Genomic DNA, 260,780 nt, shown 5'->3' on the forward strand with positions numbered 1-260,780 from the left:
GCCTTCTGGAAATCTAAGTACAGTGCATCCCTTTTATCCACTGCACATGTGATATCTTCAATGCATTCCAATAAATTGGTTGAACATGATTTCCCTCTTACAAAACCATGTTGACTCTGCCTGATTGCACTGAACTTATCTAAGTGCCCTGCTATAACATCTTCAATAATGGCTTCTAACATTTTCCCCATGACAGATGTTAAGCTAACCGGCCTATAGTTTCCTGCTTTCAGTCTCCCACCCTTATTGAATAAAAGAGTTAAATTTGCTATTTTCCAATCTAATGAAACCTTCCCCGAATCTAGGGAATTTTGGAAAATTAAAACCAATGCATCAACTATCTCACTAGCCACTTCTTTCAAGGCCTTAGCGTGAAGTCCATCTGGACCTGGGGACTTGTCAGCCCACAGCCTCTGAAAACATTCTTTGAACTTCTCATCTACGCTACCTTTGCCCTTCTGAATTTTTCTAGTCTATATGTAGATTAAAATTCCCCATGATTATTAGTACCTTTCTGGCAAGCTCCCATTATCTCTTTTATACTCTGTCCTAATGTGTAGTTACAATTAGGAGGCCTGTACATCACTCCACATGTGACTTCTTGCCTTTATCATTCCTCATCTCAGCCTTAACCGCTTCTACATCCTGGCTTCCTGAACTTAGATCATTGCTCTATAATGTGCTAATACCATCATTATTTAATAGAACCACCCCTCCAACTTTTCCTAACTTCCTGTCCTTCCTAAGTGTCATGTTCTCTTCAATATTCAGATCCCAATCTATGTCATCCTGTAGTCATGTCTCTGTAATGGTTATCAGATCGTACTTTTTTATTTCTATTTGCGCTCAGTTAATCTATTTTGTTTCAAATGCTACGTGGTTTAGATACAGAACCTTTAGTTTTGTGCTTTTATTATTTTTGTAGCCTTATCTATGATTTACTCTTAGAATTGTACTTTCCGTCCCTTCCTGTCACATTCTGTTTATCATTTCCCATATTAATACCTGCCTCTCTTGCCTTGTCTCTACTCTTTAGTATACCACATCTTCATAAATTTGATCCCTTGCCCCTACTATTCAGTTTAAAACCCTCTCTACTTTCCTAGTTAGGTGGCTTGCGAAGACACCAGCCCCAGCACGGTTCAGGTGTACACCGTCCCAATGGTACATATCACTTTTTCCCCAATACTGGTGCCAGTGCCCCACAAACCAGAACCTACTTCTTTGAGTCCCACATTCATTTCTCTAATCTTATTTGTCCTATGGCAATTTGCATGTGGCTCAAGTAATAATCCAGAAAATATTACCTTTCCTTCTTCTGCTTCTTAATTTGGTGCCTAGCTAGTCATTCTGACAATGCAAAACCTCCTTCTTCATCCTGCTTATGTCTTTGGTACCTACATAGATCCTGACCACAACCACTATATCCTCCCCCCTCCCATTGCAAGTTCCTCTCCAGCACTGAGCAGTTGTTCCGAACTCTGGCACTGGGCAGGGTTGTGTGTGTCTGTGTGTGTGTGTGTGTGTGTGTGTGTCTGTGTGTGTGTGTCTGTGTGTGTGTGTCTGTGTGTGTGTGTCTGTGTGTGTGTGTCTGTGTGTGTGTGTCTGTGTGTGTGTGTCTGTGTGTGTGTGTCTGTGTGTGTGTGTCTGTGTGTGTGTGTCTGTGTCTGTGTGTCTGTGTCTGTGTCTGTGTCTGTGTGTGTAAGGGAGAGAGAGAGACCAAGTTGTGATGTTGTATTAATTCGGGGTAAGTATGGGACACTAAATACCTTTCTTAATTTTAAACGCATGAAAGCTTGCTACTGAATTAAATAACTGGAATCCACACTCCAAGGGCAGGAAGAGATGCAGCTCTTTCCAAATAAAATATACTGATTATAGGCAGTAAGACAGCAATATATTCTGTCCATGACAGGCACTAAGATGAGAAGTTCCTGATAGATTTGACATCTGTGAGCTCAGAACTGGAGGACAGGAGCAAAAAATAATAATAAGTTCCAAGCAAACTTGAGATTAGAGTAGTGAACATGTAACATTCCTTGCTAGAGCAGAATTCACTGTAGAAATTGATGTTAAAATCACCCTTTTTTAGGGTTAGTGTGTTTGAGTCAAATACCTGTGTGTACTGTTTTAGCTCAATGGATAAATGACTATTAGAGCCTGTTACTAGCATGGTCCAAATGTGGGGATCAAAGAGATTGCTTGGTTTTGCAATATAGAGAGAGCTTTACCTAACATCTAACGTGTTATATTTGACTTCAGGCGTGGGGGTTGGTGTGGTGGGGGTCACTTGATGTTTACTGTATAAAATGAACATTTCTTCATATGCACAAAAAGTCTTTGTCGTTAATAAAGACTGCATCTGATTATTCAGATAAATGGACCAGTGGCCAGGACTTTTCCCTTGTCAGGTGGGGGTGGGCAGGAGCAGTCGGGAAGCCGACTGCTGCCCGCGATTGGGACTGGACCATGATTTCACGCTGGCGAGCCAATTGACGCTACCTAGTGCTGCCTGTGTGGTGGTGGTGGTGGCTGTGGTAGGGTGGGGGGGGAGGCACAAGAGCTTAAGTTCACGCTGGAAAAGCTCCCCAAGGCACAGAGTTGCCTCAGGAAGATGAACAGTTTTGACAATTAAAAATAAAGATTTTTAAAGACATGTCCCCTCGTGTGACTCAGTCATGCGAGCAGGGACATGTTAGAAATTAGGATGAATTTTTTTTTCATGGCGGATCAAAACCTCATCCCACCCGTGGATGAGGTTTTGCAAAAAATGCAAAGGCCGCTTGGAAAAGAGAGTTTTCAATCAATTACATTGTTAATGGGCCTTTTAATCGTGCTGCCGATTCCTGCATGCGCCCGCAGACCGAAACATCGCACGAGTGCGCAATGATGTCGGGACGCTTGCCCAACGTCATCGCATTACATTTTAGGGTCGAATGGGTCAGACACATGAAAAATCCTGCCCAGTGTTTCCATTTTATTTTATTTGTTCATGGGATGTGGGCATCGCTGGCTAGGCCAGCATTTATTGGCCATCCCTAACAGCCTTTGGTCAGAGGGCATTTAAGAGTCGACCCACATTGCTTTGGGTCTGAAGTCACATGTTGGTCAGACCAGGTAAGGACGGCAGATATCCTTCCCTGAAGGACATTAGTGGACCGGCTGGGTTTTTACGACAATTGGCAATGATTTCATGGTCATCATCAGACTTTTAATTCCAGATTTCTGTTGGATTCAAATCTCACCATCTGCCATGTTGGGTTTCGAATTTATTCGAATTTATGCCATGCTACATTGTTTAACAGATGGAATAAACTGACATGCATCAGTAATCTGATAAATTGAACTCTTGCATTGTTGGGCACAGCATGCTTTATACAAACTAACTTTAATGAACTCTTATCTTGCTTTGTGAATATGCATTCTATGGCCTCTGAAAGCTGAGAAGAGAGTTTATGTTGGCAACTTCCAGTGTTGTAGCTAGGCTGGATGGATGATTACAGTCAGAAACCCTGCTTAGTCATCCATTACTTAATTTGGCATTGTAGGTGGTGCCCATCAAGCTCTGCTGCCTTTTCCACTTTTTTGAGTTCCACAGGTTTTAGTTTGAAAAGACTAAATAAGACCAGTGTTTATATAGCGCCTTTCATGACATTGGAAGACCCCGAAGTGTTTTATAGCCAATGAACTACTTTTGATGTATACGCAGTGGTAATGGGGCCTCAGTTTAACATTTCATCCAAAAGATAGGACTTCTGACAGTGCTACACTCCCTCAGTGCTGCACTGGAATGTCAGCCTAGCTTTTTGTATTAAAGTCCTGAAGTGGAATTTGAACCTACAATTCTCTGACTCTGAGGTTAGAGTTTACCCACAAGGCCACTGCTGGCATCTTTTAATACCAAAAAATTACTGCGTGTTTTCCTCTTCTTCCAAGTTATTCCCACTATGCAGTCTCTGAAAGCTGAAGTACTTATTTAGAATCTCCATATAAGAAACAGGAGTAGACTATTCGGCCCCTCGAGCCTGCTCCGCCATTCAATAAGATCATGGCTGGTCTTTTTCTAATTCCACATTCCTGTCTACCCCCGATAACTCTTGATTCCGTTGTCTAACAAGAATCTACCCACCTCCAGCTTAAAAGTATCTTTCCCCATCAAAAATATTGTTTTGCATCTCTAATTGGCTCAGTCCTTTAACCACTCTGTGCTACAGAATGCCTGTAACCTGAAGCAGAAAATTGTGGGAAACAATGGGCTGAATTTTACTGGCCCCCTGCTGGCCTATTTGAATGCAAGGGAGGGGCTTGTAAAATAAAGCAGGCAGCTACTTAGGGCAGGACTTCCTCTCAGATGGGGGAAGAAGTCCCACTCTGACTCACTTAAAGCTGCCCTCATGTGATATCATTGAGGGGCAGGTGGATTTCTGGTGGTTGGGCAGGCCATTGATCGGTTGGCTGGACTAGATAATTGTGTGCCAGGAAACATGCCGGAGGTCATCGGTGTTGACAGGAAATTATTGAATCTGCAAAGCTCCTCACCCCATCTGCCAAAAATGTTAAGTCAATTAAATACTTTGAAGTACAATGACTGTGGGTAAAGTTGTATACAGTTTCACTATCTGTAAGAGAGAATCCAACCATCTTCTCTTAGCATTCAAAGGCATTTATTATCACTGCATTTGTCCTCCGTCAGCATCTAGGAAACTATCATTTACCAGAAACTTAACCAGACTTATAAATAGTATACTGCAGACCAGATCAGAGGCTGGGAATTTGGCTGTAAGAAACTCATCTTCAGACTCCCCAGAGCCTGTCCACCATCTACAAGGCGCAAGTCAGGAGTGTGATGGAATACTCTCCGCTTGGCTTGGATCACTGCAGCTCCCAACAGCACTCAAAGAAGCTTGACACTATCCAAAACAAAGCAACCTTTCCCAGGGCCACAGCAGAACCAACTCTGCTTCTTTAGAATCAGGCTGTACACAGGGATAGCTCAGGAACTACCTCAGAAATGTCTCGTCACAACGCTACCCCCTCCTCCCCCACACACAAAAAAGCCTGAATTTGGGAAGCAAATCAAATTGGGCAGAATCCACATGAACTGGGATCTTCCCCAAATTCCAGTCCTCCGGCCACACCTCAGCACTTGGACGACTTCCGAATTGTATTGTGTGTGTGTGGGATGGACAAATGGCTCAGTAGGGACATTTGAAACAAATGGGAATTCCATTTAAACAATGGGTGGAATCGTCCCAGATTTGCACAAAGTGCGGTAGCGGGTGGGAGAAAAGTCATTTTAGCTGCCGGCCGCATTGGCAGGTTTTCCTGCCATATTGTCCCATTCCCGCCTCATTAATTATGCAGCCACAAGTAACACACCATCTCGCTGGCAGGTGGCTTCCAATTTGCCTGCCATGTCGTTACCACATTGCTTCCTCATGCAGGGCACCATATCTAAACTGCAGCTGCACGCAAACATCTCAGTGCTTGCAGCCCAGGACTGCTCCAGTGAAGATATGGCCCCAAAAGCCAAAAAGAGTACAGTGCTCCAATTCAGGGATGCATCCCTGGGACGCCTCCTGGACACCGGGGAGCCCTGCTGTGATATCCTCTACCTCCGCTCTGGCCTCAGCAGACCCATCAGTCTCACCACTCCAGCTTAGGAGGTGGTGGCCGAGGTGGTCAGTGCCAATGCTGCACGCAAGAGGTCGGCTATCCAGTGCAGAAAACGGATGAATGATCTCAGCCGTGTTGCCAGGATAAGGCAACCATCTCATCGCTCTGAACTCTCTCACTCCCAATCCCAACACACGATCACTGGTATCTCACTCGCTGCCAGGTTAAGGGACATCACCACTCACTCTCTCAGAAACACATTCATATCTCCTTCTGGCCTCATCTCCTCTGAACATTGTCTCCTCAGCCCACACTGTTGAGGCTGCTTGCACAGATGAACATGTTCCCCCACATACACCCTGGGATACCCTCCTTCCCCAGTACAGCCCTCACCCTGCAGCCTCTTCCCTAGCCTGAAGCCACTTCTCCCCCTTCCCCAAGCAACTCCTAACCCTGAAGCCATTGAAAAGCCACCCCCACCCCCCCCACTCCCACCGCCTTATGGCTTATCTGGTAGGTAGCGACCTGCCCATGAACACCCCTAAAAATGAGGTGGTGCTGCCTGTGAAGCCTGGCGCTGATGACTGCGAGTGCTACCCAAAGCAAGGTAGGCAAACAAACCTTGAAGTCCTGAGCCAAGTGCAGCCCACCAGGTGCACGTCATTTATGTACAGTTGTGAAACATTGCGATGTGCCCAGATGATCCAGCACGGTGGGGGGGATGATTCTGGCAAGCACGGCTTATAATGAGATGCTGGAGTATTGAAATTAGGTTCCCGACGTGCGGCAGTGGAAACATGGCCTGCCATTGACAGGTGGAGTGGATGATCGCAAATTGGTTTCACGATGGCGTAAAACCGATTTTTAGCCTTGTTGCCATATTGCTCCCCTGCCCCACCCCACCTGGCGTGGCATCTGACGCCACCGGGACAGGAAAATTCTGGCCGATAAAGTGTGTAATTCGCACATTGGTAGCCTACCATAAAATTTATTTAAAACTAGGTTTTCTAATTATATTTACTGGTAATTTTTCTCAAATGTTTGTGTTTGATCAGTTGAGCACTGAGGACGTTATCAGTAACATTAGCTCAGGAAGCAGAATATTCCCAGTATCTTGTTTTTGTTTTAGAATATTGCTGAGTTTATGTATACCTGGGGACAGATAACTTTAGTCGAGGCTTTTCTGAGAAAATTGGGTGGGGTACAATGTGGTAGATTTGGCTATAGTCTAGTCGTATGGTTTCATGTTCCTGTAATCTGTTGATTTTTGGTTATGACTTTGCTGTGGAGCTCTGTTGTGCACTTTTGAGTTACCAAATGTGAAGGAAATAAATTTGCATTGTAGAGGGATGGTTGTACCTCAGAATATTTCACTTTGACTCATGGAAAGTTAGGTGAGCAGGAATTGAGGGAGGTAGTTATCAGAATACATCAAGTTTGGGCTTTTAATGCCCTGAAGATTGTAGGCTAAAGATGACAGGGGGAGGCAGATGAGGAAGCACACAATTTAAGGCCCTTTAGATGAGCTCAAGTGGGAGACTCTGCACTGAAAGCAAGACTGCCACCTGGTGACAGTGTTGAAAACTTGGGCTGCATGCACTAGAAGGAAAACTGTACTTTTTGTCAGGGACCTCCTTACAAATACCAATGAAATAAAGGAGTCTAACCCTAACCCTTTGGGAGAAACAAAATAAAAATATCTTTACCGGAATTCTTAAATTAAATTTGAATGAAAAGTGAGATCTGTTCAAGGTAAATCAGCAGCAATGCAATGGCACTGATTAGCATTTGAATCTGGTTTGCATAGAGTTTAGTTCCATGAATGTTCAGTTAACAGGACAGTGCTGACAACCTTTAATAAAGATGACTTTTGAGCTTCTGATTTTTACACATATATTTTTCACAGGGAAGAAGCTATGGAGAACTCTGTGCTAATGGATCAATTTGAGGAATGGCAGGAGTCCAGGGCTGCAACAATTGAGGTAATAATGACTGGTCCAATTTAAGACAGCTGCACCCTCTTGTTAGATAAACCACATTGGGCCTGCAAAAATTTTGGATCGTCCTAAAACATGAAGATTATTTTGGCCCATAACTCGGGATTTCGTACCTGGGAGGTACCCCAAAGATGTGCTGGGGACCCCTGGAGGTTCTCACCTAAGGACTGCACGGCAATTACCTGGGAAGTTCAAACTTCAGTGGAAACCATCCGGCACTCCGATTTAAATTGCAAACTTCAGATGGTTCCAACTGTCTTACAGTAATAGTTACCCAGAAAATGTTAGAGGAATTAAAACTACTTCTAACTTCTAAGTAACTATTGTACTGACCCCCAATGACCCCGTATCCTCCCACCCCTAAACCCCGCCCCCCCCGCCATGGGACACCCCCAACTCTCTCTGTGATCATTATGTCTGGCAGAGGGAAAGGAGCCAAAGGTCTGGGGAAAGGCGGAGCGAAGCGGCACCGCAAAGTGCTTCGCGATAACATCCAGGGCATCACCAAACCGGCCATCCGCCGCCTGGCTCGCCGTGGCGGTGTCAAGCGCATTTCGGGCCTGATCTACGAGGAGACCCGCGGGGTGCTGAAGGTTTTCCTGGAGAATGTGATCAGGGATGCGGTCACCTACACCGAGCACGCCAAGCGGAAGACGGTCACCGCCATGGATGTGGTGTACGCTCTGAAACGCCAGGGCCGCACTCTCTACGGATTCGGCGGCTGAACAAATCTACTTGATTCTATAACAAAACCCAACTCCCTGACCTTCCAGAGACCCCTGACTGGCCCTGTTCCCCAATTGCCCTCCCCACCACCTGACTAGACCCCCACACCACCTCCCTGCTCCCACCCCACCGACTACATTTTAAGATAAGTAACTAGCAGTGGAGTGGCAATTCGACCCTCATTACCACTCCAAAGTGTCAATAAGCCCATTGGGTGGAGTTGGCACAAACAGATTTGTTCAAAAAAAGGTCTTACTATTTTTTTAAGAAGTGACCAATTGGGAATGGTGTATATGTATTATACTCTTGAATTTTGAAAAGGCATTCAATAGGTTGTGACAAGACTTATTACAGAAAAAAATAAGGCATATTATGGTATAAGAGGAGACATAGCAGTGTGTAAAGAACACTGGTTGGCAGAGGGGAAACTGAGTTGGAGTAAATTCATGTTGCTTGGACTGGAAACAGTTTGGAAAGTATTCTATTCCTTGGCCAAAGCTAGTTCTACTTTTGTGTTTGAGTTAACTACAGATGAGTCAGACTGCAATGTAGGAACTAATCTGAATGGAGAGGAGTTTAGCAAAGAGTGAAGAGGACTGCAAAAGATTTCAGGAAGATGGGTTAGTTCAGGCTTGTCCAATTTTTGGCCCACAGGCCACTATCCAGCCCGCCATGCCTCACTAGCTGGCCCGCGGACCCAATCTTCAAAATGCCATCAAGTGAAGTCAAAGATTCAGCAAGGAGCTGCTCCTCCAATCACAGGTCATTTCTGTCCTACCTTTGCTATTGATAGGCTCATTAGTGACTGCCTATTTCCACCTCCATAGCATTGTGCAAATCCAACCCTATCTCAGCTCATCCACTGTTGAAGCCTTCTTCCAGGCCTTAGCTACCTCTAGAATTGACCATTCCAATGCTCTCCTGGCTGGCCTCCCGTTTTTCACCCTATATAAACTTGTACATATCCAAAACTCAGCTGCCAATATCTTAACTTGCTCAAAATCTCATTAAGATATCATCTTGTTCTTGCTGGCTTTCACTGGCTCCTAGTCTGACAATGCCTCCATTTTAAAAGGTACATCTTTGATTTCAAATTTCCTCCATTGTGTCATCTAGTCTTCTGTCAGTCCCACAAACCTTCTAGATCTTTGGTCTCTTGTGCATTCCTGATTTTAATCTTTCCACCCTCACCTAAACTGCCTGGGGTCTAAGCTCTGTATTACCCACCAAACCTCTCCACTATAATGATGCTTCCTAAAACCTACCTCTTTGATAAAGCTATTGGTTATCTCTCCTAATATCTCCTTATGTGGTTCAGTATCAATAAGCTCTTGTTAGGCACATTGGGATGATTTACTACATTAAGTTATTTCCCATACTTGCAATGGCCACCTCATAGGATTGGGGCAAAGCACTTGACAAAACAGTTAAATCAGCCAACATTCATAAAGGGAATAATTTACTTTTAAACTCCAGTGTATTTAAATGTGTTCAGAGGTGAGCATCACAGTAGTAGTGCACTGCCATGTAGGCTTGGAACCTAGGCTCTTCCACCTTGAGTTCTTAATATCTGCCATAGTGGCCACAGTCATATGCTTTCTTACAGGGAGAGGGACAATCAAAGAACCCCGGAGTCTCTGTTTTTTCCTACATTTCTTACCAGTGTTGTTGTGGAGCATGAGCTGCTCTTAGATGTTCCTCAAGCTGGTAATAATAGTTTGAACAGTAAGAACCTTCTCTAAGGAATATTGTTAATCGGATCCAAACCAGTTAGTAAAGTAGAAACCAAGATGCAGAGCTTTTCTTTATTGAGAGAGTTTAGCGACTTTGTTTAGTCTCACAATGCTCCTCCCACTCAACCCAGTGTCCCAGCTTTTCCCTATTTATATGTGCTCAATTAATACCCATCACCTCTTTCTCTTAACCTTAACAATGTAATTAACAAACCTTAACATATATTTGACACTACATTAACAAACATAAGAACATGAGATGGCCATTCAGTCCCTTAAGCCTGCTCCACCATTCAAATAGATCATGGTTGATCAGTATCTTAACTCCATCTACCTGCCTTGGTTCCACAACCATTAATACCTTTGTCTAAACAAAATTTGATAAATCACAGTTTTGAAATTTTCAACTGACATCCCCCACCCATCCCGAGCCTCAACAGCTTTTTGGGAGAGAGTATTCCAGATTTCCACTTCCATATGCGAGGCAGTGACTTCACCCCTGAACTCTTCTACCAGAGCAAACAGTTTCTTTTCCTCAACTCTCTTATGAGGGGCTCAACATTTAATTGTCTGAATAATTGATCTCATTTACATATGCATGGCAGTCGTAGTGTTCAGTTGAGATTACAGTGCCATGTGGTTTTTTTGGTTTTTAGTGTTTCCTCAGTGTTTAAGCATCAGTGCTGCAGTTGTAATTTTCCACTTTACTTGGTGTCTTTTTTTCTCCACAGTGGAACTTTGACTGACAGGTGAGACAAGCAATGTTTAGATTGCCAGTAACCAGTTATGGTGCATTGTGCTCAATCTGTTGTTGTGTGCTGTGTTGAAACCAGCACAGAATCTCATGATTCTGTTTTGGTTGAATGATTAACTTATTGGTTAAGAGTTAATTTGTGTGGCACAAAGTGGATGCAGCAAGGGAATGGACTTCTTAAATTAAAGAGACATTGTCAACAAAGTTGGACTTCACACTTATCACCAATAATGGGCTGACTTACATAAATACTGAGCAGTATCATACCATCCATTGCTATCACAGATGTTTATAAATGGATATTCCAACCTTCTAGTTTGTAAGCTTGCATGTGCATTTTGTGGCCTGGTCATTTTTTTTTCCCTATCACACAGAACAAGTCAGCTTAAGTGCATGTAGTTCCCGGGACGTTAACTATCCATCGTAAATATTAAGGCAAGTCTTTTGCATAAACAAATTTATTTTATTGGTCCTGTTATTTTTATATAAAACAGAGCCCTGTGAAGGAAGATGAGGATAACCTTCAGGTGATCAGTTCAGTAAGTTTATTTTTTTTCTCATTTCCTTTATCAAAATTATATTTAAGAATAAGTTTCTTCATCTGCTCCCTCCTGTCACATACTTAACCTTCCTTCAGGAGTGAAACTGAGACATAATCTCCCAGTCTAATTCTTTCCTCTTGTAGCTTTACAAACCTTTAAACCCAAGCTATGGTTACCTACTTACCTCTTGATTCAGTGGGATAAATTTTGATTGAATGGAAGGAAAAATTTGGAGAGATGTAAAACATTCTGCCAATGTACTATCACTCCCTTTATAGAATTGCTTAAATTCTATTCCATTGTGTCCTCTCTTTTAATCATTTCAACCTTGCTGGTGCCCAGCACAATAGCCTTTTCTCTGGGTTTCTCAGTGGTGTTGCCATTGTGTGTGTGTATATGTCTGTGTGTGTGTGTCTGTGCATGCATCGGACGGTGAGTTGAATTCAGCTGGGATGCCTCACCTAGTGATACTCGCACAGTATAGGACTGCTTGTAAGCCATGGAGTGTCCCCTAGGTTGCAGAGCTTAGTACACTGGGGAAATCATAGAAGTCTGTTGCAATGTTGATTATGTTGGAAATTTCTGACTTGCAAAATCATATCTTTATTTTATTCCACAGGAAAGTTCCTCTGACGATGAGGAGACCCAGTCAAGGTATAACAATTGGATAATGAATATATTTAACAAAATTTTTCATCCTTTGACTTATAAATTTTTTTCAGTTGAATTGGGTGGGAATACGCTGTACCATGTCTCATATTTATATTTCCCTGTATACTGTATTGTAAGCAAACACAAATGAGAACTACATCCTCTGATTTATTGCCCGTCATTTGTACCATGGCTCTGCTCGACGCTACAGACACGATCTGTCTCTGAGGCCAGCCATTGCTAAACTCTACCCCACTACTTGGCTAGGGAGGCCCATCAATTACACATTAGTGTCCTGAGTCCAGAAGATCAGGAGCCCAGCTTTATAATGGTGGGAACCCCAGGGGTTCTCAAGATGTGCTCAAATCTGCAAACCTGTCAGCAGCATATAACAGTAATATATTGACATCATGCTTATGGTGATATCTTAGCTGCTGAATTGTACATAAGTTTATTTCTTTTGATTTATCTCATGTCTGCTGTCGCCTTCTGCTCCCAGGCTGCTGGACCACCAGCAGAATGGGTAAGAGAAAACTTAAGTGATTTGCATTTCTATCTCTCTCTCTCTTTCTCGCTCTCTCTCTCTCTCTCTCTCTCTCTCGTGTTCTCCCTCTTGCTCTCTTTCTCTCTCTCGTGTTAACGCTCTCTCTTTTTTACCCTTTCCTTGGGTCCATTAATGGGTTGACTCCATTTGGTGCTTACTTGGCAACTTTGAAAACTCCTGCAGGAAATTTAGATGTTTGATTTCACATTCTTGAATTGTGTGTATAAGAGTGCTGGAGGATCAGTTTATTTTGCCACTGTGGTATCTGGCTGCAACAAAATGCTGAAGGAAGACCTGGAATTTCCTTGATGCATAAGTTTTAAAGAAATGTTACATCTGCAACCATATGGATGGAAAGAGAGGGAGGTGGAGAGAGATACTGGATAGGTAACGGCAGCTGAAAAGTCAAACATCTCATTCTTGTATAAAAACAGAAAATACTGGAAATACTCAGCAGGTCTGGCAGCATCTGTAGAGACATTACCACAGTTAATGTTTAGAGTTCTTCAGAACTAAACACGTAGTTCTTGTTTACTGCCCAGGAGCAGGATGGAGATGATAGCAAAGCCCCTTACAAAGAGGAGCACTACTCACATCTTGGATAGATTTGAATTTTAAAGCGCTCACAGCTGTTGAGGAAAGAAATTGTGGCATAAAGGTGAAAATCAAGCAATGGAGACATAAGAGTTCCAGTTGAAATCAGAGGAGATAATCAGACATGGTAGAATTTTGTACAGGGAGGCAGAATGGAAGAGTGTCCTGGATATCCATGTTCCTCCAATTCTATTTCCTTGAGCAAAGGAAAGAATGCAATGTCAAATGTAGTGCCTTTAACATAAAACATCCCAATGCGCTTCACAGGAGCATTACAAAAAAAAAACACCGAGCCAAATAAGCAAATATTAGGGTCCGAGCTTGGCCCAATATGTAGGTTATAAGGAGTGTTTTCAAAGGAAGAAAGCAAGGTAGGAGACAGAAAAGTTTAGGGAGGGTATTCTAGAGCTTGGAACCAAGGCAACTGAAGGCATGTCACCAATGCTGAGGAGATTAATTGGATGCTCAAGGAAATAGAATTGGAGGAACATGGATATCTTGGAGGGTTAAGGTGCTGGAAGAGTTAGGGAGGGGCGAGGCCATGGAGGGATTTGAAAACAAGGATGACAAATTTAATATCAAGATATTTCTTGCACAGGAACCAATGTAAGTCAGTGAGCACAGGGGTGATAGGCGAACAAGATTTAGTGCAAGTCAAGACATGGGCAACAGAGTTTTGAATGACCTGATGTTTACAGAAGGTAGAATGTATGTGACCAGCCAGTTAAAATCTAACAGGGTCTGTGACCAGCCCGGTTACAATGCCTGACTGATCACATCCAAATTCTAAATGATCTCTCAACTTAAGCTATGCAAAGGCAGTTATGAGTTTTCAAAAAGAAGAGTGAGCTTTTCACATACTGAATGCTAATATGTGAGGATAGCTGCCACCTGGGACTGATTGCAGAAATGCTCATGGAAACAGCACAACTGTGGAGAACTATCAAAGTGGGACAGCGTGGGATCTTTTAAATTTCATTAATTTTCATGAAGAATTCAAGTGAGAGAAGCAATCATTTGGCTTCAGGATGCAAGGGACAGCAAGGATAATTGGAAGGAAAGTCAACTGCTGATTCTATGGAGTGGCTGAACACTGACGGAGGCAGATCCTAGACACATCTAAGTTATCTTTTGCATCAAATCTATGATTGACTCAGTTCTTTAGTTTATATATTGCAACACATCATTTAAAAAAAAAAATAAGCCTTTCCATTATTTTTCAGTAATTTTATTGAACAAGAAACTGTCCGTGGCAACCCACCAATGGGAACTGAGTAAGTATCGGACTCATTCCACTTCCCTCTTTATTCCCATACAATCTAAGATGGTTCTACGCGTGGGAATTGACCATCAATGCATCTATTCCAAAATTTTACCCAGAATATAAAATCCAGTAAAGAATTAGTTAAAAAAAAAAGAGGGAGAAATTAGAGTATGGGAAAGCTAGCTAGAAATATCAAAATAGATAGTAAGAGTTTCTACAAGTATTTAAAAAGGAAAAGAGGAACTAAGGTAAGCATTGGTCCTCTAGAGAGAGAGTTCGGGAATTAATTATAGGAAATAAGAAAATGGAGGATGCACTGAACAGATATTTTGTCTGTCTTCACTGTAAAGGATACAAATAACATCCCAAAATAAGTATAAATCAAGTGGTGAAAGGGGGGAGGAAATTAAAACAATTACAATCATCAGGAAAATGTCACTGAGAAAATTATTAGAACTAAAGGCTGACAAGTCCCTTAGGCTCTTAAAAGAAGTGACTGCTGAGATGATAGATGCATTGATTTTAATTTTCTAAAATTCCCTAGATTCTGGAAAGGTCTCATCAGATTGGAAAACAAGAAGGGAGGGGGGCAGAAAGCAGAAAACCACAGGCCAGTTAGCCTAAAATCTGTCATAGGGAAAATGCTAGAATCTGTTATTAAGGAGGTTATTAGCAGGGCACTTAGAAAATCTTAATGCAGTCATGCAGAGTCTACGTGGTTTTGCGAAAGGGTAGTCATGTTTAATTTATTAGAGTTCTTTGAGGAAGTAACTAGCAACATGGATAAAGGGAAACCTGTAGATGTGGATTCCAGAAGGCATTTGACAAGGTGCCACATCAAAGGTTACTATACAAAATAAGAACTCATGGTCCGTGTATAACATATTGACATGGATAGAGGATTGGTTAGCTAACAGAAAAGAGAGTTTAGGGATAAAGGGGTCATTTTCAGGTTGGCAAGGTGTAACCTGTGGAGTGCCACAGGGATCAGTGCTGAGGCCTGAACTATTTACAGTCTATATCAATGATTTGGATGAAGGGACCAAATTAATGAATGGTTGCTAAATTTGCTGATGACACAAAGATAGTAGGAGAGTAACTTGTGAAGAGGACATACAGGGCGCAATTTTTACGGCCCTATCGTGGCAGGGGCAGGCATAAAATGCAGCAAGCCGTTCAAAAGTCCATTGACTTCAGGAGGAGCTTAAAATCCCGCTGGTGTAAAATTCTGCCCAAGGAGTCTGCAAAAGGATATAGATAGGTTAAATGAGTGGGCAAAAAAATTGGCAGAAGTATAATGTGGGAAAATGTGAACTTGTCCACTTCGGCAAGAAGAATAGAAAAAGCAGGATATTATTTAAATGGAGAGGGATTGCAGAACTCTGAAGTACAGAGTGACCTGGGTGTCCTGGTACATGAATCACAAAATATTTATATGCAGGTACAGCAAGTGATTAGGAAAATAAATGGAATGTTGTTGTTTATTGGAATATAAAAGTAGGGAAGCTTTGCTTTAGCTGTACAGGGCATTGGTAAGACCACATCTGGGATACTGTGTACATTTCTGGTCTCCTTACTTAAAAGATATAACTGCATTAGAAGCAGTGCAGAGAAAGTTCACTTGTCTGATTCCTGGGATGAAGGAGTTGTCTTATGAGGAAAGGTTGAACAGGCTGGGCTTGTATACATTGGAATTTAGAAGAATAAGAGGTGATCTTATTGAAACATATATAAGACCCTGACGGGATTTGACAGGGTGGATGCTGAAAGGATGTTTCCCCTTATGGGAGAGACTAGAACTAGGGGACACAATTTAAAAATAAGGGGTCTACCATTTAAGGACAGAGTTAAGGACTTTTTTTCTCCCTCAGAGGGTCATTAGTCTATAGAATTTTCTTCTTCAGAGAGTCATTGAATATTTTTAAGGCAGAGTTAGATAGATTCTTGACTGACAAGGGAGTCAAAGGATGTTTGAGTGGACAGAGGAGTAGAGGCCACAATCAAATCAGCTATGATCTTATCAAATGGAGGAGCAGGTTTGAGGGGCCGAATGGCCTACTCCTCCACATTTGTATGTCCATACATATGTTTTTCTTCAATCTGATACATCACTTTACTTCTGGCCCAACCCATAGAGTGGAAGGACCTTAACAAAGGCTGTACTGTGAATGTACCATAATATAAGTGGAACACAAAAATCTCGACTCTGTTTTATGGCAGGTACACAATGAAAGTCAATGTGTGCAGTGAGTTATTGGCAAATGTAACTTGATTAAAGCTAATGAGGAATTATAAAGCTGATTGGGTGCTAAAGTACATTGGCATTTTTTTGATCCTTAACTTTATTTACCTGCCATTGTTCCATATCCCTCGGTACCCACGGCTAATAAAAATCGATCAGTTCAGGTTTTAAAATTTTCGATTTGACCTAGTCTCAACATTTTATTCTTATGGGGTAGGAGCGGTGAGGTTTTCCAGATATCCACTCTCCTTTGTGAAACAGTGCTTTCTGATATCACCCCAGAATAGTCTAGGTCTAATTTTAAGGTTATGTTTCATTGTTCTGGGCCCCCAAACTATCCAACAATTGCTGAAAATATGTTGGGCATTTTGCCTCCGCTACCTTATTCCCAAATTCATTCCATATGCAGGTCACTTCAAGTAAAGAAAGGTTCCTAAATTTCCTTCTGCAATCTGAAATTGTACCCCTCCTCCCCCTTTTCCTACCATTCTGTTTTACATTGATGTAGAATCTCATCCAGTGTTTCAGCAGTATCTCTGTGCTTCATTCAGAACGATTCAGTGAAACTGAATAGGGACTATTTACAAAGCAGCATTATAGATTTTAATTTTTATACTCAGTTACATACCTGTACACAGTTTCCTCTCAGTCACCCTTCTCAAAGCTAAAAAAGCCAAGTTTCTCCAACTTTTCTCTTAACGCCGGTACTAGTGATTAGTCTCATGGGATCAGCATCAAGCTGCAGGACTGGAATTCCCTGGTAATAAAAAATCAAGATCAGTCTGCTGTGTGTTTCCCACTCTTGTTGTTTAACATTAACCAACCAAAAGCTATTTAAGGCAATCATGTTTAATGTACTGTTCAAGATCTTCATGACTTGTCTACTCTTAATAATTACAGGGACAAATTGAAAATATTCATTTCGGTGCTGAAGATTAGCATTGGGTGAGTACAAAAATTGTGCGTCTGTCTCTAACAACGGCATGGACACACACTTGCATACGTAGTCAGACACCTATACAATAAATACATTTTGGGGAAAATGTCCAACCACATTGGACCTATCTGGCAAATATGCATATGGTTAGAAGATGAACATGGGCAGTTGCAGAAAATTATAGTACAAAATGCCGTAACAATATCATGCTAGACTGATTAATATTCCTGGAGAGAACACATATTGATCTACGTGAAAGTAGACTTAACAGACCACAAGATACATGTCACGAAAGAAACAGAAATTGAATTTGGGTACCACCTTTCATAACCTCTGGACATCATAAAGTTCTCAGTAGCAGCATTCACATCTCTTGAATCAGAAAGTCATGGGTTCAAGTTTCACTCAGAGATTCGGGTACATATCCAGGCTGACACCTCGGTGCAATACTGATGGAGTGCTCCACTGCTGCTGGTGCTGTCTTTTGGATGAGATGCTAAACAAACGTCCCATTTTCCCTCTCAGGTGGTCGTTGGTCGTAGAAGACCCTTTGACACTATTCGTAGAGGAACAGGGGAATTCTGCCAGCTTCCTATCTGCTATTTGGCAATGTTAACTGACATCACCAAAACAGACTTTCATCATTGTCTCATTGGTGTTTGTGGGATCTTGCTGTCCACAAACTGGCTGACACACATGCGTTACACCAGTATCTCATTAGCTGTAAAGCACTCTAGACAGCCTGAAAATCTGAAATGTGCTATCTAAATGCAAGTTAGTAGTTGAAAACAACCCCTTGATTTCCACTTGATGCTGTGGGCAGTCATTCCTCTCTAGTACTGAGGTTACTATTCGCTCATGGGCCACTGATGAACCAGTGAAAAAGATCTAGTTTATACCAGAACATAAATTCAGACAGTCTACTCCTGCATTTATACTTGTTATCCACACTATCCAAATACTATCTTTGATTTTTCCTTGGTAATTATTTATGAAAATCCCTTTGTTTTTAAGCAGTACTGAGATTATAAATTCTGCTTGAATGTGTCATGAATGTTGGTTGGATCTTTTGACAGGTTTTGCAACCAAACTGACTTTAAGGTGGACCCTGACCAAGATAGCAACCAAAACAACTCCGAACGGTACATTATGGTTTCTGTTGTTACTAGCTAAAGATGTATCTGACTTTTTCCGACTATCTTGCTGTCTCCGGCTAACTGTGCTTGTCTGTGTGTATGTGCCAGTCCGTTCGTTGAATCATGGAATAATATTGTACCATAGGAGCCAATATGGCCCGTTATGCCCGTGTCGACTCTTTGAGCCAACTATCAATCAGTCGCACTTCCCTGCTGTTTCCATAGAGCCTTGTAATGTTATCCTTTTTTCTGGTATAAAGCCATTTTTCTGGTTTATATCTACATATCCATTTTGAAATTTATCAGATGATAACTCACCATGAAAAACAAAAAAAATCCCATCTACCCCTTCATTCTGCTGCTAATTATGGAGTTACTGAATCTCCTGCCAGTGGAAATAGTTTATCCTTACTCTATTAAAGTCCCTTATAACTTTGAGCATATCTAATAAATCCCCTCTTAAACTTTTCCACTCTAAGGAAAAGAATCCCAGCTTCTCTGATCTTCCCACATAACTGAAGTCCCTCAAGTAAATCCTATTCTAGTAAATCTCCTGCACCCTCTATATAAAACATGATGGTGTTTATCTGTCTCAGTGCCTATATCTGCTCTCTAACTATGCTTGACAGTGTGTTTTGCTTTCGAGAAGTAGCTGCTATGTTGGTACAATTAGTTACTGCAGAATGTTCTTAATCAGTTGCATAGGATGAATCTGAGACTTGCCCTTTTGCAAGAAACGTAAGTGAATTTTTCTGAATTGTATAAGCTTCCTGAAGTGTTTCAAGCTCCTGGTTAAAATGTTGGCCAGTTTCTAAAATATACAAAAGCCAGAGGGGATGATCTCAGCATGGGGGCACAGTGAGTGAGTGGTGGAGGAAGAAAAATTTCACCAGTCCTTGCTGCAGAATTCGTTCTCCAGTTTACCATTTTCCAAGGCATTCCACCTTCCCACACACAAGGGAAAGTTCTATGTAGTGACAAGAAAACCACTTTGCTGGCTTGGCCTCTCAAGGTGGGTGTAAATACTTAAGGAGCACATAAACAGGCGTAGGCAGTTCAGCCGCTTCAGCCTCTCTTCACCATTCAATCAAATCATGTTTTTTTTTATTCCTTCTTTCATTGCCAATGTGTAGTTGTGATATTATAGATTTTGTTAAACAAAGGTAATCTTTCTATTAAATGGACACAAGGAGCCTAAAAATGGCTGCCAGGAGTCACCTGACCTTTTACAACTGCAACGTTTGTCAAGCTTCTAGAAGGCTCCAAGTGGTTTGCAAGTAGGCATATCTGGACATGTGAAGACATTTCAAATTTGATGTGCATTTTCACAAGGGTAAACAGAAACTCAATAACACTGGCTTCCCTGGAGGTGTGAATAGCTCTTTCCTATCTCATCAAACCTGGAAGAATAGGATAAAATTACGTGGATGCTGGAAATCTGAACTAAAAACAGAAAATGCTGGAAAAACTCAGCAGGTCTAGCAGAATCTGTGGAGAGAGAAACAGAGCTAACGTTTCAGGTGTGTATGACTCTTCTTCAAAGCTGAAGAGAGGTAGAAATTTGAAGGGTTTTATACTGTGGAAGAGAGGGGGTGGAGCAAAATAGAAGGTGGGAGCTCAGGAGAGATTTGACAAAGATGTCAGAGACACTAGACAAAGGTAGTGTTAAAGACTAAGGCAGGTGCTAATAGTGGCATAAAGGTCATATAACAGAATGTGTTAATAGCAGAAACTCCAACAACTTATTGGTACCAATGCCCACCTAGGACCTTCCACCCCTTTCTGTCCCTCTGACCCCACCCCTTCTAATCCCAGCTCTTGCCGCGTATTCACTATGCACTTTGAGCTTCCCCTCTCTGATACTGAATGTTCTGTGCTCAGCAAAGAACTCGGTTTTATCCCATTATGCCCTCACCTCAATGAATTGCAGGCTCTGCCTGATGCTGATCTCTTCTTCCATTGCCCTTGTCTCTGTGCTCACTTCTTTGGGTAGGACTCCTCACTCCATTCAATGGATCCTTTCAACCTCCTACAGTATTCTCCCTCTAGCTGGACCCCTCCCTCTGGCCTCTTACCTGCTCTTGATCTTTTCATTGAGAACTGTTGGTGTGACATCGGCTGTCTTCATTTCTCTGCTCCTCTTGCCCACTCCAACCTGTCTTCTTCTGAACTTGCTGCATTCCATTCTCTGAGGTCCAACCCTGACTGTTATCAAACCTGCCAACAAGGGTGGTACTGTTGTTGTCTGGCGCACTGGCCACTACCTCGCAGAGGCTGAGCTCTCAGACACTTCTTTCAACCTCCCCTGGACCATGACCTCACCACTGAACAGCAAACCATTCTTTACAAAACAGTCAGTGATCTCTGGAGATCTTCCCTCCACAGCTTCCAACCTCATAGTCCCCCAACCTCACACAGCCTCTATCACCTCCCCAAAATCCACAAACAGGACTGTCCTAGTAGACCCATTGTTTCAGCTTGTTCCTGCCCCACTGAACTCACTTCTTCCTATCTTGACTCTATTCTTTCTCCACTTGTCCAGTTTGTTCATGTATACATTCATGATTCCTCTGCCTTACAACCTTTTAAGAATTTCAGTTTCCTGGCCCTAACTGCTCCTCTTCACCACGGACGTCCAATCCTTCTACACCTCCATCTCCCACCAGGACAGTCCGAGTACTCTCTGCTTCTTCCTTGAACAGAGGACCGAACAATCTCAATTCACCACCGCTCTCCTCTGCCTGACTGAACTTGTTCCCTCATTGAACAATTTCTCCTTTAACTTGTCTCACTTCCTCCAAATAAAAGGTGTGGCTATGGGTACGGGAGGGTGCCTTTCTTTTTGTGGGGTGTGTGAAACATTCATTGTTTCAAGCAGACTCAGGCCCCCTCCCGCAACTCTTTTTCCAGCACATCAATGACAGTATCAGTGCCGCTTCATTCTCCAGTTTAGACCTGGAAAATTTTATCAATTTTGCTTCTAATTTCCACCCTTGTTTCACTTTCACATGGTCCATCTCTGACACTTTCCTTCCCTTCCTTGACTTCTCAGTCTATCACCAGAAATGGAGACAATCTACCAATATTCATTACAAGCCCACCAACTCCTACTGCTACTTCGACTACACCTCCTCACACCCTTATTCCTGTAAGGACACCATCCCATTCTCCCAGTTTCTTCACCTCCATCGCATCTGTTCTGATGTTGCTATCTTCCAAAATGGTGCTTCTGGCATGTCTTCCTTTTTCCTGAGCTGAGGTTCCCCCTCCCCCATTGTGGTTGACAAAACCCTCAACTGTGTCTGACCCAACTCCTACACCCCTGTCCTCACCTCTTCCCCTCCCTCCCAAAAACATGAAAGGGTTCCCCTTGTCCTCGCTTTTCACCCCACCAGCCTCTGCATTCAAAGGATCATCCTCTACCATTTCTGCCAAATCCAGCATGATGCCACCACTAAACACATCTTCCTCTCACCTCCCCTGTCAGCATTCCATCGGGACCATTGCCTCTGTCACACCCTGGTCCACTCCTCCATCACCCCCAACACCTCATCCTCTTCCTATGGCACCTTCTCATGCAGTCGCAGGTGTAACACATGCCCCTTTATCTTCTCGCTCTTCAATGTCCAAGCCCCAAATGCTCCTTCCAGGTGAAGTAGCAATTCACTTGCACACTTCATTCCATTTAGTCTACTATATTTGCTGCTCACAATGTGGTCTCCTCTACACTGGGGAGACTAAACACAGATTGGATGATCGCTTTGTGGAACACCGACGCTCATTGTGCAAGCATAACCCAGACCTTCCTGTCACTTGCCATTTCAATTCACCATGTCGCTCTTACGTCCACATTTTAGTCCTTGGACTGCTACAATATTCTAGAGAAGCCCAATGCAAACGGAACGAACAGCACTCATTTTCTGATTGCTGCCTTCTGGTCTTAACATTGTGTTGCCATCCCAGCTAATGTTACTACCGGACAAGCCAGATCCCAGGGTAGAACCCGGCTTGATAGATCCTAACTTTTATTTTTTGCTTAGGTACATGGAGATTGACTACTGAACAGAGTCACAGGAGTCAGCTGGTGAACTTTTAACAAAAGAATAAAACATTTATTAAACAAGAAAAAAGGAACTATATTACGATACTCCTTCACTCACAACTACACCTTTACAGTTACATACATATTTGTAAGGATAACACAAGTTACAAAAGCTATCTTACATTCTGTTTACTGTAAGTACACAGTCCATGTAAACCAATAGGCAGCCTATGGTCAGGTACACCACACTCTGAAACCAAGTGACAGATGCCACCCCAAATAGATGCTATGGATCTCTCCTCAGCTCCCCACAGACGCTTGTCACACCATGAGCCAACCAATATCACTGAACTCAGTCTTTCACACAAGGGTTTCCAATCTCCACTCCCCAAGAACCTGCTTTGGCATCTTCTCCCAAACTGATGCTTTCTCTCAGACGTCTTCATCAAAGGTCCACCTATACTATACTTTTGATCTTCCTCTCGCCTGGATCGCAATATGAATTCAAGCTTTCTTCCACGTACTCTCACTGACTCAGCTGTGCCAACAGAACACCATTGCTTCACATGCCCATTGTAAACAGTTACAGACCTTCAGCTATCTCCTTTGACATTCTGGCTTCTCACAAGCCATTTTTGCTTTAAGTCTGCTTCATGCAGCTTTCTTCTCTTTAAGCTTGGAGCCTCCCTCTCTGCTCCTTACTTTCACTTCCACAGAACAGGACCTTTTCCAGACTCCTGTTCTCCCTCTGACTGGAAGGTCTTCTTGGGACACCTCCTTTCTGTCTCATTCTTGGCTTTGGGACCTTTCGTTTCTTTTGGGAAATCTGCTCCCTTTGTAGTTCCCTCTCCTAGTATCTAGCCTCTCTGGAATTCTGGCTTCTCCTTTAGTTTGGGGCTTGCTATTTGTCCCTCTGCTATTCTACTTCCACTGGCAACACCTTTCAACCTCAGAGCACACACTGACCAACTGCCCTCAAACTGAACTGAAACCACTTTTTTCTGTCCCTGTGGGGCCTCCTGTTGCTAGGCAATAGCACAATTCTTTTCCTATCTTGTTGGTTTTACCTCCCCTTCCAAGAGTCATAAAGAGGCATTACAGTGTAAGCATCTTTGAAACCATAAGACGTAGGAGCAGAAGTAGGCCATTCAGCCCATCACGTCTGCTCCGCCATTCGATGAGATCATGGCTGATCTGCTAATCCTCAACTCTAATTTCTTGCCTTTTCCCCATAACCCTTGATTCCCTTATTGATTAAAAATGTCTATCTCAGCCTTGAAGATACTTAATGACCCAGCCTCTATGACCCTCTGTGGTAAAGAATTCCACAGATTCACTACCCTCAGAGTAGGAACTCCTCCTCATCTCTGTTTTAAATGGCCGCCCCCTTACTCTGAAACAATGCCCTCTGTCCTAGACATTCACACAAGGGAAACAACCTCTCAGCATCTAGCCTGTCAAGCCCTCTAAGCAACTTATATGTTTCAATAAGGTCACCTCATTCTTCTAAACTCCGAGTACAGGCCCAACCTACTCAACCTCTCCTCATTAGAAAATCCCTCCATACCCAGGATCGACCTTCTCTGGTGACTGCATCTAATGCCAGTATATCTTTCCTTAGATAAGAGGACCAAAATTGTTCAGTTTTCGATGTGTGGTCTAACTAGCGCCTTGTATAGTTTTGGCAAGTCTTCCCCATTTTTATACTCCATTCCTTTTGAAATAAAGGCCAACATTCCATTTGCCTTCCCTATTACCTGTTCAACTTGTATGGTAGCTTTCTGGGATTCATGCACCAGGACTCTCAAATCCCTCTGTGCTGCAGCCCTCTGCAGTCTTTCTCCATTTAAATAATATTCAGCTCCTCTTCTTCCTGTCAAAGTGCATAGCCTCACATTTTCCCACATTATAGTCCACCTGCTAAGTGCTTACCCACTCACTTAACCTGTCTATATCCCTCTGTAGACTCCTTGAGAAGTATTTTCTCCACATCAGGGGGGGGTTTGAAAGGGAGTGGGCGCATAGCCAGTCGCTGCCTGCCGCCATTTCACATGGGTGAGCCAATTAAGGCCTGCCCAGCATGACACACACCCGGAAGGCTGTGAAAGAGCGCAGAAGATTAGTTTGCTACTTGAAAATTTTAATAAAGAAAAAAAACATTTTTTAAGACATGTCCCCTCATGTGGCAGTGTCACATGAGCTGGGACATGTCAATGAATTCTATTAAAAATTTTTATTAAACTTTAAAAGCCTTCATGATACCTCATCCCACCCATGGATGAGGTTTCATGGTAAATGCGAAGGCCGCCTGGGCTCAGTTTTAGTTTAATTGATATTTAAATGGCCTTAATAGGCCTTTGACAGATCGGCAGGCGCGCAACCAACTCTGGTGCACGCCCGCCGAACTCAAGATCGGAATATTGCGCAGTGATGTCGTCGGGGCACATGCCTGACGTCACCACACATCATTTTACGCGTCAGCGAGCAGGCCCCCCCCCCCCACTCGCCAGCCCAAAGATTCTGGCCCTTGTGTCATCCTCACCACTTGCCTTCCCAACTATTTTTGTGTTATCTGCAAACTTGGCAATAGTACATTCACTTCCCTCATCTAAGTCATTAATATATATTATAAATAATTGTGGCCCCAGCACTGATCCCTATGGCACTCCACTAGTTACAGGTTGCCATCTCAAAAATGTCCCCCTTATCCCAACTCTCTGTCTTCTATTAGTTAGCCAGTCCTCTGTCCATGCTAACACACTACCCTCAACACCATGGGCTCTTATCTTAATAAGTAGCCTTATGTGCGGTACCTTATCAAACGCCTTTTGGAAATCCAAATATATTACGTCTGCTCGTTGCCCTTTATCTATCCTGTTTGTTACCTCCTCAAAGAATTCTAATAAATTTGTTAAGCATGATTTCCCCTTCATGAAGCCATGGTGACTCTGCTTGATTATATAACACATTTCTAAATGCTCTGCTATTACATTCTTTATAATAGACTCCAACATTTTTCCACTGACAGATGTTAAGCAACTGGCCTATAGTTACCTGTTACTTGTTTCCCTTTTTGAATAAGGGTGTTACATTGGCCATTCTCCAATCCTCTGAGACTTTTCCAGAATCTAAGGATTCTTGGAAGATTACCACCAGTGCATCCACTATTTGTGTAGCTACTTCCTTTAATATCCCAGGATGCAACCCTTCAGGTCCAGGGTACTTATTGGCCTTTAGCCCCATTAGTTTCCCTAGTACTTTTTCTCTAGTACTAGTTATTGTATTTATTTCCTCCCCCTGCCTTTTGCCCCTTGATTAGTATTTTTGGAATGCTATTAGTATCTTGGACTGAAGCAAAGTATTTATTCAACTACTCTGCTATTTCCTGGTTCTCCATTATTATTTTCTCAGCTTCATTTTCTAAGGGGCCTATGTTCACTTTGGCCTCTCTTCCTTTTTATATATTTAAAGAAGCTCTTACTGTCCATTATTATATTACTTGATAGTTTACCTTCAAAGTTCATTTCTTCCCTCTTTTTTTTGGTCATCTTTTGTTGGTTTTTAAAACTTTCCCAATCGCCTAGTTTAACACAAATCTTTGCCACATTGTATGTTTTTTCTTTCAATTTGATACTGTCCTTAACTCCCTTGGTTAACCATGGTTGGTTTTCCCCTTCCTTGAATCCTCCTTCCTCACTAGGATATATCTTTGTTGAGAGTCATGAACTATTTTCTTAAACGTCTGCCATTGTTCATCAACCTTCTTTTCTGCTAAAGCTGCTTTCCCAGTCCATTCCAACCAACTCTTCCCTCATCCAATTGTAATTACCCTTATTTAAGTTTAGCACAGTTGTTTCCAACCCAAGTTTCTCACTCAAACTGAAAGCTAAATTCAATCATATTATGGTCACTGTTTCCTAGAAGACCCTTTACTCTGAGATTATTAATTAAACCTGCCTCATTATACATTACCAGAACCAAAATAGCTTGATCCCTGGCTGGATTCACAACATATTGTTCTAAGAAACTGTCCTGAATACACTGTGAATTCTTGCTTGTGTCTACCTCTGCCAATTTGATTTTCCCCACCTATCCTGCCATTGCTATTGTATTTTATTCAAGTTATTAATTAATTACTCTGGTATCCCCATTCTTTACAATTTATTATAATTAGTTTTTTACATACACAACTATCAATCTTATACTTAAGCCATCTTTAAGAGAAAAAAAGACTAGATACCTAAACACAAACTAAAGACCTTACTTTACTTTAAAGTGAAATTAAAACTCAAATTCTCCTTTTCTTAACACACAAATACAGAAATACAAATCAAACTTCATTCCTAACACACCCAAATATACAAATAACTTATTGAACTATCTCTACTTCCTAACACTTAACTCCCTTGAAAGAAAGCTACACAACAGTGAAGGTTTCTTTACAATAGCCTTACATCAGCCTCATACAAACTTATCATAAACCTCCTAACAATAGCTTATTACAGTTCATACAAATAAACTTTTCATCTCATTTCACAATTATACATTGTTTAAGCACATTTTTGTAATCGTATAATATAACGTCAATAAATGTAATAATATTAGTGGAATTTGTATATCTTAGCATATCATATCTCATCATTCTCATCCTCCCTTTCAATTTCTTCCTCCTTTTCTATTTCATCTTCAAACTTTACTTCAACTCTTTCTACTTCTTCATCACTTTCTATACCTTCACAATCATTAGGCTTCTGTGTGTCATCGCCAAGATTACTGGAATATTCATCTTCAGACACGTGCTTTCATCATTACTCATTACTCTCAAACTTTGCTGGACACTTGCGATTATGAGTTGACAACCACCTTGTTGAAAGTTAAATATTTGCGATGTCAGCACTTTTTTCTTGCACGACAGAATTGGCATCATGTACTTTAGCTAATGGTTTTTAGGGATTTTTTAATACAGAAACTTATGAGTCATATAACTCAACTCTTAAGTTTCTTTTTCCTCGTATTCTCAGACTTTAGCTCAGCGAAGAATGTTTCATTTAAGTCCACCACCCTTCAATCATTCTTCTCGTTAGCTGTAGACATAATTTCATCTTCAAATTCATTTTCTGAACTCAAATGTAGTAAATTCTCATTTCAATTTAGCAAAGTCAAAATGGCATTTTTGTGCATTAACATTTCATTTCTCCTCCTTTTCGCCATTTTAAGGATGTTGTTGAGATGCTTTTTATGTTCACACAAAAGGGTTTTGTACTCCTGCTTGATTTAATATTCAAACTTTTTATGATCTTGTTGTTTCTCCCAACCCCATTTCGAACAGTTCTTTTCCACCTCTCTTTGAGCAATACCAGTTACTTTCTCCCTCTGGAGTTTCATAGTTCCTTCTAACCCTTTTGCATAATCCACAAACAACATCATGCCCTTCTTCTACGGGTTTGAATGGTCTTTTGCAAACTGTCCACTTGCCTGGATTCCAGCTGCTCTATCTCATGTAAATCAGTGTCTCTGGTCATTTGACCTAGAAAAGTAATTTTATGATTTCAGTCCTTTTTGTTGACACTTCTTGAATTCCAATTCTGCAGGCACTTTAGTTGTTTTCATTTTGTCCATTACTGAAGCTGATACACCAGTAATATTACTTGGATCAGTTCTTTGCTCAATTAGACCACAGTTCAGCAAGAAATTTTTATTCACAGGAACAACTTCAGCATGATGACACTCCATACCACACATCATCTCTTTCATTTTCTCCAGATTGCTTCGACGTTCAAGAATCTCATTGTTCTTTTCACGACCACATTCTAACGGTTCATTACTCTTGGTTTTTAATTCTGCATTCAACCAATTATTCTGATTCACCAACAATTCATTTTCTTGTTCAAGGCATTTTACATGCTATTTTATAGTGACTACTGATACTTGAAGTTCATCAAGTTTTTACTGAAGATTGACCTTTGTTAAGTTTGCTTCTATATGTTTATCATTTAGACATTTCAAATCCTCAGTCAAGTGTTCTATTTTCCATAACTGATTTTCAGTTGTTCTCAACAATTCTCTTCTTTCATTCAAAAACTTCTATTTCATATGTGAAAGTTGGTTTTCTACGTTAATCAGGTTTTCCTCCAATTGCTTATCAATAATAAGTGTTTCACTGTTAGCCGCAGTATTTTCAGAAGTTTAAGATCTGCATGATCAACCGCCTTCTGTAATACAGTTGTTGCCATATTACTGTCTTTACTAGCCAAATCATTACCAAGAATAAAATCTACCCCTTCAACAGGTGATTTAGGAATAATTCCCACCTGTAACAATTCCATTTATGAAGTGACTTTGTAAGTTGACTTAACAAAAAGAAACAGATTCATAAATTCCATTAATGCCTCTTATTAATACTTTTTCCTTCATAAAACTGCCTAGAACACAAATTGTATCATCAGCCACCATCAATATTGATATGCCATCTCTCAAAATTTTAATGTTTACTTATTTTGTTGGAGGAGTAAGGGAACGTTTCTCCCCTCGAGACAAAACATCCAGAATCTCTAATAACCTGACTTCCTTCACCAGTAATCAAAGAGTGGCCAATCCTGAACCATATCCCCTTTCTCATAGGTTCTGAGGGAACATGTTTCACCTGTACTACTGCTACAGTTTTAACAATCATTCCCTTTTCAGATGCAGCCTTTCCTGCGGATTCCTTAGGCATTCCTACTACTGCAGTAGGTCTTCCATTTAGTTTCTAGTAATCTGCCCAAATGTGTCCCACTTTGTTACAATTGAAACACTTAGGCTTTCAAATGTCACTTCCACCCTCAGCACCTTCTTTTCTGGTCTGAGGAGTAATTTCCTGGGAATTCCCAATTGTCCCTTCTCTTCTCTGACTACTTGCCTTACTTTCACCTTCTATACTTCTCAGGTTTGTGGAGATAACAGAAAAAGGGTTTGGATCTATGGACTAGCTCATAATCGTCAGCTATCTCTGCTTCTCTGTTTTAACCCTATGGTCTTCAACATAAATGAATCTTTTAAATTTTTCCAAGAGAATTATTTCCCTAAGTGCTTCAAACGTTGTCTCTACCTTTAATGTCCATTCAATGGTCAAAATTACTTTGCTTTACCTGCTGAAACTCACGCTAGGTCTGCCCAGGCTGTTTCCTTAAATTCCAAAATTTCTCCATGTACCTCAGGGACCAACATATATGCACTCAGAATCACAGCATCATAGTCTACCCACCGATACTCTTCTGACAGCAATGCATATACCTCATGAGCTCTACCCACCAACCTACCCTGTAAGAGCAATATCCAGATTTCTTTTGGCCAATTCACTTGCTTAGCCACCTTTTCAAACATAATAAAGAATGCCTCTACTTCCCTTTCCTCAAACTTTGGAAAAGCTTGCACAAATTTAAACATCTCCCCACTGGGCTTTGGGTTGGAGGTTTCTTCATCATCAGAACCTTCCACAGTATCTGAGGCCTCTTTTTTTAAAAAGTCCAGACTTTTAAAAGAGTATTCCCTTTCTTGCTCCTTCTCTCTCTCCTCCATTGCTAACTTCTCCCTCTGGAGGTCAAGTTTTCGCATTTCCATTTCTCTTTGAAATGTCTCTCTTTTCGTCCCTTTCCTTTTCTGTTTCTTTCATCTCCAATTCAAGTTTTTTTTTCCATTTGCAACTGAATCTTAGCCAATTCAATTGTCTCATGCCCTGGAGAACATAGTCTCTCTGGTATCCCTTCCAATTTCAAATGTTGCGCTATTACCTCAACTGTGTCTGCTTTCCTCGCCCTATGGGCAATTCTAATGCCAGCTTATTTGCCAATTCCACTAGCTTACTCTTGGTTAATTTCAGGAAACCAGTCAGGGTTACGTTTTCCATCTGTAGAAAAGTCTTAGCAATCTCCAAAGCCATTTCGAATTCCAACTTGTGTAAGATACCTCACAGCAATTCCAATTCCTATGTCCAGTACCACCACGTACTTGTTAAAAGGATTCACAGAATCCTACCAATGTTCAAGGATTTCCAATCCCATAAGAGATCCCATCTTATAATGATAATCCCAGACAAGCCCCCACTTTGTTATGATCCCAGCTGATGTTACTGTTGGACGAGCCAGATCCTAGGGTGGAACCCAGTTTGACAGATCCTAACTTTTATTTTTTTGTATTTTTAGACATGTGGAGAGTGACTACTGAACAGAGTCACAGGAGTCAGCTGATGAACTTTTAACAAAAGAATAAAACATGTATTAAACAAGAAAAAATGAACTATATTACAATACTCCTTCACCCACAACTACACCATTACAGATACATACAGATTTGTAAGGATAACGCAAGTTACAAAAGCTATCTTATACTCTAATGTTCTGAGTAAGTACATAGTCCATGTAAACCAATAGGTGGCCTGTGGTCAGGTACATCACACTCTAAAACCAAGTGATAGATGCCACCCCAGACAGATGCTATGGGTCTCTCCTCAACTCCCCCCAGATGCTTGTCACATGGTGAGCCAACCGGTCTCACTGAACTCAGTCTTTCACACGAGGATTTCCAATCTCCACTCCCCAAGAACCTGCTTTGGAATCTTCTCCCAAACCGACGCTTTCTCAGATGCCTTCCGCAAAGGTCCACCTCCAGGATTATTTCTTCTTCCGATGTTCCCATCCCCTGGATCACCACATGTATTCAAGCTCTCTTCCGCACACTCTCTCTCACTGACTCAGCCATGCAAACAGAACACCACTGCTTCACATGCCCATTGTAAAGACTTACAGACCTTCAGCTGTCTCCTTGGACCTTATGGCTTCTTGCAAGCCGTTTATGCTTTGTCTGCTTCCTGCAGCTTTTTTCTCTTTAAGCTTGGAACCTCCCTCTCTGTTCCTTACTTTCATTTCCACAGAACAGGACCTTTTCCAGACTCCTGTTCTTCCTTTGACTGGAAGATGGTCTTGGGATACTTCCTTTTTATCTCATTCTTTGGGTTTGGGACCTTTCAGTTCCTTTGGGAACTCTGCTCTCTTTGCAGTCCCCTCTCCCATTATCCAGCCTCTCTAGAATCCTGGCTTCAGTTTTAGTTTGGGACTTGCTATCTGTCCCTCTGCTATGCTGCTTTTGTTGGTATATCCAGCTCCAAGGGTGAAACCCAGCTTTCAACCTTGGAGTGCACACTGACCAACTGCCCGCAAACAGAACTAAAACTATTTCTCTGTTTTGTGGGGCCTCCGTTGCTAGGCAATAGCACAGTTCTTCCCCTACCTTGTTTGTTCTCCCTCCCCTTGAAGAGTCATAAAATCTCATTACAATGCAGGCATCTTTTAAAGTGAAACTAAAACTCAAATTCTCTCTTTCTTAACACACAAATACAGAAATACAAATCAAACTTCATTTTAACACACCAATACACATATAACTTACTTAAATTATCTATTTCCTAAGAATTGAGTTAAACAATTTGAGACCATGAACTCTCTCCTCCATTTTGTTATTTATTTCCCAGCCCCCTCCCAGCATTGGGCCAGTCTGTAACTCGCTCTCATGTTTTGCTTTGAGGGTGTGCTTGACCCTTGTTCTGTTATTAACATATTTTTCTTTCTGACCTTTATGATACTATTAGCACCTGCCTTAGTCTTTAATACTATCATTACCACTCCCTTTGTCTTGTGTCCATGACATCTTTGTCAAATCTCTCCTGAGCTCCCACCTATTCCTGACCTTCTATTTTGCCTCACCAGCTCCTCTTTTCAACAGTACAAAATCCATCATATTTTTTCCTCTCTTCAGCTCTGAACAAGAGTCACATGGACTTGAAATGTAAACTCTGTTTTTCTCTCTCTACAGATGCTGCTAGACCTGGAAGAATAGAAGCCATTCAAGTTAATGGCTGAGACATTTAAAAGGTTAATTACTTCAGCTAAAAGTCAACGGATAGGTCTATGCCCCCAGACCTTAACTAACCTAAAACCTAATAAGGGAGCTTTGTGATTCGACAGTTTGGGAGACCAGCCATTTTGAGTTTTGAACTGTATAAAGTCTGGCTGAGAACAGTCATTTTGTGCAGAGAACCCAGAAGAACTCCAGAAGTCAGTTCTGGCCCACAGCTCTCAGCTGAACTAATTGAGAACAGCATGTGAGAGCTGGGTTTCTCTCTGCCACCGGGAGTCACAGAGGAAGTTGTCCAGAAATCATCGCTGTTCTGTTGAAAAAGGAGTCCAGGCAATATTCAAGTGTTGTGCCAGACCTTCACCCACTCCCCAAACCTGATGATTCCACCTGAATAGGCAAACACTGACTATATGACTACAGAAGCCATCATAGCTGCAGTGCAGAACTCTTCAAGCTACAGCCCTTGACTCCAGCCAGCCAACACTTCAACTGCAAGCTACGAGTTTGCAGTGATATCTTGAAAGTCTGAACTGAATCTCATTTTTATCCTTATCTTCATTTAATCTTTGTATATATTTAGTTAGTAACTTTATTACTTAAGTAACTTACAGCAGTGTTTTGTAATGAACTAACCTTTTCTGATTTAAGACTAAAGCTTTGCTGCTGGGTTACTTTTAAATTGAACCACTCACAATTTAAAGGGGGCTACATACACAAGCATTAGCTCACAGACACTTTGAGGAAACCCCTTTTAGAGTGGTCATGACACGTGAGATGTGGGAGTTGCTGGCAAAGCCAGCATTTGTTGCTCATCCCAAATTGCTCTTGAAATGAACATTTCAGAGGACAGTTAAGAGTCAACCACATTGCTGTTGGGTGTGTATTTCCATGTAGGCGAGACCAGGTAAGGATGGCAGCTTTCCTTGTCTAAAGGAGATTAGTGAGCCAGATGAGTTTTCACAACAATCACTGATAGGTCACCATTACTAAGAATTGCTTTATATTCCGTATTTTTTAATTGAATTCAAATTGCACCAACTGCCATGGAGGAATTTGAACCCATCTCCCCAGAGCATTAGCCTGGGCCTCTGGATGTCCAGAGGCATTACTACCCCCAGCTACCTTGATACCCTTACTGGACAAAAATCTATTGATCCCCACCTTGAAAATTTCAAACGACCACAAATGAGCTGCTTTAGATCTATATTTCCGTAGGGTTGTATGCACCATCTCTGGCTATCATAGCACTTCGCCTCTTCTGCTGCTGATTTCAGGCTAGCCTGCAGCAACAGGACCACTGGAGAATACCTCGGGTGTCAGTGAGCATAAGCACACATTGACTAGCTCCTAGTGAGGCAAGAAATTGGATAAACTTCATTTTCTATAGAAAAATGGTGCGTATGTGGAACATTCTCAGTAAGAGCAGCTTGCACTGGGTTAAGCACCACTTGAATAAACGCCAGGTTAAGAACTGATTTGAAGATTATAAATACAGTAAAGTCCCGCCCTTCGTGACTTCTTTCTTCACGTACTCACTTACCCACAATAAAGCTTTTGTACACCACATCACCCATCGCGTGAGCAATTGTTCCGTGTTTTTGTTTCCCTCTCTCTTTCCCCCAGGAGACAGCAGCCATGATGGAGCAGAGACCTTGGCACGTTTTAACAGGGAGATGATGTTGAAGTCCCTGGAAATGGGTTCCTTCCATTAGTCCTGGCTGTGGACATTTATTTCTATCTTTTATTTAAGTACCTATTCGACAGGGGTGAGAAATGGTGCCTGGATTGGATGCAACTGAATTACAGCCCGAACGGAGAGATTAACCTGGAAATATCCAGATCTCTCAGTCTAGAGCTGTAATAATGGCTCTATCCAATTTTGAAAATGTTCACCAATTTTGTCTGCTGGTTTTGAGGTGATTCATGTTTTTCTTAAATGACTGTCTCTTTCTAAAATTTTCCTTACATCTCTTGGATGTTAAAGTTGGATTCTTTCGTTACACGATTGAGCTCAAAGTCTCCCCCCATCTGTTGCATACCACAATTTGCTGTACTGTAACAGCACAGACCAATGCTGCCCACGCATTCATGGAACCTATCTAATTGATGTTCATCGTTTGCAATTTCGTTGTCCACGAGGTTTTGCGGGAACTTAACGTAAGGTGTATATGGACTTCCAAAAGGCATTCGATACAGTACCAGACAACAACTAGAAGGTCAAGGGCAGCAAATAAATGGGAACACCTGTCCAAGTCACTCACCATCCTGACTTGGAAACATATCGCCGTTCCTTCACTGTCGCTGGGTCAGAATCCTGGAACTCCCTTCCTAACAGCACTGTGGGTGTACCTACACACATGGACTGCAGCGGTTCAAGAAGGCAGCTCATTACCACCTTCTCAAGGGCAACTAGGGATGGACAATAAATGATGACCCAGCCAGCAAAGCCCACATCCCATGAAAGAAGTTTTAAAAAGTTGAATAAAAGGGACAGTAGCAACGTGGATACAAAATTGGCTGAAGGATAGGAAACAGAGTAATGATTAATAGGTATTTTTCAGGCTGGAAGAAAGTTGGTAGTGGAGTTCCCCAAAGGTCAGTATTGGGATGCTTGCTCTTCCTGATGTATATAAATGATCTAGATCTTGATGTGCAGGGGACAATTTCAAAGTTTGTGGAGAACCCAAAACTTGGGAGAATTGTAAACTGTGCAGAGGACAGTGTAGAACTTCAAAAGGACATTGACACATTGGTAGAGTGGGCAGATAAGTGGCAGATGAAGTTCAATGTAGTGTGTGGTGATGCACTTTGGTACAAAGAACATGGAGAGACAGTGTAAAATAAAGGATACTATCCTAAAGGGTGTGCAGGACCAGAGACCCCTGGGTGCATAAGTACATAAGCCACTAAAAGTGGCAAGACAGGTAGAGAGAGCTGTTTCTAAAGCATACGTTATTCTAGGCTTCATTAATAGGACATAGCGTACAGGAGCAGGAAGGTTATGATGAACTTATATAAGACACTGGTTAGACATCAGCTGAAATATTGTGTACAGTTCTGGGCGCCACACAATAGGAAGGATGTGAACGCATTGGAGAGAGTGCAGCAGAGGTTTACAAGAATGGTTCCAGGGATGAGATATTTCAGTTATGAGGAAAGATTGGACAAGTTGGGATTGTTTTCCTTGAGAGGAGAAGGCTGAGAAGAGACTTGATAGAAGTTTTCAAAATAATGAGGGATGTGGATAGAGTAGATAGGGAGAAACTGTTCCCGCTCGTAAACAGATCAAGAACCAGAGGGCACAGTTTTAAAGTGTTTTGCAAAAGAAGCAAATGCAAGGTGAGAAAAAACTTTTTCACACAGTGAGTAGTTAGGGTTTGGAATGCACTGTCTGCAAGTGTGGTGGAGGCAGGTTCAATTGAGGCATTCAACAGAGCATTGGATGGTTATTTAAATCGAAACAATGTGCAAGGTTACAGGGAAAAGGCAGGAGATTGGTACTAAGTTAAAATGCTCAGAGAGCCGGTGCAGAGACCATGGGCTGAATGGCCTCCTTTTGCACCATAACAATTCTGTGATTCTGTAACCCCCCCCCCCAACCGAACAGCGGGACTTTGCTGTACAAATAGCAATGCTACTAATGTGCAGAAGGATGCCTCATGTTAAGGATGTAAACCAAGTGGTGAACAACAATTATTATGCAAAACAGAGAGTTTGGTTAGTGCACGCAGATGAGAGTAAAGACCAGATGATCTTGGAACTCTGAAACGTAACTAACTCTGTTCTGTTAACACTGTGATAAGTCAGTACCGAATTGGTCAGAGCTGCAAGACAGAATTAATATCCTGCAGTTCTGCTCAATTAGCTTGTGACGCATCGGTGCAGGGGTTCTTAGAGAAATTTCATCGAACTTCAGCACCTGAGCTTGACACGGAAGACTAATTGGGATCCCTAACGAGGCAGATTCCTGAACTGGGTTTGCAATGGGCCTGATGGGCTGAGCAGTGTTTTCTTGATCCATACTTGAATTATGAAAATACAGCTGACCATGATGTTACGACTGTACCTTTTCTTCTTTGCAGCTCATTTGGGATTGACCATCATAGTTGGGGATTTGAGCACCTTCTGCAAAACAATCAGCAGTCATCAAGGTACAGAAATACTCTCAATCCTACATGAGTGTTACTGGAATAGTGAAGTAGAGGTTATACATTCAAATTCCACTTGGCAAGTTACCAAGATTTTTATTTTTAAAAGGACCTAGTGATGCAAATCTACCATAGAAAGCAGATTGTTTCATCAAGGCCTTTCAGAAAAGTGGAAATGGCCAACTGGATCTAGTCTGGCCTATACATAGTTTCAGTCCACGTTATGAATGGCTTTTATTGCCCTCTATAGTGCTCTAGTAAGCCATGCCACTATTTAACAACTATTAAGAAGACAGCTCATTGCATAGCCTTGGCAGGACATGAACAGATATGAAAAGGAAATCCCTCAATATCCCCCACTGATTTTTGAGATGCAAAATGGTAAATAACAGAACAGGAACATCTAGAAATGCAGCTTCTGAGTGCTCTTTCCTTGTAGATCTGCGGGTAGACCACCAGTGTTTCAGGGGAAAAGATGTAGCATGTGGAAATCCCCTTACTCAACTTAATGCACCATCACTCTTTATTAATCTAAAGTTTTCTTCATCCTATTTGGTTTGGTTTTCAGACCACAAGAATTAAGAGCAGGAGTAGATCCTTCAGCCCCTTGAGCCTGCTCCACCATTCGATAAGATCATGACTGATCAGTTTGTGGCCTCAACTCCATTTTCCTGTCTGCCCGCCATAACCTTTGTCTTCTTTGTTGAACAAAAATCTAATGAATATATTCAAAGACCCAGTCTCTGGGGAAGAGAATTCAACAGACTAACAACCCTCTGAGAGAATCAAATTCTCCTCATCTTGGTTTTAAATGGGAGATCCCTAACTTGTAAACTCTATCCATCAGTTCTAGACTCCCCCACAAGGGAGTCCTCTCAGCATCCACCCTGTCAGTTCCATCTCTAAGGATCTTTGTGTTTCAATAAAATCACCTCTCATTCTAAATTCCAATGGATATAGGCCCAAACTGCTCAACCTTTCCTCATAAGACAACCCCTTCATCCCAGGAATCAGTTGAGTGAACCTTGTCTGAACTGCTATTGTAATTATATCCTTTCCTAATTAAGGAAACCACAAATGTACAGAGTATGTCTGATGCCGAGAGCCTGTTAGCAAAGAACCCCATTTTATATCTTGAATTTTAAGTATTTGAGGCACTTATTTTGAGGACTTATTCAGTCAGAAGATCAAGTTCTAAACAAGCTGTGGGGAATCATATAGGTCGAATGAGTTTTCCTACTAGATCACGAGGAAATGGGATTTCTGCCTCTACTATATATTCCACAGGACCTTCCACCTCATTGTGCTAAAATCAAACCACAATGCACTGTTTCCTATTCAAACTCCATTTATCCAAGTATCTTAAAACTCACTGCCTTGCTCTTCCTTCTCCAAACATTGGGATTTAAAAGAGCTCAGACACGTACAGGTACCGGATCCCTTATCCAGCATCCCAAAACCTGGGAGGATCGGAAAACCGGCTGAATTAGAAGCTGGTGCCCTGGGTAGCAATTTGAATAAAACCCTTTTATTCTTCACTTTTCATAAATTTTTCATACATGCTGGGCCTAGGACCCAAAGTCCAGAAAATCCCCAAATCCAGCACACATCCAGTCCTGGATACAGGGTCCGGTACCTTTATGTCTAAGGTAAGTTAATTACAGATACTAACCAACCAGTTACCACCTTAATACTGAAGGCTTGAAGGATAGAGCTGGAGCCTAATCTTTACACACCTAAGCTTTTATTTATGGAGTTAGAAATTAGAAGCATGCACCTCCAGAACCTAACCTACACTGTCTCAGTCTGCCCCTATATACATACAGGAGCACAAGAGATTTCCTAGTTAATGTCCACCACTTGAAGACAATTACATATTCAATTAATAATTAGCACCAGTTATGTACTTCCAGCAAATTCTGTTCTTAGTCTCAGACAAGTTGAATTTAACAAAACTAATTGTTTTCTTCATTTCTTAGCATATTGGAAGAACGCTGTCGAAGAGTTTGGTACGTTGATAAAGATATTATACATTGCACACTTTTTAAAAAAAAGACAGCACATATGCAGAATAAAAGAATGTTCTAGACACTGAACTCTGTCCATATTCTGTATTCCTAGGTGTGAGCCACAGTATAATGCACAAAAGCAGTAGAAGATCGGAGGTTATGAATGTACAGTGCTGCCAGACCTGCTGAGTTTTTCCAGGTAATTCTGTTTTTGTTTCACCTTTCTTACTATCTGTGTAGTCCGATTACATAACTGAAACATCCTGGGTTTTGTGCTATACAAATGTAAATGGTTAAAATCTTTGAGGCATTTCAAAAGTTGGTTATCAGAGTTTTGTTCAGGGACTGTATAATCTTTTCTTCCACCCTGACCATTTAGATCACTGGTTCAGGCTGACTGGTGCCACTTCTGCATTCTAATTTTGATAAGTAATGTTGAGGTAATGTAGAATCCCACTGTTGCAATGCAGAGGTTATCCAGGAAATGCTGATTTTGCCACTGTGCTCCTTGAAATCACTTCCACCTTTATCACTGCACTACAGCAATAGGGGACGCCTACTTTAAACAGGCCAGTGCAAGGAGAAGCAAAATGTGACATGATATCGCTTCATTACTTTACATATACTGGGAAATGTGTGCATGCTGCTGGCGCCCAACCTGTCATTTTACCCAAAAGATGGTGGGTTCCCCTTTTCCATTTCCAACTACCTAGGTAGTGTGGATAAAGTGGCAATGTTAAATATTACCCTTCTCTGCCTCCTTCTGTACTGTAATCACTTTATGGTTCTATTATATCCACAAGACTGGTTCAGTTGGTAGCACTCTTGACTCTTGAATGGTGGATTCAAGCCCTAAAGATTTAAGCACATAATCTATGCAGACACCAGCACACTGATAAAGAAGTGCTGCACTGTCCTCTGTTGAATGTTCTCTTAAACTCAGGCTGGTTAGGTGGATGTATTTAAAGGAGTAGAGAGTTCTCTTTGGTGTCAACATCGTTAAAATAGGTTATCCGTTCATTATCTCATTGCGGTCTGTCGGACTTTGGTGCACAAAAATTGGCTGCAGCATCTCTCTACAATAAAATGATTGCACTTATATTCACCACCCACCTCGCTCTCAATGCCACCCCCAGCTTTCACCGCACCCCCACTCTTGCCGCCCCCTTGCTCTCACCCCACCTGCTCTCGCCACCCCACTTCGCTCTTGCCACTCCCTCCTCCACATTCGCTCTCACTTGCCCCCCCTTTGGTTTACCCCACTACTCTCGTTGCCCCCAACCCTTCCGCTCACCAACCCCCTCCGTGTTCACCGCCCACGGTTGCTCTCTCACCTCCCCCTTGCTCTCACGCCCCCCCCCCCCCACCCCATGCTCGCTGCCACACTTGCTCTTGCTGCCCATCACCCCCACCCCGCGGACAGCGGGTAAAACATAGGTTTACTCGTCCGCTACTGCACTTAGTGCAAACCTGGGATGATTCCACCCCAAGTGACAGATGCCACTTCAATCAGATGCTATGGATCGCTCTTCAACTCCCCCCTTGTCACATCGTGAGCCAACCGGCCTGCTGCACTCCGCCTTTCACACGAGGGTTTCCAATCTTCACTTTCCAATAACTTGCCTTGGAATCTTCTCCCAAACCGACACTTTCTCTCAGATTCCTTCCGCAAGGGTTCACCTCCAGGGTTTCAAACTCTCCTTCCAAAGTTCCTCTTCCCTGGGTCGTTCACATGCATTCAAGATGTCCTCATGCACTCTCTCTCACCAACTCCAGCTGTCAACAGTACACCACTGCTTCACATGCTCATAGCAAAGAGTTATAGACCTTCAGCCATTTCTTTGGACCTTCTTGCCTCTTGCAAGCTGTTCTCATTTTAAATCTGCTTTCTGCAGCTTTTATCTCTTTTTAAATCTGAAGCTTGGAGTCTCTCTCTCTGCCGCTCACTCAACTTCATTAACGGGCCTTTTCCAGGTTCCTGTCCTTCCTTGGACTAGAATTTTGGGGTCTTTTCTTTAGCTTGGGACTTGCTGTGTATTTTGCTCCAGTCCTTTCTCTCTCTAGCAGCTAGTTTCAACCAATTTTAGCTTGGGACTGGCTATCTGTCCTATCCAGGTGGTTTCTATTTGGCAGCTGTCTTCAAACTTAACTTAAAACTCATGTTTTTTTAGTTTTTCAGTGGGAGGCACATGCCTTTCTGGAGCCCTGTTGCTAGGCAACAGTCCAGTTTCTCTGCTCTTTGTTTAACTTAGCTGCAACAGTCGATAAAATGCTCATTAGAAATGCAGGTACCTTTTTAAAGTGAAACTGGAACTCAATTTGACCTTTTCCTAACACAGAAATACAAATCAATTTTAAACATTAAAGCTAAAATTCATTCCTAACTCCCACAAAGACCAATACAACTTACTTAAACTATCTCTATTTTCTAACACCGCCCCCACCCCACCCTCACGCTTGCCATTTGCTGTTTCCCCCATTCCACATTCCACTCACTGCTCCCTTATGCTTGCTGATTGGCACTTCCCCTCCTGGTCACTGTTGCCCCTTCCCGCTTGCCTCATCCCCTGCCCCCTCCCCAAAGTTCACTGACTATTGAGCCCCCCCACCCCCATTTGCTGATCACCACTCATCTCCCCGCTTGATGCCTCTCTCCATTTAAAAACAAAAATTTAGGAAGAAAGATCCATCTGTAGCTTACTAAGGATGTTAACGATAATATTAAATAAAAAGAATAAGAATAGCAAAGAAGAGCAGTAAGCCTGGAGATTAGGAATATTTAATAAACCAGAAAAGGGCCACCAAAAAGTTGATGAAAAGGGGATAATAATAAAATGGGTGAACTAGCTAGGAATATGAAAACAGATTGTAACAAACTTGCGGTACACTGATGACAAGAACTGCTTGCAGAGTCAGAAGAGAGGGCAAAATATTGCAGATCAAGTAAAATCTAGAAGTTTAGATTATGGGTTTAGTACGAACACCAAAATGACAAAAACAATGGTGATCAGAAGGAATATATTAGAAGCAACTAGAGTGAAGATTGAAATGGATGGTGTCACACTGGAACAAGTAGATAAGTTTGCTAATATTCACTCAGTTCTGTTGAAGGGTCATGAGGACTCGTAACGTCAACTCTTCTTCTCCGCCGATGCTGCCAGACCTGCTGAGTTTTTCCAGGTAATTCTGTTTTTGTTGTGTAAGTAGATAAGTTTGTCCATTTAGGTCAAATGATAACACAAGATGACAGGTATGATGCTGAAGTCAGAAGAAGGATAGAGATAGCCAAAAGTAATTTTGCAAATATGAAGGATGTGTTAACAACAAAAAAAAACCTCAAGCTTTTGTTAAGGACAGGAGGGGTGTTAATTTAAATGGCACTAATTTCTCCTTTCATGACCCGTCCGTAAACAGAAAGATGTTTTAATTTGTTTGCCTCTTTATGAGCTTGGGTATATTTCACAAAGCCTTGGTTTTGGGCGATCCAATTTTCTATTAATAGCCCCACAACAAACTCAAGATAGGATGAACTCAAAGGATTAGTTTCTTTGCAAACACTCAAAATGCAAAAGAAGGTTCACAATGTCCTCCTCATATTCAGATAGTAAAGAGAGGGATAGATAAAAGGAAGATTTACAATACAGAGACCACAGATAAAAGAAATATTGTTTCACATGGGATCTGGAGTCCAAATCCAATGAGGTATTCCTTCATGGAGGTCAGTAGGCTGAAAACAGATGCTGGATAGTTCACTTTTCCAGTGGTGTTGACTTCACACAATGAGATAGGCATGCAGAGAAGAATCAGTCTCGAAGGTGAGCCTGCTAGCCAGATGTTAAACAGCAGACTAAGCTATGCAATTCAGCAAGGCAATACTACCTGTTTCATAATTCAGATTCCATGTCACATAAATTGCCACCATCTTTGACAAATGCAGATGGCTGTTGTATAACTCTCTTTAAAGTTGGGCTGTACAGGCCGCAGGGGGTCATTAGTGGTTCCTCTGAGATAACGAGATGTGCGATTTCCTGAAACAACCAAGTGGCTTCTTTTGTTCAGGGATCACAGACAGAAAGTTTGAACTATTTTTCAGGTCTTTGTTCAGTTCCTAAAATTTTAGAAATAGCGATACGCATATTTATATTCTAAAAATATATAGTGTGAGGTCTTAATCCCTCACTTGTAAGAAGGAAAAATCACGTAAGATGTTCCATTCTATCCACTTTCCTGTATGCCTCAGAAACCTGCATAATAGGTAAAGATCTGTGGGGAAAAAAAGAAGCCTTTGAAATGTGGATGCTATGCGAAATGTGGATACAAACCATAATATCAATGAAGAGGTGCTTGAATTTTTTTTCTTCATTCATGGGATGTGGGCATTGCTGGCTAGGCCAGCATTTATTGCCCATTACTACTTGCCCTTCAGGTGGTGGTGGTGAGCTGCCTTTTTGAAGTGCTGCAGGCCATGTGGTGTAGGTACACCCACAGTGCTGTTAGGGAGGGAGTTTGAGGCGTTTGACCCAGCAACATTGAAGGAACGGCAATATATTGCCAAGTCAGGATGGTAAGTAACTTGGAGGGGATCTTGCAGGTGATGCTGTTCCCATGTGTCTGCTCCCTTGTCCTTCTAGATGGTAGTGGTTATGGTTTTAGAAGATGCTGTATAAGGAGGCTTGCTGAATCCCTGCACTGCATCTTGTAGATGGAACACACGGCAGCACTGTGCATCATTGGTGGAGGGAGTGATTGTTTGTTGATGGGGTGCCAATCAAATGGATTGCTTTGGCCTGGATGGTGTCAAGCTTCTTGAGTGTTGTTGGAGCTGTACTCATCCAGGCAAGTGGAGAGTATTCCATCATACTCTTGACTTGTGCCTTGTAGATAGTGGGCAGGCTCTGGAGAGTTAGGAGATGAGTTACTTGCCGCAGGATTCCAAGCCTTTGACCTGTTCTTGTAGCCACAGTATTTATATGGCCAGTCCAGTTCAGTTTCTGATTAATGGTAACCCCCAGGATGTTGATAGTGGGAGATTCAACGATGGTAATGCCACTGAATGTCATGGGGTGATCGTTAGGTTCTCTCTTGTAGGAGATGGTCTTTGCCTGGCATTTGTGTGGTGTGAATGTTACTTGCCATTTGGCAGCCCAAGCCTTGATATTGTCCAGGTCTTGCTGCATTTGGACATGGACTGCTTCAGTATCTGAGGAATTGCAAATGATGCTGAACATTGTGCAATCATCAGCAAACATCCCCACTTCTGACCTTATGATGGAAAGAAGGTCATTGATGAGGCAGCTGGAGATGGTTGAGCCTAGGACACTACCCTGAGGAACTGCTGCAGTGATGTCCTGGAGCAGAGATGACTGACCTCCAACAACCACAACCATCTTCCATTGTGCTAGGTATGACTCCAGTAGCAGAGAGTTTTACCCCTGATTCCCCTAGAGTCCAGTTTTACTAGGGCTCCTTGATGCTACACTCGATCAAATGCTGCCTTGATGTCAAGGGTAGCCACTCTCACCTAACAAAAGCGAAAAGAACTCTTAAAAAGTGACTCCAGAAAAGAATATGTCAGTATTGGGGCCATTTGATTCGAGCTCCAAAAAGAGCTACAAAGTTACAGAAATCTCTTCTAGGGAGCAAAGTGGAGGGCAGCAGAAAGACGAGTCGATTTAGGCGTAGTTGGAAGATGGACATCACGGAGTGGTTGCAGACGAGCTACATTAGATGTATGAGGATGGCACAAGACAGACAAATGTGACAGATTATATCCTGTTAGGAGGAGCTACAAGCAGAAGCAGCAGCAAGAGATTTTAGAAGTCTATAAAAAGAGTGACTAAAGTAAACAGTCCCTTGAAGGCTGAGACAGGCCAAATTATCTTGGGGAATGAGGAAATGGCAGGGACTTTGAATAAATATTTTTTTGTCAGACAGGGTGATCCAGGGGCTAATAGGAGTGAGGAAATTAAGGTAAATGATACCAGTAGCGAAAAACCACCGCAGAAAATTAAGGGGCAACAACAAATCCCCAAGACCTGACGGCCCGAAAGAGATAGCTGCAGAAATAATGGATGCATAGGTTATGATTTTCCAAAATTTCCTAGATTCTGGAATGATCCTAGCAGATTGGTAGTCAGCAAATGTAATGCCTTTACGACTGGAAGGAGAGAGAAAATAGGGAACAATAGGGCTGTTAGCCTGACATCAGTTGGCAGTTGCGGAACCAATGTGCAACCTGGTGGAAGCCTTCAGATATTTCCACTCTGATGCTGACATGTTTCCAAATTTGCCTCTTGAGGCCTGCAATAGGAGCTGAACTCAAGGGACAGTTTCTGACCAGAAAGCCGCATGTGAGGTTTCTGACAGTAAACACCACATCAGTTATCATGAAAGTGCCGTAATCTATCTTTAAGCAAGTCTGAAGAGGGTTGACAGAGTAAACAATGATCGATTGTTTCCACTAGCTGGGGAAATCTGGAACACAGGGACACAGTCTCAGGGCAAGGATCGATAATTTAGGACTGAGATTTTTTTCACTCAAGGATTGTCAATCTTTGGATTTTTCTACCCTTGACAGATGTCGATGCTCCATCCTTGAATATTTAAAGCAGAGAAAGAGAGATTTTTGGTCTTTCAGGGAATTAAGGGTTGTGGAGTTGGACAGGAAACAGGACTTGAAGCCTAAGATCAGCCATGATTTCACTACCATCTTCTCAAGGGCAATTAGGGGTGGGCAGTAAATGTTGGCCTAGCCAGTGACGCCCATATCCCATGAAAGAATTTTTAAAATCATATTTAATAGTAGTCAGGCTAGACGGGCCATATGCTTCTGCTTCTATTTCTTATGCTGATATATAGCCTGGGGAGAAAAAATTAATTCTCTTTGTGGACAACTGATTTAAGGGAAAATATGAATAAAGCAAGTGATTGGACATGGTGTGACATCTCATACTAAGTCCAATGAATAAGGGGAGAGGGTGGTGGAGTGGTAACATCACTAGACTAGTAATCTATAGGCCTGGGCTGATACCTTAGATACAGGGGTTCAAATCCCACATGGCAGCTGGTGGAATTTAACTTCGATTAATTAATAAAAATCTGGAATAGAAAGCTAACCTAAGTAATGGTGACCATGACAATTATCATCAATTGTTGTAAAAACCCATCTGGTTCACTAATGCCCTTTAAGGAAAGAAATATGCTGTCCTTACCTGGTCTGGTTTACAAGTGACTCCAGACCCACATCAATGTGATTGACCCTGAACTACCCTCTGTAATGGTCTAGCTAGCCACTCAGTTCAAGGTTAATTAGGGATGGGTAACAAATGCTGTCCTTGCTAGTGACACCCACATTGCTGGATGTGAGAGTCACTCCTCTAATTATACCTGTCCCTTTTAAAAAATAAATGAAACTCACATGCAGTTTTCCAGTCCTGTCTGGTGTGCTTTCTGCACCCATCCAAATCTATGCTTGCACTTATGCATCATATGTCCTAAAAAGTTGAAAACTGAATGCTGCTACCACATGAATGAGATAGGCACCCATTCTCAACTACTGCGAACAGGCCTCCACCAGTACTTGAGAAATGGCACGCTGCATTGAGAATAAAAGGCTTTTCTTTCACCAATGTGAGTGGGATTACGAAGCAGCAAAAGTCCTTATTTGTTTGCATGAAACTTTTCATTTAACTTATGGACTGAACAGATTGTGCAATTGTATTATACAGCCTGCATTTACATGTGATCAAGAGATAATGCACTCAAGTAGATTCAAACATGTTGTTAAGAAAAGACTGTAAAAGCCGAAGTGCATTTTCTACTTTCTCAACAGTTCTACTGGAAAACTAGCTCCATGCATAACACACTGAACTGCTCACAGGAGATAGGAGAAGGATAAATACGTTTATATATGTTTTAAGTGTAAATGGTTAATATTGTATATTTAAAAATCTTAGTCTTGTATACTAAGAATATGCAATGTATATGATAAATGGGTGATTTACCATAGTGCAATATTGTGACAAAGCATTCGCGTGGAGCTTATTGCATTGTCTTAGTATTGCTCTTGGGTGTATACAAGCCCTAAAGATTGTAAAAATACCAGTCTTAGTTTTTAAAAAAATGCGTCTTTGAAAAATTTAAAGAAAATGATTGAAGTAATTTATGTAGTGACTCTCTTTGAAGGAGTATATGAGGGTCCATTTTGACTTTTGAAGGCTGGTCAGTGGAGTGCTGACCCTAGCAGTGAAAAGATCCATCTCAGATAAATCTGCCTGGCAAACTATCAGGCTCCTCTGGGGCCCACAATATTAATCTGACACTTTAGAGGGCCTCTTCAGTTCCATCTCCTGAGGAACTGGTTGGAGTGTGCACCACTCAAGTTATCAGATTTAAATATCACAAGTTGTCTAACACCTAACACACGTAGGTGATTTTGGCATTTTCCAAACTGAGCCAGCTGCATCATGTCGATGAGGTGGTAATGCCATCAACTCCATTTTGAAGCTATTAAAACCAGGCAAACGCAGTAAATATCCACCTCCTACGTCTCTTAAAATAGGAGTTAATGAAGCAATAGTTATACTGTTGAAGATCTAGGTTGATTACTTTTAAAAATACGGGTAGGAAAAATCTCAGTGACAGAACACTGGACCCAACTAAATAACACGTTCAGTCCTCCACTACCCCAACCTTATAAAGGGGAGGATTTTTGGTTCCTTAACTCTTTATAATTTTCTCTGTCTGTGGTTGATGATTCAGTAATCATTGTCACCACATAATGGGGAAATTCCACAATTGGTTCACTCAGCACTGACCCAAAGTTCAGTGCTGAGGAACAGAGTTCCTGGCCATAACTACACATTAGTTTAAGACAGCATCAGATGTACTTGATGTCAGCCTCTTACAGCCTATGGGGGGAGGGGTTGGGAGAGATAGGAATGGTAGACGGGAGGAATTGTTTCCTCCATCAGGGTTGAACAATATTCAGACCCAGGTTCCAAACTGTGCTGACACACTAACAGTCTCCATGAATGGAATTTTACGGCTCTGTCGTGACGGGGACGGAAAATGTAGCGAGCAGTTCAAAAGCCCATTGACTTCAGCGGGACTGGAAAATCCTACTAGCTGGAGGGGCTGTAAAATTCTGCCCTAAAATTCAAAACTATACAAATTTTTTTTTCCTGAGGCGCTCAGATTTTTCACAATTAGATTTCACCAGTTAAACAAAATGGAACTGTCCTATGCAGGATAAAAACAAGGGGACAGTTAGTGACAAATAAACCTGTGTAGTATGTCTTGATAAACTCTAAAGTGAGCTAAGCAACCCTGACTTCATCCTTGAAGTTTATTTGCTTCCCCTCCCTTTTAAATATTCAGTTCAGATCCAGCTTTTAGTGAAAACACCTCAGAACTTTATAAAGGACCTGTGAGGTCATGTGATAAATAAATGTGTGTGCATGGAAAATATATTGTTGGAAATAATGTGTTATGTGTATAAAGAAATATTTAAGGTTTATAATGTGTATTATTGTGAATATAAGTCTAAGTGAAAGGTGGATATGGTAAGCACCAGACCAGAGGACGAGAGCCTTTAACACATCAGGGCCAGGGAAATGATCCATTCACTGTATCATCATCACCTCTCAGTAAGTGTGCAATGGGAACCAAACCCCTTCTCTATCCTAAACAAAAATAAAAATACCTGGAAAAACTCAGCAGGTCTGGCAGCATCTACGGAGAGGAACACAGTTAACATTTCGAGTCCGAATGACCCTTCAACAGAACTAAGTAAAAATAGAAGAGAAGTGAAATATAAGCTGGTTTAAGGGGAGGGTAGGACAAGTAGAGCTGGATAGAGGGCCAGACAACAACAGCACCACCCTTCTCTATCCTGGTTGGCAACAGCAGTATGAAAATTCAGAAAGAAATGCTTTTACTGATGGCCTGTTTGCCTACTCATTGTAATATTAATCGGCTTCAGATTAAAATAGAGCAGTATTTTTAGCTGGGGCTAAACAGAATGGCATCCGTTCATTTTACAATTTGATATCAAAATTTACAAATGTAAGGTGCTCTATTTTTAAAAAAATCTTGCAACTTCGTAGCGTCAGGCATATATGTACAATGTGCATCTGCAATGTGTCTATTTAACAACAGATACCGAATGACTCAACAAATGACTTTAAAAGGCCATTTTTAAATGTGCACCATCAGCTTGACATAACAAGGCAGGCACATTTGGCTAGATGCACTGTTGTGCATTCTTCATATTTTCCTCAGTCCCAGCCGAACAGCATTCCTTTGAAAAGTCATTGGGATTTCAAAGGAAGCAGTCTGTGCAAAATAGAGCTGGATCTTATCCAGTAGTATTTTGATTGAAAAAAACATGAATAGCAAAAAAAAGACCAAAGCAGTAATATTCCTGAAAAGATCACGTTTGGCAGCCATATTCCAGTCCTTTTAATCTATTGTTAATAGCTAGGTGCCTTTTGACATGCCTCAATCTGTTTACTTCAATGGTGGTTGTTGCATGGACTGTGGATAGCTTGCTTAAGCTAGTTTAAATAAATCTATACATGCTGATCTGCACATTTTATTTGTGTCTGTTTTTAAGGGCAGATAATGCTCACCACCACCACCCCCCTCCCCCCACCCATCCACCAACCACTACACCCCTCCACCAACCACTACACCCCTCCATTGGTCGAACAATTTTCTTCAAGTCTTCCGCATTGAGCTACATCCCATCTGAACTTGCAACCATCTTTACATATTGCTGTGGGATTTTTCTGTACATTCACCAGAGGGTAGACAGGGCCCTCAGTCCAACATTTCTTCTGATGGCTTCTGGGACTCCTTTGTGAATCCCCAGAATTTATGGACCCCAAAATCAACGGAAAGTATAAAACTAAACCAACATTGGATTCTGATTTTATACAGTGTAGAGTTTGTAATGTGTGACCTCCTTACATCTGGAGCAGTAGAATTGCAGGTGCAGTCCTGTTTTGACCATCCCTTTCCAGTCAACATTCCACAGCAGTTCCAGCTTTGTTTAAACCATTCAAGTTCTTAGAATGCCTTGGTAGGATTTGAACTCACTTTCGCTGGATGATTTGTCCAAACGCGCACCAACTACACTAATATGCATATATAAATATAAAAACAAAAACAAAAAAACTGCGGATGCTGGAAATCCAAAACAAAAACAAAAACAGAATTACCTGGAAAAACTCAGCAGGTCTGGCAGCATCGGCGGAGAAGAAAAGAGTTGACGTTTCGAGTCCTCATGACCCTTCGACAGAACTTGAGTTCGAGTCCAAGAAAGAGTTGAAATATAAGCTGGTTTAAGGTGTGTGTGTGGGGGGCGGAGAGATAGAGAGAGAGAGAGAGGTGGAGTGGGGGTGTGGTTGTAGGGACAAACAAGCAGTGATAGAAGCAGATCATCAAAAGATGTCAACAACAATAATACAAAAGAACACATAGGTGTTAAAGTTGGTGATATTATCTAAATGAATGTGCTAATTAAGAATGGATGGTAGGGCACTCAAGGTATAGCTCTAGTGGGGGTGGGGAGAGCATAAAAGATGTAAAAAAAAAAAAAAATTTTTTTTCTTTTTTTTCTTTTTTTATAATGGAAATAGGTGGGAAAAGGGAAAATCTATATAATTTATTGGGAAAAAAAGAGAAAAGGAAGGGGAAACAGAAAGGGGGTGGGGATGGGGGAGGGAGCTCACGACCTAAAGTTGTTGAATTCAATATTCAGTCCGGATGGCTGTAAAGTGCCTAGTCGGAAGATGAGGTGTTGTTCCTCCAGTTTGCGTTGGGCTTCACTGGAACAATGCAGCAAGCCAAGGACAGACATGTGGGCAAGAGAGCAGGGTGGAGTGTTAAAATGGCAAGCGACAGGGAGGTTTGGGTCATTCTTGCGGACAGATATGCATCATTGACTTCAATATGTAATACTGCACAAAACGTAAATTATTTTGAGTAACCTGCAGCTCCATTATTTGGCTTTTTGCCTTCAGGGTGAGGAGCAGTAGCTATCCACCTGCAACTTCTGGATGCAGCCAATCAGAAGGCCCCTTGTTTGTTTTGTTTTTTGTTGCCAAAAACTGTGAATGGAGAAAAGACACAAACAGTCTTGACAGGTACAGCATGCAATTACCTTATCCTGAGCTGGCTGCATCCCAATCTTCCACCCTTTCCTGACAAGCTGAGACTGCTCCAAGACACTTCACGCACTGGGGCATTCAAAGTGTTAGCCTGGGGGGGTAATTTTAACTTAAACTTCCCAACACGAAGCTGACTGAGTCTGCCTGGCTGCCTGTTTAACACCCTGTCCGTAAAATCAGGCAGGTACTGAACTTCAGTGCTTGCTTTCTTCTTCATTTATAGACACTATTTTGTAGAGGTCAAAAAATCTATTTGCATAGCCCCAATATTACATATCTGCATGGTTGAAGTATGGGAAGAGCAACTGCTGTGAGGTGACTGGAGTGGCACAGACATTGCACCCTTGCGTGCACCACAAAGATGTTGAAGGAGCAAGATCAAATGGTCAGATTTACTGCACAAACACTAAAATTGGCCAACCAATGTGCAGAGAACATTACCTGAGCACAGGCACTTTAGCTACAACTCGAGTCATTCGTTAAATACAGTACGACCTCGCTTTAAATTGCCCCGTTTTAAGTTGTTTCATTTAGAAGTGTTTTTAATGGAGCAGGTATTTGTGTTCAGGGTTGTGGATTCGCAGTAACATCGTTTTGAGCCATGTGTGACCTAGGATCGTGTGCCCTGATTTTCGCCATTTTGAAACACACTCTGGCTCCCCGACCCTCAGGCTTGCACCCTTTCCAGTTTTTGCTTTACCTCCATAACCCTGCAACTCAAAGCTGCTCTCATTTCATAGGGGGGTTCCTGTCTCTCACTGCTCATCCCCCAAGCCCTTGAGCCACAGCAAGCAGGAGGGTCGCTGGTGCTGCCAGGACTGCAGAGGTGCCAGCCTCAGATAGGCTGACAGTTCTACGAGGTGAGACATCCTCTTGCAGAAGTTCGGAAAACTCACCTGATAATTAAAGGCCTGTCAACTGAAAAAATAAAGCAGGGTGAGCGAGCTGAGCAAAGGCAAGCTCGCCCCCAACATTTACGCTGGGGTGTGGGGAAACCACCATCATCATTTAATCCCACCCTTGGAGCCTCAAACCAGGATGAGGATGTCTCTCGCAGCTGCTGTGAAGATTACAGTCATCTTTCTTCAGGACTGGTTCCTTTCAGACAGCAGCTAGTGACATTTGCTGCAATTTGGTGTCCACAGAAGTATCCAAGAGGGAACTTCATCCTCATCTTCCTGAGGAGGAAAAATCCCCGTTTAGGATCGGGATCCCCTCCAACCAGGAAATTTATGGAACATAATTTCAAATTCACGGACATGTTTTGACCTCATGATCGGAATTATAAAAATACAAAAGTCAAGCTGCTATCAGTACAGGGCTGGGCTGCAAGGGGTTAATTTGGTCGTTTATTTTTTTTAAAATGACTCATCAAAAGGGTTTGGATATTGACTGACTGCTAACAGGGAACAATGGTACCAGGGAAATGCCATTACCTGCCATCAACTAATGCAATCAAGAAGTCTGATTACCCAATACAATGGCACAAAAGACATATCATCAATACAATACACTGAAGGAATTATGCAACTAAGGTCTGCATCATAGACAAAAGACACTGGAATAGGGTCATTCAAACCCTCACTAACTTTGGAGCCAGTGCTGTTACTGTGCCACTTCAAAACAGCAGGAGAATCGCTCATACAGTGAGAACTGATAATATTCATCTGGATACAGCTTCCATGGAAAACCCCCATATTGTTTCAACCAGCAAGAGCTGATGACATTTGTTTGGACTTTGCGTGGAATCAACTAAATGGCCACTGGAACACCAAGAAATACATTTTGGCATGTCGGAGTTAAATTATTGTAAAAGAAGAGCAGATCTGAGTATCTGGGCTGCAGTTGGAAGGAGGGTCAGGGCTGGTCACCTTGACTCAGGCTTACATTAACACCGGGCAGACAAGTTATGTTTGGAATTGTTAGTTTCAGCCAAATCATAGTGATATTGTTCTGGGGTGGGGTGGGGTTCTTAAGGTTACATTACAGTTGGTGGTTTTGTAAATTTAAACCGAATCATGGGGACTTTGTGTGGAGTTAGCATTTTTGTAAGTATTAGCCCGAGTCGTGGTGGCTTTGTGTCGGTTATTGGGAATGGGTTGTTTTAAATTTTGGGGTTTTGTACTGTGGGATTTTGGGTGATTCAATAAAGCAATTTTGAATTATCAGACGAAACTTATCACTCTGTCCAAGCTGTACACTTCTGAATCTGGCATCACAAACTTGAGCGTGGGGAGGATCTCTGAGGGAAACGGGGAGCCCCTATAGAACTGGCAACTGCACGACAGAACACCAGTAGGTGATATGGCTGAACAGACAGTACTCTGGACAAAGGGAGGAAAAGTGATCCTCCCATGACAATGGAAATGAGGTTACAGAAGTATATCTATGAGTAGCTAAAGCCAAGTGAGGCTTAGTGAAGGGAAATAGCTATTCAGAGGGTCCATTAGGGTGGGTCGAAGGGTGGACTGAGTCATACCAAAGGCGAAAGAAGATAGAAAAGACAGTGTGGTTGTATGGATATGACAATCAACACTGCAAAGGTCAGTGTGAAAATATTAAACTCAGACATGAAGTAGAGATCCTGAGTCTCTTGAGCTCCTACTTACAGCTGTTCCAAAAGGTACCTTGAAGAACGAAGACCTTGAGAACCCAGGACTTAAGTTATTTTCTTTGATTCTTTGTAAAACAATTGCTAGATTCATTGATTTGAGTTGATAAAGTTAAAGGAATATTGTGGAGATTGAATTGAAAGTTTCCAAAAAGGAGAGAATGTGTATGATAAAGATTTTGCATGGATATGTTTTAAAATTTCTCCGGACACTGCAATATCTATCTTAAAAGGGAAGTGTAATTAGTGAAGTAAAATCTTCAAGGTTTGTACCTGGAGTCATGATTACTGGCCAGAATCATTATTCCAGGGTATTTTCATAAACGTGGGAATTTTAACCGGATACGAATTCGCACGTGTGAACGCGAGGTAGTTTTAATGTTTGGTAGGGTTGATTGGAATCTGGGATATTTGAAGCGATCATGGCTAATCCTGATTGATTGATTGGTTTTGGGTTAGAAACTTGGTAAAGTTTAAAAATTTGGGAATTTTGTCCCTAAAAAGGGAAAATTTTGAGATTGGATACACCTAATTGGAACTTGACTTCAGACTGCCAAAAGTAGGGGAATAAAGACAGCTTGGAATTTTAAACAATTGGAAGGGCGATTTAAAATACTATGAGTGTTTTACTCAGTAATAGTAAAATTTCTTAAGAAGTCTGAGAGTGTGTGTAAAAGGTATCAAAAAAATTCAAAATGTAGAAATGGTTTCTTTTTTTAAAAAATTTATTTGTATTGGGCATTACAAAATTTTTAAGTTTCTCAATTGTCAGATATGCTTGGACAAATTAAACCATTTTTCCCCCGAACAAAATAGGTCTTTTGCGTTTTTCTTACAGGTAAACTGTAAGTAATAAGATCTGCAGTAACTTTGACAAAATAGTCATGGACTAAAGACTTTTTTTCACAAAAAGAAAACTAAGAGGAATTTGGCCTTAACCCATTCGGGCCATTGGTTATTTCCCAAACAAAGTGCTTGAGTATGGGAAATCTGATGTAAACACATTGAATGTAAGACTTTTCAAAACCAGTACGTCTGGGCACAAGAAATTGGAATTGACGAATTGATTTTAATTCATATTTAATTCATACATTTTGAGGGGAAATTATCTGAAATTCAAAGAGATTCTAGGAAAACCAAAAGGCATACACAGTCTAGGTGGTTTCTAAAGATATACAAAAGGGGTTTCTTTTGAGGAAGAAGTGAATTAAATATTAAAAGAAATCTGTCAGCCTAATAACACTGCTATTTGAATTTAGGATTGTGAAAGGTGCAGTGTAATTTAGCAAGTTACTTTTGAAAACTGATGTAATCTAAGCAAGCAAGCATGATGTAAGCTATGATGCAAGCAAGACATGCCTGATGCCTGGAATCAAATGAAACTGTTTGATTTCTGTTTTAAAGAAACTATGAGAATATTTTATTGGACCGTAAAATTTCTCTAGGGCTCAGAATGAGATAGGATGATAGGATGCTGACTAGTGGGATGTGTAAAATTGAATAAGAGGAAGTGAATCAAGGGTAGAAGATAGAGACAGGAAAACACAGCATACCTGTCAAAGGGAGAAAAGAAGTAAAGTAAATGGGAGGAAAATTTGGATTGAAAAAAAATGAGATGCCTGGGAATAAGTGCACTGAGTAGGAAGTGTCCACAAGATGGATACAGATGAAGGGAGAGTCCCTGTGTGATGTTCTTTTAACGATATTGAGTGAGGTAATCAGCAGATGGGTAGTGTCAGGCCAGAAGGTGTAACAATCTAAGCTGACATTATTCAGAGATCACATTCAAGTCACAATGGATAAACTGTTTCACCCCAGAGGGATCATAGAGTTATAATAGGGATGGATTTTGGCACTGATGTTCAGATCCATCCCTGGATCTGTATTGCTCCTCATTGTTTGTTATTGCACAATTCATTATTATATTTAATGTGTGAATTGAGAAGATGTAGACATAAGAAAGCCAAATGTTTGTATGATTATATGCAATTGCAAAAATGAGAAGAAATGTTGTAAAATGGGTAACTGCTTAGATAAATATGTATGTAAGTTAATTGTTAAAGGTGAGGAAACACTTAATCAGCCATGGCTGACAAAAGACATGTGACCAAGCAGTAATATTTTGGGTATGATATCCCTCCATTACCCAAGCATTTAACAAAATTGGTAAAAAGAGGTGAAGCTTTCACAAAAACATTATTATCCTCTCCAACAGGAGAACAATAAAATGAGAGATGAGATCAGGGAGATAACTACCCCACCTTGGTGGGATGTTGGTCTCAATATCGAAGTCCCCCCATGGATTCAAATTGTATCACATGTATTAGTAATTATACAATTAATAATGGTGTTATATCTACTTATACTATCATGTAAATTAAAACGTAAGACAAAATGGGTAAAATTGGAAGGATTATTTCAAGGGAAATTTGGGTTGATGGATTTAAATGTATAGAAATGTAATGTTTGGCTGGGACCTGCAAAACCTCATCACAGTGGAAGATTCATTGTCAGTAATATCTCATTTAAGGTATAAAAGAGATATTAAAGGGGAGGACATATAGGATTGGAATCCATTCCAACTGGGAGATTTAAGGAACATAATTTCAAACCCATGGACATGTTTTGACCTCATGATTGGAACTATAAAATTACAAAAGCCAAGCTGCAGTCAGCAGTACAGTGGTGGGCAGCAAGAGGTTAATTCAGACGTTTAGTTAAAAAAAAGTCATCGACAGGGTTTGGATGTCAACTGACTGCTAACAGGGAACAATGATACCAGGGAAAGGCCATTACCTGCCATCAGCTAATGCAATCAGGAAGTCTGATTACTCAATACAGTGGCACAAAGGACATATCATCAATACAATACATTCAAGGAATTATGCAAAAGGTCTGCATCATAGACAATGGTACTGACATAGGGTCATTCAAACCCTCATTAACTTTGGAGCCTGGTGCTGTTCCTGTACCATTATTATGCCACCTCAAACAGCAAGAGAATTGCCCATAGTGAGAACTGATTATATTCTAGACGCATCTTCCACGGAAAACCCCGTATTGTCAAAGGTTAGTGTTACTGTAACCACAAGGCCACCACACAATCAACATGCATGTGATGTGTAATCAAACCAAGAAATTCACCTTGGTGAATGCCTGCTTTTGTGAAGGTTTCACCCTGGGGTAGTCAGAAATTCCCACCATCTTTGGTTCTCAAAGATAGACAACAGAATAACTGCTCAGGGAGAAGGAAGTCCTCTTTTCATACATGGCTCATGATTCCCCCCTCCTGCCATCCCACCACAGGAAGTTAGAGGGCCTTCAGTGAGAACCATGGAGTCACACATGACACCATAGAGCAAGACATTGGAGTTCTGAAACAGATCATTCAGGGATCTCTGCAGTACATGCTTGAAGGGGTTTGTATTGGTGTGCTGCATCCTCCACAACCTCACAATAATTGTCCCAGCCACTACTTCCTGTAATCTGAAGGCCATCTAGGGAGGAGGAGGGTGAGGAGAAAGTGAGACCACATGCACCATGAACAAGCGGATGGAGTAAGAGAAACCATAGTGAAACTTCAGTTCAGCTGAAGGAATGGTCCCATCATTCCCTTTAAGTACATCCATTTTTGACTTCTCATCACCAAGATGCCTTGACCTATCGCACTCAATAAAGGCCAACGCCTAAAACCTTCACATAGGAACAGGAGTCAGCCATTTAGCCCCTCAAAGTTCTTTTTTATTCTTTCACAGGTTGTAGGTATTGTTGCCCATTTGTTGCCCATCCCTAATTGCCCTTGAAATGAGTGGCTTGCCAGACCTTTGCAGAGGAGTTAAGAGTAAATCATACTGCTGTGGATCTGGAGTCACATGTAGGCCAGACCAGGTAAGGATGGTAGGTTTCCTTCCCTAACGGACATTAATGAACCAGGAGGGTTTTTACAACAATCAATGATAGTTGTCATGGTCACCATTCCTGAGACTAGCTTTATATTCCAGATTTATTAATTAAATTTAATTTCCATCAGCTGCCGTGGTGGAGATTTGAACCCATGTCCTCACAGCATTAGCCTGGGTCTCTGGATTACTAGACCAGTGATTGTTTTCATTAATCACCGTTCCCACCCACCCGCTGCCGCCCCACCCCCTCCCCCCCAAGATTATTCTGGCATTCAATGAGTTCATGACTGATCTACACGCTGACTCCATGGGAAGAATTTTCCCCCCGTTTGGGGGCGGGGGGGGGCGGGTAGTGCAGGAGCAGGCCAGCGGCGCGCTGCTATTTTACGTGGGCGGGCCAATTAAGGCTATGCGGTCCCTGTGCGGGCGATGGGGGATTCCCTAAGCCGGGAGTGCGCTCTTTCGCACATGCACACAAAAGAGCGCACTCATCTCCCTGAAGCTAAGTGCTGCCTCAGGGAGAATGGCACCAAATACAAACATGGTTAATGCACAAAAATAAAATTTCCCTGACATGTCCCTGCATGTGACACTGTCACATGAGTTGGGACATGTCCATCACCTTCATTCAAACTTTTATTAAATTTTTAAAAACCTACATGAAATCTCATCCTGCCCATGGATGAGGCTTCATGCTTTTTCTGAAGTCTGCCAGGGCTCCCAGCCTGCGCACCCCCCCAACCTTAAGGGTGGACGGGCAAGTCCATTAGCTATAAAAACAAAAAACTGCGGATGCTGGAAATCTAAAACAAAAACAGAATTACCTGGAAAAACTCAGCAGGTCTGGCAGCATCGGCGGAGAAGAAAAGAGTTGACGTTTCGAGTGCTCATGACCCTTCAACAGAACTAGCAATGTTGTTCTGTTGAAGGGTCATAAGGATTCGAAACGTCAACTCTTTTCTTCTCCGCCGATGTTGCCAGACCTGCTGAGTTTTTCCAGGTAATTCTATTTTTATTTTAGAAGTCCATTGGCTAGTTGAATTAGTTTTTAAATGGCTTCAATAGGCCGTTGACAGGATGGTGGGCGCACAGCTGATTCAGCTGTGCCCCTGCCAACCTGAAAATTGTAATGAGGCGGGGTGACGTCGGGAGTTCCACCCAACCTCATCCTGCGTCATTTTACTTGTCAGCAAGCAGGCCTCGCACCACCCCCCCCCCCCCCCCCCAATCCCACTCGCCGACCTCAATATCCTGGCCCATATACCCACCATATTCCTTAATACTCTGGATAATGAAAATCTATCAATCTCAGTTTTAAAATTTACAATTGATCCAACATCAATTTCACTTTGCAGAAGAAAGTTCTAAACCTCTCCCATCCTTTTTGTGTATGAGTGTTTCCAAGTTTCACTCCTGGAAGGTCTTGCTTTTAGATTGAACCCAATAGCGCTTTTTAAAAAAAAATTCATTCATGGGATGTGGGTGCCGCTGGCTAGGCCAGCATTTATTGCCCATCCCTAATTGCCCTTGAGAAGGTGGTGGTGTGCTGCCTTCTTGAATCACTGCAAACTCTCCAACTAGCTTATCTTAGTATCTTGAGAGCTTCAATCAAATCATTCCTTAACCTTCCAGCTTCCAGGGAATACAACCGTGGTGTATTGTAATTTCTCTAACCCTTGGAGTTCAGGTGTCATTCTGGTAAATCTACACTGCGTTCCCTGCAAAGCCAGTATACACTTCCTAAGGTGTGGTGACTAGGACTGCACTCAGTAACTCTGTAACCAGGGCTTTATATGGCTGCAGCACGACTACCACCTCTTTGTATTTTAGTCCTTAAGAGACAAAGAGCAACATTCCATTAGCCTTTTTGATTATTACAATTACAAAAGTGGCTACACTGGCAACTTTGGACCTAGGGCTCAAAGTTCTCCACCTGTGGTGTTTTCCTTACTTCAAAGGCTATGGGCCCTGATAATATCCCAGCTGTATGTTACAAGAGTGGACTAACGGTACCAATTACATAAGACAATTTGAATTTAAGGCGGACTTTTTTTTTAAAGAAATGCAAGCAAAGACAATGAGCAAAAGATGGCTGATAATGTAAAAGTGACCACTTTATGGAAACTTCCTATGTGAATTATACTGACAGAACTGTCCTGAGAGAATATGGAACGCTGCACCTGAAAAGGTGTCCTGGTCTTCTTCAAGCAGAGACACATGAAAGAGAGACAGGGGAGAAGCAAAAGACTGACTTTAATCCTGTAACAAAAATTAAAATAGCTGGAAAAACTCAGCAGGTTTGACAGCATATGCAGAGAGGAATACAGTTTAATCTCCTGTAGTTTTGGAGACAAAAGACTGATTTGCACCTCTCAGCAGACATCCAAAATCCATCTCCTGTTGATTTTTATCTCAGAATGTGTGAATGGTCTGAGATGAAAAGAACATGGACTCTGGGTGCGAGTCATAGCTTTTTTCCTTCCACAACACACAGGGAAAAATCAGTTTACTGGTGTGTGACTGTGAGACCACGAGAAGAAGAACAAGCTAGTCGTCATCCTGCAGCTTGCAGGCAAAAGATCTCTCTTTTTCTCTCTCTGTTGTTGGAGGCAAAGCTAAGCAGAAGCCACAATCCAAAGAAAATAGGACGGCCTTTCAGCCATCCTGCAGAACCAAGTGTCTCCAAACTAACTGCAAAACTGTCAAAGTCAGCTCTACTGGAATTACCCAACTTAACAGCCGCAACATACTGCCATCTCTGCCTCACAGAAAAGCCAAAGACCGATTTTTTTTTTAAACTTTTATTTGGACTCTTCAGATTTTTGATCTGTGTATGCGTGTTGCATTTTTATTATTTTTCTCAGGTTTTAGTAACTAATAAACTTAATCTTTCTTGGACTCAAGAAAGCCTGATTAAATTGGCTCCTTCTAAAAAATAAATACATTTGAAATGGGAATAGTATCAATGGGGGTGGGGGCAGGGGAGGGGTGTTGGGGATAGAAGGGATCCCATTTAAATTAACCTTGTGACCAACTGAGCAGGCTGAACAAAGAAGGGGAGCCAGCTCATTCTTCCTCACCCTGCAGCATAACAAAATTGGGGTCCCATTCAGGAAGTTAACAAATTGGGACCTCACCAGGGGTCCGGTTATGAGATGTAGTACTGAAAATATATGTGTTCCAGAACTAGCCACACCCCGAGGAGGGTCAGGGAGAAGGAGGGGCGGGAAGCAGGAGGGGCAGTGAGTGGAAGAGGGAGCAAATACTCAATGGAGTTTAGAAGAATGAGAAGTGATCTTATTGAAACACAAGATTCTGAGGGGGCTTGACAGGGTAGATGCTGAGAGGATATTTCCTCTCATGGGGGAATCTAGAACTAGAGGCCACAGTTTCAAAATAAGGGGTCTTCCATTTAAGTTGGAGATGAGGAGGAATTTCTTCTCAGAGGGTCATTAATCTTTGTAATTCTCTTCCAGAGAAGCAAACTTCAGAATGCTTCAGTGCAGAGGGATCTGGGTGTCCTTGTGCATGAATCACTGAAAGCTAGTATGCAGGTACAGCAGGTAATAAGGAAGGCAAATGGAATTTTGGCATTTATTGCTAAAGGAATAGAGTGTAAAAATAGGGAAGTGTTGTTGCAACTGTACAAGATATTGGTGATACCGCGCCCAGAGTACTGTGCACAGTTTTGGTCCCCTTACTTGAGGAAGGAAGTAGTTGAACTGGAGGCGGTTCAGAGGAGGTTCACTAGATTGATTCCAGAGATGCAGGGCTTGTCTTATGAGGAGAGACTGAGCAGTTTAGGCCTATACTCGCTAGAGTTTAGAAGGATGAGAGGAGATCTAATTGAGGTATATAAAAGAGGATAGACAAAGTAGACGTAGAGCAGATGTTTCCCCTTCTGGGGCATTCTAGAATGAGAGGCCATAGTTTTAGGCTAAGGTGTGGTAGATTTAAAATCAGAGATGAGGAATTACTTTTCTCAAAGGGTCATGAATCTGTGGAATTCACTACCTCAGAGTTTAGTAGATGCTGGGACACACTGAATTTAAGGAGGAGATAGACATTTTTAATTAGTAATGGGTTGAAAGGTTATGGGGAGAAGATGGAAAATTGGAGTTGAGGCCAAAATGAGATCAGCCATGATCATAACGAATGGCGGGGCAGGCTCAAGGGGCTGAATTGCCTACTCCTGCTCCTTGTTCTTATGTTCAGTGGAGGCTGGGTCATTGAATATATTCAAGGCTGAGTTAGACAGATTTTTGATTGACAAGAGAGCCCAGCATTATGGGGGCAGGCAGGAAAGTGGAGTTAAGCCCACAATCAGATCAGACAAGATCTTATTGAATGGGGGAGCAGGCTCAAGGGACCGAATGGCCTACTGCTGCTCTTAATTCTTATGATCCTTTCATGCAATAAAAATAGAAAATGCTGAAAATACTCAGGTCTAGCAGTGTCTGTGGAGAGAAAAGCAGAGTTATTGTTACAGATCTGTGACATTTCATCAGAGATGATGATCTCTGATGAATGGTCACAGACCTGACATGTTAACCCTGTTTTACTCTTCAGAGATCCTGCCAGACTTGCTGAGTATTTCTAACATTCTCCCCTTTGTTCACCCCGCTTGTTACAGTCTCAAAGAACTCTAATAAATCTTTTAAAACAATTTCTCTTTCATAAAACCACATTGACAGTGCTTGATTATGATTTTCTAAACATCCTGCCACTACTTCCTTATTAATGGGTTCCAGCATTTTTCCAATGTCAAACATTAGGCTAACTGGCCTATAGGTTCCAGTTTTTTTTCTCCCAACTTTCATAACTAAGGGTGTCATATTTGTGGTTTTCCAATCTGCTGGGACCTTTGCAGAATCTAATGAATTTTGGAAGATTACAACCAATATAGTCACTATCTCTGCAGCCACTTCTTCTAAGACCCTAGGATGCAGGTCATAATTCCAGGAGACTTTATCAACCTTTAGTCCTATTAGTTTGCCTGTTACCTTTTCTCTAGTAATAATTATTGCTTTAAATTCCTCCCTTTTACTTCCTGATTTTCTACTATTATCAGAATGTTTCCAGTGTCCTCTGCAGCAAAGGCAGATACAAAATATTTATTCAAAGTCTCTGCCATTTCTTCATTTCCTATTAATTCCCCAGTCTCATCTACTCAGGGACCAACATTTACTTTAGCCATACTCCCCTTTTTTTTCTAAAGTCATCCTTTCCTAGTTTCTAAAATTTTCCCAATCTTCTGGCCTACCACTAATTTTTGCAACATTGTGCACCTTTTCTTTGAATTTGATACCATTAACTTCCTTAGTTAGCAACAGGTAGTTCATCCTTCTTATAGTCTTACTTTCTCAATAATTCTCAACAAAAATCTATTCCATTAAGTATCTCCTTAAATGTCTGCCATTACTTATCTACCATCCTACCCTTTAGCCTATTTTTCAATTCCACTTTGACCAACCCTGTTTTCATACCTTTTCTGATTCTGTTTGTTTAAGACACTAGTCTTGGATCCAAGTCTCTCATCCTCAAACTGAATGCGAAATTCTATCACAGTATGATCACTTTTCCCTAGAGGATTAAGAGCTACCCCACCTCCTTTTCCTTTCCGCCTATCCTTCCCAGATGTTAAGCATTCAGTTCCCAAACTTGGTCACCTTGTAGCCATGCCTAGCTAAGGGTGTGACCGCCAAAGTTCAGACTCCAGCTCATCTACTCTGGGCTAAAGTTTCTCAAACTCAGACACTTACTGCAGATGTGGTTGCTGTGGATCACACTGGTGTCTACCAGTTCCCACATGCTAAAGCTGTAACACATCACCTCTTATGCCATCTTTATTGTGTTTTGTTTAACTAATTAAGTTTTCAAGTTTAGAAATATCACTCAATTGCCTATTTATACTAATATATTACTCCTAACTAAGTACAAAGCAGCTGAAATGCAGAATCTGTGGCCTATAATCATTCTCAATTATAATAGAAGAAAGTCAGTACCTGACACTAAATGCTCAACAGGCCTCCACCTGTCTTTTGACCCACGCAATGGACGCCGGGAATTATAGTTCTCCGCGTACTGCCTGCCGGGGGTTCTAGTTTCCTGCGCAACGCCTGCCGGGGGTTGTAGTCCCCGCTGCGTGGTTGGGAGGTAAACTACATTTCCCGTCGCCCCACTGGCGGCGCATGCGCTCAGTAATCGGCCGTGGTCGGGCCTTGGCTGCGGTGAGCGTTCGTCTCTTCAGGCGGCGGGTGAGTATTATTCGGCGTACGGGGGAAATCGGGGAACCGGCAAGGGCTGGAGAGGTGGTATCGAGAGCACGGCAAGTTGTGGTCTTGCCTGTCCGGGGACGGCGGGGTGGTTACCTGGGTGGGTGAGACTCAGACAGGGGCAGCACCGGGGTCATTGTCCTGATCACCTGAGGGATTGGCAGGGACCGCATGTCCCTTCCTGCTCTGGGTGGGGGGGGGGGAATCAAAACCCATTCTCAATAGAGCTGTGAAGCAAAAGGCAGTTTGAGTTAATGGGGGAGAAAGGGGGATTGGAAAGGATTTGGACAAATCTCTGGGCTGTGATGGAGATTTATGCGTCCTTTTCATCACCTGCAAAAGAGCATGATGATGTGTTTCAACCAGAAGTTTGGTTAAAAAAAAACAATGCCAAAATATGAAGGGGGTGCCCCTTTAAGGCACCTTTGTTGACACGGGTGTATTTGGTGTTGTGGGTGCGACGATGTGTCACCTTTCAGAATGAACCACATCAGGGAGCGGGTCAGTGTGGCACAGCCTTGGTGCTGTGAGACCCCTTTAAGTTTGGAGATATTAATGTAGGTTTTGTGATGGCTTAATATTTGTGACCAAATATTTCTGTTGGATTGCATTATAACATAGTTATAACAATATTAGTGCAAGTCACAGCAGATAAAGAAATTTTAACACTGTTATATAAGTTAATGCAAGCTTCAGATTGTGTAAATCCACGTTTCTTAATCAGGAACTTCTGTGCCAGCAAGTTGCACTTCTGAAACAGATTTCTTTGACACAAACAGTCTGAACTATACAGTGGTATTGGCATAAAGCAGGTACTCCTCAACGGTAAATTTTGAGTGATATCAGTAGCATACCCTAACTCAGAACTCCCTAACTGGCAGACTCATTTCTCCTCCTCATGCCCACCACTCCTTTTTAATGGGCAGAGTCATCCTAGCTTTGAGGAAAAGATCAAAGATACTGTACATCTTGATGTCATTGTGTACAAGACAGCAAGGGTTTCTATTTCTCCAGCAAAGAGCTACAGTGGTACATTGGGGTCACATGCTGCTATAAACCTGTGTAGTGATATACAGCGTTCTGAAATAATGCCATTGTGTAATTAACAGAGCAATTTATTGGGTGATTATATTTCTTTATAAGGTGTTGTGTTTTAAGTGGATCTTTATTTTTATATAGAGCTGTTTCAAAAATGCTTTTCTGATGAATCACTTTGGACTGAAAGCTTATACATATGTACAGGACTCTGATAATTGCAAGCCTAGCTCATGAGTATTTGCTGTTTACATATATCTGCTGTTAAATGTTCCATGCGCATGGCAACTTAAAAGAGAGAAGCTATTTCATTTTTCCCTCCCAATTTTCTCCCAGTTTCCAAAAACGTTCATGAGTTTGTGTTAGCAGTATGATTTTATCATTTCTGGAATGTCACTAGCACCTCACTCACAAAAGTAACTTTTCCTCATGTGTGAGTTCAGACAGTGATTACTGTCAGAGTAACTGACTATGTTTGGGGGAGTGGAGAAGGGTCTCCTCCGGCCTCCCTACACCCTACATTTCGTTTCCAGCTGAGCCACTGCCTAGCAATTGCTTGACTCCGTTCAGAGCTGGGCTCGAACTCTGTTTTATATTACAAAAGCGTCATCATGAAGTCCTGCTCACCCTGTACCCTGTCCTTGAAAATTACTGCTGTCCCTCTTATCACCGGGAAATGAATGTAACTCGCATAGAGGGGGATGAATGAATTGGTGCTTTAATATGTTCATTGGTGGCCCAGAATTTGTGTACACAAATGATAATATCGCTGCATCGAAACAATAACATATACTTGCAAATATTGGTGACTTGAGAAGAGAAATCTGAGTGAGCTAAGGGTGATGGACAAGAGGGGTCTAAACAAAATATTGGACACAGTGTTATATGAAAACCACTTTGTTGTGATAGTGTGAAAGGAAGCTATACGAAATTATTGCAACCCTCCCTAGCATTAATACAAAAGACTTACCAGCACCTGAACGAAGAAAGATCTCTTTTTGTGAAATCCACCTCTCCACCATCTACGTGGCATCATTAATGGGTACAGTGAATGGCCCACAGCTATACCGCCAGGTGTGAAGTCACTGTAGTACTCAGTCATTGCCCTTGGAACTAGAAACTTATTTGAGCAGTCAAGAGAGGACTGGTAGTCTGTGTTTAATCTGAATATGAATTCAAATTGTAATCATACTTAAAAAGCCTCCTGGGTTTTATAAAATTACTTGGATCATGCTACTGGATAATTTGATTATTCTAAAACGAAGAAACACAGATTTGAATTCACATGATAGGAATAGACTTATCTCAAAGTGAAGGTCTAATGTCAATCAATCAATGCACGAATTTTAGCCAGTGTCTCAGTTTAACACACACCAGGATTGTAGGTAGAGTTCTTACTTAAGAGTAAATGTGAGATCCTTTCCTTCTATCTTGTTTCAGCCCATCAGTTTCTAGACTTTGTGTCTTTTTACATTTTATCCATTTCTCTTTTGTGCCCCTGCAATGTATGAATGAGAATAGTGATGTTACCACAATACATAATTATGAGCTTTTAAAGACTTGAGAAGTGAAATCTGAGTCAGGTCAACAAGGGAGCAAAGGACTGAAGGCATGTTATATGAAAGCAACCTTTGTGTTTTGATGACTTGAAACTAAGCTTTTCAATAAACTACTTCTCCCTTCCACACCCACCCCTTCCCCCCGGTCCTGTGCTGTTTGTTTTAAAACTGCTCGACATGGGCACAAAGACAATTGAGTTAATTTGTTTGGTTTTTCTCTCTTTTTTTCTTTCTATTCTCACTCTCGTTTCTCTTGCGCTCCTTCTGGCTCTCGCGCTCCTCTCGCTCGCGCTCCCTCTCTCCTTCTCTCACGGTCCATCCCTCTCTCTTTCATGCACCACCCCCTCGTGCACAAGCGCTCCCTCTTGCACTCTAGTCCGCTCCCTATTGCTTGCTCTATCACTCGCTCACTCCCTAACATTTACTCTCTCTCTCTCTCTCTCACTTGTACTTACTCGTGCTCTCTTGCTCCGATTCTCTTGCTCTCTCTCACACTTTCTCTGGCTCTGTCGCGCTCTCTATTGCTCTTTCGTGCTCTCAGGTTCATGCTCGCGCTCTCTCTTGTTTGCTCTCTCGAACACCAGAGGGGAACATGTGCGCGAGCACACGAATGCTAGAGGGGGTGTGCACGTGCAAGCACGAGACAGCGTGCTCGAGAGAGCAAGTGCAAGAGAACGAGAGCACACAGGCAAGGGAGAGGGGGCGAGCGGTGGGGGAGTGCAGGTGAGCAAGCTAGGGCGCGGTCGAGAGGAAGAGGGCACGGGTGAGCGCTGTGGGAGAGGGAGAGCACCCTTCTCGCCCTCATCCCTTCACCCCCACGCGCCCTCTCACTTTATAGCACTCGCACCCCCTCTCTTTCTTGCCCTGCTCCCTCACCTCCCCCCTTGCTCGTTCTTTTTTGCTCACTCTCTCCAGTCTTCCCTCCACCCGACCCGATCGAGTGCAGGTGGCTAGTGTGTCTGACCTGGCGATGTTGCTCCTCTCCTCAGGTTTCTGAGCTGACTGCTCACTCCCATAATGAGATGCTTCTGTGAAGCTGCTGCTGTTATGGTGTACAGTTGATGCTGCTCTGGCTATGGCTGATAGCGTTAGGACGTTCCTTCTGGATGTAGCTAAGGTGAGTGTCCTTCATATTGTAAAAACTGTTCTGAGACACCATGTACAAAGAAAGACATCACACCATCAAAACTGCAGATTGCAGATGAAATTTAGGAAGGTAAAATTCCAATTCTCAGGTCCATGCATGGCTTGTGCAATGTGAGTCTATTTTGAAAATGGTGTTTGACTTTATATTTAGATGTGTATGTCACCAATATGTTAAATTTAATGTGACAAGGTTGGTCTTCCTGCGTTCAGAACTCTCTGCCCCACCTCGAGGTTTCTTCCCCACCTCTCCTGAAGGTGCTGACTCGTTAGGGATGTGTTTCCACATTCATTGTCAACCTAGATGGCTGATTTTAATAGAAATTGAGTCTCAGTCCACATAATTCATAGCAACAGAAGAAGGTCTTTCATCCTGTCAAGCCTATCCTGCCTTCACTTAGATCATGGCTGACCTGTGCAGCCTATTTATCCCCATATCCCTTGGTAAGTTCTGCACAGAGGTGGAAGATTTTCTGTTTCACTGAATGTTCTCTTTCGTTTACTCCATTTTCTCGCTGTTGAGGTGTCTGTGTCACCAACATGTTCAATTTACAGTGATACCTGACCTTGAAAGAGGTGTCTCACAATGGGGTTTGTTTGGTACCACCCAGTGCATAAACAAGGAAAGAGTTTATACAGCCTCTTCCAGGTGACAAAAAATGCTTCACAGCGAATGAATTATTTTGAAATATAGCCCCTGTTACATGGGCATACTTGGCAGCCAATGTATCCGCAAACAGCAATTGAGACAGAAACAAGAGCTTCTATTTGTAGAGTCTGTCGAGATGTATTACTGAGAGGCTTCTTTAGTTGAACAACAAACTTTATTTACAGAGCTACTGGATTAGCTGCAGGCCTCTAGCAAGGCTAGAGAGAGGTGGTGGCATAGCGGTATTGTCCTGAGGGACCTGGGTTCAAATCCCACCACGGCACAAAAAAATCTGGAATTAAAAGTTTGACGATGACCATGAAACCATTGCCAATTGTCGTTTAAAAAAAAAACCCATCTGGTTCACTAATGCCCTTTAGGGAGATCTGCCATCCTAATCTGGTCAGAAGTCAGTGCCCTCTGAACAAGGGCAATTAGGGATGGGCTATAAAAGCTGGCCCAGCCAGCGCCACCTGCATCCCATGACCGAATAAAAAAAATACATCTCTAGACCAGGAAAACTACACCCCTTATAAGCTTCTTCATGCTCGATGCTGATTGGCTGTTCTGACCACATGACCCTTGTTCTGTAAGGCTAGCCTTAAAGCAGCAATCGCCAATCATCAATCTGTCCCTTTTAATTTCTTGTTTCCTTATTTACACAAATTCTTTATACAGGTGAATAGAAAACAATATCAAAAATCTTAGAAATAATCACACTGGCACTTTGTCATGAATTCAGATTATACACTTATATATATATAGGCCCAGTAATTACTGGAGTTTCCTGTTCTGGGTAGAGTAGTGTAATTCTATAACCTGAGGCTCTCCTACAGGATCGATAATGGGTACCTCTTTTGGAAAAGGCTGTTCATCATTATTTAATTCAATGGAAATATCAGTTATGTCTATAACAGGCCAATCAGGTACTTTGGTGCTTTCGGGTTCGATAACATTCCTTGGTGGCAACTCTGACTGTGGAAGCATCTCCCTGATCCTCAGGTGATCCACGTGTTTACGGACAATCTGACCTTCCACGTTTACTTGGTATGAAAGGGGTTCGCTACCTAAGTTTCTTACATATACGACTTCATCTACGATAAATTTCCGTGCTCTACTGTGCAAACCATGGCTTGTTTCCTGATTACCTTGGTCCTTCCCTGCCCTCCCTGGCAAATTTGGAAATACGAGGCTCAGTCTCATTCTGAGATGACACTTCATTTGCAGTCCTGCTAGTGGAACTCCAGTTGTTGCATGTGGAGTCATGCAGTAGCTAAGAAGGAAGCATGAGATTGTGGCTTCCAAGGTTCCTTCCGACAATGTTTTTTTCAGTCCTGACTTGAAAGTTTGGACGGCTCTCTCGGCTAGACTGTTTGATACTGGGTGGTTAGGCGCAGTTTGGATGTGTTTAGTGCAGTTTAGATTGTGAAATCCTGAAATTCAGCACTTGTAAGTACGGCTCCATTGTCTGATACAATAACTCTGGGCAATCCATGAGTGGAAAAACATTGGCGTAACCTTTCAATGGCAGCATGTGACGCAGGTGATTTCACTTCAAAAATCTCCATCCATTTTGAGTACGCATCAATTATGAGCGATAACATTGTGTCTCGGAATGGACCCACGTGGTCTATATGGATCCGCACCCATGGTCAGCCAGGCCATTCTCAAGGGTGTAGGGGGGCTGTAGCTGGCAACTTCTGTTGCACTTGGCAGTGTTGATAGTGCTTGACTAACTTCTCTATCTGCATCTATACCAGTCCACCACACAACTCCTGGTGAGCATTTTAGAAATGCCAGGATGAGTGCTGTGTAACTCGGCCAGGAGCAGTTCTCTGTCTGGCACAGGAACGATTACTCTTGCTTCCCAGAGTACGATGCCATCCTGACAATTCAATTCATATTTGCCGGTAAAAAATGGTTTCATTTCCTCAGAGACTGGTTCATTTAACCATCCTGTAAGTATCTGGTCTGTCACTTTGGACAAAAGCAGATCTCAATTGGTCCAATTCCTGATCTGCTTCGTGCAGACGGGTGATGTGTCTAAAAAATTAAATGCAAGGACAATTTCTTGGGGTACAGGAGTATACAAGATGCTTTCTTGCAAGGGTAGGCGGCTAAGGGCATCCACATACGCTATGTGTATCCCAAGTCGGTGCTTGAAAGTGTATTCGTAGGCGGACAGAATTGCTAAATTCTTGCTGGGGCTATAGGCGGAATGGATTTGTCTTCTTTGAAAAGGCCCAAAAGCTGTTCATGATCAGAGACTGCCACATAAGTACTGGTGGAATTTTTAACTCCAAAGACTATTGACAGTCCTTCCTTCTCAATCTGTGAATAACCCTTTCTCAGCCGCTGAGAGGGTTCTTGATACGTAAGCTATTGGCCTCTCAGATCCGTCGTCCATTTCATGGGACAATACTGCACCAACATTATATGGAGAGGCTTCGAAGGTCAATATCAATTTTTTAGGTGGGTCAAAGTGCACTAAGAAGGTTGAGGAGCGCAGCAATTGTTCTACTCTGCTGAGGCTGCCTCCTATTGTGCCTTCCAGGAGCAACAATGGTGCTTCTTTAGCAGTATGTGCAAGGGGGGTCAGTACAGACAATAAGTTGGGTAAAAATCACCTGTTGTAGTTTACCGTCCCTAAAAATGATTTGAGTTCAGTGATACTTGTGGGGGAAGGCGCTTCCTTTATTGCCTTAACCTTTTCTTCCGCAGGATGTAATCCTTGTGCGTCTACATGGTGCCTAGGTAGGTAACCTTTGTGGCTTGGAAAGTGCATTTCTCTCTTTTTAGACGGACTGCAGCTTCCAGAAATCTTATTAATACCTCCGCTAAGTTTGCTAAATGCTTGGCCTCTGTCGAGGTAATCCCTGTGGCACACTCACCTTCGTCCTTTGAAATATTGCACATGTCAAGGACACGCCAAAAGGTAGGTGTGTATACTGGAATAGGCCTTTGTGTGTGTTTATTGTGACAACCCCCGGGATGTGTTATCTAACTCGAGTTTCTGGTACGTGTGGCTCATATCAAACTTAGTGTAGGATTGAACTTCTGCCAGCTTTGCGTGCAAGTCTTCAGTTCTTGGAATTGGATATTTATCCAACCTGGTGGCCCGGTTAACTGTTAGCTTATAATCACTGCAAATGCAGACAGTCTTATCCAGTTTCAGTATGGGGACGATAGGTGCTGCCCATTCCGCAATTGAACCAGCTGTATGATGCCTAGTTCCTCCAAACTGTTTAACTCAGCATCCACTTTCTTTCTTAAGGCACATGGTACTGGTCTTGACTTTTAAAAAAAATCAGTGAGTTACCTCTGGATCAACATAAATTTTGGCTTGCAAGCCTTTGATTTTTCCTAATTCGTTGTGAAAGATGCTGTCGTATTTTTTTAACAACTCTAGCAGTTCTCCTGCCTGCACTTGAAAAATCTGGGACCAGTTTAACTTGATTTCTTTTAGCCAATCACGGCCCAGGAGGTCCTTCCCCAGTCAATATTATTACTGGAAGCTGCTGCCCATAGCTCACAGGCACCGTGGTGGTGCTTTTTACTTTTATAGCTTCTCCCGTGTAAGTCTTCAACTGGGCCGAAGCTCTCTCCAGGCTTAAAAGTTGGGTGCCTTCTCTCAGGTACTGAAATGTGCACTCATCCATCACTATGGCTGATGCCTCTATATCCACCTGCATAACTAGAGGCTTCCCAGTTTTGTGGAGTGTGACAGTAATAGCCTTGACTGCTTTAAAATTAAAGAGGGAGTGAATGTCAGAATCAGTTATTTCAAGCTCTTTCACATTATGTACTTCTAACATCTTTGCTGGCTGGTTACTTGGCAGTCTGGACTTAGCCCTGCACTGCTTTATCAAATGTCCTCTTTTGCAAAAGTAATAGCACTTGGCCTCCTTAAATCCAAATGTTTCAGGAGTGTGGTTACCCCCACATCGGTAACATTTCAACTTCAGGATCGCTGTCTGATTGCCTCTGGTATATTTTTTTGATTTCTGGGTGATTGGGAATGATTCCCACTTTGCCACTGCTTCTGCAGTTTTGGTGCATGTCTGGCTGCAGGTTCCAGCCCTAACTGGTAAATGGCACCACTTTGCAAACTCTGCAGCTCCTGCAAATCTTTTTCAGCGCTATCTCCATTGCTTGTTTAAAATTTATATCGATTTTTTACAGCAATTAACACTGAATGGCATTGTTGCGCACACCACAAACTAACCAAACACTTAGCATGTCGTTCAAGGTCGCTCCAAAATCACAATGCTCTGACAGTTACTTCAACTTAGCAATGTAAGTTCCGATCGATTCGCCTGGGGCCCCTCACCCTTATATTAATTTTGAATCTTTGCATAATGACTGATGATTTGAGCTGAAAATGGTCCTTCACTAAATCCACGAGCTCACTGAACAATTTGGAGTCAGGCGTGCTTGGGGCTGCAGCACTGCGAATAAAGTTGTAGGTTTGACCCCACAGACACTGAAGAGAGCTGTTTTGTGCCTTGCCTCCTCCCTTATTTCATTAACCTGACAATAAAACCCGAGGTGCTCTGTGTTTTGAATAGTCAAATGAGTTGATCCTCCCAAAGAGAGGTATCCTGCTGAGTATATATTTCTTCCCTTCTTTAAAGCGAGATACTCACAGTTGTAGGGCGAGAGGCAGTGCCAGGATCATATATCCCCGTTGCCAGATGTAGAGATGTATTACTGAGATGCTTCTTTAGTTGAACAACGAACTTTATTTACAGAGCTGATGGATTAGCTGCAGGCCTCTAGCAAGGCTACAATCCACTCTCTAGACTAGGAAAACTCGCCTTTATAAGCTTCCCCACGCCCGGTGTTGTTTGGCTGTCCTGACCACATGACCCATGCTCATAAGGCTTCCCTTAAAGCAACAGTCACCACCAAGTGTCAAAATGTAATAAAATCCCAAAGCACTTCAAAGGAGCATTATAAAACAAAGTGTGACACCAAGCCCTGTAAAGAGATATTAGGTCAGATGACCAAGAGTTTGGCTTTGAGAAGGAGGAAAGCAAGATAGAAAGGTGGAGAGATTTGAGAGATAATTTAGAGAGAGGAAACCAGTTGAGCTGTTTTTTGGTTACGTTGCTTGAGGGAAGGATATTGGCCAAAACACCAGAGAACACCCAGTGGTCTGCATAGTGCCATGGTATCTTTCACAATCATCTGAAGAGGCAGGCAAGGAGGGTTTTAGTTAACACTGTCTGAGAACGACACTCCCTGAAAACCCCACTGAAGCCTGGTCTCAAGTTCCTGGAACGGGGCTTGTTCCCACAACCTTTGGACCCCGGGGGTAATGAGTAGTCATTCTGCCCATAAAGGACAGTGATAGTTTGAGCTTTTCCACTGTGAGCCATCATATTTGACCCTGACCCTGACTTCACCCAGCAAGGGACACATACCAGTTTCAATTCCCATACTATAATTGTCCCTGATGTAGCAGTAATGTCACTGGACTAGTAATCCAGAGACCCAGGCTAATGCTCTGGGTACATGGGTTTAAATCCCACCACAGCAGCTAGTGGAATTTAAAATCAATTCATAAATCTGGAATATAAAGTTAATCTCGGTAATGGCAACCACAATACAATGGTCGATTATTGTAAAAACCCATCTGGTTCACTAACGTCCTTTAGGGAAGGACATAGAAACATAGAAAGTAGGAGTAGGCCATTTGGCCCGTGGAGCCTGTTTCGCCATTCATCATGATCATGGCTGATCATCCAACTCAATAGCCACTTTCTCCTCATATCCTTTGATTCCTTTCGCCCCAAGAGCTATATCTAATTCCTTCTTGAAAACATACAATGTTTTGGCCTCAACTACGTTCTGTGGTAGCGAATTCCACATGCTCACCGCTCTCTCTGGGTGAAGAAATTTCTCCTCATCTCAGTCCTAAATGGTCTACCCCGTATCCTCAGACTGTGACCCCTGGTTCTGGACTCCCCCACAATCGGGAACATCCTTCCTGCATCTACCCTGTCTAGTCCTGTTAGAATTTTATAGGTTTCTATGAGATCCCCCCTCATTCTTCTGAACTCCAGTGAATATAATCCTAACCAACTCAATCTCTCTTCATATGTCAGTCCCGCCATCCCAGGAATCAGTCTGGTAAACCTTCGCTGCACTCCCTCTATAGCAAGAACATCCTTCCTCAGATAAGGAGACCAAAACTGCGCACAATATTCCAGGTGTGTTCTCACTAAGGCCCCGTATAATTGCAGCAAGACATCCCTGCTCCTGTACTCGAATCCTCATTATACTACATGTGCCATGCATTTGCCCACTCACTCAGCTTCTCCAAGTTACACTGAAGCATCTCTGCATCCTCCTCACAGCTCACCCTCCCACCCAGCTTTGTGTCATCTGCGAATTTGGAGATATTACATTTAGTTCCCTTGTCTAAATCATTAATATATATTGTGAACAGCACCGATCCCTGTGGTACCCCACTAGTCACTGTCTGCCGTTTGGAAAAAGACCCATTTATTCCTACTCTTTGTTTCCTGTCTGCCAACCAGTTTTCTATCCATCTCATACACTATCCCTAATCCCATGTGCTTTAATTTTACACATTAATCTCTTATGTGGGACTTTGTCAAAAGCCTTCTGAAAATCCAAATAAAACACATCCATTGGCTCCCCCTCATTAACTCTACTAGTTACATCCTTGAAAAATTCCAGTAGATTTGTCAAGCATGATTTCCCTTTCATAAATCCATGCTGACTCTGTCCAATACTGCCACTGTTTTCCAAGTGCTCAGCTATTAAATCTTTTATAATGGACTCTAGAATTTTCCATACTACCGACATTAGGCTGACTGGTCTATAATTCCCTGTTTGCTCTCCATCTCCCTTTTTAAATAGTGGGGTTACATTAGCTACCTGCCAATCTGTAGGAACTGTTCCAGAGTCTATAGAATCTCGGAAGATGACCACCAATGCATCCACTATTTCTAGGGCCACTTCCTTACGTACTCTGGGGTGTAGATTATCAGGCTCTGGGGATTTATCAGCCTTCAATCCCAGCAATTTCCCCAGCACCATTTCCCTACTAATACTGATTTCTTTCAGTTCCTCCCTCTCACTAAACCCTGTGTTCCCCAACATTTCTGGTATGTTATTTGTGGCCACCTTTGTGAAGACAGAAACAAAGTATGTATTTAGTTGGTCAACCATTTCTTTGTTCCCCATTATAAATTCCCCTGTTTCTAACTGTAAGGGACCTACATTTGTCTTCATCAATTTTTTTCTCTTCAAATCTGCCATCCTTACCTGGTTTGGCCTACATGTGGACTCCAGATCGACAGCGATGTGGTTGACTCTTAATTGCCCTCTGAAATGACCTAGCAAGATCAGTTCAAGGACAATTAGGGATGGGCAACAAATGCTGGCCTTGCCAGTGACATCCACATGCCATGAAAGAATAAAGAAACAAAACAGATTCAATTAGCCGAGGCAGGGATCAAACCTGGGACATTACTGGTTAAGTGACGCTTTGTGGACCCCTATTGAGAAGTTTTAATCTGAATTTCCATTTAATTTCTATTACTTGGAGTTTCAAGTGGGTCAAAATGTTTGAGTGGGTGAAGGCTGTTTCACACAAGACACTGGGGATGCAATCCTACTGAAAGTGCCTTCTACATTTCAGTTATTTATTTTGGTTTATGTTCATTTCCTAGATTTTAAATGCTTATTCCTGCTCAGTTTACAGGCAAACAGTCTTAGATTTATCAATTTGTGTGAATTCCCAAAATTATGCCTTTTTTTTGGCTGCTTCAGCTCAACGTGTTTCATCCTGGGGAGTCACTGTGTCACAGCGAAACGCCACATTTACTACTAGGAGTTGTCAGGGAAAGCTAACTGATTATTTCTTTTGAAGCGCTTCCTCGTTGAGAGTCAGAGAAGTTAGAAAAGCTCCAGAGCTCACAAAGCCCGCCTATTTTTATTTCAGGGCATAAAAGATTCCGTCTTCGGAATCCGAACCATCTCCAAACTTGATGAGCGAATTCACCAGAAGCGAGAAGAACAAAGGAGGAAGAAGGAACAGCGCAGTGTACTTGCGCACCGGAGGGCCCAGATTGAGGACAAGAGAGAGGAAAAGTGAGTAAACACTGGCTATCCGATAGCAAGACCTTTGAATATAGAATGAACGAGAAGCCTGCAGGTTTGAGTGGTCATGCGTGCTATGGAACCATTGAGTTTTGTTTTTGTCACAAGCATTGGACAGATGCATTAAGAGCAGAAATCTTGACTTCAAAATTTGCTAAAAGACCCTGAACTTATACTTAATGTATTTGTCTGAGATGCCTGCCTGCTATTTTACCAGAGGCACTTTTTATTTTTAACTAAAACAGACATGAAGCAATTTGAGAGGACATGTAAAGTCCGTATCCATTTATAACTCAGCATAATTTCAGGGCCTGGGTATAATGATTACTCCACAATAAAGTCCAGGTGGAAATCCAGAGAAACTCAACATGATAAGAAGATTCAATACATTCAAATGTTTAGTTTTGTGAAAGCTTTGGCATGAGTATAAAGTAGGAAATGCTCACATCATGGAGCAGGGGAGAATGTAATCTTTGTTCAGTTGAGTAAAATTCTTCCTGTAAATTGAAGGATGAAAATCAACATTCAATCCCATCTTGTGTTTGCACTGATGTTTTTGCTAAAATTATTGATGAGGTCTATTGTACCTCTGTGTCTCGTTCACTGCTTTTGTTATTGTTCCCAATACTTTTAAGTTCTATTCAAATATATCAATAAAATTTAAAAGAAAGCATAAAGTTCTTTAAACAAGAGTGATGTTAATAACTATAATTATGACTGTAAGGCCCACTGGAAGAGAGATGACATGAGAAAGAGTACAGATACCATATTCCTGTATGGATGAAAGAACCATTACATAAATCCCATTATAAGTCTCATAATACAAAGGGAAAATTGGGAAAGTGCAAATTGCCAAATATTTGACTGAGTAAAAATTGATGAGGGATATATAATTATTAAAATCTTTGAGGAATCAAGTATGAAACGGAAACTGAAACTGTTAAACAGTAAGAGTGCTTTGAACTGACCCACAGTTGTAGTTTAATTACAGCCTGAATCTTGAATTGGGGTCCAACCTGAAATTGGAACAAAGATAGCTCAGAGTATGGAGTTTCACTGTGCTTTGCTTCAGAGTCAGTTTGGAGCTGAGCACCCTGAAGTACAGTGTTGCTGTTGTAGTTAACTTCAAAATTGCATATTGCCTCGCATTGAAGAGGATAATAAAATATCAACAAAATATGAATTTAGGATTAGCAATGTGGAAAGTGGATACAGCAAGAGCAGACTACGGGTGCTTGGTCTTCATGAGTAGGGCAATGATTACAACGTTGATGTCTATGTGGCTACAGTGCAGGGCAACCACTCAATAAGAAAATTGCAGCAGCTTTCAGTTAGCCTTGTAAGCCTGTTAGTTTGATATGTATCCCATGCAAGTGAGATATTTGTGGTTTAGTCCCACTGTGGTGTGGAGTGGGGTTGGTCTGCAGCAGAATCTCCATCTATCCCCACTGCTCTGTTCAACCAGTGAAAAGCTTTCAACTTTTGTCTAGTAATTGCTGGGGGGCAACTACAAGCCCCAAAATGTTTGTGCGAGGATTAGACAGAAAGTGTCCTGCCATACTGACCCAGCAGATACTTTCAAATGTGAGCTGCGCCGACTCAACAGTACTGTGATATAGCAGGAATGAAATTTGAAAAAATAAGCAACCCCGGAAAGAGAAACCTGAAATAAAGAGAGCATGAGATCAGGAAAGAGCAAAATTGGAATTGACAGTGGGAGGCTCTTATACCGTACTTTTGCTGCTTATTGTTATAAACACATCAATATAGAGGGACTTAATTTTCTCCATTCACTAATTTTAGTGCCTCGGTTAATGAGTTAAATTCCTGTCTGTATTCATTACGTGGGTTAAAGACCTCATTAAGATAACACCTGATTGGAATTCAGTGAATGAGTTAAATTCATAAAGTGACAGCTGTCGACACTATAGAAGGAGGAATGTGTTGCTTTGCACGTACGTACTTTTGTATTCTCCCTAGCTGGAATGGCAATGACCAGTGACTTGGTTTTTTCCACTCCTTCCCAAGGTTCCTCAGGGCTCAAGCTAGGTCACAAGGTAGCAATGCTGGAGAGGTGTGCGATGGGATTGGGAATTCAATTGATGACTCTAGGTTGGTAACAACAAGACATAACCTCCAGATTAGTGTTAGAAGGATCAACGGAGAGGTGAGATGCAATCTTTACCCAAGGTGTTAAGATTCAGAGTGCTTTACCACTGAGTCAAGTGTAGAATTTTGATTTTAAAAATTGAAGGAACAGGGAATGAGTTTGGAAGTGCAATGCCACAAGACAGTTCCATTCAGGGAACTATTACAGACATTTGAATGTGAATGCCTCCACTACTGAAACTTTTATGATTTACATGGTAAACACTGGGTGACGTGCGTGCATGTGCAGTGTGCGTACATGCAAGCAATGTTTGCATGCAACTGTCAGTTGGGGCAAAGACCAGCGTCACATACAGCTTGTTCTATTTGACAAAAGACATCTGCTACTATTTTTCAGTGAGCCGCGAATAGCACATCGGATCGTGCAGTGTTGTGCCTGGAATGGAGGAATATTCTGGGTAAGGCCACTGTATTTTACTTACTGTCAGGTCATCCTAAACGATGGTGCTCCCAGAATGTGATGAGCTCGACTGTTGGTTAACTTCTTTATTTTTACCTAAATCACAGCTGATTGAGCAATGGGACCTATATTGATCCACCAAAACGTCCAGGTAGTTTAGTTTAACATGGCTAAACAACCGTTTTATTATAAAGGGTAAGAAATTGTGGACATTTATGTAATGTGATTGTTGAGGACATACAAGAGGAAGAGGCTTCTCCACCACCCCTCCCCCCAGTTGTTAACTACCCATACCACCACCTATCAGGTGACTTGTAATTGAAAAGCAAAGTTATCTTAGGTAAGAGGTACAATATTACTCCTTTTTACAGACTGTAATAACAGCTTGCCCTGTGGCTGGCTGTCATTGCAGCTTGCCCTGTCATCGCATACAAAACATACAGCATTTTGGAATAACACGCATTCTACAATAATGAACTCATTTGAAAATATATTAGGCAATGCTAGTGGCATTGCTCCTGGTAAATGGTATGACATGTTAATTTGTAACAATTGGACGTTTTGTGTGGTAATGTATTATCCTGTGGCTAAGATGATAATTTTAAAGCCAAAAAGTCTTATTGCTGTCAACTTTGTAGTCAGTGGAGGTTAAAAATGAAAGTTTACAAATTAATTGTCGGTTCCCAGCTTTGGGACGTAAGCAGCATGAAATTACTGACATTTCTATTTTCTCATGACATTTTTTTCACACTTTGATGTCTAAACATGAGATGGGTACTTTCAAAACATTGTAATTAAATATTTGAGTTTCACAAAACCTGTGGTACTTCAGCTGTAGTGTTATGATCAGGTGAGGAGTGGTCAATTGGCTTCCCTCTTTTCCTTCTCGTTGGACCGCAGCAGGTTTTTGTTTGAAAATTATACACTTACTTGCCAATTCATTGAGTTTACATGCTGTGATCATAAAGGAACAGGTTTTCTTGAGTTTAACAAAGAACTTTCTCTCTCTCTCTCTCTCTTTCTCTATCTCTCTCTCACACACACACACACATACACACTCTTGAAGCGCTCACACCCTTAAATATAGATTACAGAAGGGGCAGGTGAGGTTGGTCAACGTAGAGTCCTTAAGAAGTAATATACAGTCTCTAGTTTGGTGACTCGGCTGGCTTCATGTTGAATTCAGTGGTCTTGCGACTTTCCTTTGGTGATCCCGATCGTTCCGATTAAAAATGTGGATGGCTGATTTGATTCTTCTTCTGAAGATGTTAGCGCTGGGTTGTCTTAAAAATACCTGCAGCAGAGGTGTCCCTGGATAGTCACGACCAGCAAACAGGGTTTGAAGATTTCAAAGTGGGTTGGAGAGAGAAGGGAGGCAGGAGGAATCCCACTCAGGTCTTCTCTGACAGCGCCTCAGCTGCTTGTTCTCTTAATGCAGAGAAATAGGTGCTTAAGCATAGAAAGGGTTGGCTTGTCATGCGACCTCCCCTCTCTAGCTGACCAGGGGATCCAAATCAGATCACTGCTGGGTATTCCAAAATAACTTGATTAGATTATGTCTCTGAAACTGATCTAATCAGGGTCCCATTGTTCAAGCCTTAATAGTTTTGCTAATTTAACAGGAAATGTGGGTTCTTCACATTTCCCTGAGGCCATTGCCTTTGATGAATTTTGCAGATAGGCTGTTTCCATTCCAATGGATTGGAATATGGGATGTGCAGTAATGCAAATTGGGAAGACCATCTTGGCTGCTCGGACAAGTCATCTTTCATCTAAGTGTTTATGACACTCCCTTTCAAAGTTCAATTCAGGTTCCCAGCCAGTGGATTAAAAAGAGTTATTTGACAAAAAGCACATTTTCATGACAGTAATGAAGAAATTTGTAGCAGACTGCAGTCACTATCATTCTTCAACATTCGTTTAGAGCAGAACTTTCCCATCCAGATGATGGTGGATTTTGGTGCAAGCAAAGTGGAAAAGCTCCAGAAATTGATGTGGGGCTAGCCCAACATCATCCTGCCCTCCTTCAGCTTTCCCCAGGTAAGATTCCGATTCCAATGGGGAACCCCTATGCGTCTGGGAGGGAAGCTAATTGAGAATATTTTTCATTATGAGCTCCTTCTTTCCTAACAGTGCAAGGCTTCTACGCTGTGTCTGCATCTTACCCGAGTCACCCAAGGCGAGTGCACAGCGAGAAGAACTTCTTCAGTGAAATTGACAAGCTTGGGAAGGCTTTGGTCAGTTACATAGAACAGCTCCACATATCACCATTAAGAGACTTCTGTTCAAATCACTTATTCTCTCAGAGAATGGTTTCACTGCTTGACAGGTGATTGCTAACTTCTTGGAAGGAATTTCACCTTCAGCTGCACTTCCCTGCTGCCTGACTTCAGCATGGCATGGGAGCCGTTTAGGCAGCTCCACCTTCTACCTCTGCTGAGGGGGAAGAGCAGAAACCACACCACTGCCAACAGCTCCAGCAGGAGTAGCACAAGCAGTCTTCTCAGTTGCATGCCCCTTCACAGCGCAAATGGGGTGGATACAGAGATCCAGCTGGAAGGAGGTGAGACCAGCCCCCACCTTGCAACATAACGACTGCAGGAAGAGGATCGGCTCTTTTGATGCATCTAAGCACCAGTGCCACAAGAGGCTCAGGCTGCTGGCATGTGTAGCCTCCTGAAACAAGACCTCCTTCCCAGTGGAGCAGGTGGGCATAAATTGCCAAATGGCCTACAACTTGCCTTTCATTGGAGGGCCACCTCTACCCTGATCCCACCCCCAACCACACACCCGAGTCTTTACCTCCACCCAAGTTTGTGTGCTCTCTACTCCTGCAAGCAGAGAAAACAGGGGGGCATGCTGTAATGACTTGTTGGGAGGAGGGAGGACCCCATTTGGTGGAGGGTGACTGTGAGCGTTAGCTGTTTGGATGGGGATGTGCCTGCAGAGAGAGGAATGTATGGAGCTTGAAGATATGTTGCCCTGAGGGGTGCTGTGCAGGAGAATACTGGACACATCAGAGTCTGAGGCTTGGTACTTGAAAGTGTTACACCAACCACCTGTCATCTCCTGAGATCCTGGTGCACTCTTTGTGCACTCTCTCCAGGTTGGATGGAGCACACTCCTGCTGCTGACTTCCTTAGCCATTTCCATCCATGGTTACAAATGCAAAATACTGCAGATGCTGGAAATCTAAAAATACTCAGATGGAAGGCCATTGACCTGAAGCGTTAACTTTGTTTTTCTCTCTCTATAGATGCTGCCTGACCTGCTGAGTATTTCCAGGCATTTTCTGTTTTTATTCCATCCAAACATCTCTATTGGAGAGGTTCTCCTCTTCCTCCCATCCTTGGGAGAGGTCACCTCACTGCAGCCCCAAGGATCGCACAGCAAGACCTCCAGATTCGAGGAGCCGCCTTCCCAGGTCTACTCTGCATTCCTGTGGTTGCTGCAGCTCCAAAATCCAAGTGCTAGCGACTCGTAACTTATAACTCTTGCTGTGGTTCCTTTAATTAGAAATTATTTCACAGAATGGACGCACTACCCTGCCTGCCCTCCTTAATTGGTTGGGAAGACTGGAGGTGGAATGCTAATACTGCTGCTCTGGGAAGGAGCCTTTGCAAATTCCACCTATTTAGAAATCGGGCTCCTGACCTGAAAGTGGCCCTACCATTCTGGCAGGTACTAGGTGGACAAGATTCCACCCCTAACGTCACAAAATAGAAGGGTAACAGGCCGATTTTAATCAGTCATTGGAACAAAAGGTGCTGCATCACTCATCAGGGATGAGACTTGAAAGGGAAATCAAAGTTTTTTCATGTTTCTTGGCAGCTCCTAGATAATGCAGGGAGTGTTCGTAGTGTGCTAGGACCAGTAACCTACACAGGCATTAGAGCAAAGAGATGAGGAAAAGGGAACATTTTACAGGGAAAAAAGGAAGAAAGTAAACCAGAAACATCTTCACAAAAATGAAAACTTGAAAAATAAGTTGTTGCCTCACATACAAATCTGCTATTCCAAATACAGACCACTGAGCAGAGGCAACCATAAACTACATTAGTGAAGTTTTTTTAACGTTTATATTTTTTTCTTCTTTCTCTCTTCACCCAGCCCCCTCTTTCCCAATCTTGGCTCAGTGGTATTGCCCTCACCTCTGAATCAGAAAGTCAAAAGATCAAGTATTACTCCAGCGATTTAAGCACATAAGCTCTAGATGTAATCTAGTGTCAAGGGAATACTGAAATGTTGGAGGTTCCGTCTTTAGATGAGAAGTGAATTTGAGATACTCTCTACCCTCTCAGTTGGATGTAAAATCCTTGCACTTTATTTGAAGAAGAGCAGGGGAATTTGCCAAGTGTCCCAACCAATGCCACTGAAACAGATACAAACATACAAATTAGGAGCAGAAATAGGCCGTTCAACTCCTTGAGCCACCATTCAATAAGATCATGGTTGACCTGATTGTGGCCTTAACTCCACATTCTGCCTGCGCTGAATAACTTTAGGCTCCCTTGTTAGTCAAAAATCTATCTATCTCTGCATTAAAAATACTCAATGACTCTGTCTCCACTGCTCTCCAGAGAGGAGTGTTCCAAGGACTCGTGATCCTCTTGAGGAAAAAAGCTTCTTTTCATCTGGGTCGTAAAATGAGGGACCCCTCATATGTAAACTGTGTCCCCTACTTCTTGTCTCTCCTACAAGGGGAAACATCTTTCAGCATCCACCTTGTCAAGTCTCCTCAGAATCTTTGTTTCAATAAAATCACCTCTCATTCTTCTAAACTCCAATGGATACAACCCAGCCTGTCCAACCTCATAAGATAACACCCCACCACCACCCCCAAGCCCAGCTATCAGTCAAGTGAACCTTCTTTGAATTGCTAACACATTTATATATTTCCTTAAATAAGGAGACCAAAACTGTACACAATACTCCGGATGTAGCAAACATCACCACTTTTATGTTCCATTCCCCTTGCAATAAACGACAACATTCCATCTGCCTTCCTTGCTGTACCTGCATACGGACCTTTTGCGATTTCACGTACCCAGATCCCCCTTTACCTCAGGTTCTGCAATCTCTCTCCATTTAAACAATATGCTGCTTTTCTACCCCTGCCAAAGTGGACAAATTCACATTTTCCCACCTTATACTTCATCTACCAAATTTTTGCCCACTCACTCAACCTGTCAATTTGCAGATTCTTTATGTCCTCTTCACAACTTACTTTCCTACCTACCTTTTGGTCATCAGCAAATATAGCAACCATACATTCGGCCCCTTCATCCAGGTCATTAATATAGACTGTAAGTAGTTGAGACCTCAGCACTGATCCCTGTGGCACTCCATTTGTCACATCTTGTCAAACCAAAAATGACTCATTTATGTCTACTCTGGTTCCTACCAGCTAACCAATCCTGTATCTGTGCTAATATGTTACCCCCTACACCATGTGGTCTTCTTTTGCATAATAACCTTTGATGTGACACCTTGTCAAATGTCTTCTAGAAATTTAAGTGCAGTACCACCACAGGTTCGCCTCTTCACGTTGCATGTTAATTCCTCAAAGAACTTCAATAAATTAGCCAAAAATGATTTCCCTTTCACAAAACCATGTTGACTGTGCCTGATTTTCAGATTGAAATTTGCTAAGTGTCCCACTACAACCTCTTCAATAATATATTCCAGCAATTTCCTTATAACAGATGTTAAGCTAACTGGCCTGTAGTTTCTTGCTTTCTGTCTCCTCCTTTCTTGAATAGAGGAGTCACATTCACTATTTCCAAATTTGAATGGACCTTTCCAGAATATAGGGAATTTTGGAAAATTAAAACCAGTGCATCTACTTTCACAGCAGCTTTTAGTTTGAATAATTTTCTTAGTGCCCTTTCCCTAGTGATTGTAATTGTTTAAATTCCTCCCTTTCACCTCTTGATTCACAATTATTTCTGGGATGTTATTTGAATCCTCTACAGTGAGGACCGATGCAAAAAATCTGTTCAATTCATCCACCATTTCCTTATTTTCCATTATAAATTCCCCATTCTCACACTGTAGAGCACCAACTCACTACTTTTTTCCTTTTTTAACAACCTGTAGATCCTCTTACTATCTGTGTCTAATTTTTTAACTAGCTTTCTCTAGTACTCTGGTTTCTCCCTCCTTATTAATCTTTTAGTCATTCTTTGCTGTTCTTTACATTCTGTCCAATCTTCTGACCTGCTACTCATCTTTGTGGAATTATATGCTTTCTCTTTCAATTTGATACTATCTTTAACTTCCTTAGTTAACCAAGGATAGTGCAGACTTCTCTTAGGGACTTTCTTCCTCACTGGAATGTATTTTTTCTAAGTATTCTGATGTATCTCCTCAAATGTCTGCCACTGCATCTAAACTGACTTATCCCTTAATTTCCCAGCTCTGCCTTCATGCCATCACAATTGCCCTTATTTATGTTTAAAACACTAATCTTAGATCCACTCATCTCTCCCTCAAACTGAATGTAAAATTCAATCATTTTATGATCACTGCTTCCTAGAGGTGCCTTCACTATGAGGTCGTTAATTAATCCTGTCTCATTCCACATTTCCAGATCAGTATAGCCTGCTTGCTGTCTGGTTGGTGCTAGAATGCGCTGCTCTGAGAAACTATCCTGAAAACACTACTATGAACTCATCATCCAGGCTACCTTTGCTAACCTGATTCATCCAATCAATTTGTAGATTAAAATCACCCATGATTATTCTCACAAGCCCCCATTATACCCTGTCCTACAGTGATCTTACTGCTTGGGGCCCTATAAACCACTCCCACAAGTGACTTCTTTACTATTTCTCATCTCTATCCAAACTGATTCTACATCTTGATCTCCAGAACTAGGGTCGTCTCTCTCTATTGTACCAATGTCATCCTTAATTAACAGAGCCACCCCTCCAGTTAACTGAACATTTATCTCATTGCTGGGCACAACTTGATCCTTAGACCAGTGACTACATTTCACTGTGACAATACTTCGCTGCAGTCCACGTTCAAATGCTGCAAGACCAGGACAATATCTAGGCTTGGGCTGACAAGTAGCAAGTAACATGCATGCCAGACAATAACCATCTCCAACAAGAGAGAAACTGATCACCTTCCCTTAACATTCAATGGCATTACCATCACTGAATCCCCCCACTATCAATATCCTGGGGGGGTAATCATTGACTAGAAACTGAACTGGACTAACCATATAAATACTGTGGCCACAAAAGCAGCTCAGAGGCTACTCTGCAGCGAGTAACTCACCAAAGCCTGTCTACCATCCTTAAGGCATAAGTCAGGTATTCTCCACTTGCCTGGATGTGTGCAGCTCCAATAATACTCAAGAAGCTTAACACCATCCAGGACAAAGCCTGCTTGATTGACACCCAATCCATAAACATTTACTTGCTCCACCACCGACACAGTGGCAGCAGTGTGTACCATCTACAAAATACACTTCAGGCGCTCACCAAGGCTCCTTAAACAGCACCTTCCAAATCCATGACCGCTATCATCGAGAAGGACAAGGGCAGCAGACATATTGGAATGCCACTACCTGGAAGCTCCCCTCCAAGCCACTCACCATCCTGACTTAGAAATATATCGCCACTTCTTCACTGTTACTGGGTTAAAATCCTGGAACTCCCTCCCTAACAGCACTGTGGGTGTTCCTACACCATATGGACTGCAGCAGTTCAAGAAGGCAGCTCAGCAACACCTTCTCAAGAGCAATTAGGGATGGGCAATAAATAAATGCTGGCCTAGCCAACGACGCCCACATCCCATGAATGAAACAAAAAACTGTTGTAAAATCTGTACAGAACATGAAATCATGCTAAATCCATCTGGAAAAATAGCAGATTCACATTCTGCAGTAATTTGCAATGCAATACAAGAGTATATAATACAGTACATTACAAAAATAACAAAACTTATTATTAATTAATTGCCTAGCAAAATACATACATGTAGGGTAACGTATTTCTGAACAGGGTCCAGGATCATTCTTCTGCAGCCTTTATTAGATTGCATGTCATTGTAATCATATTTAGGGTTGTTTAATTTTCATGGGGTGAAATTCCCCTTTCCATTTCCCACCTTTTATGATTTATATTTTCTACAGCAGTTAACACACTAATGTGCTCAAATGAAATACTTATCCATTGTTTGGAATAGGTTAAAACCATTGTTAAACCAGTAAACAAGAATTTTGTATAAACACTTTAAGCAATTCTATTTGAGAATCATGCAATTGGTTTTCAACCACTTTCTGTATTGCTTCTTACTCATTTCAGCTGTTCTGATGGTTCTTTGTGCACCATGTGGCGTGATCCTGAGTCTGACGGGATAGAAAGCTCCCACTTCATGCTCCACATGCCTGAGGAATTAGCCAATCTCAACCAGGGTGGAAGTTGGGCATTACAACTGACCTTGTCACCCACCAGTTAGAAGGGGATAAATCGGGAAATGCTTCCTGTTCAGATAAGTTTTAAAGTTGAGTTAGGTTGGAGGTAGGTGTTGCCTATAATGTGCCCCAGAAACAGCCTGCTGACACTTGTACAGGATCGCACGTGCAGGATGGTCACTGGGCAAGGTACCTGGATGGCTGACATCATTGCTGGAACCACAAAACTTTGAGTTGGAAAAGTATACACTGTTCTCATCCCTTACCTGCTGGGGCATTGGGCAACAGAAACTTGTGTAGTGTGAATTTTATTGCATTAAATGTTTGTCAAGTGATGCTGTAACACCTGTTTCTCCCACTCTCCACACAGCTGAGTATCCTGGTCTTCTACAGAGTCTTTATCCCTCTGCTTCAAGCCATCACTGCACGCATTATTGGTAAGGAAATTATTAACTGCGAGAGAGAGAGAGAAAGAAAGGATGTGGAAGTATTTGATGAATCTGAGACCAGAAGCTGTTAGCAGCCCATAAGGAACAAAACTTCCAACATAGCTCTCTGGTTACTTGTTCAGTAAGTGCATTGCCCAGTATGGAACTGACTGTACAGACCAGTAAAGTCATAGTTTTAATCTTCTGGCTGTGCCGAGTTATTTGAGCAATGGATTTTTGGTAGTTAAAGATGTCAACTGATATGAGTCGAAAGTGAATAAGCGAAGTTGAGGTGCAGAGCAGCAATGATTTAATTAAATATTGGAACAAGCCTGAAGGACAGGCCTAGTCCTGTTCCCGTCTGACGTCTGTCAGAGTGATAATGAAGGGTCTATGATTGGTCCTAGGCTAGGGAATGGAAAAATCAATCTGGTTCCTTCTCCCAGTCACTATCTCAGTGACAGCCGCAGGATAGTACATGTGTCTGGATGTCAAGCAAAGAAAGGATCCTTCTAGGCACTACAGTCAGCTAGGGTACACCTGAAGAATGACACTATTCTTTTGGATGACTTATCTTCAGCAAATCAATATTATCAGAGGAGAATAAACAAAAACTGGTGACAAAAGCTTTAAAAATAAAGATCCTGGCAAGTCAGGAATGATGTTTGGAGCTTGATTCTATTCCAAGGCATTTGCAATCTTGTAACATGCTTTGACTTGTTTATTTCAAGCCCTGTTTAGAGTTCTAAGGCTAGAGAATGCACCGTCATGTTAATAGATAGAAACAGTTCAGTCTGTTTGACTGGACCATGTTTGTTTTTATTCAGGAGGAATGAGGTGATCGTAAAATCTTATGCCAATCAACTCTCCACTGCCCACTACTGTCACAATAACAACAGCTGCTAGTGCAGCCTGAATCCCACTCTCCACATCCACGGTATTAGTAGCATCCTCTTTGAGAACACAGAGTACACAAATTATATCATATGCACTGGTGTCGATTTACCATCTTTGGAAAGGATCTGGTGGGTGGGTTAAACAAATGCCTATTTTAGCTACCTTTTCTGATAATTGCTGCCAGTTAGAAGAGAAGGTGGTCCTGACTGGACAAACTTAGCTAGTGCTCTGTGCTTTGTTGAAGTTTTATTCCTCACGGTGTTGGTCAGATGCAATAAATTTCAACAACCTTACCGGTGTTTGGGAAGTAGTGCCATCAAGTTATGGCTGTGACCAATTGGACAGGGTGTGTCCCTGTAAAAGGTGGGGTAGGGAGAGAATTTCATTTCATATTGGGCAATGGAAACTATAATTTTTGGTATTTCAGTATTTTGGAGACATGAGCTTGATGTGTGTCGGAGAAACACTATTCTTTTTAATATTAATTATTAGTAGGGTCTTCTGCTCACTTCCACTCCCATGTTCTTGATTCTTCTTGGAGCTATGCGGTTTCTATCTTCCTTGTTTTAATTGTGTGTGGTTTATTTGGGGAAATACTCTCCTGTTTAACTCATTTTTCTGTTCTATGTTGTTTCTGTACCTGCATTTCCCTTGCATGGGATTAGTTTCTTGCTTTATGTATGTCAAGCATCCACAAACTAAAAGGTATTGTATCAGGCAGTATTGGTCATTAGCAGGAAATCTCTTTGTTTTCATACTGAGTCAAAGTTGCTAATCTTTGGCTGTTTATGTGAAACAGTGTTTTTGCCTGAGCAGGTGACCCCTCATTACATGGAGATGTCTGGTCCTGGCTGGAATTTATCCTGAACTCCACTTTCAGTGCTTTATGGATATTGCCTCTCTTTGTCCTCAGTAAAATAGTGAATGCCATCTGGTTTCAGGTAAGTAACACTCAGCCATAGAGCAGATTGTCACTGCAGATTGTTTAATTACAAACTTGATATTGTAACTAACAAGCCTTCAGTATCAACAATTTATACTGTGCTTTTAATATAAGTAACCTAAGGTGCTTCATGGAGGCTTGGGAAATATGGACACCAAAAATGGAACAATTAGGTGGGGTGACCTTAGTCAGAGGTGGGTTTCAGGGGTGTTTTTAAGGATGAGAGGGTGGTGGAGTTTGGAGGGGGTCTTGTCAAAGATCAATTTGATAAGAGTGTAGTAGCAATCACTAAATGGCAGTACAAAGATGGTGCTAGCATTGAATAAAACCTATATAAAAATAGAGCAGGTTTTATAAACCCATGCCAGGAAGTGACTTAAAAGATATGGGTAGAACTGAAAACAGACAGGAATAAAATGTGACCAAAACAACAGCACTAAATTTAAAGAAACGATCCCAGCATCTCACTCCCTCCACTTCTTTACTAAACGTTTAAAAACAACTGACAATAGCTATTACATAGGATATAAAGCCCAGAAACAGGCCATTTGGCCCAACCAGTCCAAACTGGTGTTTATGTTCCATTCAAGCCTCCTTCCATCTTTCCACTTCTAAATCTATCATTGTACCCCGATATTCCACATTCTCACTGTTCTTTGGATAAAGGAAGTTTTTTTCTGAATTCCCTATTGGATTTCTTGGTGACTGTATTATATTGATGGCCTCTAATTATGCCCTTCCCCACAAGAGGAAACATTCTTTCTGCATCCCCTCCATCAAAACCTTTCATCATTTCTGTTCCCCTATCTCCCTGTGTTTATTGACCTACGTAGGCTCCTGGTCAAGAAACTTCTTGATTTAAAATTCTCATCCTTATTTTCACATTCTCCCATGGCCTCGGCCCTCCCTATTTCTGTAATCTTCAGCCCCACTACCTTCTAAGATATCTGCACTCATCTAAATCTGACCTTATGTGCACCTCTGATTTTAATCACTCCAGCATTGGTGGCCACGCCATCAGCTGTCAAGGCACTAAGCTCTGAAATTTCCTCTCAACACCTCTGCGCCCCTTTACCTCCCTTTCCACTTCTAAGACATTCCTTAAGATCTATCTCTTTGACTGGGCTTTTCATCATCTCACCTAATCTCTCCTCACATGGTTTGATGTCTTATTTTATAATGCCTTGAATTAATGCAATTTCATTGTTAAAGGTGCTGTTTAAATACAAGATGTTGTTTTACATCTGAAACAGTTATTGGGTTTGTGAACGCAAAGAGGCTGAATTAATATGAATTTGGGCATTGGTCCAGGATGCCTCAGTGTCACATGTGTGTGTGTGCATGTGCTTGCTTGTGTGTTGATTCAGCTCCCGTGTGCTGAGTCAGCCATCTCCCTCTGTCTCTCAAGTCCTTTGCCAAGGCTGTATCCCAGTGCTATTGTTCTATCATCGGTACTTGTGGCTTCAATATAGGAAGGAAAAAAGGAATGTTGACGGAATTCCAATACTATACACTTTTATTTTCAAAGGAGTCCTGATGGCGGGATTCTGTTTCACTTAAATATATATACTGACTGCCATTACCAATCATCTTATCAATTTAAGATTCTCACCGGTTAAGTTTACAGCAATTATGTAACACTGTTTAATCCTTCAGTGGAGATCTCCACAGAGTCCGTGATTTTACTGAGTTCCCAATCTTAGCCATTTTATACCAGGTGATGTAGATAGTTGGTATAGATAGTTTTCCATAGCAGAAACACGGCAGGTTACAACCATACACCTAGCCCTCAGGTCATAGTGACATTAGCAGAGAAATAACAAGGAAAAACTGGAAATGTGAAATAAAACTGGGTAAGTGCTGAAATGCCCACGGGGTTGGGGTCAGGCTGCATCCGTAAACAGAAAGGACAGACTGCGGGGTTTCAAAGTTACATCAGCGGCCTGGGAGCAGAATAATTACCTAATTATAGATGCTTAAGAGAAAATAACTGTGTGGTCAGGAGTTGGAGAGGATATTTACTCTTACTGTTACCTCCCTTACGCACCCCCCCACACCCACCCAAAACAAAAAGTAAGCATTAAGGAGGTTTTTACAGTGAATAATTGTTTAAAACATTATTTCTTACAGGACATTGCAGACCTAGCATTTAAAGTGTCTGGGAGGAAAGCACAACCCTTCCCCAGTATCAGTAAGATTATCGCAGACATGCTCTTCAACCTGCTTCTGCAGGCCTTATTCCTCATTCAGGTATGTATGAAACACAGTGTTGGATGAGACTGATAAATGAGGCAGGCTACAGCTGGTGGGGTAGAGACCATGAAGTTGCAGAGCAACTGCAGTTCTAGTTGGATTTCTTTTGTTTTTGACTAGGTGTCCATGGATTACTTGAACCCTATGCTGGTGTGATATTGTGAGGAAACACAGATTGGACAGTACATGAGTGATATTCGTAAGAATCAAAGTGCTTCATAAGACTATAAGACGTAGGAGCATAAGTAGGCCATTCAAGTCTGCTCTGCCATTCAATGAGATCATGGCTGATCTGATAATCCTCAACTCTACTTTCCTGCCTTTTCCATATAACCCTTGATTCCCTTACTGATTAAAAATCTGTCTATCTCAGCCTTGAATATACTTAATGACCCAGCCTGTACAGCCCACTGCAGTAAAGAATTCCACAGATTCACTACCGTCCTGGGAGAAGAAATTCCTCCTCACCTCTGTCATAAATGGGCGACCCCTTACTCTGAGATTATGCCCTCTGATCCTAGACTGTCCCACAAGGAGAAACAACTTCTCAGCATCTACCCTGTCAAACCCTCTAAGAATCTTATATGTTTCAATAAGGTCACCTCTCATTCTTATAAACTCCAATGAGTACAGGCTTAACCTATTCAACCTCTCCTCATTATAAAATCCCTCCTTACCTAGGATCAACCTAGTGAACCTCTGGACTGCCTCCAATGTCGGAGTATATCTTTCCTTGTATTTTTCCACAGTATTTTAGGTGTGGTCTAACTAGCACCTTGTATAATTTTAATAAAACTTCCCTATTTGTATACCCCATTCTCTTTTAAAATAAAGGCCAACATTCCATTTGCCTTTCCTATTACCTGTTCAACTTGTATGTTTGCTTTTTGGGATTCATGCACGAGGACTCCCAAATCCCTCTGTGCTGCAGCTTTCTGCAGTCTTTCTCCATTTAAATAATATTCAGCTCCTCTATTCTTCCTGCCAAAATGTATACCCTCACATTTTCCCACATTATATTCCATCTGCCAAATTTTTGCCCACTCACTTAACCTGTCTATATCCCTCTGTTGACTCTTTGTGTCATCCTCATCACTTGCCTTCCCACCTATTTTTATGTCATCCACAAACTTGGCGATAGTACATTCGCTTCCCTCATCTAAGTCATTAATATATATATTGTAAATATTTGAGGCCCCAGCATTGATCCCTGTGGCACTCCACTAGTTATAGGTTTCCATCCTGAAAATGCCCCCCTTAATCCAACTCTGTCTTCTATTAGTTAGCCAATCTTCTATCCACGCTGATATACTACCCACAACACCATGGGCTCTTATCTTTATTAAGTAGCCTTATGTGAGGTACCTTATCGAACGCCTTTTGGAAATCTAAATATGTGACATTTATTGGTTCCCTTTATCTATCCTGCTGGTTACCTCCTCAAAGAATTCTAATAAATTTGTCAGGCATGATTTCCCCTTCATGCAGCAGGTCAGAGAATTTTCCTGTACAGCACTTTGTTGGGTTATGTTTTAAAAATGTAGTACAAAAAAATAGTTCTGTTAATCAATACAAACCTTCAGTGTGAAAGTAAGCTGTAGGGAAACATCAAGGTTCCAGTTCAGTCTCAGTTGTATTGTTAGCTGATCTCAACTGGACCAGTGCAAAGGACAGAAAGCAAGAGTTGCATTCCAAAGTACATTAAAACCAATAAATCACTTTTGAAGTGTAGCCACTGTTGTAATGTAGTAAATGCAGCAGCCGCAATACACACAAACAGCAATGTGATAATCTGTTTTAAATGGCATTGATCCCTTTTGAGGGATAAATATTGGCCAGGACAGCAGGGAAAATTTGCTGTTCTTCAAAATAGTGCAGTGGGAACCTGAGAAGACAGTTTAACATCACACCGAAAGGCAGCAAACCCTCAATCCTGCATTGGAATGTCAGCCTAGATTTTGTCTCTGAAGTGGAGCTGGAACCCGTAACTTTCTGATTCAGGTGAGAGGTCTACCACTGAGCTAATGTTCAATTACGTTAAGTGGGGAATATTACTGCTGGATAGTGCAAGCGTGGAGATTCAGCAAGAACAGGTTTTGAGCTTAGCTATTGTATGCTATTTTGATCATGAAACTCTAGTCTTGTTTACTTTATTCCTTTTCTCCAGGGGCTGATAGTGAGTCACTTTCCCATTGAAATCATTGGACAGCTGGGCAGCCTGTTCCACATGTCAATGCTGTATTCTCTCTACTGCTTTGAGTACAAATGGTTTAACAATGGTGAGTAAAATCTGTGCCAGTGACATCTGATGAATGAGACAAATGGGTGAAATTGTATGTGTACACATGATTCTGAAGGATAAGGAAGGGACAGCTTGTTCATTGAGCCAGTGCCATACTGTCATGATGCAGCTTTTGCACATTTACCTTCAGTCACCTCCCTCCTGCAACCCCCACCCCGCCGATATAGAAGGAAAAATCTTAGCCAATTTAGGAAAGGCACTCTGGGAAAAGCGATCAGACAAGGTCCAGTAGGCCACGGTAACTCGGAAACATGTTCCCGCAATACCCCGCCTATTGGCCACCTAGAACCTCGTCCTTTTGAATGCTTGCATTAAATCCACACTCACTGCTGAAGCTGGCACCTTGTACAATAGACCCTGTTATCTCACCCAGTTCTATTCTTAGGTAACGTATACTCATCCACCTTGGAGTCTGCTTGGGTGCCTGCTCAGCCTGCCCACTCTGAAAGGAATCTCAGCTCACTGGCTGAAACTTGAAAGATCACTTGAAATAAAACTGGTGACACTAACTGCTGGACATTTCAAAGCATTTTATTGCAACTTGGTGGAATGATTGTGAAGTGGGAAGGGGTTGGGTGAAAGGGGCCTTCCTGCAGCAGCTCATCGGCTAAACTGGACTGTCCAAGCGCAGTTCATGCTCACTCCAGAGCAATGGCCATGGGGGTGAAAATCCACCCGCAGAACCTCATCCCGGAGCAAATCACTGAAGAATCACTAAGTGGAGAAACAGTTCATCCCCATTCACTTCTGTACAGTGAAGTCAGTACTTTCTGAAATCCCTGAAGTGTCACCTCTTCCAAGAAATATGATGGACATTTCCTTCCTTACAGTTGCCCTGGCTATCAGCTGATTCAGTTTAGACTGGGAGCCAAATTTGTGACTTTACTAATCTTTATGGTTCTGTACTAAACCATGGAACGTCTACAAACAGCCAACATGAGGAGCTGGTTTGCCTTTTGTGGTGGAGTTTGCTGAACGGTTCATTAATTTTCTGCCTTTTTAAATTGTGCATAGCACTCTTTTTATTTTAAGATTTTGGATGCTTCTTCCTTTTCCTCTTCCGGGCTCCGCTGGAAATTGGGCAATTGACCTGCTCCCAAACTTTCAACTTCACTCTAAATTTGGTAGTTTTGCTATGCGTGAGATGTTTATATTTTTGTCCTTTTTTTCCCCTTCCTGCGACAAAGTGTTTGCTTTAGCTCACAGCCTTCCTCTGGTGGGACACCTGAGATCAACAGCACAGCATGTAGCAGGGAATCCTTGTTCCACTGCTTATTGCTGCACCGTCACACTGTACCCTCACTTGCCTTCCAGATGGCACACACCATCACAAGGGCATAAAAGGAGGGGCAATAATTGCTGGCCTTACCAATGATACCCACGTCCTGTGAATGAAATTAAAAAATCAATATGAAACCATACATTTTTAAGATGTATGTCGATTCCTCTATATTAAAAGCTTTGGATAGAGTGTGCACATATTATTTCCTGCGGTTACGATTTTTGGTCACACTTAAGGTGAATACGGAGTTGGGCAGGTATGGAAATTTGTGCTAGCGGCTAACGTACTGGTTTGCTGTCACCATCTGCTCCATCCCCACCCCAAGCCATTTTCCCAGATGGAGGATGCAGGGGAAGGTGTAGAAGGGCTACCCACCTGCAAGCGGTGAATGGCTAATTATGGACATTTAAAAGAATATTAAGGCCCATTAGCAGAGGCTGACTGGAATTTTCCAGCCTTCAGGCCCCCAAAGGTGTCAGGGACTAGACCAGAGGTGGCAAACTGCCTGGGGATGGTGGGGGGAGCGCTACAGGTAGGCTTTAATGCCTTTTCTGCCTGCCTGATCACAGATGCAGTGATAGGCCCTTCTGTGGAGGGTTCCCCCTCATAATGGTGACCATAAAGTCATAATACAATCAGGCAGAGTCAACATGGTTTTGTGAAAGGGAAATCGTGTTTGACAAATTTATTAGAATTCTTTGAGGAAGTAATAAGCAGGGCTGATAAAGGGGAACTGGTAGATGTAGTGTATTTAGGTTTCCAAATGGCATTTGATAAGGTGCCACATATAAGATTACTGCACAAGAGTTGGGGGTGAGATATTAGCCTTGATAAAGGATTAGCTAACTAACAGGAAACAGAAAGTCAGGATAAATGGGTCAATGGCAAACTGTAACTACTGCAGTACTACAGGGATCAGTGCTGGTGCCTCAACTATTTACAACGTATATTAGTGACTTGAATGAAGGGAGCGACTGTATTGTAGTCAAATTTACAGATGATACAAAGATAGGAAAGCAAATTGTGAGAAGGGTCTGCAAAGGAATATGGATAGGTTAGATAAGTGGGCAAAAATTTGGCAGATGGAGTATAATGTGGGAAAATATGAAGTTGTCCACTTTGGCAGGAAGTGTAGAAAAGCAAATATTATTTAAATAGACAGAAACCGCCGAATTATTAGGAACATAAATTGAAACTTTAGACAGGAGATCTTTCTCTTCATCACATCTGAGGAATGCTCAGTCCCCAGCTGGAGTGAAGATAATAGGAGTGGAGACACGTTGTGTGAGGTCCCTACCCTCCAGTGCTGCTCTGGGAATTATAAGGGTTTCCCAAACTGGTGCAGGTCTAGTCAGAGGGGCATTCCCAATCCCCTGCTTCTCCCCTCTGTATAGAGTTGTGGGGCTCCCAAACAGAGGAGCATATCTAAAAAGAAGTTAGCATTGAGGCTTGTGCTGGGACCCTCCGCAGGCTGGAGGGTTTATGTTGAACCCAGGGCTATCCTGAAGATGTAAACAAGCACTTAAGAGTCTTTTGAGTCTTTGAACTTCAGGCGTTTTGCTGTTCAGCCGCAGTTACAAGGCATCAATGCTGGGTGATCGGGAACATTGATGTAGGCCTGAGCTAGGCTCCTATTTCCACCTCACAAACCCAGCACAAGGTCCAGCCAATGGACGTGTCTATGCCAGCAAGGTACCTGGGTCAGGGAAATTTGGCTGCTCTCACATCAATGGTGCAGCACACCTCTGATAAGATGTACCTGGCAGCACTCAAGGATGAAAGCATGTATCCCATGAGGCTCCATAGTAGTCTGATATTTAGGTGGCATGTGACAGTGATTAGATTGGTGTGATATGTCACAAATGCCCTATTTGAATTGTATAGCACCTTTCGATGACTGACAGCTACTCCAGATTCACATTACTAACTTTGTTCTATTTGCTAGGGGTGGAGATGCATCAGCGCTTGTCCAACATCGAAAGGAATTGGCCTTATTATTTCGGCTTTGGATTGCCTTTGGCTGTCCTCACTGCTCTGCCATCATCCTATGTGATCAGGTACGTAATTTGCAGCAAAGTCTCACAATAATTTGATGGCTGTTTGAAAAGAAACCTTGGCAGTATAAAAGCAAGGAAGTTATGCTGAACCTTTCTAAATCATTGGTTAAGCCCCAGCTGAATTATTGTTTCCAGTCCTAGGCACCACATTTCAGGAAGGATGTCAATGCTGTAGAGAGAATGCAGAGCAGATGTACTTGACAAGTTATGTAAAGGGTTGGGGATGCTGGGATTATTCTCCTTAGAGCAAAGAAGGTAAAGGGGAGACTTAATAGGTGCTCAAATTTGATAGAATAAATTCAGCAGAAACCATTTCCGTTGGGAAGAGGGTGAGTAACCAGGGGACACAAATTGAAAGCGATTGATAAAAGAACTAGAGATGAGGTGCGAACATTTTCACAAAGCTGATCTATTCTGATCTGAATGCACTGCCTGAAAGGATGGTGGAAGCAGATTCAGTAACATCAAAAGGAAATTGGATAAATACTAAAAACAGGCAAGAATTGTAAAGCTGTGGGGAAAAGAGCTGGGGATTGGAACCAGTTGGATAACTTTTTCAAACAACTGGCATAAGCATGATGGCAGAATAGCCTCCTGTACTATAAAATTCCATGATTCTGTAATAGTGTAACAGCCCCTTCCTTCTAAAACCACTGTCATCACCTGCTTCCCCCAATAAACATCCTGGACTCCTCTGCCCTTGCAAGCTGCTGCAGCATCTTCAACCTACCTTTCCAAAGTCCTTGAATGTCTCATTGCCTCCTAAATTTGCATCCTTAGCCACAGCACCCTGTTTTAATCTTTCCAGCCAGGTTTCCGCACTTAACCAGCGCACCACAATGGGCACCTCTTTGTTTGGTGCATTATCCCGTCTTGGCATCTGTAACTTTTGACCACACCATCTTCCTCCAACCCCACTACACCATCGTCAAAATCAGTAGGATCAAAGGTTCCACACATTCAGATGGAGCAAGAGCATCTCCAGCAAAGACTTCTCGCCCTATTCTCTCACTGTTACCTTCAATGTCCCAAAGACCATTCTTGGCCTCCTCATCTATGATCAGCCTTTCAGCGGCATCACCTGTAGACTTGGGATCAGGTTCTGTGTGTATGCTGACACACCCAGCTCTATCCCTCCACTGACTCATCTTGCCAGACTCCAGTTGTGGGTGAACGCAGTTTTCTGCAGCTAAACATTAGTAAAACCAAAGCCGTTTTCCTCATTACCACCACAGCTCCTGTATCCTTGCCACTGGTTCCATCCCCCTTCCTGACTATTTCCTTAGGGCGAGCCATAGAATCTTGGCATCAGTGAAAACCTGTACCCTCTCATAAAAAAGCTCTCCAACTTCCACCTTCATAACATCGCCCACTTCACCGCTACTTCAACCCATCTTGGAGAAGGCGAATTCTTATGTCTTCATGACCTTCACACAAGGCTATTCAGTCTCCAGGCTATCTTCTTATCCTCCATCCTCTGTAAACCTCAGCTCATCCAAAACTCTGCCCATATCCTATCCCAGACCAATTCCTGTCCATCCATCATCCCTGTCCCTATGACCTACATCAGCTCCCAGCTCCTAAAAAAATAAAATGCTTATCCTTGTGTTTAAATCTCTTTATGATAATTAATTATCACCCTATCTATTCGATGATACAATCTTGTGCACCTTCCTCTCCAATTGCTAGCAATACTGACTGCTCCAAATATCCAGAAAATTTGGGACAGAAGGATGTGCTCACGAGGTGTGTTAAACTAAGTTTCACATTTAAAAGCCCAAGAATGAACAAAAAGAAAGACACCCAAGAGACACAGAAGTGACAATGAGAGAAAGTCAAAGAGTCATTACATCACAGAAGGAAGACATCCGGCCCATCTACTCCAGGCCGGCTCTCTGTATAACAATCCACTCAGTGCCATTCCCCCCCACTCTATTCCCGTAAACCTCCCACTTTATTTCCCTCAAGTTGACCATTCAATTTCCTTTCAAAATCATTGATCGTCAAAGCTTTCAGCACCCTCGTGTGCAGCAAGTTCCAGATCAGCAGTATTCACTGTATAAAAAACATTCTTCCTCATATCTCCCCTGCATCTCTTATCCAAAACCTTAAATTGGTGTCCCCTAGCTCTTGAATCATCAGTTAATCTGAAGAGATTTTCTTTGTCTACTTTATCTAAACCTCATAATCTTGTACACCTCTATCAAATCTCCCTTCGATCTCCTCTGCTCGAAGGGGAACAATCCCAGCTTCTCTAACCTAATCTTTTAACTAAATTCTCTCATCCCTGGAACCATTCTGGCCAATCAAAGACCCTCAAACTCAACAACACTCAAGAAGCTTGACACCATCCAGGACAAAGCAGCCCGCTTGATTGGTACCCCATTCACAAACGTTCACTCCCTCCACCAGCAATGTATAGCGGCAGCAGCGTGTACCATCACAAGATGCACAGCAGAAACTCACCGAGGCTCCTTACACAGCACTTTCCAAGCCCATGACTGATACCATCTAGAAAGACAAGGGCAGCAGATAAATGGGAACGCCACCACCTGGAACTTTCCCTCCAAGCCACTCACCATCCTGACTTGGAAATGTATAACCATCCCTTCACTGTCACTGGGTCAAAATCCTGGAACTCCCTCCCTAACAACACTGTGGATGTACCTACACTACATGGACTGCAATGGTTCAAGAAGGCAGCTCACTGCCATCTTCTCAAGAGCAATTAGGATGGGCAATAAAGGCTGGCCTAGCCAGCGATGCCCACATCCTCTAAATGAATTTTTAAAAATTATGCCTTGCTATCCTATCCACATATCATGCTTTCCCTCAGGTCCGCATCAAACCTTGCTTTAATACACCAATGCTATCATCCCTTGAATGAATAGAAAAAAAAGTCCTTCCTAAAGTGTGGTGACCAGAACTGGACGCAGTATTCAGGTTGTGGCAAAGTGTGTGAGAATTGAACAGATAGAGGAGGGGACAGACAGAAAGAATGAAAAAGAGAAAGGGAAATTAAGAAAACACTTGCATCTGGCATGGTGCATGACATCCAGTTTTGGATTAAAATAATGTCAGAAAAATTAAACCCGTTGGGTTTTATCAATGAGTCCAGAGGCTGAAATTTAACATAAAATGTGCTGCTTGTGTAATTCCAGTGGTAGAAGTGGACTGCTTGGGGCAGGAAACTAATACTATTGCTTTGTAACAAAGAATGTCACTCTTTGTGTTTTACAGTGGCTGTTTGTTCTCCATTCTCTTTCCTCTATTTATAATAAGTGCAAATGAAGCAAAGACCCCAATGAGATCGTTGTAAGTACACTTTGATTCCTATCTCTCATATTGCTAATGAAAAATCTCGAATGTGGTGGCGACTTGTGTTTGGAGAATTGGGAGGCTGGGTAAACATTTGTTGGTGCCATCTCCCAGATGTGGCAACATAACACCTTGCACCAGGCACAACTGAGGCTGTTGATGCTGCATTGTGGCTGGGAGACAGAGCTTTCTCCATGACATCTCCTATGGTTGGTGATATTTCCCTCCAGCATAGATGTTTCAACCCTTGTGCCTACTACAAGAGTATAAAAGTGTGAAGAGACATAAATGATAGGAGTAGGTCATTTGGCCCTTCAAGCCTGCTCCCCATTCAATATGGTTATGGCTGATCCTCTATCTCAACGCCATACTCCTGCTCTCTCCCCATACCCCTTGACGCCTTTAGAGTCCAGAAATTTATCTATTTCCTTCTTCAATATATTCAGTGAGTTGGCCTCCACAGCCTTCTGTGGTAGAGAATTCCACAGGTTCACCATTCTCTGAGTGAAGAAGTTTCTCCTCATCTCAGTCCTAAATAGCCTACCCCTACCCTGGGACTGACCTCTTGTTCTAGACCCTCCCAGCCAGAGGAAATATCATCCGTGCATCCAGTCTGTCCATCCCAGTCAGAATTTTATACATTTCAATGAGAGCCCCTTTCATTCTTCTTACCCACTTACAGTGACCCACGCTATACTGCATCTGCCACGTATTTGCTCACTCACTTAACTGCCTAAATTGCCTTGAAGCGTCTGAACACCCTCCTCACCACTCACATTCCCACCAAGTTTAGTGTCATCAGCAAACATGGAAATATTACATTTGGTCCCCTCATTTGAATTGTTGACTGGGATGGTATAGCAACTTCAATATTGCTACTTCAACTCTGGGCTATCGAAACCAGCCTCAGCTGATGAAGGTCTCCACTCTTTCCCAGTTGTAAGGGCCCTGCATGAATTGCATTTGAACAGTTCCAAATACTTCCAAAAGCCTCTCAAAACCACTCATTGTTGCTTAATATGAGTTAGTGGATAGGCAATATGTTCCCAGGTGCGGCCACCGCCCCGATTATCCCGGCCTAAAGATGTACATGTGGGTGGCCCAGCACAGTTGTTTTCCGTATTTCTGTTTCTTCCCCTAACCTGGTCTCCAGTGTGAACAGCTGAAGCCTCCTTTGGTGTCACCCCACAGAACAGCCCAGAATTGCAGCACAGGCTGGAATCACTCAGGGACTGCACATTGGAGCTGCCAGCAAACTTTCCTTCCATCTAGCATGTGGATACCTATAGATTACCCAGTTAATCCCAGCAAAGGGCATATAGTCCTTTATTAGTGTAGGAAGGAAGTGGGAAGAAAACCAAATTAAAATTTTAAAATTGAGTTCAAGAATCTATTTGAAAATCAAAGCTGATCTGCTTAATTCTAACTTCTGTGGACAACCTGGCAAATCATGAGAAAATAGGAACTTCTATAACACACGTAACCACAGAAATCAAGGCTCGTCTGTTGCATAACCACATTTATTTGCCTAAATTTCATACAGCATCTTACAACAGGGTGAATACAGTGCAGAATCTTCAAATAGAAAAATGTTCACGTCTTAAATATTTTTAAATGCATCTAAGAATTATTACAACATCCTAAAATGCAAGAATGGTACAGCATCTTTAAAAATTAAAAAAAAAGTACTCAAAAGCCTTGTTAGTCGGTATTTCAGCACATCACATCAGGAATTCCAATCAATTGAATCACAATAAAACAAACTTTCACAATTGGAAGTCTCAAGGTAAGGGGAATGGGACTTTATGAACGGATGTGTTAAAATGGGAACTGCAATTCATGTTACAAATGAACAGATATGACTAAGTGTTCTCCTTTCTCCTTCTCTTCCAGTCATTTCCAGCTACACCTCTTCTCCTTCGTGATCATGCTCAGCAATAAACTCTTTCACAAGACAGTTCGTATCCAATCTGCCATGACAACAACAGGGTCATCTGAGCACCTGCCATCTCCTCATCCGTCCCCAGCAAAACAGAGACCTACAACACAGCAGTAGACTCCAGTTGAGGGCATAATGCTTCCTGCCCCCTACCTTTGCACATGGTACACTCAAAAATTAATTTCCCAAGGCGGCAGGATGGTTCTACTGGAGACATTATTGACGAGTAGCCACAATTCGCTTGTGTCTTTGTTGTGAATGTGGATTGTACCTGGTACTCCAGATCTGCCATCCACCTGTCTAACCCTCCTCTCTGAATCTGTAGAATTCACCCACGTGTTACCGAGCTGGGAAGTAGAAGACTTGAACTTCCGTCTGATTTTAAAGTGGTACACTTTTATGTACAAAGCATTTTATAGAATATGTGCGAGTGAGAGAGAATTCACAGCTGAAATATTAGCTGACTTGTGCCTGAATGTTACTTTTTGTACACATTTGTGCCAAGTATGTGACTTACAGAACATAGTGCGTTTCTTTTTGTTGTTTTGCAGGGTTGGGGTGGGGGGGCTGCCAGAGTGAGAGGAATGGTGTGTGAGGTTGTGAAACGTAACCGTGCTTGTGTCAGTATTAGTCTCAGTCCAGATAACCATCAGGGATTTCGTAATGAAAACGGTAACTTGTGTTCTGGTTCAATATTAAACCAGTAATAATTATGGTAATTATATTTGTGATCCCATCAAGTAAATGAAGAAGCCTGATTTGTTTTATTTTGAAAATTCAGTGATTCTTTTCGAAGAGGAGGGATGGAGTACTGCATTGGAGTTCACAAAATCTTATTCCTTAGAGACTGACAGGTGAAGCGATTCTCAATATAAAATCGTGCGCTATTTAAACTGCCTCCAAGCCTGATGTGTTTTACTTAGGAACCACCTTGAGGCTAAATTGACAGTGTTCATACTGCTTACGTTTAGGTATGTGGCTAAATCTCAGACTGGCTGACACTCTCACTGAACAAAAATAAGTAACATCATTGAGTGTTATGAATACTGTTGACACAAATTGTAGGGTGGGTGGGATGACTTAAAGATAAATGGTCAAATCTGTTCATCTTCTGACCTATCATCCATTTGGTAAGATCATGCATTAGTGCTGTCCAAACTTTGTGGTTTGTTTCAGTTCTTTACTTATTGACATTTACTAACATATTTATTGAATTCATTGCTGTTCAGTGCCCTCTGCTCTCCCACCCCAACCCAATAATTGTTGATGCTTGAATCTGGCCAAGCCTCTTCAAGATATTCTCAGTTGACCTTCATTTCATTGTTGATGATACTTTTCCTTTGGGTGAATCTCAAGTTATATCAAACTCTTCAAGAAGTGCGCAAGTTGTTACAGTAATGAAAATGTAGCCACACATAATGAGTTAGCTATCAAGTCCACTGAAAATGTGTGTTGTGTTCCAACAGTTCTGAGTATAGAGTTCCCTGTACAACTGGGAGTGCTGGGGGAAGGGGATGCGAGGGGTGAAGAGAGAGAGAATTGATTATTGCTTCCTTCTGTGCAGATTGTCATTAGTGGGGGGTTGCAAGTGGCCTCCAGAAATGAAAGAAAGAACAGAAAACATATTTATGGTGAGGTAAAGAACATTTAAAAACATGCCGCTCAATCTTGGCAGTTTCTGAGTCAGTGTCAGTCATATTGGCCTTCAGTAAGAAACAGGAACTCTGCAATGACATACAGTGGAGCAGACTATTCTTCTTTCACCATTAGGATTTGAGGTTGAATATGTGTGGATGGAGGAGGGGCTGGGTAGGGGGTTGCACTATTCTATGCCTACTGACAACTGCTTAAAGCCCACTGTGAAATGAGTTTTCGGAGCTTTGATCCAAGCACAAATTCTCCCTCCCCCTCCTCCTTTCAACCACACCTCTAAATCGATGTATTTACTTGTGTTGCTTTTTTCATCCATTTTTTGCCCTGCCTCATCTCCCAAAAAGCCATAGCGCCTTGATTAGGTACAGATCCACAGGTAGCATCTTAACTCCTCATCCTGGGTACTGAGATCACAAGATGTTTACAAGCAAAGGCCCCATCCAGAAAGAGCTTACAAGTCCCTGTCACACCATAAAACCATTCCAGGGTTTTCATCTTCACTGTCTTATCCATAAACTATAACTTCACCTTGTTAATCTGAAATTCCTAAAACAAGTCCTAAATTGGCCTTTAAACCTATGTTGTCTTGTTTTACTGTCAATTTTTAGTTTGAAATTATGTTCCAAATCTCTGTGTGCTGTCCTGTATACTTCTATAAGATCACTGGTCAAGTCCACTCCTAGACTGAAAAGGCCAAGTTTCTCCTCGCTTTTTTTCACCTAATTCCGTCTTCTGATGAGCCTCGCAGCTTTTCTCTCAACTGCTTCTGGGGCTGCAGTGTTTACCATGTTTCTTGGTGACCAGGACCAGTTAAAACAACTGTCTGAGGCAAACAACCTATGGTCTGGTGGTGCACTGAAGGAGCTAATTTAAAGTGGTTGACAAAAGATGTTTAAAACCCTCCAATCTTTGAATGTGTTTAATGCATTCAACTTTTTTAACTCACCAATTGCTTTGTGTGTCTCTGAAGAAACAGAACAACCAGTTTTATGATCTACTATAGTCAGTGCCATTCTCTAGATCCACCAGACTCCTGTGATCTAGCCTACAGTACCCTCCTTTAGCCAGTGCCTCTCTGTGACCAACAACCTGTTGTGGTTAGTATATCTTTGATTACCAGCAGTACTCCAGCAACAGACTGGTTTTGGTTCACAAGTATGATCAGCAGCATATTGTAAATGATGATGAGGAGAGTTCCTTCCCCCTGACCTGAGGTGAAATTCACCAGTACCATAAGCAGCAAACATTTCTGCCTATAGTATACAGCATAGAAGGGGAAACCAATGTGTTTATATGTGGAAGAGATTTGTCTTTTTGTCCATCTAAGATACCTGATGGTTTCTGTTCTCAATTAAAATAGGAAGAACTTCATTTACAGTGCACTATGGAACCAATGTGTCTGTAACGTCAATGTATATATAACAGAGAAATTACTTCTGTAAAGCCAGCTTTTAAAAACCTCAACTCCTCTAAGAGTAAACAGCACAAGAATAACATGCACTATTGTGCATTATTTACTAACAGTTATTTTACTGCTGATTTGAGCCTTAATGTTGCACTAAACTAATTAGTCAGCATTGAAATTGGATCTTGGCAAGATTTCTTACCCTGAATATATAGGACTAGCTGCTCCACTAAAGAACAAGATGATTACACAGATTCCACACACCTACGAACAGGATACTAACCATGCAGGAAGATCATCCTTTATTGGATTTTTGTGATATCCAAGAAGTATTTGTTGAATCTCATAGCCCACATATGACTCTTTGTTTTGAGTGCCCACAACCCATGAAATGTTGAACTGAACTAATTGTTAATATTCTGCAGAAGTTGCCATTTCCATTCTAGAATCACTTGCATCTTGCCTGAGAAAATGGTATATCATTTCTTTGAAAGTACGTTGTGTAGGATTGATCTGTTGATGGTCTCTAAAATGCAGGCTGCAATAAAGGGCCATACTTGATTTTCTTATCAGCCAATGTAATGGGACTTTCCTAGAAAACCCTTCGTTAAATTCCCCCCTTTGATTCAATCCCCGATCATTATTCTATATGTAAGCTATCTGAGTCCCTCATTTAGATTGCAGCCTGTAACTCATTCCCAGATATTCCGTATTATTGTATATTAATTTCTATAACAAAGGAAATCTAATCCAAAAGAAGACTGATTTGTTGTGGTTAGTGCATCTTTGATTACCAGCGGTACCCCAGCAACAGACTGGCATGGTTCACAGATATGCTCGGCAATGTATTATAAATGGGTTTATTGGCAGAGAGCATCTGAGTTCAACCAAGAACTGAAATTATGTGTTGTTTTAATGCTGTGAAGTTGTTGCATTTACACACCAATTGAAGAGATGCTGCGTGAAGCTCTGTATTTAGTTGATAATACCCTTGGAAAGGTATCTGCAAGGATAATGCTGGCTGAAGTTAACCTCTTTGTCTGCATTTAAAAGCTCTGTAATTTAAGGAGTGAGATGTAACTAAGGTTTTTAAATTTACAATAGAGAGCAATAAATAAGGCAGGTTTCGTGGGTGTGCTTGCCAGACAGATGTGATACTATTTAAACTATTAGTGATGGACCGTCATTATTAGTGGAGTGTGCCAGGTTAAATGAATAAACCATTCAGAAGAAAAATTATATTATGAAATCAAACTTGGAACATTGTGATAAGAAAATAGCTAAACATGAGCAGCTGGCACTGCACCTAACACAGCACATACATTAAGAGCAAAGGGTTGAAATTCAGTTCAGTGCTATTTTTTGCTTGTGGATTAGACCATAAAATTCCTCAGAGTACTACCTGGATGAAGCTGTTGTTAATCTGATGCTTGCATGCATGCTGCTGCTGCAAGCAGGAATCACTGGATAGAAATCAGGAGTGGGAGCCCCTGCTGATTTTCCCCAATCACCATCGCTGCCCCATCTCCTCCCCACCCCCATTCATAATTCTGGGCTGAGGCCAGTTGTAGAATTCCCAATGCCACCTGATCATTCAGCACCAAACAGGAATTGACCTGGGATTCTCTCCCCTCCCTCAGTTTGTGTATCATGCCAAACATTGCATATACCCGACCATGTACAAATTAAACCTACTTTGCAATCTGCTATTTCCAGGCTCTTTTTAAACTAAGTTTTATCAACTTTTGCAGAAAAGTTTGAAAAAAGTAAATGTATGGATCGTGGCCAGTCAGTAGGAAATTAGTTCGTACCGACTAATTAATATGCAAGGTCCCTGTCTTTAGATTTAAAGCAATAAAACTCCAAATGGAACATTTGAGGTTTGTTTCAATAAAATCAAGGAAAAGGCGACCAATACAGTTCTATATCTGCCTGTTTACATATCTTAAATGTGTTAAATTTGTGTTTACTTACTCCAAAATTAAAATATATATCTAATCACCTCAACAGTGAATGCAAGGAGGCATTCATTCAGGAACTTCCCAATCCAGGGTGAGATAATAATGCTTCACATTTGTTTGTACCAAATTTTATTTTGTTTTAAAAATTCAGAAGCAAAAGGAACCAATGTAGTTGACCGTTAAAATTCATTTTAAAAGAAGTTCTGGATGCCCTATTTATGCTGTGACATGGTTCACTGACATTGAATTTGATGACACACACGGCTACTTAAAAACTTACTGTGGACTCTACCCCCTCCAATCTCATTACATAATCACGGAGAAAAGGCTCACTGGAGCTTTTTGTTTAATTCAAAATGTCAAAATTTGCCCGCAATTGACAGGCACCAATTGCAGGCTGAAGAACTCTTTGATGCTATCAGATCTGATCCTTCCAGTCCAGTTGAAAGTCATTTGCCCCCTGCTGGAAAACCTTTCTTTTATTATAACGCATTCACCCCAAGGGAGTCCTGGCAGCATTCATTTCAATATACTGTACAGGAAGTCACCAAGACTCAACAGTTATATCGAATGGTAGTATGTGTTGCTCCATGTTATAAAAAAGAGCTTTGACAGTGAATGCTGCTTTTGATTTAAGTTAGTTCCAGGCTGTGTTGTGTCTGCCTCACAGAAAACCGTCCTTAGCATAGTAAGTTGCACATAACTTATGATTGTACTCTTTGTTTCAATTATATTTTGTGTAACTTGTTGTGGACTTGACAAACTCCCTATTGTGGTGTAAGTGAATTGTTTACCTGCCAGTAATGTCTGTGGGGCTTCAGTGATCATGGGTCATTTAATCTCCCTGCCCCTTTTCTCTACTTTTTAAAATGTATGCTTTAACTCTTTCATCCATGGAGCTCCTCCCACTGTGAGGCATGGTTCAGTCCATGAAGATACCTCCAACTATGAATTCAGTACCTTTATTTCCTTTGGTTAAGAGAATGCAGTTTATAGACATGACTTTATTCAATGCACCTTTTCAGGCAATTCACCAAATGCAAGAAGGGTATAAACAGTTTCCCTCCTTGCTCTCTCTCACCTGTGCCAGACTGATTAGCCATTTCACTTTCAGTCAAATCTAGGATTTTGTTTGTACTTTCCTGACACTAGCATTGTAACTGCTAGGTTTCCAGCATTCCCCTGTGTAATGTGACATTAAGTTCACAGAGCTCCCATGCGCAATGCCCTATTTAGATGGCAAGACTCTCTTTCAACCTTGCAGGCACCGTCCACAGAGCTCCTCAGGCATTAGCGTGCTCTGCTGTGTGATACACCGTTATACTTATACTGGTCTGTAATGAGGGCAGATTGCAATTGCCTTGATAACTGGAAATGTTGCCTCACTGGTGAAAAAGTTGAGCCAACTGAATTACTGAGAGATGGACAGAGCTAAAGGCTATTTCTTCATCCTGTCCTTCCCACCCCTGAAGGTCAGGTCAGGTAGTGGTGTCCCCATGTAGCCACTCTTCAGTATGAGCTTAGATGCTGATTATCAGCAGGATGTGATCACCTCCAAGATTGATCCTAACATTTATCACATGCAGCAGGGGTCACTGAACATTAACTATTGTGCTCCAACTTTTGCTCAGGCTGAGAGCTTACTCGACAGAGCTCGGGCTATGACCTGGGATCTCCCTGGTTGGTCTAAGCCTATCACACCACATGCAGTATTAACTCGACGATTATCCAGGGGACCACCTTCTCCAAATATTCTAAATGGTACAGCATTTCCTATAACCAAAAAAGGGATGTAAAATATTATTTCGTAGTTAGAGGATGCTGAAGGACAGTGTCCTGAGGTTTCAAATCAAGCTGCTTTTAATCCTTTATATGAAGGACAATATTCAACTTTATTGTAATGTGCATTTTCAGATTTCATATAAAGCATGTTGTTTTCCAACTGCAGCAAGCTTGAGCTGTTCAATTTTCACTTTTTAAGAAGGAACAAGGTCTGTCTTAACGTGCTATGTTTTGTGAACTTGTACAAAGTAATTTTAAAAGTCGTATTTGACACATTGTATGCTTTTGTAAGAAGGACTTGGTCCTCAGCCCCTGTCGTAGACTGAGGACTATAAAAAATGGAGCTCAAAATGTATTTGATATTTGTCAGTGTACACACCACTAAACGTGAAAATAAAAGTACTTGTACAAGTTGGGGTGACGTTTTCTAAATGAGGCACTGAGGAATGGGAATGCCCGACTCAATACAAAAGCTGAATTGCAGTACTGTCACTACGATATTAACTGGTGCCAGGCACAATAGTGAAACTTGCATTTACTCCAATATTTCAATTAAACTACAGATTGAAACTTTCACCTGTATTGTGAAAACCACAAACTAATATCCCTTCTTGAGATGTGAGTAATAACACAGATTTGATTATAAGTAAACTAAGTGAAGATTACAATTTTAAACAACACTGATTGGAAATCACTGTACTTAAAATATCCTAAATTGCACCAGCTTAACATTGAAAAATTCTGGAATTGCAACAGGTCCAAGAGTCAAGTTGCTTCGTTTAACAATTCAGAGTGATCCTTTGTCAGACCTCGATTCCCATTTGAAAACTTCACATCTTTCTCAACAGCTGAACAATTTTTCATTCCACTATTGCAGAACTGCTAATTTATATCTACCAACAGATCTTCCCATGCCCTATTCATGATGAGGCTGAAAATACAATGTCATAAATAATAGGGATGTTACCAACAAAGTGATGGAATAAATGTTGCAGGGAGTAAGCAAAGGGATGAAGGGTGATATGCACAACAATATGATAAGTGATGGCAATACTCATGGCAATTTCAAAAGAATACAGTGTGTCAAGTATCTTGACTCTTGGGGCAGCTCTGGGAGCACTGGAAAATTGGGGGTGGGGTCTGATAGAACTGGGATAAGGTTTCAGGAACTAACAGCACTCTGAGGGAGGGTCCCAGAGTGTGGTAGCACTAGGAGAGGGGTCAAAGGATTATAGGAATGGTCTTGGAAAAATTGAGGCAGGTCCTGGAACTGGGGACATTGGAGACGTAAGATAGTGGATTTGAAAGAAAAAAAAGTCTTGCATTTTTAGTGCCTTTCGTAAGTTTAAATTGTCCCAAAGTGCTTTAAAGCCAATAAAGTACTTTTCAGCTGTGCTCACTGTTGTAATCTAGGAACAATGGGACAGTTTTAGGAGAAGGCAATAGTCCAGGTGTTTATGTTGAGGTGGGGGGAGTGGGAGTTGGAATTGGAGAGGTAGGTCCTGAGGTCTGTTGGTTTGAAACATTGGAGGCTGAATCTGGTAGTATTTGGAGGATGCTGAGACCTAAAAGTACTGGGGACAGAATCCAGGAAAATAGAATTTCAGTCGATCATGGCCCTTTTTAGACTGTTAGGTGCCACTGCTAGAGTTGCCAATTGCGATTAAATGCATTCCTGGAAGTTTTATTGCATGACTTTCCCCCATATTCCAGCCATTATTCAGCTCACACATCCATCCTTGTGGCATACTCTGCCACTTGAAAAGCAAAAAGACTCATTATCCAAAGTAAAAGCAAAATACCGTAGTTGTTGGAGATCTGAAATTAAAACCAGAAAGTGCTGGAAAAACTCAAGTCTGGCAGCATTCATGGAGAGAGAAACAGAGTTAACGCTTCGAACTGGAAGAGTCTGAAGAAGTCTTCTTGGACTCAAAACGTTAACTCTACTCCTCTCTCCACAGATGCTGCACGACTCATTACCCAATTGGATGAAGCTCAAATATCTGCCAAACAGCCTCCCCCACCGCTTATTTTTAATATTTTTGTATCTGATGAAGAGAAATGTTCAAAGAAAATGACAAAAAAACAATTTTTTAATGTCCTGATGATTTTTCTCCAGGGTTGCACACAGCAGTGGAAATTAATCTTTAGTTCCTGGAGACTCCAAGGTTGACGACCCGACCAACCGTATTGATCTTCCCAACCTGTCCATAGACCTTGTCCCACCCTCAGGCACTGAACCTGAGACTTTGATTGACATATAACCGCTTTAACCATCCTATATCCCATCAGGCAGCGCTGCCGGGGGCCCTTCTTGTCTGCGCTGAGACTCCTCGGAGAGCGCGAGTCTGGTGCGCGCTCCCGCGGGAATGACACGTCCTCTTTGCGCGCTCAACCGAGCTTGATACCGGATACGGGGATCGCTGACTGACAGCTGCATGGACCAATGAAAAGGCAGGGCTCCGGGAGGTCTGTGCCCCTAGTGGCTGAGGGAGGCTGAGTCCGCAATCAGGGTAGGTTTCGCCGGCGTACACTGGGAGCCGGGCTTCAGATGGAGTGAGCGCGGTTCTTCAGGTAAAGCGGCGGCTGAAGGCGGTGGATAGGGGCCCGGGTTCGGATCGGAGCCGGGGGAGAGGAGAGAGCATCCGGATCAGTGCCCCCTTTACCCACCCGACTCCCGCTTTCTCTCCCCCTTTGCCCGCACTCTCTCTCCCCCTTTGCCCACACTCTCTCCCCTTTGCCCGCACTCTCTCCCCTTTGCCTGCACTCTCTCTCCCCCTTTGCCCGCACTCTCTCTCCCCCTTTGCCCGCACTCTCTCTCCCCCTTTGCCCACACTCTCTCTCCCCCTTTGCCCGCACTCTCTCTCCCCCTTTGCCTGCACTCTCTCTCCCCTTTGCCTGCACTCTCTCTCCCCTTTGCCTGCACTCTCTCTCCCCTTTGCCTGCACTCTCTCTCCCCCTTTGCCTGCACTCTCTCTCCCCCTTTGCCCGCACTCTCTCTCCCCCTTTGCCCGCACTCTCTCTCCCCCTTTGCCCGCACTCTCTCCCCTTTGCCCGCACTCTCTCTCCCCTTTGCCTGCACTCTCTCTCCCCCTTTGCCTGCACTCTCTCTCCCCCTTTGCCTGCACTCTCTCTCCCCCTTTGCCCGCACTCTCTCTCCCCCTTTGCCCGCACTCTCTCTCCCCCTTTGCCCGCACTCTCTCTCCCCCTTTGCCCGCACTCTCCCCTTTGCCTGCACTCTCTCTCCCCCTTTGCCCGCACTCTCTCTCCCCCTTTGCCCGCACTCTCTCCCCTTTGCCCGCACTCTCTCTCCCCTTTGCCTGCACTCTCTCTCCCCCTTTGCCTGCACTCTCTCTCCCCCTTTGCCCGCACTCTCTCTCCCCCTTTGCCCGCACTCTCTCTCCCCCTTTGCCCGCACACTCTCTCCCCCTTTGCCCGCACTCTCTCTCCCCTTTGCCTGCACTCTCTCTCCCCCTTTGCCCGCACTCTCTCTCCCCCTTTGCCCGCACTCTCTCTCCCCCTTTGCCCGCACTCTCTCTCCCCCTTTGCCTGCACTCTCTCTCCCCCTTTGCCCGCACTCTCTCTCCCCCTTTGCCCGCACTCTCTCCCCCTTTGCCCGCACTCTCTCCCCCTTTGCCCGCACTCTCTCCCCCTTTGCCCGCACTCTCTCCCCCTTTGCCCGCACTCTCTCTCCCCCTTTGCCCGCACTCTCTCTCCCCCTTTGCCCGCACTCTCTCTCCCCCTTTGCCCGCACTCTCTCTCCCCCTTTGCCCGCACTCTCTCTCCCCCTTTGCCCGCACTCTCTCTCCCCCTTTGCCCGCACTCTCTCTCCCCCTTTGCCCGCACTCTCTCTCCCCCTTTGCCCGCACTCTCTCTCCCCCTTTGCCCGCACTCTCTCTCCCCCTTTGCCCGCACTCTCTCTCCCCCTTTGCCCGCACTCTCTCTCCCCCTTTGCCCGCACTCTCTCTCCCCCTTTGCCCGCACTCTCTCTCCCCCTTTGCCCGCACTCTCTCTCCCCCTTTGCCCGCACTCTCTCTCCCCCTTTGCCCGCACTCTCTCTCCCCCTTTGCCCGCACTCTCTCTCCCCCTTTGCCCGCACTCTCTCTCCCCCTTTGCCCGCACTCTCTCTCCCCCTTTGCCCGCACTCTCTCTCCCCCTTTGCCCGCACTCTCTCTCCCCCTTTGCCCGCACTCTCTCTCCCCCTTTGCCTGCACTCTCTCTCCCCCTTTGCCCGTACACCCTCTCTCCCCCTTTGCCCGTACACCCTCTCTCCCCCTTTGCCCGTACACCCTCTCTCCCCCTTTGCCCGTACACCCTCTCCCCCTTTGCCCGTACACCCTCTCTCCCCCTTTGCCCGTACACCCTCTCTCCCCCTTTGCCCGTACACCCTCTCTCCCCCTTTGCCCGTACACCCTCTCTCCCCCTTTGCCCGCGCACTCTCTCTCCCCTTTGCCCGCGCACTCTCTCTCCCCTTTGCCCGCGCACTCTCTCTCCCCTTTGCCCGCGCACTCTCTCTCCCCTTTGCCCGCGCACTCTCTCTCCCCTTTGCCCGCGCACTCTCTCTCCCCTTTGCCCGCGCACTCTCTCTCCCCTTTGCCCGCGCACTCTCTCTCCCCTTTGCCCGCGCACTCTCTCTCCCCTTAGCCCGCGCACTCTCTCTCCCCTTAGCCCGCGCACTTTCTCTCCCCTTAGCCCGCGCACTTTCTCTCCCCTTAGCCCGCGCAATTTCTCTCCCCTTAGCCCGCGCACTTTCTCTCCCCTTAGCCCGCGCACTTTCTCTCCCCTTTGCCCGCGCACTCTCTCTCCCCTTTGCCCGCGCACTCTCTCTCCCCTTTGCCCGCGCACTCTCTCTCCCCTTTGCCCGCGCACTCTCTCTCCCCTTTGCCCGCGCACTCTCTCTCCCCTTTGCCCGCGCACTCTCTCTCCCCTTTGCCCGCGCACTCTCTCTCCCCTTTGCCCGCGCACTCTCTCTCCCCTTTGCCCGCGCACTCTCTCTCCCCTTTGCCCGCGCACTCTCTCTCCCCTTTGCCCGCGCACTCTCTCTCCCCTTTGCCCGCGCACTCTCTCTCCCCTTTGCCCGCGCACTCTCTCTCCCCTTTGCCCGCGCACTCTCTCTCCCCTTTGCCCGCGCACTCTCTCTCCCCTTTGCCCGCGCACTCTCTCTCCCCTTTGCCCGCGCACTCTCTCTCCCCTTTGCCCGCGCACTCTCTCTCCCCTTTGCCCGCGCACTCTCTCTCCCCTTTGCCCGCGCACTCTCTCTCCCCTTTGCCCGCGCACTCTCTCTCCCCTTTGCCCGCGCACTCTCTCTCCCCTTTGCCCGCGCACTCTCTCTCCCCTTTGCCCGCGCACTCTCTCTCCCCTTTGCCCGCGCACTCTCTCTCCCCTTTGCCCGCGCACTCTCTCTCCCCTTTGCCCGCGCACTCTCTCTCCCCTTTGCCCGCGCACTCTCTCTCCCCTTTGCCCGCGCACTCTCTCTCCCCTTTGCCCGCGCACTCTCTCTCCCCTTTGCCCGCGCACTCTCTCTCCCCTTTGCCCGCGCACTCTCTCTCCCCTTTGCCCGCGCACTCTCTCTCCCCTTTGCCCGCGCACTCTCTCTCCCCTTTGCCCGCGCACTCTCTCTCCCCTTTGCCCGCGCACTCTCTCTCCCCTTTGCCCGCGCACTCTCTCTCCCCTTTGCCCGCGCACTCTCTCTCCCCTTTGCCCGCGCAGCTCTCTCTCCCCTTTGCCCGCGCGCTCTCTCTCCCCTTTGCCCGCGCGCTCTCTCTCCCCTTTGCCCGCGCGCTCTCTCTCCCCTTTGCCCGCGCGCTCTCTCTCCCCTTTGCCCGCGCGCTCTCTCTCCCCTTTGCCCGCGCGCTCTCTCTCCCCTTTGCCCGCGCGCTCTCTCTCCCCTTTGCCCGCGCGCTCTCTCTCCCCTTTGCCCGCGCGCTCTCTCTCCCCTTTGCCCGCGCGCTCTCTCTCCCCTTTGCCCGCGCGCTCTCTCTCCCCTTTGCCCGCGCGCTCTCTCTCCCCTTTGCCCGCGCGCTCTCTCTCCCCTTTGCCCGCGCGCTCTCTCTCCCCTTTGCCCGCGCGCTCTCTCTCCCCTTTGCCCGCGCGCTCTCTCTCCCCTTTGCCCGCGCGCTCTCTCTCCCCTTTGCCCGCGCGCTCTCTCTCCCCTTTGCCCGCGCGCTCTCTCTCCCCTTTGCCCGCGCGCTCTCTCTCCCCTTTGCCCGCGCGCTCTCTCTCCCCTTTGCCCGCGCGCTCTCTCTCCCCTTTGCCCGCGCGCTCTCTCTCCCCTTTGCCCGCGCGCTCTCTCTCCCCTTTGCCCGCGCGCTCTCTCTCCCCTTTGCCCGCGCGCTCTCTCTCCCCTTTGCCCGCGCGCTCTCTCTCCCCTTTGCCCGCGCGCTCTCTCTCCCCTTTGCCCGCGCGCTCTCTCTCCCCTTTGCCCGCGCGCTCTCTCTCCCCTTTGCCCGCGCGCTCTCTCTCCCCTTTGCCCGCGCGCTCTCTCTCCCCTTTGCCCGCGCGCTCTCTCTCCCCTTTGCCCGCGCGCTCTCTCTCCCCTTTGCCCGCGCGCTCTCTCTCCCCTTTGCCCGCGCGCTCTCTCTCCCCTTTGCCCGCGCGCTCTCTCTCCCCTTTGCCCGCGCGCTCTCTCTCCCCTTTGCCCGCGCGCTCTCTCTCCCCTTTGCCCGCGCGCTCTCTCTCCCCTTTGCCCGCGCGCTCTCTCTCCCCTTTGCCCGCGCGCTCTCTCTCCCCTTTGCCCGCGCGCTCTCTCTCCCCTTTGCCCGCGCGCTCTCTCTCCCCTTTGCCCGCGCGCTCTCTCTCCCCTTTGCCCGCGCGCTCTCTCTCCCCTTTGCCCGCGCGCTCTCTCTCCCCTTTGCCCGCGCGCTCTCTCTCCCCTTTGCCCGCGCGCTCTCTCTCCCCTTTGCCCGCGCGCTCTCTCTCCCCTTTGCCCGCGCGCTCTCTCTCCCCTTTGCCCGCGCGCTCTCTCTCCCCTTTGCCCGCGCGCTCTCTCTCCCCTTTGCCCGCGCGCTCTCTCTCCCCTTTGCCCGCGCGCTCTCTCTCCCCTTTGCCCGCGCGCTCTCTCTCCCCTTTGCCCGCGCGCTCTCTCTCCCCTTTGCCCGCGCGCTCTCTCTCCCCTTTGCCCGCGCGCTCTCTCTCCCCTTTGCCCGCGCGCTCTCTCTCCCCTTTGCCCGCGCGCTCTCTCTCCCCTTTGCCCGCGCGCTCTCTCTCCCCTTTGCCCGCGCGCTCTCTCTCCCCTTTGCCCGCGCGCTCTCTCTCCCCTTTGCCCGCGCGCTCTCTCTCCCCTTTGCCCGCGCGCTCTCTCTCCCCTTTGCCCGCGCGCTCTCTCTCCCCTTTGCCCGCGCGCTCTCTCTCCCCTTTGCCCGCGCGCTCTCTCCTCCCCTTTGCCCGCGCGCTCTCTCCTCCCCTTTGCCCGCGCGCTCTCTCCTCCCCTTTGCCCGCGCGCTCTCTCCCTCCCCTTTGCCCGCGCGCTCTCTCCCTCCCCTTTGCCCGCGCGCTCTCTCCCTCCCCTTTGCCCGCGCGCTCTCTCCCTCCCCTTTGCCCGCGCGCTCTCTCCCTCCCCTTTGCCCGCGCGCTCTCTCCCTCCCCTTTGCCCGCGCGCTCTCTCCCTCCCCTTTGCCCGCGCGCTCTCTCCCTCCCCTTTGCCCGCGCGCTCTCTCCCTCCCCTTTGCCCGCGCGCTCTCTCCCTCCCCTTTGCCCGCGCGCTCTCTCCCTCCCCTTTGCCCGCGCGCTCTCTCCCTCCCCTTTGCCCGCGCGCTCTCTCCCTCCCCTTTGCCCGCGCGCTCTCTCCCTCCCCTTTGCCCGCGCGCTCTCTCCCTCCCCTTTGCCCGCGCGCTCTCTCCCTCCCCTTTGCCCGCGCGCTCTCTCCCTCCCCTTTGCCCGCGCGCTCTCTCCCTCCCCTTTGCCCGCGCGCTCTCTCCCTCCCCTTTGCCCGCGCGCTCTCTCCCTCCCCTTTGCCCGCGCGCTCTCTCCCTCCCCTTTGCCCGCGCGCTCTCTCCCTCCCCTTTGCCCGCGCGCTCTCTCCCTCCCCTTTGCCCGCGCGCTCTCTCCCTCCCCTTTGCCCGCGCGCTCTCTCCCTCCCCTTTGCCCGCGCGCTCTCTCCCTCCCCTTTGCCCGCGCGCTCTCTCCCTCCCCTTTGCCCGCGCGCTCTCTCCCTCCCCTTTGCCCGCGCGCTCTCTCCCTCCCCTTTGCCCGCGCGCTCTCTCCCTCCCCTTTGCCCGCGCGCTCTCTCCCTCCCCTTTGCCCGCGCGCTCTCTCCCTCCCCTTTGCCCGCGCGCTCTCTCCCTCCCCTTTGCCCGCGCGCTCTCTCCCTCCCCTTTGCCCGCGCGCTCTCTCCCTCCCCTTTGCCCGCGCGCTCTCTCCCTCCCCTTTGCCCGCGCGCTCTCTCCCTCCCCTTTGCCCGCGCGCTCTCTCCCTCCCCTTTGCCCGCGCGCTCTCTCCCTCCCCTTTGCCCGCGCGCTCTCTCCCTCCCCTTTGCCCGCGCGCTCTCTCCCTCCCCTTTGCCCGCGCGCTCTCTCCCTCCCCTTTGCCCGCGCGCTCTCTCCCTCCCCTTTGCCCGCGCGCTCTCTCCCTCCCCTTTGCCCGCGCGCTCTCTCCCTCCCCTTTGCCCGCGCGCTCTCTCCCTCCCCTTTGCCCGCGCGCTCTCTCCCTCCCCTTTGCCCGCGCGCTCTCTCCCTCCCCTTTGCCCGCGCGCTCTCTCCCTCCCCTTTGCCCGCGCGCTCTCTCCCTCCCCTTTGCCCGCGCGCTCTCTCCCTCCCCTTTGCCCGCGCGCTCTCTCCCTCCCCTTTGCCCGCGCGCTCTCTCCCTCCCCTTTGCCCGCGCGCTCTCTCCCTCCCCTTTGCCCGCGCGCTCTCTCCCTCCCCTTTGCCCGCGCGCTCTCTCCCTCCCCTTTGCCCGCGCGCTCTCTCCCTCCCCTTTGCCCGCGCGCTCTCTCCCTCCCCTTTGCCCGCGCGCTCTCTCCCTCCCCTTTGCCCGCGCGCTCTCTCCCTCCCCTTTGCCCGCGCGCTCTCTCCCTCCCCTTTGCCCGCGCGCTCTCTCCCTCCCCTTTGCCCGCGCGCTCTCTCCCTCCCCTTTGCCCGCGCGCTCTCTCCCTCCCCTTTGCCCGCGCGCTCTCTCCCTCCCCTTTGCCCGCGCGCTCTCTCCCTCCCCTTTGCCCGCGCGCTCTCTCCCTCCCCTTTGCCCGCGCGCTCTCTCCCTCCCCTTTGCCCGCGCGCTCTCTCCCTCCCCTTTGCCCGCGCGCTCTCTCCCTCCCCTTTGCCCGCGCGCTCTCTCCCTCCCCTTTGCCCGCGCGCTCTCTCCCTCCCCTTTGCCCGCGCGCTCTCTCCCTCCCCTTTGCCCGCGCGCTCTCTCCCTCCCCTTTGCCCGCGCGCTCTCTCCCTCCCCTTTGCCCGCGCGCTCTCTCCCTCCCCTTTGCCCGCGCGCTCTCTCCCTCCCCTTTGCCCGCGCGCTCTCTCCCTCCCCTTTGCCCGCGCACTCTCTCCCTCCCCTTTGCCCGCGCACTCTCTCCCTCCTCTTTGCTCTCTCCCTCTCCCCTTTGTCTGATGTTCTCTCCCCACCGGCCTTCGCCCATTTCTTTTGCCTACTCAATTTAAAAATTAAATTTTACAAACCCTGTGAGCATCTCCCTGCAGGAATCTCTGCAAGTCCCTGTAAATTCGACAATTCCAGATGTGTTTTGCAGTGAGAGTTAGCAGCCCCCAATTCATTGATCATCTTTCACAATATATTTTATCCCCCCTCCTAATTTGCTGGTGTAAAATTCTGTAGATGTATGGCCCCTTACACTGTCCAAGTGACCACATTATACTTGATGAGCCTTGACAGTAAAGTTTTGCAAGTTACTCAGCTAGAGGTGTGTCACAGCCAGAACTGATTCAGCCCTCTTGCTATGTATGCCCATGGAGTGTACAAGTAAGGGTCACTGGATCCTGATTAAACCCTGTTATTTTTGCCTACCTCCCCCTAATAAAGCAGGTGCAGTGAGATCAATCACATCACCCCCCCCCCCGCCAAACAAAATTGTATCTTCCTGTCTGTACAGCTGCCTAACCTTGCACACTATGTTTCCCAGTGATATGTCGGAGGAATGTGACTCCTCTATGTAAAAGCTTTGAGCTTCTGTGGAAAGTTATTTGAGTGTTTGTAAGCATGCTGTATGTACTTCATAGTAAGTTTTGCAATAACTTTTGCACAAGTGAAATATAACTTTCATGGCTCAGTTGGTAGCACACTTACCTCTTGAGTCTGAAGCTTGTGGGTTCAAGGCCCATTACAGAGACATGAGCACGTAATCTGGCTGGCATTCCACTGTAATACTGAGGGAGCGTTGCTGTCTTGGAGATGCTGCCATTCAGATGAGAAATTAAACCATATCTGGTTTGCCATATCTGGTAGAACTAAAAGATCCTGCGGCACTGTTCAAAGAAAAGCAAAGAAATTGTCCCAATTCTTGACCAATATTTGTCGTCCAATACCACTGAAACAATTATTTAGCCATATATCTCCTTGCTATTTGTGGGAGTTTGCTATGCACAAAATGACTGCTATGTTTCTTACATTACAACAGTGATGACACTTCAAAAGTACTTCATTGGCTGTAAATCACTTTGAGATTTTCTGAAGTCCTGAGAAGTGCAAGTCTTTCCCTAACCTTTAGGCATAGTATACTGAACAGAGCATGAGTTGTCAAAGCGGAGGGAGGGCAGTAAAAGTGTTCTCTCTGATACGTTTAGGTTCTCTTTTTTTCCCAGGGCTGTTGGCAAACATTACCAGTTATTCAAGAATCTAACCCTTCTAAACAAACACTCTGGAGTGACAGCAGTCGTGGAGTTGGGGCTTTGGGCTTTTTCTTCATATCAAGTCCCAGAAATATTAAGTAAGAAAAAAATCCTGATCAAAGCTTTTCCTGTTTCAGAAATATTAGTCCATAATGGCTCACCACCACCTCCTTGAGAGCATTTGGCGATGGACAATAAATACCGGCCTCCCCAGTGACACTCACATCCCATGAACAGATTTTTTTTTTAAAAGCTGTTTAGCTGTGTGATGTTTGTTGGAGAAATACGTTGGATAGATTCACTTTCTGTTCTGCAATATATGATAGTTTTAAAATAACCACACTTCATGCATTTCCCATTATTATCCCATTTTTTAGTGTTCGGACTAATCCACCCGATGCAGTGCTGTTGATTTCCCCTTATACTTGCTGACAGTCTTGAAAAATCCAGCAAATGTAAAAGTACTAAGTTCGGCTTGGTTGATTTTTTTTTTTCTTTTGTATGTTCTGTTCATTCTAACATATTGTTTAAGAATCATATAGCAAAAGTTTTAAGAAAAATAAATAATTGAGTTATCAAAATGGTACATGGGATTTCTTTTGAAGTGCAGTGACAGTGAACAGTGAAATATACTGGTCAGTTTGCACTGACAGAGTCCCAGGACAGCATTGAGATGAATAAATCTTGTTGGTGGATATCAGTTCAGAGGGGAATGTTGGAATAAGATTCACCTTTGCTTTGAATAGTGCCATTGGATCATTAATGTCCACCTAAGCAAGCTTATAAAACCTGAACAAAAACAAAAACAGAATTACCTGGAAAAACTCAACAGGTCTGGCAGCATCGGCGGAGAAGAAAAGAGTTGATGTTTCGAGTCCTCGTGACCCTTCGACAGAATTATAAAACCTGACCCTGTCTCATCTGAAGGATCTTCATCAATCCCACATTTCCTCAGCAGTGGGCAAGTCAGCATCATTTAGTGCAAGTGGAGTGTGCTCGGATATTTTCTTTTTTGTTCATTCCAGGGATGTGGGTGACCCTGCCCAGACCAGCATTTATTGTCCTTGAGAAGGTTGTGGTGAGTCACCACCTTAAACCGCTGCAGCTCATGAGATATAGAAACACGCACAGTGCTGTTAGGGAGGGAGTTCTAGGGTTTTGATCGGGGGCAGTTAAATAACGGCGATATATTCCCAAGTCAGGTTGGCGTGTGGCTTGGAGGGGAACTTGCAGGTGGTGGTGTTTTATGTGCCTGATTCCTTTGTTCTCCTAGTTGGTAGAGGTCATGGGTTTGAAAAGTACTGTCAAAGGAGCCCTTGTCGAGTTGCTGTAGTGCATCATGTATATGGTACACACTGCTGCCATGGTGAACCAGGAGGGAGTGAATGTGCTATTTTGTCCTGAATGGTGTTGAGCTTCTTGAGTGGTGATGCTGGGGGATATTCCATCACACTCCTGACTTGTGCCTTGTAAATGGTGGATGGACTTTGCGGCATCTACAGAGCATTCATAGCTGTAGAACATTGGCAGAGGTCACTTGGCTGCTTATCACTCAGCTAAAAGCCAAACTCTTGAGATGTATTTTTAGTCTTTACTGGGGTGGGTATAAAATGAAAGATGTAATGCAGATAAACTTATGCATACTTATACAACTGGATAACTCTGCAAGCAATATCTTGTACTGGAATGCCTTGACTTCGCTCTGAGCTAATCTACACTCCGAGTATAAAATGGAATCCTCTTAAGAGAGAATTGGTAGTTTTCATGAGTTTTAAACTTTGAGACTTGTTGTCCATCACTGGAACTGCTCAGCCCTGAATTGTGAAAATCTCAGCGTGGCCTATTGGCACCAATACTGATATCAGTTCAGGCATTCATGTGAGTTATTCCTATTACACAGGTGATAAATAAATCTTTTCTAGTTTTTTACATCGTCTACATTTTGAGTTAAATTGAAAAAATAGAGGACAGCTGAAGTGGTTTAACGGTCTTCCCATCTCTGGAAATCAGCACTAATTCTCATCCAGGTAAGAGAGGGCAATGCCACAGTGAAAGAAGGCAGCCTTATAGAAAGGAATTTGTGCATCGCCAATATTTCATCATAGATATGAGCTTGCAGCCCAAAGCCATGTGTCTTAATGCAAGTTAAAAGTCTCAGTTCAGAGGCCATAGGCTGTGTTCAGATATAAATCTCTGTGCTGCAGTAGCACAGGCTGCTGTAAGGCTGGGTTCAACAAATGATTGAGAAGAATGGAGGGAACTTTACTGAGTGTGGCCTGCATCATAGGAGTGCTGGATATCAGAAGGTGCCTAAAGCAAGTGTATTCTGTGCCCCAGTATCCTTCAGCTTTATCATCTTGGGGGAATTAATCAGAGATTCACAAAAAGAAAATATTTTATCCCTCTACTCCCTGATGTAATTGTGATCATGGTGTATTTCTTGCTAGCATTGAATAAATCTGGTGTATGTCTAATTTTTACAATTGTTATATATTTTTCAGGTTAATGATTTGTCAGCTGCAAACACCAAGCCAAAGATGACGAAGTTGGGGTTCCTGCGGTTGTCGTATGAAAAGCAGGACACCCTGCTGAAGCTGCTCATTCTGTCCATGGCAGCTGTGCTCTGTAAGTTTCAACTGGGGTTTAGCTTATTACATCATAAGAATAGAAGCACAACTCGTACTCTTACAATTCCGTATCAATCCCCATCACACCATCTCCTGTTGTCTCCTTCATACCTCAGACCTAGAAACTGAAAAATCTCTGCCCCTCTTTCCTTCTTTTAAAACCTAAGCTTGTTTCTACTACTTGCCTGACTTTTCCTCCTTCCTCTATGACTTTAAGTGGTCTTAGAACCATAGAAAGCTTACAGCACAGGAAGAGGCCACTTGGCCCATCATGTCAGCACCAGCCGAGAAACAAGCCACCCAGCCTAATCCCACTTTCCAGCATTTGGTCCGTAGCCCTGCAGGTTATGGCACTTGAGGTGCATATCCAGAAACCTTTTAAATGAGTTGAGGGTTTCTGCCTCTATTACCATTTCAGGTAGTGAGTTCCAGACCCTTATCGCCCTCTGGGTGAAAAAGAAATTTCCTCATCTCCCCTTTAATCTTTCTAACAATCATGTTAAATCAGTGCCCCCTTGCCACTGATCTCGCTGCTAAAATAAATAAGCCCCTCACAATTTTGTATATCTCAATCAAATCTCCCCTCTGCCTCCTCTGCTCCAAGGAGAACAACCCCAGCCTATCCAATCTTTCCTCATGGGCTGCATTTTTCCAGACTTCGCAACATCCTCGTAAATCTCTACCCTCTCTAGTGCAATTATAGCCTTTCTGTAATGAGTTGACTTGAACTGCACACAGTTGTGGCCTAATTAATGATTTCTACAGTTCCAGCATAACCTCCCTGTTCTTGTATTCTATACCTCAGCTAATAAATGAATGATTCCATGTGCTTTCTTATCCACCAAGTTGACCTGCCCTGCTACCTCAAGGGATCTGTTGACATTCACTCCAAAGTCCCTCACTTCCTCTACATCTCTCAGTATTCTCCCATTGATTGTGTATTCCTTTGCCTCGTTTGACCTCCCCAAATGCATCACTTCACACTTCTCTGGGTTGAATTCCATTTGCCACTTTTCTGCTCATTGATATCTTCCTGCAGTCTGCAGCTACCCCCCTCACTGTCAACCACATGGCTAATTTTTGTGTCACAGAATCATACAGAACCACAGAGCAGAAGAGGCCCTTCGGCCCATCGAGTCTGCACCGACACGTGAGAAACACCTGACATACCTCCCTAATCCCATTTACCAGCACTTGGCCCATAGCCTTGAATGTTATGACCTGCCAAGTGCTCATCCAGATACTTTTTAAAGGAGGTGAGGCAACCCGCCTCCACCACCCTGCCAGGCAGCGCATTCCAGACCGTCACCACCCTCTGGGTAAAAAGAATTTTCCTCACATCCCCCCTAAAACTCCTGCCCCTCATCTTGAACTTATGTCCCCTCGTGACTGACCCTTCAACTAAGGGGAACAGCTGCTCCCTATCCACCCTGTCCATGCCCCTCATGATCTTGTACACTTTGATCGGGTTGCCCCTCAGTCTTCTCTGCTCCAATGAAAGCAACCCAAGTCTATCCAACGTCTCTTCATAACTTAAATGTTTCATTCCAGGCAACATCCTGATGAATCTCCTCTGCACCCCCTCCAGTGCATTCACATCCTTCCTATAATGTGGTGACCAGAACTGCACACAGTACTCCAGCTGTGGCCTCACCAAGGTTCTGTACAACTCCAACATGACCTCCCTACTTTTGTAATCTATGCCTCGAATGATAAAGGCTAGTGTCCCATATGCCTTTTTCACCACCTCACTAACATGCACCTCTGTCTTCAGAGATCTATGGATACACACGCCATGGTCCCTTTGTTCCTCAGAACTTCCTAGTGTCATGCTGTTCATTGAATACTTCCTTGTCAAATTACTCCTTCCAAAGCGTATCACCTCACATTTTTCAGGGTTAAATTCCATCTTCCACTTATCTGTCCATTTGACCATCCCGGCTATATCTTTCTGTAGCCCAAGACACTCAACCTCACTGTTAACCAACCACCCAACCAATCTTTGTGTCATCTGCAAACTTACTAATCCTACCCCCCACATAGTCATCTGTCGTTTATCTAAATGACGAATGTGAGCCACTGTGGTACACCACTAGACACTGGCTTCCAGTCACTAAAGCATCTTTCTGTCATCACCCTGTCTCCTACAACTAAGCCAATTTTGAATCCACCTTATCAAATTACCCTGTTTCCCATGTACATTTGCCGCCTTTATAAATCTCCCATATGGGACCTTTTCAAAGACTTTGCTGAAGTCCATATAAACTACGTCAACTGCACTACCCTCATCTACACACCTGGCCACCTCCTCAAAAAATTCAAATTTGTTAGGCATGACCTCCTTCTGACAAAGCTATGCTGACTATCCCTGATCAAACCTTGCCTCTCCAAGTGAGAGAGATTCTCTCCTTCAGAATTTTCACCAATAGTTTCCCTACCACTGATGTAAGACTCACTGGCTTCTCTCTACAACCCTTCTTAAATAGCAGAACCACATTAGCTGTTCTCCAATCCTCTGGCACCTCCCCCCTGGCCAGAGAGGAATTAAAAATTTGGGTCAGATCCCCTGCAATCTCCTCTCTTGCCTCCCTCAGCAGTCTGGGACACAAATCAACAGACCTGGAGATTTGTCCACTTTTAAGCCTGCCAACACCTCCAATAACTTGTCACTCTGTATGTCAATTTGCTCAAGAACCTCGCAATCTCTCTCCCCGAGTTCGATACCTTCATCCTCATTCTCTTGGGTGAAGATGGACGTGAAGTATTCATTCAACTGTCTACCAATGTCCTGTAGCTCCACCCATAGATTGCCCCCTTGGTCCCTAACGGGCCCTACTCTTTCCCTGGTTACCCTCTTCCCATTGATATACTTATAGAGTATCTTGGGATTTTCTCTACTTTTACCAGCCAGAGCTTTCTCATGTCCCCTCTTTGCTCTCCTAATTGCTTTCTTAAGCTCCACCCTGCACTTTCTGTATTCCAATAATGCCTCCGCTGATTTGCTCCCCTTGTACCTGCTAAAAGCCTCTTTTCTTTCTCATCGTATTCTGAATATCTCTGGTCACCCAAGGTTCTCTGGGCTTGTTACTCCTTCCCATCATCGTCAGTGATCTTACCCCTACATTTAGATCCAAATCATTAATATATACCACACAAAGCAGGGATCCTAGCAGTGAGCTCTGCAGAACCCTACTGGAAATAGCCTCCCGATCACCAAATCACCCGGCAACAATTACCCTTGTTTCCTGCCATTGGGCCAATTTTGGGATCCGGGGAATGTAGCGAGCTGGAGACATGGGCTTTTTTTTTAACCAGTCTGTCATGTGTGACCTTGTCAAAAGCCTTGCTAAAATCTATCAAACCACATCAAATGCACTTCATCAATCCTCCTTGTTCTTTCCTTAAAACATTCAATCACGTTAGTCAGACATGATCTTCCTTTAAGAAATTCATGCTGATTAATCCATGTTTTTCAAAGTGGCAGTTTATCCTGACTCTAGAATTAATTCCAATAATTTGCCCACTATTGAGGTTAGACTGACTGGTCTGTAACTATTTGGCCTATCCCTTGCTTGCTTCTTAAACAAATGTACAATGTTAGCAGTCCTCCAGCACCACACTTATATCCAGTGGGGATTGGAAAATGATGGTCAGACCTTCCACTGTTTCCTCCATGACTTCTTGTAACAGCCCGGGGAACATTTCATCTGGCGCTGGTGATTTATTCACTTTCAAGGATGTAAATCCTATTAATACTTCCTGTCTCCTATGCTTATCACATCCAATGCTTCACACTCCTCCTCCTTAACTGCAATATCTGCATCATCTTCCTCTTTTGTGAAGACAAACACAAAGTATCCATAACAACCATTTCAAAATCTTCTGCCTCTATACATAGGTTACCTTTTTTGCTCTTTAATGGCCCTGATTCTTTCCTTAGTTATTCTCTTACTCTTAATGCATTGATAAAACATCTTTGGGTTCTCTTGGTTTTACTTGCCAATATTCTTTCATGCCCTCTCTTTGTTTCCCTAATCTTATTTTTGATTTCACCCCTCCACTTTCTGTACTCTGCTTAGCTTTCTGCAGTATTGCGTTCTCAGTGTAAGCTTTCCTTTTCTGCTTTATCTTACCCTGTAAGCTCCTTGACATCCAGGGGACTCTAGATTTGGCCCCCCACCCTTTTTCTTTGTATGAACATGTTTACTTTGTTCTTTCACTGTGGGCCTGACCCTTTACCAATGGCCCTGTAATTTTTGTAGTAAGATCTTTCATTGTTTAATGTAACCCATGTATGGCTTTACTGAAAAGATCCCCATAATTTCTACAGTTTAGCAGGTTTAGCCTTGATATAAAATGTTACCAGTTTTGCATTGAATCTAAGCTTGTCCTGTACATTGGGTTTTTAAGCTGCTACGTAACTCCAGAAGAGGAGGGTGTGGGATTCTTTATCCTATGGAAATTCTATGTGTGCACTATAACTGCAAGCGTCAGCAAGGAGTGAAACAACTTCACACTAATGCTGCAGTCGTATATGTATCTAAAATAAAATTGTTTAAAGCTGCTTAAAACTTCAAAGCTTTTGCTTGCAGAAACTTTCGAAAGCCCACCGTCTTCCATATTAAGTTATTTTTCCTCGACACGCCTGTTCCCTTCTAGGGCTTGGCATCATCCAATTTATCACTGAAGTGCTACAGACACCATAGGCCCAGTCAGCCAGATCTTCCAGTCATTCAGCTGAGATTGGCATTCACAACACATGCAAATTATAGGACTTTGAGACATTCCCATGTTGTGAAAGATGCTGTATAAATGTTAGTTTTGAAGTGGAAAGTAGAAGTCTTGCTCCATTGCTGACACTGGAGTAGGAAGACCTAATTGTTCCTATAAAAAAAGAGTGAAATGTGAGAGGAGCAGTTTGGTACCAAATACAGTACTTATCTTAGTGGGCTAGCTTGCATTCCTGAAAAATTACATTCGTTGAAAATTTGCTGTTTGAATCAACATTTGTGCTATACATAAAATGTTGATCCTTCTGTTAATTTCACATGAACCATTATATATGTTTTATATTATAGAATCATAGAAGCTTACAGCACAGAAGGAAGCCATTTGGCCCATCATGTCTGTGCTGGCCTTAAAAGAGCTATCCAGCCTAATCCCACTTTCCAGTTCTCGATCCGTAGCCTTGTAGGCTGCAGCACCTGCATATCCAAGTACTTGTTAAAAGTGATGAGGCTTGCTGCCACTCCCACTCTTTTCAGGCAGTGAGTTCCAGACTCCCACCACCTTCTAGGTAAAAATAAATTTCTCCTCAAACTCCTCTCTAATCCTTCTAACAAATATGTTAAATCTATGTCCCCTAATTATTGACCTCTTCAATGAGGGAAATAGGTCCTTCCTATCCATTCAGTCTAGGCCCTTCATTATTTTATGCACCTCAATGAAATCTCTCCATTGTACTGGTGAATGTGGATTAAATGGTCTTGGGGATAAGAATTTCCTGCATATTTAGAAGGAAACTTGGGTGAAATACACAACTTCCCTTTCAGTTAAGCATCTTGTGGGCATCACTGTATTCTGGTCCCTCTTTGGAGAACTGAGATACTTAATCAGGCTCAGTCAATGGAATGTAGACAAAATAATTTTTCCAGGAAAATATGTCAGAAAATCAATAAGGGAGCTGTCTGTTTTAGATCTAATATTGTGCAATGAGAAATGGTCAATTAACCTTATAGTAAAGGAGACTCTAGAAAATAGTGATCATAAAATAATTTGCAATTTGCAATAGATATGCATTCCACTAAGAAATAAAAACTCCATGGAAAAATGGTCCAACCATGGCTAGCGGTACAATCCCAGATTTGCACTAAGTGCCGTAGTGGATGGGAATGGGGACGTTTTACTAGCTGGCTGTAATGGTGGCTTTTCACGCCACATTGTCCACTTTCCACCTCAATAATTATGCAGCCACAGGGAACATGCCGTCTTGCTGGTGGGCGGCCTCTGAATCACCCACCACGCCATTACTCACTGTTCCCTCACTTTGGGTGCCATATCTAAACTGCAGCCGCGTGCACAGTTCTCAATGCTTGCAGCCCAGGACTGCTCCAGTTAAGACATGACCCTGAAAGCCAAGAAGAGTTCAGTGACCCGTCACTGGAATGCCTTTTGGAGGCTCACTGTGATGTCCTCCGGCCCCCGCTCTGGCCGCAAGAGATCCAATAATCTCACCACTCCAGCTTGGGAGGCGGTGGCAGTGGTGATCAATGCCAACACTACCCAGAAAGGTTGGCCATCCAGTGCAGAAAAAGGATGAATGATCTCATCAGTGCAGCCAGGGTAAGACAACCATCTCATCACTCTAAACACCCACACTCATAAGCCCATCGTACATTTACTGACATCTCACTAACTGCAAACTCAAGGGACATCACCACTCACTTTCTCACACACACCCTCACATTTCCATCTGGCCTCATCTCCTCTGGAGTCTGCCTCCTTAGCCCTCACCATCTTGAGGCCAGTTGCTCAGAGCAGCGTGTGCCCCCAGGATCTATACAGGCACCTGGGATACTCCCCTCACTCTGCAGCCTCTTCCCTTGCCTGAGGTCCCTTCTTCCCCTTCCCTAAGCCCTAGTCCTGCAGTTGTTGAAGGGTCACCCCCGCCTTACGGCTGGTCTGGTAGGGGGGCCGATATGGAGGGATGATTTCGGCGGGCAGGGATTATAATGATATGCAAGTGTTTTAAAATGCCATTCCCGAAAGTGCGGAAGTGGGAATCGCAGCCTGCCATTGACAGGTGGAGTGGATGATCGCCAACTGCTTTCACGATGTCGTGGAACCGATTTTTGGCCTTCCCGGCATATTGTCTGCTCATGCCTGCCATAATGCCCAACGCCACAGGGACGGAAAATTCCAGCCTAAAGATTAGGAGGATTTTAGATTATCGAGAATTGTTAGAGAAAATAGAATACAAGAGTAAGTTAGCAAGATACATAAAATCAGATTGTGAAAACTTTGATGGGAACATTAAGTAGAAAGACATTATGTCTAAGCAAAAAATGGGACCCTTAAGGGCAGAGCCCAGAGAAAGTATAATGGAGAATATGGAATTGGCGGAGACATTAAACAAATACTTTATGGTAAAATGTAACAAAAATCAGTGGCAAAAAAGAGGATATTACGTAAAATTAGAGCTCATAGAATTTTGCGGTAATATATTAGCATAGATTGATGATCGGTTAATGGACAGGTAATTTTTCAGTTGGCAGGTTATAACAAGCCAGTTACCACAAGGACTGATGTTTTGATCTCAACTGTTTATAATCTATGTCAATGGCTTAAATGTGGGGATCAAGTATAATGCCTGTAAGTTCGATGGGAAACAGTTGGCCCCACATTCTCCACTGGCTGAGAGGGCATGCAGGCATCCCACTGTGGCCTTTAACAGTACTGTACTATAACTGTGCTTCTGAGAAGGCCTGAGGATGGTCACGTTCATCAATTTCACCCATGGGAAGAGGCCCCTTCCTGTGAACAGAACTCTTCATGCAGGGAAAAGCACGTTTAAACCCTTGTTCTCCATGGAAAAGTGCTTTGGTGGTGGAAACTTGGCTTCTATAATTTCTATCAAGGATTGATAGTGTTAGTGTTAGTTCATATTGTACTCCTACACTGCAGCTGCAGCCTCTTTCTGATCTGGCACTTATTTCAGGCACTGCCACCTTATATCAGCCAGTTTTAATGATCTGAGCTCTAGGTGCCTGTATAGATCCTGGGCTGCAAGAGTAACAATTACAGCAAATTGTTTTTTTTAAACAAATATACAGCTCAAGGTTTTGTTTAAAAAAAGGTCATGTGAAGTTGCCTATATAAGACTTCATTTTAGGCTTTATCTGTGGCTTAGGAATCTATGCTTCAGGCCCAGAAATGTTCATTTATCCTGTTGTCATGCCATCCAACATGTATGGCTGAGAAGTGGCTTGGGTGATCCATCATGCTTCTGCCAGTGCCACTTTGAAACATTCTGTAGGAGACTAGGAATGTTATTAAGCTACCCTTGAGCTCAATTCTGTGCAGCACTGAGCTGACAGATGCGTAAGGACATTTTAGGCACTCTTCTATTGTTTTGTGCGGCCAATTATACAGAGGATACATGGCACAGATCCAGGCAATTTTTTATATTCCACTCATGCCTCTTCCCATCTTTTCTTATATCTCAGAAACTTTACAGTGCAAATGGAGGCCATTCTCTGAAAGAGCATTCTACCTAGTCCCACTCTCTTGCCTTATTCCCGTAACCTTGCACATTCTTTCTTTTCGGATAGCAATCCAATTCCCTTTTGAATACCTCGATCGAACCTGCTTCCACTACCCTCTTACGAGTTTTGTTCCAGACTCCAGGGTGAATAATGTTTCCTCACCTCACTTTTACTCCTTTTGCCAATTATTTTGAATCTGTACCCTCTAGTTCTTGATGCTCACTTGAGTGGTGACAGTTTCTCACTATTTATCCTGTCCTTGCCCCTCAGGATCTTGACTACCTCTGTCAAGACTCCCCTCAGCTTTCTTTTTTCCAAGGAAAACAGTCCCAACCACATAGCTACAGTTCTTTATCCCTGGATTCATTCTTGTGAATCACTTCTGTACTCTCTCTCTCTCTCTCTATATCTTCCTCAAATATGGCACCTAGTACTGGACGCAGTATTTCAAATCTGACCTAACTAGTGTCTTACTCTAGTGACCTCCTCACACTTGTACTCAATGCCACTATTAATAAAGCTAAAGATACTATATGCATTATTACCTGCTCTCTCAACATGCCCTGCCATCTTCAATGACCTCTGTACATATAGACCAAGATCCCTCTGTTCCTGCACCTCCTTTAGAGTTTCTCTCTTTATTTTATATTGTCTCACCATATTGCTCCTGCCAAAATCAATCATCCAAGTCTATCATCATAACCCACTATTCCCTCTACACTCACTTACTTCCCTTTAAATGTATCTTTAGTTGCTTCATCCTCTTGCAGTGGTAACAAGCTCCATATTCTTGCCACTTGTTTGGTGAAGCAGTTTCTTCTGAATTCCCTATTGGATTTCTTGGTTACTATCTTATATGCAGGTAATTATAGATTTTGTTTATTCATTATACCAAACACCATCCTGACTTGGCAAGTAGGGAGTATTCCATCACATTCCTGACTTGTGATTTGTAGGGGAGTCAGGAGGTGAGTTACTTGCCGGCGGATTCCTAGCATCTGACCTGCTCTTGTAGCCACAGTATTTATATGGTTAGTCCAGTTCAGTTTCTGGTCAATGGTAACAGCTCTCTCTCCCTGCCTTCACCCCCCTCACTCACCCCCCCCACACACCCCCCTCCCCACCCCCACCACCACACAAAGGATTTTGACATTGGGAGGTTCAGCAATGGTAATGCCACTGAATGTCAAGGGACGGCAGTTAGATTCTTTCTTGTTGGAGGTGGTCATTGCCTGATGCTTGTGTGGCATGAATGTTACTTGCCACTTGTCAGCTCAAGCCTGAATATTGCCCAGGATTTGCTGCAGGAGTTCAAAAAGGTGGCCAATCTTCTCAATTGCAACTGGTCAGCGATGTCCATATCCCAAGAATGAATGAATAAAAAAGACAGCAGGGCAGCCAGAGATATCTTGTTAAATAGTCAATTGGAAGTGTTCTCTCTGGTCATATATTGCTATTCCATCTGTGCAGTGTGCCTGAGTATCTTTTTTTTTACCCCTTCCACTGTCAAAGGGGGATAGATGTGTCTTATAAATTTAACCTGTATTAACTGCTAATGCATCTTCAATTCATTCCTTTTTCTTCAAATTCCTCCATTTTTCCTTCCAATTTCTCCAGCATTTAGCTAAGTTGTCATCTTTCTACCCACTGAAAAGATGGGTTGTCTTTATGCATGGCCCTCCATCCCACATTTGCTTTCAGATTGTGACATTTTCTGAGCTTCTGCTCAAAACCCTCAACTATTTAACAAAATGCAATCCCAAAATATTAAAAGACCAGATTAGGATCGTGGTTCAACGAGACTAATACTTAAACCTCCCAGCCCCACCTCACCAAAAGCACAGTTGACGTGATGGACAAGAGGAATTTTACAGCAATTTAAACTGGTAACTGGCTATTGTAAGCCAGAGATTAAGTTATTTCACAAAAATTATTAACTTCAGTCTTTGATTAGTGTAATATATTTGAGTACCTGTGTTGAGATTAGTGTTAAGTGTACTAAGACATCAGTGAACTGGATATAATGGTTATACAAATTTTTGTGCTTTGTTCCACAGCATTTTCCACCAGATTGTTCTCTGTATTGAGGTTTGAGAGTGTGATCCATGAGTTTGATCCGTAAGTACCGCTACAAAGTCCTTTTCTTTTATTGTTGAAAAATATACCAAACTTTGGTAGTTTTCAGTTAATGTACTTTTAAGGTATTTTAGTTTTGCAACTAGCAAGCTTGTTAAGTTGGTAAAAAGGGAAAAAAATAGAATATGAGTAAGCTAAGCAGGGATATAAAAACAGATTATAAGAGGTTTCACAAATATATAAAAAGGAAGAAAGTAACTAAAGTAAACTTTAGCCCTGTGAAAGCTGAGACTGGAAATACCTTGGGGAATGAGGAAATGGCAAAGACATTGAACAAATATTTTGCGCCTGTCTTCACAGCAGAATACACAAGTTGACACCAGAAATAGAGACTAACCTAAGCACTACAAAGAGTAAGGAAATTCAGATAGTTAATATCTGTACAGGAGAAATTTAGGGGACTAAAATTCGACAAATCCCTAGGACCTAATGACCTACATCCTAGCATTCTAAAACAGATAGCTGCAGAGATGTTGGATGCCTTGGCTATGATTTTCCAAAATTCCCTAGATTCTGAAAAGTTTCAACAGATTGGAAGTTAGCAATTGTGACATTGCTATTCAAGAAAGGGTGGGGGGCACGGAGAGAAAACCAGGAACTACAGGCCAGTTGGCCTGAGATCAGTCATTGGGTAAATGCTGGAATCTATTATAATGGAAGTCCTAACAATGCACTTAGAAAGTTATAGTATTATCAGACAAAGTCAATATGGTTCTACGAAAGGGAAATCCTGTTTAACAAATTTACTAGAGCTTTTTGAGGATGTAAGTAGTGGGGTAGAGAGATAGGAACCAGTAGACATAGGATGCCTGGATTTTCCAAAGGCATTCAATAAGGTGCCACTCAAAGGTTAATGGGCAAGATTAGGGTTCATGGAGTTGGGGTAATATACCAGCATAGATAGAGGATTGGTTAATGAACAGGAAGCAAATAGTAGATATAAATGGGGCAAATTCAAGTTGGCAGGCTGTGGCTGGAGGAGTGCTGCAAGGATCAGTGCTGGGGCCTCACCTATTTACAACCTATAGTAATAATTTAGGCAGAGACAATGATGTATCTAAGTTTGCTGATGAAACAAAGCTATATGGAAATGTAAGCTGTAAGGAGGACACTGGTTGCAAAGAGATATAGTCAGGTTCAGTGAGTGGACAGCAAGATGGCAGGTTGACTATAATGTGGGGAAGTGTGAAGTTATTCGCTTTGGTCATAAGGATAGAAAAGCTGAATATTTTTAAAAGGCATGAAACTTGTAAATGTTGCTGTTCATAGAGTCTTGCTTGTGCTCGTACAGATACAGCAAGCAATTAGGAAGACAAATGACATGTTGGCCTTTAATGCAAGGGGATTGGAGTACAAGAATAAAGTAGTCTTGGAACAATTGTGCAGGGCTTTGGTGAGCCCAAAGCTGTAATACTGTGGTACAGTTTTGCTCTCCATATGTAAGGAAGGATATACTTGTACTGGAGGCAGTACAGAGAAGGTTCACTAGATCGATCACTGGGATGGGAGGGTTGTCCTATGGTGAGAGGCTGAGTAAATTGGTTCTATGTATCCCTTGAAGTTCAGAAGAATGAGAGGTGACCCCATTGTAACAAAAGATCTAAAGGGACTTGACAGTTTAGACACTGAGAAGTTGATTCCCCTGACTGGGGAACCTAAAACAAGGGGGCACAGTCTCAGGATAAGGAGATGATCATTTAGGACTGAGAGGAGGATAAATAACTTCACTCAAAGGGTTGTGAATCTTTGGAATTCTCTATCCCAGAGGGTTGTAGATGCTCTATTATTGAATATATTTAAGGGTGGAATAGATTTTTGTTGTCTCAAGAAATCAAGGGATATGGGAAGAAGGTGGGAAAGTGGTGCTGAAATTCAAGATCAGCCAAGATCATATTGAATGACGAAGCAGACTCAATGGGCTGTATGATCTACTCCTCCTATCTCCTTTGTTCTTGTATGTATTGCAGCAACTTTAACATTTGTGGATCTCCACCAATTGTGCTTTTAAAACTCATTAGAAGGTGGTCTTCAAAACCATGGGGAAGTCACTTGCCCCTCCTTTTGGCAAGTAATTCAGGCCATTGGGTGGAACTGCGAGTGGCAGGATGGGGATTAATTTGGAAAAGCCAGAGCCTGGCAATCATAAACAGCCCAACTTTACAGTGCTAGTGTTCAGTATTATTTTCACACACTCGGTGGGGGTTGGATCTTCATTGTAGCATCTAATAATCTTTGCAATTGCATAGCAGGATTATGCAAGGTTTGGAATGTGTTTTGCAAAAGTAATGCACAAAGCGGGTAAGAGCTTCATAAACTATAATAAAATAGCTTCAGCCGTTTATTTGCACCAGCTCAGGCGTAAGATTTTTAACATACTTGATGCAGCACAGGAGGGTGACATGCCGCCTCTGGAAGAACCAACCAATTAGTCACACTCCCCTGCTCCATGCTAGTTTTTCCTCTTTGAGTAAAAATCTAGTTCCCTTTTGTAAGTCACTATTGAATTTGCTTCCACCACCCTTTCAGGCAGCACATTCCAGATCATCATAATTCACTGAGTAAAATGTACTTCTCATCTTCCCTCTGCTTATTTGCCAATTATTTTAAATTTGTGACCCATCCTGCTCCAGTGGAAACAATCGCTCTCTTAATCCCTCTTCATTTCTCTGTTAAATCTCCACTCCTTCACTGCTCTAAGAACTATCCCATCTTCTCTAATCTCTCCACTTAACTGAAATTAATACAGTTATTCTGTATGGGTGTAGCGGTTTCTTAACCTGTTCCAATTTTTGCAGGTTGGGCATGGTTGATGGGTATCTGGTTCCCTATCAAAATAATTTACTGACTGATGCAAAGGAATATCATAGAGTATACCTATTGAAACTTCTTATGAATGTATGTAAATACCCCTTAGAGCATACCTTTGACCAAACTTTGGATCAGTTTTCCTAGTGTCTTTGTTTCGGTGCCTATTTTTGTTAGATTAAGCCTCTGATGCTTTTTCCTTATCCTTAGGGTGTGGGTATCACTGGCATAGTCAACCTTTACTGCCTGTCCATCCCTAGTTGCCTTTGAGAAGATAGTGCTGAGCTGCCTTCTAGAACTGCTGCAGTTTTTGGAAGTTTTTCTACGTTTTTGCAATGTGTAAATATTTAAAAGTAGTAATTATTTGGAACCTACTGTGTTCTTTCTCACCTGATACCTCAAAACATCCTTAGGTATTTCAATTACCGGACCACTCGCTTCCTCACTGAAGAGGGTTTCTACAAGTTCCATAACTGGTTCGATGATCGAGCCTGGTATCCACTAGGCAGGATTATTGGAGGAACAATCTACCCAGGTCAGTAGAGTTCTAGTACTCCAAGCAGTTATATTATTGACCTCTTATTTAATACGTCAAGTGTCGATGTTTAATTTCGTTTGCTACACCTGTGAACCATTGAGTGCCATGGCTGTGTTACGCTGTAAAAATTGGAAACTCAGCCAGTATTAGTAACATTTCCTGGCTTGATGTTTTAAAACAGTCGCAAGTTGTTCAGGAAATCTGAAACAGTCCTGTCTATCTTTAAATTAACGGGCCTTTTGTAACCTCAAAATTGTCATTGGGGGAAATCAGTCGCTAAATTTTTAATGATTTTGCCTTCAGAGTGCAGTAGAACCTGAAGGGAGGAAGCTGAGAAATTTAAGTGAATTGTGTTTTTTCTGAAAGAAAGTTTAGAATAGGAATTAAAATGAGAGAGATTGGGAAACTAGAGGAGAGAGGAAGAAGAGAGGAGCAGAATTAAGTTTCTGAAATAGTTTTATTTATAGTAGTAATGCTGTAACAGTACTAGTCCTGGGTAGCTTTATTACTGTAATATTATGGTTTATTATAAAAGCATGGAAGATTGAACATAAAATGGCAGGACCTGAACTTGATGGTGCCGTTAGGGTTAAGATCAATTTACATTCCAGGATGGAGCCAGAAATCAACCTTTCAGGTAGAAGTTGGTCATTTTGAACAAATTATTCTCCCTACCTTGTTCTGCAGTAACACAGCAAGTATATGTTCATACAGGGTACTATCCAATCAGCCAGAAAAGCATCCGTGTCTTTAAATATTTTGTTGCCTTTGTATTGCATTCACTCACTGGTAATTTGGTAGTATAACTTGAGCTCCCATAAGTGTTAAAAGGATGTGCAATAATGTCCATGCATATGGTGCGGCATGGGTTTTATTTTGGGTGATAACACAGATATTTTCTTATTTGTTTGAGCGAAACCTGCAATATTAAATTATTTATTTTCAGGTCTTATGATCACTTCTGCTGCTCTTTACCATGTGCTGCACTTCTTCCACATCGCAGTCGACATCAGGAATGTCTGTGTGTTTCTGGCTCCCCTCTTTTCATCTTTCACCACCATTGTCACTTACCATTTAACAAAGGAACTGAAGGTAGGAATTGAGCCATGGTCCCCATAAACCAGAAAATGTACACTAATGGAGTATAGAGACCCATTCAAACTGGCTCTGACCAGCTTTTCTAACTGGAAATCTGAAATAAAAACAGAAAATGCGTGAAATGTGCAACAGGTCAGGCAGCATCTGTGGAGTGAGAAACAGAGTTAATGTTTCAAGTCTGGCAAACAACCTGAACACTAACTCTGGTTGTCCATGTTTTCGTATCATATTGGCTTATTTACATTACACCATGACTTTCCGTTTCCAGAAGGTAAGTTCTTTCGTTAACCAGTTGAGGCAGGTTGAGCACTTGGTCTCCTGGTGTCGAGAAAGAAGTGGTAAGCAGTGCTGCCAGAGATGATCACTTGCATTTGCCTTTGGTGACCTAGATATCTTTCACAAGTGTTTTAAGGCCAGCCCCAGGAGGTTCTTTACTTCAGTCCCAGCAATGACACAAGCTCCTTTATATCAGAGCTGCAACTGAAATAGGAGCTACTATCACAAAGACCATAATACGAGTTGATCACGATGCACATTGTTTGTCCTGGCTCGGTGGTTAGCACTTCAGCTTTGTTTCATCAAAGGTGATTTGTCATCCTCAATTTGTGCAACTGGAAATAAAATCCAACCTGTGAGTAAACTGAAACCCCATCACTTCCCACAAAGCATTTCATGTTTTGTATGCACAGCGTTTTCTGGCTTTTGTTTCAGATTTTGAACATTTGGCAACTGTTTTTATTTTTAAAATAATTCCCTGTCTGCGCTGTGTGTAGGAATGTTAATATGCCGTTTGTGTTACAGGATGCTGGTGCTGGCTTGTTAGCTGCTGCCATGATTGCGGTGGTCCCTGGTTATATCTCTCGGTCTGTAGCTGGCTCCTATGATAATGAAGGTGAGTACCCAACTCAAGCATCCTTTGCGTTGGATGAATCGATTTAATTAATCTGGAGCTGCAGCAATTTCAGTAATGCAAATGGCATTCTAAATTCCTAATATCGAAATAAATAATTCAAGTAGTGCTTAATTTCCTTGCTGAAACTGAGCCTTATTTGTCGATGATTGCCATCTGTGTCGTCACCAGGACCACCTACTTTCCGCACCTATTTTCACCTAATATCACCCAACTCTACCCCACTCAGCTAATTTGCTGCTGAAGCCCTCATACCTTTATTACCTCTAAACTTGACCATTCCAATATTCTCCTGACAGGCTTCCCATCATCCAATGTCCATAAACCTGAGTTCATCCACTCTGCCCGTATCCTAACTCGCACTTCGTCCCACTCACCAATCACTTCTGTGCTTGTTGACCTATATTGGCTCCCAATCCACCACATCTCATTTTCAAAATTCTCATCCTTGTTTTCAAATCTGTCATGGCCTTGTGCCTCCCTATCTCGTAATCTTTGAGATCTCTCCGATTCTGGCCTCATATATATCGTCTTTTTTAACTGTTGCACCATTGGCAACCATTTTTTCAGCAGCCTAGGCCCTAAATTTTGGAATTCCTAAAACTCCCCAAGCCTTTATCCCTCTCCTTTATTATGGCTCTTAAAACCTACTTCTTTAACCAAGCATTTGGCCATCTGCCCTAATTGATGTCCCGTTTTGTTTGGTAACATTTCTGTGAAGCACCTTAAGACCTTTTGCAATGTTGAAGGCTGTATACACATACAAGTTTTTGTTGTTTAAAAATAGATAACTAATTATATCGAAAGCACTAATCCATGTTGAAATGCTTTTAAGTTATAAGTTTAGTCGCTGTGAAAGATGGTTTTACTTTCGTATTGGCATTAAACTCAATACATATTTGAAAGCCCAAACTGGCTTCAAGCTGGGGCGAGACTTCCTCCCTATGGAGCTTCCACTACTTTGCTACTGTGTTAAGTTGATTCACTGACTCCAGACTCAGGCTGTATTCACTCTAAAATTTCAGTGTCAGTGGAAATCAGTTCCAATCCTGTAGTCGTAATACTGTAAAACTGCACGCAGTTTCCTTTGGGATCCAGGGAATATGATTTGCAAACATTCTCCCGAAAGCTGCAAGATGAATTGCCGCTCATTCTGTGTTTTTTTTTTTTACACAGTAATATTTGAGTTAGCAGAGTCAGTCGGGACATTGGGATAACTCTCTGCTCCTCTTTGCCCAGTGTCGTGGGAGCTTTAATAGCTGTCTGAATCACCAGAACAGGTAGACATAGCCTTTGTTTAACAGCCCATTCAGAGAACAACCCTTCTCAGTGCTGTTGGAGTGTCAGTCTGGATTATGTCATCTCATCTAGACATAAAATTGCTTTCATGAGCAGCAGGAGGTTCCATTCCAGACCACTGGAACCTCAGGTCTGTTGATTGCAGAATGCCATTGGCTAAATCCTAGATGTGACCTGGATTTTTTTTATGGGGGAAGCAATGACGTAGTGGTATTGTCACTGAACTAGTAATCCAGAGACCCAAGGTAATGTTCTGGGTTCAAATCCAACCATGGCATATGTGGTGAAGTGGGTTGCATCCCTGCCTCTGAGCCAGAAGCTCCAGGTTCAAGTCCCACTCCAGGACTTGATGGCCAAAGGAAGGTGCATTCCGAACACAGCCAAACAGGTTGATTATCAACTCGTAAATCCTTCCAATGCATGCCCATGGCAGGCAGTAAGAGTGGGAGAGACTCTTGGTCAGTCATGTGATGGAGAGAAATTGGAGCCTCTCACTAAACATAGCTCTAGGCTACAACATGATGTTGGTGGGGGTTAGTTGACTCAGTTGGTTGGTGTGGATCAGATTCGTGCCAAAGGCCCAGGTTTGATTCCCCATTCCAGCTGCAGGGGTTCAGGACCTGCCTCCTTGTCCTACTGTTGTGGAGATCATGGTGCTGTGGGTTGAACTTACTTTCGGGCAGAGAGCTGAGAAAGAATTCGTACTACCATTCTATGATGTTTCCCCGATGTAAAAAAGGACCATGAAAGCATTGTTGATTGTTATAAAAACCCACCCTGTTCACTATGCCCTCCTTACCTGGTCTGGCTGACATGTGACTCCAGGCCCACAGCAATGTGCTTGACTCTTAAATGCCCTCTGAAATAGCCAAGAAAGCCACTCAGTTGTATCAAATCTTTAGAAAGTCTATAGGGCATGAAACCAGATGACCACCTGGCATCAGCTTAGTCATTGGAAACAACAACAGGAAACTCTGCCCTGTTGACCCTGCAATATCCTTCTTACTAACATCTGGGGGCTTGTGCCAAAATTGGGAGGTCTGACCCACAGTCTAGTCAAGCAACAACCTGACATAGTCATACTTACAGACTGACATTGTCCCAGACATCAACATCCCTGGGTATGTCCTGTCCCACTCATAAGACAGAGGTGGTGGCACAGTGGTATACAGTTGGGAGGGAATTGCCCTGGAAGCCCTCAACATTGACTCCGGACCTGATGAAGTCTCATGGCATCAGGTCAAACATGGGCAAGGAAACCTCCTGCTGATTGCCGCTTAACGCCCACCCACCCCACCACCCTCCTCCCCCCACCTCAGCTGATGAATCAGTGCTCCCCCATGTTGAACATCACTTGGAGGAAGCACTGAGGGTGGCAAAGGCCAATGTACACTGGGCAAGGGACTTCAGTGTCCATCACTAAGCATGGCTTAGCAGCGTCACTACTGACCGAGTTGGTTGATTCCTAAAGGACATAGCTGCTAGGCTGGGTCTGCGGCAGATGGTGAGGGAACTAACAAGAGGGATAAACATACTCGACCTCATCCTCACCAATCTGCCTGCTGCAGATGCACCTGTCCATGATAGCATCGGTAGGAGTGACCACCGCACTGTCCTTGAGGAGACAAAGTCCCATCTTCACATTGAGGGTCCCTCCATCATATTATATGGCACTACCATCATGCTAAATGGGATAGATTTCGAACAGATCTAGCAACTCAAGACTGGGAAACCATGAGGTGCTGTGGGCCATCAGCAGCAGCAGAATTGTACTCAACCACAATCTGTAACCTCATGGCCTGGCATATCCCCCACTCTACCATTACCAACAAGCCAGGGAATCAACCCTGGCTCAATGACGAGTGCAGGAGGGCATGTCAGCAGCCACACCAGGCGTACCTAAAACTGAGGTGTCAACCTGGTGAAGCTACAACACTTGCATAAGCAGCATGAGTTAGACAGAGCTAAGCGATTCCACAGCCAATGGATCAGACCTAAGCTCTGCAGTCTTGCCACATCAGGTCGTGAATGGTGGTAGACAATGGTAGACAATTAAACAATTCACTGGAGGAAGAGGCTCCACAAATATCCCCATTCTCAGTGGTGGGGGGGAGCCCAGCACATCAGTGCAAAAGATAAGGCTGAAGTATTTGCAATAATCTTCAGTTAGAAGCGCCAGATGGATGATCCATCTTGGCCTCATAGTCATAGAAGCCTAAGGAAAGAAAAAGGCCCTTCGGCCCATTGAGTCTGCGCCGGTCAAACAAGTTATTTATTCTAATTATTCTAATCCCATTTTCCAGCACCAGGCCCATAGCCTTGTATGCCATGGCATCGCAAGTGCACATCCAAATACTTCTTAAATGTTATGAGGGTTTCTGCCTCTACCACCTTTTCAGGCAGTGAGTTCCAGATTCCCACCACCCTCTGGGTGAAAACATTCTTCCTCACATTACCTCTAAACCTCCTGCCCCTTACCTTAAATCTATGTCCCTTGGTTATTGATCCCTTCACCAAGGTGAAAAATTCTTCCCTGTCTACCCTATTTATGCCCCTCATAATTTTATACACCTCAATCATGACCCCCTCAATCTCCCCTGCTCCAAGGAAAATAACCACAATCTATCCAATCTCTTCTCATAATTAAAACTCTCCAGCCCAGGCAACATCCTGGTAAATCTCCCCTGTACTCTCTCTAATGCAATCACATCCTTCCTATAAAGCGGATTCCGGAACTGCATGCAGTACTCTAACTGTGGCCTAATCAGCGTTTTATACAGTTCCAGCATAACCTCCCTGCTTTTATATTCTATGCCTTGGCTAATAAAGGCAAGTATCCCATATGCCTTCTTAACCACCTTATTTACCTGCCCCACTACCTTAAGGGACTGGTGGACATGCACACCTAGGTCCCTCTGATCCTTGGTCCTTCCCAGGGTCCTACCTTTCATCGTGTATTCCCATGCCTTGCTTGTCCTACCTAAGTGCATCACCTCACACTTATCCAGTTTAAATTCCATTTGCCACTGATCAGCCCATCTGACAGCCCATCTATATCCTCCTGTAATCTAAGGCTATCCTCCTCACTATTTATTACCCCACCAATTTTCGTGTCATCCGCGAACTTACTGATCAACCCTCTTACATTCAAGTCTAAATCGTTTATATATACCACAAACAGCAAGGGACCCAACACCGATCCCTGTGGAACCCCACTGGACACAGGCATCCAGTCACAAAAACACCCCTCAACTATCACCCGCTGCTTCCTGTCACTCAGCCAATTCTGGATCCAATTTGCCAAATTGCCTTGGATCCCATGGGCTGTTACCTTCGTTATCAATCTCCCAAGCAGGACCTTGCTGAAGTCCAAGTAGACTATGTCAAATGCATTGCCCTCATCTACCCACCTGGTCACCTCATAGAAAAGTTCAATCAATTTGGGCAGACATGACCTCCCCTAACAAAGCCATGTTGACTGTCCTTGATTAATCCCTGCCTTTCCAAATGTAGATTAATTCTGTCCCTTAGAATTGCTTCCATTAGTTTCCCCATCACTGAGGTTAGACTGATGGCATGTAGTTCCTTGGTTTATCCCTTTCTCCCTTCTTGAATAACAGTACCACATTGGCTGTCCTCCAGTCCTCTGGCACCTCTCCTATGGCCAGAGAGGTATTGAAAATTGTTGCCAGTGCTCCAGTTATCTCCTCCCTTTCCTCACTCAACAGCCTGGGATATATTTCATCCGGGCCTGGAGATTTATCTACTTTTAAGCCTGCCAGACCACTTAGAACCTCCTCCCTTTCTATGCTAATTTCTTTAAATATTCTTCTGCGTGTTTTCCATACCCACATCGTCCCTCTCACTTATGAACACCGACACAAAGTATTCATTTAGAACCCTACCTACGTCTACCAGCTCTATACACACATTATCACTATGGTCCCTAACGGGCCCTACTCTTTCCCTAGTTATCCTCTTACTCTTAATGTACTTGTAAAATAACTTTGGATTTGCCTTTATTTTACTTGCCAATGTTTTCTCATGCCCCCTTTTTTGCTCTCCTAATTTCCTTTTTAAGTTCCCCCCTACACATCCTATACCCCTCTAGGGCTTTCGCTGTTTTGAGCCCTCGGAATCTGCCATAAGCCTCCCTTTTTCTCTTTATCCAATCCCATTTATCCCTCGACATCCAGGGTTCCCTGGATTTGTTGGTCCTACCCTTTATCTTTACTGGATTATGTTAGCCCTGTACTCTCCCTATTTCCTTCTTGAATGAGTCCACTGCTCTGACGCAGATTTACGTAAAATTTGCTGCTCCCAATCCACTCTGGCCAAATATCTGATCATATTAAAATCGGCCTCCCCCCAATTTAGAACTCTGAGAGGCCTTTATCCTTTCCCATAACAACCGTGAATCTAACTGAGTTATGATCACTATCTGAAAAATGCTCCCCCACTGGTACCTCTACCACTTGCCCAGCTTCATTCCCTAAAATTAAGCCCAGGACCGCCCCCTCTCTTGTCGGACCTTCTACCTTCTGGCTTATAAAGCTCTCCTGGATGCATTTTAAGAATTCAGCTCCTTCTAAACCTAGCAAACTATGACTAACCCAGTTAATGTTGGGGAAGTTGAAATCCCCACCCCCACTATTACTACCCTATTGTTTTTACACTTCTCTGAAATTGCCTAAATACCTACTCTTCTATTTCTCTCTGACTGTTTGGGAGCTACAGTGCACTCCCAGCAACGTAATTGGTTTTTGTTTTTTGTTTTTCAGTTCTACCCATACGGCTTCATTTGAGGAGCCTTCTAAGATGTCATCCTTCCTTAATGCTGTAATTGATTCCTTGATCAATATTGCAATACCCCCTCCTCTTTTACCTCCTTCCCTGTCTCGCCTGAAGACCCTATATCCTGGAATATTGAGCGGCCAACCTTGCCCCTCTCTCAACCATGTCTCTGGGACAGCAATGACATCATACTTCTATGTTTTAATTTGTGCCTTCAACTCATCTGCCTTATTAGTCAGATTAGTCCTTGCATTAAAATGAATACCATCCAAACTTGCGAAACTCCCTTGTGCCTTGACTGGCCTATAATTTCTATGCCTTCCAGACTTACTTGCTCTCTCTCCTAACTTTGGCTATGCATCTCCCCCTGCTGAACTTCCTCTCAGGATCCCACCCCCCTGCCAAGTTAGTTTAAACCCTCCTCAACAACCCTAACAAATCTCCCCACAAGGATGTTGGTTCCATTCCGGTTCAGGTGCAACCAATCCTCCTTGTACAGGTCCCAATGTCCCAGAAATCTAAAGCCCTCCCTCCTGCTTCATCTCCCCAGCCACACATTCATCTGGACTAACCTCCTATTTCTATATTCACTAGCGCATGGCACCAGAAGTAATCCAAAGATTACTACCTTCGAGGTCCTGATTTTTAATCTGCTTCCTAGCTCCCTAACTTCTGCTTGCAGGACCTCATCCCTCCTCCTACCTATGTCATTGGTACCAATATATATCACGATCTCTGTCTATTTGCCCTCCTCCTTTAGAATGCCCTGCAGCCGTTCAGTGATATCCTTGACCCTGACACCCGGGAGGCAAGATACGTCTACGGCTGCAGAAATGCCTCTCTGTTTCCCTTACTATCGAGTCTCCTACCACTATTGCTCTTCCCTTCTTTTTCCTCCCTGCCCCCCTCCACCCATGCAGCTGAGCCACTCACAGTACCATGAGCATGGCTGCACTCCCCAGAGGAACCATCGCTCTCACCGTTTTCTAACACAGAGAAACGGTTCTCGAGCGAGTTGCACCCTGGGGATTTCCTCACTACCTGCCTGACACCTTCCTTCTGACTGATGGTCACCCATTTCCTCTCTGTCTGCACTTCCGTAAGCCACGTATAAAAATGTGCTATCCACAAAACTCTCAGCCTCGCGGATGCACCTCAGTGTCTCCAGTTGCCGCTCAAGCTCCGAAACTCAGAGCTCAGGTAGCTGCAGCTGGTGGCACTTCCTGCACACGTGATCGGTCAGAGCTCAAGGAGCGTCAAGGACTTCCCACATGTTACAGGCGGTACATAACACAGCATCATAGATGCCAGTCTTCAGCCAATTCTATTCACTCCATGTGATATCAAGAAATGGCTGAAGGCACTGGATATTGCAAAGGCTATGGGCCCTGACGATATTCAGGCAATAGTACTGGAGACTTGTGCTCCAGTACTTGCAATGCCCCTAGCCAAACTGTTCCAGTACAGCTACAACATTGGCATCTAGCTGACAGTGTGGAAAAGTGCCCAGGTATGCCCTGTCCACAAAAAGCAGGAGAAATCCAATCCGGCCAATTACCACCCCATCAGTCTACTCTCGATCATCAGTTAAGTGATAGAAGGGGTCATCCACAGTGCTATCAAGCAACACTTACTTAGCAATTACTTAGTCACTGACGCTCATTTTGTGTCCTGCCAGGATCACTCAGCTTCTGACCTCATTACAGCCTTGGTTCAAACATGGGCAAAAGAGCTGAACTCCAGGGGTAAAGTGAGAGTGACTGCCAAGGAAGATGGTTGTGGTTGTTGGAACTCAATCATCTCAGTACCAGGACATCATTACAGGGGTTCTCAGGGTAGTGCCCTAGGCTCAGCTATCTTCAGCTGCTTCATCAATGACCTTCCTTCCATTATAAGGTCAGAAGTGGGGATGTTTGCTGGTGATTGCACAATGCTGGTGATTGCACAATGTTCAGCACCATTCGTGACTCCTGAAGTGGTGAAGCAGTCCATGTCCAATTGCAGCAAGACCTGGACAATATTCAGGCTTGGGCTGACAAGTAGCAAGTAACATTTGTGCCACATATGTGCCAGGCAATGACCATCTCCAACAAGAGAGAATCTAAACATTGCCTTTTGATACTCAATGCCATTACCATCCCTGAATCCCCCACTGTCAACATCCAGGGGTTACCATTGACCAGAAACTGAACTGGCCTAGCCATATAAATACTGTAGCTACAAGAGCAGATCTGGGGCTAAGAATTCTGCAGCGAGGAACTCACCTCCTGACTCCCCAAAGACTGTCCATCGTGTACAAGGCACAAGTCAGGAGTGTGATGGAATTCTCTCCACTTTCCTGGAAGAGTGCAGTTCCAGCAACACTCAAGACACTTGAAACCATCTAGGACAAAGCAGCCCGCCTGATTTGGCACCCCATCCACAAACATTCACTCCCTCCACCACTGATACAATGTGGCAGCAATGTGTACCATCTACAAGATGCACTGCAGGAACTCATCAAGCCTCCTTAGACAGCACCTTCCAAACCCACGACTGTCACCACCTCAAAGGACAAGGGCTGCAGACACACGGGAACACCACCACCTGCAAGTTACCCGCCATCCTGACTTGGAAATATATCGCAGTTCCTTCATCGTTGCTGGGTCAAAGCCCTGGAACTCCCTCCCTAACACCACTGTGGGTATACCTGGACTACATGGACTGCAGCAGTTCAAGAAGGCAGCTTACCACAACCTTAGGGATGGGCAATAAATGCTGGCCTATCCAACGAGGCTGACATCTCATGAATGAATAAAAAAAGTTATCATCTTGCTGAAAGAAGCGTGGTGGCAACAAGGTGGATGGAAGTGATTTCCTAAATTATTTGTTGATTAGTTTGCCGCCTTTTTTAAAAAAAATAACATTTGCTGTGTATCTGTGCAGGTATTGCTATTTTCTGCATGTTGCTTACATACTACATGTGGATTAAGTCTGTAAAGTCTGGCTCCATCTACTGGTCTGCTATGTGTGCACTGGCCTACTTCTACATGGTAAGTACTTACTCCAGTGTATAAATCATTAAATTAGAGGTGCAAGTAACAAGGATAGTATAGTCATCATAGGGAACAGTAATTTCCATATAGATTGCACAAGATATATTTTCAGCAATAATATCAATCATTAGTTTATGGAATGTTTTTTTTAAATCAGTCTGTTGAGGGAGCAAGTAGGAAAAACTTTATTTTAAATCTAACATTGTGCAATGAGAAAATAATAACCTTGTTGTGAAGGAGCCTCTAGGGGGTAATGATCATAACATGATTGATTTTTATACTGAACTGCAGTCTTAAATCTGAATAAAGCAAACTACATTGGTATGAGGGTTGAGTTGGTCAAGCTAAATGGGGAAACTAGAGTTGACAGTAATTAATGGTGAATGTTTAAAGATTTAATTCATAATTTGCAACAAATATACTTTCCCTTAAAGAATAATTCCATGGGAAATGGTCCAGCAGTGATTAACAAGAGAAGTTATAAGTAGCGTAAGATTAAAGGAAGAGACTTATGATGTTGCCACAAGAAGTGGTGAGCCTGAGGTTTGGAAGGATTTTAGAATTCAACAAAGGCTGACCAAGAAATTGATAGAGAGAATAGGGTAAACTAGCTAGGAACATTAAAACAGATTGTAAAGACTTCTTTAAAAATGTAAAAAGTAAGAGGTTAGTGAAAGTAAATGTGGATCCCTTAGAGGCAGAGAAAGTTGAAATTAGAATGGTGAATGGGAAAATGGCAGAGACATTAAACAAACATTTGCATCTGCCTTCACGGTAGCAGATACTAAAAACATTCTTTAAATAATGGGAACTATGCAAACAAACTTGGGGATATTATTATTAGTGAAGAAATAGTGCTGGAGAAATGAATAGGTCTTGAAGTTGACAAATTCCCTGAGCTTGATGACCAGCATCACTGGGTTTTAATAGATGGCTGCAGGAATAGTGACTGCATTGGTTTTGATTTTCTAGAAATTCCTAGATTCTAGAACAGTCCCAATGGATTGGAAGGTAGCAAATATTTCAAGAAAGGGAGAGCGAAAGCAGGAAACTATGGGTTTTTGAGCTTGTTATCAGTAGTGGGGAAAGTGATAGAATCTGTTTTTAGGGATGTGGGAACAGAGCACATTACCTAATCATATAATCCATGTTTGACAATTCTGCTACAGCTTTTTAAGGCTCTGACTTTTAGGGTAGATGATGAAGTGGTGGATGTAGTGTGTTTGGATTTTGAAAAGAATATTCACTAAGGTTTTTGTTTTTATTTGTTCCATGGGATATGGGCATCACTGGCTAGGCAAGCACTTATTGCCCATCCCTAATTGCCTTTGAGAAGGTGGTGGTGCACTGCCTTCTTGAACCGCTGCAGTCCATATGGTGTAGGTACACCCACAGCACTCTTAGGGAAGGAGTTCCAGGATTTTGACCTAGTGACAGTAAAGGATGGTGTGTGGCTTGAGGGGAACCTTCAGGTGGTGGTGTTCCCATGTATCTGCTGCCCTTGTCTTTCTAGGTGGTAAAGGGTTTGGAAGGTCCTATTGAAGGAGGCTTGGTGAGTTGCTGCAGGGCATCTTGTAAATGGCACACACTGTGCGTCAGTGGTGGAGGGAGTGAATGCTGAAGGTGGTGAAGTTACTCTCCCCTCAATTCCTAGCCTCTGACCTGCTCTTGTAGCCACAGTATTTATATGGCTGGTCCAATTCAGTTTCTGGTCAATGGTAAACCCCAGGATATTGATAGTGGAGGATTCAGCAATGGTAATGCCATTGAACGTCTCTTGGAGCTGCTTAGATTCTCTCCTGTTGGAAGTGATCATTGCACGGCACTTGAGTTGCGCAGATGAGTCATGTGAAAGATTATTAGGCAAATTGGGGCTCGTGCTTGTGGGTAGTATATTAGCATGGTTTGACGTTTGGTTAGCGGACAGAAAACAGAAGAGATAAACGGTTCACTTTTGGGTTGACAACGTAACTGGCGACATACTGCAGGGGTTCATGATTGGGCCTCAGCTGTTTGTAATCTACATTAATGACATTTCTGGGGATTGAATGTAATGTATCCAAGTTTATTGACAATACAAAGTTGTTGCAAAGTAAAATATGAGTCCCATGCAAAGAGACTGCAAAAGGGTATCCTGGGTTATGCATCAACATCCTTGGATGCTAATATTGACCAGAAACTTAACTGGATCAGCCATATAAATGCTGTAGCTTCAAGAGTAGGTCAGGATCTGGGAATTCTAAAGTGATTAATTCACCTGTTGACTCCTGTCCACTTGTGCAGGATACTGCAGGGAAGAAAAATTGAGGTATAGATCAGCCACAATTATATTGAATGGTGGAGCAAACTCAAAGGACCGTATGTCTTGCTCCTGCTTTTTGTGTTTAACTGGCGCCTGACAGAAGTAGGAAGTAAAGATATATTCTCTGGTTTAACCCTGTCCCCAACTTTGGTTAGCCAGCATCCTCCAACACGCATACAGTTGTCGCATTGTTCCAGGTCTTTGCTTGTGCTTCATTTTAGGAAATGGGTGAGGCTGATTTGCCATCTTGTGAGGAGGAGGAAATGTCTGGGTTCCGTCCTGATTCATGACCTCCTGGCTTGTAAACAAGGTTTTACAGGAAGCCCTGGTCACAAACCCACCCCAGCCACATATAGCAGTCCTCAATTAAGTTTAACTTGGCAGAATTGTGTGAATAACCAGGGCTTTCTTCAGATTGTTGTAGCTACAGTAACTGTGATCATCTTGTGAACTTTTGTTCACAGTGAGTTGTGACTCCCAAAAAAAAACAAATAATTTTCAAAATGGAGTTGTACATACACTTGAAAAGGAAAAGTTTAAAGGACTTTGGGAAAAGAGTGGTATAGCAGTACTAATTGAACAGTTCTTTCAAAGAGCTGGCACGATGGGCCAACTGACTGCCACCTGAGTTTTCAGATTCTAAGATTAGATCTTGAGATGGATACTATGTTACTTACTGAGCATATTCCTCCCATGTTGAGGGAACCATGCACTGCACAGACTCGGACAGAAAGCTCCCCATTCACAATGCTCAGTGCAGCAGTATCCAGTGAAAATTGTTGCTGCTGCCTTACTGCTAATCTCGTGGCTGCTAGCCAAACACTATCAATTCCCATACTCGGTCCTGTCAGAAGAACTTTATTTTGGGTTGTTTATTTTACTTGTTCAAATGCTACCATGTGCAGGCTACCAGCAGGCCAACATCAGTTTTATCAAATCTAGCTACTGGTGATTGTGTGATAGGACATCAAGTAGATGAAGATGGCAAAAGACACACGCCTATTTGGGTGTACAATCCATGCTACAAAACTTGTTACAAAACCTGAACATTTATAAAAATAGATTCAAAGGCACCAGGGATTGGTATCTGAAATGAGTGGAGATTACAAGGGCTGTAATGCAATATCCAATGACAATAGCTGTTATGACGTGGCAGATAATGTGTGCCAGGCGGACTAAATCCACAAGGTAAACTTGGTCGTGCTATCACAATGGTTTTGCAATTTGTATTTATTATGATAAAATGTGTGCACTGAATTCAGAAGTAATGAGTCCACCAAGACCTTTAGAGGTTTTAAAAATTAAATTAAAATATTTATTAATAAAATAAAAGATTTCAAGCACATATATTAGACTATAATTACTACAATAACAATCTTAAATCTCCTAATTAACCTGACCCCCGGTTACATCCCCTTTAAGGAAACAGTCCGAAATAGATTTTAGATTTAAAACAGAACCAGCAAGTTAACACAATACCCACTTGACAGTGGAATTCCAAATGGCTTTTCCCCAACTTCAGTTTTGTTAAATAGCAGACTTATCCACAGATGACTGGAGGCTTCATTAAGGCTAGTTCATACAGTTTTACCTGGCCTTCTCTAACGTGGCCTTTCATTCTCCTTTATATATGTTTCTCTCTTTTTAATATGTAAATTCTACACTTCCATATATTTTGAAACTGTATCTCCCTCATTAAAAAAAAACTTTTATGTTGCCAATATTGTCAGTAACCTTTGGAGAAAAATAAACACACCCCTTAGCCTTGCTTATCTGGCTAGTTGTAAACAGACTAAGATCCCTCATTTATCTAAAATGCAAATTCCCTTCATACCTTACATGCTAAGCCAGCATCCATGTTTACTTATTAGCATGTAAAGCACCTAGCTTCTTTTAATGATTTCAAGCTTTAATTATATACTTGATTCCAAATGTAATTAAATCACACAGACAGACCCAACTATACTTATCCCCATAAGCGTACCTCACAATAAACCAGAAAAACATTATTATACCTTCAACACATAGCATAGTCATTTGACTCCAGCCCCATAGCAATTCGACTAGCAGATTGATGCCATCCATTGCTCTTCAGACATTCTATTTTCAATTCAGAGTCATTTTTGAAAATTGGCAGGTTATGGGTGCACTTCATTTTTTAACTTGCACAATTAAACATTGAGACATGAAGTATATATTTTAAAAAGGGGATGAAATTGCAGTTCGGAATTTTGTACTAAGATTTGAAGGCAATAACCAATCCCTTGAAAATAAATGATCTGAAAATCAAAAAAATTTAAGCTATTTTAGGCAGGTTTAAAAAAACATTAACTTCCCTGGCATTGTCATTGGTGCTAGAGATCGATGGCTGGACGAAAACAAAAGAGTTTAACGTCTTTTGTAAAATGCACCTTTACAAATTTCCAGATTAGCTATTTTGCTAACTTTAGAGTTTCTTCAGACCTTTTAAGATCAGTTTTTGACTTGTGGCTATTGTGTTGCACTACGTTTGGTTTTGTTTTACCTCTTCAATCGACGGAGTTTCCAACATTTGGTGTATTTTGATGTCCCCTTGTCTTTTTTTCTCATCCTCTTTTCTTGACCCTTATTATTCTCCTGAATTTTATGAGCAAGTTATGTTAATAAGTAAAATGAACACTGAAGTAATGGAACCTGGCCCTTGAGTATTTAAATAGTATGGCCATCTGAACTTTGTACTGTAGATGTCGGCGTACAAGTCAACTTTCAGAGCCTCAATAAATCCCTGCAAAAACAGGGTCAACTTGTATGCAGTGTATAAAAGTGAAACAGCAGCATGGGTATGGATGGTTGCCATTTTGAAATGCTATTGTCATCCTATGCGAAGAGTGGACGTGTCTTAAACTCCTGCACATCTTCACAATGCAGCCTTTAACGCCTGTTTGATCCCTCGTGTCCCGTTATAAGGTACCAGTAAGTAAAAGATGTGTTTTTGGGTCAAAAATTGAGTCTGACTACTAATTTGAGTATAGCATGTTGTGGCTGAAAAGGGCATCAAATTATATGCTAAGTACATGCAAAAGCACAATTATGGGGCACGAAAAATTGGGTCGTCTTGTGTGAAGGGGCGACTTGTATGCTATGGTTTACGATAATTAACAATGAGCACCATCAGTTTTGAATGGCGATAGACAATTAAACAGCTAACGACAGGAGAAGATTTCATGAACATCGCCATCTTCAATGTTGGCGGAGACCAGCAATGAGTGCAGAAGGCAAGGTTGAAGCATTTTCGATCAGAAGTGCCAACTGGATGATTCACCTCAGCCCCCTCCTGACGCCAGTCTACAGCAAATTTGATTCATTCCATAAGTTACCTAGAAACAGCTAAACGCAGAGGCTGTGCCTCCCAATAACACTCAGCTGTAGTACTGAAGATTTGTGCTCCAGAATTAGCTGCTCACCTAGCCAAGCTGTCCCTGTACAGCTAGAACGCTGGTATCTACCTAACAGTGGAAAATTTCCCAGGTATGTCCTATCCACAAAAAGCAGGACAAATCACCACCCCATCAATCTACTCTCAATAATCAGAGAAGTGATGGAAGGTGTCACGACAGTACTATCAAATGGCACTCATTCTCCTGTAACCTGCTCGTTGCTCAGATTGGATGTGCGAGGATCACTTAGCTCCAGAACTCATTGCAGCTTTGGTCCACATGTAGCCAAGTTGCTGAATACCAGATGTAAAGTGAGAGTGACTGCCCTTGACTGAGTGTGGCATCAAGGAGCCTTGGCAAAATTGAAGTCAGTGGGTATTGGCGGGGAGGGAAAACTCTCCTTGGCTAAAGTCATACCTAAAACAAAGGAAGATGATCGTGGCTGTTGGAGACCAATCGTTCCAGCCCCGAAAATCAGTGCAGGAGTTACTCAGGGCAGCATCCTAGGCACAAACCTTTTTAGCTATTGTGTCGATGACCTTCCCTCCATCATAAGGTCAGAAGTGGTGTTGTTCACTGGTGATTACAGTGTTCAGCTCCATTCACAACTCCTCAGATACTGAAGCAGTCCATGCCCATGTGCAGCAAGACCCGGACAACATTCAGGCTTGGGTTTGAAAGATATTGATATTCAATGGCATTATTATCACCCAACATCTGATCAAGCCTTAACTGGGTCAGTCACATAAATACTGTGAATGCAAGAGCAGGTCAAGGCTGGAAATTCTGTGATGAGTAACTCCACTCCTGACTCCCTAAAGTCTTTTCATCATCTGGAAAAAACAAATCAGAAGTGTGATGGAATACTCTCTATTTGCCTGGATGAGTACAGCTCTAACAGCACTCAGCTCTACACCAACCAGGACAAAGCAGCCTAATTGATTGGCACCCCATCCAACACCTTAAATATTCACTCCCTCTACCACTGGCAAAGCATGACTTTGGCTGTACCATCTACAGGATGCACTGCAGCAACTCCAAGGCTCATTCAGCAGCACTACCCCAACACATGACCATAGCCGCCTGGGAGAACAAAGGTAGATTCTAACTTACATAAATAGATGGATTAATGCCTTTGTTAAAATAGAGGCACTTCATATGAATGCTTTGATTATTAATATTAGCATGCAGTTAATGTTGGTGCAGTTAATGGCGCCAGTCTAATTTTATTACTGCTATATTCTTGGTGTGTTTTGTTTCTTTCAGGTTTCATCATGGGGCGGTTACGTGTTTCTGATTAATCTGATCCCACTTCATGTACTCATCCTTATGCTGACTGGACGATTTTCCCACCGGATCTACGTTGCATACTGCACAGTGTACAGCCTTGGAACCATCCTCTCAATGCAGATCTCCTTTGTGGGATTCCAGGTCTGTAAAGCTATTTCCATTCTCTACTGACCTGTCCTCCTCTTCCAATGATTCTGGATCATGCTGCTGTACAGTTCCATATGTGTTGACAGCCCCTCTACATGTATGAGCCTAGGTGTCAAGGACATCAGACCAAGCCAGATCCTAATGGAGGAACTTTGTACAAGATTGTGCAGCACAGTGTGAAGCAAGACTATAATGTCCAGCTGTCGACATAAAACTAAACCTTACAATTATCCTCTTTAAACTTTGATGTTCAAGTTCAGCTTCAGAGAGGAACAGGTGCTGGCTATTCAGCTCCTTTATCATGTCCACCATTTAATTGATTAGATAATGTCTGATGTATACCTCAGCTCTGATTACCTTGATCCATATCTTTCAATTCCCTTTCTAAAAATAAAGTTATCACCCTCCCATATTGAAAATTTTCTATTAACTCCCAGCATCCACAACCTTCTGATGGAGTGTATTCCAGATTTCCACTTTCTTTTGGTGATAAAAAGTGCTTCCTGATTTCACATTTAAATGACAAGTCTAATTGCAAAATAAGGCTTTTTTGGTCAGGATTGTTCCACCAGAGGAAGTTTTTCTCTGTAATTACCCTATTGAATCCCTTAAACAACTCAGGGCTGTGGTTCTTTTTGCAAAGTATATGCAGCCAGTTTCCAAACAGACAACCCACTTAATTAAGCAGCAGATGCAGTGCCTCCTTACCAGAGTCCTGAATCACTTATACAGCAATTTCAGGTCAAGTAAGTTGGAATTCATTGTTCTCTATCGTTTAGCTTTTAACGCTCAAATTAACCGGCTCCTGGTACATACACTTCAAAGTTTGTTGCACGTTCTGATTTAACTTTCTTTTCTCTTATATTGTACTTGTCAGAAAATGATTCTGCTTTTCAAAAGAAACCATAAAATAATAATGTTTGGATATGGAATACTTTATGCCCTGTGTGCAGTTTCTCTCTGGGTCATATGACGAAGAAGCATTTTACTTGGTTTTCTTCCTCCCTCAGCCCGTCCAGTCTTCAGAGCATATGGCTGCACTTGGTGTTTTTGGTCTGTGCCAAATCCATGCATTTGTTGACTACCTACGCAGCAAGTTAAACCCGCAGCAGTTTGAGATTCTTTTCAAGAGCGTCATCTCTCTGGTTGGGTTGGTGGTTCTGTCTGCGGGAGCAGTGCTGATGCTGACAGGTACAATATTGCTGCTTGTTTTGTTATATTACGCCTTCCTTCCCTCCTTTCGTTGCAGCTCCCCCAACCTCTGCCACTCTTCCCATCAATCTCCCCCAGTCACAGCCAAAACAGTGGTCTATTTGCTCTCTGACCCTAATGACAGCAGAAGCACTATCTAATACCAGAAAAAAAAAAAGGGGGTATGTGCGAGGTCAGTGATGATCTGACTTCTTTTAAATTTGTTTTTGGGATATGAGTGTCACTAGTAAAGCCAGCATTTAATGCCCTTGAGCAGGTAATGGTGAACCACCTACAACTGAGTGGTTGGTAGGCCATTTTGAGCGAAGAGTTAATCACATTGCTTGGATCTGGGGTCACGTAGGCCAGACCAGTTAAGGATGGCAGATTTCCTCCCCTGAAAAATAATACTTTTCATTCGGTGGTCCGTATTGTGGTCAGATGTTTCTCTTGCTGTATGTTGCTTAGAATTACATAGAAATCAAGCACAGCAACAAGCTGGTCAGCCAATCCAGTCCATATTTTTGATCCTCAGTTGTTTCTGGGCACAGTTGTTTCTGGGTGATGATTCCTGAGAGCTTGTATGCAAAATGAGGGGGGAAGATTAGCGTACCCCCTACTGTTTTTGATTGGTTGTCTCTGTATTTGCAGGAAAATCAATTTCTCTATTCTTATAATTTGTATATGACTGCAACATTCCACAATTGTGGTCAAATATTTCCTGAAGATTATGTAACTATTCCTGTATTTCCTTAATGAGTTTCCTGTACTGTTTTCTCCCTGTTCCTTTTAGATTACTAGCTTTCCTAATATTCCTTCCTGGATTGGCATACCGGCGACTTTCACTGTGAAATTCAAAGCATACGGTTTGCTCACAAGATGGATGGAGGTGACCATCTGTCCATAAATAACCCCAGGACCCCTCCACCATCAAGGTGCATAACTGCTTGTGAATCCACAGGGAAATGATCTCCACTGCCAGAAGTCCACTCCACTAGTGATCACGCTAACATTAGCCCTGATTTGCCTTCTTGTGCTGCGTTCATAGGTTGAATTTCAGGCAGTGTTCTAGGTTTACCTTTTTCTATGCTAGCTGCTAACTTGTGTACCTCCTGTCATGACCCCTCATAGTTGCTGCCTTTAAGGTTGAGTAACTTTTGCTTCCATAACCTTTCCCCCTGACTCAGACCTCTGATACGAGGAATCAAAGCTGCTTTATATCATATTCACAGTGAATTAACAGATTGTGGCAGCTAATATACTTGTGTTTTTATGAATATAACTAGATATGTTGGTTTCATTGCAGGCAAGATTTCCCCATGGACTGGCCGCTTCTACTCTTTACTGGATCCTTCTTATGCAAAGAACAACATTCCCATCATTGCCTCAGTCTCCGAACATCAGCCTACCACTTGGTCATCATATTACTTTGACCTGCAACTCCTCGTCTTTATGTTTCCAGGTAGGCATATTTGCTAGGGAATGTGAAAGCAGTGCACGTGCACACTCCACCTGCATTAGGCACGTGGATTTGTGCAACATCCCATCTGAAAGCTTTTGTGAGCTGTTAAAAGAACTCCAGTCACCCAAAGACCTTTTAAAGATGAGATTTAAGAGGAATGCTTATTTTTTTTTAACAGTATTTGTTGCTTCGAAGAGGCTGGGCCAACTTGAACCGCTGCAGACTTTGGACCTTTTTCTACATTAAACGTGCGATATCATTGCATGTTGTTGTATGTAATTGTCTGTGTGAATGCATTGAGCAGAATGTGACCATGGAATTATGCTATGGAGTTAGGCCACAGATCAGCTACAAGCTCATTGAATAGCAGGACAGGCTCAAGGGGCTAAATGGCCTATTGCTGTTCCTATAAGTGAGATCATGGCTGATCTGCAACCTAATTCCATATACCTACCTTTGCCCCATATCTCTTCATGCCTTAGAACAACAAAAACCCATCAATCTCAGATTTAAAATTTACAATTGATATACATCAGTTGCTGTTTACGAAAGAGTTCCAAATTTGTTTGTAGAAATGTTTCCTAATTTCACTCCTAGAATGTCTGATCTAATTTTTAGACTATGTCCCAGTCCTAAACTTCCTAACCATTGGAAATAGTTTCTCTCCATCTACCTTATCTGTTCCCCATAATATCTTGAAAACTTCAATCAAATCACCCCTTAATCTTTGAAATTCCAGGGAATACAATCTTAGTTTGTGTAATTGCTCCTTGCAATTTAGCCCTCGGAGTCCCAGTATCATTCTAGTAAACGTACACTTGACTCCCTCCAAGGCTGATATATCCTTCCTAAAGGTGTGGTGCTTAGAGAACTGTGTACAGTTCAGGTGTGGTCCTACCAGGCATTTGTATATGAGAAGAATGACTTGTACCTTGTTGCATTCTAATTCTCTAGATGTAAAGAGCAGCATTCTATTAGCCTTTTTGATCATTTTCTGTACTTGTAAATGACACTTTAATGATTTATGTACTGGAAACCCAGGTTTCTTTGGACCCTCCACTGTTTCTAGCTTTGTGCCATTTGAAAGTCCCCTGTTCTATTCTTTTAGATCCAAAGTGGATGACCTCATATGAATTTGCTTACATGAAATCAACTTGCCACAGTTTTGCCCTTCACTTTGTCAATTGCCAGGATTTTTAGGAGCAGAGATTCCCTTCCTGCCATCCAAAGAGTCCCCAGCCGTCACTACTTATTCTGCAGCCATTTAACACTCAAACAAGTGTTAATTGGCTAGAGGCAGGACTTCCGATCCTCATTCAGGAGGAAGTCCTGCCTCAGAGAGCTGCAGCTTTCTAGTCCCTGCAGCTGCAGAAGCTGCAGTGGACAGGACTAGAACTGCAAGCAGTCCCCAGAGCCTAAGTCCCGAGAGTCAAGGACCAGATAAGTTTTGGGGGTCTGGGGCGGCCAGAGTAGGTGAGGCCTGGGGGCTTGGTGGACAGAAAGGGTTTGGGGTGTTGGTGGAGAGGTGGGGTGGGAGAGAGGATCTGCAGGGATGGAGTTTCTGGGAGGGGTGGGGGTGCACCCGATGTTAATAGGAGGCTGCTGATGGAGGCACACCCCACCACTCCCTGTCCGAGTCCGGAACACGGTTTTTTTGGGGTGCCCCCTCCCCATGTCCTGGAGTTTCTCCAGGCAGCCTGAAAATTGGAAATAGCTCTTCAGTGGTCAGTAATTGGCCACTTAAGGGCCTCAATTGTGGCAGGCCTAGGCCCCGCCCATCCAAGTGTAAAATTGTGGAGAGGTCAAGGTGAGTGGGAACTCAGGAATGGCATCTGAGAAATTTTATTCTCACCACCGCCCCACCCCCAACCTACAAACCCACCTGAGGAGGAACATACAATTCTGCCAAATACCTTTTTATGTTATCCTTCTATCTGTGGTGCTTACAATGCTGCCTATCTTTGTGTCATCGGTAAATTAGGATATGTGCCTTTCTATTCCACCATCCAAGTCGTTAACAAATAAAACGAATTAACACAGATCTTTGTGGACCACCACTAGTCTCATCCTGTGGATTAGTACCTTCTCATATTCCTACTTTGTCTCCTGCCGCTCAATCAATTTTCTAACCAGGTCAATAATTGGCCCTTAAATCATTGGACTTTAGCTTATTAAGTGGTGTAACAAAGGATTAAATGCCAGTTGCTGTAACTACGTTGTAGTCTAAAAGACTAAAAGTCGTACAAGTACAATGTCTCAAATGTCTAAATAGCCAAGTGGTTATGGTACTGGGTTTGTAACCCTAAGATCAAGAGTTCAAATCTCACAATGGCAAAACTATCAAGAGTTCAAATCTCACAATGGCAAACTATGAAACAATGTAACTTCATCTGAAACAGATGCAAACAGGTTTACTCAAAAGAGTATCAAGAGTTCAAATCTCACAATGGCAAACTATGAAACAATGTAACTTCATCTGAATAGGAACAGATGGAAACGTGCTTGTACTCGAAAGAGTTACAATGTCTCAAAGCCCGCAACCTCAGGCCTGAAGCCTTGCCGGATTTCGGGTCCGGCATTTCAGGCCATGGGTGGTTTGGGGTCGAGCCGGGACGGGTAGGGTCAAGGGTCACTTGGAGCACGGGAATAGACCAGCGCACAAGCATCACCGTACCGTGTAAATGTAGCATCCGGCTGAATTGTCCAGGTAAATTTTCTTATTTCACTCAATTCAAATTAACACATGGCACATTCTAAAAATGTCCGGTTTGCAGACATCTCTGGTTTTTGGACAACCGAGTTTGAGACACTACTGTAGTATTTATTGGAGAAATTGGCGTTTTTTCCCCCACCTAAACATTCTTGGGTTCTTCAGCTACCAAACCACTCACTCCCTCGTTTCCTTGGTAGTGCTTTGATGTAGCTGAGTGGCTCACTGAATCACTTCAGCAAGTAATTAAGAGTCAACCCCATTGTTGTGACACTGAAGTTACATTTAGGCTAAATTGAGCAAAGTCAGCTGGTTTCCTTCCTTTGTGAGCCAGTTGGTTTTTAAGGCATCAACATAATTGGGGGGCGGGGGTGAGGAAGGTGGAGAACAATCACTTTTAGAGATCCTACTTATTTTCAGTATTGTTTTTTTTTTAAACTCGGTTCAAATTCTAAGACTGTCACAGTGAGACTTTGCCTCATTCTAGGGGTTATTTGTCCAGACTCATTGGCTGTGAGGCACTTCAGATCATGTTGAGATCACAGAAGATGGTATTGAAATTATCTTTAGTTTCTTTGTTTTTCTGTGTGAGTCACGAATCTGCAACTTGGGAACAGTTTGTAAGTATTGCACGGCTTAGTTTGTGTCTGACTGCACTATTTTCTTTTGCTTTCCTCCTGCAGTCGGTTTGTACTATTGTTTCAACAACTTATCAGATGCCAGGATTTTCATCATCATGTACGGTGTCACCAGCATGTACTTCTCTGCTGTGATGGTAAGAATTTTTCCAACGCATGTACAGTGTTGCCAGTGAGATTCATTGAGAATATTGGTGAAACGTTTGCACTATGAACTGAGACACCTGAATCCAGCTCGATGCTCCTGCTCTCTAATTAAGCATGTTACTAAAAAAAAATAAACACCAAGGCTGGGTAGTACCATGAGGCTGTACATCAAGTCCTGATGACTACAGAATTGCCACATAGGAAGCAGTCTGAGGTGATGGAGTAAAGGATCACGCTTGGTGTACTGCATAACGTTCAAACGTAGCAATTGTGATTTAAGAACATTTCCTCCTCCTCTAGTGCATCGGTCAACAGGTCAAAAAAGCCCAACAACCCTTCACAGCTATAAGTTATTCACTGAGGCCCTGATTTTCCCAGTTGTTTCTGTTTTCTTAACTCTAATGAGATGGTAAATCCCTGACCTGTTGTGTGTTTGTTTAACACACTTCATATTTTAAAGTTAAAACAAAATTTTCTATGAACTGCTTTGAAAGGAGCAACTAATAGGGTCAAACTCTGTCACTTGTTACCTCAACACTGTGACATTGTGTTTCATGAGTCCCTTATTTTTCTAAAGAAAAAGGGAGAAGATAAAACAAAACTGCTGTGGTTCCCAGTTAGGAATTTCTCTGACATGCTCCAAGATTCACTCCTGTTTCTCCTATCTATTTACCTGTTCCTTGCAGTGATTAACTCAACGGTACACCTAAAAGCAGCCAGTCCTTCAAGCCAGCGCATTGAACTTGCCACACCATGCACTGAGACTTATACTGCCATGCTTGTGTTTTAATGAGGAAGAAATAACGTGCAGTGTGTGCCTATATCCAGTTGTAGTGCCTGCTTATTACCTGAACTACATTTCTGTTCCAAATTCCATCTATCTGTATGCACTTGGTTAGAAAGCAGTTATGCAAAGCTGGTTCTTATGCAAAGCTGGATTTGGGTGTCACAGTACATTCATATGGGATATGTTGTGGTGCAGCAAGGTTTAGAGGGGTACATTTTGGCCCTCCTTGTTGCCCCTCCTTGTTCAGAGTAAAATCATTGCTTCACCAGAGTTTTGTTTGACATCCCTATGAAGCTATTGATTTTTTTCCACACTCGAGCACCATCAGATCGATGCCTCTAAACTTTTAGGGGGGAGGCAGTGGCATAGTGATAATGTGACTGGACTTGTAATCCAGAGGCCTAGGCTAATGCTCTGAGGACACGGGTTCAAGTCCCACCACGACAGCTGGTGGAATTTAAGTTCAATTAATTAATAAATCTGGAATTAAAAGCTACTCGCACTAGTGGTACCATGAAACCATCATTGACTGTCATATAAATCCATCTGGTTTACTAATGTACTTTTTTAAGGAAGGAAATCTGCTGTCCTTACCTGGTCTAGCCCACATGTGACTTCAGGCCCTCAGCAATGTGTTTGACTCTTAACTACCCTGTGAAATAGACTAGCAGGCTTCTCAGTTGTACCAAACCACTACAAATGCAAAAAGGAATAAAACCAGGTGGACCACCTGACCTTGCATTGTGGATATGCCTACACCAATGGATTGCAGCAGTACAAGAAGGTGGTTCACCGCCATCTTAAGGGCTATTAGGCAACAAATGAAAAAAAATTTTTTTAAATCACAATTACGTTTTGACCACATACATCCTACATGGACCTTTTTGAAAATAGCAGGACACGATGAAATCTGCTTCTCCAGCAAGTAAGGTGACATCCTGGAATATAACAGCCTGCAGTCCACCCAGTGGAGCTACTTTGAAATATTGTGCCAGTAATCTCACTGGATCAGGCCAACAGAGAAGGACTTAATATTCTCCCTGGTTGATATGGAAAGGTCAAGTAAAATTCTGGGTCGGTCTGACTTATTCCGTGAAATGAGGTAGTACATTGAGTAGAAACTACACTCTTCCTGTCAAACGTCCATTTCCTCTAGATGCTCATTTGGCTTGATCAGTGCCCCAACCACTATCCAGCTCCACCCCTCTGGCGCACTGTGTAAACAGTATGTAGATAGCCTATACTGCATCCTCGTCATAACACCTCTGGATACAGATCCAAGAAGTGTTCGGGAAAAATGTATCAGCCAGTCTTTTATCTTTGTTTTTCATTTGCATGTTTCTCTTATCTCCACAGGTTCGGCTTATGCTGGTCCTGGCCCCAGTGATGTGTATACTCTCAGGAATTGGTGTTTCTCAGGTGCTGTCAACTTACATAAAGAATTTGGATATCAGCCGTCCAGATAAAAAGTTAAAAAAGCAGCAGGATTCCACTTATCCGATTAAGAATGAGGTATGATCCTCATCAGCCTCTGGGGCAAGCCATTTGCTGCACTAACCATGTTGTTAAAGTTACACTAACAAACTGCTCTGATGGCCAAGTGGGTGAAGGCATTGCCGGTAAGCTGTTTCACTAGGATGTGCTGAGCTGGCTGATCCTGGCTGAGGCATCAGGTGGAGCATTACAACTGGCATCAATGCCCCAAGACTACGACATGGAAATTCAGCCATATTTTTAGCTGCTGATCTCCATCCAATGATAGCTACTGGATTTTGGGTGAGGATGGCAGCAGGCTGCACTGCCGGGGGCTGTGGACTGGAGCAGATTGAGCCATGGGTGAGGATGAAGTGAGCCATGATGCTCTGTGGTCATCACTGCCTAGGCTTACACATTAAGGATAGCCACCTGAGCAAGGTAGCTAGTTGTGACTGATATTGCCCTGATTATTCAGTTGTTAACTGCACTGGGCCATACTGATCAGAAGAGTACCTAGTTCCAAACTCGCTTCTATATTGAGTTAGCTGATCTCAAGCGGGATAACAGTAGGAGTATTTGCAGTTGCTCTGTACATCCTCCAGCCTTTAGGAGAAAAAAAATCATAGAGGGTTCCAACTTCTGCTTGACCACTGTGGATATCAGATGTGATGACAATTCCCTTCACCACTCAGTTCGCTCCATGAAGGCTGGCTGTTTGGAAGTGGCACTGAAGTGCTGTCACCGCCTATATTCTTCCATCAGCCGGCCTTCTAGAGGAAAAGGGAGACTGCGGGGGTGAGGCACTGTATCAATATCAATCTTAACAGAGCTCCAGAAAAGCACAATCCATGGCAACAGCAAAGGTACCTGTAGATCAGACAGTCTGTTCCTCCAAAAAGACTTTTTTTAATTCATTCATAGGATGTGAGCATCTCTGGCTGGGCCAGCATTTATTGCCCATGCCTAATTGCCCTCAAGAAGGTGGTGGTGAGCTGCCTTCTTGAGCCGCTGCAGTCCATGTGGTGTCAGTACACCTACAGTGCTGTTAGGTGGGGGAGATCCAGGATTTTGACCCAGCAACAGTAAAGGAACATCGATATAGTCCCAAGTCAGGATGGCGTGTGTCTTGGAGAAGATAGTGTTCCCATGCATCTGCTGCCCTTGTCCTTCTCGGTGATAAGAGGTCGCAGGTTTGGTAGCTACTGTTGAAGGAGTTGAGGAAGCATTGAAGAAGTGAGGCAACAGTAACCTGAAAGCCTAAGCTACAAGTTTCAGTATGTTATTATTAGATTGATGATCATGTAATTAAGTGCAAGAACCTGCTTTGCCAGTTTCACACCCACCAACCTGAACACAGTGCCAGTTTGACTTAGATAACCCAGATGATATGTGTAACAAAGAATTTGATGGATAGCTTTTAATGTAACAAAGCTACAAACACAATTAAAATTTGGGTGTAAGGTTGTGTGTATATTCCAGAAAATCTTTTAATCACTCAAGTTAGCACCATCCGGACAATTAGTTTGATCAGTCCCCTGCAAATATGTACCTGGGTCAGTGAGTTTGAGCCTTACAGCAGCATTTAACCGTACTCAATTGCAGTACTGAGGTTTGTGCATTACTAGAGGTGCTGTCCTCCAGACCAAGTTGTGTCCACTTGTTTAAACGGATGTTGAGCTGTGTATTCTGTTTGATTGCCATTAATCAATGCCAGCAGTGTTTTTTTTTTAAGGAAATACTGGTGCAGTTTAGTTTCATAACCACCATTATGTTCTCAAAGTGATTAATTAGGTGAAGCGCTTCAAGGACACATACACGCAGAATTTTCTTGCAGTGATCTTTCCAAGTTAGCTGCAGATAAGGTGGCAGAAAACAATTTTGCTTTGTGCTTCCCTTGGTGTTCAGTTACTGTGCAGCTTCACTGTCACCTGCTCCACATCATTGCAACCTCTCCTTTACTTCATGGGTTTGGAACAGGTACAGGCTGTAATTTCTCAGGTACAGTCTGAGGCATCAGTCAATGTGGCAATAAGGCCACTACATTTGGCATTTCAGCGTTCCTGAGTTAGACAGGGAATGCTCAACCAGGACTCCAGCCCTAATTTCTGGAAAGTGCATGTGGGTATTGGCTGATGATAGCATATGGACTGAAATGTAACCTGCCAGCAATTAATATTTATGACTGCCTATGAAGAATAGCCATTGAAGGTGGTAAAGCTGAAGTGGTAGCTCTACAGGGTGCTGTCATTCATACAACCTCTAGACACCTCTTTTGTTATTTACTTGTTCTATTACCACTCCCTTTAGTCTTGCACCATGAACCTTTTTGTCATTTAATCTCTCCTACCCTCCACCTTATCAAAGACCTTTCTTTCTGTTGTTTACCTCACATGCCCAACCCCCCCACCCCCAGTCCCTTTTCACTTGCCTAAAACATTTCTAATATTTTCCAATTCTAATCAAAGTTCATCAACCTGAAATATTAACACTCTCCCCACAGGTATTGCCAGATCTGCTGAGTATTTTCAGCATTTTGTTTTATTTCAGATTTCCACCCACAGTAGTTTGCATTTGCTTTGGAGAAGTTTCTGTTGTCACTGGCCACAATGGAAGCATTCAATAACTTTTTCTGTAATCTGTTCTCATTTAGGTAGCGAGTGGAATGGTGCTTGTAATGACCTTCTTCTTAATTACCTACACCTTTCATTCCACCTGGGTGACCAGCGAGGCATACTCCTCTCCGTCCATCGTGCTGTCTGCCCGTGGAGGAGATGGCAGCAGGATTATCTTTGATGACTTCAGGGAGGCTTACTACTGGCTCAGGCACAACACCCCAGAGGTAAGGGCACACCTATTGGCTGGATTCAGACGAGATCGGCAGAAGCCAGAAAGCACACCTCTGCTGGCTCCCTGTGTGAAGCAGAATGTGCTTTGTGCAAAATGTAACTTGTATGTTGGTAATGTAGGAATGAAGAACGATTAGGCCTCTGTTACAAGCTCATAGACTAGCACTTATCTAACTTGTATCTGCTAAGCTTGAGTTCTTTGAATAATAGTATTTAGTGCAGGATACTCGTGCTGAACCATTTAATGTTCTCGGAACCCTCTGTGCCAATGATTATCCTAACTTCCACACTTCACTCTTCCTGTGATCATACTGATTCTGTATCCTTTGTCAGTGATTTGAAATACACCTTCACTGTTGACTTTCGTAGTTTTAAAAAAAAACAGATCTATAGGGTGCAGTAACCCAGTGATTATAGTGCTAGACTAGTAATCCAGATGTCATCAGTTCATATCCCTCCTGGACAAGTTGTGAAACTGAATTCAATAAAGAAGAGAATTAATGAGCTGGTACCAGATTGTTTAAAAATAAATATCCTTCAGGGATGGGAATCTGTCAGCCCTAAGATAAAAACAAAAAACTGCAGATGCTGGAAATCCAAAACAAAAACAGAATTACTTGGAAAAACTCAGCAGGTCTGGCAGCATCGGCGGAGAAGAAAAGAGTTGACGTTTCGCGTCTTCGTGACCCTTCCACTCTTTTCTTCTCCACTGATGCTGCCAGACCTGCTGAGTTTTTCCAGGTAATCCGTCAGCCCTGCCTGGTCAGGCCTACAAGTGACTCCAGACCCACACTATGTAACTGAATGCCCTCAGGGCAAATGCAGATCTGTAAATATTATTTTGCTAGTGTAGCATGTATCACCAAAAGCAAGAAACCTTTAAAAAAGAGCTTTTTTTTTAAACTCTTGTCATAATTTTCCAGGTTTTATTCCTCTAATTGTCTGAGGTTTTTCCTATTTTTCTGCCCCTCCAGAGCATAAAACAGCTCCAGTTGGAGTGAGGCATATCTATGTTATGCAATAAGGTATTGCAGTTAAGTGAAACAGGCTGGATGGAACATTAGGTATTTTCCTACCTATTGTTCTTTATATGTTCGAGTTTCTACCATGGTGTTGTAGAGATGACTTGTGCTGCTTCAAGAAAGCTGGTGATGTGGGCTAATGGAATTTCCCTTCAGTGCTGGCTTGTGCTAAATTGACCCTGCTTTTTTCAGGATGCTAAAGTGATGTCTTGGTGGGATTATGGTTATCAAATCACAGCAATGGCCAATCGAACCATCCTAGTGGACAATAACACCTGGAATAACACTCACATCTCCAGAGTTGGGCAGGTGCGTATCTTCAGAAAATATACTTTCAGTTCAGCAGAAACCACACCATACACCTACTGAAGAGGGACCAGGAAAAGCATATTGTAGGGTGCCCACTTTCAGATTATATGGAACTTTTACAGACTTTCGCAATAATTTGTCTGATGTTGGTGTCACATTTTTCTCTCTCGTTCTTTGAGCAGTGCAGCAAGGTGGGCGTGTGTCCCGACATCATTTTGCACAATTTCCCTCTAGAAAATAAACACTACATCAGCTGGAAATCCAAAAGAGCATCAAACCCACTCACTGTGTCGTACAATTTTTTGAGGATTGCCCTGCATCCCAGTTGACAGGTCTTAACCGTGTTCACCCCAATTCCCACACTTCAGGTCTCTCTCTTTTCCCTCCCTCCTGGAATCAGGGTTTGGTTTACCCATGCCCATTTCTGTTCCACCAGCCTCTACATTCAGGGGATCATCCTTCGCTATTTCCATCACATCCGGTATGACAATATCTTCAAAAATATTTTCCCCCTCCCCGTTCAGCACCCCACCCCCGCCCCAGTATCTTCTTGTGCAAACACAGGAGATGTAACCAGCACTTGCCCTTCTGCCTCCTCTTTTCCCACTGTCCAGGGCCTCAAACACTCCTTTCAGGTGTGACAAAGCTTTACTATTCAATTTTGTATGCTGTAGTCGCTGCTCACGATGCAGTGTCCACAACATTGGAGAGGCCAAATGCAAGCCCGCAAGCTTGATCCCAAGCTTCTGGGCCTGAATTTCGTGCTTGGCGTGTGTGCCAAGTCAGCGAGCCTGGAAGCGGACACAAAATGTGCTTCCGTCTGCGATTGGCCCCCAAACACAATTTCACACTGGCTGGCCAATTAACGGCCAGCCAGCGTGAAACACGTGCTGAGAAAGCCTCAGCGCTGCCAAGAGGTGCGGGAAGAGGGCGGGCACTGACAAAAGTGGTGGTGCAGGTGGGCATCTCTAGCGAGCTCCCTGAAGGCAGAGAGCTGCTGCGGTGCTGCATCAGGGAGCTGCAGACCTGTAGAAATTAAATGAGAAGACAAAAATACAGCAAACTGTGTCTATGTAACACATTCAAGCACCTGACAGCAGCATTCAAAAAATATCAGTCCCCAGATATCATTTTTCAATATGTTTCACCCTGGACATTTCATCCCACCCTTGGGTGAGGCTTCATTAAAAACGGGCTGCCCTTTTTGCCTGTGCGACGAGTGCAAAATTGCACGGGCAACATAAAATTGTGGACAATAGGGTTTTCAGTGGCCTTAATTGACCTTTTAATTGTCGTAGGGTTCAGCTCCCACTCCCACGCGTGCCCACTGACCTCAGTATTGTCCGCGTGTGTGATGACGTCAGGATGCACGCCCAGCATCATTTCACTTGCATTCGGGTCGGACACGTGCCCACCCGATCAATGGAAGATTCTGGCACTGGTCACCTGTCAGCTTTAATTTTCTGCCCCACTCCCATTCTGTCCTTGGCCTCCTATACTGCTTTAGGAATAATAGCACCTCATCTTTTGATTAGGCACTTTACAGCCTTCCAGATCTCAACATTGAGGTCAACTGTTTCAGCTCATAGCCACCACTGCCATTTCTTTCAAGCAGATGTTGGCAATGATGCTGCTTTTGCCATTTACCCCTTCTCTAGAATCTATCTTTTGTTCCTTTACCTGTCCCATTACCATCCATCTCCTTTTGCCTTGCACCATCATCCTTTTTGTCATTTAATCTTTCCTACCTTATCACCAGCCTTCCTTCTATCTGCTTTCTTTCATCCTACCCCCTCTTTCTCTGTCTCTGTACTGACTTAAACCTGTTACATCTTTAATTTTTTCACTTCTGATGAAAGTTCATTGACCTGAATCATTAACTCTGTTTCTTTATTCGCAGCTGCTGCCTGACCTGCTGAGCATTTCCAGCAATTTTTGTTTTTTTGCTTAAAGCCATCCAGTACCCTGCACCCAAAATGCCACGGCTCAGAAGTAGCACCCTCACCTTTGAGTCAGGAGGCTGTGGACACAAACTCTTCCTGAGGCTTGAGGGATTAATCTAGGTTTGCACTCCAGTTGAGCACTGAGGGAGTGCTGCATTGTTGGAGGTGCTGTCTTTTGACTGAAATGTTGAACAATGGCCCCCATCTGTCCCCTCAGATGGGGTTGTAAGAGTGCACAGCACCACTTGAAGAGCAGGGGATTCTCCCTGGTATCCTTGTCAACATTTATCCCTCAACCCACACCTAAAATATACAATTTAGTCACTTACTAGTTGCTACTTGTGACAGAATTTTGTGTTTTTTTGGCTGCCACATTTCCTACATTACAACAGTGACTTCATGGCCACAAAGTGCTTTGGGGGTCCTTAGGCTGTGAAAGATGCTACATAAATGTAAATCTTTTTTTCCCTGTTGGAATTTCCCAGTCCTGGAAACATCTCATAACTACAGCAAGCCATTATATACAGCATTTATTAGTAAATGCAAGACTCTGCATCAGATTTTGCCTTTACACTGTGCTGTCTAACATTGGTTTGTGATGTACAATAAAAGTTTAATTCTCTGGCTCTTCCATGACTGAAAAGCCAGAAGATGCAAAATTTCTAATTTTTATTTGGAAAATTAACTAACTGAAAAATTAACGAGCACTAACAATGAAACTGAAAAATTAATGAGCACAGACAATGAAAATGAAAAATTGGAAATTCATGTGTCTAAAATAATCTTAGCTCTTGAAAATTTCAATTAGGTTACGTAGTTCAGTGAAATCAGTATTCTTGGCAAACAGGTGACTGTTATGTCTCTATAATGTTGCATTTTTCTGTCCCTACCTCATCCTGTTCCATTGATGCAACCAGGCCCCCAAATTGAACCTTTCCAACTCCTCCCTCACTGGCATCCAAGTTTAACCCTTTCAAAACTCTGCCATTTCTCCCAGCCCAGTGATTTCAATACCATTGGCCTTATTTAAAAACTCCTGCTCATCCTCATCACATTCCACTCCAGCCTCACAACCACCAAGTAACACTTTGTCTGCACTCATGCCGTTCTGCCTTCTGTCTTTGCGCTGCTATGTGTCTCCCCTTCTGGCCGATTCTTAATGACAGACCTTTCTCGGTCCCACCCTCTGGAACACCCACCTTGTACCTCTTTGCCTTGATCCTTCCCTCACTGCAAAAACCTAGCTTTCAACAGATTCTTAAATTGTCTATCTTTCAGTCCAAATCTCTCCCACCTGAAGCGTCTTAGGATGTCTTCCTGTGTTATATCACAGGTGCAAGACCAGAACTGGCTTTGCCCCTGGCCAATCCACTCCAGGCCTGCACTGTTCTCTCCAGCCTTTACATTCTTAAATCCTCTATATTGTTCTAACTCTTACACTCATCAAAAGCCTCCATAAAGCTTCTCACCTTCAATCACCTCCACTGACTCTTCTCCCTCTTGCTAAAGTATCCATTCTCCCCAGTGTTAAAGACGATATTTAATTGGAAATTGACAGTCCAGAGCATTGCTGAGCCACAGCGTAAATTCATCTAATGCAAGACCTGGTGACATGCATTAATAGAAACTCTGCAAAGGGAAAACCACATTTACCTGATATCCCAATAACATAACCTCAGAAGGCAAGATATTAGAAGATGTACATGTTCTCACAGCCACAGAAGTGTGGGATAGAATTCTGACCAGACAAGGGTAGAAAGAATTAGTGAAATATTTATCGATATTGCATCCAAATGTTATTAACACTGGGTATATTTATTCACTATTAGGCAATGGCTTCTCCAGAGGAGAAGGCCTACGAGATCATGAGAGAGCTGGATGTTAGCTACGTATTGGTCATTTTTGGTGGTCTCACAGGATATTCCTCGGATGGTAATGTATCTTCGTGTTTCTACATTCCATGATTAGGAACTTAAATAGTTCCACAGATGGTGGCTTCAAACTTAGAAAGCATAAGAATGTAAATAGCAGGAGTAGGCCATTTGGCCCCTTGTGCCTGTCCATCACTCAATAAGATCATGGTTGATCTGATATGTGGCTTTAACTCCACTTTCCTGCCTGCCTTCCATAGCCCTTGACTCTCTTATAGATCAAAAATCTGTCAAACTCTGGCTTGAATATATTCAATGACCTAGCCTCCACTGCTCTCTCAGGTAGACAACTCCAAAAATTAACAACCCTATGAGAGAAGAAATTCCCCCTCTTCTCCAACTTAAATGGGAAATCCCTTATTTGAAACTCTGACCCCCTAGTGCTGGGCTGCACCATGAGGAATCCTTTCCTGTCCTTTCAGTATTTACCCGTTCAAGCCCCCTGTTTCAATAAGATCATCTCTCATCCCTTTAAACTCCAAAGGTTATAGGCCCAACCAGCTTAACCTTTCCTCAAGACAACCCCCTCATCCCAGGAATCAACCTAATGAACCCTCTCTGAACTGCCTCCATTGCTAATATACCTACAATAAGACCAAAAAGTACACAGTACTCTTTGTGTGGTTTCACCAACACCCTGTACAGTTGTAACAATACTTGCCTACGTTTATACTCCATTCCCCTTGCAACAAAGGCCAACATTCCATTTGCCTTCCTGATTATTTGTTGTAACTGCATGCTAACTTTTTGTGGTTCGTGTATGAGGGCACCCAGACCCCTCTGTTGACAGCAATCTGTAGTCTTTCTCAATTTAAATAATATTTTGCGTGTTCTTCCTATCAAAGTGGACAACCTCACATTTTCCAAATTTTTGCCCTCTTGCTTAACCTATCTAATATCCCTTTACAGACGCTCTGTCCTCCTCCCAACTCACTTTCCTACTTACCTTTGTAGCATCAGCAAATTTGACTACAATAGACTATTCCTTCATCCAAGCCATTGATATAGATTGTAAATAGTTGAGGCGCCATCACTTATCCCTGAGGCACCCCGCCCGTTATAGTTTGCCAACCTGAAAATAATCCATCTATCCCGACTCTGTTTCCTGTTGGTTAGGCAACGTTGATATATTATTCCTGGTATCATGAGCTGCGGGGAGGCAGGAGAGTAAAGCTTCAACTTGAGCCTGGGGGTCTGGAAGTGAAAGCTTGCTAATGGAGGTCCCTCTTCAAAATTACAGTTGATGCTTCATCGCAGTTAACATGCTTGCTCTGTCCTCTTTTGCTGCAATTTTCTGGGAGTCTTGAACCCTCATTACCTTTTCTCCAATGACCGTTCATTCTATATTAAACCAGGTAGAGAGATTTGGCAGACTTTCTGTCCAAAGAAGGATACTGTAGTCCCACCCTTACTTGATGTCCATATTTCAGGATGATCAGTTGGATCAAAAATAGGAACTCTGCTAGTTTTATCCCCTTTTTGACAATGTAGTCAATTGTAATGCCAAGCCATTGATCAGGCTGAAGTTAATGGACTTGGTACAGATTGAGGAAGGAATCTGGGAGCATCCCCTACTATAAAGGAAGAAAGGAACTTGGATTTGTAAAGCACCTTTTCATTGGTACCTTATCTTGGGAGGTCCCTAAGTACTTCAAAGTTACTGAATTGCTTTTGAAGTGTCCTCACTGTTTTGTAGGCAGCTGCATGTTCTTGTACGGCTCAATGTTGCACAGGGCAGCAAATTAATTCCTTGTGCTGTTTAAGTGCATAATAGCATTCTTGTTTCAGAAGGTAGATTTTACTGCATGAATTTTAAAAAACTAAAAAACCTGGATTTACAAGTGCATTATTACGTGGAAATCTCATTTGAGACCGAATCATTACTAAAGGAGCAGAAAAGGAGGCCATTCAGCCAATTGTGCCAGTGCTAGCTCTCCACCTGGAGTCTCTTATTCTAATCATTTCCCTTTTCTGATATAATATTGTACTCTTCCTTTTCAAATGCTTATTGAGTTTCCTCTTCGTTATGCTGTAGCTCTTGAATGCTATTAAGAGGCAGAAGTAACAAATAAAAGGAATTAATCAGCAGAGTGGGTACAGTAATAGATCCTTGATTCCTCACCAGTATTTTAAAATGACTCCAAAACAACAAAAATCTCAAATCCATTGCAAATCCTTATAGTCTTGGCCCACATGTCCAGAAAGGCTTTTATGTGAGAAAGGCAAAAGAGGGAGTCTCCCACTTGCCAGCAGCCTGTAAGTGTTGGAACAAGAAGCTGAGTAAACAATATATGCTACCACTCTGGTTATATGCTGCTTTTCACTTTGTTGGATCCAGGTTTAGACTGAAGAAGTCGAAACATCAGAATTATAAGTATCTGGATTCCAAGTGAGCTTCACTTGGAATTTCCATTTTTCTGGTCGACTGTGGAATTAAAGGCAACCTACATGATACTGGGCAGACTTTTTATTTTTAAACTTCACCTGTTCCATTTGTGTTTTTTTTTTCCCCTTTAGATATAAACAAGTTTTTGTGGATGGTGAGAATTGGGGGAAGCACAGACACAGGCAAACACATCAAGGAGCACGATTACTACACCCCGACAGGAGAGTTCCGTGTCGACAGGGAGGGCTCCCCCGTCCTGCTCAACTGTATGATGTACAAAATGTGTTACTATCGCTTTGGCCAAGTCTACACCGAAGCAAGTGAGTGCCAACGATGCGTGTCTTTTAATGTGTGTTGATGTGATTTAACTGTAGCATCAGCGCAGAGTTTACCCTTTACACCAGCATTGAAATCAGAATGGAATTGAGCCTGAATCAGGAGTGGGGGCCTCGACCCATGTCGTAATGAAGAAAGCTGTATTTATATAGTTCCTTGTATGCCTGCCATGTTTACAGCCATGATAATACTGCTTGAATGTAGTCACTATTGTGTTGTCGGAAATACACCAACTAGTTTGCACACAGAAAGATTCTACAAACAGCATTGAGATAACAACCAGATAATCTGTTTTACTGATGTCAGTTGAGGGATAAATGTTGGCTTGGACAATAGGACAAATTTGCTGTTTCTTCAAAATAGTGCTGTGGGATCTTTTATGTCCACCTGGTTTAATATCCTGTACGAAAGGCCACACCTCTGACGGTGCAGCACTCCCTCAGTGCTGCACTGGACTGTCAGTTTAAATTAGTTCTGCTGAATGAGGATTGAACCTACGACTTTATGACTTGAAGGTGCTAACTGATCCACAGCTGACATTAACAAATAGAAGTGAAACTCCAATGAAGAAGTAGTGGTCTTGTTTTTTCACCGAAGAGTCGGTGTTTTGACACCCAATTCACACACTGCATTTATCACTAATCGTTTAGTATCAATGATCAGTAAATGTTGACGATGGTTGAGTAGTGAAACAAGCAGGTAGGATGTATTTATAAACTTCTAAAAGCTGACACATTCTAAAATATGTTATCCATTGCCGACCTTCACCTAAGGACATTTTACATGCACACATCGATGTGAGGAATTGTATCCTTGATATGCTATAGCAAATCTGCGAATGTGTTTCATAAGATATTGAAAGGTGAGAGTCACACCTGCACTGGGCTTTCAGACTGACCTAGAGTCAGGGGCAGGGTTGAAAATTCAACTCTTCTCTCCTGGGTAAGCACTAAACTCACCGTGAAATGTATTGAGGTGAAAGCAGCCAATGGACTTGGCTGTAATTCTGAAACCTGCAGCTAATAATAGGGAAACATGGGGTCTGGAATGTTAAAGTTGCAATCATGTCACAATGAAATGCAAGCTGTAGTTGTGAGAGCAGCTGTTACTAATTGGGAAAAGATTAGGCCATTATTCTTAAGTATCTATAAGGACCGGTTTCCACTTGTGTGGGGAAATTTGTGAATAAACTTATGTTAAGGAAGACTGGCTCCAGATTCCTCCTACTCCGCAAATTACAACATGGCATTAAAGGGGATTGGGGCAGAGTACATAAACTGCATCTTGAGTTTGAAGTTCACTCTGAGCACATGGAGAGTACATTCAGAATCGCTGGGATGCATTCTGGCTTTACTCCCCAGCAGTTTGCCCCTGATATAAAGCATAGAAAATACCCCTTCTCCTTCAAAGAACAGATCATTTCATCCAACCTGAATCAAAATTCATTGGAGTCAGTCATTATTATCTCCCAAAGAATTGCTCTGAGGAAGGAGATCGTGGCATAATGGTATTGTCACTGGACTAGTAATCCAGAGATCCAGGGTAGTGCCCTGGGGACCTGGGTTCAAATCCCACCATGGCAGATGGTGAAATTTGAATTCAATACAAATCTGGAGTTATGATGACCATGAAACCATTGCCAATTGTCATAAAAACCCACCTGGTTCACTAATATCCTTTAGAGAAGGAAATCTGCCCTCTGAACAAGGACAATTAGGGAAGGGAACTAAATGCTGGCCTAGCCAGTGACGTCCACATCCCAGGTACAGATAAGAGGCAATGTAAAACTTCCTTAACACAACCTTATCAAGTGTGTCCAGGTTATCTTTTAGTGTACTTGTACTTTACCAATTGACCCCAGAAGACCCTCTCTTTTTCACCTCAACACCCCCTCACCACCCTGCAATGCTGCATCATTCTAATGTTTCGGTTTCATTTTATATGGGTTGCTTCTGAATGCTAAGTTGAGACTGGCATTGGATAGAGCCTTAACAAGGAGTCTGCTGACAAGACTATGTTAACAGTTATGTTAATGATGTCACTGTTTTTCCACAGAACGTCCGCCTGGATATGACAGAGTAAGGAATGCTGAGATTGGGAACAAAGACTTTGAGCTTGATGTTCTAGAAGAGGCATACACCACCGAACACTGGCTGGTCCGTATATACAAGGTAAGTGCTGAAAACAGCTGTGCGCAACTGTCGGGGTACAATAGCTCACTGTTGCAAGGTGACCTCGCTCAGCATTCTGGTGGTTTCAGCTCGTGAGTTGTAGGATTTGGCATCTTCAGTAAAATAGAGAGCGTTGCAACAGCCAAATCAATTTGCCAAGTAGCACTGAATCACCACAGCCTGGGCATCCCAGGTTCAGTCCCCAATCTCTGATGAATTAACTGATCTTGCTCAAGGCCTCAGTACTATAATCTCCTGAGTATAGATGTGAAAAATCTTCGAGCTTCCGCTCCTCGTAGCTGTGCAGCAACTCCTGCAGCAATGCTTGTATAGGTGAATATCAAATGAGGATGACTTGGGATTTGGTTGTTGTGCCACCCATAGTTACGTAGCCTACTGACAGTGATGAATGACTGACTGTTTAAGTGCAATACCAGAGGACGTTTGGCCACTGTGTGAATATAATTCCAGCTCGATTTTGTAAGGGAGGATTATTTTTCAAATATAGCATGCTCAAATTTTTATGGGTTACTGACATTTTTGTACTTGTCTTATGTAACTTTGCCTAAGAGTTTATCCTTCAAAGAGCTGCCTCCTGTCAGTTTTTTAGTTATAACTGTAAACAGTCCAGTGTTAGATGGGCTTGCATGTTTCAAGCTAGTAGGTATCACCTTTTGATGGTGTGGTTGACTGTTTGAGGACAGTGCCTTCAGTGTGTGGTGTGAATGTTGCCCAATGGATCACAATAAATACTTACAAAATATAATTATCAATTATACACAAGTTTTTTGCCATGGGGTTGTAGAAGTGTGGTGCAATGATCCTATTGCAATGCTGCATTTGTCCATTTCTGGGTTGTATTATTGCTGGGTTTATGCATAGAAACATATGGAAGTTGGCAGACAGGAAAAGAGCAGTTGGTCCATGGTGGCTGGAGCTTCATGGCTAAGCATTTCTTCCCTCCCCACGCTTCCATCTGTCATCTAATCTCCTGAGAGGCAAAAGCCCTAATCCTTTAAAGGAACAAATACCCTGGAAAATCCCATTGACCAAGCATTATCTATAAAGAGATTTGCCCTTTATATGATACAATGCCTGCCCCAGTCCGGAACCAGTCCAACTCACTCTTGAAGACAGTGAGTACCCACCACACCCATTGGCACTGCATTCCAGAGGCTCACTATACCCTGAGAGAAGAACTGCCTAACATCCAGTCTATTTCCATTTCACTGAATTTGTGTCCTCTAGGCTTCCCCAAACTGTTAAACTGGAATAATCTATCAATATCAACACTAGCCATGTCATTGTTTTAGTTCGTTCTATTATTTTATAGTCAGCTCTAAGTCTATTGCAAAAGCAAAATATTGCAGATGCAGGAAACAGGGCAAGTTGGCAGGCTATGACCAGCAGAGAGCTGCAAGGATCAGTGCCGGGGCCTTAGCTATTTGCAATCTAAATTAATGACTTGAACATAAAGACTGAGTAATGTATTCAAGTTTACTGAGGATACAAAGTGGGAATACAAATGACACGGGTGGGAATGTAACTTGTGGAGGACATAAAGAGGCTGGCTGTAAAGAGATATAGACAGGAGCAAGTGCAACAAGATAGGGTAACAAGATGGCAGATGCAAGATGGTGTGGGAAAGTGTGAGGTTATTCATTTTGTAAGAATAGAAAAGCAGAATTTTTTTTAAAGGCGTGCAACTTATAAATGCTGTTCAAAGGGACTTGGGTGTGTTCATACAAGGAACACAAAGTTCACATGAAGCTACAACAAGCAATTAGGAAGGCAAATTACATGTTGGCCATTATTGCAAGGAGATTGGAGTACATGAATAAAGAAGTCTTGGTACAGTTGTCCAGGGCTTTGGTGAGACCACAACTGGAATACTGTTTGCAGTTTTGGTCCCTCTATTTAAGGAATATATACTTACGTTGAAGGTGGTACAGCAAAGTTTCATTAGATTGGACCCTGGGACGTTGCTTTCTGGCTTTGCCTCCTCCCAGTGTTGCTTCCCATGCTTGCCTCCCATGCTCTATTCATGCCTTAGCCCCCTAGGTCCGTTTTCAATTGCTCCTCTTCTGGCTGCAGGCTCCTGTTCTGAATTGGCATTGAAGGGCTCCATCTAGTGGCAGAGGCTGGTTAGTACGGGTGGGCCTGAAACTTCAGCTACCTGTTATGACCAACTTCTGCCACTGGAGGGAGCCTGGTCAATTTAAAAGTGCTGTATTCCAGGTGAATACATTTTCTAAATATTGTTTTTTATGTTATATTTCTTTTATATTTAGTGAAATACTTTATTTCGCAAGTTATTTCAGCTAGGAATGCACACTACTGCACGTGTATGGTGTAGTAAGTTAACTTGTACAACAGTTTTTCCGAGCTAGAAATGCCTGAAGGCACCTAATTCCAACTTTAACATTGATCCCTATGGGATAATCACTTGTCTCACTTAGTTGCAGTTTCACCAATGAAACCACAACTTGAACTGAGGACTCCCTGCATTCCAAGCTCCAGAGAATGAGAGCTGATCACATTGAAAAGTACAAGATTCTGAAGGGGTTTGGCAGGGTAGATGTCAAGAGGTTGTTCCCTGGGCTGGGAATTCTAGGGGCACAGTCTCGGGATAAGGGGCTGATCATTTAGGGACTGAGATGAGGAGAAACTTCTTGACTGAATGGGTTGTGAAAAGACTTGATGGGCCGTGTGTCATCTCCTCCTATGAAGTTAACCGTTCGGTTGCACGTTTGAGATTGGTTCACTTAACCTGTGATGCTGGGGTGGAACTGGGCTGTTTTTAAAAAGAAAATAATTGTCAAAGATCATTTACCATTCAGAACTCTTTTCCACATTTTGTTATCTCTCCATAGGTGAAAGATTTGGATAACCGAGGGCTCTCAAGAACGTAAATGACCCAAAGCAGCTACGATTGATGGCAGCACTGAGGCCTTGTCCTGTGAAGAAGAGCTGTATTTTTTTTATATACACTAGTTTGGGAATAAAGGAAGCGCTCGGAGAGTTTGTTTACACTTTGCGTCCTATCTGAGGCAATCTGTCTGAAATGTCCGATTGGTTGATGAATGATTCATGGCAACTGACCAAAACATTATTATGCTGGGCTTAATGTTCTATCCTGGTCAAATAAAGAGTTCACATGGACACCGAGGAGTGGTATGGATTGGTGTACTGTGTGCTTCTCATTCAAGGTGGTTGCGATGCACTGTATGAAGTTTGGTTCTGATGAGTGTGGATTTTAATGTCCTCCTGCTGCCCATATATCTTTTTGCACCCCACCCCCACCCCCAACCAAAGCTTCTAATTCGCTGGTATAGCTTAATTGGTTTATCTGCACTCTGGTCATTTTTTACGTGCATTCAGTGAATGACAGCAACCTATTTGGTCATGGAGGGCATCACAACTAAGTTTGATCCCATCCTCACACATGTGCAGGGGGTTACTGAATCAGCCAGTAGGATCCTTACCACAGACTTGTCACAGGCAAATGGCCAGATTGGCCTACTTCTGTTTGTATCATTCTAGTCTATAAATCCTTGATTCTATCTTTTATTCCCAGCCCAGAAATGTAATACTGCGAGCATCACCCACCTCACAGTTGACTGCATAGAACAGGGATCAAGCTTGGGGGCGCCCCCTGGTCTGTGACTCACTGCTGTAAGCTGAGCAATGCAATTACACTGAGACATTCTTTAATATCCCATCTTATTTTACAACAGGGATGTTTAATGTTTGCAAAATAAATTAGTTTCCCATTAATTATGAGCTAGAAACTGTGGATCAGCTTCAGAGAAATGCTCCCAGTTCAGGCTAAGGATTTCAATTTCCTGTCGGATAAAGAGAGTTTAGTCTTTAAAACGAGAATAGTTATCCAAATAAATGTGGTATGTTTTTCCTTTCTTCTCTCTCTCTCTCTCTTCCCCCCCCCCCCACGCCCCCAACCCCCCCACCACCACCCTCTCCTCCTCCTCCCCCCCCCCTCCCCCCGACACTCTCCTTCCCCACTCTTCCCCTGCCCCAGCTCTCCCTCCCTACTCTCCTCCGCCCCCTCTTTCCCTGACACCCCATTCCCCGCCCCCCCCCCGGCCCCTTCTCCCTCTTCCCCCTACCCTGGCCCCCTCTCCCCTCTCCTCACTCCCCCGCCCACCCCCTCTCTCCTATAGAATTTGGGGAGCATTGTCTATTTAAACCAACGTAGTTTTCGAGTGAAGTCTTGTAACCCGTTCCAGAGCTCGTTTACGTTTGTCTCACTTATGCAAAGAGGCCCTGTGTCCTGTGACTCGATCCATTACTCTTTAAAGTAATTGAAGGGCACCAGTACTGTGTATAACACACACACACAATACAATATAACTGTAGTGTCTGTACTGTAGACCTGACTCTCTCACCACTGAAAATTTGCACAGCCATTTGGCCCATCATGTGTGTGCTAGCCAAAAAAAGAGAAATCCGGCCTAGCCTGCTTTCCAGCTCTTGGCCCGTAGCCCTATAGGTTACTGCCACTGAGTGTGTGAATTCAAGTGTTTTCTGAAATGCAATGAGGGTTTCTGCCTCTACCACCCTCGCAAGCAGCAGGTTCCATCTGGGTGAAAAATTCTCAACTCCCCTCTAATCCTTTCACCAATTATTTTAAATCTATGCCCCTCTCTGTTAAGGGAATTAAGTCCTTTCTATCCGCTCCGTTTAGGACCCTCATAATTTTATAAACCTCAATTGACCCTCCCTCAGCTTAATCTTATCTAAAGAAAATAATCCCAGCCAATCTAATCTTTCCTCATTGTTAAAATTCTCCCATTTCTGGCAATATTCTCCTAACTGTCCTCTCTACTCTCTCTAGTACGATCATATCCTTCCTCTAATGTGGTGATCAATTACCTAGTACTCTAGCTGTAACAACTAGTGTTTTAGGTAGTTCTAGTTTAACCTCCCTGTTCCTGTATTCTGTACTTCAGACAGTTTGAACTACCTTATCTGCTAACCTTTTACCTTCAGAGATCTGTGGACATAGTCCAAGGTCTTTCTGTTCTCTACACTTCTCAGTATCCTAGAATTTACTGAGTTTCCTTTGTCTGCCTTCCCCAACTGCATTACCTGACATTTCTCACTTCGACCCATCTGACCAGTCTATTGATATCTTCCTTCAGGCTACAGCTTTCTTCCTCACTATCAAACAACAAATCATTTTTTAGTTGTTTGTTAGTGCAGAACTTGAGAATTACTGAAAAAAAGAGACATGCCGTTGAAGCTTTTCACCTTACACTCATCAGGACAGAATCACAAGAATACCAAATCTCAAAGAAAAGAAAGCAACAATTCATACTGCTTGAGAAGAGGATGCTGATTGGTTGGCAAGTAGACTCTGATTGGTAGAGGTGTTGCTCTGGGGAATGCACCAGGGTACAGTTAACTGCCAAGCTTTTGTTTAAATTCAAACCAGGCCAGTTGACTCTGGTTTCTCTGAAATCATTTTTTGCATCATCTGCAAATTTATTAATTGTGCCCATTAATGTTGATATATATCACAAAAAGCAAGGGACCTCTGTACTGTGCCCTGAGAAACCCCACTGGAAACTGCCTTCCAGCAACAAAGAAAAAATAGACCATAACCTTTTGTTTCCAACAATTTGTCTACCAACAACATTACCACTGACTGACCGTTACTGTATTCCAATTGCTTATTGGTCACTTTTTACTGATTCCAAGCTTTTATTTATAGATTTTAAAAATAAAATTCGCAAACTGGATTTCTGGTCCAGTGACATAGCCACTACACCATTGTAACCAAATAACCCATCAGCTTAGGTTGATTCATGGTCTATTCAATGAGACATCCAATAATGGATGAGAAATTTTCACTAACAAAATATTGGTAAGATCAAAGCCATTCTCTTCAGTTTCTCTCCCTAGCAACTGTAAACTGAGGCTGTACCAGATGGTACACAACCTTGGTGTTATAATTGACCCAAATATAAGCATCTAACCACATATCCACACTATCTCTAAAACCGCCTAAGACATCTAACCAGCTGACTTCACCCCTGCCTCAGTTCATTTCCTCAAACTGTCAAGCATACCTTTGTTCACTCTTGGACTTGACTATTCCAATATGTTTCTGGTCAGACACCCTCCATAAACTTAAGCTCATCCAAAATTCTGCTGTCCATATCCACTGAGTCTTATTTGCACACAACCCCTGTGCTCGCTGATCCATATTGGGTCCCAGTTGAGCAATGTCTTGGTTTTAAAATTCTTATCCTTGTTTTCAAAATCCCTCCCTATCCTCACCCCTCCCTAGCTCTGCAACTTCCTCCAGTCCTGCAACCCTCCAAGAAACCCGCAATCCTACAATTCTGACCTGTTCCACATCCCTGATTTTAATTGCTGTACCATCCCAAATGACAGATCATATCAAATAGCATGTCTTTTCGGCTGTTTGCAATAGCAGAGTACTAATCAACCTGTGCTTGCAAAACTCAGAACATAATGCCTAGTGTTAGATGTGGTTCCGTGATTGGACAGCAGTTGCTAAACAATCCCAAGTGTGCTAAGAATTACACCAACAACCAATTTAAAATTATCAGTCAGGCTCACAATGTAGCTGACTTACAGTTGCTAGAAGCTACACATATTCATATGCGGGGACCTGTCCTCTGCAGGCAAAAGGGATATGTCTAGACATTGTACCTTTTTGATTAAACAAGTATGGGGGACATAGCTCCCTGGTGCATTGGCTATGGCAACGTCTTCACAAATTAGAGCTTTGAAATTTGGCATTCTTGCATTTGCCCTGGTGAGTGCAGGACAAAAAGCTTTGACAGCATATCTCTATTTTCAGAAATACTTTTGAAGTGTAGTCACCATTGCAACATAGGAAGTGCAGCAGCCAATTTGCTCACAGCAAAGTCCCACAATCAGTATATGATAATGACCGGGTAAACTGTTTTAATTATGTTGGCTGAGGAATAAATATTGGCCAGGGGACTGGCAAGATATCCCCTGCTCTTCGAAATAGTGATGTGGGATCTCATGCATCCTTCTGTGAGCTCAGACAGGATTTTGATTCAGCTGTCATCCGAAATATATAGTGCCACACAATAATGCTACACTCCCACAATACTGCAGTGGACTCTTCCCAGATTTTATGCTCAACTTCCTGGAGGAGGCCTTGAATCCACAACCTTCTGAATCAGAGACAAAAATGCTAACACCATAGCTATCCGTTCGGTTTTATCTGAATAAGCAAAAGCATTGTAGACCAATACCTCCAATCAAGATAAGAAACATTCTCAGCTTTTCACCATCCAGGACAAAAATTCCATTTAATCAACACTTCATTCACTACCCAAAACATCTACTTCCTTCATCACTTGTCTACCATGGTCACATTATTTATAGTGTGCAGTGCAGGACCTTCCAATCATGTGACCTCCACCACCCAGAAGGACATGAGCAGCAAGTGCATGGGAACACCATCCAGGTTCCTCTCCAAGTCACACACCCTCCTGACTTATAGAGCCATTGTCATTGCTGGGTCAAAATCCTGGAACTTTTTTTTGGAAAAATGTACTTCATTCATAAAATATCTGAAAGAACATTACAAAACATTTCAAAATGGTCATCACAAAAAGTGCAATCATATTCAACTTTTCCACATAGATCATGAGGTGCCTCAATGCAATCAATGAATATTACAGACATTTCAACATGGTCATTACAGACAGTGCATTGGTATTCAAGTTATCGACATAGATCATGTTGCACTCAGGTGCTTCAATACAATTATACATTTAGTTTTCACTACAAACATTCCTTGTAAGTCATACAGCCCGAGGGGTCTATACAGTTCTCAGTCCCTCGGTGCAGTATGGCAGAAAGGTCTTAGACAGCAACCCTTCCCCATTGCCCCTTTGCGGCAGCTGCCCCAAGCTTTAGTGCGTCCCTCAGCACGTAGTCCTGGACCTTGGAATGTGCCAGTCTGCAACACTCGGTCGGGGACAAATCTTTGCCCTGGAAGACCAACAAGTTTCGGGCAGACCAAAGAGCATTTTTCACCGAGTTGATGATCCTCCAGCTGCAGTTTCTGTGTGTATCCCTGGGAACAGGCTGTACAGCTCAGAGTCCTGTGGCACAGAACTGCTCGGGATGAACCTCGACAGAAACCACTGCATCTCTCTCCAGACTTTCTTTGCAAAGGCACAATCCACAAGGAGGTGAACAACAGTCTCCTCCCCACCACAGCCACCTCGAGGACAACGTGCAGAGGGGGTGAGACTCCTGGTGTGTAGGAAGGATCTGACAGGGAGAACCTTTCTCACCACCAGCCAAGCTACATCTTGGTGCTTGTTGGAAAGTTCTGGCGATGAGGCATTCTGCCAAATGACTTTGACAGTCTGCTCGGGGAACCATCTGACAGGATCCACAATCTCCTTTTCCCACAGGGCCTCTAGGTCGTTACGTGCTGACCACTGCCTGATGGACTTGTGGTCAAAGATGTTTCTCTGCATAACCTTTTCCATGAGGGACAGGTGGTACACACAGTCCAACTACTTGGAGCATTCCGCGGCAGCGTGGCCAGACCCATCCTTCGCAACACCAGGGACAGGTAGAACCTCAGCACATAGTGACACTTGGTGTTTGCGTACCGAGGGTCTATGCACAGTTTGATGCAGCCACACACAAAGGTGGCCATCAGTAGGAGGGCGATGTTCAGCATGTTTTCTTCCCCCTTTATCTAGAGGTTTGTACATCTTGTCTCTGCGGACATGATCCATTTTCGACCTCCAATAAAGCGAAAGATGGCTCGGGTGGTCGCCATCGCGCAGGAGTCTGGAATGGGCCAGACCTGCGCCACGTACAGCAACAGCGAGAGTGCCTCACACTTGATGACCATGTTCTTACCCGCAATGGAGAGGGAGCGTCACTCCCACATGCCCAGTTTTCTTTTCACCATAGCCACTCGCTCCTTCCGGTTTCTAACGTATGTCCCGGTTCCTCTGAACCATATCCCCAACACCTTCACCTGACAGTGAAGGGGACAAAGGATCGGTCAGCCCAGTTCCCAAAGAACATGGCCTCGTTCTTGCCATGATTTACCCTGGCTCCTGAGGCCAGTTCGAACTGGTCGTAGATGTCGCTCAGTCTGTGCACCAACAGTGGATCCAAGCAGACTATGGTAACATCGTCCATGTACAGGAAGGCTTTGACCAGAGTGTCTCCACCGCCTGGGATTGTCACTCCTCTTATGACCAGATCCTTCCTGATGGACTCAGCAAAGGGTTCTATGCAACACACAAACAGGACAGGGGAGAGAGGGCAGCCCTGCCTGACTCCAGATTTAATAAGAAAGCTTTCTGATTCCCACCCATTGATTGAGACTGCGCTACTGATGTTTGTGTAGAGCAGTTGGATCCAATTGTGGATTCCCTCCCCAAACCCCATTTTGGAGAGCACATCCACCATGTAGGTGTGTGATATTCTGTCAAAGGCCTTCTCCTGATCCAGGCTGATGAGGCAGGTGTCCACACCCCTGTCCTGTGCATAGGCAATCGTATCCCTGAGCAGTGCAAGGCTGTCAGAGATCTTCCTGCCCGGCACAGTGCAGGTCTGGTCAGGGTGGATCGCCAATTCCAGAACGGACTTGACCTGATTGGCGATGACCTTGGACAGGATCTTATAGTCCACATTCAACAGTGAAATGGGTCACCAATTTCTAATTTCCTCCCTTTCCCCCTTCTGATGGTGGATGAGGGTGATGATGCCTTTCCTCATGGATTCTGACATGCTGCCTGCCAGGAGCATACTCTCGTACACTTCTAGCAGGTCCGGGCCGATCCAGTCCCACAGAGCCGAATACAACTCCGCCGGCAAGCCGTCGCTTCCGGGAGTTTTACTCTTCTCGAAGGACTCAAGGGCCTTAGTTAGTTCATCAGGAGTTAGCGGTTTGTCCAGACTCTCCTGTGTACTGTCGTCTAAGACCTCCAGGATGGAGAGGACAGGAAGGACTGTGAGGCCGTGCTGCCTGTGGGTGTGAGGCCGTGCTGCCTGTGGGCTTCATGTCATACAATCTGGCATAAAAGGATTGGCTGATCTTCAAAGTGTCAGACTGCGATGACTTTACTGAGCCATCTTCTTCCTTCAGGCTGCTGATCACAGAGCTCTCTCTGTGTTCCTTTTGGAAGAAGAAACATGAGCATGTCTCATCCTGCTCCTCAGAGCAGACTCTGGACCGGAAGATGATCTTGGAGGCCTCTGAGGCAAAGAGCGAGGCTTGCTGGCTCTTCACCTCTTGGAGTTCCTCCTTGACATCGATCCCCATCGACTGCAGCCGGAGCAGATTCTGCATGTTTTTCTGGAGTCAGGACATTTCCTCCTGTTCCTTTCTAGCTTTCTGGACACCTTTGAGGATGAAGAACCTCTTGATGCTTTTCTTGATCGCTTCCCACCAGTGTGTCAGGGACTCAAAGAGGGGTTTCATGGTTCTCCAACCTTTGTAATCCCTCTTGAGTTTCTCAATGTTCTCTGGGGTCAGCAGTTGTACATTCAGCTTCCATGTCCCCTTGCCAACCTTCTGATCTTCCTCTAAGTGACAGTCAGCCAGTAGGAGGCAGTGGTCAGAGAAGAACACCGGCTTGACATGGTGGATCTGACTGCGAACAAACGGGACACAAACAGGAAGTCTATCCTGAAAGGGCTGGACCCATCTGGCTGCAACCAGTTGAAGTCACCACCCAGAATGACCGGCCTAGAAGTCGCCAGCAGCAGTGGGAGCTGCTGAATGACTGCCAGCCGCTCGCTCTTTTGAGCCAGGGTGTATGTTAATTAACCAGAGTGGAGCATTTTTGTACATTACTTCTGCTACAAGGAGGCGCCTGCCCATCTTAACCTCGGAGATGGTGAAGTTGCCTCTCCACAGAATACCCAGGCCAGAGAATCGTGAGTTGTTTCCTCCTGACCAGGTTGATGGTCCATGGAGCCTCCCTCATGACCACTGCCTGTAGGAGCTGAGGTGCGATATCGCACACCCCTGTAAAAACAGGTCAGCTTTGACCTTGGCAAGGTAATCCAAGGTCACAACACATCATGTAGATTTAATGCTACGCATGTTAATGGATACTATCTTTATTCCCATTTTTAAAGCATTTTGTTGCTTACCAAACCTGTTGTCTTTGAGAGTTCCAGACCTTTGGTCTACTCCTGCATACCCATAGTGTTCACAAATTGTCTCACTTTGGATGGACTGAGGAAACCATCCTGAACCACCTCGTTGGAGATGTTCCGCTCAGGTGACATTGGGGGGTTCGTGCAAGGAGCGATGTTTGAATTGTTCTCCACTGGAGCAGTCTCTCCGATCCATTCTCCCTCCCGGCTGCTTCAGGAACTTGGATGCAGGCAGCAACATTCTTGAAGGTCACGTTGAAGTATCCAGCACGGGGGAAGTCCTGCAGGCAGTAGATCTCCGTGGCTTCAAATCCACAGGACTCCAAAAGGATGCTCTTAATGACCGGCACAGACTCGATGGGCTGAAGGGCCTTTTTCTATGCGTAGACCTGCATGACTCTATGACAAATATGCCTATTATCAGGGAGCTTTAATCAGAATAAGATCATTACTGCTTTGCTTGTAACATGTTCAACATCTTTCATGACTATACTTTGACACACAGACTTCTTGAAATATCAGTTACAGTGTCGTACTCCTAGCTTAAGTGCCTGAAGCGCTTAACCATTACTAAAACTGTTTTTGTCGTTAAGAGGGCATCAGGGGGATTCTTGTTCCTGGCTCTCATTCACAATCCACATTCTAATATCCGTGACCTGAGTGTCAGATAAACTCAATTCACCTTTCCCTGCTGTCAAGCTGCACTCAATGAACTCAGCCGATCTCATCCCAGCATGCAGTGTGGGCATTCTCATAAACTCAGTGACTCCTGGGCAGTGTGAGAGTTTCAGGGGGTGGAGCGAGGAAATTAATTCATTTTAATATGCTGGTAACCAGCAGCAAGGAAAGCCCAATCACTGTTGTGCCACCCCGGTATCCAATTTCATGAAAGTGAGGAGTGTATTTGTTCAACTTGGATCCTCATGTTTTTCTATCACTTAAGGAGATGAGCAAGTTTGGATGTCAGTTTTACCAATAGAAACTGTATTGGACAAAAGCTGTTTCAGATGAAAGTGAAAGATCTCACTATGTTACTCTGCCAAAAAAATTACAGGATTGGCCAAATGCAGAGTAAACTCCATCTATGAAGCCAGATTGGTCATATTCATGTCAGTTCAGTTTTGATGCTAACTGGAAGCAGAGTGAAGCTCCCTCAGTTGAACCTCCCAGTAAATTGAAAAGTGTTCTCCCTACAGCATTACACCCACTCCCACACCAGCGAACCTAGGGCCTATCATTTATCAAAGCAGGACTGCTGATTTAGCCTCAGTTTATGTCACACGAGGAATATTGCTCTCTGGGTGAGAGAAAAATATGCTAAACTACTGCATCATTCTGTCACTGAGTCAATATCTCCATATTATATAATAATATTACACATTTGGTGTACCTAACTCCAGACATTATACTTTGTGGCCAATGCAAGACTACCTTGAATGAGTATCAAACATTGGCCTGGAGCTTACAATTGACAAGTAGTTACAATTGCTTTCTGATTGATACCAGCAATTTACAAACAGCTACAATTATCCAGATTTTGCCTGTTTATATCCAGTCAGGCTGGCAACTAAATATCCCAAGTTTCTTTCAGACCTTTTGTACGACCACAAGACCTAACTGCACCCCCTGAGGTCAGTAACAGACTAATGACTGACTTGCGCAATTGTGATTTGTTGGCATTTTATACAAAGTGAGTCAGATACACATGGAGGAACCGCCTATGGTATTGCTCACAGAGAGTCAGCTGGTGTTCAGCTTCGTAAGGACAGAGATATTTCACCACACACCAATGTATTATTTGTACTGCTAAAGTGTGTGGGATTGATATCTATTGTATTTCGAATATTGTTAATTGAACACTAGAGGCTACCTGATAGGAGAAAGCACATTACAATAATAATACTCCAGGACCACCCCAGAATGCCCCAGGGGGTCTGATATAATAGCAGCTTTACATTACCCCACCAACTTGAATGTTTATTCAAACAGGTGTATATCTCTTTAGGTCCAATTGATGTTGGACAAGCAATGGATGAGTTCATGCACAGGTCAGTCCAGAGGCTGCAAATATTGTGGCAATTGCTGATGAGTTTGTATGTTCCAAATGACTGTCATTGTTTCTTTATATGCTTTTCTCAAGTGTGCTGAAGAAATTTGTTATATTGGGCCCTATTTACAAAAGGAAAGTGTAAGTAAAGTGAGTGCTGGTCCTCTATGAGTTACAGTGGGGAGTTAATAGTAGGTAATAAGGGAATGGCAGATGAAATGAACAAATATTTTGCTTGTCTTCACTATTGAGGATACAAAAAACATTCCAGTAATAGCTGTGCATCAGGAGGTGGAAGGGAGAGAGGAACTTGGTAAAATCACAATCACCAGGGAAGCGGTACTCAGCAAACTGATGGGGCTGTGGACTGACAAGGCTCTGGGTCCTGATGATCCTATGTTCTTAAAAGAGGTGGCTAAAGTGGTAGTAGATGTGTTGGTGTTAATTTTCCAAAATTCCCTAGATTCTGGAAACGTTCCATCAGACTGAAAAGTAACAAATATAACCCCGAAAAACTCAGCAGGTCTGGCAGCATCGGCGGAGAAGAAAAGAGTTGACGTTTCGAGTCCTCATGACCCTTCGACAGAACTTGTTCTGTCGAAGGGTCATGAGGACTCGAAACGTCAACTCTTTTCTTCTCCGCCGATGCTGCCAGACCTGCTGAGTTTTTCCAGGTAATTCTGTTTTTGTTTTGGATTTCCAGCATCCGCAGTTTTTTTGTTTTTAACAAATATAACCCCTCTATTCAAGAAGGAAGGTAGGTAGAAAATTGGAAACTATAGGCCAGTTAGCTTGATGTCTGTTGTGAGGAAGGTGTTAGAATCGATCATTAAAGAGGTTATAGCTAAACACTTAGAGAAACTCAAGATAATCGAGAAGAATCAGTATTGTTTTCTGAAAGGGAAATTATGTTTAACCAATTTATTGGAGTTCCTTGAAGGATTAACATGGGGAACCTGTAGATGTACTATACTTGGATTTCCAGTAGGCATTTGATAAGGAGCCACATCAAAGATTGTTGCAGAAAATAAAAGCTCATGGTGTAGGGGGTAACATATTGGCATGGATAGAAATTGGCTGGCTGGTAGAAAACAGAGAGTATGCATAAATGGGTCTTTTCCTGATTGGCAGGATGACAATTGGAGACTTGCAGGGCCTGTACTGGGACCTCACCATTTTTACAATTTATATCAATGACTTAGATAGGGGGAGTGAAGTCACGGTAGCTAAATTTTCTGATGATATAAAGAAAGGTAGGAAGGTATGTTGTGAAGAGGACATAAGGAGCTGCAGACGGATATAGATAGGTTGAGTGAGTGGGCAAAAATCTGGCAGATGGAGTATAATGTAGGAAAATGTGAAGTTGTTCACTTTGGCTGGAAGAATAAGAAAAACAATGTATTACTTAAATGGAGAACGGCTGCAGAATTCCAAGGTGCAGGGGGATCTAGGCGTTCTAGTGCATCAGTCACAAAAAGCTAGTATGTAGGTACAGAAAGTAATTTAAAAATGTCAGTAAATAAGATTAAGATTATGATATGTAGGCAAATTTCAGAGAAGTGTAACAATAATAGGGTAGTAATAGTGGGGGATTTCAACTTCCTGTGCATTAACTGGGTTAGTCATAGTGTGATAGGTTTAGAGGGAGCGGAATTCTTAACATGCATCCAGGAGAGCTTTTTAAGCCAGTACGTAGAAGGTCCTACAAGAGAGGGGGTGGTCCTGGGCTTAATTTTAGGGAATGAATCTGGGCAAGTGTAGAGGTATCAGTGGGGGAGTATTTTGCAGTTAGTCATTATAACTCCGTTAGATTCAAGGTTGTTATGGAAAAGGACAAGGAAGGGCCAGAAATCAGAGTCCTAAATTGGGGGAAGGCCAATTTTAATAAGATCAGATATGATTTGGCCAGAGTGGACTGGGAGCAACTACTTTTAGGTAAATCTGCGTCAGAACAGCGAGACTCATTCAAGAAGGAAATAGGGAGGGTACAGGCCAACATATGCCAGTAAAGACAAAGGGGGGGACCAACAAATCCAGGGAACCCTGGATGTTGAGCGATATACAGGATTGGATAAAGAGAAAAAGGGAGGCTTATGGCAGATACCAAGGGCTCAAAACAGTGGAAGCCCCAGAGGAGTATAGAATGTGTGGGGGGAACTTAAAAAGGAAATTAGGAGAGCAAAAAGAGGGCATGAAAAATACATTGGCAGGTAAAATAAAGGCAAATCCAAAGCTATTTTACAAGTACATTGAGAGTAAGAGGATAACTAGGGAAAGAGTAGGGCCCGTTAAGGACCATAGTGATAATGTGTGTGTAGACATAGGAAGGGTTCTAAATGAATACTTTGTGTCAGTGTTCACAAGTGAGATGGATGATGTGGGTATGGAAATTAGGCAGAAGGACTGTGAGATAATTAAAGAAATTAGCATAGAAAGGGAGGAGGTTCTAAGTGGTCTGGCAGTCTTAAAAGGAGATAAATCTCCAGGCCCAGATGAAATATATCCCACGCTGTTGAGTGAGGCAAGGGAGGAGATAGCAGGGTCACTGGCAATAATTTTCAATACCTCTCTGGCCACAGGAGAGGTGCCAGAGGACTGGAGGACAGCCAATGTGATACCATTATTCAAGAATGGAGGAAGGGATAAACCAGGGAACTACAGGCCAGTCAGTCTAACCTCAGTGATGGGGAAACTACTGGAAGCAATTCCGAGGGACAGAATTAATCTACATTTGGAAAGGCAGGGATTAATCAAGGACAGTCAACATGGTTTTGTTAGGGGAGGTCATGTCTGCCCAAATTGATTGAATTTTTATATGAGGTGACCAGGTGTGTAGATGAGGGCAATGCATTTGATGTAGTCCACTTGGACTTCAGCAAGGCTTTTGATAAGGTCCCGCATGGGAGACTGATAACAAAGGTAAGAGCCCATGGGATCCAAGGCAAATTGGCAAATTGGATGCAGAATTGGCTGAGTGGCAGGAAGCAGAGGGTGATAGTCGAGGGGTGTTTTCATGACTGGATGCCTGTGTCCAGTGGGGTTCCACAGGGATCAGTGTTGGGTTCCTTGCTGTTTGTGGTATATATAAACGATTTAGACTTGAACGTAAGAGGGTTGATCAGTAAGTTCGCGGATGACACAAAAATTGGTGGGGTGGTAAATAGTGAGGAGGATAGCCTTAGATTACAGGAGGATATAGATGGGCTGTCAGATGGGCTGATCAGTGGCAAATGGAATTTAAGCCGGATAAGTGTGAGGTGGTGCACTTATGTAGGACAAACAAGGCACGGGAATACATGATGAATGGTAGGACCCTTGGAAGTACCGAGGTGTGCATGTCCACCGGTCCCTTAAGGTAGCGGGATGGGTGGATAAGGTGGTTAAGAAGGCATATGGGATACTTGCCTTAATTAGCCAAGGCATAGAATATAAGAGCAGGGAGGTTATGCTGGAACTTTATAAAACTCTGGTTAGGCCACAGCTAGAGTATTGTGTGCAGTTCTGGAATCCACATTATAGGAAGGATGTGATTGCACTAGAGAGAGTGCAGAGGAGATTTACCAGGATGTTGCCTGGGCTGGAGAGTTTTAGTTATGAGGAGAGATTGGGTAGACTGGGGTTATTTTCCCTGGAGCAGGGGAGATTGAGGGGGGACATGATTGAGGTGTATAAAATTATGAGGGGCATAGATAGGGTAGACAGGAAGGAACTTTTCCCCTTGGTGGAGGGATCAATAACCAGGGGGCATAGATTTAAGGTAAGGAGCAGGAGGTTTAGAGGTGATGTGGAGAAGAATTTTTTCACCCAGAGGGTGGTGGGAATCTGGAACTCACTGCCTGAAAGGGTGGTAGAGGCAGAAACCCTCATAACATTTAAGAAATGTTTGGATGTGCAATTGCAATGCCATGGCATACAAGGCTTTGGGCCTGGTGCTGGAAAATGGGATTAGAATAATTAGGTACTTGTTTGACCGGTGCAGACTCGATGGGCTGAAGGGCCTTTTTCTGTGCTGTAGACCTCTATGACTCTATGACTAAGGAGGCGAATGGAATGCAATCCTTTATTTCGATAGGAATTGAACATATAAGTAAGGATAAAACAAAAACAGAATTACCTGGAAAAACTCAGCAGGTCTGGCAGCATCGGCGGAGAAGAAAAGAGTTGACGTTTCGAGTCCTCATGACCCTTGGACAGAAGTTCTGTCGAAGGGTCACGAGGACTCGAAACGTCAACTCTTTTCTTCTCCGCCGATGCTGCCAGACCTGCTGAGTTTTTCCAGGTAATTCTGTTTTTGTTTTGGATTTCCAGCATCCACAGTTTTTTTGTTTTTTTGTTTTTATATAAGTAAGGATGTTATTCTTCAGTTACACAGGGCATTGGTTAGACTACATCTCGAATATTATGTGCAGTTTTGGTCTCCATATTTAAGGAAGGATGTAAATGCATTGGAGGTGGTTCAGAGCAGGGTTACTAGATTGATACCTGTAATAAGTGGGTTGTCTTATGAGGAGAGGTTGGACAGGCTGGGTTTGTTTCCACTGGAGTTTAGAAGAGTGAGGAGTCATTGAAGTATATAAGATCCTGAATGGTCTTAACAAGGTAGACATGGGAAGGATGTCTCCTCTTGTGGGTGAGTCCAGAACTAGGGAGTCACTGTTTTAAAATTAGAGGTTGCCCTTTAAGGGCAGGGTTGAGGAGAATTTTTTTCTTAGAGGTTTGTGCAACTTTGGAACTCTCTGCCTCCAAAGGTGGTGGAGGCAGGGTCACTGAATATTTTTAAGGTGGAGATCGATAGGTGGGAATCAAAGGTTATTGGCGGTCGATGTGGAATTTAAAACGCAAACAGATCAGACATGATCTTATTGAATGGTAGAGCAGGCTCGAGGAGCCGAATGGCCTACTTCTGCTTGTATTTCGTATGTTTGTATGTTCGTATTTGACCCAGAGCAGAACTTCCCTGCCTATTTGTCCATTACAACAACCGCATTTTGACCGCCATAACATCGCCTGTCTCTGACCCACTGCTGAAACCTTCATCCATGTCTTTGTTACCTCTAGACTTGACTATTCCGATGCTCTCCTGGCTGGTCTCCCATCCTCCAGCCTCCATAAACTTGAGCTCATCCAACACTCTGCTGTCTGTATCCTAGCTCGCACCAAGTCCCAGCCCCATGTTTACAGATTGGCTCCCGGCTCACTGAAATTTCAAAATTCTCATCATTGTTCCAAATCCCTCCATGGCCTCGTCCCTCCCTTTCACTGCAACCTCCTCCAGCCCTACAACCCAGCAAGATCTCTGTGTTCCTCTAATTCCGGCCTCACGAGCATGCCTAACTTTAATCGTTCCACCATTGTTGGCTGTGCTTTTAGCAAGGCCCTATGCTCCGGAATTCCCTCTTAAACCTCTCTGCATCTCTCCCTTTTAAGACATTACTTAAAATCTACCCTGTTGACCAAGCTTTTGGTCGCCTGTCTTAACATCTCTTTTTTTGACTTGTCAAACTTTGATAACGTTCCTGTGAAGCATCTTGGAAAGTTTTATTATGTTAAAGGCATTAAATAAGTGCAAGTTGTTGTTGGCTGTTGCTGTGTAACACCTGAAATGTGACAGCAAATATACTGTCATAAAGTTTCTGTAATTAGATAAGGTTTACCAATGCTGAGCTCACACAGTGATAGGATAAATCAGCCACTCAGAGTTTGGGTTGTGAGGTGCCAATTAAGAAGACTAAAGATCAATTGATTTTAGTAAAGAAATGTAAATGAAATGCTTTTAACACATGTTCAGGCAACTTTTGCTGATGTGTTATGTAACATCCTCAAATATGTTTTGCAGTCAGGAGCTGTGCATAGTGTCAAATTCCGCTGCCTGCTCCCTGCCAATTTTACCAGCTCTCCTTGGATTCCTCTGCCTGGTTCAATGAACAACATCCCAGTAAAACAAAATGAACTCACTTCACCCCCTTCCAACAAACGGCTGCACTCAAGGAACTCATTCCCCAGAATGCAGCACTTCCTCTTGAACTCACTCGACCTCCTTTGCTACGAGTGACAGAAGTGATCAGTGGTGCTGTGCTGGGTTCGACTGAGGGAACGAACTCCTTTCACCCTGGTGAAGTCAGGCAATGAACTCATTTCACCCATGCCCACAATCCTCCTCTGTCGTGCTCCCAGCTCTCTGCCGCTGGCTGCGTCATCAGAATTTTGGCACAGCAAAGACAAAATGAAGTCAGAATTGAACGCTACAGGAGGCTGGCAGGAAGTAACTGCGGGGTCATGTTACGAATATTTTATGTAACTTAAATGCTGCCTTCATCAAAAATAAACTTTTATGTCATTGAAATAAATACTTCTTTAAATTTGTTTTAAAAGTTGGTGTTTAACAGTGATTATAGTGTAGCTTCATCCTTCTTTAGGGTAATTAAAACAAAATATAATTTTCCCTTAATTTTCAGCAGTTTCTTGTTGATCTTGAGCAGTCCTTCAATGAAAGGCAAGATAGAATTTACAATCATGCAGTAAAGCTCACATCCTCAAGATACTCTGAATACCCTTTGTGGTCAAGTTGCGCATAGCAGGATCCCACAAACAGCAAAGATATGATCAGTTAATCCATTTCTGGTGGTGTTTTTGGGTGGAAAAATGTTGGTCCAGACATCAGGACAACTCCCTGCACTTTGAATCATGACCTGCAAACATTACTTTCCACTTGCACAGGTAGAAGGGGCCTCAGTTCAACTTTCATCTGAACGGCAGCACCATTGACAATGCAGCACTCCACTGAGTTGCCGTTTTAAAAATTTATTCTTCATGGGATGTGGGCCTCACTGGCAAGGCCAGCATTTGTTGCCCATCCCTAGTTGCCTTGAACTGAGCGATTTGCTGCACCATTTCTGAGGGTAGTTAAGAGTCAACCACATTGCTGTGGATCTGGAGTATATATAGGCCGGACCAGGTAAGGATGGCAGATTTCCTTCCCTAAGGGCATTAGTGAATCAGATAGGCTTTTAAACAGCAATCAACAATGGCTTCATGGTCACCATTACAGAGACTGGATTTTCAAATACAGGTTATTAATTAATTTAAATTCTATGAGCTGCCTTGGTGGTATTTGAACCCTTGTTCCCAGCAAATTAGCCTAGGCCTCTGAATTACTATTTACACATTATCACTAGGCCACCATCATATGCATGATAAAAAAAAAGGATGTTGGGGGTGGGGGTCATTAATATTGCTTTTTGGAGTTAGCAGCAGTACTTTCACCGCTGAGTCAGAAAGTCTTGGGTCCAAATCCTATGTAAGACTAGAATCAAGCTGAATGGCCTCCTTCTGCGTTGTAACTATTCTATGTTTGTATTTACATCGACACTCCAGAGCAGTACTGAGAGGGTCCTGCACTATCTGAGGTGCAGTCTTTCGGATGAAATGTTAAACAGAGGCCTCACCTGCCATTTCAGGTAGATGTAAAAGATTCCACAGTGCTATTGGAAGACCAAGGGAGTTCTTCCTGGTGTTATGGCCATTATTTTCCCAACAACCAACACCCAAAACAGTCATTATTTCGTAGCTGTTTGTGGGAGCATGTGTGCACAAATTTGGAGCTATGTTGTACATGTCATTAATTGGTGGTGAGGTGCTTTGGAAAGATCGCAAAAGGCACTATACAAATGCAAACCTTTTTTTTAAATCCTTCAGTAAATAAACATGAGAAACTTGATGAATAATGAGAACATTCTGTCATATTTATTTTTAAAGTCACTCCCAAATTCCAAGATATCGCACATATATAACTAATGAGAATTCTCATCCTTTTTTTTGTCACAGTCACTGGAACAGGATTTTCCACAATATGGGTTGAGTTACCTTTTGTTGCTATTGTGAATGATGGGAGTTTCTCTCTGTGATCACCACGACACAGCCGCTGCAGGATTCTCACCAGTCTGGCAAGCATCCACATTCACGGTTATGGGGAGACAGCAGGTCAGAGGGATTTATTTTAGATTGTTTGAGTAAAATGAAAGACTTGCATTTAAACGGCACTTTTCACAACCACTGGACTGATTTGGATTATAATCCCAGCCCCCTTTTTTGGGATTATGCTGGATCAGGCGTTTTCACTTTTGCTTGAGAAAGACAGGCCTTACAGACACTTAAGTGGGTCTGAACAAATAATCCAACTCTTCTCAAAGGAGAGGAACCAAATGAGAGTATTACCATCTCCAGATAGCCTTTTAACATGTTTTAGCTAGATTATGACAACCCGGACACTATAAGGGTTTAGACATCTCTCCTCAATAATGTACCTCTCCACTGAAGACTGTACGGGGATGGGATTTGAGTTTGGATACAGAAGACTATATGAGACAATATACTTTCTAAATTATATAAAAGTTTATTAAAAAATCGAACATGTAATTCAAGTTTGATGGTAAATCAACTGCAACATTGACAGTTCTAAGAAAGAAAAGTATAATCTTCTTTCTATTAGAGAATCCAAGTCTTAATAATGTTACAGAGAGATATTTAAGATATCCATCAATATTTAAAATAGCATTTACCTGAAATCTCCAAGTAGAAAGCTACGAAGTCTAGCAAGCATACCTTTATCCCAAATAAGGGGAGAACATGTCCTAGGCCCAACCATCTTCAGATGCTTCACCAATGACCTTCCTTCCATCATAAGGTCAGAAGTGGGGATGTTCGCTGATGATTGCACAATGTTCAGCATCATTCGCAACTCCTCAGTTGTGGAAGAAGTCCATGTCCAAATGCAGCAAAACCTGGACAATATCCAGGCTGACAAGTGGCAAATAACATTTGTGCCACATAAGTGCCAGACAATGACCATCTCCAACAAGAGAGAATTAACCATCGCCTCTTGACATTTAATGGCATTACCATCACTGAATCCCCCACTATCAACATTTCGGGGGTTACCATTGACCAGAAACTGAACTAGACTAGCCATAGAAATACTGTGGCTACAAGAGCAGGTCAGAAGCTAGGAATCCTGTGGTGACTCCACTTGCCTATATGAGTGCAGCTCCAACAACACTCAAGAAGCTTGACACCATCCAATACAAAGCAGCCCATGTGATTAGCACCCCATCCACAAACATTCACTCCCTCCAGCACCGATGCACAGTGGCAGCAGTGTGTAGCATTTTTGGGTGCACTGCAGAAACTCACCAAGCCTCCTTAGATAGCACTTTCCAAACCATAACTACTACCATCTGGAAGGACAAGGGCAGTAGACACATGGGAACACCACCACCTGGAAGTTCCCCTCCAAGTCACTCACTATCCTGACTTGGAAATATATCACCATTCCTTCACTGTTGCTGGGTCAAAATCCTGGAACTCCCTCCCTAACAGCACTGTGGGTGTACCTACACCACATGGACTGCAGCGGTTTAAGAAAGCAGCTCATCACCACCTTCTCGAGGGCAATTAGGGATGGTCAATAAATACTGGCCTAGCCAGCAACGCCCACATCCCATGAATGTAATAAAAAAAATCTACACTACAGCAGCTACCTTTGTCTGAGAGATGCTGGAGTGAATCCAATGAATCTAAAAATCCTACTGTGTGGTTCCAACTTTTATTCCATAAACAGACTGAACTACCAGGAAACATATTGAGCGCATAGGCTGGAGAACATCCTTTGTTTTAGTCAACATTATTTGTTTTAGTCAACATCCTTCAAACAAACAGGATACTGAGAGGTGCAGATAAGTTGTCACTTTCTTGCTGCAAAAAAGTTCCAGAATTCAGCTGACAAATGATTTGAGGGTATCCATTGTTAGACTGTGGTACCTTACAAATTGTCAATGCCTTACTGAGGTAGTAACATAGATGATGTAGAGGGAGTTCATGATTTTCAGGAACTGCCTTGTGTTAGAGGATAGACCATATCCTATGCCACAGGATGTTGGTGTCCTTGAGTGCACAATTATGCCCAGGCATATTTATAAACTTTATAACATTTGTCCAGCAGATGAACCCTGCTTTTAATTTTTAATCCCTACTTCATAGGAGAATCACACCTTTATTCTTATAACTTCCTATTTATAGCTGTATTCTCTTATAGCTCTGAATTTATAGCTGCATTCCTTCACAGGATGTCTCAAAGGCCTTTACAGCCAATGAAGTGCTTATTGAAATGTAGTCATTGTTGCAATGTAGGAAATGTGGTGGCCAATTTGTTCACAGCAAGCTCCCTCAAACAGCAATGTGATAATAACTGGTTAATCTGTTTTTGTGATGCTGATTGATGGATAAATATTGGCCAAAACACCTGAATAGAGAACCTGTACCAAATGGTCTGATTCAGGCTGCAAACTCATGTGAAGCTAATCCCTACAACACTAAGTGCCCACAGTCAATGGCTCAGTAGAAAATTGCATGTATAAAACCTTTTTTCAATATATTAAGCGGTACTAAGATATTTCAGAATGGAAAAACACGGTAATAGCAGAGGAGTCAGGGGAGGTAGATTTTGAGGGTGATAGGAGATGTGGTTTGACAATCACAAGGGAGGGAGAGAGAGCAAGGCTGAGGGAATTAGGGAGGGAATTCCAGAGCACAGGCGGGGCAGGGGGCAAGACGTAGGTAGGGTCTACCAATAAAGGGGTTGGGTGGAGGGTGGGGGAAGGGTATAGAAAAGAGGCCAGAGTCTGAAGAGCAGAGGGCTGCAATTACTTAATGGGCTGGAGGCAGCTGCAGTAGTTGGGAATGATGAGTCTATGGAGAGATTTCGCATGCAGATGAAGATTTTAAAATCAAGTGTTTGTTTGGAATTAAAATTAGCGAGGACAGGGTAATTGGGGGGGGGGGGGGGACAGGAATTAGTGCTGCAAAAGATACCACAAGGCTGGGTTTCTGTAGAGTGCAGGTGAGGCTGGATAGACCAGTGGGAAAAGTGTTAGAGACAGGGCATAGGGATTTGTTATCATTCTAAGGTCTTTCTGGAGGAGGATATTCAATGAATGTTTGTCTTAAACTATTTTGTTTCTTCAGGTTAACTAAAAAGAGAAATAGTTCTTACATTTACACAGCAGTTTTGCAATTTCAAGTTGTTCCACATTGCTGCAGTTAATTACGTACTTTTGCAGTGTAGTCACTGTTGTAATGTAGGAAATATGGCAACCAATTTGTGCACAGCAAGCTCCCACAAACAGCAATGTGATCATGGCCAGATTATCTGTTCTAATGATGTTGGTTGAGAGATATTGTCCAGGACAATGGGGAGAATCCACATGCTCTTCTTCCAATAGTACAATAGAATATTTTACATCCAAGTGAGAGGACAGATGTATCCTTGGTTTAACATCTCATCTGTAAGCTGGCACCTCTGAAAGTGCAGCACTACGTCAGTACTGCACTTCTGTGCCAAGTGCCTGGAGTGTGACTTGAACACACAACCTTTTGGCTCAGAGGTGAGCATGCTATCACTGAGAAACGGCCAAATAAAGATCACATCACACACTTGCCCATTTGCGTTGGAAACACATTGATTGCTCTTTATTAAACTGGAGTCATGGCAGATCACTGTTAAACCTCAGAATCAGTAGAATGAGCTTGCATCGTACAATGTAAACATGCAGGGCACTGTTACAGCATAGCCTGTTTAGGATAAAACTAGCTCATGCACCTGTCACAGTGCAAATGGATTTACTATGATCATAACTGAAATAGGGGTCAATTTTACAATTTACTGGCATAGAGCTGCACTCAACAGAGGATGGAAGGGAAAATTGCATCTGAAGATCTGAGCCTCGTTCACTGCCCACCTTAATGAGACTATTGTGTGGGCAAGAGGGAGCAAGAGGCAAGAGGTCATCCAAAGTTATAGGAGCAGAAGATGAGTTTGTTTTCTGCTCAGCTATCTAGGCTGCTAAAATTACTCTTAGCTCCCTGGGTTAGAGAAGGTTACATCACCCAGGGTCCCTACTTTTGAGTGGGAGGCACGAGGATGTTGCATTGAAACATAGGGACAGGACAGTCCCTTGATCCCATTCTGCCATTCAGTGAGATCATGGCCAGTCTTTCCCTTAATGCCACCTACTGTTTTTATACCATTGGCTGGCAAAAAATCTACCAATTGGGTTTTAAATTATTAATTGAGCCAGCATCTACTCCTTTTTGTGGGTGGGTTCCACAATTCTACTACCCTTTGCATGAAAAAGTGTTCTTAACTTCTATCCTGAATGGCTTGACTCTAATTTTAAGGCTATTGTTGGATCCAGTGCCCTTGGGTTGCTGGGGCTAAAGGATTTGGTTTGCACGCTTTGTCCGGGGTGACCAAGTCCGTACAAAGACAGAGAATATCCGGAGATAGTTGTTAGAATAAACACATGCTGTTTATTTAAAAACTAACTTTCGAGTACAGGAATGGGGATGTCTTGCTGCAATTGTACAAGGCCTTGGTGAGATCACACCTGGAATATTGTATGCAGTTTTGGTCTCCTTATCCGAGGAAGGATGTACTTGCTATAGAGGGAGTGCAGCGAATGTTTACCCGACTGATTCCTGGGATGGCGGGACTGATATATAAGGAGAGATTGAGTCGATTAGGATTGTATTCGCTGGAGTTCAGAAGAATGAGGGGGGACATCATAGAAACCTATAAAATTCTAACAGGCCTTGACAGGGTTGATGCAGGAAGGATGTTCCCGATGGTGGGGGAGTCCAGAGCCAGGGGTCACAGTCTGAGGATATGGGGTAGACCATTTAGGACTGAGATGAGGAGAAATTTCTTCACCCAGAGAGTGGTGAGCCTGTGGAATTCGCTACCACAAAAAGTAGTTGAGACCAAAACATTGTATGTTTTCAAGAAGGAGTTAGATATAGCTCTTGAGGTGAAAGGGATCAAAGGGTATGGGGAGAAAGCGGGAGCTGGCTATTGAGTTGAATGATCAGCCATGATCATAATGAATGGCGGAGCAGGCTCGAAGGGCTGAATGGCCTACTCCTGCTCCTAGTTTCTATGTTAACTCTACAACTATACTTGTGTGCTCACAACACAAAACAAGACTAACTGAAGACTCTCTCACATAAAGGTAGCCCACGCTACTCTGCTATTGGACAATAAGATCATGCTTACATGACATGTTCACCTTACATAACAATACTTGTCTTAAAAGTATATTACATCTCAGGTTAACTATAGTTATCACTGGCCCTCTATCCAGCTCTACCTGTCCCACCACACCCGCCGGCACCTCACCCCCCCCCCCCACCCGCCCACCCCCTTAAACCAGTTTATATTTCACCTGTTTTCTATTTTTCCTTAGTTCTGTTGAAGAGTCATACAGACTCGAAACGTTAACTGTGTTTCTCTCCGCAGATGTTGTCAGACCTGCTGAGTTTTTCCAGGTATTTTTGTTTTTGTTTTTAACTACAGTTCTGTTCCCTTATTCTAGACCCTCCTGCCAGTGGAATTTTTTTCTCTCTATCTACTCTATCAATTAATTTCAAATCACCCTTTACCCTTGTATATTCCAGGTAATACAAACTGAATTTATGTCTCCTCATCATCTAACTATTGGAACTCTGGTACCATTCTGTTGAACCTGCTCCTTCCAAGGTTAATATATAGGTTCTAAGGTACAATCCCAGAACTGCTATCAGTATTCCAGAGATAGCCTAACCAGGTCTTTGGATGACTTTCACAACATTCCTCTCATTTATAGTCCAGCACTCATTCAGCCTTTTACTTAAGTTTTTTTGTACCTTACAACAACAATTTACAGTGAACAAGAGAATCCGTCACTACAATCTAGTGATCTGCGTACATGGATCCCGATATTTCTATGGGCCTCTAGTATTCCCAACTTTTCACAAATTTTAAAAATCATTCATGGGATGTGGGCATCACTGGCTGGGCATACCTAACTGCCCTTGAGAAGGTGGTAGTGAGCTGCCTTCTTGAACCACTGCAGTCTATGTGGTGTAGGTACACCCATAGTGCTGTTAGGGAGGGAGTTCCAGGATTTTGACCCAACAACAGTGAAGGAACAGCGATATATTTCCAAGTCAGGATGATGAGTGGCTTGGAGGGGAAATTCTTGGTGGTGCAGTTCCCACAAGTCTGCTGCCCTTGTCCTTCAAGATGGTAGAGGTCGTGGGTTTGGAAGGTGCTGTCTAAGGAGGGTTGGTGAGTACGTACTGCTGCCATTGTGTGTAGGTGGTGGAGGGAGTGAATATATGTGGATGGGGTGCCAATCAAGCAGGCTGCTTTGTCTTGAATGGTGTCAAGCTTCTTGAATTGCTAGAGCTGTACTCATCCAGGCAAGTGGAGAGTATTCCATAACACACCTGACTTGTGCTTTGTAGATGGTGGACAGGCTTTGGGGAGTCAGGAGGTGAATTACTCACCACAGGATTCCTGGTCTCTGACCTGCTTTTGTAGCCACAGTATTTATATGGCTTGTCCAGTTCAGCTTCTGGTCAATGGTAACACCAAGGATGTTGATAGTGGGGATTCGGTGATGGCAATGCCAATGAATGTCAAGGGGCAATGGTTAGATTCTCTCTTGTTGGAGATGGTCATTGCTTGACATTTGTGTGCTGCGAATGTTACTTGCCACTTGTCAGTCCGGATATTGTCCAGGTCTTGCTGCATTTGGACATGGACTTGTACTGCTTCAGTATCTGAGGTGTCACAAATGATGCTGAACAATGTGCAATCTTCAGCGAACGTCTGCACTACAACCTTATGATGGAAGGAAGGTCATTGATGAAGTAGCTGAAGATGGTTAGGCTGTTTGGGGTGGTTCAAATCTATCCCTTTGTTGTAAAATGGATGACTTCACTCAACCCTGCATTGAAATCCAGCTGGCACAGTTTTGCCCTCTCGATTAATCAATATCTTATTTGCAAGATGGCACCTCCAACAGTGTAGCCCTCCCCCAGTACTGAACTCTAGTGTCAACCTGGATTTACAAGCATAAGTTGTGGAGTGGGACTTGAATGCACAACCTCATGACTTCAATGAGAGGGGAGAAGCGTTGCCAACTGAACCACGGCTCACAGTTGGAGTAAATTGTTTCAAAAGTAATTAGTGCGGATGTCGGAAATCTGAAATAAAATCATGAAGAGAAATACTCAGTGGGTGTGGCAGTATCTGTGGAGTGAGAAACAGAATTAACTTTTCAGGTCGAGATGACCTTTCATCAGAATTTGGACAAGTTAGAAATGCAATGATGTTTAAGTAGATGAAATGAGGGAGGGTCTGTGATAAGGTGGAAAACAGGAGGCATTAAATGACAAGAGTTGGTGAGGGAGAGGTAAATGCATTCCCTCATTTCTGCTCCTTAAAAGTTACAGGATTACATCTCTAACTTGTCCCGGTTCTGAGAAAGGCGATCGCGACTTGAAACATTAACTCTGTTTCTCTCTCCACAGATACTGCCAGATCTGCTGAGTATTTCCAGCATTTTCTGTTTTTCTATCAATTAAATTGTTATTTTGCATACAAGAATGTTTTTTTTAAAATCTGCCCAATTTCCAGTCCATGGATTTAACACGACCCTTCAATGTGATGAAGTTGACCACAGGGGGCATTGACCCCACCCCCAGCAGCTCCAGGTTTGAATCTCCCGCCGGCGCTGACGTCAAGGGTAGAAGGACGTCGCCCGGCAGCGTCATGACGTTGGTGGGATGTGACGGAGTTACGCAAGGCGCCAAAACTTGATAGTTGTCTGAGGAGAGAGCGAGAGTCCCGGCGCCGTTGGCGGAGGCAAGTGCAGGCTCGGGGGAGCCTGTGTCCCCCGGGGCCGCGGAGGGGAGCAGAGGGGAGAGGAGGGGAGGAAGGGAGGGTCCGGGGAGAGGGTATCCATCCTGGGCTGTGAGGCGGGGTCCACGAGGGGAGGGAGGCTTTTAGGGGGCGGGGATTCCTGATTTTGGGTGGATCTGGGGTAGAGATTCCTGATTTTGGGGGATCTGGGGTAGAGATTCCTGATTTTGGGGGATCTGGGGTAGAGATTCCTGATTTTGGGGGATCTGGGGTAGAGATTCCTGATTTTGGGGGGATCTGGGGTAGAGATTCCTGATTTTGGGGGATCTGGGGTAGAGATTCCTGATTTTGGGGGATCTGGGGTAGAGATTCCTGATTTTGGGGGATCTGGGGTAGAGATTCCTGATTTTGGGGGGATCTGGGGTAGAGATTCCTGATTTTGGGTGGATCTGGGGTAGAGATTCCTGATTTTGGGGGATCTGGGGTAGAGATTCCTGATTTTGGGTGGATCTGGGGTAGAGATTCCTGATTTTGGGTGGATCTGGGGTGGAGGTTCCTGATTTTGGGGGGATCTGGGGTAGAGATTCCTGATTTTGGGGGGGATCTGGGGTGGGGGGCAAATTCCTGATTTTGGGGGAGACTGGGGAGCAGGTCCTGGTTTTAGGGATGGGGTTTTGGGAGTGAGATTCCCACTTTTGCAGAGGGGTGCTGGGGTGTTAGGGTCCTGGTTTTGAGGCGGCCTGGCTTTGGGAACAGTTTAGTTGTGCTCCTGGTTTTGGGTGGGGGTGTTTTGAAATGGGTTCTGGTTTTGGGGGGGGGGGGGTGGTTGGGGTCCTGGATTTGGGAATCAGTCTAGGGGTGGTCCTGGTTTTGGGGGGAATTGAGGAGGTATGGGGAAGGAAGGTCCTGGTTTGAGAGACAGTCTGGGGGTGGTCCTGATTTTGAGGGGCGTTCAGAATTTTTTTGGGAGGTGGGGGTGTCCGGTTGGGGTGAGAGCCCTGGTTTGGCGGATGGAATCTTGGTCGGTGGGAGGCAGAATTCTGGTTTTGGGCCTGAGGGATGGGGTGGGGTGGGCCTTGATGTCGGGTTGGGCTTACAATGGCATTGTCTAGGCTGATGCTAAAATGTATAGATTTAACAAGCAGAAAACAGAGGCACCAATACCAGAAGGATATTCGAAATTGTGAGAGGAACTCGTTTGCCTGGCAGAAAGTGGTGGTAGAGCTGGAATTGAAGGATGTCAAGGAGCAAAACAGGTTGTGTTACTAGACAGTGTGACTGAGATATACTGGAGTCTTAGACGAAGTAAATTTCAAAAGTACAACAGATTGTCAGACTTTAGCATACTGTCTGCAGGATGGAGGGAAGATAATTGTGCTGAATTGATCAAGAACACACAGCTCTTTACGGGATTCAACTGATGAGAATTCGATATTGCACACAATACTTGATTGTGAAGGGCTTCATCGATAGATTTTGGACATCATGGACTCAGCACTGGAGGACCTAGTTGCAGGACAGTTGTTGGCCATTTTCCTTATTTTGATCGGTGTTGTGGTAGTAGTAATGGATGTGTGGTGTTTACATGTCAGAAGAAGGAACACAAATTGTGAACAATTTTGCAGCAGTTTCTTTGCTTAATGCTTTGAATTAGCCACAGATCAGTTAGGGTGTTGTCAATTCCTCCCCTTTACCATCATTAGCATCCTAATAGTTAATGAGTTGTAACCTTAGTGCTGTTTTGTTTGGGATGCAGATTTCATGGAGTACAGCTGAACATGACAACACGACTTAAGGAATGGAGGGTTATGGGCAGTGATTGGAAGGTAGTTTTTTTAAGAGGCTTTTAAAGCTTGGGGAGAGGGAGCTATTAACTATTGTTCAATGAGCTGGATTTGTACACTAGGCCAGAAGAGTGACAACAGTACCAGAGTCTGTTACCCTCTCAGAAACCATATAAACTGTGCAAGACTAGTTTTAAAGAAGAGGTTTCTCAAGGTTGTTGAAAACAACAGTTTGTTCTCAAGCGCTTCATGAATATATCTCAAAAACATAAACTTTACTGCCCTTGTTGTAAAACCCAAAATTAAAATTTGAAAATGGGTGCCCAGAATGCAGTGTGCCCATCCCTGTGGAATTTTTCCTCTATTCTCATTAGCTGGTGCGCAGGGAAATGAGACAGAAAACAAATCTGGAAGAAAGGCCTAGATTAACTTTCCATTATCTAGGAAGTCTGTATCTTGATTTTACTTTAATATTCAGCTTTCAGCGAGATGATGGGGTGTCTTGGGTTGGCATCCTGGATCAGGAGATTTAATTAGATATGGCAAAGGAAAGGTTAGATCATCCCGAATGAGGTTAACTCTCTTGTACACCTAATTATTGCTTTCTTTTGTGTTCACAAGTAATGTTTTTTTTTCCAGTGCTCTTAGTGATTGACTGGGAAGATGGCGGTTCCATTTGTGGAGGATTGGGATCTGGTGCAGACGTTAGGTGAAGGAGCATATGGCGAGTGAGTCTTAACTACTGATCCATGCTTTTGGGAGAGGTGTGGTAGAAGTATCCCTCCTGTGGAGTACTTAGCTGAGTTGGAGCTCTTTTTAAAATAAAAGCTACTTCTAGTACTTCTCAAATTGGTTAAAAATAAAATCTGAAAAGTTACCTGATTCTTCAAATCTTGCTCAAGATGTCAAGTTCCTGAAGTAGATGGAATGCTTTTGGAATCACTTTGCATTGTATTTTAAGCAACTTCTCTTTGCCGACAGGGTGCAATTGGCTGTGAATCGGCGTACAGAGGAGGCAGTTGCAGTGAAGAAAGTGGACACTGCACGGGCTCTCGACTGTCCTGAGAACATCAAAAAGGAAATCTGCATCAATAAGATGTTGAACCACCCAAACATTGTTCGTTTTTATGGACATCGGCGTGAGGCCAACATCCAATACTTGTTTCTGGAGTATTGTAGTGGAGGCGAACTCTTTGATAGAATAGGTAGGAACCACGAATAAACCTCAGGGTGGCGGGGAGAACAACAACCCTCATTTATATAGTACCTTTAATATCTCGAGGTGTTTCACAGGAGCATTATCAAACAAAATTTGACACCGAATCTCAGAGATATTAGGACAAGTAACCAAAAGCTTGGGAAAGTGGTTGGCTTAAAAATTCTTTAAAGGAGGAGAAAGAGATCTAAGGAGGGAATTCTACAGTATAGGACTGAGACAGCTGAAAACACAGCCGCCATTTGTGCAGTGATTAAAATTGAACATTCTCAAGAGGTTAGAATTGGAGGATTGTGGTTTATCTTGCAGAGTGGTATGGCTGCAGGAAGTTATAGTGTTAAGCAGGGGCAAGGCCATGGAAGGATTTGTAAAGAAGAAAGAAATGTTGATGGACTGGGTGCCAGTGGGTAGATCAGAAGGCGCAGGGGTTCTGGATGAATGGGACTCTGAGTTAGGATACAGGCAGCAGAGTTTTGGATGGGTTTAAGTTTATGGAGGGTAGAAGATAGGAGGCTGGGCTGGAGAGTGTTGGAAATAGTTAAGTCTAGAGGTAGCAAAAGGCTAGGAGACAGAGCACTGAATAATTGACTACGAACTGGTAAATTTTCTGCAGGTTTGTTTACAACAATGGAGCCACTTCAACACTCTAGTTCACTTGTTAACATCCCTCCCCAGGATGAATCACTGCACTACTAGATACTGAGCTATTCAAGTCAAGTCTGCAGGATGATATAGATTGGGAGCTGAATATTGCAGCGTATATGACATTTAGGAAGGACAGGAAGCTAGGAAAAGGTGGAGAGGTGGTTCAGTTAATTAATTATGGTATTAGCACATTAGAGAGGGGTGACCCAAGTTCTGGAAAGCAGCATGTAGAAACGGTTTGGGTTGAGATCAGAAATAATAAAAGCAAGAAGCCACTCTTGGGAATGGCATACAGGCCCCCTAACAGTAACCCTACAGTAGGATGGGGTATAAAGGAAGAAATAATGGGAACTTGTCAGAAAGGTACAATGATAAGCATAGGATATTTTAATCTGCATATAGACTGGGAAAATCAGATGGGCAAGGGTAGCCCAGATGAGGAATTCATTTTTGTGATAGTTTCTTAGAACAGCACATTTTGGCACCAACCGAAGAGCAGGCTATCCAAGACCTGGTATTATGCAATTATATAGGATTAAATTAATGACCTTATAATGAAGGCACCCCTAGGTAGGAGCAATCATAATAGGATTAAGTTTTATATTCAGTTTGAGGGAGAGAAGAGTGGGTCCAAGACTAGTATTTAAACTTAAATAAGGGCAATTATGAGGGCATGAAAGCACAGCTAGCTAAAGTGAGCTGGCAAATTAGGTGAAGGGATAGTCAATAGGGATGCAGTGATGGACACTTAAGGGGTATTTCAGAATACACAATAAGTACATTCTAACAAGAAAGAAAAATTCGAAGGAGAGGACCCGCCATCTGTGGTTAACTAGAAAGATGAAAGTTGGTATCAAACTTATAGAAAAAGCATATAATTGTGCAAATTTGGGTGACAGGTCAGAAGATAGGACAGAATATTAAAAAACAAAAAAAATGACTAAAAGATTAATAGCGTGGGAAAAATTAGAGCACGAGAGAAAGCTAACTAGAAATATAAAGACACATTGTATGAGTTTCAATAGGGATTTAAAAAAGAATGTTAACAAAGTGAGCATTCACCTTATAGAAAGTGAGTCTGGGGAATTAATAATGGAAAATAAGGAGATGGCAAATGAATTGAACTGGTATTTTGCATCGGCCTTCACTGTAAAGGATACAAGTAACATCCCAGGATTAGCTGTAAATTGGGAAAGAGAAGGGTGGGAGGAACTTGGGGGAAAAATACAATCAGCAAGGAGCTGGTACTGAGTAAATTGTTGGAGCGGCAGGCTGACAAGTCCCTGGGTCCTGATGGACTTCATCCTAGGGTCTTAAAAGAAGTGACTAGTGCATTGGTTTTAATTTTCCAAAATTCCATGGATTTGGGGAGGGTTCTGTTTGATTGGAAAATAGCAAATGTAATTCTTTTATTCAGAAAGGGAGGTTGACACAAGCAGGAAACTACAGACCAGTTAGCTTAAAATCTGTCATAGGGAAAATGTAAGGCTATTATTAAAGACATAGCAGGGCACTTGGAAAAATTCAGGGTAATCAGACAGAGTCAACATGGTTTTGTGAAAGGGAAATCATGTTTATCCAATTTACTGGAGTCCTTTGAAAAAGTAACATATGCTGTGGATAAAGGGAGACTGGTAGATGTACTGTATTTAGATTTCCAGAAGGCATTTGATAAGGTGCCACATCAAAGGTTATTGTGAAAAATAAAAGCTCATGGTGTAGGGGGGAAGATTGGCATAGATAGAAGATTGGCTAGCTAACAGTAAACAGGGTAGGCAAAAATGGGTCTTTTACTGGTTGGCAAGATGTAATGAGTGGTGTGTCACAGGGATCAGTGCTGGGGCCTCATCTTTTTACAATTTATGTAAACAACTTGGATGAAGGGATGAAGGTATGGTTGCTAAATTTGCTGATGACACAACATATGAACAGCGATAGGATAGTAAGATTGAAGAGGACACAAGGAGGCTACAATGGGAAATGGCTAGGTTAAATGAGTGGGCAAAATCCTGGCAAATAAAGTTTAATGTGGGAAAGTGTGAAATTGTCCATTTTGGCAAGAAGAATAAAGAAACCATATTATGTAAATGGTGAGAGATTGCAGGGCTTGGATACAGAGGGATCTGGGGGTCCTAGTGCATGAATCACAAAAGGCTAATATGCAGATACAGCAAGTAATTAGGAAAGCTAATAGAATGTTATTGTTTATTGTGAGGGGAATTGATTGCAGAAGTAGGGAGGTTATGCTTTAGCTATACAGGGCATTGGTGAGACCACATCTGGAGTACCCTATACAGTATTGGTCTCCTTATTTAAGGAAGGACGTAGATGCGTTGGAAGTTCAGAGAAGGTGTACTAAATGAATATCTGGATTGGGCGGGTTGTCTTAGGAAAGGTTGGACAGGTTAGACTTGTATCTGCTGGAGTTTAGAAGAGTAAGAGGCAACTTGATTGAAACACATAAGATCCTTGAGGGGTCTTGATAGGGTGGATGTGGAGAGGATACTTCCTCTTGTGGGAGAATCTAGAACAAGGGCCACTGTTTAAAGATAAGGGCTCACCTATTTAAGACAGAGATGAGGAGAATTTTTTTCTCTGAGGATCGTGAGTTTTTGGAACTCTGTTCCTGAAAAGGCGGTGGAAGCACAGTCTTTGAATGTTTTTAAGGCAGAGGTAGATAGGTTCTTGTTAAACAAGGGGCTGAAAGATTATCAAGGGTAGGCGAGAGGGTGGAGTGGCGTTGGGGAACTTACAATCAGATCAGCCATGATCTCATTGAATAGTTGAGCAGACTCAAAGGGCTGAATGGCCTATTCCTCCTACTTCATATGTTCTCATGGACATTAAGCACTGGAATCCCTTCCCCAAATCTCTCTGCAGCTCTCCCCGCCTTCAAACCACTCCTTAAAACTTTGTCCAAGATTTTAGTCACCTATTCTAATAATATTTTATGTTTCTTGCTGTCACATGTTGTTTGATAATGCTCCTATGAAGCACATTGGCACATTTTACAATATTAAAGATGTTATATAAATGCTATTGCCATCTTGGGAGTCGATCTCTGATCTGTGCTGAGATAGCCGATCTCAGCTGGATCAGTAAAATGCACCACAGTTGACTTCAGTTTGTTGTCATATTGTCCTACTGCGGGTCGTGATCTAATTCTTTTTCATTATTTTTTCATGGGATGTGGGCATTGCTGTCAAGGCCAGTATTTGTTGCCCATCCCTAATTAGTGAACCAGATGGATTTTGACAACAGTAGGCCAGACCAGGTAAGGATGGTAGACTTCCTCCCCCAAAGAGCGTTAGTGAACCAGATGGATTTTGACAACAATCGATGATAGTTTCATGGTCACTATTACTGAGACTAGCTTTATAATTTACCAGATTTATTAATTAAATTTAAGTTCCGCCAGCTGCCATACCCAGAGCATTAGCCTGGACTTCTGAATTACTGGCGTATGCATGCGCGCGTGTATGTTTTGTAAGAACCTGTTGACTGTAAAAGGGTGAAAGACTGAAGGACGCTTGGAGTCCCAGAGTTTTATGGTCTTTGGGAAAAATGAGTTAAAATAGGAGACTGCAATGTGTCTGTAGTAAGGATGCAGGGAGGAGGGTAGAATATTCAAAGCTTAGATAGAAAAGAGGGAGGTTCAGTGCAATAAGATCATAGTAATAGACTGCAAAAAGCTGAGGGAAGGCACTGAGGCTAGAGTTGAGAGACAATACCTAGGTGATCTCATTCAGTCATATATCATTCTTAGAAGGCTTGATAGGGTGCACTCTGAGATGATGCTGTTGCTGCCTGGCTGGAGAGTTTAGACTTAGGAACCACAGTTTCAGGATGAGAATATGGCCATTTAGGATTGAGATGGCAAATTTCTTCACTCAGAGTTATGATATTTTGGAATTCTCTATCCCAGAGGGTTGTGGATGTTCAGTGTATTCAATAATTAAATCAGTAGATTTTTGAGCTCTAAGGAAGTCAAGGGATAGGCAGGAAGATGAAGTTGATGTAAAAGTACAGCCATGATGGTGGAGCTGGCTTGAGGGGCTGTGTCCTTGCTCCTGCTCCTATTTTTAACATTCTCTCAGACTCTTGTCCAACTCTATCAGCAAGGTATTAAGGGTCTACCCAGACATGGGATCAGTGTTCAAATATTGCACAGATGTGGGCTTTAAAAAGAATTTAAATAATTGAAGGACAATGGGAGAAGCCATCCAATTTATCACAGAATCTTAACGGCACAGAAGGAGTCCATTCGGCCCATCATGTCTGCACCGGCTCTCCAACTGAGCATTATGACCTAGTGCCACTGCCCTGCCTTTTTCCCGTACCCCTGCACATTGTTTCTATTCAAATAATCATCTAACCTCCTCTTGAATGCCTTGATTGAGCCTGCCTCCACCACACTTCCAGGCAGTGAAGTCCAGACCCGAACCACTCGTTTTTTCTCACTTCACACTTGCTTCTTTTGCAAATCACTTTAAATCTGTGCCTTCTTGTTCTTGATCCTTTTACGAGAGGGAACAGCTTCTCCCTATCTACTCTTTATAGCCCCCTCATGATTTTGAACATCTCTATCAAATCTCCTCTCAGCCTTCTTCTTTCCAAGGAGAACAGCACCAACCTTTTCCAATCTATCCTCATAGCTGAAGTTTCTCATCCTTGGAACCATTCTTGTAAACCTCTTCTACACTATCTTCAATGTGTTCACATCCTTCCTATAATGTGGCACCCAGAGCTGTACACAATATTCCAGCTGAGGTCTAACGAGTGTATTATATAAATTCAGCATAACCTCCCTGCTCTTGTACTCTATGCCCCTATTAATAAAGCCCAGGATACTAAATACTTTATTAACTGTGTTCTCCACCTGTCCTGACATTTCCAATGATCTACGCATATATGCGCCCAAGTCTTTCTGCTCTTGCATCCCCTTCGAAATTTCACCCCTTATGTATTGTCTGTCCATGTTCTTCCTACAAAATGAATCACCTCACAATTCTCCTCATTGAACTTCATTTGCCACCTATCTGCCCACTCCACCAACTTGTCTATGTCCTCTTGAAGTCCACACCATCCTCTTCACAGTTCACAACACTCTCAAGCTTTGTACCGTCTGAAATTGTCCCCTGCACACCTAAATCTACATCATTAATATATATCAGCAACAGCAAGGATCCCAATACCGACCCCTGGAGAACTCCACTACAAACCTTCCTCCAGCCCGAAAAATATCCATTGACCATTACTCTCTGCTCCCTATTTTTCAGCCAATTTTGTATCCATGTTGCTACTGTCCCTTTTATTCCATGAGCTACAACTTTTCTCAAGTTGGTTGTGTGGTACTGTGTCAAATGCCTTTTCCAAGTCCATGCACACCACATCAACAGCATTACCCTCATTGACCTTTTCTGTTACCTCTTTAAAAAACTCCATCTTACCTAAAGGAAGAGATTGTGTCTATTGGTTAGACTGATGAAGCTTTTCTAAGAAATTGAGAAGCTGACTTTTCATTGTACCTTTCCAGAGCATGGAGGAAGTCAAATGCAGTGTTTTGAGTCTTGGCATTCCAAGAACACTGCAGGCTGAGAGTAATCTGAAGGCAGTTGAATGTAGAATGGAAACATTAGTGAAAGAGTGAATAAAATTGGTTGATCCTTGAGGAAGGTACTTGATGTGGAGGAGGAGTGCAGAGGAAGTCGCAGCCTGAGGAACACTTCATGAATTGAGCCCTTGCTGCTAACTGAACCATAATCTTGCCATTTTCACAGCCTGTTGTCAAAGATTAATGCAGTTTGAGTGTATCTCATGAATTTACTCCTCAGAAGAGCAGTACAAAGCTTTCAATTGTTATCAGTTTGTGTATTATAAGATAACAAAAACCGTCAACAATGCCTATCTGGATGTTAAACAAATCCTAAACTTGGGCAATGTTTTTAGGAACAATTGACTGCTTTACTTTAAAAGCTGTTTATTATCTGTAACCATTAGCCTTCCTTATAAATAATGTTGATGTTTTTATGGTAGTGTATTGGAATGGAATTAGCCACCTGTAAGAAGGACATTGCTGCGGTGTGCATTTCTGAGCTTGCTTGGACAGCCGGACTTTAGAGTAATGAAATTAATGAATTTTAAACAAAAACAGAATTACCTGGAAAAACTCAGTAGGTCTGGCAGCATCGGCGGAGAAGAAAAGAGTTGACGTTTCGAGTCCTCATGACCCTTCGACAGAACTAGGCGATTCCCAGGAAGGGGTGAAATATAAGCTGGTTTAAGGTGGTGGGGCGGTGGGGTTGGGTGGGGGAAGAGAAGTGGAGGGGGGTGGTGTGGTTGTAGGCAAAAGCATGATAGAAGCAGATCATCAAAAGATGTGACATCTTTTGACGGTGGTGATATTAGCTAAGGAATGTGCTAATAGGGACATTAAGGCTAGATGATATGTCTTATATGATAGCAGATTACGGCTGTGATTTGATATATTCCTATAGAACCTGACGTGGGGATGCCTGAAGTGGATGCCCATAGGTTTTTCCAGCAGCTGATAGCGGGAGTGGTGAGTATTGTTAATTCTTCATTGAATTGAGACCTAATCAATCGCTACCCACCGCCCCCACTCCGTCTGGATGAACACATTCTAAAATTGAGCAATTTACGAACATATGAATTAGGAGCAGGAGTAGGCCACTCGGCCCCTCGAGCCTGCTCCGCCATTCAACAAAATCATGACTGATCTGATTGTAACCTCAACCCCACGTTCCTGTCTACCCCTGATAACCTTTCAGCCCCTTGTTAATCAAGACTCTATCTAGCTCTGCCTTAAAAATATTCAAATACTCTGCTTCCACCGCCTTTTGAGGAAGAGAGTTCCAAAGACTCAATACCCTCTGAGAGAAAATATTTCTCCTCATCTCTGTCTTAAATGAGTGACCCCTTATTTTTAAACAGTGACCCCTCGTTCTAGATTCTCTCACAAGCGGAAACATCCTCTCCTCATCCACCCTGTCAAGTCCCTTCAGGATATTATATGTTTAAATTAAGCTGCCTTTTACTCTTCTAAATTTCAGTGGATACAAGCTTAACCTGTCCAGCTGTTCCTCATAAGATAACCAGTTGTTAGTCGAGTAAACCTTCTCTGAACTGCTTTTAACGTGCTTACATCTTTCCTTAAATAAGGAGACTAGTACTCCAAATAGTACTTCTGATGTGGTTTCACCAGTGCCCTGTGCAACTGAAGCATAACCTCCCTACTTTTGTAATCAATTCCCCTCACAATAAATGATAACATTCTATTAGCCTTCCTAATTACTTGCTGTACCTGCATACTAGCCTTTTGTAATTTATGCAAAAAGGATCACCCAGATCCCTCTGAATCTGAGGTCTGCAATCTCTCACCATTTAGATATTAAGCTTCTTTTTTAATCTTCCTGCCAGAATGAACAATTTCACATTTGCTCACATTATGCTCCATTTGCCAGATCTTTGCCCACTGGCTTAACCTATCTTTGTCACTTTGAAGCCTCCTTGCATCCTCTTCACAATTTACTTCCCTACCTATCTTTGTGTTAGCAGCAAACTTAGCAACCATTCCTTCGGTCCTTTCATCCACGTCATTTACATAAATTGTAAAGTTGAGACCCAGCACTGATCCCTGTGGTACATCTCTCGTCACACCCTGCCAACTAAAAAAAGGCCTATTAATGCCAACTCTCTGCTTCCTGTTAGCTAGCCAATCTTCTATCCATGCCAATATGTTACCCCGTACACCATGAGCTTTTATTTTCTGCAATAACCTTTGATGTGGCACTTTATCCAATGCTTTCTGGAAATCTAAATACAGTACATCCACCAATTCGCCTTTATCTGCAGCACATGTGACTCTTCTAAGAACTCCACTAAATTGGTTGAACCTGATTTCCCTTTCACAAAACCATGTTGATTCTGCCTGATTGCCTTGAATTTTTCTAACTCCTCTGGTGTAACATCTTTAATAATGGTTTCTAACATTTTCCTTATGACAGATGTTAGGCTAACTGGCCTGTAGTTTCCTGCTTTCTGTCTCCCTCCCTTTTTGAATAGAAGAGTTACTTTTGCTATTTTCCAATCTAATGGAACCTTCCCCATTCTATTTGGATGTAACTTGTGTCTGAGGCTTCATTATCTTTTGTGAGCCTGGAGATTTGGAGAGAGAGAGCTGTCAATTAATTCAAAATAAAAGCCGCTGCCTTTGCCTTTTTCTAGGAATACCTCCATGGTATTGGAATTACACACAGGGACATCAAGCCAGAGAACCTGCTGCTCGATGACAGAGGTATAGTATTTAACAGCAAAACACTTTTAGCAATGAAGAAAACACAAAGGCCAATTGTTCCTTATCTCCCTAAATTTCTGTGAAAGATTGAGCTGTATTTTTACAACAGAAATTCCTTGAGTAGTGGGCAGCACATGGTGTGTAAACGATGTGCACAATGAGGCGGGAAGCACAACTGGCAATGTGAAAGAGAAGGCTCTTTTTGAACAACACACTCTTCCTCAGAGAATAGTATGTAGTGGTGGAAGGATTCCCAACAGTCTGACAGGTTGTGATAACTAGCTCTGTACCAGCTGGTGAAAGGCTTAGTCCTATACTGTGCGAGGGTTTATTGAGCTTCCACATCCCACAGCAATAGGATGAGAGAAAAGCCATCCACAGCTACCAGCTGAGAATATCATGCTGGATGTCAGCCCAGATTTCAGATTAGCTGCTCCAGTCTCCACTTGCTGGGACTGCCTGGAGCAGCATTCAACTTCTGCACTTTTTGACTGCTAAGTGAAAAGCATGTTCCCTACATAAACATGGTCTGTGATTGTAGTTGAATTTTTTTAACGTCTCACTACTCCCACTGGTTTATCTCGACTAGACTGTGGATGATATGTAATCTGCACTTAAAAGACTAATCAGTTGACACAAAAAAAGCTGGTTATTTAACAACTTAGTATGGTTATGAGGCATGCAGACTAGGATAGTTTCCCAAGGCTCATTCTCCATCAGTGTTGAATTATCAGACCTCATTTAGAAGAAACAGGTGGCCTCAGTGCCTCTGAGCCAGGGAAGGTGCAATCAACCAATATTCCCGCCTTTGATCCATTGATTTCTGTTGTTTGCAAAGTACCAGTGTAAATGGTTGTTGAGCAAAGGCTACACTTCCTCTTCAGCTGATTATCTCACCAATACTTCTGTATCCCAGATATGGTGGGTGATCATTTTAATGAGATACTAATGACTGCCTAGTGCTTATGCTCTACTTGTGTCAGTGCTTTCTGCAGGTGAATTGCATGGCAATCAAATGATTTTAAGCTTTTTTTGTTGGGCTGCAGTGACTTGCAATGGGAAAAAAAATACTGTGTTTAAGGAAAAGTATGGGAATGATTTATTTTCTGGTGATTTTCAGTCCTTTTCATTCCCTTCACTTTTGAAGCTGGTGGGTTTTTTTTAAAATTCATTTTATGGGATGTGGGCATTGCTGGCTAGGCCAGCATTTATCGCCCACCCTTAATTAAATGGGTAAGGTTGCTGTGAGCAATGATATTTTCGACAAATGCATCAAGCAGTCGCTGAATTCACTGATCTGTTGGCCAAGTTTTAATTATTCAGTGAAATGAAAAAAAAAACAATTATTGCTCTCAGTGAGGTTCTGTGAAATCGCTTCATACTGATGCCTACTCTGTGGCCTATTTCAAACTTATCTCTCCTTTTCATGGTAATGTTGCCATGCCCTGTCTTGAGGTATTTTCTTACTTTGCCTGTTGTCTGTAGAGGATGGGCCGTGCCCCTGAACATATTGTGCTACTGCCTTCACATGTAGGCTAACAGTCACTTAGTAGTGCAGAGCTTGAATATTGCTGAAAAGAGAGACAGGTTCCGAAGCTTTTCGTCTTGCATTCATCAGGGCAAATGCAAGAATGCCAAATTCAAATTAATCACAACAATTTATTCTACAGGTGAAAAGGCTCATTATGTAACATTGTTCATTTACACTTCCTAGAAGCGACATAACATTCCTATGCAGTGACCTGTTCTCTGCAAACAAAAGGAATATGTTCAGGCCTTGAGCCTTTTTTGAATTACCTGGGAGCTTGGGAAACCTTTAGTTCCCTGTTGCTTCCTCCATGGCAACACCTCAATGTTGACTTGCCAACCAATGAGCACCTTTTTCTCCTGTAGTATAAATTGTTGAGATTGTTTAGCATTCTTGTGTTTGTCCTGATGAGTGCAAGATGAAAAGCTTTAACAACATGTCTCTCTTTACAGCAATATTGGCTAACCTCTGGCTTTTATATTGGTACTAAACTTCTAAAAATTAAATTGAATTTTTCTTTAAATAGGAATGCTTTAAAATCTGATTTGAGATATACCTACATCTGAAGTCATGTCCGGGCACTAAGTGATATTTAATATGGTCTTAACATATATCTTCTGTGTGACTATGCACAGACAGTAGCATGGGGTAAATGGTGGCAAATGAATTTCAACACAGATCAGTATGAGGTATTAGACTTTGAAAAGAAAAGGAAGAAAATCTTACATTTAGATAGTGCCTTTCATAACTACAGGATGTCTTAAAGCGCTTTACAGCCAATGAAGTACTTTTGAAATGTAGTCTCCATTGTAATGTGCCAATTTGTGCACAGCAAGTTCCTACATGACCGATAATCTGTTTATGTAATGTTGATTGAGGGATAAATACCGACCAGGAAACAGGATAACTCCCCTTATCACCTTCGAAATAGTTGCTGTGGGATCTTTTACATCCAGTTGAGAGGAAGATTGAGGCCTCAGTTTGACAGTATTGAGAAGTAGGGAAGTTATTCCAAATTTTTGTCAAAGCTTGGCTAGACCACACTTTTGGGGTACTGTGTGCATATTATAAAAGGATATAGAGGCAGTGGAGAGGGTGCACAGAAGATTTACAAGTTTGTAGATCTTTTTATAAGGAAAAGATAAACAGGTTGAGTCTCTTTTCTCTTGTAAAAAGGCTGAGGGATGTCTTAATAGAGATCTTTAAAATTATGAAAAATTTTGATATAGAGTGAGCACAGAAAGAATGTTTCCTGTTATGCTGAAGAGCAAAACTAGAGGCCATGTAGACTAAGATAAGTATGGTCTGGACTAGACTAGACTAAGATAGTCACCAAGAACTCCGATAGGGAATTCAAAATAAACTTTTTTGCCCAGAAAGTGGTGAGAATGTAGAACTTGCTACCACAGGGAGTGGTTGAGGTGAATAGTATAGATGCATTTAAAGGGATAGTAGACAAACACTTGAGGGAGAAAGGAATAGAGGGTTAGGATGATAGATTGAGATTTGTAAGAATGGGAGAAGACTCTAATGGAGTATACATTGCGAGTAGGACTGGTTGAGGTGAATTGCCTGTTTCTATGCTGCATATGGAATGTAACTCCACGTAAATGAAGGCTCATCTTGGCTTAAAAATTAAAGCTTTGTTCTTCCATATGCCTGCCTCCAGCCTCCTCCCTAACTCAAAAATGTACATGCACCAGTTTGTAAGCAACACAGTCTTGTCCAGTGCATGAAATTGGATATAGGAGGTGCATAGGGACGGAACAGACTTTCCCCATCTTGCTGCTGCCCATGTACCAAGAAATACCTCACCACTCACTGGCTCTCATGCGCACCTCCTACTGAGTGTGAAACCTGTTGAGGGCAGGAAACCTTAAATCCAAAAATTCTTTAGGTCAGTGCAGGAAAAAGCGACATGGCTGTGTACTTTGTTTCTAAGTTGGCCCCAGGTAAGTAGCCCTGATTCACAGATCAGTAACCATCAAATGTTGCTTCAGTATTTCTTTTAATTCCAGTTAATGGGCTGTCAGCTGCAGCTCTTGCAATCCATGAAAAGCTGGGTCTGGCATTGTCAGTGTTGTGTAGTTCAACCATTATTGATTCTGTGGCTGTAGTGGAGTGAATCCTGCAAAATTACTACTGTCAAACCATCATCGATAATGAACACTGTGTAAAACTGACTCTACTGTAATAATACTGATGTGCCTTGACACTATATAGCATCCCTAGACCTTTACTTTTGTTCCCATCCTTCTAGATAACCTGAAGCTCTCTGATTTTGGCTTGGCGACAGTATACAGACACAATAGCCGTGAGAGGTTGCTGAATAAGATGTGTGGCACTCTGCCATATGTTGCTCCAGAGCTGCTGAGGAGAAAGGAGTTCCGTGCGGAACCTGTGGATATCTGGTCGTGTGGAGTTGTTCTTGTTGCAATGCTGGCTGGAGGTTAGTTCAGCTTTTAAGAAGTGAGTTCGGGGGGATCCATCTGGATTGTATAAGATAGTTTGGTTGATTGTACAGTACTGATTCTGTCGGCCTCTCCCTCTTTCCGTCTGTCAGCCCCTTTCCCTCGGTCGGCCCCCTCCCCCTTTCCCTCGGTTGCCCCCCCCCCCAGTCGGCCCCGTCCCCCTTTCCCTCGGCCGGCCCCGTCCCCCTTTCCCTCGGCCGGCCCCGTCCCCCTTTCCCTCGGCCGGCCCCGTCCCCCTTTCCCTCGGCCGGTTCGCCGCCCCCACCCCCCCCAACCTCATTTCATTTTGCTGCATGTTTCTTTGTAAATAAATAAATAATCATCTAAATAATCTAATTATACAAATAATCATATTATTGGTTTGGATGAAGGGATTGAAGAAATGATGGCTATATTTACTGACGACACAAAGATAGGTAGGAAAGTAAATTGTGAAGAGGACATAAGGAAGCTACAAAATGACAGGTTATTTGAGTGGACAAAATTCTGGCAAATGCAGTATAATGTGGGCAAATGTGAAATCGTTCATTTTGGCAGGAAGAATAAAAAAGAAGCTTATTATCTAAATGGTGAGAGATTGTGGAGCTCTCAGATTCAGAGGGACCTGGGTGTCCTAATGCATTAATCACAAAAGGTTAGTATGCAGGTACAGCCGGTAGTTAGGAAAGCTAATAGAATGTTATCATTTATTGTGAGGGGAATTGATTACAAAAGTAGGGAGGTTTTGCTTCAGTTGTACAGGGCATTGGTGAGACTACACCTGGAGTATTATGTACAGTATTGATCTCCTTATTTAAAGAAAGATTTATGAATATGACTTGATAGCTTTTACAAAAACATGGTTGTAGGTTGACCAAGACTGAGAACTCCATATTCGGGGGTATTCGATGTTCCGGAAAAATAGGCAAAAAGGAAAAGGAGGTGGGGTAGCTTTGTTAATAAAGGAAGTTATCAATGCGGTGGTGAGTAGTGATATAGGTGCAATAGATCGTGATGTGGAATCAGTTTGGGTGGAAAAAAGGAATAGCAAGGGCAAGAAGTCACCGATGGGAGTCGTCTGTAGGCCCCCAAAAAGTTGCCTCACTGTAGGACAAAGTATAAATCGGGGAAATAATGGAGGCGTGTAAGAAGGGGCTACAATTGTCATGGTTAATTTTAATCTGCATATTGACTGAACAAATCAGATTGGCAGGGGTAACATGGAAGACGAATTTGTAGTGTGCATCAGGGATTGTTTCTTAGAGCCAGAACCTACCCGGGAACAGGCTATTTTAGATCTAGTAATGTTAATGAAGTGGGATTAATAAGAGATATCATAGTTAAGGATCATCTAGAGGGTAGAATTTCAAATTCAGTTTGAGGGCAAGCAACTCAGGTCTTAAACCAGTGTCCTCAAGTAAGGACAATTACGGAGGTAAGAAAGAGTTGTCTAAAGCGGGCTGGGAAAATAGACTAAAGGGAATGTTAGTGGGTGACGCTCATAATGCTTAGCAAAAATTTATCCCGGTCAAAAAGAAGGACTCGATGAGAAGGTTGAACCACCTGTTGAACCCGTGGTTAACAAAAGTGGTCAAGGAGAGTATCCAATCAAAAACCAAGGCATACAAAGCGGTGAAAACTATTGGTAGGCCAGAGGATTGGGAATTTTTTAGGAACCAGCTGCAGATAACTACAAAGCTAATAAAGAGGGAGAAAATTGATTATGAAAGTAAAAATTGGCAGGATTTATAACAGCAAACAGCAAGAGCTTCTACAGGTATCTAAAAAGAAATAGAGTGGCTAAAGTGAGCATAGGACTCTTGGGAGGATGTGACTAGAGAATTGAGAATGGGGAACAGGGAAATGGCAGATAATTTAAACAAATATTTTGCATCGGTCTTCACGGTGGAGGACACAGTCTCTATCACGAGGGACAAAGCATTTGACAAACTAATGGGACTAAAGGCAGTCAAGTTGCCAGGACCTGATGGCCTGCATCCAAGGGTTTTAAAGGAAGTTGGGTGCAGAGCTAGTGGAGGCATTGGTTGAAATATTCCAGAACTCACTGGATTCATGGAGGGCCCCGGCAGATTGGAAAACTGCTAATGTGACACCCCTGTTCAAGAAGGGAGGGAGACAAAATACAGGAAACTATAGGCCAATCAGCCTAACATCTATCGTTGGGAAAATGCTAGAGTCCATTATTAAGGAAGAAATAGCAGGACATTTAGAAAAGCCTAATGCAATCAAACAGAGTCAACATGGTTTTGTGAAAGGGAAATCATGTTTGACAAATTTGCTCGAGCTCTTTGAGGATATAACAAGTGGAGTTGATAAAGGGGAACCGGTAGATATAGTATATTTGGATTTCCAGAAGGCATTCGATAAGTTGCCACATAAAAGGTTATTTCACAAGATAGGAGCTCACGGTATTTGGGATAACGTATTAGCATGGATTGAGGATTAGCTAACACACAGAAGACAGAGAGTCTGGATTAATGGGTCTTTTTTAGGTTGGAAAAAAGTAACTAGTGGAATGCCGCAAGGACCTGTCCTAGGGCCTCAATTATTTACCATAATGATTTAGAGGAGGGGGCAGAGTGTAATGTATCCATTTGCTGACGATACAAAAATAGGTGGGAGTGCATGTTATGATGAGAACATAGGGAATTTGCAAGGGGCTATAGGTAGGTTGAGTGAGTGGGCAAGAACTTGGCAGATGGAGTTTAATGTAGGAAAGTGTGAGGTCATACACTTTGGTAGGAAGAATCAAAAGGCAGATTATTATTTAAATGGATTGAGACTCCAAAAAAAAGTACGGCACAGGGGGATCTGGGTATTCTTGTGCATGAAACACAAAGTTAGCATGCACGTGGAGCAAGTAGTTAAGAAAGCAAATGAAATTTTGGCCTGTATTGCTAGGGGGTTGGAGTTTAAAAATACAACTGTACAGGGTGTTGGTGAGGCTGCACCTGGAGTACTGTGTACAGTTTTCATTCCCGTATGTAAGAAAGGATATACTGGCATTGGAGGCAGTTCAAAAGAGATTCATTAGGCTGATTCCTGGGATGAAGGGGTTGACTTATCAAGAACAGCTAAACAGGTTAGGCCTTTATTCATTAGAGTTTAGAAGAATGACGGGTGATCTTATTGAAACATTTACGATTCTGAGGGGGCTTGACAGGGTCAATGTTGAAAAGATGTTTCCACTAGTGGGGGATCCTTGGAACTAGGGGACATAGTTACAGAATAAGGGCACATTCATTTAATACTGAGATGCGAAGGAATTTCTTCTCTCAGATGGTAGTGAATGTCTGGAATTCTCTACCCCAGAGAGTTGTGGAGGCTAGATCGCTGAGAGTATTTAAAGAGGAGGGAGATAGATTTTTGAAATATCAGGGAGTTGAGGGCTATGAGGAGCTGGCACGAAAGAGGTTTTGAGGACTGGGGCAGGGCAGGCTGAGGGGCCGAGTGGCCTACTCCTGCTCCTATTTCTTATGTTCTTATGTAAATGCATTAGAAGCAGTTCAGAGAAGATTTACTAGACTAATACCAGGAATGGGCGGGTTGTCTTATGAGGAATAGCTGGACAGGTTAGGCTTGTATCCACTGGAATTTAGAAGAGTAAGAGGCAACTTAATTGAAACCTTTAAGATCCTGAGGGATGTTGACAGGGTGGATGTGGAGAGGATGTTTCCTCTTGTGGGAGAATCTAGAATGAGGGGTCACGGTTTAATAATAAGGGTTTGTTCATTTAAGACAGATGAGAAATTTTTTCTCTGAGGATTGTGAGTCTTTGGAACTCTTTCTCAAAAGGTGGTGGAAGCAGAGTCTTTAAATATGTTTACAGCAGAGCTAGATAGATTCTTGATTAACAGGGGGCGAAAGGTTATTGGGAATAGGCAGGAATGTGTGTTTGAGGTTACGTTCAGATCAGCCATAGTCTTATTGAATGACGGAGCAGGCTCGAGGGGCCAAGTAGCCTACTCCTGCTCCTAATTCGTATGTAACACCAGAAGAAGCAACTACCAGTTTCTGAATCACAGATCGCGTTGAGAACTATGCCCACTTACTTTACCATGAGCAATCTTCAGTTTGGGAAAAATACAGAGCAGGTTTGCTGAACTAGTCTTCCGACTAGTGGTGTGAACTTGCTATTGATCCAACTGACTGAAAAACTTTGATTTCTTTTCTAAAATGAATAGAGGCTAGGTTATGACTGTGTTTTGATTTGCTGCCCTTGTTTCCTGTCTAGCAGACTTTTTATGGAAAGTTGCTGCAGCTAAAGTTGAGTTGTCGGGTCCATGCTGAACAAGATTAAAGTGGTCCTGAAACCTTCTCCTTACTTAGCAAGTATCTTGGCAGGCGGCCAGCTCTGGTTTGCTCACAACCGTTCATCTCTTTTATCAAAAGTTAGAATTCCTCTGCTTGCATCAGAGAAATTTGAAATTATTTGAAGCTATTCTATTTGCGACAAGGCTTGCTCCTTTCCAAACTCCTTTTCTCCATACCCTAAGAGCCTCGTTTTTGAACAGGCAAAATGATTAACCCAGGAGCCTTGTAAGCTGGATCCTGTTGATTTGCCCCCTTGCTGTGATTGTTGTAGCCATTAACAAGAGAGTTCCAAACTTCTATCATTTGTGTGTAAGAAGTGTTTGCAAGTTTCAGAAACCAGCAATTTGATGTTTTGACTTCTCTGACTGCCTTTCCTATTAGTTTGGCACTTTAACGTGTGATGAATGCTGTCAAAACATATCTACAAAGTTTTAAAATTGCATTAATTTTAATGTTTTCCTTTAAAGGTGCTAGGGGTCAGGCAGGAAAGTGGAGCTAGGGCCACAATCATCAGCTGTGGTCTTATTGAATGGTGGAGCAGGCTCAAGAGGGCCGAATGGCCTACTCTTGCTCCTAAGTCCTACGTTGCTAAGCTGTGTGCACAGACACACAACAAGCTGGAAGTTACCTCACAGAGCACTCAAGTTCTCCTGGAACCAAGCAAAGAAATTTGAAGGTGCCACATGTTGAAATGAACAGGCCAAGCACAACAGTGAAAAACATTTTGTGGGGTTACATTTGTGGAGGAATAGTAGGGGAGACTGCTCAAGTGTTTGTTGTTTATCTTTACTGATTGATGATTCTGTGTTGCAGAGCTCCCTTGGGACCAGCCTGCGGATAGTTGCCAGGAGTACTGTGATTGGAATGAGAAGAAACTATACCTGACACCATGGAAAAAGATCGATCCCATTCCACTGAGTAAGGAAATGATAAGGGTTCCTTGGCCAGTCCAGCGTTGAGAGTAACTCTTGGTAAAATTACAGAGGGGAAGAATTGCCACCACATCAGGTGTTTGTGGTTCAGTGGGTAGCATTCTCGCCTTCGCATCAGAAGGCTGCAAATTCAAGACCCATTCTGAAATTTGAGCATATAATCTGGACTAGCACTTGAGTGCAGTACTGAAGGAGTACTCTTGGAAATGCTATCTGTGTTATGATCTAATTGAATGACAGAGCAGGCCCAAGGGACTGAATGGCCTATTCCTATTCTATTACAGTGACACTATTGTTAGTAAGGAGGCTGGAGCTGGGAATGGATAAGAGGCCAACTCACAAATTTGAGTGGAATAATAGCAGATTTGTGCCAGCAATGTACCAACAGATAAAGTGCATAATGTAAAGAGTTATAATTTTGATTTAATTGAGGGGTTCAGATAAGAGCTTTTTTTTTTCTTTGATCGTTTTCCCCCTCTATTCTTTTAGTTAGCCATTATGTGCCGGATTATGGTTCCAAGGGCAGAGCACGTCTCTAAATCCTTGCCCGAGTGGCTGTTCCCTATGAGTCCAGAGAGTGAGGCAAGTTGTTCAAAGGCTGTGAGCATCACAGCCATCTGAATCCTGTCTTTGAAACACATTCTCTGTCCTCTCCTGATGTCTATCCATTTACTTTGGGCTGTGGTCATTGGTTTCTCTTCTCCCCACCTGTCCAAACCTGGGGGTACTGAGATCAGTTGTGCTAGCTCAGACTGGGGATTAAACTTTGGACCTTTCACGGTCTCTGTAATTTAACCATTTTGAACCATTGGAGCTCATCACAACTGAAACTTTAATGGAGTGTGAATCTGAAATCCCCACAGTAACAATAATGTATCTCAACCAAGTGCTTCATGTACTATAGAATAGTTAGACTCCTTTTAGATTAAGGTGAGAAATAAACTTGGATGTTTTGGATAGGAGTGACATCAGAGCCAGTGATTTGCTTTTGAATTGTTGTCATTGTCTTCTTGGGTACACCCAGCAGCTAAATTGCACACAGCGAGGTTCCACAAATTGTAGTGAAGTAACCAGTTAGTCTTTTGGCTATGGGGTAAATGTTGGCCAGAGCATCGGGACAGCTTCCCTGCTGTCCTTGGAACAGGACAGGGGATCTTTTACACTACCTGAAATGACACATAGAACCTTGGTTTATCAACTCGGCAAAAGACAGCACAGGTGACAGTGTAGCACCCTCTCAATACTGGATTCAGGTCGTCTTACATTACGCTTTAAAGTCTTTGAAGTGAAACTTGAACCCACAGCCTGATCCAGCAATGATCCACTCTGTACCACTCAATCATAGCTTTGACGTAGAATTGATACTTAGCACATTACAGGGTTGTGCTTGATAATTAATACTTTTAAATTTTCCAGTAATTGACTGCAGATATTCTTGCAATAATGACAGTAATTGTGTGTTATAGTCCTTAGGCAAAATAAACATGTGACAGATGAAGTGGGCTGTCAAAGAAAAACTTACACTTTCTGTTAATTTTTTTTATTCAGTCGTGGGATGTGGGCTTCGCTGGTTGGGCCAGCATTTATTGCCTTTCCCTAATTGCCCTTGAGAAGGTGGTGATGAGCTGCTTTCTTGAACCACTGCAGTCCATGTAGTGCAGGTACACCCAGAGTGCAGGGAGTTCAGGATTTTGACCGAGCGACAGTGAAGGAATGGCGATATATTTCCAACTTGGAGGGGAACTTTCAGGTGATGGTGTTTCCATCTATCTGCTGGCCTTATCCTTCTAGATGGCAGTGGTTGTGGGTTTGGAAGGTGTTGTCGAAGGAGGTTTGATGAGTCCCTCCAGTGCATCTTGTAGATGGTACACACTGTTGCTACTGTGCGTCGGTGGTGGAGAGAATGAATGTTTGTGGATGTGGTGCCAATCAAGTAGGCTGCTTTATCCTGGATGTTGTCAAGCTCCTTGAGTGTTGCGGAGCTGCACTCGTCCAGGCAAGTGCGGAGTATTCCATCACACTCCTGACTTGTGCCTTGTGGATGGTGGACAGGCTTTGAGGAGTCAGGAGGTGGGTTACTTGTCACACGATTCCTATCCCCTGACCTGCTCTTGCAGCTACAGTATTTGTATGGCTAGTCCAGTTCAGTTTCTGGTCAATGGTAACCCCCCAAGGAAAACTCAAGTCTCCTCTATATTGGAGAGACCAAACGTAAACTGGGCGACCGCTTTGCAGAACTTCTGTGGTCTGTCCGCAGGAAAGACCCAAACCTCCCTGTCGCTTGCCATTTTAACACTCCACCCTGCTCTCTTGCCCACATGTCTGTCCTTGGCTTGCTGCATTGTTCCAATGAAGCCCAACGCAAACTGGAGGAACAGCACCTCATCTTCTGACTAGACACTTTACAGCCTTCCGCACTGAATGTTTATTTCAGCAACTTTAGATCTTGAACTCCCTCCTCCATCCCCACCCCCTTTCCGTTCCTTCCCCCTTCCTTTTGTTTTTTCCAATAATATATAGATTTTTCTTTTCCCACCTATTTCCATTATTTTTAAATCTTGTATGCCCTACTAGTCTTCCCACCCCACCCCTACTAGAGCTGTACCTTGAGTGCCCTGCCATCCATTCTTAATTAGCACATTCGTTTAGATAATATCACCACCTTCAACACTTCTTTGTTCCTTTGTCTGTGACATCTTTTGATTATCTGCTCCTATCACTGCTTGCTTGTCCCTACAACCACACCACCCCCCCCACTTCTCTCTCTCTCTCTCTCTCTCTCTGTCTCTCTCTCCACCCACCTTAAACCAGCTTATATTTCACCCCTCTTCTAATATTCACTCAGTTCTGTTGAAGGGTCATGAGGACTTGAAACGTAAACTCTTTTCTTCTCCGTCGATGCTGCCAGACCTGCTGAGTTTTTCCAGGTAATTCTGTTTTTGTTTTAGATTTCCAGCATCTGCAGTTTTTTGTTTTTATTTTTGTTACCCCCAAGATGTTCTTAGTGGGGTATTCAGTGATGGTAATGTCATTGATCATCAAGGGGCGATGGTTGGATTCTCTCGTGTGGGAGATGGTCATTGCCAGGCACTTGTGTGATGCATATGTAACTTGACGTTTGTCAGCCCAAGCCTTGATATTATCCAGGTCTTGCTGCATTTGGACATGGACTGTTTAAGTATCTGAGGAGTTGTGAATAGTGCTTATGGAAGGTTGCTAGTCGTAGCTTGCATTTTCTGGTTTGGGAAAAAAATTACACTTAATGTGTTGGCCTTTGTTCCAGACAAGTGCCAGCCAGATGCTATTGTTTATGGACCTTCCAGAGGCATTGTCCAAATCTGAAAAAACTTGATTCTGCTGATGGAGGAGGCTCCACACAGTATCTATGGGTAGGGCATGTTTTGAGAGCTCCTTGACAGGCAGTGACAAAGATATTTGACTGATCTCTGCTAATGTTTCAAGTTTCCCTGTTCCGTCACACTGCAGCCAATGGAGAGGTGGTTACATGGATACTCCTTGATTATGGATAACATCTCATGTGTGAGTTTATTCCAGGGTTGCTGGCCCAGGGTCAGGTATCATGTACTCAAGGAAATGTAAGCTCTGTAATCAAGTAAAATCAATGGTCTTGACTTTTGCCTGTTGTTTAATTTTTACTTATGGTAAACCTTATTCATAGTTTATAAACTAAATTGCATACTTCAAAAGAGTGTTTAGCAGAAGGCTAGGAGAATATAAGCTGTCAATTCTGGTGAGCTCATTGGAGTAATAGTTTATCATTAACCAGGGACTGTGCATGTAAGGTCACACTTAAATTTATAGTGAGCAAGGGCTTTTGCAAGTGGTGCTTGATCCTGAGCACAAGTGAAATAGTGAATCTCTAAAATGTAACCAGACTTGCCTTAGTATCCCTTTGCTAAGCTAAGTTTTCAAGCTTTCTGTCATGTGTAAAACTTGCTATTTTTAATTGTATTTATTCCCAGCAGTGATATGAGAATCATGAATCCTACTGTGCCCCTATCATTGTATCAATGACTAGCGTGCTCTGGCGGCATTGTTGGTGCAGAAATGATCTAAAGAGAATAAATCCCCAATGTTCATTTCATAACTGCCTTCACAAGGAAGTGGCCATAACTAAATCTTGGGAGTTTGAGTTAAGTAATAACTCCAAGCTTTGATCTCTTTGTCTTCCTTAATCATTCTCCCAAAAAAACAACCACTACTTTTTCTTGGTGTCCCTGTGATGTGTGCTATGGAGCGTGGGTTAGTAATTCATTTTCAGGTATCTACCCCTTTGCGTTTTCTCTTTGGATGTCCCATGAATGGCCGTGGATGAAGAGAGGTTGGATAGACTTGGGTTGTTTTCGTTGGAGCAGAGAAGACTGAGGGGCGACCTGATCGAGGTGTACAAGATTATGAGGGGCATGGACAGGGTGGATAGGGAGCAGCTGTTCTCCTTAGTTGAAGGGTCAGTCACAACGGGGCATAAGTTCAAGGTGAGGGGCAGGAGGTTTAGGGGGGATGTGAGGAAAAACTTTTTTACCCAGAGGCTGGTGACGGTCTGGAATACACTGCCTGGGAGGGTGGTGGAGGCGGGTTGCCTCACCTCCTTTAAAAAGTACCTGGATGAGCACTTGGTACGTCATAACGTTCAAGGCAATAGGCCAAGTGCTGGTAAATGGGATTAGGTAGGTAGGTCAGGTGTTTCTCATGTCGGTGCAGACTCGATGGGCTGAAGGGCCTCTTCTGCACTGTGTGATTCTTTGATAACTTAATGACGCACAATAGTCATTGGGTATAGTAGATGTAGGAGTGATCTAATTGAGGTACTTCAGATAATTGAATGAGTGGTTTGGTAAAGAAGAGAAACTATTTCCTCTGGTGCAAGCACAAAACCAGGCGGCCTAACCTTAAAATTGTTGTTAGGCCATTTGAGGATGATGTCAGATAGCATTTCTTCACAAACAGAGTAGTGGAAATATGGAATTCTATCGCTCAAAGAGGCTGGAGTCAGTTGAAAATTTCAGAACTGAGATTGATAGATTTTTGTTAGGTAAGCTTATTGAGGGTTATGAAACCAAGGCTGGGAGATGGAGTTAAGATTTGATGTAATTAAGTGGGCTGAATGGTCTACTCCTGTAACTCCTGTTACTCTGTACTTGCTGCTTTTCCCTTACCTGCCTCGCTGGTTTGGCTGGGGTGCACTATCATCCTGTTGCTGGTAAGCTATCTTCTACTGTTATAGAGCTTGAGTGTTTTTTATGCTGTAATGTAATGACGGGTACCTTGTTACACAGATGGCGAGGGACAGTTAGGAGACCTTTACACCTTTACAGTAACTCATTTCCATTAAGACTTCATAGTATTGCCTTTTGTATGACTGTCTGTCTGGTTTACGCAGGCCTGCTGAACAAAATTCTGATTGAAGTTCCAAAGAACAGAGCCACTATTACAGACATTAAAAAGGACAGATGGTTCATTAACCAATTTAAAAGGGGTAAGTTAATTTGACGCAACAATTGTGTTGCCTAAGCTCTAAGTGATGTAGACTCAATGTACATCACAAAGGAAGTACAGTTAGTTCCTTTATGATGTTTAATGGAGACGATATTTGTTTGTTTGGGAACTGGATGGATCATTTAAGATTCTAGGTAAGGGTGTGGGTCACCCCGTTCTTCAGGAAGTGATTGCTGTAAGGAGGATTTGGAGGAAATTTACATAGCCTTGAAAAGTTTAGTTATGAAGAAAGATTGGATAGTTTGGAATTGTTTACAATGAAGGAGGTTGAGGAGAGTTTTCATTGAGGTGTATAAAATTAAGAAGGGCCTCGAGAGTGGATAGGAAGGACCTATTTCTCTTAGTGAAGAAGTCAATAATTGGGGGGTGTAGATTTAAAATAATTGTTAAAAGGGTTAGAGAGGAGTTTGAGGGGGAATTTATTTTTGCCCAGGGGGTGGTGGAAGTCTGGAACTCACTATTTGAAAGAGCGGTAGCAGCAGCAACCCTCGTCAAGTACCTGGATATGTAGCTGCTGTAACCTACAAGACTACAGATCAAAAGCCGTAAAGTGAGATTGGGCTGGATTGCTCTTTTACGGCTGACACAAACACTGGGCCGAATGGCCTCCTTCTTTGCTGTAAATTTCTATGATTCTGAAATTTTAACCTATCTTCTCTCTGCCCCACGTTAACAGACCCATTGTATGTAGAGAATTTTCTGTTTTATGATTTAGTGTGGTTGGGAATTCTTGAACAGATACTTAAATTAAGTTGGGAAGGAGAAGGGTGGTGAATATTGGTTGCTGGTGTTTCTTCCACCTGAGAAGATGGGAATAATTCAGTAACTGGTTGATTTTTGGTATAGAATTGCTTCATTAAATGTTCTGTGCTATCCTGCTGGGGAGTACACTACTGCACAGGGGATTGGCTTGCATTTGTGTTGTACTCTTCTGGGAGGGGAGGAGAGGGGAATGCACTCACAGTTCTATTGAGGCATTTTGGAAATGTATTTTGATATTCAGCCACTGCTGGGAAATACAATAATTAAAGCTTATAATGTAAAGACAGTTGGTCCATCAAAACTAGTACTAGGCTCTAGTACCTACCGTCCCTTGAGATTCTCACTTTGAAAACTCTTATTTTTTTGCTTTCACTATTCTAACTGTTCAAAAATTTAACACACGTTCAGTAAAAAACTACTCTTCCAATGTCGATTTTGGGCTAATTTATGTTTGGTTCCTACTTCCGTGCATTAATTTGGAGTAGTTTTCTGGTTAAATGCTATCTATGGCATTTAAAACTTACATATCCCTAATCAATTGCCCCTTATTAACTACTTTATTTTAAGACTGCAGGGCTTCAACTTTGTGTCTGCTGTAGCTTATTCCTGTTACATTTGGCATTGGCATTATTCTGCCCTGCACAATATCCAATGCTTGTATATATTTACACGGCACAGTGAGTAGAAATGAAGACAGAATTCCAACTACTCACTGATTTTAGTTTTGTTGTTGGGACTGGTTAGTGAATTGAGAAGAAATGCTGGTACTCTTGTAGTAAGACTGAAACTTGATCTGGTGACGAGCTCCATCCCTGAGAGGAGAGTGGTCCACCTTGTGAGGGGCAAGAGTTCCATTCTGTACAATGTTATAAAGCCTTCTGAGGCTGGTCCTCAGTTTGTTCTGTTTCTTTTTTTCCCCAGGTGTGAAGAGAGCTCGATTGTCCTCTGGCAGCCCCAACGACTCTCAGGGACCTTTCTCTAAACACATTCATTCTAACGTGGATCTGTCCCCTGTCAGTGGTGTGTCCTGGAGGTAAATGCACTGTTGATCTGAAAGATTGTATATTTGGGCAAATGTCACTTGCAGTAAACCCAACAATTGTAGGTTTATTTATTTATGAATGGGTCGATGGAATGTATAAACCTTAACAGTCCTGGTTACGCTTCCTTAAACACTTGATTTGAGGTGGTTGTTTTATAAGATTCTTAATTTTTGTGAATTGCTTAGAAAACTGAATCAAGGGTCCAGGGTCTCTTGCTGCTCAAATCACTGTCTACTTCAGGCAGTACCCCTGCAGTGACAAATCATTTTGTAGGTTGTATTGGACATTTAAAGAAAAATTCAAATCTTTTTAGTGAATCCCAAAGATTGGTATTCCCTGGGTTCAAATAAAAATGTACAATACAGTTTGAGCTGTGAGAACCACACAATAGGCCTATTAATGCAGACCTACCTGGATTCAATGAAGCTATTGTTCCTGATATATGCACAATTACATTGTTATGACGAGATAATTCAGCCCATGACAGTTTATCCCTCTGGCGTATTAACACTCTCAAAAGAAAACTGATACGTTTATAATGAATGGCCCTAATGTTTTTGAATCTACAGGTTGAGTATCCCTTATCTGAAACCCTCAGGGCCGGTTGCATTTTGGATTTCAGATAATTTCGGTTTTCGGATAACGCATATAAACTTGCATAATAACAGCCTGAGCCGAGGCTAACTATAGTCTAAAGTAAATAAAATGGCTGGAAGAGTAAGATGTATCACTGAATAATAAATACTGAGCACTTGAAAAAGTTTCTTTTTGACGTGTTCAATGCAAAAATTGCAAGGTAAACAGTGCAAACAACTGGACTTCCTACGTTAAAGCTCGATGAGGTTCATAAAAAAGTGTGGTTTTTGGATGTGTTCATTTTCGCATTTATGGATAAAGGATACTTGACCTGTAGTAGTTTCCTGTCAGATTGAAATGTTTTTACTTTGAGTAAAGTTCATAACTTGAGTACTGTGTGCAGTTCTGGTCACCTCATTACAGAAAGAATGTAATTGCATTAGAGAGGAGATTTACGAGGATGTTGCCAAGACAGGAAAATTACAGCTGGGAAGAAAGATTGGATACGTTGGGGTTGTTCTCCTTGGAACTGAGGAGGATGAGGGGATATTTGATTGAGATGTACGAAATTGTGAGGGGCCTGAATAGAGTGGATGGGAAGGGTCTATTTAATTTAGAGTGAGGTCAATGACTAAGGGGATAGATTTCAAGTGATTGGTGGAAGGGAGATGAGGAAACATTTTTTCACCCAGAGGGTGGTAGGGGTCTAGAAAGGGTAGTAGAGGCGGAAACTCTCAACTCATTTAAAAGGTGTCTGGATATGCACCTCAAATGCCATAACCTGCAGGCAATGGACCAAATACTGGAAATTGAGATTAGACTGGGTGGCTCGTTTTTCTGCCAGCGCAGACACGATGAACCAAGTGGCCACTTTTTATGATTCTATGATAAAGATGCTCTTTTTAATATCGTTTTCAAATTTACTTCCATTAATTTATATTTATCCCATTTTCGTAGCTAAATTTTGAAGTAGTAATCTGGCTTCACCTTTAATTTTTGATGTACCTTGACGAGGTTCATCTCCTTTCGGACTTTAAAGCTTGTGTTTCTCCAGTGTTTCCTCATAGCTGATCTCCTTTACTTTGAGGTGAAAGAAAGAACTTGTGTTTATATGGCGTCTTTCCTGGCTTCAGAACGTCCCAAAACTCTTTGCAGCCATTAAAGTACTTTTGAAGTGCAGTCATGGTTGTAACATAGGAAATGTAGTAACCAATATATGCACAGCAAAGTCCCACAAACAGAAATATGATGTTGGTTTGGGGATAGTTATTAGCCTGGTCATTGGGAGAGTTCCTCTGCTCTTCAGTGTATTGCCATGAGATCTTTTATGTCCGCTTGCAGGGACAGATGTGGCCCCGATTAACATCTCATCCAAAAGAGGGCGCCTCCAACTGTGTAACACTCCCCCATTACTGTGGTGACATTGTTATCTGAGATTTTGTGACTGGGACCTGAACCCGCAACTTCCAACCCAGAGGCAAGAGTGCTTCTGCTGACACTCACAAGCTTGTTTCTCTTCTCCCATCCTCTTCAGAATTTAAATGCTCAATATTTGTAATATGGTATGGTGACCAGGATTGAACCCTGTCCTCAAGTGTAACTATGAATTGTAATGCTCCAGCTTACAGCCTCTGTGTACATGCTCCAACGTATACCACTTCCCAGACTCCCAGCAATTTGTATATGACCCTGTTCAAAACACTCTATCCAGAAATTTCATCACGCTGCTCATTCTAAATTCCAGTCTGTATTTTCTACCACTTTTAATGTCTTATAGTGAGGACCAAACCAGGTACTCGAGCTCCCAGCCTGAACCTCGGGTTGCTGTGTCATTATGGGATTCCAATCACTCCAGTATTGATAATCTAGTGCAAGGGATTAGCTTCTCCCAGCCTACCTGCACAGATCACATGCTTGTCGGCAGCCAATTGCAAAGTACACCTGGATCATCACAGGTAAATTGCTTCATTTACTGTCACTTACCAAGGATTACAAGGCTGCACTTGTGATTTAAGATGCCATCAAACTCCCTCAACAACAACTTGTATTTAAAAAGCATGCTTAATGTAGTAAAACATCCCAAGATGCTGCAAAGGAGCATCTTTATTCTTTATACGTTTTATATCTTGGTTCATACAAAATCTGACACCAAACCACATAGAGATATTAGGACATGTGACCAAAAGCTTGGCTTAAAGAGGTAGGTTTTAAGAAGTGATTTAAAAGAGGAGAGAAGTGAGAGGTTTAAAGAGAGAATTTCAGAACTTAGGGCCAAGATTTCTAAGAAGCCAGAATTGAGGAAGCACAGCAATCTTTCAGAATTGTAGGAATGGAGGAGATTACAAAGATAGAGTTCAGAGCAAAAGTCATAGAGACAATTATTATGGCCCTTTGACCTCATGGGTAGAGGAATTGTTTCCTGTAAGGTTGTGTCATAAAGACCATAAGATCCAAATTTGAACCTTGGCCTTGGTTGAGTTATTGAATCTCGCACAATACAATTTCATTCGCTGTTAAATTTGGGAGCATTATACTTGAGTCCAAAACAAGGATTTAAACAAAGTCAGTTTCATAGGTACAAGGGAAGAGCTGACTAAGTTTGACTGGGTAAATAGACTAAAATTTATGGTGGTAAATAAACAGTGAGAAATAGTTAAAGAAATTATTCAAAGTCTTCACCAAAAGTACACCCCTTTCTTTTAAAATAAAACTCTGAGAAAGATCCTTGGATTACTAATTAAGTTTTGCATTAGATTAAAAGAAGAGCCTTATAATGTGAAGAATAATAGGAAGTCTGAGGATTGGAAGAATTTTAGAGATGAGCAAAGGGTGTCTAAAAGCTTGATAAAATGGAGAAAAATAGAATAAGAAAGTAAACTAGCCAGGAATATAAAAACAAATTGTAAGAGTTTTTACACATATGTAAAAAGGAAGAGAGTAGCTAGAGTAAATGTTGGCCCCTTGGAGTCAGAGGCGAGGGAATTATCATGGGGAAAATGGCAGAGATGTTCAACAAATGTTTTTTGTCTCTGTTGTCAGAGTAGAACATGCAATTTACATACCAGAAATAGAGGGTAAGCAAGATGCTAATCAGCAGTTCATAAGTATTAGAGAAACTTAAGGGACTAAAAGCCAACGTATCCCCAGGACCTGATGGCCTACATCCTAGGGTTCTAAAAGGGGTAGCTGCAGAGATGGCGGATGCGCTGGTTGTGATTTTGCCAAAATTCCCTAGATTCTAGAGCTGCCCGTTGTATTGGAAGTTAGCAAATGTAATACCTCTTTTCAAGAAAGGAGGGAGAGAGAAAACACTGAACTACAGGCCAGTTAGCCTGACATCAGTCCTTGGGGAAGATGCTGTAATCCATTACTAAGGAAGTCAACACTTAGAAAATCATAGTATGACCAGGTAGAGTTGATATGGATTTATGAGAGAGAAATTTTGTTTGACAAATTCATTAGAAATTTTTGAGGATGTAACTGGTATACTAGATAAGGGGAGCCAGGAGATGCATCATACTTGAATTTCTAAAAGACATTCAATAAGGTTCCATACAAAATGTTAATAGTCAAAGTAAGGACTCGTTGATTTGCAGTTAATATATTAGCGTGGTTGGTGGATTGGTTAACAGACAGGAAGCAGAGAGTAAGGATAAATGGGACATTTTCAAGTTGGCAGGGTGTAACTGGTGGAGTGCTGCAAGTATTACTGCTGGGACCTCAGCTATTTCTAACCTATATTAATGACTTAGATGAAGAGACAGAGTAATGAATAAAATCTGGGATTTCTAAGAAGCTAGAATTGAAGGAGCTACTGTTAGGGGAGCCTTTAGACTATTCCCACCAGTGTCTTCTACCCCTTGTTACTTCTTATTTCCACCCATATGGATTCTACATCTTTTCTACATCCAAGATCCTTTCTTGCTCTCGTACATATTCCATCGCATACTAACAAAGCTACCCCACATCCTTTCCTTCCTGCCTGTCCTTTCAAAAAGTCATACCCCTGAATATTTAGTTTCCAGCTTTGATCTTGTAACCATGTCTCCATAATGGCTATAAGATCATACCCAGTAACCTCTATTTATGCCGTTAATTCATTTATTTTTGTTCTGAATACTATGTGCATTTAAGTAAAGAGCCATTAATTTTGCCTTTTTAGCATTTTTTTTCCCCCTGTGAGCCTATTTGCTGCTTTTTTTTATGTTTGTACACTCTATCCCTTCCTGTCACACCCTGGGTAGATAGCTGCCCTGCAATGCTGCCATATCCTTTTGCTTTGTAAGCCTACGTATTCCCTCTCCAGAACCCTCCACTCCTCTATTTAGTTTAGCCCTCTCTACAACCCTAGTTATTCGATTTGCCAGGACACTGGTCCCAGCAGGATTCAAGTAAGGCCCATCCCACCGGAACAGCTCCCTTCTACCACAGTACTGGTGCCAGTGCCTCGTGAACTGAAACCCATTCCCCCCACACCAATCTTTGAGCCACGCATTTAACTCTTTTTGACTTTACTTACCCTGTACCAGTTTGCGCATTGCTCATGTAATAATCTCGAGATTATTACCTTGGAGGTTCTGCTTTTTAATTTAGCTCCTAACTGTTCAAATTCTTTCAGCAGAACCTCCTTTTTAGTCCTATCAATGTCGTGGGTACTAACATGGATGACGACAACTGGAGCCCCTCCCCTCCCACTCCAAGTTCCTCTTCAGCCCTGAGCAGATGTCCTTAACCCTGGCACCGGGCAGGCAACACAGTCTTCGGGACTCACGCTAACGGCTGCAGAGAACAGTATCTATCCCCCTAATTATACTGTCCCCTACCACTACTCCGTTCCTATTGCCTACACCCCACTCGATTGGCTCCCTGTAGTACGGTGCCGTGGTCAGCTCGCGCATCCTCCCTTCAGTCCCTGCTCTTGTCCACACAGATTGTAAGAACCTCGTAACTGTTGGACAATTTCAGGGCCCGAGGTTCCTTGAACACTACCCCTGGGTCCCTGTACTCCATCACCTGCAGTCACACCCTCCTGTCCCTGATCACAGACCAAATTTGAATTACCCAATCTGAGGGGTATGACCCCCCCCCCCCCCCCCCCCCCCCCGGAGCAAAGTGTCCAGATAACTTTCCCCCTCCCTGATGTGGCGCAATGTCTGCAGCTAAGATTCCAGCTCCTCAGCTCGGATCTGAAGTTCTTCGAGCTACAAACACTTACTCCAGATGCGTGCACTCTGGATCACCTTGGTGTCCAGCAGATCCTGCATGCTGCAGCGGCAACACATCACCTGTCTTGCCATCACTATCATATTTTATTTAATTTATGAATTAATTACTCTCTTACCCTGCTCTTTACATTTGAAGAATCTCCCACTCTTTACACTTTATTGTAATTTTTTTTACACCAGTATTGATCTTATGCTTAACAAGCTATTTTTAAAAAAAAGAGAGAATAAAAGACTAGAGACATAAACACAAACTGAAGACCTTACTTTTACTTTAAAGACTAGAAATACTCACCAATCTTACTCACCAATCAGCTGCTTTCCCTGCACTTGCGTCACGTTGTGGTTTGTGACGTCACTCTGTTGCTGGTCTCACTGCAGGTCGGCCTCTTGATCCAGGCCTTTTATCCCCTCCCTCTCACCTCTCGCTCACAATATACCATTTTGAGCTTAGGAATAGAATAAACCTCAATCACTTGCCAGATACTCACCAACTTCTGCTAACCAGCTTCTTCTCCTGTAGCAGAGTAAGAATCAATTCCTGGAGGCTGAAAAGGTTTAGGCACAAGCAACCAAACATCTCTTTCTCTTCCTCAGCTTAACTCCCTGAAGTGCTCAACTCCGGCACTCTGTTGAGTGGGCAACAAGATGGCAGATGGAGCATAATGTGGGAAGTGTGAGGTTATTCACTTGGTAGCATATGGGAAAGCAGAATATTTTTAAAAAGGTGTGAACCTTATAGTTGTGCTCATACAAGGAAGATTAAGTTAGCATACAGGTGCAGCAAGCAAGTAGCATGCAATGTTGACCTTGCAAAGGGATATGGAGCACAAGAATAAAGGCATCTTGCTACATTTGTTCAGGGCTTTGGTGAAGCCAACCTGGAATGTTGTGCTCAGTTTTGGTCTCTTTATTTGAAGAATGATATACTTGCATTGGAGGCCAGTACAATGAAGGTTCACTAGATTGGTACCTGGGATGTGAAACTAATTCAAATGTCCTTTTCTCTCTGAAGTTTAAAAGAATGAGGGGTGATCCCATTGACAAAGGATATGACAGGGTAGACACAGAGGTTGTTTTCCTTGGCTAGAGAGCCTAGGAGATGACGGGCACAGTCTCAGGATAAGATATTGATTATTTAGGACTGAGATGAGAAATTTCTTCAGTGAAAGGAATGTGAATCTTTGGAATTCTCTATCCTAGATGTTTGTGGATGCTACATCATTGAATATATTCTAGGCTGGGATAGGCAGATTTTTAGTCTCTCTGAACTAAGGGATATAGAGAGCAGGAAAGTGAAGTTGAGGCAGAAGATGGGTCATGATTGTATTGAATGGCGGAGCAGGTTCGAGGGACTGTATGGACTACTACTATTTCTTATGTTCACACATAAGCTGGGACCTGTATGTGTTTTAGTGAGAAATCTGGATTTTATTGTGCTGGTTGCATTTGTAGTTAGCAAAATAGTGTTTCCATCACCGGTCCCATATCCGGAATATGGCTGGAACAAGTCCTAAAGCAGAACTATGATCTTCAGATCCTCCTAGCTTGGCATTCTCTAGGAAATGCATCTTTAACTTGCTCTTTAAAGTGGTTTTAATGAGCTTTGTGCACTGTATCAGAGTGCCTGTGCTAACAGCACACTACTTGGTTTACAGAGTCCTTGGCAAAGACTAGTGAAACGAATGACTCGGTTCTTCACAAAGCTGAATGCTGAACAGTCCTACCTGGCCCTGAAGGAGGTTTGCGAGAAACTGGGCTACACTTGGAAGAAGAACTGCAACAACCAGGTAGGATGGTTAACGCCTTGATGGTTAACGGGTTAAGCAAGAAACTTAGCTGGTTACTTTAGTTAACATTTTGTTGCATTTCGCGCTCTCAAGCACTTATTCATTTAATTCATAGAGCTGGAAGAGTCATGAGCACAGGTCAGTAATATAGGAATGGAGAGAGTGAGAACAGGTTGGTAATGTGGGAATGAGAGAGTAGTAAGCACAGATCACTAATGTATGACTGTAGAGAATATTGAACTCAGGTGACTCTCTCCAAACAAGAGTTTAAAAAATGCCTCCTTCTGGGTAATGTGAGCTGGTGGTATGATTTATTGTGGAGCCCTGAAAATTAAAAGATGCATGTCTGCTGGTTTCCTAGGTGACCATATCAACAATGGACAGACGGAACAACAAGTTGATATTCAAAGTGAATCTGATCGAGATGAACGAGAGAATTCTGGTGGATTTCAGACTGTCCAAGGTAAAAACGAGTTATTGGTCAATCTTTTTATTTATTGAATTGTCCAATACTGCTAAGTGGTTCCTTTTTTTCCTTTTGGCTTTTAACCATTTTCACTGATGGGATTACTAAGGTTTTCCTAATCAGTCTTTACTCTACCAAGAGGCAGAGATTTCCAGACCTATGTTACCCTGCAATCACACTAGTTGATCAAATGGATAGTGTTTTGCTTCTGCCACCTAGGATAATGTCATTCACCCCTGGACGCATAAAAAAAATAGGAATCACAGAATTTTAACAGCATAGAAGGAGGCCATTCGGCCCATTGTGTTTGCACTGGCTCTACATATGAGCATTATGACCTAGTGCCATTGCCCTGCCTTTTTCCTGTACCCCTGCACATTGTTTCTATTCAAATAATCGTCTAATGCCTTCTTGAATGCATCGATTGAACCTGCCTCCACCAAAAAAAAGAAAAGCATTAAATACTGTGTCCAGCAAAAGGCTTTTACAGGTAGATCCAAATTTGTTGATGTTTAGCCTCGTGAGGTTGTGCTGTTCATTCTTTTGTCTTCATATTTTCAATTGGATTTAGTTTTTAAAAAAAGTCTAACAAGAAGAAACTTATTAAAGTAGCGAGCCCTGATTATCAACTATACTGAGGACTGTGGGAGTGAAGAGAAGGTGTTTGCATCCCCGATTCAATAAGCATTGGCATTCAGCAAAGCGTTGCAAACTTTGAATCAGTAGCTATAAGAATGGTCAAATATCGAATTAATTCCCTTCAATACCATGAGCACTGTAATCATAGAAGGTTTACGGCTTTACAATAACCCAGTAATCTTTCTGTTGAAGACAACAAAATCTGCCTGGGGTTTTGTCTGGCATGTCTGACAGAATGTTCTGTTAGTGTCTGAGATGGACAGCTTGTGGCAGTGATAACACTCGGTGTCAGCTAGCCTATACATACCAGCCTAGCATTTTCCCTATTGTGCGGTGCACACATCCTTTATTCTTTCTTGGGATGTGGACATCGCTGACAAGGCCAGTGTTTCTTGCCCATCCCTAATTGCCCTTGAACTGAACACTTCAGAGGGCAGTTAAGAGTCAACTACATTGCTGTAGGTCTGGAGTCACATGTAGGTCAGATAGGTAAGAATGGCAGATTTAATTCTCAAAAGGACATTAGACTTCATCTTCCTGGACATCTGGGAAGGTCCTGAAATCCTGTCAAAACGTTGGAGCAACTGCACGCACAAACACCTTATGCATGTGCAGTATATCTTCCATTGCTAGGTCAGCTCCCCAGTGTAAACAAGCAGATTTGACATCAGTAAAGATCAGCACAATTACTGAAAATGGTTAGAAACGGAGTGTTAGTATCCCCAATGGCTTTGGATTTCAATTTGACTGAATCTGATGTCTGCTATGTATAAACTAGACTGTGTAAACTTTTGAACTCTGAATTGGCCCAGGTCCATCTTCAGATTTATGTCTGAGATTCAGACTTGGTCAAGAGCCGTGATGAATGAAAGGCCAATTGGCTGCATGTCCAAAACCTCTGCATCTTACTATACTGCAGGGGCTGGATGAATGTATTATGGGGAAAAAGTGTTTTGCTTCATGATATTTAAAACCCTTTTAACTCCCTGCTGTTTATTTGCATGGGAACTATCAGGGAGCTTCTCACCAAAGTGATCATCCTTCATGTGTGACTATTCGCTGCAGTGCCTTTAAGTCAAGGCCAAGGGTCCCAACCTGTCCTCACCAGACATATTTTACCAGCACGAATCACTGAAAAGCAATGGGAATTCTAGCCAAGTCTACATCCCTCTCCATGGCAACTAGTTGATGCTGAACCAGATTGTTTGGTGTTGTATTTGACCCAGAGATGAGCTTCTGACCACGTGTCAGCACCATCGCTAAAGTTGCCTGTTTTCACCTCTGTAACAATGCCCAAATCCACCCTAGCATCTGCTCAACTTTGCTGAAAACCTCATCCTTTGTTAGCTCTAGACTTGACTCCATCATGCTGCTGGTCAGGCTTCCACCTTCCATTCTCCACAAAGTTAAGCTTTTCCAAACTCTGCCTGTATCCTAACTTGCACAAAATTCTGGTCACCTATTACCTTGCGTTTGCTGCCCTATATTAGTTCCCTTGTCCCTCAACACCTTTGTCTTAAAATTTGCATTCTTGTTTTCAAATCTCTCCATGGCCTCATTCTTCCCCATCTTTATAACCTCCCCAAACCCTACAACCCTCAGCCATCTCTGTGCTCCTCCATTTTTGGCCTTTTACACATCCTGACTTATGGGGAGATGGTGGTAATGTCACTGGACTGGAGATCCAGAGGCCCGGACTAATGCTCTGGGGATACGGGTTCGAATCCCATGATACACAGCAGCTGGTGAAATTTAAATTCAATTAATAAATCTGGAATTGAAAGTTGGTCTCAGTAATGGTGATCATTGATTGTTGCAAAGACCCATCTGGTTCACTAATCCCCTTTAGGCAAGGAAATCTGCCGTCATTACCTGGTCTGGCCGGTATGTGACTCCAAATTCACAGCAATGTGGCTGACTCTTAACTACCCTCTGAAATGATCTAGCAAGCCATTCAAGGGTAATTCGATGGGCAACAAATGCTGGCCTTGCCAGCGATGTCCACTTCACATGAAAAAATAAAAAATAATCATTTTAATCACTCCATCATGCTTTCAGCTGCTAATGCCCTAAACTCTGGAATACTCTTTAAACTTCTCTTCCTCTCTACTGCTTTTCCTCCATTTAAGATCCTCAAAACTTAATTCTTTGACCAAGTTTTAGGTCACCTGTCCAAATATCTCCTCATGTGGTTCCATGTCACATTTTGTTTGATAACGCTCCTGTGAAGTGCCTGAGAGCTATATAGATGCAGGCTGTTGTTGAGACAAACTCCTCCATTCCCACAGTAGGATTTGACACAGATTGAAGCTTGCTCAGCTTCCAACATGTCGGAGACCCCTGTAAAAGCTGATCTGGCTTTTAAGGTCATAGACACTGAAGGGGATGAACCCCAGTGCAGTCACACACCCGACAACCACACCAACTGAGATCAGAAATAGAACATAACAGAAATTGAACATGTGATTGGTGACTTTGTATTCATAAAAGACTTGCATTTACATAACACCCCTCACAAGCATGGGATGTCCTCAAGCAGTTTACAGCCAATGAAGTATGTTTTGAGATGTGGTCGCTGTTGTAATGTAGGAAATGTGGCAACAAATCTGCGCGCAGTAAGCTCCCACAAACAGCACTGTGATGATGACCAGATAGTCAGCAGAGCTGGTCTTGGGAGAAATGGCTTTTTTGGTGGGGAAGAGGGGATTCCCAAGAAAGTATACAGTCAATGATCCCTGTATGAAGTGACCCCCCCCCCCCATCCCCAAAGAGGGACACAGCTCGGCATGAAACATATTATATGAAGTCTTAAAATGTTTTAATATTCTGCAGTTCAGTTCTCTCTAGAATTGTCTTCTAATCCATGGATTTGGACTGATTTTTATTTATTTCTTCCTTGCAGGGAGATGGTCTAGAATTCAAAAGGCACTTTGTGGCCATCAAACACAAACTGAGTGATATCATCTACACTCAGAAAATCCTCCTGTCTGTCACCTGATCTTTCTTTCGAGCCCCTACACTACGTCGTATCTCTGCTGGGACGAGGCTGCTAGAAGGAGTTGTGTGGGATGACGACTAGGGTACCTTTCTCCACCCAGCTTGTAGACACTGTGAGCTTGTGTGTATGTTTGAGTGTTGAAAGTTAATCCCCTACTGTAGTTAACGGAGAGACTTCAAGCAATAGGTCATCAACTAAAATTTCGATTTTAAATCCTGAGTCAATTAATCCAACTCAGAAATCTAGTGCTTCTCTCCTCCTGACTCTGTGGCAGAGTCATTACTTGAATTTCTGCCAGAGCCACCGGGTACTTCATTCATTTGCATCTTTTTTAAACAAAGTTGGGATAAGCTTCTGAAATTTATAGAACTTTCCTGATTATGTGCAACGCTGGTTGAAATTCATCTGGTCATTTGACCAGGTGGAACATCAGGGTGTCCACAGATAAAACACAGCCTGTGGAGAAACGCGTGATTGTTATCCACTGAAAGGTGAGAATGAAGGGAACAGTGAATTCTTCCCATGGTGGTTCGACCAAATATTGCAGCATCTCCCAATCTGTGGACCAGTTGGCTCCCAAAACACTCAGGAAAAGTCCTTGCTGTTTTGAAAAAACAGTTTCCTAGTGCAGTCAAGATGTGTTTTACATACAAGATGAGGTTTTTTTTTAAGAGTCCAGGACCTGTAGGTTGAGAAAGATGTCAGACTGTTTTGGTTGGGTTTCACTTTTAATGCCAGTATTGTACACACAACATACCCAACTGTGAATTCTGAGTGTTTGATTAAAAATGCAGAGATCGGTGAAGGATTAAAATTCAATGGGAATTTGCGACTTGCCAGTCGGGCTCTATAGGAGCCACTCTGCTGTTAGGGTTATAGGATGCACAATCATAGATTTGATGTTTAGTTTAACTATTCAAACTTGAACCTTTTATAAACTGCGCAATATTGTTTTTTTCAAATTATATGTAAAAGGACTGTGTATGTGTGTGTGTGGAGCACTGCACCTAAACATCACTAGAATGCTTATCTGTACAGTCAGATCAACATATCTCATGATGAAGGTGCTGGCAGGAGGTGTAGCTTTTTGAATACCCCATTCCACATCCAATGATCCAGTCTCATGCCATGGATTAGCAGAAAATTCTGCCAATTCTCTTCACTGGTGAATCAGATGCATAATGACACACTCTCTGGTCTTTTTAAAATATTTAGCTTGAATGGGATCACTAGACTAGGTATTGTGTACTCTGAATCTGCTGTTACAGAATAAAATACCTTATGGTAAATCATTCACAATTTTACAAAACAAAATTAGCACTTTCAGGATTAAGTTAGATTTAAGGGGGCAGAAGGATTCAGCTATGATCAGGTTCACAAATTAACACAAGTAATTTTTTCTGTATTTGCTCTATTTCCACCCTAGACTAAATTTTTACATATGCTTTGAAACTGGCTTTAATGCATTGGGGCAACAGTCATTGCAGCTTCTATTCCCATGCAGGGACACAGGAGTTGATGTCCGCGCTCTTTGGCCCCAATATCTTCCTGCTTATTAAAACATTATAACATTGTCAGTTGAAGGCCACAGTTTTGCTACAATAGAATCCACCAGTCAAGTGGCAATCTGTCACTTAGCAAAGGGCCATGGTTTCATAATTTAAGGATGGGGCACTTAATACATAAACATCATAAATGATAAATGATATTTTTTTTGGAATCAAAAAAAAATAGATGATCTCAGTTTGCGTGCTGTGAATAGAACCTGATTTCATTTCTGCTGCTTTCTGCGAAGTGGGAAATATGGCAGACACTTTTAGCTGTTGCAGTGTAACTCTCACTTGCTTAAATTGGTTCTGCCTGATGCCATGCTAGCTCAATGTTTCTCTTTGATTTAAAATAAATAGGCCGCACAAAATAACTAACCGTCAACTGTTTAAATAATCCAGCCTGTGTCTTTCTAATTTCCTGTTTGTGTTTGTAGATATATTTGTGTATGTAAAATTCTTAACTGTTCTTTGGTTTTGTAGAGTTTGCAAGAGCTCAGTTTATTGAGTCTTGGGGAAGCAGTTCTCCTGTAGAAGGGGAACTTTCAGGATTAGATAGCAGCAGCTCTTGGCAAGAACTTTCCCACCTGACTGATAAAGAAAAGTCAAATGTGAGAGATGCTAGGAAATTGGCTAGTGCCTTAGGAGGAAGGGCAGGCTAATGTTTCAGGAGAGAAGTGACTCCTTTTCTCTTTGATGTTGTCTGATCCGTTATGTATTTTGATTGTCAATTTCCAGTATGTATTTATTTTCTCTACCCTTAATATGTTGTCTTTTTTTAGCCTGACCCCTCTCCCCCCCAGACACACACACACACCCTTGCTAAAAGTTAACATTTTCCCTTTACAATGCTGCTTTGTTTTATCTGTAAATTTCTCTCAGTTTGGTTAGTTTTGCTAACTGGACACTGAGCCTGTGTGCCAAGACTGTTTGTGAGAGGAAGGGGAGTTGGCTGACCCCCACAAGAGGTCTTAACAAAACCTTTTAAAAATGTAAGGAAATTTTTGGATAATGAATAAAGGACTTCTGTATGTGTATGCTGTTTTATTTTCTGATAACACAGGGAATAGTGGTAGGATTTGAGACCCATGTTGCAGGCTATATATATATATATATATATATATATATATTGAAATGGATTTAGCAATGTGCTGTGATAAATCTAATCTATTAGTTTTTAATATGCATCAGTGTTTTCCCTTATCAGTTTAGTACACAAAATACATTTTGTGAAATAAGAAAGCTTTGCATTAATTTAGCACTTTTCATGGTCTCAAGATGTCCCAAATTGCTTTGCAAGAAATGAAGTACTATTGCAATGTAGGGAACATAACAGCAAATTTGTACCCAGCAAAGTCCCACAAACAACAATGTAATAATGACCATTTAATCTGTTGTTTTAGTGAATCAGTTTAAGGGATAGACGTTACACTGGCGAGAACACTCCTGCTTTTTCAAAATAGTGTCACGGAATCCTTTCTCTTTCAAGAGGGCATATGATGCCTGTCTAACCTCTTAGTTGAAAGAGAGCACTTCCAACTGTGTGGTACTCCCTCAGCACTGCACATGTGTCAGCATGGATATTTGTATTCTTAGTCTCTGGAGTGGGGCTTGATCCACAGCCTTCTAACTTAGTCAAGGGAGCGATCACTGAACCATAGATAATACCTTCATGACATAATTCACATTGAGGTATTTGGTGAACATATTTACATGAAGGCAATACTCTTTCCCACCTAATTAAAGACACAATTAAAGTTGACAAATCTTTAGGACCAGTGGTTTAGTAGGTTGGACATTGACCTTTAATATTTGGCCCTATATTTGAATTCACCTCGGAGGTGGATGGCTGTGTTTGGTTGCTTGCAGGATGAACATTTTAAAGATCAATAAATCTTCTTTCCACTGTGAATTGTTTCCTTGAGGAGTTTGGAGTGGCAACAGCTGTCTGTACCTGCTCTTTGGAACGGATTCCTCATAATCAAGCAAAAATAATAAACTATCTCATAAATTTTCTACATTAATTCTAAAATCTTTGAAGAAATTAGCAGAGGAGGCTAAGTAGGTATGAACAAGAGTGACAAATGAAGAGGGTACTCAGAGCACATACCTCAACCATGATGTGTTAACTCAATGATATAATTATATAGCTCATTCTTGAGGATTTTCCCTGCCTGATTGATGCTCTGTAACTAAAAAGCTGAAAAAAGAAATCTCTTTTTAAGCGCTTCCATCTCACTGAGGAGGCTTAGGCCAATCCATATCCAACAATCTGCTCTGATAACTCTGCTCACACTTTGACAGCAGTGACAAATTACACCACAGCAGCTGAGACAATCCACAACATTCAAAAACAATCAACATTCGAGATAAAAAAACCCCCACAAAATTCTAAAAAGAAAAGCCAATTCACTAAATGTTAATGGCTCCTTTAAAAAAATCCAGGATTCTGATCTGCATCTTTTCAAAAATTTACAAGTTCTTCCTTGGGCCATACCCACCATACCCAATCTGTGTACGAGGTTTCATTGAAATTCATCCATTAGTTTTTGAGAGAAATTGGCCTGAATCTTCCAAGCTTTATGGCTGTACGCAAAGATTTTCCTGACCTGACGCTGCTGATCATTTCTTTGGGATCTTCAGATCCCAGCTGTTGCAGAAATGTTCAGTGCAGCATCCCCTGGGAACTTTGTCAGAGCGGGGTAGAGTCAGGTGAAGACCCGACAGGCCCCCGCTCACCTTCCCATCCTTTTTTGGCACTAGCTGCTATATTCTTTCTGGTAAGTTTAAAGTTCTAGTCTTTGAGTGTGGGTTAGTGAATGGGAGGAGTGGATGAGGTGGTTGAGTAAGTAGATGGGTGAGTGGGTATGCAGGGGTCAGTGGCGATATTGGGAGATGTTCGAGTGCCCATGGAGTAATCAGGTCGAGAGGGTGGTCAGGTGGTAGTCAAGTTGGATGGGGGCGGGGTCATTGGTCATGGAGGTAGAGTTGTCAGGCTGCATGGGGAATAATTTGGGTGGTGGGTTGTGGCGTTACCCAGGTGTTAGACCAGGTTTTAAACTGTCTTACACTTGCACTCCACATTTGCCTGGATAAGTGCAGCTCCCACACAACACTCAAGAAGCTTGACACTGTCCAGGACAAAGCAACCCACTTGATTGGCATCACATCCACAAACATTCGCTCCCTCCACTACCGACGCACGGGAGCAGCAGTGTGTACCGTTTACAAGATGCACTGCAGGAATTCACCAAGGGTCCTTAGCACTTTCCAAACCCACAACCACTACCACCTAGAAGGACAAGGGCAGCAGACACATGGAAACGCCACCACCTAGAAGTTCCCCTTTAAGTCACTCACCATCATGGAAGTATATCACCATTCCTTCACTGATGCTGGGTCAAAATTCTAGAACTCCCTAGCAGTACTGTGGGTATACCTACACCACATAGACTGCAGCGGTTCAAGAAGGCAGCTCACCACCCCATGAATGAATTAAAAAAACATTTCCTAGGTAACTATCCAGGTAAGCACTGAAGATTTAGCCCAAATCTTCGACTCTAGCTCAGAGTTGAAGATATTTGCACAGGGTCCTGGGTAGCAGGGAATTGTCCATCGGAAGTTTTAGCTTCACAGGCAATTCTAAAATTGGTCCACATGTCAGGACTTCCTCAGGGTCTTGACGTGCATTTTTGGTTGTGTGTCTGCCGCCCAATGATCTGGAGACCAGAAGATTTTGGACAATGTTGACAAACGGGCAAAAACATTGCATGGCAGAGGTACTCATTCAGTGAGATTATGGCTGTACATCAATTAAATTTCCCAGCCATGTGACACAGCTTCCCTGAATCAATGTTGTCAAACTGCTTAAGAATTTTATATGTTTCAGTGAGATCACCTCTCATTCTTCTAACTCTCGGGAATATGGACCTAGTCAACTTAATTTCCCGTAGGACAAAACCCTCATCCCAGGAATAAATTTTGAGAACCTTTGTTGTTTCCCCCTCTAAGACACATATTTCCTCCTTTAGGTAAGGAGACCAAACTACACAAAACTCTTGGTGTGGTCTCACCAATCCCTAAACAATTTCAGTAAGACTTCTTTACTCTTAGGTGAGAATTGCTCTGATTTCTGTTACCCTCTGAATGGAGAAAATGCTTCTGATTTCCCTCTACAATGACATGGCTCTAATTTTAGGGTTATTTCTCCTTGTTCTGGGTTTCCCCACCAGAGAAAATAGTTTCTTTACCAACTCCTTTAAACATTTTAAATATCTCAATCAGATAAGCTGTCAAGTGGGTTGCAATTGAAACATTTAATGAATTTTTCAGCTGCCTGTGGATTCTGTGAATACTTTCTAAAATTTACCTCACCTTGGCCGTGAATAATGAGAAACATTCATGAGGTGAGACTAACCTGGTACTTCCTGAACAATGAGATAAGCCTCTCAAATAACATATTTCTTACAATGACAACATAATCCACATACCATGTAAGTAAAATAAATGTTTTTTAAACTGTGGAAACATTTCAACACCTCCTTTGTTCTGTGATGGTATGTGCTCTACATATTGTTTTACAGAGTCGATTATGCAGCATTTTTAATTTACATATTTTAATAACTAGTTAACAAACGTGCATTTTGTAGCATCTTTGTAGCAACCTCAGGACATCCCAATGTGCTTTACAGTACTTTTGAGGTGCATTTGCTGTTGTAGGAAACAGCAGCCAATTTGCACACTGTAAGATCCCACAAATTGTAATGAGGTAATTGACGAGATAATCTGTTTAATGACTTTGATTGAGAGATAAATGTTGGCCAGGGTATTGAGAGAAACTGCCCTTTTTTTCGAAATAGGATCTTTTACATATGAACGTAGAAACAGGAGGAGGCCATTTATCCCCTTGAGCCTGTTCTGCCATTCAACGAGATCATGGCTGATCTGCGACCTCACTCTATACACGTGCCTTTAAAAACATATTCATTAAGATCTTTGATTAATGAAAATCTATCAATCTCAGTTCTAAGATTAACAATTGACCCAGTGTCAATTGCAGTTTCCAGACAGAGGTGTCCTTTGTGTGTACAAATGTTTCCTAATTTCACTCCTGAAAGACCTGGCTTTAATTTTTAGACTATGTCCCCTAGTCCTAGACACTGCAGCTAACAGAAATAGTTTGTCCCTATCTATCCTATCTGTTCCACTTAACATCTTGGAAACTTCAATCAAATTATGCCAGTTTGTGTAATCTCTGCTAGCAGCAAAGCCCTTAGGGACCGAGGACTGAATTGTTGACTGGGTGCAGGGATGTGTTTTGGTGCATGAATGGCCACACTTTAACCTTGGTTTGGAAGAAATTTGATTTTCCTCTGCACTCCCGACCCAGTGTCATTTTCCACTGACATTTTTGCAGGTTGGAAACAATTATCCCTCTAAGCTGTGCAACCACGCAACAGCCTATCAAGTCCATCCTTTAGGAGAGGGAAGCAGTGAGCAGGAGAGTGGTGGTGAGCAGGGTCTGAAGAAGGTAAGAGAGTTTGTCAGTGGGAGGGTTGGGGCAGGAGGTGTAAGTGGGAGAGATGGTGAATGGGAGGGAGGCACAAGGGGGAGAGGTGGTGAGTACAAGGATCAAGGAGGGAGGTGCAGGGGGAGAAGTGAGTGGGAGGGTCAGGGAGGGAGATGCAAGGGGGAGAAATTATGAGTGCGAGGGCTGGGGAGGGAAGCAGCGAGTTGAGAGAAGCAGCAATCTGGAGGTAAGTTGAAAAAGTAAAGTTATATTAAGAGTTATGTTATTAAGAGTTAGCAAGAGGATTTTTGAACTAGTTAATATCACTGATCTAGTCATTTTGCTACAACTGGTTTTGTAAAATTGGAAGATTGATCCCAAACACATTCGACACATTTTTAGGGAGTTTGTGAACAGTTTTGGGTTCCTAGCCCTGATCTCCAAATAATAATGCCAAGGTTCTTGTGGGGCTATCTTATGGGACATTTTAAACCATGCATACTTCCAAATACTTCCTCTTTCCAAAGCACTTCTTTTTGCATTGTGAAAGGCAGTTTACTTTAAAAATGGCTAACTGGTTTATTACTTCACAATTCATGGATTTTTAATCTAAAAAAAACTGTAGGCGGAATAAATTCCATTACCTCCCAAAAGACTACCTCAACAGTCATTCTCCTTCTTAGGATTCCATTCTCTCTTCACCACAATGCTCTCTTCCCCAGTTCCCTCTTCAACGTTGACTTAATTTACAGGGACGCTGTGTTTCTCTGACATTTGGCCTCCAGTTCACAAGAGCCAACCTCTCTCCAAATTCACAGAGATACTTTACCTCTGCCTGGTTATGTTTGTTGATGTGAATAAATGACTGAGCTAGTTTCCTCACCATTCAGAACAGTTTTAAGTAAAGAAAACGCTCAATAAGCTGAAAAAGTAAAGGTTGGCTTTTCCACATTTTCTACCAATTCAAGAGGCAAGCCTTCTTCGCTCTTTCCATTTTGAGCTTGTCAAATTGAAACAAAGGATCCTTGTTTTGTCTTGAACCATTGCTACTAATTCAACTTCTCTTCTGTCAAATTGCTAAAATACAAGCTACAATATAAAAATTAACAAATACCTTTCACGTATGTTAGTGGGGTGGTTATGGTACCGAATTTAAAACCTAGAGGTCATGAGTTCAATTTTAAAATTGAATTCAGTAAATCTGGTAAGTTGTGGACTAGCACGTTAACGTATCTATGGCTGGGATTGGTATTCTTTCTTCTTCCATTCCTAAGGTAACATTTTAAAAATATATATTGTCATGAAAAGCCGATTACCGCCACAAATTACTTACGGACATATTGAACTTTTTAAGGGAGACGTATGCATTCTTAAAGAAATATAAGCAAGAACACTGAGCAAAAGATGGCTGATAATGTAAAGTGTCACTTTCTGGAAAATTCCTATATGGATTATACCGACAGACCTATGCTGGGAGAACATGGAATGTCGCACCTTAAAAGGTGTCATGGCTTTCTTTAAGTTGAGAGGCTTGAAAGGGAGATAGGGAAGATGCAAAAGACTGAACTTTAATCTCCTGTGGTTGCAGAGACAAAAGACTGATTTGCATGTCTCAACAGTCACCCACAAATCCATATCCTGTTGATTTATATTTTGGAATGTGTAAATAGTTCTGATATGGATACAAGATGACTATTTCCTCTCCTGGAGTACACAGAAAAAATGGGTTAAAAAACTAGCTGCAGAGCAATGCAGTGGGTGCTGGTGTGCTGTGAGAGCAACAGCACAAGAAGACCAACTAGGCACCCTTGCAGTTGCAGGCTAGGTTTCTCTCTTTCTCTCTGTTGCTGGAGGCAAGGGTCAGCAGAAGCCATAATCCAAATGGAAATAGGACAGCGTCCTCAGCTACCCTGCAGAACCAAGCGTCTCCAGACCAATGGCGAAACTGCCAAAGTCAGCTCTACCGGAATCACCCAACTTAACGGCCACAACATACCGCCATCTGCACCTCATGGACAAACCAAGGAAGGATTTGTATATTTTTTTTTTAACTTTTATTTGGACTCTTAACTTCTCATTTCTGAACTGTGTATAAGTGTTTTGTGTTTTTATTATTTTTCTCGGGTTTTAGTAACAAATAATCTTACTCTATCTTTGAAAACCTGTTCAAATTGGCCCCTTCTAAAAAAATAATTACACTTGGACTGGGAAAAGGTTGGGTTGGGTGGGGTAGGGGGGAGGTGGGGGTAGGGGCCCCTTAAAAATTAACCTTGTGATCAACCGAGTGGCCTGAATAAAGAAGGGGAGGCAGCTCAATCCTCCTCACCCGGGAACATAAAATTGGGTTCCCGTTCGGGAAATTAACAAACTGGGAGATCTCGCCTGGGGGACCGCTCGTAACATTATGGGCAGAGTTTTACGGCAGCAGGACTTTACGTTCCCGCTGAAGTCAATGGGGTTTAGAATGTCTCACCGCATTTTACAGCCCCGTCCCCACTGAAACCAGGCCGTAAAATTCTGCCTTATATATAGGGTTTTTTTCAACTGTTGCCATGCATCTGCACAGTAACTTGCTATTTGTGCACACAACAAAATTCATTCTGCACATGGATGGGAAAAATTAGAGGGAATATTGGTACGGAATGCCTGGTGTGAAGAACACACTCCTGCCCTGGCTGAGGTTAGGCTCCCTGTTTTAACTGGGGTCTGAAAATCGGATTTCCTCGAAGTTTTACAGCCTTTTAAAAGCACGCCAGGTTTGAGAGTTTTTGAAGAAAGTGTAAAGCCTCCTGAGGAGTCGGGAACATTCTGAAAGGTAAGTGTAAAATGTTTTCACATCTTCAAATGTCACTATTAGGTTCTGTATTGTAATGTAGATGTGTTTTTAATGTAGTGATTCCTCATAGGGCTTTGTCCTGCAAATGTAAGTTGACTTTTACATTGACTAATATTGTATAATTGTTCACATGCATTACAGTAGTTTTCCGATGGAGAAAGTACCATAATGCGGTGAAAAATATCACAAAACGTCCTGTCAGCCTGCGCTGTCACCTTTTGTACTGCCATTTAAATGGAGTGACAGCTCTGTCTGATTTTTAAAAAAATCTACTTTTGACACTTAAAGAAAATCTAACCCTCGTATTAAATTGAAATGACCACCTTATGTTGTTTTCATCTCAGAAAGTACTCTACTGTTTGGACAGCTGTATGCATTATTATGTTTGCTGAATGTCAAGTAATGATGAGTTTCAGGACAAGTATGTTCCATTCATCTGTGAATGATTGACAGGTTTAAGAATTTGTAATAAAAGATTCTGCCTTTGATGTGGTTTCTGGTTTGTTGACAGAAGCTAATATGATTGCAAGTATTACAAGGTTTTTTCATATGGCAGAATTCATTTTTTTCAGTATCAATGATAGTGTGTTTGATGGAGGCTTTTATTAGATGATGAGAAGGAATGTAAAATATTATCCATTGATACTGTGTGGAATCTGAGCATTGTACATAGTGGATACTGGGTGATTGGCTATATAGGATATATGGGAGTGTGTGGAGGAGGCAGGGGTTGGGCAAGGGGAGTAAGACATGAGGATTAGGAAGCTTTTAATCAATGTTTGAAACCATGTTTCTGTCGCTGAGAACCATCTCACCAGACTGCCTCTGCCTATCCTGGGAGTTTGGCATTACACTCACCTTGCCAGAGTGGATGTAGACCTCGGGCCTCTTCCTGAGCTGCATGGGTTCCTGTGGATCACAGTCTGTCTGTTCTCTGTATCAGCTATCCACATCCAGGCTTGTTTGGTCTGGGAGGCTGGCCTATTCCTACCACCATCTAGGATGAGGACCTCCCTCCTCTCTTTCACTGCCTCGGGAAGAATCTTGAGATTGGCATCAGCAAAACATAGGGCAGCCCTGCCCCAGGTTCCAGACCTCTGCCTCTCCTGCTCCATCTTCATTCCAGCAAGTAATGCAGTGATACTGTTGGTTTAAATCACGCCTGCTTTCTTCCAGTCTCACCTCTGTCCAGGCCCTCCTGGCTACCAATCCACTCTCTAGCCAATTACCAGGCCACCCCCATGAAAATCAGGGCTGTACTGCTTCACCGCCTATCCCTCTGGGGGTGGAATCAGCACCTGGAAACAGTCCAGATGTCCCTTTCCCACTCCCAAAAGTAAAATCCTGCCCCAGATCTTTAATTAGAGACTCCAGCAATTTCCTGATGAGAGGTGTTAAGCTGCCTGGTCTATAATTCCCTGACTTTCCTCTGTAACCTTCTTAAATGGAGAGGTCTGTATAATTGTCCAATCCATAGGAAGCATGAGAACCTTGGAAGATTATAGTTAGAGCGATAATTATCCAAATGGGAATGCAGATGAGGCCTTGGTTAACATCTCATTGAAAGATGAGGCCCCCAACATTGAAGCTTCAGTTTTGATTTTGTGCTGAAATCTCTACTGATTCAAAGGTAAGAGTGTGACCACTAAGCAGCACTACAGTTCCTAACTATTTCAAAAGTTTTGTGCCTTGATTTCTGAGCTCAGCACTGTATTGGGGCCACTTTGGGGACCTGGGTTTGAATTTATTGAAGACCTGGTTGCAAGTGTTTTCTGGGAAATGCACGTGTATTGGTCTCAACCCTAATGGACAGTGGACATTCCAAAGCTGTCCCTAATTTGGTACCAATTGGTAATTTCACTCGGGCCAGAGGATTGTGAGTGGAAACTGGGAAAAAAAGACACTGGTGCTCCAGCAAGTGAGATCCTGAAGTTGGAGCTGAGGTACATCATTGGAGTAGAGTTGGAGGGACCTGCTATGCCTTTTTAAAATTTTTTAAATCATATTTGTTCACAGCGCTGTTAAGGAGGGAGTTCCAGGATTTTGACCCAGTGACAGTGAAGGAACGGCGATATATTTCCAAGTCAGGACAGTGAGTGACTTGGAGGAGAATTTCCAGGTGTTGGCGTCTCCATCTATTTGCTGCCTTTGTCCTTTTAGATAGTAGCGGTTGTGGGTTTGGAAGGTGCTGCCTGAGGAGTCTTGGTGAGTTTCTGCATTGGAAGTACTTGATGTTGACACTGGTGACTGAAATGGAAGAAGTCTCTTTCTCCGCAATTGACACTTGGTACCCTTAGGACCACAAAAACAAATTTAAGAGCGCATTTCTGGGTGAGTACCTTACTTGGACACTTTGGGCCGAATTTTCCAAGGAGTGGCAATCACCATCAGACTGCCACTCTGCTCCTATTTTTTACACGGAGCCGGAGCTCCACATTTCTGGGCCGGACTTCCGAACCGGGGCAAGTTCAGAGATGCACAGCATCCCTGTTCAGCAGTCATCCTTCATGGGGCAGGATAGTCGGAGACAGCCAAGCCACACCCCCTTTTTATGGTATTAGCTGCGGTATTTTGGTAAGTCTTCATTCACTCACGCACCGAAAAAGTTTGGGACATTTAAACAGCTTTTCAGCGTGTTAGGGAAAGAGTGTGAGCGAGGGAAGTGGGTAAATGGGTAGGTGATAGATGACAGGGTGGAAGGGTGGATAAACCCAGCAGGTCTAGCGGCATCTGTGGAGAGAGAAACAGAGTTAACGTATCGAGTCCATACGACCCATCTTCGAAACGTTAACTCTGTCTCTAGAGCTGCTGAGTTTTTCCAGCATTTTCTGCTTTTGTTTCAGATTTCCAGCATCTGCAGTATTTTGCTTTTATGGAAGGATGGGTAGGCTGGTAGTTGGCAATGTGGTAGGTGATAGGGTGCATAGGCTGCCAGCTGGATACATTGGTAGGTTTCAGGGTGGCTGGGTGCCAGCTGGGCAGGGTGGCAGGAGGGTAGTGTGGTGAGGTTGGGTTGGAAATTGATGTTTGATATGATCTGCCAGCCATTGGGATGAACAGCTCATGTACCTGGCATCACACTGGCACTGAAATTCATAAACCACATAACTTACTTATGTGGTAAGCAGAATGTCTTTTTGGCTTGATGGCAGCATCCTGTCAGTGGAAAACGCCACTTATGTTGCCACTGCATGGTAGCAGCCTGAAATGGCTAGTTTCACCTGTACGCAAATTTTTGAGATACTTTAACCTTCCAGAGTAATCTGAGGTAGACTGGGTGCTTTTCAGGTCCAAAAGTGGTGGCCTTAGGCCCATTCCTGAGTAAGTACAGTTCTGTCCCCTACATAAATGAGTAATGTGATATGAATTTCAGCGCCAGTGTGATGCCAGGTATGTAGGCCATGCATCCCAATGAATGGTGGATTATATCAAACAGCTCTGTGTCCCTTTAGCAGTTTGCAATATGCAGAGTACTAATCATACTCAACCGACCCATGTTTGCAAAACTTATGACATGATGTCTAACATTAGATGTGATTCGCAATTGGGCAGCACTTGCTGAACAATCCTGAGTGTGCTAAGAATCACACTAACAGCCAATTTAAGATTATCAGCCTGGCTCGCAATGTTGCTCATTTTTACCTGCTCAAAGCTACATATATTCATATGCAGGGACCTGCCCTCTGCAGGCAAAATGAATATGCCCAGACATTGCACCTTTTCTTGAATAAACAAAAAGAATGGAGGACAGTAGCTCCCTGGTGCATTTGTCATCACAATGTCTTGACCAATCAGAGCTGACTTGCCAACTAATCAGCACCACTTTCTCATGCAGTATAAATAGTTGTTCTCTTTGAAATTTGATATTTTTGAGTCTGATGAGTGCAAGATGAAAACCTTCAACAGCATGTTTCCCTTTTCAGCAATACTCAAGTTATGTACCGCTAAACAACTATTTAAATATCAGTTAATAAATTAACATCAGATAGACTTTGTGCATGAACACAATTATAACACAAGCATTGGTTGTTGTAGGTGTCCAAAACAAAATAAGGTTGGAGCTGCCTGAGCCAGTTTATAGTGAGGGTGGGGCCATAGCACAAAACTGCCTCATAATTGACACAAAATTAGCAGTAAAAGTGAGAAAGACAACAGAGGAAATAATTCAATGGTTGTTATTTTTTAGATAAATGCATTGTTAACTGGAGTAGGATTGGAGTGTTAATGCCACACTGGCACAGTGAGATTGAGAATGAAGCCGCATTAACGTGTTAACAAATCAGAAGCCCCACCCTGGATTTACCACATATAGTACCTGTCCCAGGAGTACTTGGTGCTGACACTCATTGAGAAAATGTCCCATTTCACAATACTAAGATTACTCAGAGGGAAGGAACAATCTTTTCAAAAAGAAGTGGCCTTTTCTGATGGCGTTACTATAAATATGATAAAGCATGAATATAGAATATGTTTTCTCTTTAATTTCATTGTAACAAAGGGTGGGATTTACAAGATTGGTTGTGAAAGACAAAACTTATTTAACAATTACTGATAAAATTAGAAACATTGTCCCTGAGGGAATCTCTGGTTAGAATCACACAGAACTGAAGAAAGCATTTAGTCCATCATGTTTGTGCTAATTCTTCTGTTGGTAATGTTGCCATAGCTTTGTGATTTACTTTTAGGCAGCATGAAATGCACCCAGGATTAGTGACTAGTTTTCCTTTGGAGATTGTTGTGTGCTGGACCATAAGACCCTGTAATTCCCTTCCAAAACCTTTCCATCTCTCTCTCTCTCTCATGTTTGTTCCTCAAAACCTACTTCTTTGACCAAGCTTTTGGTTGTCTGGCCTAATATCTCCATAAATAGCTAGGGGTATTACATTTTGTTCGATAGCCCTCCTGTGAAGTATCTTGGGATGTTTCACTATGATAAAGGCGCTATATAAAATGCATGATTCGCTTTGCAATTGGGGTATTTGTAAACAGGAGAATTGGGTTTAGGTCAATAATAAGATACCCATGATGCATCAAAGCAATACTGACTGACATTAGCTGAGCACAATGTCACCAGTCTGTCTCTCTCTTGTATACATAAATAAATGTATTTAACTTGGTAGTACAGAACTTGAATATTACTGAAAAAAGAGTCGAAGCTTTTTGCCTTGCACTAATCAGGACAGAATCACAATAATATCAAATCTCAAAAGGAAAAACAAATTTATACTGCATGAGAAAAGGATGCCGATTGGTTGTCACATGGACTCTGATTAGTCAAGGCATTGTCATGAAAATGCCCCTGGGAACAGTTATACCCCAAGCTTTTGTGTAAATTCAAACCAGGCAAGTTGGCTCTGATGAAGCATTCCCAATGGGGATTGCACCTGGGAAGG

At 43.0% G+C, this 260,780-nt stretch overlaps 4 protein-coding genes across 5 annotated transcripts; all 4 read left to right on the forward strand.

The window, feature by feature from the left end:
* The first annotated feature begins 8,023 nt into the window (after positions 1-8,023).
* LOC121269668 (histone H4-like) lies at positions 8,024-8,420 on the forward strand. The gene has a single exon (XM_041174461.1). It carries the CDS (start codon positions 8,027-8,029, stop codon positions 8,336-8,338), a length of 312 nt encoding a protein of 103 aa, XP_041030395.1. The 5' UTR covers positions 8,024-8,026; the 3' UTR covers positions 8,339-8,420.
* A 55,293-nt stretch (positions 8,421-63,713) lies between these two features.
* ei24 (EI24 autophagy associated transmembrane protein) lies at positions 63,714-109,937 on the forward strand. The gene is made up of 11 exons (XM_041174329.1): positions 63,714-63,769; positions 67,371-67,498; positions 76,152-76,300; positions 78,816-78,876; positions 87,677-87,743; positions 89,448-89,572; positions 91,705-91,824; positions 93,995-94,106; positions 97,357-97,468; positions 100,709-100,783; positions 102,680-109,937. The coding sequence occupies exons 2-11, from the start codon at positions 67,457-67,459 to the stop codon at positions 102,840-102,842; spliced, it is 1,026 nt and encodes a 341-aa protein (XP_041030263.1). The 5' UTR covers positions 63,714-63,769; positions 67,371-67,456; the 3' UTR covers positions 102,843-109,937.
* Positions 109,938-112,017: 2,080 nt separating this feature from the next.
* stt3a (STT3 oligosaccharyltransferase complex catalytic subunit A) lies at positions 112,018-179,476 on the forward strand. 2 transcript variants are annotated; one of them, XM_041174531.1, is made up of 19 exons: positions 112,086-112,100; positions 120,272-120,396; positions 122,800-122,923; positions 133,247-133,307; positions 136,544-136,665; positions 137,615-137,760; positions 138,568-138,658; positions 147,695-147,801; positions 154,789-154,953; positions 155,970-156,150; positions 157,457-157,612; positions 161,006-161,097; positions 163,251-163,406; positions 166,021-166,209; positions 167,431-167,547; positions 171,320-171,422; positions 173,939-174,127; positions 176,199-176,314; positions 179,188-179,476. In XM_041174531.1, the coding sequence occupies exons 3-19, from the start codon at positions 122,836-122,838 to the stop codon at positions 179,224-179,226; spliced, it is 2,118 nt and encodes a 705-aa protein (XP_041030465.1). In that variant the 5' UTR covers positions 112,086-112,100; positions 120,272-120,396; positions 122,800-122,835; the 3' UTR covers positions 179,227-179,476. The 2 variants fall into 2 exon arrangements, with proteins under 2 accessions (XP_041030466.1, XP_041030465.1); XM_041174532.1 differs by lacking the exon at positions 120,272-120,396 and having other exon boundaries at positions 112,018-112,100.
* Positions 179,477-205,218: 25,742 nt separating this feature from the next.
* chek1 (checkpoint kinase 1) lies at positions 205,219-248,077 on the forward strand. The gene is made up of 13 exons (XM_041174577.1): positions 205,219-205,278; positions 207,699-207,787; positions 208,041-208,264; positions 215,418-215,482; positions 217,168-217,237; positions 221,026-221,214; positions 226,364-226,468; positions 231,884-231,979; positions 233,683-233,794; positions 236,158-236,335; positions 241,261-241,392; positions 241,754-241,855; positions 245,400-248,077. Exons 2-13 carry the CDS (start codon positions 207,723-207,725, stop codon positions 245,493-245,495), a joined length of 1,434 nt encoding a protein of 477 aa, XP_041030511.1. The 5' UTR covers positions 205,219-205,278; positions 207,699-207,722; the 3' UTR covers positions 245,496-248,077.
* Positions 248,078-260,780: the final 12,703 nt, after the last annotated feature.

The sequence above is a fragment of the Carcharodon carcharias genome, chromosome 25, assembly GCF_017639515.1.
Source record: "Carcharodon carcharias isolate sCarCar2 chromosome 25, sCarCar2.pri, whole genome shotgun sequence".
Lineage (NCBI taxonomy): Eukaryota > Metazoa > Chordata > Chondrichthyes > Lamniformes > Lamnidae > Carcharodon > Carcharodon carcharias.

Bases quoted from the DNA above. Each gene is read 5' to 3' on its own strand.
- LOC121269668 (XM_041174461.1), top strand. From the start codon at position 8,027: ATGTCTGGCAGAGGGAAAGGAGCCAAAGGTCTGGGGAAAGGCGGAGCG.
- ei24 (XM_041174329.1), top strand. From the start codon at position 67,457: ATGGCTGATAGCGTTAGGACGTTCCTTCTGGATGTAGCTAAG. The intron at 76,301-78,815 runs GTGAGTAAACAC...ACTATTTTTCAG, and splicing joins GAGGACAAGAGAGAGGAAAA to TGAGCCGCGAATAGCACATC. The intron at 78,877-87,676 runs GTAAGGCCACTG...CTCTCCACACAG, and splicing joins GGAATGGAGGAATATTCTGG to CTGAGTATCCTGGTCTTCTA.
- stt3a (XM_041174532.1), top strand. From the start codon at position 122,836: ATGACGAAGTTGGGGTTCCTGCGGTTGTCGTATGAAAAGCAGGACACC. The intron at 138,659-147,694 runs GTGAGTACCCAA...GTATCTGTGCAG, and splicing joins TGGCTCCTATGATAATGAAG to GTATTGCTATTTTCTGCATG. The intron at 161,098-163,250 runs GTAAGAATTTTT...TTATCTCCACAG, and splicing joins TGTACTTCTCTGCTGTGATG to GTTCGGCTTATGCTGGTCCT.
- chek1 (XM_041174577.1), top strand. From the start codon at position 207,723: ATGGCGGTTCCATTTGTGGAGGATTGGGATCTGGTGCAGACGTTAGGT. The intron at 231,980-233,682 runs GTAAGTTAATTT...TTTTTTCCCCAG, and splicing joins CATTAACCAATTTAAAAGGG to GTGTGAAGAGAGCTCGATTG. The intron at 241,393-241,753 runs GTAGGATGGTTA...CTGGTTTCCTAG, and splicing joins AGAAGAACTGCAACAACCAG to GTGACCATATCAACAATGGA.